At 40.2% G+C, this 207237-nt stretch overlaps 2 protein-coding genes across 3 annotated transcripts; both read right to left on the bottom strand.

The window, feature by feature from the left end:
* Positions 1-207: 207 nt before the first annotated feature.
* Positions 208-145788, bottom strand: HHAT (hedgehog acyltransferase). 2 transcript variants are annotated; one of them, XM_032684273.1, is made up of 12 exons: positions 145676-145788; positions 145272-145397; positions 143797-143864; positions 142461-142574; positions 141636-141830; positions 140143-140355; positions 138159-138330; positions 126107-126257; positions 110960-110995; positions 74161-74362; positions 59433-59577; positions 208-2296 (listed from the first exon to the last, which is right to left on the bottom strand). In XM_032684273.1, exons 2-12 carry the CDS (start codon positions 145363-145365, stop codon positions 2205-2207), a joined length of 1482 nt encoding a protein of 493 aa, XP_032540164.1. In that variant the 5' UTR covers positions 145366-145397; positions 145676-145788; the 3' UTR covers positions 208-2204. The 2 variants fall into 2 exon arrangements, with proteins under 2 accessions (XP_032540164.1, XP_032540163.1); XM_032684272.1 differs by lacking the exon at positions 110960-110995 and having other exon boundaries at positions 145676-145765.
* A 50679-nt stretch (positions 145789-196467) lies between these two features.
* Positions 196468-202382, bottom strand: SERTAD4 (SERTA domain containing 4). The gene is made up of 4 exons (XM_032682279.1): positions 201873-202382; positions 201384-201558; positions 200839-200954; positions 196468-197933 (listed from the first exon to the last, which is right to left on the bottom strand). The coding sequence occupies exons 2-4, from the start codon at positions 201541-201543 to the stop codon at positions 197178-197180; spliced, it is 1032 nt and encodes a 343-aa protein (XP_032538170.1). The 5' UTR covers positions 201544-201558; positions 201873-202382; the 3' UTR covers positions 196468-197177.
* Positions 202383-207237: the final 4855 nt, after the last annotated feature.

The following is a 207237-nucleotide window of genomic DNA, read 5'->3' on the forward strand; positions in this document are numbered from 1 at the left end:
ATGCTGAAACCTCACCTTAGCCCATCTACAAAAGGTGTATTTGCTTTTTAAACTCACACCATTAGGAATGCGTGTTCCATGCAGAACACAGCAGGGATAAAAGTGACCCGTCTGCATTGTACCCATCCTGCAGGCTTCCAGTGCACAGCAGTGTTTCTTCATAACAGTTGAGCACTTTTCTTACACCAAACCACAGCTTTCCAAGTTAAGCCAACAGTCCGTTTCAGCTTTATTTATACAAACAGAAAAAGATACAAAATTATTTTATATATATATATATAGCACTGAAAAAAAAAAAACAAACTATTTTAGTTCAGAAATAAGGATACTTTGTATGACCTTCAAGGTCATTTCCATATTGGAACTGGAAGTTTTGCATGCATACAAATTGGAATCCAATCACTTAGTAGCTCTTCATTTCATGTAATAACAGTAATCAATAGGACTGAAGAATAGACTCATGACTTATTGCTCTAATGCTAATTCCACTTAAGTACAAAGTTTGAGTAAACTTTGAGAAAGTTCTTGCCTTAGCTCAGTGCTACCCCAAAACAGAGGCCAATCTCAGATCCTTTTAGTAAATTCAGAGGCTTAGAGCCATCTACTTTGCAGCTGACAGAATCCCTGACATCATCTTAAGTCAATCAGGAGGACTGTGTCTCTGGCCAGGCAGCATTCAAAGTCTTATTTTCAACAGCCATGGTGTCTCCTAGTAAGGGCTTCCAGAGGAAATCATGGCATTCTCATGGCAGGGGAGGAGAGGGGAATCTAATCATAAAGGGCTGGAGCTTCTACTTTGAAACAGCAAGAGATGTGCTTGTCTCCAGAGAGCTGAAGCCTCTGCCCTTACTTCTTCAGGAACAAATGGAGGGTAAAAAGACGGCTGCTTAGTTCTGAGCAGTAGATACATCGGAAACACAGGCAATAAACTGAAGCCTGTCTCAGGGACTGAATTTCTTGTTGAAAGGATAAGCTATACTAGGCTTGGCTGAAGCTGCAGGAGTGATGCAGTAGGTCACTAAATGTGTCTCCCAACAGACTGAAATGTCTGCCAGCGGCATGGAACAAGTTTTGACACGTGTCCTTCTGCTTTGGGTGGAGGAAGCTGCTTTTGAAAGAAGTCCTCTCCAGAACTGGTGGCCTTTTACCATGCCTAGGGGGAATATCTAACTTTAGAAAGACTAAAGGTCTTCTGGCTGTTCTTCAACATCAGTTTATTCAGCTAATTTAATGTCACTGTATTGGACCATTCTGTTTTCTTCTAAAGGTCTTAAAAAGTTACTCCTAGGGTGTCTTCAGTATTGCAGGAGCTGACTGCTTGGATACCAGAGAATGAAGCAAACTGAATAAATTTACCATTCACCCAGACCTGGGTTATCTCCCTTCATAACAGAGCAATACAAGAGGCAGACTGAACAGTTCCCTTGAAGGTGGGACTTGCCCCATTATAAGGGTAATAATTTTATGCTTTACCTCTAACATAAAGCAGAGAGCACTTAAAGCTGTAAGAGCATATTTGATTAAAAAGAAAAGCTGTCCCTTAAAAAAAAGACCTACCTCCCTACTCCCTCTTTTTAAAGAAAGAAATAAAACCAGTCCTAAGATTACCAAAAAAGGGTGTTATTTTAAAGGCAAAATTTTAAATGAAGACATAAGAAAAAGTGGGCTTTGCTACAGTAGATAGTAAAGTAGCTTAAGGCAGAACTTCTGCAGCCAATGAGAACACAAAAATGTTCTCACTTATATCAGAAAGCAATCAAGAAGAACTGATGAGCATCATGCCCTTTATGGAGTAGTGTAAGTGGAGGGCACAGCCCTCCATGCCCCTAGACAGCAGCTGTGAGAGATTGGGCTTTTTGAATTCTCCAAAGTAGAAGAATTTTTTTTCTTCAGTATCTCAGAATAGGCACCAAAACATTAAAACGATTTTCAACATATATAAAATACCTGTTCTGAGATGCGTGCTTCCAATGTACGGAGATGGTGTTTTACAAAAATAACATAATTCAAAATGCTTCATAATTTTTCCCCACCATTAGTGTTTCTGGTTCATTTTCTGCATTTGGAATCCAAAATCAACTAAATGAGCTTTATTTTTTTTAACACGATGACTGAATTCTTGGTCTGGCACACCCGTCTGTAGATAGGATATGCAGTGTAGAAAAATCGTAAACCTGCCTTAAAAATAATTGTTTGTATCATTCCTAAGTCGCAGCATACTTTTGCTCCCATTCAATTCCAACATGAGAATAGCAGTACAGGAACCCAAGAACAGTCAGTGTCGCCCATGGCCAACCTAAAAATAGAAAAGACAGACAATCCTAGTCAGAATAATTAATGATTACTTCAAGTAGAAATACTCTTGAGATGACCAACTTATGGTGCTTCTAATTAATTTTATTAGCAATTCAGTCTCATAAGGAAGTAGGGTCAACCCACAAAATTTGAAAATGGAAATCTGGATTGTCAAAGCTTCAGGGATGCCTGACCCACTGCCAGCTCCAGTATTTTCCGTTTTCAGGGAACTGGACTAAGTTTATTCCTGTCAAATTAAAAAGGTCTGTTTCAATCCTATCGTTTGGAGTGGGTTTGTCTATTAAGCAGATTCCCTGAATGAGCCCTGATGCTTTAAGCTGGCTGTGGTGCTTCCCAGGCACAAAGGGATGCACAGCCACAATGAAGGTTATTAAAAATACGAACAAGTCCAGTTACCTGTTCTGCAAAAGGAGTCTGGGGAAACCTCTGATTAGGGCTGTTTTGGATATCCTGCAGCTGAGTGTAAAGCCTAATGTATGCACTCTGCAGCCCACTAACAGCTAATGGGGTCAGAACACAATTGTGTCAGCGCAGAACAGACAGCCCTGTCTGCCTGATTTGCTTGATGCCTAGATTATCTTTTAACTAAAAGACTGACTCCTCCAATATATAAAACCTTTCCTGGAGAAATGACATTTCATTATTATTGCAAATTTTTTTAAATGAAAGTCACCATCTTTTCACAGCTAACAGCAGTAAGCAGGAGGTCACAAGTCAAAAGGTCTATTGCTTTCCTGTAGAGTTGTAAAAAATTTGAAAAACCAGTAATCAAGTAAATAATTTTGCTTTTCTGTAGAGTTGTAAAAAATTTGAAAAACCAGTAATCAAGTAAATAATTTTGCTTTTCTGTAGAGTTGTAAAAAATTTGAAAAACCAGTAATCAAGTAAATAATTTTGCTTTCCTTGATCCCTTTCCTGGCACCTCTGTTTCTTTGTTCATTCTCCTCCTCTCTTTAGAATTTATGAAATTTAGATCTTATATGTTGAAACTTTCAGCATTAGGCCTCAATGTTTTTTGGTGTGTGTTGTCTGTGAGAAGGGGAGAGGGAGGAAGGTGTTTGAGGGTTTTTGGTGGCTTTTCATTGCTATTCTTGACGTAAGAATTTTGGTAATATGTATGACTGGTGTTCTTCACACTGTCTTTGAACTACTAGCACTTGCTTCTGAAAGAAAAGCTTCAGTGCTCCTTCCTGGGGAAAACTCTGGCCTGAAGGAACCTGCTGGCAGAAGTAAGATTCCCGTTTGGCCTGGAGAAGGGATGGAGAGAAGTTGTAACCTCTTCACGTGATACTCCAGGAAAAGCTCTTTCCAAAGCTATATTTACAATGCGTTTTGCAGGCTGGCTTTGTCCAGGCTTCAAGCTATTTCCAGTCTGGAGACTAGTTTAATTGTGCTCACATCTAGCTGAGCCTTAGCTTAACACCATGCCCTCAGCAGGGCTCACAGTCCCAGGCTGGGTCCTGCACTTCCAGGGACCACATGTGCTAGGACCCTTCCTCTCTGCTCCAAGAGCCCAGGCAGTGTCACACTTCATCCTGGAACAGGTTCAGAAAGACTTGGGTTTTTCCGCCTGCGAACAGCTGTGTGTTTGCTTCATGAAACTCCAATTGTTCTGGCCTTGCTTTGTGGTGAAATAAAGTCTTGTAACCTAACTGATTTTCATGGACACATTTACAAATATTAATCCCTTGCCCTCACAATACCCTAAAGTAAAATTATACAATTATTTGTTTCACAAAACAAAATTGCTGAGGTATCTCCAAAGGGATTTTTAACAATGAAATCATCTTGTTTTTATTTCAGTGAAATTAGTCTACAGTAGATTGGGTTTCACCTCCAATAGCAAGCTAAAGCCCAGCTGTGCTTTGTCTCTGCTAAAATTGCACATGAAAGTATGTCAATAGATGTAATAAAAACATACCTCTTCTGGCAGCAATATTGTGGGGGCTGCTTTATACAGACAGAGCCAGAAAATTAAAAAAGGACTGAGTGTAGAATTGTTCTTCTTTTGTAGGGGCACTTTGGAAATTTGCTAGATACATGTTTTGCATTTTCAAATACTTTAAAGCTCTGGCACACAGAAAATGTGCCAACGGTAGTCTTTAGTCTGACTTGTTTGCTATCCCCAGCCAGTGTTATTAGAGATCTTGTTAGTATACATAAGTATGCACTGGAAATATTTTCTAGATGTCTTAGATTTACGATAAGATTCCTCCATAGTACCCAGAACCTGGGTTCATAGGGTTCTCAGCCGCTATAATCAGGCCTGTGGTAATCCGCTTGGAACATGGGGAGTAACAGGTGTCCGGGTGGCATTCAGCACATCATCTCCTCCTGATTTAATGAAGATGAAAAGGAAGGGGGAAGACAAAGTGACCATACAGGTGAGGGGAAAAAGGGAATTTTTTAAGTTTAATCTTGCTACAGTTATTCTAGGAGGAGCTGCACAGATCTGAAAGCATTTCTTGCTGCACAGGTGGGAGGTAGCTCTAAGCAGGGGTAAGAGGGCACCTCTGCCTTGCTGGCCCTTCCTTGCCATACTGGAACCATGAGCACTGCTGCTGGGTGGGGGGAAATGCATGTGGCGCTTCTGCTGCAAGCGAGCGAAGCAAAGGCATCATGTTCTGCTCCAATGCAATCCCAAACTGGCTCCAGTCCACGCAAGGCAGATTTGCACAACTGCATCCACACCTGAGAAGCAGTCCAAGGACAGCCTGAAGCAAGAAGGGGATATTTAAACAGTTTTCACACATCTCTTCCATTTTAGGACTGGTTATACAATAAACCTGTTGAAAAGTCTGAAGAACTTGGTCCCCAGAAGGGGATGATGTAGGGAGGACACATGGATCAATGCTAATCCATCAGGGGCACACCTTTAAATTCTGCTTATGGTGTCATCCTTGTATGTTGACCTCCATAATCAAAGCAGCATGGTCTGCTCTCTTGCAAGGTAAGTTCACAGGAACCTTGTTTCAACAGTTTCTCCTTGCGAACCCTTGTGAACAACCAAACAGTACTGATGGTCTCAGATCCGCAGTCCCAAGGACTCCCATTCTGCTCCTACTCTCAGATACCATTCAAGGGGCTGTTTCTTCTGGTGGCTCCCCAGCTTTACCTGCATCCTTTTACTTGTGCTGTAACAGTCTCCAAACTCTGCATGGAAAAGTACCTGTCTGCATTTTAGATCAGTCATACATAAAATGTACTCTTAGAAACATTACTGGGTTCAAATCAAGCACTAGGCTGTTAAGAAATGACTGAATTAAGTTTGTCTATTCAAAAACATGTCACATACCACTTTAAATCTTACAGTTTCTTGACTGGTTTCAGTAATTTGATTTTAGGCTTGCAGGCCAAGTTTCATAAGATAACTCAGATTTTCATACTGTTTTGTTTGTGGGAAGATGAATTTGTATTCATTAACACATGCTTTTTGTAAATACAAGGACAAATTCATACGCTGTTTGCAAATCCAGCAATATTTGTGAGCTTTATCTGCACAGATTTCTTTTAAGACAGCTGGATGTCCCTTTTAACAAAGGAATGCTAGGTGAGAATCATGACCAAATTCTCTGCTTATTGAGATGTATGCTGCTCCACAAAACATCAAACTCCTTTGTGAAGAGGATTGCAAATTTTGTGGAGACATAACAGCAGTACTTTCTCCATCTATCACACAACCTTCTTCCAAAGAAGTCTTCAGTCCCAGCTAGGCATGAGGGACTCTTGTCACACACAGGTGATGGACTGTCCAGAGGTCTTGCTGGTTAAAATCACATTTTGATACGTTACATACTCAGCTTTTAGCCTAATGAAAGGAGACTTGTCTTTATTACATTATCAAGACAGAATTAACATGAATTTGCTGCAACAGGAACAGCTTTTGGAGTTACTCTTTCAACTTCCTACCTCTTATTCCAGAATGTTTCTGGATACTTTGCAAACATCTAGAAAAGGTAATGTTTCTGGCACACTCTGGATTTTAATGGGAGTGGGCCAAAACTAAGTTTTCAACTCAAAAATAACAGCTTGGATCACAGCTCTCAAAAGACCAGTTATGTCCTTATTATCTCAGTTCAAATAATTTGAACCAACATTTAATCATGTATCCAGAAGGAAGGTCTTCCAAATTTCCTAATCATCTACAGTAATGAAAAATAATCACACCAGCAATGTTTTGGGCATACCCAGTTTTCACATTGTCATCAAGACACTAGGAAAGAGTCCTTTGTTCCTTCCAACCTGTGAGATGTAAGAGAAAGGGACAGTAGTTGCATTTTGCATTTTCCAAAACTGCCTTAGTGGCTTTTGGACCTTAATGCTATTTTTAGATGTGACTTGGCTGTACAGTACCCAGAAGTCTTCAAGTGCAGAGTAGTTATTAAATCAATTCAAGTCAGGAAAAGTAATCTCTCTGAAAAGCGTGACTTCAGGAGCATACATCTTACTCTGACTTTGATTTGGAAGTGCCTAAGTTGCTGTAAGACTTAGCACTCATAGCACTCAGGAAAATTTATCCTTAAACAAAAGTTCAAATGTGACAAGACATTGAAGCAACTCCTCTGTAGAGTGGAATTAAGGAGACATCATGGTGGGAAGGAGGAAGAATAAGCACCAGTTTCTCAAGCGTAATAAAAAGCCAAAGCAAACCAATATTTGAGGCCAAGACACCTCTTACTTACAATTAGTAAAATCCTTAGAGAAGCAGTAAAACTACCACATTTTCCAAAAAAATAACACATTCAAACCAAAGATCTGTTGAAAGAAACCTATTATTTAGCCCAATGTTTGAAGCAGACTATAAGCTCTGCATTTTAAAATTTTAATTTCACGTCTGTCACTTCCAGGTGGAACCCTCTGACCATTACAGCAGGGCATGTCCAACAGCACATATTACAATCATGGTGCAGTCTGATACCCAATTACTCTTTAGGTATTTGGAAAAAAAACCCCTTCCTGTTTTCAACTGTGTTGTAGCAAAGCCATAACCTGAACCATACCAGGGTTTTTTGCTGCTTTCGGCCTCCACATTGCACATGTAGCAAAGGAAATGCAATAAATTCTCACAGCCCTTGATGTCCCAGCTGGGCATCTTCCATCCTCCCACCCCATGTAAAGCAGCACACAGATTCATGGGGTCTGTAAATTCAAGCTGTCACCTTGTCTCATTATCAGGCCCCACCTAACTGCTCTCACATCTTCCCTCTCCATCCACTGTGCAGCTTGGGACCAGGGCAGCTCAGCCAAGGGGAACCAGCTTGGGAGATTAGGTAAGGCTGACCTGACCTATTGCTATAGATTTCCAGGTGTTGAAGACACTTTAGCTTGTGGGTGCAGAAAAGGTCCAAATATTCAGAAAAAATATCACTGTACAATAGGCAGTATTTCAAAGGAAAACCAGGGAAATGCTGTAAGGATAGCTCAGATCTGTCCCATGCAGCATCTGAAAACGTGACTGAGAAGGACATAATTCTAAGCTTCCAGGTCTAGACCTGAACCTCAGCCAGTACACTGGCAGTAACCACAAAAGCTTCCTCTTCAGCAGACATGAAGTAGTTTCCAGCTATAGATGTTAACAAATGTGTAACATGGTATTCTACTTATGTGAATTTTAACCACACCATCCTGAAGAAGGCTTACATCTGTGGCTTTCTGAGGAGTACTTATCACTGCTGAGAAAAACTGCAAATGGATAGATAACAGTCCAAGACCATCAGCTGCAATACAGGATGACGGCAATTCACTCAGATCAGCATTACTGAAAGCAAAAAGCTACAGTCTCTTAGTGTTTTCATAACGCAAACAGGTTTTATTTAGCAGATAAAGGTCACAAAAGTTGTGGGTTTTCTGGGTTCTTACTGTGCATGGAACACACTTTACCATAGCTAAAATAATTTTACTTTTATGCTTGATGGCATTGAAGGAAGTTGTGTGATGACAAGGACTTTCTTAAGCAACAAGAAATCAATGTAATCTATGTCAGAGCTAAGGATGCTGACCACACTTTTTCCTGTTAATTAGACAAGCTGCAAATAAACAATTTCATAGGTAGAGCTCAAAAGACAGGTCTATCCTATAGCTTTTATAAAGAAAAGCCTCAACACAATTCAATTGTGATGCCAAAACTATTTGCATTGCATTTAGTATGTACATGAAAGACAAAAGAAAAACCAAACCAAACAAACCAAGCACCATACTGTGTTATTTGCTGTAAATGCTCTGTGGATGCAGGTATGCATACAGGATAGTCAGCTTGCATGGATTCTCTGTTTTGTCTTTGGAGCTCGAACCCCATTAAGTGCTAACTAACCATGACACTTGCAGCTCTCCAGATGCGGCACAATGCAAACTGGGAGAATTATTTCCCCTGTATGATGTGAGCAGGATGATGCAGGTAACTTCACTCTATGTTTCTTGGTGTGTTTTTGTGGTATCATCTGACAATAATTTTACATTAAGCATTTTTACTTCTAAACCTGCATAAAGCAAAAAAAAAAAAAATTCACAGGAATTATGCCTTCTGCTTCATGTTTTAAAATAAATCTTCACCCTCTACTAGTTTTCTCAGCAGAGCTAGTCAGTGTAAAAAAGCCTGATATTTTAGGCAATAATTGTGGTCTCATGCATATCAAGTTGACTCTGGAGTAATTCAACTAAAATCAAAAGAACCATATTTGTGCTACTGCTGAATTTGAATTAACAGTAAGGAAGACTGCTGAAAACTGCCTGTTGGAATCTTCCTGCCACAACTGCAAACTGGAAAGAAAAAGAAACCCAAACAACCAGCTTTAGTTTTCAGATTATGAAGGGGTGAATCAGAAGCAACCTTCCTTCTCTTCTAAATCTTTAGTTGAGAGCTACACACAGCTAATATGAAATCAAAGCCCACAAAATACGAAAGCTAAATGCTCATTTATTTTTAGAACAGAGATAAAAGCTTTTAGAAGCATTATTGTAAACCAAGATGCATCTTCACCCAGAAGCAAAACAAAGGTAAAATGCAAAAAAAAAAAAACATTTTAGAGTAATATATTTGGCTTAAGGCAGCACTGTCTTCATCATTAAATGTCTGTTCAGGTATTCCTAACACAACCTCCTGGAATATGGTGGGAACAAGTAAAGATGACACTTGCAAAGATTTTACATTTTTCACTTGTAATTATGCTCTGAGATCATTATATGTACTGTCGAAAACACCAGAGGCATGAGCCTCCTTTCATTCCTTTTATTACAGTTGCAAGATGAAACAAGAGAATGAAGAGTTAACTCCCCAGGAGAACAGGAATGTCCCAAAGGCAGAAACATTGCTGTCGCTTGGCAGGATCCTGAGGTGAGCATCTGCCTCTTATTGAGCAGAGAGATACCCATGTATATAGAAAGACATGCTGAGCAGAAGGGTGAATAAACTTCCCCTCTACTAGAGCCTGAAATTTCAGGAAGATTTCTGTATCAATCTAACTGGGGTTCTTGGATTTAGGTTTCTATGTCAGGCTTTTCACACACAACAAAGTTCCTTCTCATGCCTCTTAATTGTAAGGAGCTCTTGAGAAATCAAGGCTATATACTCTCAAAAGAAGAGGATTTAAACCAGGGATTCGGACACGTGCCATCAATCACCAGCAAGAAAACATTTGGGCAAAAAGGTGAAGCACTGTAATTTACTTCCCCAACCTGATTTCTGGCTAAGGTATCCTGAAACGGTCATGAATATAAGATGCTTAAATGACCGTAAAATAATTAATTTTTAAATATGAAGAATTAAGGATAAACTAATCACAATCCCTTTCCTACCCGCAATCAGCTTTTTAATCTGCAATTTTTCACTGTCCTCCTCAAAAACACTTACGTTCCCAGACCACTGCAGCAATTCGATGGTAGTGCCATGTCTCTTCACAGCATTAAGAATAAGAAAAAAATCTGACAGTGTAACAAATTTAACAAGTATTTACAAGCAGCTACGCTAAAAACAAACAAACTGCATTTTCTTATTGCAGAGCTCTGGTACTTGAAATGCTCTGTGTAATAAAAACCTTATTACCTGTTAGAGCTTATTGTAGTAAGGGAAGGGCTGAGAGCACAATGTTAATTTACAGGAACAGTGCATTTTGATAATTGCTATATCAGTATAAAGTTAACACTACAATCAAGGTCATTGAACTGAGTTCTCACTTAACAGAAATCCCAATATCTTGAGGGATGGAAGTGCACAGATAAGGTAACCAGGCAATCTTGCAGTCGCTTACTGAGCTGTAGCAATCGATTCAGGACTGAGGCATTTTGAATGCTGCTGGTCTCAGCCTGTATGAAGTTACTCACTTCCCTTCTGGTTGTCTCTTGTTTTCACAGCATCACCAAAGGGCAAAGAAAAGGCCTGATGCAGAGTTAGGACAGGCAGCCCTGGAAGGACAGTGGTGCCTGAAGGTGGCCAGGAGCCAACAGAAAACGTTGACAACAAACAATCTCAGCCCTGCTGGTGGCATATCACCATGAAATGGAATTGTCGCAAGTTATCTCAAGCAAAAGGTCCCTACAGGGTTGACCAGTTTTTGATAAAACAATTGTTTCACTTCTCACCTGTGCAAACTAGCCTGACCCTACTGCAGCCCACAGAATCATAGCAATTAAATACAAGAATCATCAGTAAAATAGTTCAATTATAGATACTTTGTGGATAAGATTAAATTAATTTTAACTTCTTGGGGAACACAAGTCTATGTTAATCCATCATCAAGGCCAAAGAAAAAAAAATTAACTTAAAATTACTTTAAAGACATCAATAATTAATTGACTTCAAGGTCAAAATTAGACAATTTGCTTGTAGATCTAGTGAGTTTGGAGAGAAAATATCTTATTTGCTGCTTTTTGTGTGAATTGGGAGTGCAGTTTCTGCAACACAGAGAGTACCTGAAAATACATGTCTACCTACGTGAGCTGTGTGAGCACAGAGGTCATCTGAAATAAAAGCTAGCAAACCATTCATCACTTGTGTCGGAAAACACAGATTAGAAATACCCAGACATCTATATCAACATGCAAAATCTGCCAGCATTGCCAAATAAAGGGACCTCATTTCCTAAGCCCTGCTCCACTTTTTTGAGATCTGGTCTCAGGCCAGTAAGCAGCCACCCAAGGAGAGGAAATCTGATCAGCACAAATCTGAGCGAGTTACCTACCAGCGTGGTCACCAAGATCCAAACGATTCTGTCAACCTTCGAGCCCCTTCACCTGTACACTGAGAGTAGAAACACTTCTTTGCCTTGTAGGTGGCTTAGAAAAATGCACATGGAAAGACTTAAATGTTGTTATAACAGCCCAACTGGTCTCCTTGCTTTCCTGTTTTAAGAAAGTTTCCTGAATAGCTGCTGAATGGGATCACTCACAATGTTTCTTTCAGGTAAGATGGCTGCACTGGTGGAGAAAAGCATGTAGAGAAATAAGCCTGCAATTGCAATAGGATTTTATAAGGTATCTTTATACCTTTTCCTTTATTGTTATATCTTTACAGCATATTCCCTTTTCTAGAAGGAAAAAAAGACAACCCTCATCACCTTTACATTACACAGAACTATAACCAAGTACAAAACAGTACTACTAAGCCTTGCCAGAAAGTCTGTGCCTATATTTAAATTGCCTTATTTAACAACATGCAGCTTAGTGCAATGAGATGTAATCTTTCCATGTGCTTTTCTGGCCCACTAACATTAGCAAGTGGCATGATCTGATGCATGGCTGTTCCACCCTCTGTCTCACCTGGGCTCTGTTATTCAGTGTTATACAGCAGTGCTGTGAATCTTTAACGTGACTGCTGATAACGCCAACATACACCTCTTGCTCAAACCCAACACACCTCTCTGGAGGGAAGTAGCAACCCATTTATATATGTGAACCCTGTAGTGTTCAACTAGTTTTTTGTTTCCTTGCCCAGGTGTGCAATGGAGTGACAGCCTCGGTCGTGTTTGATGTTGATGTAAAGCAGTCAGCTGTACAACCCCAGACCAAGGGACAGGAGTGGGCCCCAAGGGCAGCGAAGGGTGGATTTGCTTGACTCTCTCACCAGAAGATGGCTGGGTCCTACGTGGATGCAGGGGACGTGAGGGCACCAATAGGCTCTCATTGCCCTGACCAGACTTAACAGGAGCCTCCACATTTCCCCTGTATTTAACTAACATAAAAGTGTATTGTTTATGGATATACTGTACAGACACTGTGCCTGATAGCAACTTGACTTCCCAGCTTCACCCTGCCTTGGCTCCACCACCTTGCCAAGCCCTGGCTGGCATTTTGGCTGACCCTGGTTGATGCCAGTGCACTGCTACTGCGCCTTGCTGAGGCATATTGGAGAGGTCAGGGTCCTGTCAGCCTCGCTGCCTCCGTGCTCTCCCTTCCTGATGGGGTAGCCTTGACAGCAGAGACTAGGCTTCAGTCCAAACCACCGTGGGATTTCTCCTAGTGCTAATTTCACATCTCATGGGAGAGAAATATAATGAGAACTGGCTACGAAGCAGTCATTTCCATTTGTAAATGGGATAGCACAAAGGAAGAAACGAGAACAAATTTCCATATGTACAGTCTCTGCTAAACAATCATCTCTGCAAATCTCTCCACAGCATGTGTGGAGCATGCTGCCTTCTTTACGGTATCAGCCACACAATCAGAATAATTAATTAATCTAGGCACCATCCCATCAGCTCAGAGGATCTGATAGAACAGAGCTGGATCTGACCTGATTTCGAAGATCACGGTTCACGTGCAATGGTGTGGCCACAGAGGTTAGTCATTTTAAATATAATTTGGGGCTAACTAATTAATGCCGCATCTCAAGTGGGCCCAGAACATGATCAAACATCTTTACTTACAATCTCTACATGTCAAAACAACACTTTCTCAAGTCCTCATTTTTAAACTGAAACACCAAGGTGAAGAAGTCACCTGCCTGATGAAGAGACCATGGTGGCTACAGAGGCTGGCTGGGCATGGATGAAGCCAGCGTTGAAGAAGCATGGAGTGCAGGGTGTCCGTAATTTACACTGATTAGCTGGAGAAGATCCAAAGATTGACTTTTTGTTGTTGGGGTGGAGGGGGAGGGACAGACTATATGGCTTGCCCTGCTGAAATAGGCTGTTTTTGTTCTGAAGGCACTATCACTCCTGATCTTGACAAGGAGATTAATGACAATTTCTTTGGCAATAATTAGCATACCTAACAGAGAAGACAGAAGGTTCGTTTTCTTCCCTTCCCCTTTATTTTTGGTTGGATCTTCTACTGGTTATACATGAATTATCACTAAAAATCAATGCCTCATGCTGAAATAAATATTCTGAGTGACATGGAAATGCTTCTCAAAATTTTATGCATGGTCACTGAATGCAGCTAATTTTTGCACAGGAAATGGACATTTAAAGAGAAAAGTACCTGTTTATATTACTGGTTCTTTACTCTATTTAAAAATCTTAAATGCACAATCTGGCTGTCCAGCCACCATATACCACCTTACTAATTCCTTTCAAAAAATATTTTTAATGGATACTGGCACACTCAGAAAGTTCTGGTTTTACTATCAAATTTTCTGACACAAGTTTTAGCGTCCTTCACATCCGCTCACACCATACTCATCATATAGGTCAAAGCTGCTCAGATAACCCTCTGTTTTCCCTTTGAAGAATTACTTTGCATTGGGATTTGCCTCAGTGTTCATTTTACGGCAGAACTGCAAGATAACTATGGATAAAAGACCTTCCTCTGTCCTTCAGTGTTTCAGTGAGTACTGGCCTCAAGTGAAGAGCACAGCTGCAGTCAAAGTTTGTTGTAACAAAGCAGCCTGATTAAATAAGAGAAATTTACCATTTGGCAGAGTCCTTCAGCCGTTCATAAAAGTCAAAGATAATACTTAATGTTTTGATCAGAAACTGTGCTTAAGTCTTTGACTTGCATCCGTGATGACCTTTAAATTACATTTGAATACATTTCAATTACAAGGCAGAAAAATTACCTTGGCAGATGGACCAAGGTCATTACCAATTTACTAACATCTTTACCTCCCCTTTTGCTGAAGTCCTGTATCTTCTATGGCTTTAGAATAATAAACTATTTTTTTATTCTTCAGAGAGTGATGTAGCTTAATTTGTTTTAAATCCTAACCCAAATTACAACAGATGTTGTAATTGTTGGGTGGAATACTTGAGAAGCTGTAGCTCCATTTTTGATCTGTTTACGCCTTAAAACACAATAAATGGAAGTACAAAGAAGGACAGAAGCAGAAGATTGACTCAAATGCATTGAAAAAGACTCTGAAAAACTAAAGCATTAAAGTGATCAAGTCAATCTCCAGTAAAAAGGAAGAAATGTCACAGGTGGACTGAGAACTCAATGAGGGTAACAGCAACAGAAAAGATGGGAAGCAAGAATCAAACTCACAGATTTGAAAAAAAATTAACTCTTCACTAAAAAAGAAGCCGTGAGAGGCTTCTTCAGCTCCCCAGTACTGATCTAACAATCCACTTAGAATATGAGCAAAGAATGGGCACTATATGCTACTGTAGACCACAAATGGTCTTAATCAAGTACGTTATGAAAGACTAAAACACTCAAGCACTCTTGTTAAAAGAACACTTGCTGTTTAGAAAACTAGATTGTAAAAAAGATTCAATAACAATATTTTTTTTTCAAATCTGAGGTGGTTATTTTTAGTTGTAAAAGCAAACAAAGCTTGAATGTCAACATGAACTTCCCCCACTGCACGAGTGTGCCTCAACAGGGACAGCAGTTAGGTCAGCTTGCCTTGTGCCTTTGGTGCCTACATGTATCCTATACGTGCAGAACAGATACCAAAGGTCATGTGGCAAAAGACACCACCAAAAAATGATCAATTTGTAAACTGAACTTAGTACTAACTAGGGTGGCCTTTACCAAATAAAAACAGGTCCAGTCTTTTGAGCCTTCTTTGAGAGCTAATGATGCCTGTTTTGTTTCAGACTGAATACTTTAATTAGTCCACGGTGAAGAGTTGTAGGCTTGGTACAGGTTGGCCAGCAGATTAATTATAGCTGTAATCTCACTAATGCAGAAAAATTTTATTGCCTTCCTCTTGGAGATATAAGTGGACATAATCTTGTATCTCAATCAGGCTTAACAGAACATTAAATATTAGTGCTGTCAGTAGCCAACTTCTTTAATGAAGGCAGCAGTACATAAAGCTGAATTGAATTATTAATTAAATTACTCCTGCAGAACTCACATGATGGTACAAGCATTCTGTAAAAAGTCTTGAGTAAATGTTAAGATTTTCAACAAAATAACCACTGTCTTTGATTAACAGAGATCTATTCAGACTATACATTAATTTGGAATCATCTTTGAACTGTCATGGAAGTAATTTGTGTCATCTCAAAACCCGTATGAATTTGTCAAAGTACTACATGTAATACAAGGTTTTGATGTAATTAACTTCAGTGATTAAAATGCTCATAAATTGTGCATCCTTGGCTAAGCACAGCACTGCCATGGTCTCAGTTTCAAGAGAGTTCATGGGTCAGCACTTACTATTGTAACAGAAGTACAGGAAGATTACTGTAAGCAGACCTGTACAGCTGGTTTACATACTACTGTGCCAGCACTGAAATGAAATCATAGATACTTTATGTAACACCATAGACAGTGGGAAGATACAGAAAGTGCGAAGTGCAAGCAAGACAAAAAATCCTAAAACCCACTTTTATTTTTTCACAATGACGGGGGAGACTCAGCATTTTAAGATGTGACATCAGGTCATGTGGTGGGTTTTCTTCTTTGTTTTTTTATTTTGTTAGTAGCCATGCTCACAGTAGCACCTGTACACCATGTTATAGCAACAATACATATTGCATTTGCTGGGGTAGTAATTATATTGAACTAGATTGCCATAGGGAAACATGCTTCTCCCCAGAAAGCTTAAGCTGGAGGCTTGCACTGGAGCTGCCCCTGATGCTGGGCTCAGCTCTCTGCCTCCTTTGGAAGCTGCTCCATGGCTCAGTCAGAGTCACTGCATAAACACCTTAGGACTTTCTGCTTCCTCACAGCTTGCACACTCCCCTGTGGCAGAATGGAAGAGAATAGTCCTCTGCCTGCTCCACAGACTACATTTGGTTTCTATCCAGTAAATATTTGAAGTAAAACAGACTTTCCAGTATGGCCCACAACTGTCAGAAACTAAATGAAACACATCCTACAGATGTTTCCAGATTGTCTTTAGCATTCCCTAGGAAGCATCAAGAGCCCAGATCTTGTGAAAAATATCTCACTTCTTTTCTTTACCTGAGCAGTGGGGCAGTAAAGGTGAAGGCAAGTTTTCAGAGGAAGAAAAAAACCACACAAGAGCATCATAAAGGACCCCTAACCTTGGCATGACAGACATATACACAAAGACATAATCCTGGAGGAAAAAAGGGGCATGGAAGAGCTATTTCATCTCAAAAGATACATTTTGACATTTCTTCTAGACTGTCAAAGCAGGTAAATGCTGACTCTAGTTTCTCCTGTCCTCATCTCACAACCTTTCATCAGCAGTAATGTTACTTAAAAAAGAAGTAAGAGATCTTTGTAATGCAGGAGCCAGCTCCACTGAGAGATAGATCAGCAATGCTTATTGCAATGAAAAGGAGACACCTTCTTGTTAGTGAGTGATCATGACTTTTTAAACAAGGACTTGACCTGCCTAACCCTGGCATAGGTCAAACAAATTCAGGCATGCCTAATTTATGGCAACCCTTTCTATATACAATACAGTGGATTTTTCATGCCCTGTTACCACTGAAGACTTTACTGTCAGTTTAAGAAGCACAGAAACCAAGGAATTGAAAGGATCTTCCAACGCTACTGTGTTTCTGCTTCATGATCTCTTCTTGCTCTTCTGTCTGTGCTACTGAGCTCTGTTCACAAACACCAAAGAAGTTGGTGTCACAGCAGGGCTGTGATAAAGCACATTGCAGGGAGGAATGAATGTGAGCTACTGACTGACAACAGGCACAAGAGCCAAGATCTACTCCTAGTTCTGCTACTGACATTACTTCTCTATGCCTATATTTCCCACTGCTATTTGTAAAGCAAATAGCTTTGGAATCACAAAATTCTTCAAATGCTTAGGTAAAAAATACAAGACAACAAATAGGTTGTCTTCAAATGCTTAGGTAAAAAATACAACGCAGGACACACATCTATTGCCGTATTTTACTGCTCAGAAGCCTGGCAACCTTAAAGATTCAAAAGAAATTAGAAGAAACCATGCTCACTCGCTCCTTAGAAATTAGAGTGACAATTAGAAATAAAGCAGGTTTATAAGGATAGATGTTTTGGGACATTTTTGAGCAATTTTTTGTAACATGTTGCTAAATGCAAGACAGGTTTTACTTAAATAAGACAGGTGCTACTTTTTTTTTCATAAACAACATCATGATGTAAAATTTGCATCTTATCAAACAGGTTAGCTCTTACAGTGATACGCACAGAGCTCCATGACAGTGCCACCATCAGGCTCATTTGGAAAAGATGTCTTAAAAACAACAGAATCATCTTGCTGCTACTAGGAAAGGCCTATAACCCTGGTTGCTGCAATTGGGATAGCATTTATGTTCAGCCTAAAGCAGCAAGATGGTATCAAATGCTATAGCAAAGCTATATGTCCCTTACAACTAAGCTGCACACAGATAACAACATAATGAGGTTCAATCCCTGTTCTACATAATTTTGCTGGTAAAAGTTACAAGTGTATTCCTGCCACCATATGCTGTTTCAACTCAGGCAAGAGTTATATTGAACTGGAACAAAGCATGGAGTTATGTGAGATGTCCTGGTGGTACAGCCTGTGGATATTCCTGCACTTGCAAAGTGCCCTCTACATCAGTATGGCCACAAGCATGCAAATTGAGAACACAGAACAAAGCATCAGCTAGAGAGAAATCCCTTCATGGTTTTTCCCTCTGAAAAGTGGTCCTCCAAAGGAATTCTAGACCAACTCCAGACACTTTTTAGGAAGTCATAAGTCCTTGAGAAATTTGGCATCTCAAAGTTATTCTACATCCCTCAGAGCTAACCTCTCCTAAATGCAGTGGACCAGAGCTTAATTACTATGGCTCTGCCTCCAAATAGAGCACATCTCTCTTTCCCTTACACCAAGGGGAAGCCTTTAGTAATTTTCCCCCACGAAGCACAGTTCATTATATGCTGCTGTCAAGTATAAAATAGCTTTTGGCTCCTTTAGATTCTTTTTTGTTTGGTTGGTTTGTTTTGCATCATGACCCAGAATAAAAGGCAACATGTATCGAACTGTTATGTCATAAAAGACACAACTGCCACTATACAAGTTGAAGCAGCTCAATAGCTGAAAACAGCAGCTTCCTGCAGAGAATTGATGTGACAAAACTTGGACTCATTTTTGGAGTCAGGCAATAGATCTTCAGCCCAGCACAGAGCAGCAAGTGTATCGAATGCAGGCTGTGTAACATTCAGCACACAGTTTACCCAAATTATCTTTCTGGCTTTCTGTGAGACAGTCTCACTGCTTGGAGAAGATTTCTCAAAAACATCGTCTTGATGGTGTTTTCTAAGGCTATGAAAGTGTGAAAGAAACAAGGCCAACTGCAGTAAATGTAAGGTTTAATGTATCTAGGATAAGCTCCTACTAAAATTTTCAGATGACATAACAAGGCTAGATTTAAATCCTGTGGTCTTTGTAGAAAATGGGTTTACCTGTGAAAAGAAGATCCAGACATTTAAATCTGGTACTGGCAAAATGGTGGGGATTTTGCCACCAATTTTAAAGGAAATAGGACCAGGTTGCCAGGGCATGATGCTCTTCGTTGTACAGTGACAACCACTCCCAGCAACTCAGCTGGGAATTGAGAACTCAATAATTTGAAGTACTTGGCTTGCAAGTAGCTGAAATATTGATGCCTACCTCACCTTGGAAATACACCATTTGCTTGCAACTGTTATTTTGGGGCTTCACATTTATGAATACATGACAGGACCTTCTCTCACAATCCTCCCTGGCAGCACCCTCCAAACTATCCTCCACATCTTCCCATCTGATAAAAGGTGAACATTTAATATTTTAATAAACAGCAACACTTGAGTATTAAAATTATGTATCTCTCCAGTAAAACAGTTGAAGTAGAGGACAGGAAAATAAATAGAGCTTTTTGAGTACTTCAGTGAGAAAAAGAAGGCACAATTTTGCATAGACAGATCAAAAGACTTCTATAAAATGAATTTGTATAACAAATAACTACCAGACTTCTGGAAAGTGTTAGATCTCCTAACTTTCATGAAAAGCATTTGAAAAACAGAAGGTGACACTTTTGTCTGCTCTGAATCTGCAAATTTCACTTGAATGAATTTTGCTATAATTTCTCCATCAACTTTCTCACTGCAGCATTTGGTTACCTTTCAGCTACCACCTTACCCATCTTCAGAATCATTCTGTGAACAGAAAGTGTTTCACCCTTTCACCCTCCCCACTGCTCTTCTCCAAGCTGGGACAAGCTCTGCTACCATTAATACTCACTATCATGAGAAAAGTTGACCACCAAGTATAGGATGTGAGCAGGCAAGTAATATGTGCCTCCCAGGCACCTGGTAAAGATTTATTCTCCCCCAAAACCAGAGAGAGAACAGAACAAAATGAGAGTCACTTTTCCTTTATAGTCCAGTTCAGCTCCTGGGGAAGCCCAGTGGTGCTGCTCCAGGCTGCATCTCTATCTAGACTACAGTGCACAACCTGCAAGCACTAACATGCAAGACAGAAGGATGCAAAGAAGTGTCAGCATACACCAACATTAAGTAGTAGTCCTGTAGTCCTGACATAGTTTCAGATCAGACTCTATAAATAACTTAAATAACATTTACATATCAAAAGAGCGCAACTGTCCTTTTTCACTTTAGCAGGAATTCCTGAGTAAGAAAAGAATGGTCAATTCTCATACGACTGAAGGCCAATTCCTGATAGAGGCAGTTGTTCCTCACCTCTGTGGCACAAATCTATGTACCCTCCGTATTTCCCTTCCCCTTTTCCTCATCTCTGACTAAATGCCAAGTCTTGCCTCTAGCCTTTCAAAAAAATCCTGCCAATCTGGTTGTATGTACTTCAGCCCCGTACCTGGAGATGCCAGAAGTGTGGTTGAGTGGTTTCTTTTAGGAATTGGTCTGAGGGAAAGTAGAAATAAAAACCAAAAAAAAGCCCCAAAAAGCAAATAAAGAATTAATGGTCTTGTAGTAAAAAATCTGAGGTGCTCCCAACTGCATTTGTAATACATCGATTCAAATTTTTTTAAGGATTATTACAGCACAGAAATATTAATGTTATTCTTTCTAATATCACTATTAGAAAAAACCAAGAGTATGCACTTATTTTGGCATGAATAAGTGCTCAGGGTTCAAATGTATAGAAATATTTATGTTAAACATAAGCATACTCTTTCAAAGCTATTCTGCCTCTCAGTTCTTATTCAGTACTTGTTTTTAACTAGTAGGTGGGAAAACTGCTCATAGTTATCTTCAAGCTCATCCCACTGGAGTAGTTTGAAAGCCACAGAGTTTCTAAAAGGTCTGGTATGGCAAAAGGGAAGGTTGTCCCAGGATGCCTAAGCAGGACTCAGTGAGTCAGTGAGATATGTTAGAAGTAAATTTGACTCCTTGACTTTCCTGTTCATTTAAGCATCAATTCACCTATATCTGGGGTTTTGCCTTAGTCAGTATATTTCAGGCATTAGAGGTACTTTTGATTTGAGGGGAAAAAAACAAAACAAAACAAAAATAATTCTTCAGGAACCAAAACCTGCAGCCTCTTTGGAATTTTCTTTATCACTTGTATCAGTCACTGATTAGGAAATAGTAGTGGAGAAGACTGGCCAGCCTTGAAAAACCAATGACATACAGTCTTGTGAAGCCAGATTTCCCTTCATTGTGTATGCAAAACACACAATTCAGCTAAAACCAACAGAATGCCTCAGATTTACTTCTCCACCATGCTCTTGGAATTGCCATTAAACCCTAATTTTTCCCTCTGATCTTTCCAATCTTCTTTCCACTTTAAAAGATCTCTGGTGGCAGGAGCAATCACCATCAGACTCTCTCAAATGAGCAGCTCCAGGCTTTTGAGGTTTTGTTGAACACAAAAATACATTGACACAAACATCCCTGGGAAAATAGACGGAACTAAAAAGTGGCTCATAGCAAAGGATAAAGGGCTTTTCAGGAAATATCACAAAATTGTACAAAGCAACTTCTAACCAGGATTGTTTCCCAAGAATCTACATGACAACAATACTGTAACAGTCAAAATGGAAACTGTATTTTCTGTTACTGAGAAAAAGAGAAAACTTCTGTTAGTTTTGTGAATTCAGGTATGCATTAGTTCAGCCCCCACCTTGGGAGGAAGACTCCTCAGTTTGGCACATGGCATGCCAGTGCAGAGTAAGGAAGAGTAGTTCCTCCAGTTCCATGTTAGGAAGATTTTTCCCTAGGTGTGATATTACATGGTAAGTCCAGATTGTTCACCAGCCACCCACTGACCTTTCCAAAATCCTCTTTAATACCTAATTCTGCATTTTATAATTTTAAGCCAAGTCCGTGCAGCAGGAGACCATGTGTGAAGAAGAGAAAATGGAAAGCTTAACAAAAACCAGCCTCCCCATGTCCACAAGAACTCTTAACCTGAAAGATTCAAAACAATAATGCCTGGCTCTAGAATACAGCTCCAACATCAAAGTGCTTTACAGACCTCACGTATGCTGCAATAAAAGACTCGGGAAATATAAAATGCTCCTTTGTCAGGACGACCTGTGTCAGCAATTCTGGTTTAAGTATGTCATGTCAGGAGACTTCCATCAGCTGCCCTGAGGGCTTACTCCTAATCTCACAGGTTGCCCTGTAAAAATCTTTCAGACTCTGTAATTTATCAAGCAATTGTTGTGTGCAAAACTTAGCACCACACAGATTTAGAAAGAGCATCCAAATGGACAATGAACATGTATAATACATATATCTGTTGGCGGAAAGCAACCAGAGGCTCTTACTGGAATTTGCTTCCATAGTAGATGTGAGGGACCTTAGAGAGTGAAAGAGGAGGTGCAGGCACAAGGTGTGATGGAGAGGAAGACTTACACAGAGCAACGGAAGGAGCAGTTCAGACTTAGGACTGGAGATGGCAACGGAGCAAAACCAGCGGGCAGCAGTGTATCCTGATGTAAATGGTACGGCACAAGGAAGAGTTAGACTCGGGAGCTTGGGCACAGCTGGTAAGATGAGAGATACAGTCCAACACTCAAAGAAGTATTATTTTTAAAAGTTGCACCCATGATTGGATGGAGATGAGAAGATTTATTTTAAATTAATTTTTAGCATGTAAATTACATTTTAATGCATTTTGCCTCTTAAACAAACTTCTTTAAAATTTAGTAAGAACTAGTGATGACTGTCCTGAATATCTGATTTTTCTGTAATTATTCAAGTAATTTATGTAAGAAATATTACATTACTGAATCATCCTGTAAAGTTTAACAAGTTAAAAGAGGATGATTTTATATGAATGTAGAAATGGAATATAAGAGCTGTAGCTCTGGATGTCAATTCAACTTCTATGATAATGCAGTAAATAATATGAAAGAAGTATCTAAGTGAACTCGTTCCCTGTTTTAAGCACTTTTCTACCACAAATGCAAGTATCTTTTATTTTGATAATGAAAATGAGGAAATTTTGTGCTAACCAGTTTTCAGTTTCTATTTTCTCAGGATATATTCTGGAAGATTTTCTTTAAAGTAGCTAAAAGTTAGAAACACGATGTGAACCTAAATCCAGTGTTCCTCATCTTCCTCTTATCACCTAGAAAGTAGGTACTACAAAGTAGTAGAGCACCTCTCCTATGAAGAAAGACTGGGAGAATTGGGATTGTTCAGCCTGGAAAAGAGAAGGCTTGAGATGACCTAGTTGTGGCCTTCCAGTACCTGAAGGGAGCCTACAAGAAAGGAGAGAGACGATTTACAAGAGCATGTAGTGACAGGACAAGGGGAAATGGCTTTAAACTGAGAGTAGGTTCAGATTAGGTATTAGAAGAATTATTTTCTGTGAGGGTGGTGATGCACTGGAACAGGTTGTCCAGGGAAGTATCTTCTACTATCTTCTAGGAGGTGGTATGTAATATTTCTTAATTCACTCATGGAAGAGAAATGTCCTATTTAGTTCATTTAAACCTCATAATTAGATTTTGATTAAACAGCCCAAGAATTGAAACACAGTGCTCAGACACCAATAACTTCGAAGAAGACAGTTTCAAAATATTTTTAATCAAACCTAGTAGAGACTGTTTTTTTCAATAATAAGTAGATCTCCGCAATCAATGCTTACTATGTTTGGTTGACCCAACTCATATAATTTAATGCAGTCTCTGCATGAAATGCATGAAAACTGTCTTGTAAGAAAAGTTCAGCTAGAAAGCTGAATCTCAGCATTTGATTTCCAAAAGCCTGAGTTACCATGTCAGACAGAAGGTCTGAAGCAATTCTGGAGAATTCTGTTTATAATAAATGGAGGCAACCAATAAATATTACTGCAACCAGTCAATTGTGTGACTGGAATGTCAAACTTCATGGAACACTGGTAGTTAAATTGCCTCACTGAAAAGAAATTACGTGGATTTGAAAGGATTATAAAAGGATAAAACATCCCAGCTGTTCTCATTCTCTTAAGGCACTTTTATTAAAATATTTGCTGGAGGCATGATTGTCCTGATGTTTAATTTTCACAGAAACTTTACAGTCATGTATAAGAGTAGAGTTCTTATTGAGTGGATATTATTAAGTATGGCAACAAATGCAGACAATCAGTATTATCATTTTTCTCTCTTTTTCAGGCATCAAATCAAGGGGTTACTTGTCTTGGAGTCTATTTTTTAAAAATCTATTGTGTAAATAGAATAATAGATTTTCTGTCCTGTTTGAGGAGCAAGGTACTATACTGATCACTAGTTATTATGCACTTTCGATGTTCAGCTTTTTATTACTTTAGTTCATCTATTTAAATTCAGAGTTTCATTAACACGACCAGAAATGAACTATTGAAAAAAGGGCAAGATCAGAAGTGAGAGACATGCATTGTCTAGATAAAACTGTGTCGTGGATTTCGACCAGATAAAGGAGAAGAAAGAAAAATAAGCAGCTGGATCAAGAATTTTTCTTTCTTTCTTTTTTCTCATGAGCTTGTGCAAAAGCTCATTACCACCTACCAGCTATTTTTGCAGGGAATAAGCTAGGGATGCTCTCTCTCCAGTTCTTAAAGGAAAAGTCCACCTGATATTAATCAGTATTACCTGGAACGAGATCTCATCACAAGTAACAGTTGAAAGAACAAGAGCAAGCTGCTTTCTCATTAGTGCAGAAAGCCACTGCCAGCTGAGTTTGAAACAGGTGAGCACATGCCTGCACTGTTTCACCTCTTGGGATCACAGACAGCTTTTCCATCTCCAAATCAGATGCTGCATCTAATCTGTCATAATATCAGATTCATTCAAGTGTGTGCACGTGTATGCATACACCTGCATACGGAGATCTTCTAAACCTGAACAGCTAAATACACTCTGTTATAAGAGAGCATTTGACCATGTTTGCCGATTTTAAAACATGCCCAGCAAACCTGAAGGGTGAAACAGTCTTGCTTTTCCTTCTTTGCTAAGGTAAGACACTATATTTTAAAGGAAGAACTGTAACAAACATTTTGTGTATTCATTACTACATTAAGGAAAAAATACGCTCAAACACACAACAGTAGGGTGAAGCAGCAAGGTAAGAGACAGGGTAAGAGCCCCCTCTAGATCTTTTGTTATATTAACCACATTCATTACATATTCAAGGCAATTTTAATAGATGCCAGTCCAAGAGAAATAACTTCAATTACTTTAATTACTTTTCCTTCAAAACTACATATAAAAATGACAAACAGGAATGACAAAACTGATTTCTATATATTTATCTGTTAGTCCTCAATGACTGTGAGTTTCTCTCTCTCTCTCTTCATTTTCTTTTTCCTTTCAGTTTTATTTCATTTTTTTATTAAATCTACAGCATGGAACATACTGTCCTGAATTCTTCTACATCACTGTCAGGAATATTGTATTCTGGTAAACCCAACAGATTAAATAGCAAACTGGCAATTTATTCTCCAACTATGGCTCTTGTTCACCTGCTGGCAAGTTAATGAATTAGTGTATACACACATTTTCTAGGGAACTTTTAACTGAGACAATTCTTAAGATCAAAAAATCCAAGATCAAAACAGGAAGACAATGCTGGAGGCTTTTTCTTCCCCCAACACTTTCCTCTCTGCACTTGTATACTTTCAGTCTTTCCTGTGATAATTATACTAAACTTTTTCATATATAAATACACCAAGTTTTGATTATAACTCAGAGAAATGGATCTCATTATTAAATAAAAATACTCCATGTGGGTTTTTAGTAAATGTTCTATTTCTGAATATCCTTCCTGGATGCCTGTGGGATGAACAGGTCAAGGAAGCTGTTCAACATCCTTTACTGAGATATTTTAATGAGAAAAGCAGCAGAGTCAGTGTAGTGCTGTCACCTCAGCATATCAAAACTGCTTCTGCTGCATCAAAAAAACCCCCAAAGTTTTTAGCGACAGTTTTCAGTGTGCTGCTTCCTGGTAAAGGAAAACTGCACTTTGATGCCAGTTAGCACCATGATGCTGATGAGTGTGCTGATTCATCAAAGGGGCCTGGAGGGCAGCTGAGGGCTGCAGCAGAGCCACCAGACTGATTTTGCTCCCTGAAATATGCACTAGTGAGTGATCACAACTCCTCTGCTTTGAAACTCAAGTCTGGCCAGCTTCGCAGCATGAACAAGTTCTTTATTTCTTTGAAAGCCCAACACCTTCATGAACATTTTGCTCTCCAGCAGGCTCTGGCTGCTGCTGTGTGACCCTGAGGCAGGCTGCAGCCAGCCATGCTGCCAAGTGCACTGATGGACAGATACTGATACATCTTTCCTTGATTTGCTGCACATGCACCAGCTGCCAGATTTGATTTACTGACCAGGTCACTGCTTGGTTTTCGGCATTTGAAGTCATTGTTAAACTGACTCTTTGCATTTAGAGATGGGGACAACAGCTGCCTTTGAGAAGCATTACCACTTCCTATTTTAATTAAATATTTGTATGCAGACAGGAACAGAAAGAACACATCTGTCTGCCAGAAAATTAGCAAAGTGAGGATAACAAGATGTAAGAATCAGAGAGAGTGCAGTGAGCTTCAGCCCTGCTGAATCCTTCCACATCAGACAATCATTTAATGCCTTAAGCAGGCAAGAAATCATCCAGCTACTTGAGTCAGAGCTAAAGGCACACAGTGGAAACACTCACCAGCCATACGCAGCATTTCCAGACATGAGATTGTAAGAAACCAATTATAGACAGATATATTTATATTACAGTATATACCTGTAACTGGAACAAGGTCTAATTTTGTGTCTTCTACAGAGCTACTAGAAATTGGTACATTTGCTACAGACTGAACACAACCAGCTGTAAAACACTGAATTGGTTGCCAATGGCTAAAGAGGCAAAGATTGCTGAAGGACTGCAGCTGGAGGACTACAGGTGACCTGCTGATTTTGCAGTCTACTGTCTCCATCCAGGACTTCTAATTCTTTGCAATCCTGACTGAACTTATCTCCCTTTGAAGAATCTGATGCTGAACTTACAGGATGAAACACTTAACATGCTCACTGAAACATCCTATTATTCAACACAAGGTATTTAGATACTAGTAATGAGCTGAGAACTTTCCTGACCCAAAATATATTCTTGCACTGAGTCTGCAACTCTAGACAGGGAGCCAAATTTATACAAACCTTCTGTGTGCGGTCTCTTGTTTAAAAAAAAAAAATCCCAATGAAATAGAACCTTTCACCATTTCCTATAGAAGGGAGAAAAAGTAATGCCTGCCCCAAAATTTTTGTTTTGAAATGCAAGCTAAGGTTTTACTTTTCAATTAAAAAAAATCAAGTCTAAATTAAATTTAAACCCAAGACAAACACACCACCCTGGACCCTATCTGCTAGGTCAGGAAAAATGGTTCTTGACTGTTTTTATCCCATATTATCACAGGAAATTTTTTGGAGACTCAGTACCTCCCTGAGACAAGAAAACCATTTCCTGTCCTGCTCCAGTTTCCAAGAAAGACTTTGTTGGATTAGGACAAGTCCAACACAGGACATTGCATTGGCCAAAGACTGTCCATCTGAAGTGAAAGACTGCCCACTGCCTATTAGCAGGAAGAAAATTCAGGCTGTTACCTCCTAACTGCTACGAATCTTACTGCCTGCATCCAGGCCAAAGCATTTGGTGTTGCTGCAGAGGTGCCTCCAAGAAGCTAAGCTGCTGGTACTTGCCAAAGCAGAGAGAATGAAGTGTTGCAATTGTCCTATCTGATTGATCATGCAGCTCTTTCACAGTCATTCCTTACTCATCTCTCTTATATTGCAGAACCTTTTGCAGTGCTTGCTTCCATCAAGTATATAAATAAACGTGACAAGCTTTTAGAAGCAACCTGTTAGCACTGTCCTTGCATTAGCAGACTACCATGAAGAAATGGCCTCAAGCTTTTAAAGATGAACTAAAAACGGCCTCTTCAAAGAACTAAACAATTCAGATGCAAGAATTTCATTCCTGATTAGTGACGCTCATAATGCTGTGCATTAAGTAAGCATGAACTGAAAAAGCCCTTCAATCTGCAGCTGTGCCCTTTCTACTCCATGCCCCAGCAGAATCTTGGGAGTGAGGATTGCTCACAAAGGACTGAAAATCTTCCAAGTTCTTCTACTTGTCTCTAGCACCAAAAAGAAGCATTACAATAAGTGTAGAGTGTTATAGCTTTAACAGCTCTTTTATATTTACACACCTTAAGACTCTAGTACTGTACTTTCAGTGGGGACAACACTTAGAACTTGCTCCCACTCTATGCAGTGCAGTGGCAAAAACAGAGGAACAAGGCAATGCACTGACTGCCAGCTTTATTTTGGTTGCAGAATATGAGGCAGCCTCACTGCAAGGAGTGATTGACCGTATAAGCAATCACCTATGTGCACAGTGAACTGAGCTCTGATCAACAGGTGGGTTCACCAGCACATTAGGGAATTGCTGATACAGTCCACTGTTAAAGTACAAGCCCAGTGCTGCAATCCACAAGCATGCAGGTGCATACACTATCAATGTGCTCGTTGCCCGGAGCTTTTGTCATTCCTGTCTTGAAGCCGCACTTTGATCACCTTAACAGAAGAGCTGACCTTAAGAGAAAACCAGAACAGAAACTGCTATGAAAGACAGCCACAGGCACAGAAAAGCTTCCTGTGCAGCAGCGTTACTCATAGCCAGCTGCTTATGATGAGCATCCGCACTCTCATCAGCTTGTAAGTCAGCAGCACCTGCTCCCCATCATCTTCCTGGAGGACACGTACCGCAGCAGCACCACCAAGCCTCAGCAGCCCTCTTCAGCATCCAGCTGTTTGCAGTAGGACCACAGGATATGTATTGCATGGTGTCCTGCTGAACGTAAGCATGCCTCGTACTACTGCCTATACTGTGCACTGTGCATACGTGCGGGAGACACTGGACAGTTACACAGCTAAACAGAATCAGATTTGAGCAGAATTAGCAAGGAAAACTTTGAGGATATTTTAGGAATTTTTAGCTTTTAAGGATTCAGTAGGCAATACTTCGATCTGTGTGTAGTCCTGAACCATTGCCTCCGTTTAAGTGCATCTCTACGGAGGTGCATGCACAGAAACCACATATGACTCTGCTAATCAACCCCAAAGTTTCTCGTATTTCGATTGTAAGACCACACAATAATATTGTACCTGGTGTTCAGCTGAAAAAAATGAGAACAAGTGAGGAAACCCATGTACGATTACCACACAATAATAATTCACGTGCATAGTACAGTTCTTATGGAGTTTTCTATACATCAGTGGGTACAATTCCTATAGATGTGAAACGTCTTGGCAGATAACACATTTACTGTAGTTCCTGACTACCTCCAGTGATAAATAATTTCTCATCCATCCAGTAAAGTTACAATAAACCTAATGTCCTGTTGCTTATTAATTATCAGCTCAACAAGCCATTTAAGCAGGAAAGAAATGCACAGCAAGCTGCTTCCTGCCATCCTGCCTATTTGCTATAACAAATGGCTGCAGAGTTTATAACACAGCACATTGAGCAAACCAGGCAGTGTTCCTGGATGCAGCATTGTTTGAAACACATCCCTGCATCTAGCTTAGGTTTATTTGTTCAGGCAGTTTCACCACAAGAAGCGTGATGGTCTAAGGAGGTACTTTTAGGTGATGGAAAGAAACCCTCCCACACCTGTACTGCCCTCCCCAAAGTAATTCCCTGTCTATGGTGTACCAACGAAGCCAGAGCTGAGCCCCCAACATCAAATAGAAGTAACTTTGCCTTTTAATGGGAACTGACTCTAGTGGCTGTTGCTGTACATTGTAGCAGAGATGCTGATCTTGCAATTTTTTAAACCAACCTCATATTTGTCTATCTGCTTTGAAAACCATTGTTGTAGGTGACATCACTGAAAACAGTAAAAATTTCATTCCCATAATTCCACCTTGTAATTTTAGGCGCAGTAGCACAAACTAGGTATCTACCTACCTGACCTGTGAACAGAGCACCTCCGTATCTTGACCTAGATTACATCTGCCCAACTTTAAATTGAGCTCAAATACCTACTACCCTCTTAGCTTTGTTTCTAAGTGAGTACTTTGAGTACTTCAAAGAGGAAAACCAGAACAAGCCATTCACGTTTTCTTTTTGGCTCTGCAGTAGTCACATCAGGGAGCAGAAACCTTCCAATAACTCATTGTTTCCTCTTCCATAAAATTAAAGATAAAAATTATCCATTTCACTGAATATCATAAGAATTTTTGCACCAGCCACAAGATTTTTAATGTAGAGTGGATGGGGCTTTGAGCAACCTGGTCTAGTGGAAGGTGTCCCTGCCCATGGCAGAGGAGGGGGACCTAGATGGTCTTTAAGGTCCCTTCCAACCCAAACCATTCTGATTCTATGAAATGTATGATATAAACATCACACTACAGAAAGTCACATATGCTGGGGTCCATACAGATTGCTGTTCCTGGAAGACTTCCCAAGTTACCATTGGTCTCATTCCCTTTGACACCTCTAATCTCATTTTTGGTTTGGAGCTCTCTTTCTGGAGGAGAAAATGGCAATGATTGCAAAATGATGATAATGTGCATAATGAAAAGCAGACCTCACTATCATTCTCACTTGTATGGCAGCATATTGGCATTTTGATTTGCCCTGTTTGCAACATCAATCTGTAGTTCAGCCCTGGAAGTCCCCTTTTCTATTCAGAAGGTTGAGTGTGTGGTGTCAGGCATGCAACAGCTCCCTCACTGCTTCAGTGAGGACTTCCTAAGTTCTCATTTCGAGGGATTAGAGAACTTCTGTTCTGCAGCACAGATAGGTCCTTGGATAACAGTAAGAATTAAAGAAAACTAAAATTGTGCCTATTCTTTTCCTTTATCTCATTAAGTGCAGTGGGATTTAAATACTGGGAACCACAAACTGAAGACAGCACAACAGAGGTTTTCCTACTTTCACAGATGTGGTCTTTATTTGATGAGCTCTCAACTGAGCATGAGATCAAGCTAAGTAGACCAGAATTGACTTTCAATTAAACTCAACAGCTTTTCTTGACTCATGTAGGACTTCACTCCAAGAATAAGACATCTGGCACAAGCTTCAGATGCTTGTGGATGTCATGTTTACTTATTTCTTTCTTTTGAATTCCCACAAATACACACATATGGAAGTGGCATGACATAATTTTGTTACAATCCCATTTATTTATTTAGTGCATTCACTTCCCACCGTTCGTTATTGATGCTTAAAGTGCTTCATCTCAAGGAGAACCTTACTGGAACCCAGTAATATAACATATGGTCACATTTCCTGTGCTGTACATAGACTACTTTGGCAAAAGAGCAGAGTCATCACCAGATATAAAAAGCACAGGTTCAGAAGGCAAGTTTTGTTATGCACGTATGAGAATCTGGGTTTGGGTTTTCTTATGCAGCCTATATAGAGTTTGGAATGATTGTGGCTTGCACGATAACTGTATCAGGCATTTTCTTATAAGCAACCAAAACCAAGGGATGAATACAGGATAGTTTCCATCTTACATATGACAAGAGCTCCTACTGTTCTGCATTAGAGCATTTTCTACCACTTTTCTATATAGTCCCAGAGGGACCAAAGTCCCTCCCACTGTAAGAGAAGATCAGGTTCATAACAATTCAAGGAACTTGAACATACATAAGTCTATGGAACCTGATGAGATGTATCCCAGAGTCCTAGGGAACTGGGTGATGAAGTTGCCAAGCCACACTCCATGACATCTGAAAAGTCATGGCAATCAGGTAAAGTCCTTTGTGACTGGAAAAAGGAAAACATTGTATCTGTCTTTAAAATGGATAGAAAGGAGGAACCTGGGAACTACCAATCTGTCAGCCTCACCTCTGTGTCTGGGAAGATCATGGAAAAAATCCTCCAAGCAACTCTGCTAAGGCACGTGGAGGACAGGGAAGTGATTCAAGACAGCCAACACAGCTTCACCAAGGGCAAGTCCTGCCTCTGACCAACCCAGTGGCCTTCTGTGGTAGAATGACTACACCAGTGGATAAAGGAAGAGCTACAGAAGTCATTTATCTGGACTTCTAAAAGGCCTTTGACATGGTCTGCCACAACATCCTTATCTCTAAATTGGAGACATAACTTTGATGGGTGGACTGTTCAGCAGATGAGGAATTGGTTGGATGGTTGCATCCAGAGGCTATTGGTCAATGGCTGTATGTCCAGATGGAGACCAATGGCATTTCGTGTTCTACAGAGGGACCAGTACTCTTTAATGTCTTCACTATGGACAAAGACAGCAAGATCAAGTGCACTCTCAGCAACTTTGCAGAGAGTGCTGCCAACATACCTGAAGGACAGGATGCCATCCAGAGGGACCTGAACAAGCTCAAGAAGTGGGCCCATGAAATTCTCATGAGATTCAAAAAAGCCAAGTGCAAGGTCCTGTACTTGAATGGGGCAACCCCCATCAATACAGTCTGGAGATGAACAGATCAAAAGCAGCACTGCCAAGAAGGACATGGGCGTGCTGGTGGATGAGAGGCTGGACATGACCCAGCAATGTGCACTGGTAGCCCAGAAAGCCAGTTGTGTCCTGGGCTGGATCAAAAGCAGCGTGGCCAACAGGGCAAGGGAAGTGATTCCATCCCCCTACTCCACTCTCGTGATACCTCACCTGGAAGGTCACAAAAATGAACAGAAGGCTGGAGCACCTCTCCAGTGAAGAAAGGCTGAGAGAACTGCGATTGTGCAGCCTGGAGAAGAGAAATCTCCTGGGAGACCTTATGGCAACCTTCCAGTACTTAGAGAGGGCTTTTAAGAAAGAGGAGAACACACTTGTTAGCAGGGCATGTAGTGATAGAACAAGGGGTAATGGTTTTAAACTAAAGAAAGGTAAAAAGAAACTCTATAGTAAGGGTGGAGAAGCACTGGAACAGGTTGTCCAAAGAGGTGGTAGATGCCCCATACATACATACCCAGAAATACTGTTCATGTACTACTTTAACCGCAAAATTCAAACTGGGGTAAAGGGATGAATCAGAATCAGAGAATCTGATTTCCTTTTGTGGCTCTACTACAGTCTCAATAGGCAACAGAAATCATTCATGTCTGTGTGAAGTCTTCTGAAATTAGGACTTCTCTGCAGGAGTGGAAAAAAAAAAAAGAAAGTTCATGTAAGTAATATCTGCAAAATGCAGAAAGGTAAAGGGTTAAAAGCTCTCAGCCTATCAAATAAACAAAGGTGATTGCCAGAGCCCAGCTTCATTAAATAATTTTTCTCATCTCATGAAACGACTAGATTAAAAAACCCAAAACATTTTTGGAAAAGGAAAATTTGCAGGTCATAATTGTCCTAAAAAAACCCTCAAACCAAATCCAAACCAAAGAAACTCTACTGCTCTTAAAATAACTCTAAGAATCAAATAAAAAAATACGTACTCAGAAAAGTGAGAACTTAACTCTGGCACATAGAAGGGAATACATTTCCCCTATGGCCTCTGCAAGTCCATTTGAGTGTTCCTGATATGATTACTTCCACCTTCAACTTTATATTGTCTTTCTTAAGCTGGAAATCAGCTCAAATATGGAGACAAAAGGAAACAGTAATACTCAACTTTTAGCTGAAGCTATAGCAATCAAAATTCCTATCTTGGCTAAACTAGATTTTAAAAAAGCCCCAGGTGCCAGAGTTGCATAAAAAATTCAGCTTTTCACTGAAAGTAGAGTTTGTATTGAGCCATCATATTTGTTGAAAGCTACCTGAAATACAATTGGACCTTAGTCAATGGCCAAGAAATCAAAATTATGATAGTAAATGCAAATGAAACAAGGTTTAAAATTATTTTCAAGGCATTAACACATTTTTTTGTGATTAGACTTTTGGTATTTCAATATTTTCATTTGGCAGTGTTGAGGAGCAGATCCAAATGAAACCAGTTTGCTGTTCATTGTAAAATGAAGTTGTCTGAATCTGTGTCCAAATTAGTTCTTTTGTAACATTTTTTTCTTTAACATTTATTATTATAATTTAACATTTAGTGCTTGCTCAGGTAAGGAGGGGAAGGTAGATAGGGACAGCTTCAGACATTTGAAATAATCCCTGCAATATTAGTCTGTATTTTGAATCACCACTGAAAATACAAGGTAGCTACTCTGGAAAGTTAAAACAAAGAAAAAGGAGAGGCTGTTCTTTAGAAAAACCAGACTAGTATATTTGGCAGGTATAACACTTAACAACAACAACAGAGGAATGGGAATTGTGTAATTCTGTTTTACATCACATCAGGTTTCCAGGTGAATTTATAATTAGCTCCAGTTTATTAAAATTTGACCAATACTGGATTTAATAAACTATTATGATCGCTACTGGCCTTTAATAAAACTGCATGGCAACAAGAAGTAATGGAGGTAATGAGGGACATCATGAAAATAGTACAAGACAAGCTAATAAACTCCTCTGTACATCACGGTACAGCTATTCTTTTCCCAATGCCTGATTTTGCTTAAATAGAGAAGACTTAGGAGACGTGGTGAATGTTATTGGAAAGCCATTGTCAAATACTATAAAAAAAGATACAAAAATCAAATGCTAGGGGAGTAAAGGTTTCAGCAGGGTCAGCTGCTACCCCTGAGCTGGCAGAGAAGCGCTAGGACACCAGTCACTGCTTCCTAAGCTCCAGTTCTGCTAAGTGGCATGGCCACCTGCCCATTGCTGCCTGCCAAGTATGTCACTACTAATCATAACTAGTTCAAATACAGAAGAGTAAAGAGAAGCAGGGAGCCCATCATTACACAGAAACACTACGAAGCACGGCTTTACTTTGCCCACATGAAAGACAGATTATTTGTCACTCAGTAGCAGCGTGAGCAGAATCCCACTAATTTCCATATAGCCAGTCCAGTGACTCTCAGCAACAAAACTCCTGCAGCTCCTGCTCTTTCTCTCAGAATAGATTTATTAGTTAGGTGCTAAAAAATGTGAAGCCCTCGATTCCTTGCATTTTATCAGCTGCACAATTTGGGTTCAATATCCTGAATATCAGGTGGCCTTGTTCTGTTTTACCCAGCAGCTTTCTGAATTCTGTAATAAAACGGTAACTCTTTGAACTATGAGTTCTATGGATCCTACTCTTCCGCCTGGGTGCCAGTCACTAAAATAATCACCAGTGTTTCCAAGTATTCAATTTCTCCTTATCTTTAGCTTCTGCAGTTTGAGTCTCCTTTGAGGATGACGATGTCAGTTCCATGTCTAGGAAGACACTCAATGTGCTGTGTGCACACGGTCAATACATGTTTTGTTTGCTTTTCTACAAAGAAGGAACAATTTCTACAAGGCTCATTTCCTCTATCAGACCACAGGACTATGGAACAGCCCTTACGACCGTGTACTTGTATCTCATGGGCAAGACACAATAGAGACAGGGACAAAGAAATGTTTCCAGGGTGATAGCATGCACTGCAGTCCTGCAGTACAGCCATCTTCCATTCTGCTGATTCTAAGCACAAAGAAACACAGCATTCTCCCCATCATTACAACAGTACAGACATACAGTATTGAGACACTCAGTGTCACTGCTTTTCCTCAGCTCCTTCCTTTGATAGCACATGAGGGCCCTGCACCTTCCACTATGCCACAATTTCTCTCCTTGTCCTCAGCACCTGGCTTGATACAAACATCAGGAGTTACCACTGCCTGTCATAACAGGACCTGCATTTAGCTCATCCCTGTCTCACAACTTCTTACAACTGCTTCAGCTCTTACAGCAAGTCTGCACAAGCCCAAGATGCAAACCCAAGGTGTACGTATTGGGTTTGCATGGCCAGGTTTTGGCAGCAGTGGGCTACAGGGGTGACTTCTGTGAGAAGCTTCCCCTGTGTCTGACCAATGGAGTCAATGCCAGCCAGCTCCAAGACAGTGGTAGTACCTTTGGACCACAAAGTTAAGAATGGGGGAAAATTCTTCACAATTGCAGTGGAGAGAGAAGAGCAAGAATATGGGAGAGAAACAGCCCTACAGACCCCAAGAAGAAGGGGGAGCAGGTGCCACAGGCACAGAGATTCTACTGCAGCCCATGGTGAAGCAGCTGTACCTCTGCAGCCTGTGGAGGTCTGTGGTGGAGCAGAGATCCACCTGCAGCCCATGGGGGACCACGCACCAGAGCAGCTGGATGCCCAAAGGAGGCTGTAGCCCCAGGGGAGGCCTAAGTTTGATCAGGATACTGGTAGGACCTGTAGACCCATGGAGAGAGGAGTCCATGCTGGAGCATGTTTGCTCACAGGGTCTGTGACCTTATGGGGAACCCATGCTGGAGAAGTCTGTTCCTGAAGGACTTCCCCCCATGGAAGGGACCCACCCTTGAACAGTTTGTGAAGAGCTGATGCCCTGTCCGAAGAATTCACGTTGGAGAATTTTGTGGAAGACTGTCTCCTGTGGGAGTGACCCCACGCTGGAGCAGGTGAAGAGTGTGAGGAGTCCTCCCCTCAAGGAGGAAGGAGCAGCAGAGACAACATGTGAGGAACTGACCATAGCCTCCATGCCTCATCTCCCTGCACTGCTGGGTAGGGAGAAGGTAGAAAAATCAGGAGTGAAACCAAGGAAGAACAAACAGGTGAGGAGAAGGTGTTTTTAAGGTTTATCTCTCTTTAGCCTACTCTGATTTGATTGGCAACAAATTAATCTTTCTCCAAGTAGAGTCTGCTTTGCCTGTGACAGTAATTGCTGAGTGATCTCTCCTGTCCTTATCTCGACCCACAAGCCTTTTGTTCTATTTTGTACTCCCTGTCCAACTGAGAAAGGGAAGCAATAGAGCTGTTTTGGTGGGATACCAGGGTCAACCCACCACAGCGTACAGCTTATTTCCTTCCCTATAACCCTTTCTGTGCAACAAGCCCCAGAAATACACACCAATGCTGATCAATACCCATCAATAAAATGGGCCATTTCATTAGCAAAAGAACTCTGGAGGCAGCCTCTCTCACTGTGAGTTGGCTGGATGCCACCACAAGCTGCTCCTAAGTTCATCCCCTGTAACCTGATGCATCACTGGCAGACAGGATGAAAAAGGCAGGTAGTTTGTGTTCATTTTATCATCAATTTTAGTGTAAAAAAAAAAGGTAACCTGGGAAATAAAACATTTTTTCAATTTCTCCTTTTAGTATGTGAAATTCAAGTCAATAAGTAGGTTTTCTAGCATACAAAGCCATATAACTCACAAAGAAGATGATAAGCACTACTGATGATAGGATTCTAGCAACTTTCAATATTACTGTATTGGCTTTGGACCTGACACTGACTCAGCCCACACCATGGCTGAAACAACAGCCAAAAAACCAGGAGCTGAACACATTATACTTCCCTGCTTCCATATTTCTAAGCACCAGGTTCAGGAGTCAAAGCCATAACTCATTTAAGGTCTACTGCTGACCTGTCATGCAGATAACTGCTCCAAGCAAAAAGTACCAGATAATGAAAAATTGTGGGGGAGGGGAAGCAGTGATTTAGAGAACTAAGTTAACATGCAAAAATGAAGCTGGGCAATGAAACTTCCAAGAGGTTGCCATTGATCAGAATCAATCAGTGGTAGACAGAAGACTGAATAAACATCTTTTCATATCAAGCCAATTGGAGGTGACAAAGAAGAGAAAACTGCCTTGGAAAGGACTCCTGGAACAGGTCACCCTTGACAGCCGCAAGAGAAAGCCTACAGAGGCATCAGCACAACTCTTTGCTGTGTGGTAAGGGCATGCTCAGGAAAGCCCAGCAAAACAAACTTCATAGGTAATTCCCTGCTCCAAAGACCCCTCAATCTCTGTAGACCCCTAGGACCTGCTTGTTATGTGCTTGTTATGTGCTTGTTCCTGTTTCAGTGCTATTCTGGAGCTGGGAGGCCTGGGGTCTGTATGATCAATACTGTTGGCAAACAGCCATTTCAGTGAACTGCTGGGGTCTTTACTTTTCTGCAGAAGCCAAATCACATCCTTTCATTCTTGAAAACAGAATAAAGAAGAGAATAGACAATTGTATAACAATAACTAAAGGTAGAAAGGAAATTGGGATTGTGCATGGGTAATGCTGAGGATGGTTAAAAAACTGGCAGAGAGGATATCAGTGAAAAGGTAGCAAAAACAAAACAAAAAAGGGAAAGAAGGAAAGACCTGCAGGGTAAACAGATAATGATATAGCAAACCAGAAGTTCTGGGGACAGATTATAAGAAAATAGTATGTGTAAAAGAAAAAGGAGAATGAGAATGAAAACACAAATGGAGACATAAACAAAGTTAAAAGCCAGAAGAGCAGCTGTTTGGGCCAGAATAAAGTGGAAAATTGAACTGTGTATCAACATCCTTAGACTGCACCTGTCTTTGAGTACATCAAAGAGTAAGAATTTCAGCCTGGATGCCTTTGCATCTCATTTGCACTGTTTTGTTGCATTTGTTAAGACAAAGCTAATCCTCTGTGTATTGTTCCCATTTGAAATTAGAAGCAACTTTTTAAAATGTTGAACAATGCAGTAGAAGAGAGATAAGCCTTTTATCTGCCATGCTCAGCTGCAAGCCTCACCAAAAAACCACATTTCACTGTTAGAGCAGCTCAAGTAAATCTAAAAGCTTAACTGAAATCTCAGAAACCAAAAATCTATCACAGCACCAGAGAGCATGAAAGCATAGGAGTATGAGAAGCGAGTTGGAGCTTTTCCAATCTGCTGCAGACTGCTGACTCTTCCAGGCTGTTACACAGAGTGGTTCTGCAACAACAGTTTTTCACCTGCGATTCATTTTAAACAATAGATCTGAGCCTATGTAAGAGTTACTTACCTACTTCAAGCTGGATGTTCCTGACAAAGTGCGTAAAGGTGAGTTCAAAAAAAAAAAAAAAAATTCACTTTAAAAAAACAAAAGATAATCTTTGGAATTGAATCCTCTGATTGCCTCTGCTTACAGCTCTTTGATTTCCATAACAGAGCAATACAATCTGCCTGAACTGGACTTCTCTCTGCTGAAATTAAACCCCTACAATGCTAACCAAGAAATCCAGTCTGAAGTAACCTCTTCGGGAAGCACACCATGCATGGATCTGTGAATGTAGTCTAGGACTACAGACTATCATTTAGGTCAGAAGGGACCTCTAGAAGTCACTCCAGATGCCACCACCACCAGTTTAGGTTGCTCAGGGTTTTGTCAGCTAAACTCCACAACCTCTCTAGCCAATCTGTTCTAGTGTTTAAATATCCTAATTCTGAAGTCTTTTTCCATGATTTAATTTCATATTCGTTTTTAGCAACTTATGACTTCTGCCTCTTGTCTTTTTAGCATGTAACTCTAAGATGACTCTCTTCCTGTCGTCTCCACACCCTCCCCCTTAAATAACTGAAGGGAGCAGAAAGATCCCCTTCAGCATTCCCTCCTGAAGCCTGAAATTTCGAATGTGCACCTGCGATAGTTTCCACTTTCAGACTGTTACACCGTGTTAATATTTTCAATTTTCTTGTCAAAAGCATTTTGCAATCAGCAGACCCTTGGTGTCAGCTGCTGCTTGCACAGACCTGCTCCCGCCGCACACGGCTACTTGCTGATGCAGACGCAGCCCTGCCCTGCCAGTCTGTGTGCACTGAGCACAAGGGCAGCATGCCCAGGAGCACTGCAGAGCACTTACACAGGTATGGGTTTTGGCTCAGCTAGAAGCCCTAAGAAGCTTAATTACATTAGCCCAAATAAGTCATTCAGCAAAACCATTCCAGCAGACAGCCAACAAATACGCCCTTGAATACAAACTCATCCCTTCAGTACTGGTTCTGAATAGGAATCAAGGAGAATTAAAAATACTTCATATCTTACAAACACCAGTCTGAAATGACAGTTATCTAGATGGCTGGTAGGATTTCGTCACTGTCACAATTTCATGGTCATCTTCAACCTCAACAGTCATACAAAGCTAATGTGATACAGTTCTGAGTCATCACTATTTTTTTATGTTTGAAATCTCAGTAGCTTCCAGCAGCAACTAATTACTTATTAATTCCACCACAGAAGATGCTGTAAGGGATTTACAGTAATTAATAGAAGCTAATCTGCTTTCTGCCCTGAATTATCACTCCTGCATATGAACTAATGAAGCAGTGACTGACCCCCAACCTCCAGAGCTGCAAATACAAAGCTGAGTTCTGTGCTACCTTTTCCATGGTAGGGAAAGGTATCAACTTTTTTTCAAGACAGTAACAGAAAAAAATTCTTTCCTTTTTTTTAAAGAAGCTGAAAGAGGACAGTTGCATCCGTCAACTCTTCATCCATCACCTTCCTGTCACCTTTCAATTTATTTCTGTCACTGGGAGGAAAGGTGTGTAAATGCAGCTCACAATCATGAACTTGGTGACTATTTATAACTGCAATCCACCCCACTGCTAATCTTTTACAACACCTCTCCCAGATTTATTTACCTTTGCAATAAAGCTGAGAAGTTCACAGAATTAGCTGCATTTGCAGGGCTTTCTTTACTCTGTACTGATACATATCATCAGCAGTCAGCTACACTGGGGGGAAAAAAGCCCTGTAAGTCAGACAGTCTGCATCAACTCAACTTTATGTTTCAGTTATGCAGGCAACATACATCTCACTCGCCATTCATCAGACCCTGCATTACTTAGGTGCACTCATTATTAGCAAGACAGGCAAAAGTAAAAAGAAGCCCTCTTTTCTCTGCTTGACCCAGCCTGTCATCCAGCAGGCATATCCTTGCTAACATACCCAATGCTTCTCCATTGATGCTAGCTCAGTTTCCAAAGAGTGAGATGATACACTTGCAGGGTGCCAAGTGAGTTGAGCCCCTTTCCAAATCACAAACCAATTTTTCTTAAATGATGAAAAAGTAGCTGCAGAGCTATTGGGCTCATTTTAATGGAGAGCAGCTGTAAATGTTGGCACGTATAATTAGTAAAGGAATGCCACAAATATTTAGATAATAAAACTACAAACAACCTCTGTGATGACAAAGGTAAGAGTGATAAGCAGCCATGATTTAAAACAAACTAATTATGTCCAATAAATCTATTCTCTTTCTGGATGAAGAACATAGGAAATTTACTAAGTCTGGTCATGAGCAAAACATAGGGGGATGGAGTGCAGCTGCAGAAATGTCAAACTATCCTCACAAGGTTGTACTTGACATTCTGGGGGAAATGCAAACAACAGAAACTTGGAAGAAGAATTCCTAAGTGTCCTTAAAGAACTATAATTAGTTATTGCAGGTCAAAACTATACAAACTAGCAAAATGGTGGCAAAACCGAAAGGAAAGCAAATTTTGCCTCTTAAACTTTGCCATTAAGTGAAGGGAATAAATTACAGGCACCTCAAAATTCAGATGCTAATACAGTGCTCTGGAACAATTTAATAGAGTAATAATCATATTGTTATGCAAAGGTGTACGGCTGATTCTTCTCTGCTTCTTAAGTTATAGAATGAAATCTTGCCCTTCATTGCAAATTCTACTTCAGCTTCAATTCTGTTTCATCTAAGAGTTTTAATTTGAGTTTTCAGGAAAAAAGGAGTTTTAGAGATTTTTAACATTGTAAGTCTAGGGGGAAAAAAACAGAACACAAACCAACCTGCTGTATTACCATGGGCATTGATATGTGGTGTAGCTACAGGGCTTCTTCAATATTGCTCCAAAAGCCAAAACAGAACATTGTTTTACAAGAAAAATGTACTTGGCCTCTATCTGAAGCGACAAAGATGATTATTTCTAATGAAATATATTTTAAAATAGATGGGTTTTAGTAGAGCTCACTCAAGAGTCCCCAGAAATCACAACTCACCTGGCCCTCACTCAAATCTAACATTGTCAAGCTGTTTTTTACTTGCTGAAGCATCCAGCATCCAGGCTGTCTAAGACATAACCCGTCCTTATACCTGTCATGGGGTATAAACTCTTTGTTGAGATGAAAAGCTCTATGCCATGTCTCCAGCAAGCTGGTTTCTCCTCCTTTTTCAAGGGAAAAATGCCATGCTATTAGAACTAGATTAAAAGAAACTGCAACTCAACTGCCAGACAAGTAGTGTACATTTATGATCTGGAGACCAGAATGGAGAGGCTGTCTGTTCAGTGGCTTTGAGGAATATGCTATTCTGTAGTAATTCTGGCAATTTAAATTGAAGACTCCTTAGTTTGGAATTTTGCCATTACTTTTCTACACAGATGAGCTGTAAGAATCACCAAAATTAGAAACATTGCAACAGAAAGATTATTTTAAGAAACAGAAATTGGTAGCATGGCAAATTAAGAGATAAAAACCCAGAAAACTAATCACTGTCATAAAGGAAAAACATGAAAGTTTGGAATATGCCCATAACTTTTCAGATAAGTGGAAACAGAAAGAATTTACCATTGACAACTACTCCGATTTTAGATTTAAGGTTTTAGTTTAAGGTTTTGTGTGTTTATAAACATATGTATCTATTTGGATCATAGTTACATCAGTGCTAATATTCACTGCCTATTTAACGTTCTGCTTTTTCCTAAACAAAACTGTAGCTTAATATTGGTCTAATGAAAAAGTATGTTTTCAGTTCATGTTAATTAAGCAAACATAGTAATGACCATGTGAGCACTCCCACTCCAGAGCTCAGTAAAACTGATGCCAACAGTGGCATAAGCAAACCTGTTCCTAAACTATTCAGGACAAACTGAAATGTTCAGTAAGACTCTCTTTACAAAAGCTCTGGGACTGTCATTAGAGCTTCTTGAAAACCAAGTACCTGACTTCATTCATAAAATAAACCTTGTTAATCTTCATTATCTAAATTAGTCTAAGGTAAAATGTCAGGCAAGCATTTTACCCTCCTTCTTTATTCAATGGCAAGACAGTTGTATTCAAACCACTTCTGCATGGATTTCATCAATTAAATTGAAATGAAAACTTTGAACTTCATATTACCCCACTTCAACTGGAGCCAAATCACATCAGAGAGATTTTAATGAAATATAACAGTACATTTCTGCAGCATCACTGCATATGTGCACATACTGGCTTGAAGATTTCACACTGGACCTGTTCATTTCAATAAAACAATTTGGAAATTTGATGAGGAGTGAGATAGATAATTTCAGGTGCCAAGACATTATCAGCTTCTTCATGAAGCCATCAAAGGAGTAAGTTCTAGTATTTCTAAAACAGTGGAGAAATCTGCTCAGTTCCCTACAGAAACAGGGTGAATGATGAAAGTAACGCAAAGCACTAATGTCATCTTCAACAGATATTGCACCAATCCAGTGCTCAACAAAGTTAAAAATCTGAGTATGCTGTTTGCAGTTCACACAAAAGTCCTCCCCGCTCCTCCAATATCTACAGATATTTGGTAACACCTTTGTGAATGTTATTCATTACACTGAAATTTCCTTTTGAGCTTCTTAAACCCTATTACTGATTTACTTCCTTCTGAATACATTATCTAAAAAATGATGCTAGTAGTGTCCAATACATCATTTTGTTAATCATTTGTATGCTACTCAGTCTCTTCAGGCAACTGTCTGCTCTTTCATGTCCTCAAACTAGTCTGATTCTGCTATATCAAGGAGATATTCAGAGCGATATTGGGATTGGGAGAGGGATGACCCACAAAAAAAAAATTCATTATATCCTAAACAGTCACTGATTTATGACAGCTACTGCAGAGCAATGTTACTGTCAGTCTGCCTGTCAGCCAAGAGTGATGGGCCACCCATCACATAACCTCTAGCCCAGAGTGAATTCTGATGCCTTCAGTGACCACCAGTAAAAGCCAAAAATGTCAAAAGGCATGACCTAGCAAACAGTTTACAGAAATAAAAGTAGTCACAAAATAGTCAAGCATTTAATTCCTCCTTGGAAAAGACGCAGAAAAAGGATTTAAGAGGATTAAAATATGACCTAAAGAACAAAATAAGGACAACGTGCTTGCTTTCATGCCTTGCAAGTACAGTGTCTGCTAAACACAAAGTCTCACTAATGTCTTGTGCTTTCAGTAAAATGTAGATGTTGATGAAGTCAAACTCATGTATGTTTTCCTTGGAGCCAGCTCCGCTAATAATAATGACAATAAAGGCTCAATCCACTAGTTGGTTGGTTGGTTTATTTGTTGAGTGAATTAGGGAAAGAACACACAGAAAGATATTTCTAAGGACAGTATTTATTTGTAAAAATTTGAGATGACTGAATATGGTTTCGCTTTTATTCCAGATGACACTATTTGTAGGAAAATACATACTTTTTGATCCTTTCTAAGAGTTTTGCATTCTTTTTAAGGTAAATGAAAGAGAAATGTAGTCAAAAGGTGTGATACTTTATGATGTTTCACTTCAAAATGGTGGACTAGCAGAGAAAAAAGTCAACCTGCATGCAATAAATGAGTATTTTTGGTTTAAAAATAAAGTAATAAAGAACAAATGGTCAGAGGTAGCACAGCCAGAGTAGGTGAACTTTACATCTTTCTAGGCTTTCGCTGGACTATATTAAACTACACTAGAGTCTATTGCATTCTGCAGTCTTCAGCCTGCTGACAGCTGTTGTGGGTTACAAATTTCAGCAGAAACTGAAAAAGCTTTACAACTGCACTAACCTCTATCAACAATCAAAAAATTGCCTTCATTACTGGACAGTCCAAAGAGCTGTTTTTCTCTTGTCCACCCAAAATTTCTTTTAAGAGAAACAACTTCGACAAGAAAACATTCTATCTGTTTCCAGCTGTAGTGGGCATGAGAGCTTAGATTGCTGAAGTCACTTTTGCAGGCTAGGTACCTTTCTCTAGATTACACTAACAGTGATGAGAAAAGATTATGTTTGCACTTAAAATAATAAGTCACCATGCACACAGATCATAAGGTGCATTAGCACCCCCTGTGCTTTGGCCTCTCAGTACCTACAACAAAATCAAGTACTAACTCAAACTAAAGCTTTTACCATAAAAAATGGTCTCTCAAACAAAGTGTTCTTGGATATCTATTGGATTTGTTAACTGGAATTCATGGGTATGTGCTGCTATATGTATTAAAAAGGATTAAACGATAAACTACCTTGATGCACTTCCTTAACCCTGGTCCCATGAACCTGCAGCCTCAGGATATGGCCTTTCCAGGTGATCATCAACTATCAAGAGAGAGCTGCCAGAAAAACCAGTCAGAACAGCCATGGTGACTGAAAGTGTTGAAGAAGAAATGAAGATAAGAGAAGCTCTTTTAAAACTTGGAGGAGAGGGGATGAACAAGAATTCAAAGTCAGAACAGCACTTCCTTGGATATATTAGTATCTCAGATTCCAGACACCAATAATTGCACAGGTTCAAATCTTCACCAGAGGCCCTGAACTGCTCCTGGTGCTAGAGAAGCTGATTTTTACCCAACCTTCTACAAAGCATTAAGAAAATCCTCAAAGAAACCCCAAAAACCCACAAAACCAAAATGCCAAGAAAAAAGCCCCTAACTCTACAGTTCGTACTGGCTGCACTACAGTGCCAAGGTCACCTACCTTGCTGGGGTTATCCTTGGCAGTTGGGTCAGTTCCAGCTACACAAGCTAAAGCAGCCACGGGTAAACATGAATTTGCACTCTGCTTTTACAAATTAAAAGCGCTGCTCTGCATTACATTTTTAAGTAGATATAACTTATTCATTCAACACAATGTGGTCTTGCAGCAAACTGCTGATCCCACTGATATCTTGCAGGGCATGACACACTATCCATGTTCCTTGAGCTACTTTACAATTGGACTTTTGATCCACAAACCATCCCAGAAAAAGGAACTGGACAACAGCTTTTCTCCAAGCAAAGAGCACGAGCCTAGGCAAGGAAATCTGCAAAGACAGAGTAGGCAGCAATGCAGGTCTCTCTTTAAGGTTTATTTTGTATAAATTTGAATTGTGAAGAAATGCTTAGGCCAGACATTTTTCTTAGCTGGATCTGCCTTGTTTCCTTTTTTTTTCTGTCCTCCCTCATAGCCATTGTCTACATTTAATCTCCATTGGAGCTTAAGCAGAAGCTGAGAATACAGCTCTATTCCTTCAGAACAGCAGTCAAAAGAATACTAATTAGTTTTTTGTCTTTTGTTGTTCTCACACTTTAGTTGTAGTTAAGCCAAAATATCTGACTCCTTCATCAACAGCAGAGGAGTGCAGAGACCAAACACATAAATGTAAGATAAAGAAATAATGACTGCCTCCTTGGTTCCACAATGGACATTAAATCCTACTATTTCAGGGAGGTGTAACATTATGTATCACCCCACACAATTATGCAGTACTGCCCAGCAATTATGTCTGGCCCTACGCATGAGGATATTCACTGTAGTCAAAGTCAGCAACACACTCACTGACCAGATTTTCAATGAGGCCCAAGAAGCTTTTATCTCTGCCAAGAGTTTCCCCAGTCCTACTAAAAGAGAAGCAAAAGGACCACATTTGCACAGCCTTGCCCCTCCCAGCTTGCACTGCTCAGATTGAGGTGTGTACTGGCTCTCACTGTAAAAAAGCTTTTGCTGTCCTGAACTCTCCAGACCTGGACTGTTCCTTACACATTTTTGCCTCAAGCATCTGGTTCTGGATGCTAACATGATACATGTTACCACAAGATGACTGACCTTCAAGTGTGACAAAGTACTAAAATTTGGTCCATGTGACAGTTCGACACAATGCTGAAAGTATATTTGCACTTAAGACTTCTGAGGGTCTTGAGCCACCGCTTGCTTGTAAAACTCAAATTAGTCCCATCTAACTAACAAATACTGCTTTCTCTGTTTCTCCTGCATGTTCATCCAAGAAAAATGAAGACAGACCCTCCATGTGTACCATGAAACCCGTCTTCTCGACTGGCAAGATGAGTCACTATCAGCGTATCACATGGCTGGTCTGCCACAAGATATTAATTCCAGAGCTCAAATTGTAACCATTAAGTTTTCCTGGAAGGAGGATTTAATGAATAGTATTCATGACTCCTGATTTCTCCATCTACTTGTGTCCCCAATTTAATATTCAACATTGGCCCAATCACATTTTGGAGATTGTATTAAACTGGTTGCAATAATGTTTACACACCTCAGTGAGCACTATGAGGGTTTTTGGCATATGGATACAAAGATAGTGCTAAATACAGTCATCTGCTATCACTGAATTATGAGTCAAATAATTTGAAAGGTTTTGGGGGGGATACTGATGGTTTTCCACCAGGGTTCCAGTGATAGTTTTCCCCTGAGGATCTGCAAGATGCTCCTTTTGGATCTATATGCCAGCTTACAGGGCACTTTCTTGTATTAGTCATGCAGATCTTCTGTTACTTCTGTTGAAATGGTAACCAATCTGCATAAGAAAATGCTTCAAAAGCAAACCTCATTCTGCTAGGATATCTTTAGTAAGGCTAGGAATAAAATCAGCTAGGGTGAGACTGCTTTTGCTACTGTAAGTAAAATACAAACTGCCATGCAAATACTTCTCCTGGCACATCCAGATGGGTGTGACAAAACCTGAACTTTTTTCATAGTTTTTATGCTATCACTGTGGTCTCAAGTGGCCAAACTATGGACAAGAGCAGGAGTTCAATGTCCATGGTTATTCCACTGTTAGAGCAGACTGCACACCCACCTTGATATTGCTGAGTTCATGCTAAACAACAGCAACTTTATCCAAATCCTTATTCCCAGTTCTATACCAGGGGCAAGGAAAAAACTATCAGGTGATACAACTCTTGGTTGCTCCTGACCTGGAAAAATTTGAACTTAAGCCAAAGTGAAAGACTGTACATGACATCAGCAGTTCTCTAGAGTTTTTCAGCGTTTCATTTTCCATATTTGTACAGGTTGACTGTTCTTAAACACTTAAACATGCCATTTGGCCAGGAATGAGCAAATTGTCACCCATCTCAATGCTAGAGGGAAAAACAAGATACCCACAAACTGGACTTCATCTGTGATGAATGGTGCCCCTATCTTGAAGATTATCTTGTTGCACATGTACGTTTTAATTTCCTATTTCCTAAAAATGTAAAAATGTAACTGAGGCAGTTTTTATACACAGTAATGAAGGTATACATAAAACATTGTCAGCTGCATACAACAGACATGCTAGAACAAGGATCACTGTTTCAAGCATCTTAAAACAAAGGTAATAGCAACTAGGACAACATTAAGATTCTCTGATAAGCTGGTTTTCAACTATTTAGACACAAACTACTTGTTAAACAGAAGATGCCTTCGCTATAAATGATAGACACAGGGGCTGGTAAAGCATTATGGTCACAAGATTCAAGTTTAAAATATCTTCAATTATTTGCAAACTATTCCTCACCGCAGGATACATATGAACCTGCGGGTAGTGGAACAGTATACTTACAGTTTTCTTTCCATGTTAGGAACTACTAAAGAAGATGTCTTTCCTTCTGAACAATGCAAATACTTTAATAACACTTGACTACTATTTCTGAAGAGCTAAAAAATCCTCTCCCACAACAATACTCCACACAAGTACAAAGATTTTTTGTTCAATTGAGTTGCAAGATAAATCTTTATTCAGACATAAAAGTCCTACAATTGGGAGAATTTTTATGGATACTTTGTATCATAATACACAAGTCATTCTTCTCCCAGGATCGTTTCAAAGCCTAAGTTAGAATTTGCAAAGGATTATTATATTTGATAGAAGGCTTAGCTTTGGGTCTAATAAAAACCACACGAAAGAGAGCAGAAGTAACAAAAATCAATAGTCCAGTGTTTTTACATGGTTCAGAGCATGGATGTTAACAATACAAAAAAACCCATCATGTTATTTACCAATTTTTGATGCAAGCTGTAAAAATAAGGAAGCAGCTTTAGAAGAAAAATCAAACTAACTAAATCGGTTATTAACAACAGAGCCTATTTTCTGCTTAAGATGCTTAAATACAGGTGTGCTATTCTGTAACTACAAATGACTCACACCATTTATTGCTCAGCCACAGAATGGACAGGAATGCACAGGTTTGGCAGCTTGACAGAGATTTGTGGAAAATCTCTGTCGGGTATCTCAACAACTGTCAGAAATAAAACGGATCTTGTTAAAGCATGGACAGCTAAGACATTTGTAACAGGCTCTTAAGTTAACCTACCAACAGTGAAAATTCAACACCTAGGAAGACAGCTGCAACCTGACAAGTCACAACCAGGTTTCGGTACACACTATCCTTATATTAGGATATTTAGAAATACTAAGTGTGAAATGAGAAAGATAAAATGGAAGGCAGTGTATTAAATAAAAAATATCCTAATATTTGAAATCCTTTCTTGGGAGAAACATTCTTGAGGAATTTCTCTGCTCTGAAATTTATAATTATTTCACTACAGAATGAACAGAAAGCATCAGATGTAATCTGTAACAATAACTGTGAATGCTTATGATGATCTCTGACTTTAAAACTGGATTTAAGGCATTAATATTTCTTGCATTTATTTAGTCCCATATCAAGTACATTCTGTTACACACACATGTATATGCACTAACAGAAAATTGTAATATTTCTAGGTTTATTGAAGTTAAGTCTGGGAACTGTGGCATTTAGTACATTAATTCTATCTGGTCTCATGGAGCTTAGGCAGACCTGAACCATGTACCTCAAAACCCTGTATTCAAATGGTCATCAGAGGTCACACCCACGATAGCACTAGAGAGCACAGTGTCCCGGGGTGCAGCCTCTGCAGCAGACAGAACCGAGGCTTTAGGAGTCAGAGACAAAAGATCTCTCTCTGTTTTCTCAGGGGAAGACAGTGCCCAAAGAGATGAAAGAAGTAGTACAGCCACATGCTTCCCTGCTTAACCATCCTATGCAGGTACCACGCTAAACAGCAAGATTATCAATGACTGGTACAACACTGAGCAAAAAACCTCAGCTGTTCAGGAAGGAGACACACTTCTGCCTCATGTCCTTAGGGAAAGCAGAGCTGTTTGCTCCATATTATGGCACCATTTCTGCTAGGGTTTGATGAAGTCCACTTGAAGTTTGCTATATTCCAAGTTCAGCATGAACTTAAATCCCAACTCTGCGCAGTTTCAGATCTTTGTTGGCTGGTGCAAAGCGCACTAAGAAAATATGCCCCAATGTGCAATTTAGTAGAAGATGAAATGACAGGAACTAGAAGACATTTTACAGAACTGTCAGCACTTATGAGGGTGTAAGTTACAAATTCTATTGAATATAAGTACAGTGTATGTTTCACTCTCCCTCTCAGAAAAACCCACCCCAAATGAAAACTCTATCCCAAAAGCCAACAGTCAACACAATGAGACAAGGCCTAATCAAATCAGCTCATTTTTTCCCAGGATTCTTGTACTTTTAGTTTCCCTATTCTTTAAAGCAGCAGTTATTTAAAGATAATTGAAATAAATTAATTCGGATATTAAAAAAAAAAAGCTAAAATAGTCTGAGACAACTATTTTTGCGAGTGAACTTAGAACAAAATTACAGGTAAAACAGACTTAAAGGTAGAAATGTTGCCTACTTATGCAGCAGAACTGTGCTATAATGTAGTAAAAACTCCTCTCAGGCTTCCTGAGTGAGAAAAATAAGCTCTTTACTGCTTTTCATTCCTGTGCAAAGCAACACAAGTTTTAGAAAAGGATCAGCCTCCTCTGTGGCCCATGCATCTTTACTAAAGAACTGTTAACACCTCTGACTTTGCTGGTAAGAGGTGCAAGAGCCAGAATGAACACTGCTTGAATTCTTGATCTCAAACTTATATGCAGAGCTGGCTTTTGGGAAAAAAAAGTGTCTTTTTTTCCCATATGCTAAGAAAATTTGATCTAGCAGACTCCAAGCAGCAGTAATTGTGGAACACTGCAACCCTGTTTTAACATTACTGTTCAGGAAATAAAAAACTTAGAAAGTTGTCATGAAAGTCTCAATGATTGCAAAGCTAAATACAGCTGGTACGCCAGTTCCTGCTGTTAGATGGTTACTTTCTGCATTTGGGATCTGTTCTCTCAAAAAGCATTTGAAAAAAAAAGGGCAAGTCAGGACTAGTTCAAATCTGAAGACGAATGGAGCTGACAGAAGAAAGAAATGGGATTCAGTGATGAGGAAGAAGTAGCAGCTACAAGACTCTTGGAAATTTCTGAATAAGGGAAGAAAATGAGATTACATCATTCTTCAGAGAACCTTTCTTGATGGTTGCAAGTCTTAGCTGAAATAATGGCTCTTACTAATCAGTTACATACATGCCACCACATTCATGAGTTCATTTATGTATCGATTTCCCGATAAGCACAGAGACCAATAAAACAGCAATTCAAGTGTTCTATACCATGCTATGTTACTCTGGGTCATTGTGAGGCTTTTGCTATGTATGGTAAAAATATAGGGGAATGAGGAAGCTGAATTACATGTTGACGAGGAGTCATGAGGTCACAGCAATTTTAAGCTTTTTGACAGAAAAACTAGTCTTATTTTTTATGTTCATGCTATGTTTAATGCTTAAGGAGTCCACACATTCAAACTGCTTCAGTCTCTGAAAGACTGCTGAAACAGTACATACTGATCTGCCTACTAGCAGAACAAGCATGTTTAGTGGCATTATCCATTCCAGCTTCCACACTAAGCATGTTGCTACCAGCAAGGTTACATCTGTAAGATGGACTTGACCAACCCACTACACCAACTGGTCACCACACTAGACTTTGCTGCCAACATTAAAATGATTTTTAAAAAGCTGTATGTACCTGAAAATCTGGGGACATTTTGCCTGTGATCAGCAAAGGTCACTAAGGAGCAAACTTGTCTTTTGAAAAAAGAGCTGCAAATTGGCAAGAAGGCAGCACTATATAGGAACAACTCCTCATTTTCTGTGTGCAGTGTAGTTTACTTAGTTCAGTAAGTCACACACAGCATAAGGGTCAACAGTGAACCATATATACAGTCAGAGTGTGCACTGTCTTGCATTTTTCACTTGTACACGCTCTGTGCAAAATAAAGGCTTTAATGAGATATAAGAAACATAGGTTCTTTGTGACTGATTCTGAGTCTGCAACCATACTGATCCCAGCAGATGTGTCTGAACATGTTCTGGGACTTTCTATACAGAAAGATCTTTCAGCATTGGTATGGTTGCAGGATTAGGTTCTAAGACTGTAAAGACAAATGAAAGACAATTGGTAACCTAATGAGATTCAACAGCAAAAGCTGAATTTACACATAGCAATGTTCCAACCATTTTCACATTGAACAGAGGTTCAAACCAACATGATTCAACAGAAAATAGCAGAACATGCTTTATTGTTTCAGCTCTAAAGAAAATCCCCCAAACAGTGGCAAAACACACTTTATTGTTTCAATTCTAAAGCAAATCCCCCAAAACAGATGTAAATATTTGCTTTTATACAGCTGTCATCCTTTGGGAGGCGAAGGGGGAAAAAAAATCACTGCCTCCTTATTACTGCAGACCAAAATCCATTTTTCTTGGTATTTTGCCAGTTCACATCCCAATGAACTGCATCCACCAAGCAAGGTCACATAAATGATTGTGAAAACAAGTTTCCTTTGTGCATGAAGAGGAATGAACAATTTGGAAAATGTGACATCTTCAGTACTATTCCTGCCACTATGCAATATTTCTCTAAATTATGCAATACATCAATATAGCATTCATAAATGTATGTTTGGAAAAAAGGACCTTAAGTAAGTTTCTGTGTAACAGCAGCAAGTGGGGTTTGTCAGTGAAAGTGAAAATCTGGAGGAAAAAGAATGCTGGGAAGACCATATGCCAGCTACTCTACAACTTTACTTCCACCCCAAAACAACGGCCATCTGAAAACCTAAATGATGACAACTCTGAACTGTCAGTCATTGAAATTTTTTCTTTCATCTGCAAAGAACTTTGAATGAAGACTTTGCCAGAGATTCACAGGGAGGTCTCAGCTGACAGGTTTTGTGGACTCCTTTGAGTTCCTTCCCTACATTATTTCATTTCTTCTGCACCTTTAAATCCCTTCATAGTTAGATATTTAGAGTTATCATTGCAACCCATCTCAGAAGTTGTTAAGTGCAATGTGGCTTCTAAATACAGTACTGTGTGTTATCTGGCAACACCTCAGAGCTAAAAAGTCCAACCAACCCCTGTTTAATAGCAAGTTCTAACTCCTTTGCTCCATCGCTTTTTGTTAGCTTCCTTCAGCCCCTAAAATGTGTTAAATCTAATGCCTGTGCTAACTAGCAGTACTCAGATAGTTTCTGAAGTATGAGATGCTGTTGTATGAACTCCTGATCATCCTACATTCATTATTGCAGGAAATGAGGCATATGATCAACAACATATCTAATGAGAAGACATGATCTTACACCAACCAGACTAGAACATAAACCAATACAGAAATCTCTCATCTTTTTTTCTTATTTATTGACATCTCACGCAGCAGTGGAGCTACACAATAAGGAACTCATAGTTTTTAAATTATTTGGTTGTTGGACATAGAAAGGCATCTTCACCACTAATATACAAATGATTTTTATAGAATAACAACCTAATTTCACTGTTTTCAAAACCAAGGACAAAACTTCTGAAGGTAACAAGGATGATGCCTTGAAAGTGATTTACATAAAGTGAAACAAATATAGACAATTAGAATAATCTTCAATCCTGTGATACAGTCTAATTACCAATCAGCATAATTTTAATTTAAGATCAGAAGACAATGGTCTACTGTTTCTGCCAAAGCAAGACAAAAAATCCACATTTACACACGCTACACCAAATGTGTCACACCAAACTCTTTGTTTCACTCAAACCTCTGAATCTTGTATGTCATGATCACGGAAATTCCCATTTGCAAATCAGTGCCTAAGATGCCCTGTGAAACATGCTCTGAGATTATTGTGCTGCACAGCTGTGAAGAAGTCCAGGTTTTCTGCCTCCATAAAGTAGGTCAGGTAATCACCCAGTGGTGATGAGAAGATCTTTTCCCAATAAACTAACCAAATAACTGAATTCTGAGTAGCATAAAACCTGATTTTGCTTCCAAGCAAGCTGGAAGGGAAAACTGGAGGCAAAACAAAAGCTTCACCATCCTGAACTAGTAAACGAATATCAGACATTGAGAATTAAGTTTTAGTTTTGCTGTAAACAGCTCTATCTGCTGGTGAACCACCTAGAGAAAACAGGGCTTGGAATGGGTCTAGAGGCCATTTATAGGTTCCTTCTACATCACAATGAAATCACTATTTTCTACATTGCTTTACAGGTTTTTGTCTACCTGGAGACTGTCCCCCAAGGATGGCAGCCCATCAGCTTACCTAGATAATATAACAGAATCATAGAATACCCTGAGTTGGAAGGACCCACAAGGATCATCAAAGTCCAACTCCTTGCTACATTTTACAGGTTTTTTTCCTTCTCCTGATCCCATTGGTGATCAGAATACCTTGTTAACATTTTATTTGCAGAAACTTCTAGGTATCTATTTCTCTCCTCAATAATTTTCTCTCAAAACAAAACAATGCTGTTTATTTCGGGGTCATGTCTCCTAGACTTCCAATCATGTTGCTGCATTTCCTTCTCCCTGTCAGCTTATTAATTTTTTTTACACTGCAGCAACCAAAAGTGGACATATTTTAACTTTAATTTTCAGAACATAATGAAGAGGTTAATTTATGTCTTTTGCACTGCTGTCAATACATTTTGGCATAAGGTCTATTTTTGTTGTAGGTGGTATGATGCTGTTGATGCACAAAGTCTGCAATCTGGTAGAACAGTCAGATGTACCTCATTGCAGGACTTCTGCCCAGCCAGCTACTCTGTACTCCTGCAGTAAATAATTTCTAACCAAGGGTGAAAATCACTCTTTGCTGGATGTCTACTAAAGGACACCTCCTCAAATATTGGGTGTCCAACCTAATCTAAACCAGGCTGTACAAAATGCCTCTGAACATAGGGAAGAGTGACAATGCATCTCATCCCATGCTAAGACGTGGGATGAACTGCCCTCAAGAGAGGCACTTCTCACAGTTTATTAAGATAAATTAGATAGTTAAAGTACTGGTTTACAGTTAAATGATGGCTGTGCAATTTTCAGACAGCTATTCAAAGTAAAATACATCTGACATGCACTGTGTGCTTTCCTCATTGATCTGAACTCTGTTCCTCATAAGCCAGAGGAAGATCAGGAAGAATTTTATAGTTTTACCACCTGATATACTTCTGTCCTGTCCCAGCTTAATGCCTTTGTCCATGCTTGCTAGACTAATTCTCTTAAACAAAAGTACTGCACAGTGCCAGCTGCAGCAGTGAGCCCTTTCAAAGAGAACCTCTCTCACTGGAGCTTCTTATTTTGAGGTAAAGTATCAATCAATTACTCTGAATACAGGATTAAAAATGGTTTGTAAGATATTTCTGCTATTTTCTTATTAGAATGATACTGTCCTTCATGGGAAAAATCTTACTAAAGAAAGGTCAAAGCAAATGCTTGTTGTAGGAACTTTTTTCCTTGCTAATAACTTACCGGGACAAGTTAGGTGTTAGAAACAAGCACTAAGGATGGTCTGAACAGTTTGAGAACAAAATTAAGAACAAATACTCATCCATATGAGACACACAGACCTCTCCTCTAGTAATTTTGGCAATAGCGATTTTAATGATGCACAGAAACTAATTTTAAAGCCAGATAAATTCAATCTATTTTTCACAAGAGGAAAGCAAATAAATGCTAAAAATACTTCTACCTGACATGTTCAGATATCAAATTCCCTTGTTAGTGGTACAGGACCTGTGAAAAGTACTGCCAAAGCACTGCAAAACAGTTCAAATATCAGTCAAGAAATTCTGGGAAACCTCATCTAAATCCTGTACCTAGAAAGCAATCCACAAAGCTTTGATAATAAAGGTACCTCACTTGCACAGTTCTCTTTGCACTGTGTTGGCTCTGGGGTTTAACTGCTTTCATATCCATGTTTTCTCCTCCACACTTTCAGATAACTATATAGATATTTTATAATACTCAGTCTTTGCAAAAGAACACAGTAGATCCTCTTAAGTAACAAAAGAGCAAAATTAGAAGTGCATTTCACACATCTTAAGCACAAGTAAATCTTCCTTTTAAGAGTTTGTCGTTTTAAATTTGTGTCACTGTCACACAACATGCTAATGGGAAGATACTCTTCAAGCACTGTTTTTAGATATTATACAACAGAACTTCTAATTTCTGACTACAAAGTGCTATTTAGGGCTTTAAAACAGCCCTAAATTCTGAGGATCATTCACTTGCTGGACCTGAAAATGCCACCCACGACATCTAATGCTGCACCTAAACCTGCAGATCTGAGTTCTGCTCTGAGATGCATTTTATTGGCATTTAGCATATATGTTCTTGATCAAGTTTGTTAGTGATCTACAAATGCCAGTTACATTTACAAACCACCAAATGGACATCTTCTATTTTCTTCCTATCCTTACAAATCTTTGTAGACATAATTCTGTGGGATTTGGACAAAGCAAACAAACTGACTATTCTTTGCAGCTGATGTGCAAGTGGTCACCTTTGTTTCCACAGCTCCCTATTCCTTACTTCATCTCTATTCCTTACCTCAGAGGGATTTTATGTCACACTATTGGTACAGAGCCTTATTCCACCTCCATCAACCAATCTCAAATCCTGCTGCTCGAGTTGCTGAGAATGTAGAGATGTCCTCCAAATGCAAATGTCTACTCTCTGGTTTTAGAGTGTTGCAAAATCCTGCTTAGGTTTCCTGAACTTTATTTTTTAGCGTTCTACACTCCAAATATAGATTTTTGTTATATCTCCTACAGACCAACACTTAAATTTACTAGAAATTGAAGACTTCAGTTCTGAATAGTCCTTCTGGATTTGACTGGCCTTCAATCACAGAATTATGGAATTATATAACAGCTTAAGTTGGAAGAGACCTTAAAGATCATCTAGTTCCAGTGCCTCTCCCATGGGCAGGGACATCTTTCACTAGAATAGGTTGCTCAAAGCCCCATCTAACCCGCCCTTGAGCGTTCCAGGGGTGGGACATCAACAACTTCTCTGGGCAACTTGTTCCAGTGTCTCATCACCCTCACAGTAAAGAATTTTTTCCTATCATCTAATCTAAATCTATTCGCCGTTTAAAACCATTCCCTCTTGTGCTGTCACTACATGCTCTTCTAAAAAGTTCTTCTCCATCTGTCTTGTAGTTTCCCTTCAGGGACTGGAAGGTCGCAATTAGGTCACCCTGAAGCCTTCTCTTTTCCAGGCTGAACAATCCCAGTTCTCCCAGCCTTTCATCATAGGAGAGGTGCTCCATCCCTCTAATCCTCATGGTGGCCTCCTCTGGACTCACTCCAACAGGTCAACATCCTTTCTTCCTGTGCTGGGGACCCCAGAGCTGGATGCAGTGCTCCAGGTGGAGTCTCACCAGAGCAGAACAGAGGGGCAGCATCCCCTTCCTCGCCCTGCTGGCCATGCTACTTTTGATGCAGCCACGACTGCCTTTCTGGGCTGCAAGTGAACATTGCTGGGTCATGTCCAGCCTCTAATTCACCAGCACACACAAGTTCTTCTTGGCAGGACCGCTTTCAGTCTGTTCATCCCCCAGTCTGTATTGATACCAGGGGCTGCCTCATTTGTTCCATAGTATGAAAACCACAACGGAACAACAATGGAGCAGGAGTGCAGATGCAATAAAATCTTAGTATACGTTTCAGTTTGTACACCTGAATTGTCAGAACAACAATGCAGCTAAAGAATATGGTCACAGTAATCTGAGTGATCTAAGAACACAGGCATATAAAGCTAAATACTCGAAATTTCGACTAGTAGAGTATGAGCTGCACTAAGCAAAAGCTTTCATGTTCTAAAAATAAAGTTAATTTGATTAACAGGTCATGGAAACAAAGATGCAAATGACTAAATTAATTTCCTATTCCTGTCTTAGATGTCTGGTACCTAATCCTGAAGTAACTATGTATTTAGTGCAAGAGCAATAGATCAAAAAACTATTAAAAAACCCCACCAGCAACCCAAATATAGAAAAACAATCAATAATTTATCTGGTTTAATTAAATACCATTCTACTTAATAAAACATTGTCATTCATCAGTTTCAAACCCCAGAATTCTGTGAACTGTTAACCCTTCCGAAGAGGAAGGCATACTTCTTGATTTATAATATACAAATACCATTATGAAAATAATTTGTATGAAGCTATAAACCTGAAATGCACAATTTCATTAGTGCCCTTTTTTTTTAATAGATAAGAAGTGACATCTAATTTTGCTTCCAAATTTTTTCTCTCAGCTAATTTTTCCACTGAAACTATTAGCCAACTAACTGAAAGGAAAGAATTTAAAAGAAAATAAAGCCTTTTAAGAAAACAGAAAACAAATATTTTATGCTTTAAGAGCAAAAACTAAACATGAACTAATACTTCACTCCATCTTTCCTGCTCAGTATTAACAAAAAGCTTCACTATATTTTATGCTAAAAATGTACGTTTCTTTGAGCTGTTTGAATGGGTTTTTTCTTCAGTACAGAAGATAAACCATTTCATTCATGTACATAACTTACTCTATAAGAGTTTCATTGTTTTGGGATGCTTAAGTAGGACCTTGGATCTCCAGAACTGACTTCTAAGCCATTGCAAGGAACAAGAGGAGAAAACACCTCACAAAGGAGTAATAGACAGTGTGGTCTTTGTAGCAGAATGCTTCTAGGCACAGAAGCCTATTAGTAGTACTTCCTTTATGAGGAAGAAATCTTCCTCCATGAGATCCTTATTTGACAATATGGGCCTCTGGTAGGAATAACACTAAAAAGAAAATTGGTCCTACTTACACTGAGCTCTGAGAGAAAAATTAAAGCTTAATTTGTCTCCTGTGTCAGCTCACAGCACAGTGTCACTAACTGCTTACTGAGCAACACCACAGGCTGATACTGTCACCCAAGCTCCCCTGTCCTCAAACTTGTCCTCAATAGTCAGCAGGTCCCTACCCTGACATCAGATTCACTACAAAAAAAACCAATTAATGGCTCAATTATGCTGTACCATGCAGATCTCATCCACTAACCCTCCACAGAATCTATGGGGTTGGCTTTAGTATGCCTATTCTTACTGATGTACATGAAATGCAGAATGGGGGAAAAAAATCCAACCTTGCTACCTTGTCACACATTTATTATTTAATCTTTAGTAATTTCATTGACAGAGAAGCCTGATAACTTTCTTTGTAGACTTGATAGGAGAAAGGTAATGTGTCTTTGTAGTCATGTAGCCTGCTTAGTTATTTAGCTTTTGTCAGACAGATTTTTGATTGTTTTGAACACGACCAGAAAAAAAGTTACTCCCAGTTAGCGCACTGAGAGAAGAACCTGGCTCAGCCCACCCAAGGTAATATTTGGAAAGTTCTGTTATCTAGAAAGCACATAAAAATAAACTTGCCTTCCATAAAGATCCTGTTCCAGTAGATTTTTCCAACTTGATTTCCTCCAAGAAATATTAGATTTGATAAAATCAACATTGAAGTGCTAACAGATGCTAGGACAGCATGAAGTCGACGACGAATTCTTGGCGAGAAGAAACGTTCCTGAGGGGTAAAACAAAAGGTGCAGATGAACTTAACAATCCCTGCAAATTTTCAAGCAACCTTAGAAAAAGACATTGCCGTTGTGACAAAAAACTTCTATACAGAAGTTCAAATCCTTATGGAACAGATTTTAAAATATCTAACACAACTTCTCACCACTGCCATTTAAGTTTGAGTACGACTTTATGACAAAAAGTGGTGTTGAATCATAGCTGTGGTTGAAAGGGATCTCTGGAGATTACCTAGAAAGGACATCAAAGCAGGGTCAGCTGGAGTGGGCTACTCAGGACTGTGTCTGGTTGGGTTTTGAATATCTCCAATGATGAAGACTGCACAACCTCACTGGGCCAACCCCCTCACAGTTAAAAAAGATTTTTTTAGGTTAGACGGAATTTCTTGCATTTCAGTCTAAAGCCCACTGCCTTTTGTCCTGTCACTAAACACCACTGAGAAGAGTCTGCTTTTGATTTCTTCTCCCCTACAATTAGGTATTTTATACACATGGATAAGATTCCCGAGTATTCTCTTCTCCCTGCTGAACAGTCCCAGCTCTCTCCACTTCTCCTCTTAACAGCAGAGGCTTCATTCCCTTGGCTGGACTCTCTCCAGTATGTCCATGCCTCTTTAGTGGGGAGCCCAGAATTGGACACATTTCTACACATTTAATGTCTTAATTATTTTCTTATTAAATGTTCTCCTTGATGAATTTTTACTGAGGATGACAACAGTAACAACATGATTCTAGGGGTAATACTATCCAGTAGGTTCCAACATGGAATAAAGCACTTCAGTACACAACATCAAACAACTTCAGAAGTCATGAATCCTTGATTGATTAATAAGTCATCACTGAAAGATTCTGGAGTCAGATCAGAACTGGTTATAGCAATGACTCTTAAATAGATATATCTAAAAAAATACATATAGACAGAATCCCAAATTTTTTTGTCAGTGCAACTATTACTGCTCATGTTTGAGAAGCATAATTATCCATTGTAAAGGTTTTGGTACTGTTGTTCTAATGATACAAATGAAGTAGGTCTCTCTCAACTATATACTAGTTTACATTTTTTTTTAATCTGTATTTGGCATTATCACCTGAGGTGTGAGTGCAGTATAGAGACTGCAGGAAGATGGTAAAAGAAGGATGAGAGTTTTAGCTACCTCAAATATTCAGCTGCTAGAAGAAATTTTAAAGACCATTACAGCACTTCACAAGGAAATATTTTCTCATTACTGCACAAGGAAAAATACCTTGTTCATCATGGCCCTGGGTTGAAAACCTCTGTACATAGTGCTTGAATCTACAAAAGACTGAATGCTTTGTGTGAAGTGATGAGTATTTGCCAGGGTACGGAAACTAAGGAAAGTCTCAGGGGGCTGCTCAGCCTCCACGTCACAAGTGATGACGTTGCAGAAAACAAAATCTTGTGACTGCAGCATCAGGAAAAAAAAAAGACCAGTAATTAATCTTTAATAGTTACAGCCAGACCAGAATTCATGCTCAGATACCTGAAATAACAGAAACACATGCTCAAAACAGGCTTAAAAATACAGATCTAGAAAATTAAATTGCTAGTTCTGTAAACATTAAAACAATGTTTCTACTGCTAGTGACAAATCTTCAAATAAATTGCAGTTACAGGGATAAAAATACAATTTCAACATATTACTGCAAAGTAAATCTCTGCTAAATTGAATGTTAGCCCCAGTCAGAGCTCTGTCTAGTATGAGTCAGTTTGAGTCAGCACAAAAACGGAGATAAATAAGGTTTAAGGAAAGCTCTACATAGGCTGTATGTACAATACAGCAATAGTCAATCTTCCATACAATGCTGTGAAAAACAGTCATGTGTGAAAACAGAGACTGAGATTTTTCTCTGAAAATTTTGCATGAAACCTAGGGCATGATAGGAGAAAAGTAGAGAATATAATAGAATTGTATAAATATTCACTGACATAGACAGTTACTCAGTGAAATAACTTTTTCCCTTTCTGGTACCTTGCATCCCCAAAGCTGCCCAACGACTTCCAATACATTCTCCTTCTGATCATGCACTCACAGAGGACATCTTAAGTTTTTCTCTTCCAGAAACGTATAGATTGAATGTATGGTCTCACATACAAAAAACGTAAGCCATTTCAGAATGTGTGTGCACACAGAGAAAAACATTCCAAATCTTGCTGTTAAATCCATGTTAACAATCAGGTTTGAATAATAAGAAGTTATGATCACGCTAGGTTGAACTTTTTTGTTGTCACCAAACTTACCCACTTCTACACTAACTAATTCTGACTAACCTGCAGCTCAAAAGGAGCATCGTCTTTCACTCTCCCTCTGTCTATCAAGCTTATTTTCAACACTAAGGGAAAACAGTTCGAATTAAGAAAGGGTAAAAAAATCTTCTGCTGAAGCTGTACATAGAGATGGACAACTCATCAGACAGGTGGTGCTGAACTGCATTTTCCATCAACGTACTGATCAGACTCAGTAAGTTTGCAAAGTCTGCCTGTTTTACAGCCCAAAGCAGTATGACTAAAACAATATGAATAGCTAAAAAAGTTCTACTTTTTTTTTAAATGGAGTTACTAAAAAAATAAATTAAACTGTCACATATAGTACACCACACTCTACAAAAGTGCTGCATGTTAAACAATGCAAGTTAACTGTAGTATAGACCATAAAAGTCTTTAGCCATTTATAAGGTATAAAGGAGCAGTTTAAGACAGAAACAGTTTAGACAAACACTGAACCTTTTCTGGATTTTGCTGTAGCTAATTTCCATTAACTTTGCTAGGCATTGATCCAAAAAAGCAGCACACATTTTCCTGACAGTCTTTGATGTAAACGCCACTTGTATTCAGCTGCAGTGAAGGTAAAAAAAGAGCACATTCTTTAAACATCTCAAGTCATCTAGAAAAAGCTAAATAGGAAAGTATCCAAGCAGCTATTGTGAGCAGATTAATATACTGGAAGCATTATTTAGCCTTATTTAGCATTATTTAGAAAAAGAAATGAGGCTGATCTAGATAAACAATAATAAGATTTTTTTTATTTAAGTATCTACAAGCACGTAGATTTTTCTGAATGTGCAAGTTGTTTATATCAAAGCAAAATTAAAAAACCCTCCGCACCCACAACTCTTCATTATGTTATTTAATGCTTTTAACAATATCCTCCATTACAGCAATAAAAACAACTGCTATGGATTTGTGGTGTTTCTCTGGATTTTACTACTCTCTCTTTCTCTCTCCTCTTTTCCTGTTGGAAATAAGGCCACAAGGTAGAGGGGTAAAAGAGCACCTACTGTTAAAATGACAATGAAGCCTTGGCTGCTTGGCTGAAACACTTATGTTTGCATCTCCCCTCAATGCTCCATCTTGCTTGTAATCTTGCTTCAATACTTCACCAAATTTTACTTTTAGTAATGCCCACCTCCCCACACATTGTGAAATAAAAGGAGTGTAGCATTTAAACTACACAAAAAAATAGATATATTGTCAAGATGCTCAGCCCAAAGGCATGTGGCATGACATAGAAGGTGACTAATAAAAGGTTGGCTCAGTCTACCTTTCCTGGAGCTGAATGGAGTTTGGGTTATTATTCTAAACCCATTCCTGCTGTAAATGAAGATCAGCCTCAGACATTTTTGCCAGATGTCGGAAAAACTTCCCTCTGCACATCGTTGGGTAGAGCAAAATTGGCTGCCATCAGATCTCTCTCAACTGAGCCTTCTCAGTCCCCTTACAAAAATAAATGATACTATCATGTAGCAGGGTACCTTGACAAGTAAATCTGTGTATGTGTTTGAGAGTGGTGGAGGAAGACAGGCATGAAAAAGATTGAAAGGTCCAAACATTTCCATTCCTAAAACCTTTTCGAGTTACACATGCACATCACATTTAGCCTCTAAAACAAAGCCAGAAATGGGAAGCTTGTATAATGGTTGTTTCTTAAGAAAGATAGCTTATGAAGGACAACACACACCAGAACAGACAATTTAGGTTAGAATTAAGAGTCAAGGTAAGGGACATGGAAAAAGTAATTTTGAGTTAGAGAGAAAATACTTATTTCATGTGCTTTGCAATGTAATTACACCACTATGAATGCAAAATATACGAAACAGGGCAGGAGAAGTGGCTTCAGAGAGCAGACCACAATTTAAAGAACTTCTCCCTAAGGTGAGTTAGAGCTGATCAACAATAAATCTGCATTTTTACAGGACTGTGTACAACAGTATTACTGAATGGCATGGAAAGATGAAATTGAGGGTCCAGATAAATGCATTTAGATCTCCTAGTTTGCCAACAGCAGAGAAAATACTTTGGGGAATACTGACCAGGCTAAGTCCTTCCCTTCCACGTGGAAGTTGGTAGTGACAGGACGAGCCATAATTACTGACAGGACAAGGAGGAATCTCTTCAAACTGAAAGAGCGTAGCTTTAGATTTGATACTAGAAAACAATTCTTTGCTGTGAGGGTGGTGAGGCACTGGAACAGGTTGCCCAGAGAAGTCAGGGATACCCCATCCCTGGAAGTGTTCAAGGTCAGGTTGGATGGTACCCTGAGCACCCTGGTTTAGTGAAAGGTGCTCCTGCCCACGACAGGGGCATTAGAAGCAGGTGATTTTAAGGTCCCTTACAAACCAAACCATTCTATGTTTCTGTGAAGTTGAGGAGACACCTAAGGCCAAATTCTGTACAGCAGTGAAAACTAGGCAATCCTATACAAAATATCACACTGAAGTCTTTTGCAGAAATATATCCACCAGTATTTCATCAGGGAAGCAATCCTACATTTTCTTATGGCAACCATTCCTAAACTACTTCTAGCAATAGTGGTGGCACCATGGGGATTTGGCATGTCCCAAAGGCTCACTGTTCAGAGGGCTGCTGAATCCAACTGCAGTAGCTTGTTTTGGGAGCAGGCCAAAGGCATCATACTGGTTTAGGGAGGGCTCAGGAACTGGGGTGCATGTTTTCTACCACACTGTAAACCCGGCCTGATGACAGAGTGTCAAGTAGCAAGAAGCCTCCCCTGAGAGACATTAGCCGGTACCGTTTTAGCAAATGCTCAGAAGATGGAAAACATCTAAGCATGCTGCATTTGCAACACATCTCATTTATACAGCTGTTCTGAGACAGGTTAAAGAAAACTTCTACATCAAGTCAGTGATAAGTATAAGCTTTTGCTTATACTAAAAATACTTTAACAAGTACCATATAAATGAATTAAACTGCCCACAAATTAAATAAGCGTCCATCTTCATGGAGTAAAACAAATACTCACATTTATATCTTTTTGAGCTACCCATCCAGAGAATTGATGAAATTGGAGAAGCAGTTGAATTATTTCTTATGTGAACATGTGCACTGTGGAATAAGACTGACTGTCAAGATGCTATGGCCAGAGTGACATGAAACATGCTTAGTACTATGAACTGCAAAATTAGAGATTACATTATTCTATTTTCATCTAGAACAACTTTAGAAGAGTTTTCTTTTTTTAAACATACAGTATTGTACTACTATCTGTTCTACAGGTTTCATTCTCTCCCACTTAAACCTATCAGCCAACTTACCCATAATAATTTTAAAATAAGATATAGAAACTGTACTATTTGTTGTGTTAAAGAAATCAAGTAAAATTAACTACCATGAATGTAACACCAAGACCTGCATTGTCTTTCACTGCTTCTCCTAGGGTATGAGAGGAGAATAAGTGTGCTTCCTACAGTTAGTAAAATTGCATCTTTTCTATTTCCTGACGGTTTTTATTAGACAAATAATGCTAATACAATGTTGACTCATCTTTATGTCACAAAACCTAAATTCTTTGCAGTAGTCTGCTATTTAGGGTTTACAAGGATTTTTTGGGAGAGTACACGGATGGGTAAAATGTTTGTTGGAAAAGGTGCCCAGTACGGGGAGGGGCACGGGTGCTGCTTTTATGCATATCAGCAAAATGCTTGAAAAAGAACTCAAATCACTTGCTGGAGTTCCATTTGCCAGTACAGTTTTCTGAGCTTCAGTTTTCACCCTCCACTGTACCACAACTGAAGAATAAACCCCTCCCCGCCCCCAATTTCGATACTTTTCTACAGAGGTGAGAGAGACCACCCAGTCAATCTTAAAAGTGCTTCCTTTCAGAAAATGTGCTCAGTTAAATGACAAGCCAACTCTTCAGCATCTAACCCTGAACCCCAGGAATCACCACAAGAGTGAACACCTCAACGCATACCCTGAATCTGGGTCATCCGCAATGCAGCCATTTGCCAAAAATAACGGGACAGCATAAAAACAGGAGCATGGGTGAAGAGCTGAAAGAGAGCGAGGAGCAGATGGGACAGTGGGAAGGGAAGCGACACATCCTGACTAACAGTTACCGGCTATTTTATCTATCTGCAGTTCAGCACACTGAAAATGGAGGGCAGGGTGTGACTGAGCAGCTGGGGAAGCAGATGGGACGGAGGAAAGGCTGAAAATTGTGACAAAGCTCTGCCAAAGAGAATGCCAATTTATTTAATTTTTAAAGTGAGCAGCAGAAATGAAGATGGGTTGGGTACAAGCAATAGGGCATCTTATGCTTGTCAATTCACATTGTCAGTGGGTAATGGTGACAAAAGTGTGTTTGGGAGACTGCAGAAACAAAGGGAGGGACTACATGTGCTCATTAATGATAGTAGAAGTTAGGCTCAAAGATCAGCAGGAGCAGGGGAAAGGCAACTGATGAGAGGCTGACATCTCAATAGGATACACACTCCTGCACTCTGAAGCTGAGGGACAGACGCTCAATACAGTGAGAGTAGAGACTGTACCACAGAACAGAAACACAACAAAAATAAAGAATTCTGTTTGAATACATGCACAAAATATTCATTTATGAAATAATCCGAAAGAAACTGTGGACTCCCTAGGGCTGTAACAGTAATGAGGTAAAGAACAGGCCTGCAAGTGAATGAGATGAGCTACCAGATCTTATCCATCAATAACTGCCACACCAAACAGAAGAATAAATTTACTTCCCCATCAACATACACTGCACCCTTCAGGAATCATGGCAGTTATTCCTGTTTGCTCTGTTCTTCAGCTAACTCTAATTCAGAACCAGTCCCCTTTACTTCACTTTGCTTTATTTTTCTTGCATTTTATTTTGCTTGCAGTTGTTCCCTTCTTTCTGCTCAAGCTGAACTGTGGCCTGAGGTCATATCCTGTTTCTTTTCAAGGTATATACTTTCCTTCCAAAGCAAAGGTAAAAATTAGCTCCTGGAAAGTTCACACATGAAGGCAGGAACTGACAGCATTTTACCAAGAGACAGGATGATGCAAACAACCTGTAATTCCCTACATCACTCCTATAAAAAGAGGACCACACAATTAAAATCAAGCAGCTGTCAGTTAAGATCTATTTTCACAAATAGAACTTGATTCTGAATTTAGGAATAAATGCTATATATAGCATTTGAGAAGATACTCATCTTCTCTATTGATGTCTTACTAAACATTCACTCAACAAAACGCTGTCTTGCACTAGCACCATTTCATTTTTAGATTTTCCGAAGGATCTACATTTATAGCATCTCTCAGCAAACAGCCAACTCCCCCTTCTGTTTGAAGAAAGCCTCCTACCGGCTCATATGTATCCACTACACTTACAGATGCATGTGTGAAAGTTTGACATACACAAAAGTAAATTTCTATACTTGCTCCTACATTTAACTCTTCACCACCAAAGAACCTGCCCAAACATTTATTTTTCTAAAGTGGCAGCTTGTGAAAAGTGTGAAATGAACAGCATTGAAATGCACCATCCTCTTTTCTGTCTTATGTTTGAAGCAAGGGATTTAACCAAGTAATGGCAGTGTACATACTCCTATAAATGTGTCTCAGGAGGACTGATCGAGAGAGTCGCACACTCTCCTCTGTGTCCAGGTCCTTGACATCCCTAGTTTTGTTCTTCTGGTTCCCATTATGCTCATTCTGACTCTTTCAGCTCCCTCATCCACATTTTAACATTTTTACCTTTTAAACTGTAATCCAGTTGGGAAGGGATTTAACTTCATCAATCATTAGTGCTACATTTTCATCCTGCCCTCATGGTCCTCCCCAACACTGCCATCATGAAACTATTATCAAATAAATAATACACAGTAATAATCCCCATGGAGATATCTGATAAACACTCCCAGCAAATACAGACCTCACTTCCCCTGTGGCAAGTTTCTGTAGCTCAAGGTACAGCAGAAAGATCAGAGTGCAACCACTCCTCAGTACTTTAACTTGTATTTCTGTAACTGCTGACACCTAATGCCTGGACTAATTTTTGAGGTGAACCACAGGGGGAGGCTGTATTCAAGTACCTGTAACAAAGCAGTACATAACCACCATCAATCTGCCTTGTTTTCACACCACAGCATGATTTACTTCCTTTTGAAACTGCATTATGAACTGGCCACCAGAAAACTGCCCAACATCTCCAAAACAAAGAGTAAATAATTCTGGTAGGTGGGAGAAAAGTTTTTTCTATTGTGACAGCTGAGCAGCTATGCAAGGGGCTTCCAAGCTGACATTGTGGTCTGAAACAGAGCAGTAATGGTTAAAGACAGGCAGAAAATCACAACAGTTTCTCCAGTGCTGGCATAAAAAATAATAATTTTTGCACAGATTCGACAAAAAATGGACGCCTGTACTCAAAAGGTAGGAAACAACAGAATGTGTTATCTCTGAAATGTTTCTGCAGTCATTTTTGTCATTCAGCATATAAAAGCCGGTATCATATTGCATACACTTGTCCCTCACACAAAACAACTCCTACTATGTTTTCAGTCTTTGTTACTGAGTCTGAGGCAAGAACTTCCCTCAGTAAAAAAAAAGACTGTCCCAATGCAAGTGTGTCTGTGTGCATGCATTGTCAGCAGAGCTCTCAAAATGTTATGGGATTTACTTCTGTGAAGACAAATGAACCCTAACAAGAGGGCGGAGAAGAGAGAAAAGAATAAAATCAAGCAAAAACCGAAACGTGGCAAGAATTGCTTGACTCAGAATTATTGTTGGCAAAGCTAGAAGTCACTGGAATGATAAGGATACATCAGCCAGCCCCTATTTACCTTCGATGGTCATTCAGCAGCTCAGTACAAAACAGCACCTCAACAACTCAGCTTGCTGCTTCTAGGTACCGTACAAAGACCAGTTGTCACAAGTCTGCCTTCACATCTAGGAAGGGAAGTTTCTGCCAGTTTTGGGTCAGAGTACATCTACTTTGGATAGTAAAGATTTCTGGTTAGACCAATGATATGGCTGAACTCAAGGTTGAGGTGGGGGGTACAGAGTGGGTGGCAAGCCCTTCCAGTGGTCTAGGTTTTGACATTATGAGTAGTACCTAATGTCAAAAAACAATTCTGCACTAGAGAATATGAGTTTGAGGAAGGCTTCACGAGAGTGTGTTGAGACAAACTCAACAGAAGTCTAGAGCAAGTATATAAAAATGTTATGAAGAAAGTATCATTGGCAATGCTTGTCACTTAATTGAATCACCATGTTTCAATAAAAATATGTATGAATTAAACAAAACTATTAGTAAAAAGAAAAGGCTAGACATGCTTGACAACAGTAAACAAGTGATATAAATACTTTTTTCACCAAATGAAGCAAAACAAAGATCAAAGCCTAGTGTGTGCTGAAGAACAGCTGAGAAGAGTCGTCATTTATTGCAGAGATATTATTAAAGATTTTATCTCACAAGGTGATCAACAAACATATCTCCCTCGAATGACTTCCTATTGTTTGGTCGCATCTTGCCTCAGCTGCAGAAGGAAACTTTACTTATCTCACAACAGTTCAAAGTGAGTTATACATGCAAAAATAAATCCTGTCATTAAAGGAAACAGTTATACATTTACTCAGTGGCTGTGAAATTCGCAGGAATTTGAGCTTGGTTAGGCTGAATATGGGCCCTAACACAGGGCTGAATAATTACTGCAGCAGAACCTAATTGGTTTCTTTGTCCCACTGCCTTTAAACACAGAGGCTCAATCTACTAGCCTGTACTGTTTAGGTACATTTGCAAGAGGGAGGTTCCAAGTAGTCGAGCTCCTCCTCTTCCACTTCTTTTCCTTGGTTTTTGGTTCTTGCATTGTACTGGTTTGTGTGCTTTTCAGATTCCTCTTCATTGGTCAAATCATCTAGCAATAAAATTACCAGAGGAAGTAAAGCTTTCTGCTGGGGTAAAGAGCTAAGTCAGCTCAGCAAAGATTCCAGTAGGAAGTCATGTGGAGGAGGAAGGGGCGAGACTGGAAGGAAGGGAGGAAAGAGAAATTAAACCTTTCCCTCTTCAATAGCAATGAGCTGTTAGATCAGCTAATTCCCTTTTGAATCACAGCCCAGAGGTCAGGCTCACCAGTCAGAACCTTTCCATGCTCCACACCAGCTGTCTGCAGGACCACTATATAATGCATAACTATTACGAACAACTGTAGAGATTTTAATGCATCTAACAGAATCAACAGGGTAAACCAAATTAGGCAGAGGAAAAAAAATGGACAACTCCTCCCACCACCACACCTAAACTCTGAAAGACATCTAAAATTCTGTTCTCTGCAAAGCTAAAGATATCAATTGTCAGATGTACCACATGTCTGTTATCCAAAACAATGGAGATATTTTAACTGTAGAGACAAATGTATGTTCATTCTTCTGAGGAAAGAAGAGGAATCACACTAATCAAAATCATGGACATCATACAAAATATTTTCCCTTTTGCAAAGAGGGGTTGGGTAGGAAATTTCAGCATACTGATAGAATTAACTAGTGCACCTCATTCCAGCCGTAAATGAAAATGTAGAAATCAAAGTATTTTATACTTTAAAAAAAACCAAAACACTTACAAGGATAGTACAAATTACTTTAAAACATGCCATGCTTAAAATTAGTTGGTTTCTCAAAATGAATTTTTTTATGGCATATTTAGGTTCTTACTAAATAAATCTAGAAATAAGATCTTAAACTAAAAATTCATCATAATGTGATTGTTAAAAGAGAGACCTTTACCACTCAATTAAAAAAAAATCTTACTAAACTGAATGACATGTTTTCACTGTAAGAAAGAACTAAAAAGATAAATGTTGCTGTTTCAATTCACATTAAAACTTTAATTTCATCCATCTGCCAACTTCACCCACCCTTGCTACATCTTCCTTTCGGATGATTTCCAAATATTTCTTTTTTAAAAATCCATTGATTTAAAGGTGTTGCCAGCTATTCTAAGGTTTAAATAATTCTAAATCTATTTCTGTACCAAGATCTAATTTTTTTAATAGATCTATATGTCGCTTTCCTTAAGGAAAAAAAATTAAAACACTGCAAGAAGGATAGCCATAAGCATTTTCTTTCAGAAATCTGACACATTATTTATTAAAAGTCAATACAAATTCTATCACTGATTTCAAATGAGTTACCACTGGAGTCTCTGTTCATCTGTAAGAAATGAATATAGAATCAGTGAGGCAAAGCACTACTTTGCTCAGTACAGGTCTAAATATCACTTGAAAAACTAAAACAAACAAACAAACAAACAAAAAAATTGCTAGAAACACGATGAAACTTCTCCCGTTTAATATAAAGTTCCCAGATAAGCCTAGTTTACAATGCATAGCATTTATTTTTGTTTTATACATAATGTTTTGCTGAAAAGACAATATTAATTCAGTTCTAATTTACTGATAACTAACAATTAATCTCTAGGGGGAAAAAAAGATATGTAGACAACTTCTCATAACACAACTTACTGAAACATGAAAGTTCAGAACTGTGTAAGCTGAAAAGTACATAAGGAGAATCAGCTCTTTTAAAGCTGAAATCAGGAAGCCACACACTGGTTTGAAACCAGTACAAATTAAAAAGTTTCAGAACCAATTTTTTTGGGTCAGAAAATTTACTGTTTTCGTTAAATATTTCTTTGTATGCTGATTTTACTTCTCACAAATAATGCCCATACTTCTTTGTTCATTCTAGCTCAATATGCCTGAGATGACATTTAAAACATGTCAGACTGCTCCAAAAGTGTTACTTCCTCATATTGCACTAAGTTTGAAGTGCTGAGACTGAAACTACCATAAAATCTGCATAAATATAGGGTCTTTATATATATATTTATATATATATATGTATATATATATTTAGTCACACAACGATTCAGTGAAGGATGAGACTTGAATGTGCTTCATTTAGATTTCTAAATCTTCCCTTTGTAAGAAAATTGAGAAAATATGGGGGGGGAAGGAGACAGTTTTGATACCGTTTTTGTTATTATTTGTCATTAATTCCACCTTAAAACCAGAGCAGAATTAAAATTCAACTTACACTTCTAGATTTTTTTATATTTTATTAATTAAACACCTCCTGCTCAACTTAACTATGTAACTCAATTTAACAATAATATATGAGGAGGTTTGGTAAACAGAATGGGTTAAAAAAAGCAGATACCTGTGCTTTGTATATTTTCAGAAACTCATCTGCTGTTCTGGGGACAAAAATAAACTTTCCTTCTCAAAAATAGGCCTCAAGAGCCAACACAGACACTGAGTGAAGCTCAAGAATACAAAGGATTTCAGCTTGTCAACAGACGACATTTAAGTGAAAAACCCGGCCCCCAGAAGGGAGTCTTCAACACCATAGTGACTAGGCTTGCAGTACACCTCTCACTAAGACAGGATTATAGGAATGTTTCCAAAAGCCAGATTACATGGGGGAAAGTTATACAGGGCATTAAGAAACTTTCAGTTTCTTTCAAAAGTGGTACATCTCAGAGAATGTCATATCACTCCACCTCTTGATAAGGAAATGTCAAAATCCAACTATTCATCTGTTCCCCAGTCTCAGCATTCAAGAAGAAAATGGGAGTTAGTTAGAAGACTGAGGAAAGAGCAATAAGGAGCGGTTTGCAAAGACTGTAGCTCACATCATTGTAGAGAAACCTTCAAGGCACAAGGCAAATCATGACTCAGCCATTACTGAGTGCAGCAAGATCTGTCTAATGCACTAATTTAGATGCCAAGACTATTCATATTAAAAATATTGGCTTCAGAAATATTTCAGGGAAAGATGTGAAAGTGTCTTCTAAGGAAGGTCTACAGCTATGTTTCCAAACAGAAATGAACAAAAAAGGAGAAATGGAAGACACTAGATAGGCTAATAAAAACACTGGATGAAAACAAAGAGGAGGAAAGGGAGTAAAATGCAATTGGTTCATTGTTAAGGAGTTCATTTATGCAAAAAAGAACCCTCGTGCCAGCATCAGTTAACTATAAGTAGAACTACGTGTTAGAAATTAATCCAACATATAAAACCCCCACCTTCATAATGCCACAGCCATTATAATTTCTGTGATATTTAAGCACTTAATTCCTTAAGAGTTCTTTTAAAATTTCTACTATATGTGACACCAGATAAAAAGCCCCTACAATTATATTTCCACATACAGCTGGATGCCTAAAAAGCTATGTTGTCCTCCAGTCTAGAGACAAACATATGCAGCTGATCAGATGGTGAAGCTCAGTTATACCCTAGAGGGAAGATTAACGGATTTGATAAACTCCTTCTCTAGGAAGGTAAAAAGCTGCTTCCAGACTATCACTGAAATCACAGTGATGGACAATTGGGTGATATAAGGTAGCACTGGTTGTTATTGGCTCCTAAATTACTGAGTTGCATCAGCTGCCATAGAGGGGATGCTACAACAGTGAAAACTGAAATGGCTGGGATGGAGAACAAGCATCATTACTTGAGCATCAGGATTCCATCAGGCTGCAGAGTGAGTCTCTACTCCAACAACATTATACAGGAGTAGAAATTCTGTGCCTTGTCACCGGAAGGAAGTAAGGCATATGAATTATTTATTCTTACAGTTATTAGAAGATTTGGGATTAAGTAGAGAGCAAACCTGCAGATTAAAATGACCATCAACATTAAAAAATAGTCATTAAAATATTTTAAAAAATTAAAATAGTGCTTTTTGCATATGATTGCATGTCAAAGTCAATTTTGTCCTTTGGAAATGACAGCACGAAGGTCAAAAGTATAAGGAAAGTGAAAATATCAGAGGACTTCAAGGCAAAATAATAGTTTCTTTACTTGGATCTTTAGTGGCATAACATTTCCCAGTGTAAGCTTGTTCCCAGATGCAAGCAGCTGCTACATGCTCATTTGTCCAGGAAACACATGGTTAGAAATATACACTCCTAATTTTAGTGAAGATGAATATTTTAAGGCCATCCTGAGTGAAATCAGAATACAAATGTTAAAACTGGCTTCTGTTCAGCCATATACAACGTGACAAGCATTTGCTTACTCTAGGACTGCAGAGGAAGCTTTTAAGACCACGCATATTTCCACTGTTTGTTTTAATGATACTTTGCAAAACTCCAGTTATATGAACTAGCTATTACCCCAGATACTGGAGGGTGAGCAAGGGAATGCTAACTCTTTTATCCATGACTTTAATCTTGGTTAAACCAAACTAGTAACCAGGAACTTCAGATGAGCATGGAGCCAGGAAACAAGAACAGAAATAAAGAGAGATTCAACTTACAATTAAATCTTGAATAAGTGAAATAGAAAGTATCCTCTTGATGCCATTTTCCACAATTACTCCAAACCAATTAAGTGCGCCCCAGTACCACAAATAACTCTGTCCTCCGTGCCAATAGCTTACAAAGGCAAAAGTGAGGGCTGTAGAAAATAGCATTCCAAGCAAACTGGACTGAGATCCTCCCATTGGAACATAAATGTACCTGTAGGTGAAACAACAGATAAGCAACTTTGTTAGAGATTTCACAGAAATCTCAGAAAAACATCCACCACAGAACAAATGTGTTAATTTCTAGCATAAAAAAAAAATTGAATAATTACCTGACATGCTCTACTTACAGAGCTTGCCCTAGTTTCTGCAAAGCTGCAGACCACTTCATGAAATCTGTGCATGTAACATTTGGCAAAAAGACAGTTTTGTGGTCCTGGGAACTCTCCATTAGGCAATGTATAGCATAAACTACATTCTCAGAATTACAAATGGCAAATACTCAGGTTATTTAAACTGGAATAGTTCTAAGTCAACTACAAAAATTACCCATAATCTTCATGTGAATTTAAATGATAGAACAAAAAATTTAAAGCATTATATATAGTCATTACCCATAGACCATTTTCCTTTTGTCAGAAATAGACTTACATGCAAACATGTTTTATTTTTAGAAGTTTGTGATTTCTTTCTTTTTATTTCTTTCATGAAAAATTATATGAAGTGAAAATATTTCCTATTTTAGTCTTATATTATACTCTCAGGATCATGTCTTCCTAATGACCTTCAGAGCACAGGTACCAAAAAAGTCCCAAAACCTATATGAAGCACTCTGCATGCATTCTGTATTTAAATTGAATCCAAGAGTCAGAAGATTAGTCATTACTTGATGCTTGTAAGTGTCCAGAAAGCAGTGCTCCTTCCGTAAAAAGAACAGAAGCAATGGGATTCTGAAAACTGACACTGGTTTGTGGGTCATTTCACTTCCATCCTTCCTAAATAACTACATCCACTCCTGGCATTTTCTGAGTAAAGCATGGCCACTGGCCAGAATTTATTTGAAGAAGCTGCATATTTCTGTCAACACCTTGAAGAAGCCCATCAGGCAATGGAGTCACCATCCAGCTCATGGGTACCAGAGAGGAGATGTGCTATATGAGAACTATCCGTGACAGCTCTCCTCAGCTGTCACTCCTTCGGCATGACACACTGTACTCATTTGAGACTATTCCTACTTACTAAGATAATTAAAGGAAATTTTTTGTAGTGAAGTTTTTCTCTCTGGTTATCAGTTTTCACATTCAGGGATAAATATTAGCTTAAAAATTTAAAAGGGAAATTAACATACTGCTTTTTTTCCTAATCTTAGGAAGTAAGAAAATAAGTAACAGGGTAAAAGAAAGTGATGAGCATAATTAAAGGGTAAGCAGAAAAGTCATTAAAAAAACAACTGTCAAATGCTCTAAATGCTCTTTAAGCATAACATCAGTACACATTTTTACTTCAACCTGCTACAGGGAGCATCTGATTACATTTATAATGTTTTCAAGCATGGGCGTGCTTTTTCACTAAACATATGAAAATAAATAGAACTTAAGATCAATAGTTTCTATTTATGTTGTGTTTTTCTTCTCTCTCTCCTTCCTATGTTTAAACAATGTGACAATAACAGACACTTGCAATTGCAGTCAATTAATCTCATAGCAGAGATGTTCATCTTAGCAGGTGAATTCCCTGCAGGACTGTGGCATGGAGGGTGAAAAGAGCAGAGCCACAGATCCTGCTGCTTCAGTAAATTCCTTCTACGAAAAGGATTATAGAAATGAGAGAGCCCTTTTTAAAGGCTAAGTGGTTTATTTTTTAGGCAGGGCCCATTGCTCCAGGCTGGCAGGAGGAGGGCTGGCAGCCGTGCTCCGAGGCAGGGAAACCACATCCCTGAGAGAAGCACCTCCGTGCCCCTATGGGCCTGCAAGCACAGCAGTGCTTTGTTTCACAGAGCTTCACCTGGAGGAGCCCAAAACAGGACACTGCCAGCCCTGCCATGCTCAGCAAAGCTCATTCTCTGTCTGCCCTACATTTACTGAAACACAGCACTTAAAAGTAACCCAGACACTACGTGTGACAGAGACCTGACTCTAATCCCCAGAGAAACCCTTCTGCTGACCTCATAAGGCCCTGCGTTAAATCCATGGCACAAAAGGTAGCTTTCACTGCAGAAGTAGCTCTGGATTTCTGCACAGTGCCCTTTCCTGCAGTGAGACTGTTTTGTATGCTCCAGCCATCTTGTCAGCACAGGCAGCCTCCACTGGCACTGCCATTGCCTGGAACAGCTCAGCAGCACCAACTTGTTCATTTCCCATTGCAGCTCAGTTTAGGTTGGCCTGAAGCGTTTTCAGTTTACTGTGCAGAGAAAAATAGGCTATTTTCTGATTTTTAGTGTTTAACAGCAGCAGCTAGATGATTGAGCGACAATAACTCATAATTCTGATGAATATTCAAGGTTAGTGAAGTTCTAGCTCCTAATGAAACCCATGGCAAATGTGCCACAGAAAATACACTTGCACTATCTATGTGAAACCTGTCTGAAGAAGGACAGAAGCCAAAATGAGTCAAAATCTTTACTAACACTTTGACCTTCCCCTCCAGTACTGTGGAGAGTCTGCCTCCCTTCCCAGAGGAGAAATGCAAAGCAGAAAGCAATGCCCCTTTTCTTCCTTGCTAGTGCCATGAGAAAAATGGAAAGGCAGCTGGCTGCCATTCCTTGTCACAAGAGCAGTAACTACTCTCAGATGGTGTGGTCTTGCCTCCCCTCATCAGGGCATTTCCACTGGCAATTTTAAAGCGGGTACGAAGGAGTGATTGATGTTGAGTCATTTCTAACAAACAGTGTGAAGAGCAATTCTGTAAGTTCCTGTGTTTTTTACACAGAAAAAATATTGTGAAAAATTCATTGTTACATTACAGAACAAATGAGGAAAAAAAAACTTTGTTACCTCTTCATCCATGCACATCCTATCCATGTGATGTACTCGTCCATACATGCTTATGCTGGCAGGTCTGCATACAAGCAATAGACAACACAGTGTGCAGCCAGGGGCAGAGCCTGCCTCAATGCCAGACACTTTGTGCTCTCTGACATAACCAAAATTGTCTTGAAAAAGAACCACTGCCAGAGCTCTCATTGTTACAAAAATGCATTTTGCTTATTTTTTAGCATCCTGGTAGTTTAGAATCTAATTTCTCAATACTTTCCCTGTGTGTTTTCACAGAAGAGTACTCATTTGATTACACTTACACTTGAGTGCAACAGAGAATAAACCAGTAAAACACATTATTAAGCCAGATGTGGAAGAAACATATTACTTCTGTATTATCATTTACAACACAACACACACTTTGTAAAAAACAATTTGTTATGGTTTAACCCTGGCCAGCAACTAAGCCCCACACAGCCCCTGGCTCACTCTCCCTTGGTGGGATAGGGAAGAAAAGGAGTCTCTTACAGTATATTCGGAAAGTTGTTAGCAGTTTGCTAATGAAATCTGTGAGAAGGGAAGGAAGAAGGCAGGGAGAGAGAGAGTTCAAGGGGCAATGGCTACTGCAACTTGATGTCTTTTATCTGCATCCTTCCTAACTTTTCTCCTTCTTACCAATACTACTGTCTACCTTCAATCTATCCCTTCAGTCCCTCTGGACTGTGAACCCTGTACTGTACTCAGGGTTTAACAAACGGAGAAGTTGCTGTAGAGCATGCTGACCTGCTGCACCATATGTAGAATAGCATTACATAAATGTATCATTTGAAGCTTTCATGCAGCTTTTAAGACTATTCTCATTTCTAATCGCAGAAAATCCATGGCGCAGCTCAAAATCCCCAATTCAGGGACTACTAGCGCATAAAAGTCACCGTGGGTCCTCATGGCAGCCTAACACATCTCAAAGAAACACCCTTGTAGCAAAGTTTCTTAATAGCTCATGAACAGATTACACATTTACTCTAGATGTGCAAGGAGGGCAGACTTAGCTGAAAAATGTGGTGCCATTATACAAAAAATTTATCTTAACTCACGTACTCACAGGAAAAGAAAACTCATCAGTTATTTGATGGTCAATGAATCAAAGGCAGACAAATGAAGGAAGCAACAAAATATTTTGCAAAGAGAAAAGGATGTCAAGATAAGTAGATCTGAGGGTAGTAATTGGTCATGTCCCTCCACGTTGTTTTAGAAGGATAGGCAACAATGGTCCTGCTTAAGATCCATGAAAATTACAAACAGGAAGATTAGACCTGTGGGAGATGCTTAGTATCAAAAAATGCAGGCTAGGTGAGTATTTAAAAATAAAACATCAACTCAGGGGACCAAAAGTCAATCTCTTACAAAACTTTAAAGGAGAAATTTGAAGGTGAAAGAACAGATTTCTAGGCAGACTATCAGAAAGGAACTTCTAAATGCCACAGGCCAAGCTTTGCCAACCATTCCTGGGCTGGCTAGACCTCCTTTAAGGAAAACAAGGAAAGGCACATCATGCTGGTAGAAGAAAAGGTTGTGCACAGTAGATGGAGAGAAGAGAAGGGGGAAGAGAACACCGTGTAATTAAGAGTACCTCAAAACATCTGGAGTGCGTTTGAAGCACATAAATACAAATTTTGAGAGGATGTTATATAGCAAAATTATTTGCACATACACCCCCAAACCTGACACAACTAAACATACATTCTTAGCCTTCCCCTCCCAAGGCAAAGATGTCAGTCTAATTATATTTCTATAGACTCTGCTTTGATTTCAAACTAAAACTTACACGCTATTAAACATGTTACTTTCACAAACAAAGCATGCTGTGTATGTGTCTTCCGAATAACAAAGCGCCTTACTTTTCATCCCATGTACAGTAGTTTAAATCAGCTTATCCACAGCCAGCAAGCTGTTCCATTTACGCAATTTATCTTGATTTTAACTCACAAAGTGAACATTAGAGAATTGGATAAAATATGCAAATGGTACCATCTAAATCCCTGAAGTAATGCAAACACAAACATAATAGCTGAGGTATTTAACAGTGACATTTACTTACAGAGAATACCTTTTAAATCCAATAACCATTTTGTTAGTTTTCTTGAAGTGGTAATCTACAGAACAATCATAAGAGATCTGACAACCATTCCCTTGGAAAACATACCGTTTCTTTTCTTTTAATGACTCTACATTAAAAAGGTTTTATTCTGGTAACTTCAGAAAACCTCTAAGAGGAGCATTTATAACCAGTTAAGAATTACTCAGAAGGGCTGTTATTACTTGAAGCCTCCATACACTGCTCTTACTTCCGCATGCATGTGATTTTAAACATATTTAAATCCTGAAGTAAGTGCAAGTAAAGCACCTGTTTAACTGTTGTTATGTCCAAGGGCTTTCTTAAACATGTCCCTGAATTTCTTCCTGAAGTAAGGTCACACAGCAAGATTCAAGCCATCTGTGATTCCCTCCTGCCCTTTCCTTAGCCATTGGTGGTGGAATGTTTTATCCAGAACCAGGTGAAATGTTAAAAAAAATGTTCATTGGCTTGTAATGGTAAACTTCTTGTACACAGTTAATGTGTGAAGACTTTGTGTTTTATTTCAGGGAACATTAGATGCTCAAAATTCCAATGCCTCTAAGTTTCAAAGCATTCAAGGGTTAACTGTTTTACTGTCATAATGTTTTGAGTTGGGCAGTTATATAGGCAACACAGCAAAAGTTAAAATAGCAATAATAAGTCTTCCATCTTACATCCTGACAACAGAAATCGCTTGTGTTTCTGTACAGGGAGGTGTTCATTTGTGGACATGTATGAAAAGTTTTGTCAGGGCAGCAGTATGCCTGGAGAATTATAAGTCAATAAAACATTTTGGGTTATTAGTTGCAAAATCAATGCTGAATGTGACCCTGAAGCATTTTGAGGATAAATCTGAATAGCCAAAGTATCATTCATTTTGCTACTAAATTATCCCAAGGACTGTCACTACAAAAAAAATGTGATTGAAATGAAAGTGTAGCACGACATCGGGTGAGAACTAGAAGAAAATTCCCTCTAGAACTGGGGTAGGGCTTCCTTAATTTATCTATTTTTAATCCTCTTTTCAAGGCCTTAGACTATTGATTTCAAACTATATCTCTGCTTCATAATAAAAAGATTTCAGGCCCAGTTCTGCAAATTCTTACTTCTGAGGCAGTTCTTACAATTCCTATTTTGTCAGTTCAAGCTGCCATTGACTTGGATGGAGCTATGTAGAGTGCATAAATAAAGCACACCTGTAAGTCTTTGCAAGACTGGGTCCTACCTGAATAAATCTGTTTTAAATCACAGAAACATCTCCCGTAAACATGACTTTGAAGGCTGAGCCACACATATTTGCACCTGAAATAAAGAAATAACCAGAGGTATTTGGAATACCATTTGGCAAACCTTCCATTAGGAGATGAAAGTCTTGTTCTTACTGTGAATGTCAATTTTTTATATCGTCTAACAATTCTGCTGGGCTGTTGGCAAAGCTATTTAGGTTCTGTAAGGTTCTCTCACCTCACCAGCTTAATGCAATGTTTAGAGAGACCTTGACAAATTCAGACCCTTTAAAATATTTAAGCTAATGTTGGCTGCAGGCAAGACTTGTTACATTACCACAAAAATGTTTAATGAGAAATTAAGTCCTTTTGGGTCACAAAGCATTAATGAGAATATTCATATGCAAGAACACTCAGTTTTACAAATATGACCTGAGTTTTCTCTCACTCTCCAGTTGCTAGCATGTTTCCCAGAAAAGATTGTGAAGTTTTGTATTAAAAAACCAAGAAGCATTTAAAGTACTTTTCTTCCTTTGCATTCAGCACAAAAAATGGCAAAGGGCAGATAACTGGGGAATATTGAAGAAATCATTTTTAATTCACTCTTCCAAGGAAGCTCATGTTTTCAAAGAGATTCATTTATTTCAAATGAAATTTTAATCTAAATCATAATGCTTCCTTTTAATAGAAAAAGTTTCATTACTGATGGACGGCTGTGTTTAGTTTTCTCCCAGCTGCATCTAGGAAAGAAAGAAACCCTGCCTAACACCACCTGTTTGCAGTCAAAGCAAAACTACCAGTCAGCTACCTTTGATCGCAATGGAAATGGGAGAGCTTCCAGATGGCCAAAGCGCCAAAACACTGGTTAAATCATTAAGTTCAGTGCCCCAAACCTTTTGCTGACATTAGAAACCTAGATGTTATTGCCAAAACAGCCCACAGTTAAGTGCCTACAGCTCAGCTACCGGGTGGGAGGGGGCTGTGTCCCCAGCTGGCAGATGGAGCCAGGAAGCAGGCACTCCAGCTCCTCCCGTGCAGACTCTGCAGAGCTTCCTGAAGCTGTTCTGAACTTAACTCCCCTCAGGGGCCCAATTCATTCCTGATACAATACACCTCCCATGCGCTGCTGACATCTAGGCTCAGCAGCACAACAATCAGGCTATATACTCCTTTGAAAACACAGCTAGAGGAGGGATCTATTAATAGTACTGTCACTCTGCTTATAAAATGGTAGAGGTCAGGCTCTTTGCCAGGGAGACCAACATATCTTGCCTCTCAGAGGAGTGCTCCAGCTGTCTGTTACCAGGCTGCCACCAGGCAGAAAACAAAATGAGATTCAAAGAGTGAATATGCAAGAAAAAACAAGTCTGTGGCTAGGGCATCACTCAGAGAGTAGCAAAGATTGCAGTCCTGCTTTCTGCACAAGGCATTACTCACTGTGTCCTAAATAATGATTAGACTAAATGCATAAGCAACACCATGAATAAAAGAATCAATTTTTTTCACTCATTTTCTTTACTTCTCCTGACTTACACTGGAGGACACAGCTCAAAATTCAGAGCTCTGAATTTGCCATCTCTCCTCATCATAAGTGTGCATTCACAACAGCACATTTTACAGTAGTTTTCAACTACAGCTAAAGCAACAGAGACCAGTTCTTCCTCTGCACGTGACGGCACATACTGAAATGTCTGTGGTTCAGTTAGTGAAAAACTGTTAAATATGTGTCATTTGTTGCTTTGATCATGCTGAGAATAAAGTACTATGTTTTCTTCCCCCTCTTAGAAAGCTGCTTTAAGTTCCATAGGTGTAAGCACAAGTTATTTAGCCATTCTGCTAATCTTAGTATGCCAGGTACATGAGAAAAAATGCCAATTGATCTGAGTGTGTGAATTCAGATGTTTAAAATACATTCATCACCATGCACTTAACAGCTACCTTTTCCAGCACATCGCTGACAAAGGAGCGCATGAAATGCAGTCACTACAACAGAACCTATTTATTTTCCTTATTAAACCATTTTTGCTTAGAGACAAAATGATAAAGTTAAACAGCCTTCTGCAATTTGCTAGGTAACAGAAAGACTGTTTAATCTTTGCAGATTCCTTTATGGAGAGCTGGATGATTCTTTTGCATTTTTATATCCCTTTGTACACATGCATGTCAAAGGGTATGTCTGTATTCACAGACCACACAGCAAGTTCACCAAACCACGGAATACTTTTGCTTCACTGGGCTATATAGTTCTATAGACAAGCAGAAACCAAGATGTCAGAAGATTTTTCACATGGGTACATCAGAAATACAAATTTTTGTGAGACCAGATTAATGTTCAAGATCTGAAATTCCAAAGTCACTGAAGACTCAGTAAGCATTACAATCTTCAGATTATAAAGCAACATCAATAAAATGTACTTCAAATGCATGTCTGAAATAAAGCGAAGGCATGTAATTAAGGAAAGCAGAAATATAGAACAGACATAGGTTCAATACAGCAGGAAACTTGATTAAATCAGTGTATCTGCTTAAGGAATGCATATTCCTCCAAATTGCATGTGCATAAAGTTTGGAGAGTTAGACTTTTGACATTATTCCAAACTGAGTAATTCAGTCACCTCTCTTGAGCTCACATTTCTTAGAAAATACTGTCTGCAGTTCTGGGAAAAGAGTATTTATAAAGTACAGCCAAGGCATTGAGATGTCTAGGCAAAGCTGGGATGACTAAAAATTATACAGTACCTTCCACCATAAAAAACTTCTATACACTCTCCCGTGTCAAAAACCCTTCAAATACCAGCAGAATTAAATCTCCTCTTATGTAGAGTATTATCCACATTTATCGGCCCAAATCAACACTGTTTAATTGTTATAAAAGTGAGAATGGATATAAATTTAATTAAGCAGAGTAAAGGAAAATATTTACTTCTCTTGAAGTGGCTTCCTTAAATAATGATGATCTCCTTTTTTCTCATTTGTAAAGAAAGAAGACATGCTCTTCTAACACCAGTCGGGAACATGGTACTATACAGATAAAAAGTCAAAAATGTCAATTCCTGTGAAGTCAGCAACAGGGGACCAGAACTAAACAAACAAATTAGTTTTAAACATACAGCAACAAAGTATTCCAATGCAAAGGAAAACTCAAGAAAGAAACGCTGTAGCAACAGCCAGAAATTTAAATATATATGTCAGGAGGGGGTGAAAAAAAGGTGAATGCTCAAGGAAAAATGAACGGTAAATGTCTGCCAGGGAAAAATCATCTGTTAGGGTATCATGGAAGGTTAAGTAGAAAGTGTACCATAAATTTTCTTATCCTGCTACAACACTGAGCTGTATATCTATCCAGTTGTCTAAGGGTAATCTTTTTCTTAGAAAGAGAGAACAAATAATGATTGATAAAATAATGACTTTGCAGCGATCTTCATGAAAAGCCCCAAGAGGATGAATCAACAAAACAAGTTTTAACTGGTAAGTACAAACGGAGGCCAGAAAAGACAGAAAACAGGTTAAAGACCATTAAGGCTGTCAGCATTCTAGTACCTTCATGAAATTCTCTGAAAGGTATTCGAGGAAGCATCTGGTTTACACATTGGGTCACCAGTGATTGGTTTTCCTGTTTTCTGCTTTTTGAGATTTCAACAGACTGTAAAAAGCAAACAAACTCCTTTTCTTTCTTCAAAAGTAGGGGTAATCAAGCAGAAATAAAAAAACTTCATCCAGCTTGGGAACTGGCCAACAAATTCCTGGTGGTACTTGGGAACACACTATTAAATACCAGCTTGCTCTCACAATATCCTGAGGACTCAGGGCTAACCAACAAAGATCATGCACAAACATACAATGTCCCACCATAGTAAACACAACCACAAAGCTCTGCACCCACAAACCATGGGTGACACTGGATGGAGATGGAACGCTTGTCCTTGACTACAGCCTCAACTGGGAGGCAGCAGGCAACTGGTGCTCTCAGTTGTTCATTTTCCACTGTCTTGCAGAGACCAGCCCTTCACTGGAAAACAGCCTCTTCCTGTCACAAGTCACTGCTCACACAGGTATCACTCAACTTGGAGAGCTGCAAACCAAGTAACATTATTCAATGCTTTCCGCCTCCATGCTGAGGCCAACCCTGCCTCCAAGAGCATCTTTCCACGGGCAGGGAAACTACTTCAGAAGGAAGAATGTAGGGGTAGAGCATCCATCAGCTCCTGGCTGAGACCACGAGCCAAGAGGCAATGAAAAGGTACCTGAATTAGATGCATCCTCGTCAGTGATTTAACTCTTGGCCCTGAAGTAGACTAGAAATGCTCAGCCAGGTTAAGGAGTATGCTCTCATTCCCCGCCACCGTTTACCTAAACCTCATGGTTCTCAATTATGAACTCATACAGTGGCAGAGCCGTACGCACAGAATTCATTCATACCAAAAAGTCAAATATAATTGTCTGGGGTCAAGTGCGTTCACAACATCCTGGAACTTCTTCTGTTTAAGTGGCAAATGTTTTGTTTAACACTGCAGAGATTGATAACCATGATCCATCTCCACAGTACTGCTTACTAATGTTCAGTGAGAATGAATGTGAAGTTGAGTGGCCATAAAATGATACTTCCTCATTTTTACTCGCTTGTCCATTTGACTATTAGTGATACTGGCCATCTTCATTTGCTTCTCTTTTTCTACCACCTAAATACCCACTAGTCCCACAACAGCAACTCCATCCTCTTCCTGTAACTATCTGGTGATTCTGTGGTTGCCTCAGTCTCCATTCTATCCTGTACAGTGACAGTCAATATCCGTTTATTTGCTCCTAAAAGAAAAGGCCAGACCATATTTTATTTTATTGTCAGCAAGATTTTTTCATCAGTTTCAGATGGATAGGGATCTAGATTCTGTGTTCATTTTCATTTCTAAGTACCTTTCACACTAAGCATCCTCTGCTCCACCCCTAAAATTAGCCAAACCAAATATTTTCAAATTTGAGGAATGAAGAATCAGAAAGATCTCTTGACCTTTATTAGTTACAGGGATAATGTTACAACTCACTGCTACTTCAAGAGAAAAAAGCATTTATAATTGTGTGTTTATATTTCTTTTTCTGTATGTATTCACACAAATGCTTTGGCTGGACCCCTGCATGTTTTGTGAGGTTTGTGGATACAGAGGTGAGGTTTGTTAAGCAGAGTACACATTTAGCAGAGCTGCAGGACAAAAATAAATTCTTTCACCACTAACTTAGTTTGGAGATTGGATTTAGCAGAGCAAACTTGACAGCTATATTTTCTATTTGAATGTTATTTTACTTTGTTCCATTTCCAGAGCACTAAAGGATGCATTAAAGAACTTCCATTTAATTGTTAAAAACAATGTTTCCTACATTAAAATTTTTTACTATAAAAACCTGATACCACATGAAAGACACAATGCTTTTCTCATCTCATACTCTGGGCAGAATAACTGTACATAATTATGACCTGGCTGTCCAGTTTTCATCTTCTAAGCATTCGTGCATGAGAACTTTTACTGTGCTTCCACAATCTATTGATATTTTTACTTGCATTTTGATTGAGAAGTAATTATCTCTATAGGGTGGAGAAACCATTAAGAAAATACAGTACAAACTAAGCTACAGTCTTTAACATTAAGCCTGCCAGTTAAATCCTCTTTTGAGCACATGCACAGTACTAACATTGCAGCTAAGCTGTGAGGTATCAGTGTTAAGCTCCAATTTATTTAAAGAACAAACACACAAACACTGTCCTCTATATTTCAGACTCTCTTCTGTTCCTTTATGGGACAAGCTGAGCATATGACATAACCTCCTGAGGTAATCCCTCTTGGACAGCCGTTGTTCCCTCACTCCCTTATCACCTCTCCTCTGAGCTGGAAAGCACAAGCTGCTGGGGCTACTCCTGAGATCCCAATAGGTAATGGCTTTTCTGCTCCAGCCTGGCATGATGAGAAAGGCTGGAAATCAAAGGATCCGATCACAGACTCATTTAAGCAAGTTCTAACATCCCTTTAAAGCTATAGGGGACAGCATAAAACCAACTATAACAGTTCGTGTTAAAACTTCTAAAGCATCCACTGCTGGCAGAAGGTTGAGGATTTCAGGCAGGGCTGCTGCCATTCAGAACAGGAGGTGATTTTTAGCTACTGGTGTAACAAGCACAAAGAATGAACAAAAGTGAACGCAGGCAAAATTTAAACTGTAAATTGAGTTTTATACCTAATTCTAGTTGTGTAATACACATTTCTTCACAATGATAACCCCTGTGATCAACAGGATCTTTGCACAGGACAGATGTTTTTCTTTGCTAGCTGTATCTGAGAGAGAAAATCTGCTCATAATTATCATACAGCATCTTTTAACCTTGTTAATAGAGTTCAATATTAAATCTGAGTACATTGTGTGAAGGAAGCCTAGCTGTCATTTTATGACTCTTGTTTTGCTGAGTAGGTAGAGTTTAAATCAATAGCAAGGGCATTCTTCTCCATCTTCTACCCTCGGCTACCTTTGCCATACTTTTCCACTTTCTAAAGAAAAATAGCAATAAGAAAAAAACACCATGCTGTTCCACTTTAACTTAGAATTTTTGAAAGGTAAGATGATCAAGAAAACATGTTTATTATTAATCTTTGATTTGTGAACAAAATATGTAGCAAATATTTTCTGTCTGTTGCAAAGTCAAAGTACAGGCTATTCAAGAAAGAGAGAGAGAAGGAAAACAAAACTATCAACCACTGGTGCTTGAAGAACTCTAATACCACTCAGACCATTGCAGGAAAGAGTCTGGTCGGTAGCATGACACAAATACATTGCTTATTTTATGTTAGTCTGCTGGAAAAAGAGGCAGAGAAGTCTTACATCATGCAGGCTTGACTACTGCCTCTTGAGGTTTTTTTACACTGAGTGAAAACAAGATGAAGAAATGAACTACATCACCTGTTTACTGTGTAATCTGTTAACAGCAACTGATTCACTTCAGTCCTGTTTTAGCATTATTGCAGTATCACTTCTAGTCTAGTCATTGAGATTCAGTAATTAGGAAAGCATTCTCTTTCCACATTCCTTATAGCAAGAAATGAAGCAGCAAAGAACCTTTTGCTGAATCCATGTATTTTATCTTCTCTGTACATAATCCCACAAGGGTCAACAATACCACACACCATGTCACACTGCAGAAGACTGGCTGCAGATATCATCCAAAATCAGACAGCAGCCTGGACAGAGTGCTTGACATGTGAGACAAGCCTGATCCGTCCATGTTTCAAAATTTTCTAGTTGATAATGCTACTTAGATTTAACATTCTGCCATTTCAGACAAAATCATTATAGTATAAACACTGTTCTGCTGTTACTGGCTCTGTGTATTATGTGAATGAGCAAGACAAGTGATGTGATTACGTACCAATGGTGTATCTAAGTTTTACTCATCCCATGTTAGGCACAAACCTGTCTTGTTTAATTGGACAGCATGTACATGCTGTACTTACATAATATTTAGAACCCAAACCTTTTAAAGTGATCCGAGGAGCTTTCCATTTATGTATTCACTCTCTTTTCAAACAAGTAGTAACTGAAACCACTTCTTGGTCATTTTTGACAACTTGAATATCTTGCATATTTGATCATGACCATTTTCTTATTGCAATAAGAAAATAATTGCCTGACATGTTCACCTTCAAATTTTAGGCTTTCTTAAGTTATTGTGATTCTGACATTAACAACAGATATAACATGACTAAACAAAGTCCTCAAACCATTTTATATAGACCCAGAGTTTTAATCCCTACCACACTGCATCAGCTTCATCTAATAGCTAAGTGATTGAACTCATATGCTTCAAAGCAAACACAGAAAAGGATCTAACTGTGCTGGCATCATTTGCAAGCATCCTACTTCTTGTTCTCATCAACAGGTTTGCAGGAATGGAGAAAAGATCATGAAAAGAATTCAGTGTAGAAATGAAATGCAGAACGAAGTAACCCGCTATGCTTTTTTGTTCCTTTTCAGCATCATTTTCTTCCTATGCAACTAAAATACAAGACTCAGTTTATGAAAATTAAAGCAGAGTGAAGAAGGAAAGAGAGACAGAAATTAAGCGTATCTTAGAAATTTGCCATTTGACCGATAATGATGGAAATGGTTTTACTGCCCAGATGGTAATTATGTTTTCAAATTATATCATAATTATTCAAATGCAACTGACCTTGCCATGTATAACTTAAGAACTGCTTGTACAGTAGAAAAAACAGCTTTTAGACTGTTTGCAAGCTGAAAGTTGATTATGCTGAAACATTGCGTATCGAAGAACAATGTATTCTGACTCAGTGAGAATGAGCTGACTGGAAGCAAGGTGAGACACTAATTAAAATCTGTGCAGCACCTGGAAATTAGAAAGTGATTTAAGTCAAAGTGTCATTATTATCAATGTATGAATATGTGTCTCTCCATGGATGAAAGAACATATAAGAAGAACATAGCTAGTAGTTCTTTATTCTCTAGACCCTTCAGCTTATGTAGGAATTCTGCACTGATATGTCTGATGCTAAAGATTACTTTTAATATATTTCTCGACTTTTCTAAAGAGATGTTATTTTCTTCTGTGTACTTGGGAAGAGAAAGTTAAACTCTCAAGACAGGTAAATAACATGTTGCAATCAGACTTAAAATGCATGGAAAAATACCTTTAAAACATGCAGTCCGATCTAATAGGGTTCAGCTGGTTCACATTCTCTAAGTAGGGTTCAGTAAAGCTTATCATACATTGGTACATGAAATAGATATATGGAAAGCCATATTAAGTCAGATACCAAAGTAAACAAGATTTGTTGTAACTGTCATGGTTAAAATGCAGATTTTGTTCTGTCAGACCAGAAAGTTACACTGAATGTCATCTTAACATAGTTTATTCTCTGCATGTCACGTGTGATCCAGGATACCATTCAAAACAATATTCAAAAGATTTCTGTTTGTTCCAAAGTAAGTTTCAGGCATTGGTAAGTGTTCTGTATTTCATTTAAAACAGTCTGTGCTTGTCAAACGTTCTTGCTTGTTCTACAAAAATGCTTATCCTAGCCCCACCACTACAGTATCTGAATGCCTTCTAGTATTGTATTTGTGTGTATGTGTGTGTGTATATATATAGAGAGAGAGAGAGAGAGAGATAAATGCCACCAAATCCACCATACTCTCTGGTTTATTCATTTGTCAGAGAGGGAAAAATGTGTGTGCAACATAGCATAGTAGTACAGCACAGAGGGAGACTATGCATACATTTTTCAAAGTGCATTTGGAAACTAACTAAACAAAGTTTGGAACCCTGCTCTGCCTATGGACTAAAAGACAATACCATGGCCCTTAGGTGCTCACTGCAAAACCATGGGCTATATCTTCAGATGAAATAAACTCCTGAAAATTTCATCTTCAACTTGCAGGTAGAAAAATTCATTACCTTTGAGGATTAGGATTACTGACCCTGGTTGGCCTTCTACATCTTCACAATGAATTTTTTTGTGTCTCTGAGCCCCACGGGGCCCAAAATTTGAACTTGATTAGTACTTAGTAGGGCAGAAGTATACAGACTGCTAGTAGCCCACTGCAGTGAAAAGAATTCAGTCTTCAGTGCCAGCTAGACCATTCCATGTACATCATCACACTGTGGCACTCTATCTAGGAACAAAAGATTCTCAGCCACAAAAGTTATAAAAGACAGAGCACTCTCTGAATGTAACAGTAGGTTTCAAGGACACACTACATTGTGCTACTGAAGATAGCTAAACTAGAAACTTTCGAGACTATCTGCAGGGCATAAAAAGCCATCAGTGACAAAATACAAAACACTGTACAAAATCGAGCAGTGTTGCCCTAGAATCCAGTTCCAAATCCTGTCCTGTCCTCCCCTGACACTTGAGTTGTTTGAGCTAGTACTTGATGGCACCAAGGGAGGAAATTGCTTATTATATTTCCCATTATACTTCTGTAACTATGTATGAAAATAGGGATGCCATCTATAGATATGAGACATTGCATAATGACAGCCTACAAATGTAATATGTCAACAGAGTTAAAAAACAAAGATGACAAGGAGGTTGTAAACAACCTAAATCAATCCATTGCAGGGATAATAAGAACCATCCTCAAAGTCACCCTTCCAGGGGTAAAGCAAATTGTTTATAATTTGTAACTGCATTTAAAACACCCTGGAGGCAAGGAAATGTGCATCACCTTCTGTTGCCAAAATGAGCAGAGTTTGCCCCCATTATCCAACCCCACAACAAGCCACTGCACTAAGTAACAGTGAACAACCTGCATGAACATACAAGTTTACATTTTCAGTGTTTCCATATGCATTGGATGTGTATACATTGCTCAGCACAGGTATTTTTAGAGAAACCTTGAACAGATCATCAGGATACAGGAACCCTTCCCATAGGAAGGGTTATAAGAAATGCTTTCATGTCAGCCACGATGCCATGTACATGTCCATTAGTGCCATGTCTGTTCCAGCTACCTACACAGGAGTTAACAAGACAGACTTTTGGAAAGTAAGAAAGCAGACTGGGGAAAATGCCAGGTAGGGCTGATTGACATGAAGCAGATATTGTAATTAGCTGGAATTAACGGTCATCCTTGCTGCTATTGGGTTTTTATCACATTATCATCAAGAACTAGCCTGAGACAGCGCCCAGATAAGGTCACTGCAGCACTAAGGAGGCAAGCTGAATGGACAAAACTAAAAGTTAAGAATGGCAGAAACTGTGAAGGTTATAAAAAAAAACCATCTGACTGAGAATGACAAAAAGAGAAAGGCAGAGATAACATGAATAGATGCTTTTCAAAATAGACAAAGTAAATTTACCCATTGCCCTCAAAATTTCAAACCCTTCAGGGCATTGAAGAGAAAAGGTTACACTGAAGAATCAAAATTTAAGACGCAGAGAGGGCAATGACCAGTAGAACACAAGCCACGGAAACAAAGAGAGATCACATTGCAAGAGGAAAGTCAGTTCAGGTGCAATAATACAAACATGTAATTTTCAGTAGTTTTCCTAAGCAGTTTTCATTTTCTAGGCAAAGAGCCTCAAAACCTGTGAAAAATCTCAGGCAACATTTGAGATTGACAGCAAAGAGGCATAAAACAGTAATATTTGGCTGTCCGAAATTCTCTGTTAGGTAAACATGGTGCTATGTTTGGCGTTTTTTCCACAATCCAACTTACTACATTTAATTTCTTTCAATTCTATTCATTAGATGTACACACTGCAAATAACATGTTAAAAAATTTTGGTATTGCACCAGAAAAATATGACTGGGGCAAAATTTTATGTAGCTGTCATTTTATGTAAGTGTCCAAGTGAAAATGGCCTACCTATTCCAATATTAAGAATTTCAGATATTTGTTTTATGTAAATACATCAAAAAGTAGGATACTGAACCTACAGTTCCTAAACCCAGAGCAAGGTACTGAATAGGAATCTCCATTTATAGTATACACTGGCAGTTTTCCGGAAAACTCTAAGAAAGACATATACCATGAAAAGGGTCAAGGACCAAGCCTGAGCAATCTGAGTTTGAATTCAGTATAATCAGTGTAATGATCTAGGAAGTAGTCAAAGATAATGTTATCAGTTTCTTCACCTTTTCTCACAGTGGTTGCTGCATTATAGTGATTGAACTTCCCTTTTTGTGCAAGTTGCTGGGCAAACAAGGACAGGGTGCAGAGATGCCCAAAGGAGAATTGGTCATTGGAGGACTTCCCATACAGTTTAATAGAAACAGCTGTAAAGGAACTGAAAGACTATGCAAATTTCAACTTCAGTTATGTATAGAGTTAATAGTAGAAGTGATTGGTAAGAACACGGAGTTAAACTAATGCAGGCTAATGAAGTAATTGCTTGGAAGCTACCTTCTTTAGAACACATTGAGAGGTTTTGGAGGAGAAATGTTACAAGTAACTCATGGATTGAGATCCTTATACTAAAAATAATCAAGTCATACAATACCTGTCTGTAGAAAAATTCCTAAACCACTTATGAATCCTGTAAAATTCTTCTGGAGCATCCACAGTATCTGGGAATGCAAGGTCAGGGAGACTCCAATGGCTTTTCCTGTTTCTTTGTCCAGAAGATACTTACACAGGCCAGAGCACTGGCCTCACCATACAGGGTTTAGGGAGCAGACACACAAGACGGCCTAAGGAGCCATCCCAATACATAGGATGAATTAAGCACCAACAGTTTAGATGAACATTTTTTAACAGGCGGACAACTGAAAAATGGACTCAAGAGCCAAGTGTCCCTGACACAAAACTATCCCATTGCACCTGTTTGAAACGAGAACTCACAGCCAAAAACCTGGTTTAGATTCAGATGCAAAGTCATGGCTTTCAGTGTAGTGTGCTAGAAAAAAGAACATCTATAAGCAAATAAGTAAAGCATATACTACATCTATAGGCAACATATTACGGAGTACTTTTACCTTCAAACACAGACACCTATTACTGCAATATTCAGTAGGGTCATTAGTTTTGGTAATATGTAAATAATGCATCCAGAAACACAGACATCTAGGACTCAGCATACAGTACTTATTCACTGTTTTTCATTCACCAGGATTGCAGAATACAGATGTTAGCAAAATACCAACAGCAAAGTATATGAACACTATTCAGGAAGTGTTTGGGTTTTTTTCTTTAAGGACAGGAAAATAGATGTTTGTGCTATAACAACAAATGGTTGTTATAGATAAAGATGCCAGACATCAGCCGAGGAAGCATACTCTTACCTAAATTGATCAACAGGCACCCATTTCAGAGCAGCTCTTGAGTAATACAAGAGACTTTCTGGATACCTTTTCCAAGCAAAGGCTTTTCTTTACAGATCATAAAGGCAGTATTGGAAAATTCATTCATTCACTTCTACCTTTATTTAAATAATTGAGAGTCTGTTAACTAAAGTGGTTTGTGGCAGTCTCCTGCCAGGGCTGAAAGACAAGGTAATAAGCCTAACACAGCTAATTACAGCAGCAACTATCCTAAATCCTCTCAGAATCTGTTTCACAGAAATATGACATTTCTGTGAAATAATTACCTCTTACATGCCCAATCCTATTCCTGACATGCATATTTTAATGTTCTGACATTTTAATGCCATCTGCCTCCAAGGAGCCCAGCCTGATACACTTTTAGAACTCAATCCACACATTGTCTTCCTACTCCCAATCATTTCACTTTTCCCCTGAATACAGAGGAATTGCTTTTCCAATGCCCAGTGTTATGATTCGCCCTTTGGCAGCATGACTTAGCTATCAAAAGCAAATGATAGCAATTTTCAGCCTATTAGTATTTGTTGTGGATATGGTTTCTGTAAAGTGAAGAGGAATCAAAGCCCATCCCTTTAGATCGTGTCTTCTGAGTCATTTGTGCATGCAATGGAAATAATGCACAGTCCTGTTTTCTCCTCCTCCTAACCCCATGGCAATGGACAAAAAAATCTCCTTTATTGATATTTACCTCAAATCAGAAAAGTGGCAGGTATAATGAAATTATGAAGTGCCTTCAGTCAGACAGGATTAGTTGAGGCTCTTATCTTCCCTTTCCCATACCTTGCCTACAGAAACAGCAAAGAGAAAGAAGCACATACACCACAGAGAGAGAAATAATTGTCTTGGGTAACTTGTCTACTCCTGTCCCTGATGTGAGAAGCTGAAACAGTGTGGCTTTACATTTCAGATTAAATCAATCAGAAACTAATAGTATTTAAGAAAGAGTTAAAGTCACTAAGCAGTATTTTCCCTTTTGAGCACTTCAGCAGAGCTGGAACTGTGAGCTGTACAGATCATGTACAGGTAAATGTGCAGAAATAAGGAGAAACAATACTTATGTCCCTGTGTTTAGTAAACAGTGATTTTCGAACTAATGGACTCAATCCTGTTTCCAGTTATGTCAGCTGTGAGAAGAGTGCTTCTACAAAGGTGAAAAGGCTACAAATAATCATTAATCATCAAATTACTGAAAGTACAGGAGCATTTTCCAACAGAACTATCTGCCAGTACTAATATAATACAAAAGTAAAACTGTGTTCCTTCTCCCTTACTGTTCCCCCATTTTGTATCCCCTGCTTTCTCTTCTAGGTCTAGTGATTGACACCATGTACTGTCCATTTCTGTCAGGACTGGAAGATCACTGGCACTGCTGTGTCAATGCTCCCCTCCTTGCAGGCAGTCTCTAACAACTTTGACCTGAGATTTCTCACAAAGTAGGCAGAACTGTGCACTGAACAACTGGTTGCCAGGTGCTCATTTATAAATATTTAATTGATACCTTTTTGTTTAGTAGCAACAACTCAAAAAAGCACAGATGGAATGATATTAAACCCAGAATAAATTAGTAAGTTCACAAACTGGTTTATTACATACAAAAGAATGCAAATAAATAATCTCTCTTTAAAGCTGCCTTTCATTTCCTTGTATTAAGAAAAATGTTAATCATACACTTTCCCCAAAAATCACACTGCTCTCTGAAATTTACAACCAAGCTAAACCAACAAAAAAGAGAAAGCCATGTTCAGCATCCAATGCACAACTAAACAGAGTTATTTGGGAGTTTTCTTCATTAACATAATTTTGTGAGGGCTAGTACTAAATTGATTACTCAGAAAAAGAACTCCATGCCTCCTTAATGATCATAAATTTAAATGTTGGAAAGATAAATAGACATGTGCAACAAAGAATTTTAACTTAGAACACTTCTTTAATTTGTTCCAGGATTACTGCAATACATATCTGCATAACTTACAGGACATTTTGTTCAAAAGACAGCAATAAATGTGGAACGATGTTACGGGCAAAGCTCTCTAGCCTGCCCTGGCTTGGGTGGCTCTCTGAAACACCTCTGCTCTAATGCAGGCAGTGTGGGGAACAAACAGGAGGAGTCAGAAGTCTCTGTGCAGTTACATGAGTGGAGCACTGTGATGGACAGATATAAGCTCTTCAGGAAGGACAGGATAGGAAGGCCAAGACAGGGACTTGGTCAATATGTGAGAGAGCTGCTGGAGTGCATGGAGCTCTGCCTGGGGATGGGTGTCACTGTACCAGGTATCTCTTACAGACCTCCCAGTCATGAAGAAGAAGATAAGGCCTTCTTCAAACAACCAGAACGAGCTTTATCTCTGTTCCTCATGGAGGACTTCACCCCAAGACCTGCTAGAAGGACAACACAGCAGCCCTCAGGCAATCTAGAAGACTTCTGGACTGCATTAGTGACAACTTCCCAACACAGATGATTAAGGAAAGGTATTCTGCTGGACCTCGTGTTTACAAAGAACAAAGAACTGGTCAGGGACAGGAAAGTAAAGGCAGCCTTGGCTGTGGTAACCACGAGATGATGGGCTTCAGGGGCCTGAGGAGGGTAAGCAGAACAGTAAGCAGAACCACAGCCCTGGATTTCAGGAGAGCAGACACCATCCTTATCTGTTTATAAGAACTCAACAGGATATGGCTCTGAAGAGAAGGGTACAGGAAAGCTTGTTGATACTCAGGGATCATCTCCTCCAAGCTCAAGAAAGGTTCATCCTGACAAATAAGAATTCAAGAAAAGGCAGCAAGAGGCCTACATGTACGACGAAGGAGCTCCTTACTGAACCCAGGTATCAAATGGAAGCTTAAAAGAGGTAGAAGTACTAATTTCATTGTTGGTCTTCTGAGAATTTAGGAGTCTGAACTATGGGACATTTTGTTTGCTGATTTATTTCTAAATTATCCTTCTGATAAAACCAGGACCTACTGCATGCACATCTGGGCAGACTTTTGCATCAACAGTTCTTGGGAGCAGGATCAGGACCTAAAATCACATGGTTTTTCACAGAGAAACAAAATCTTTATTTCTATAAAACATACAGAAACAGAACAAAGTCTGTTGATCTCAACAAAAAAAGATCATCTCAATGATGATCTTCTGGAAGATATGTGTTGTCAAGGTCTGAGGCTGTAAGTAATGAGGACAAAAGCAACAAAGCACAAAATGCTGACTCAACATCACGGCATTAATAACTTTGTTCTTAAATACCGAGGAGAAAAAAATCACTTTACTCCAGAAAAGCAATTTCAGGGGAGGTTTAGGTTGGACATCAGGAAGAATTTCTTCACAGAAAGGGTTGTCAAGCATTGAAATGGGCTGCCCATGGAAGTGGTGGAGTCACCATCCATGGAAGTGTTTTAAGAAAAGACTGGACATGGCACTGTCCAACCAGACCATAGCAATCAGTGCTATGGTCTGTTTGACAAGGAGGTGATTGGTCAAAGGTTAGACTTGATCTTGGAGGTCTTTTCCAACCTAAATGTTCGTGATTTAGTAGAAAGTGGACTCAAATTTACTCACACTTAAGCACAGTTGTTCACATGTTGCTACACCTTTTAAAAAGTTATTACTATTAACTGGAATTAAAATGTCAAGTCATCAATTCTGTGAACTGATGATTAAATATTTAATATCTACAAAATAAGTCATATCAATGTTTCCTACATACTGCCCTCAAAAGACTCCTTAGAACACATGAGAAGAGTTGGCATGCTGTGACCACTGTGCACAGGTTCTGGAGAGTCCATGCTACATCAGTGAAACAATAATGACTCAGTCAAGATGTAGCTGCCTCAGGGACACTGATCATAATCAGCACAAAGATTGTCAGCTTTCTTTGATTAAATAATTTGCCAGTTTGATCCCCAAAATGATCTGTGCATCCAGAGCTCTAGCAAAAGCATGCAACTCCTACACATTTGCTTTCACAGCTGAAACATCTTAATGAAAGCAATCATTATTTTTGTAATTTACTTCTGAACTCTTCAGAGACACCATCAGCTGAAGCAAGACACTTCTGCCTGAATATTGCTTTCTGAGCCTTTTGTTAAGGTGGAATAAATTTGAGAAAATTAATTTCAGGCTTTCCTTATTGACTTGTTCTGTGCACATGACAGCACTTCATAAAACCTTGTGTCACTGCTCCTGGTTTGAGGTGGATCAAGTTTTCATCTTTCCTCAGTTCAACATGTGCAAAAAACAGCAATGTTAGGCACAAAAATTATTTTGAGTGGAACTAAGGGCATGTATGGCATCAGGTTCTCACTTTTGAAACTCCCTTTTGAGCACTTTGCCTCTGATCTGCACACCCTTCTATAAGAACTATGCAAGAAGTAACAAAGGTTAATGTTTCATAATATAGATAACTTCTCTCCTAGCAGTAAAATATCTTTTTACTTGGTAACACTAAGCAAGTAAGACCATGTGTTCTTTGAGCAATCTATGTATCACCATGTCACATCTGCAGCTTTACTGGCACACACCATAACTCTTATTCACAGATTGTTCCCAGAAATTCATAGAATCATAGAACCATTAAGGGTTGAAAAGACCGGCAAGATCATCAAATCCAACCTTTGGCCAAAAACCACCACGTTCACTAAACTGTGAAGTGCTGTGTCCACTTGTTTTTTGAACACTTCCAGGGATGCTGACTCAACCACTTCCCTGGGGAGCCTGTTCCTATGCTTAACCGTGTTTTCAGTGGAGAAATTTTTCCTAATATCCAACCTGAACCTCCTCTGATGCAACTTGGTGCCATTTCCCCTTGTCCCATCACTAGTTGCCTGTAAGAAGAGACCAACTCCCACCTCACCACAACTTCCTTTCAGATAGTTGTATAGGGCAATAAGGTCTCTCCTGAGCCTTCTTTTCTCCAGACTGAAAAACCCTTGTGCCCTAAGCTGCTCCTCAGGATTTATGTTTCAGACCATTTAATCACAGGTAATTCAGTCACAACTTTTCCCTTAGTTATAGCTATGCTAACTTGGCATAATTTTTAAGACTCAAAAACCAAAAGAAGGAGCTTGATCATCTACAGGAAGAGTACAAATAACACAAGATTGGTCTGCTGGAGCAATTTCTGCCTGTTGTATAAAACATTTTGTCCTTATTAAGGCTGATTTTTTATTCAGAAATGAAATATGTCTTCTATACAATTTCTTTACTTGAACTCAGGCCTTAATTGCTACCTGTTACAACAACTCCTGTAGGCAGCTGCAGAGGACAATGCACCGTAGGACCACAAAACAAAAAACAAGGCAAAAACCTTAATAAGAAATTGCAAAATTATTAATTGTAACTTCTGCTCCATAACCACTGCTCTTGAGTCATGCAAAGCTCTGATCAGACAGTTCAAAACATTAACAAATCTTCAGTTCTGGAATCAGGAATCAGAGAAGACAGGGAAAACCTTCCAGAGATGGGTATCTCAATGAACTAGGATTGTTCTTCCAGAGATGGGTATCTCAATGAACTAGGATTGTTGCCCATAAAAGCATGGACAAGAAGTCATGGAAAACCTGGCAACAGAAATTACTAAAACCAGACTGAATGCAGCACAACCAGTACTGTAATAAACAATGGAGTAATGCTCCAGAACACTGGGGAACATCTAGAAGTTATTCTCCAACTCCAAGTAAGTGGCAATAAAAGCATTCAGTTAATAGATGTCTCATTATATCTAATCATTGAAACAAAGTCAATCCAAGAAACAAAATTCACTTTTATATTACTGAAACAGTTTTTTCATTTGACAGAATCTGAAGACCCCTAACCCTTTCTGCTGAGTTGAAGCTTAATTACTGCTATGCCAACATACAATCATCTTGAAATAATAGCCCAGAATTAAAATACGAATCTGAAGCATCACCATCAAATTTTAACATAATTACATGTTTCTTCAAATTGTCTCAGACTAGGCAAAATATGTATTTTGTATCTGCAATTGTTATTTTTATGAGGAATTAATTAGAAAGGTAAGTTACAACCAACACCGGTCTTCTTTTTTGTGACACTTCTAATGCTGAAGCCTAATGATTTCTAAATACAAAACACTATTTCCTTTCACATTCCATTTTGTCAGTTCTGTAGATTCAGAGACGATAGTTCTGCAAAACCAGCCTGTATTTTGACAATAGGCTGCCTCATCCAAAAAGTATGCAACACACTCCCATCTAAACACTGCTAAGTGATTGCAAGTCAGAAGTTCCCATTCTTCATAAATGTATTTTGTCCAGTCATGGCCTGCTACTAGTGTTACAGTTATTTGGAGCCACGCACTTGATTCTTGCAGTGCTACCCCAAATAAAGAGTATGAATGCAAATTTGCTCTCTACAATGATCATACAAATACTAGCCTATTGGTTGTCACTAGATAACCAACAATTTAAAATACAACTTTTATGGGTTATTTTGTTAGTTCAGTTCAAATCACAGTAAGGAGAAGAAACCATAACTATCTTCAAAACACATTTCCACAGAGAGAGGGAGAGAAAAAGGAGAAGACAGGTTTCCATGGTTACTTTGTTAACCATCTCCATTTTGATGTTTACATATTTTATAAACTAGACACTATAAACAAAAAGAAATGAAATATTTATTAAGATCTACATTACAGAAAGCTCCCACCATATGTCATGTCTGTTTCAACAGCTGACTGTCCAGTGAAGCCCTAAAAGACACACTGACATCTACTAGTTTCTGGTTGTATTAGGTACATTAGACAGGACAAACTCTTATTGAACACGCACAGAAGAAGCCCTTGATCCAAGTTCACTCAGTAACATTTCATCAGTAATTTCTTTTCAGTAGGAGAGGATGCCTTGCCTTGAAATCAATGCTAAAATTGCAGGTTTCTCATTTATAAGTAGAATCCTTTTCTTGGCTATCAGCTAAAACTTACTGATCACCAAAGGCTGCTCTCCAGCTCTATCCATTTCAACAGTTGCAGTTTTAATCATTTATTTCTGATGCAAAAGAAGTTCCCCTTATTTTGAGTCATCACCCTAAATGAAAGGTTAATTCTGCATAACAGCACTTTTCAGCAAAAATGTCATCTAAATCAGGTCATTTTTATTTTGTTTTCCTATAAATTTTTAATTTTAACTAGGCTTCTTATTACTTGAGGGAGAAATGACAAGTAACTCCACGATACTACACTAGTACTGGGAAGACTCCAGACCCAGAATCAAAAGCTCAGAAGTTCTATATGGAGTACCCAGTGTGGAAAATTCTGAAGGTATTTTGGAGTTCTTGGTATTTGGATATCAACCTCATTCAGTTAAGAGGCAGCATGTGGCCTTAGGTCCCATATGCACATCCATCACACAGGAACGAGCTCATTCCAATACTGAAAGCAGCCCTGCAGTCCTACAGTCCTAATCTCAGCAAAAGATGATAAAGTAGAACCACAGAATCATTGAGGTTGGAAAAGACTCTTAAGATCATTGAGTCCAACCATTAACCTAACACTGCCAAATTCACCACTGAAGCATGTCCCTAAGTACCACATTACGTATCTTTTAAACACCGTCAGGGAGGGTGACTCAAGTAGTACAGTACAGTCTATTTAAGTAGCATTCAGAGACAGACTTCTTTTTTTTGTTTTTATGAAGCAACATTTTTCCTCCTGTGTCCTAGCCAAAGAATGTCCTGGAAACTGTTGTGTAGCTTAAACATTATCAGCCTGTCTACCATCCTACAGACAAACTTCTATATGTCACTGCTGCTGTGTGCTTGCAAAAATTTCTGTCAGTGAATACATTTATTATTCTGTTAGACAACCTGTGAATTCTGCAGAGATCAGCTAATCTCTTTTCCATGACAGGATCAACTCTACTTAGGTTACTCTTGACCAAGATTTGCTCCTGAGTTTACCTTATACTTTGAGGGCATCCAAATGAGAAAATTTACCTGAGCAAGTCACGGCCTCTTTTGCCTCCCCTTTTCCATCCATCCAGAAAAGATATTTTACATGAGTAAAATATATTTTACTCTACATGAGTATGGTAGAACTTAAAGAAAAATATATATATACTGTAGTTTACATTCTAATGTTAGCTCCCTATAATCAAAAGTTGAAGACGGTATTTAAACTATTCTGCCTCACTAGCAAGTTGTAAATGTCCAATACTTAATATTTTCAGAGCAATAGTCTAATCCAGATTTGAAAAGCAATTCATTGTACCAAAATGCTAGATACATTTTAAAAGTAATCTCTAAATCTACCATAAGTGTCTCTGAAAGCACTAGCACATGGAATACTGTTATCCCTATAGCTACAGCAGATAATGTTGATTATGTAACACAAGTATTCACAAAAAATTGCAGAGTAACATATATCCTGATCATCTTTACTTCAGTTGAGGTGGAATTCTTCTTTATTTAATGGGGTTTTTAAAGTTTGGGGTTACATCACGTACCTCAGGCACGCAAATGGCATTTTGCTATTGCCATACAACAGAACAGCAGAGGCTGGTTGGAAAGTAGAGTCAACTTTTCAAGTATGTGGCTATGCAGCTTGCAAGAAAGTGCTAAATCTTCTCCAGGAGAAAAGAAGCAAGAACGGTATGACAGCTGACAGTAAGAATTACCCTTCGGCTGCTGTGACCTTAGCTCGTTCTTCAGCACTGCAATTACATTTTTGGGATAGAGTAGGAGCCTACAGCATGCTATTTTACTCTCTTATTTCAGACAGTAAAATAAACAGAAGCCTGATGGTTTTGACCCGTCATTTCTTCAAAAACATATGAATTTTACCCAATTATTTATTTGTGACCTCTAAGATGGAAGTCTGCCTAAGATTTTGATTCACATAGCCTAATTTCTTTAGCAGGTAAGGAAGGAGTGCTTCCCCTTAAACTGCATACCATAAAGAACATATATTTGCAAAGATATTAACTGATATATTTTATACATGCTTTCTTGATTTTACCTTAGCTGCTTAAAAGATCACTTTTTTCTACAGTTCCCTATTGACATTTATAATCCATCCAAGTATGAGCACATACAGACTTTAAAAAGTCACATTATTTCCTTTTTATCTTAATTTATATCTGTGATAGAACAATTCCAAATCCAGTAGTTACTTCCTGTCCTGTTTTATCATCTGTTCTTGGTGTTACATAAAGTGCTTATACTAAACATTGCTGAGCTCTTATATAGCATTCTTAATCCATAGATCTCAAACTACTTTACAAAGGATGATCATTATCCTACTTCATCTATGAAAAGAAAAAACATGGAGATCTTCAGGGTGAAACTCAGATCTCACTGACTTAATTCCCACAGCCCACAGAGAAACTGGAATTGCACCTCACATCATAGTACCATTGGGCAGCCAGGGCAGCATCCACACCTGCAGATGGATTCCAGAGCCTTCCCTAATACCGCTGGCCTGTGATTTGTACTCAGCAATTTCACACACCACTTAGCCATCAATTCAGAAAGAATATGGCTTTCAATACAGTATCTTATTCAGCTTGACATTCACTAAAACGCCACCCATCCCACACAGGCAGCACTTTTAAATTATGTACTCTGCCCTTCTCCGAGTACCCTGCTTACAGCTCCAAACACACTAACATTGCCATCAGTGATGGAAATAACTGAGTCAAGTCCTCTATTTGGGCTTTACTACTGAAATCAATACTGCTGCAGACAGATACACTGGTAACAAGGTCTGATGCCGCCACTTAGGTGTCTCAAAGTATTTTCACTTCCATACACAAACTCTGAAACCACCCAATCTATGGGTAACTAGATAGGAGTTATCAAGCCTCCTGTTTCATCCATTCCTCCCCTCTTTTAGATTTGTTTCTCATGTTCATTCTTTGCACCTTGCTTTAAGTTAGATGTTTAAACTCAGACTTCCTTAACTCTATAAACTCTGCTGGACTATTCAAAGATCATAGAACCAAGTACCGGAGCTTAGAGGGACAAGGACTGAAAGCAGACTGCATACAAACAAAGTTTACCAGGATATCAATTTGATTGAAACTGCTGGACAGCCATAAAAGAAGCAGTAATGCTACCTACTTCAGTAACACATCTGAGGATGTACTATTCAGACATCTGAGAAAACTCTGGAACTTAAAACTTCAGATTAAAGTTATGTGGTTATTGCTTTAACATACGGTATCACAACCACCTCAAAACCACTTATGGACCCATGCAAGCTAAGGCAAGCTGACCCTGAGAACAAAGATGAGCTGAAGAGCCATGATCTTCAGGGAAGGAATCTGAACACTGCGGTCTCCATAACACTCTACACAATGAATTAGTCGAGGAAGAGAAACGCATGCAATCTTTCCTGCCCACAAGGATGAAGGGAATCGTTCTGTACAGGTTATTCTGAGCAGCTATGAAGGGAATCATTCTGTATAGGTTATCCTGAATCGCTGTTCCTAGAATCCCACATGTTATATGAACTGCCTGCTGTCTAAACTGGTGCTTTCAGGAAGAGAAGGCACTAAAGCAGAAGAGGTTGTATCTTCCAGAGGAGACTGCATCTTCCGGAATGCGCACTTCCTAGAATGGGACCGTCTTCCACAAAGCACAGAGGCAGCCCCATGGCCTCCCGTGTCATCCCCCGAAACATCCGCCGGGCTCCAGGAGCCGCCGGTCCCGGACCGGGTGGGGGGCGGAGCAAGGGCGCCCCCCGGCGGCAGCCGCGACGGGCGCTGCTGCTGCTGCTGCTACTCCTGCTGCTACTCCTGCTCCTGCTCCTCCTCCCCGTGACCACGGCTGCCGGGGCTTCCCCGCCCCCGAATCAGCCGCAGACAGAAATGTAAAAGCCGCGGGCACTGAAGGATTTATTTTCTCCCGCACGCGGTTCTTTCTCAACGGGAGGACGGGACAGTAACCTCAGAGCAGCAGCGGGGCAGAGCGCAGAGTTTAGTCCGAGGCGTGTCCTGGCTACGGTCTCATTTACTGTGCTGCATACAACTAATTTACCGGAAGCCACAGTAGAGAAGAATGTTTTTCTCATCCTATTTTTTTTCCCACATTTTTTTTTTCTGGCTCTGATCTACGTCTTAACAATTCTGATATAAATAGCACATGGCTTTCCGAAACACATCTAAAATATAAGACATGAAATAACTTTGAGACTGAAGTTTATACCAACCATATCCTCCTATCTGGAGATGTAATCATGTCTCTTACCATGCCAAAGTACAAATATGGACCACAACATGTAAAAGAGAAAAAGACAACATTAAAAGTATTTCAATCAAAAAGAACACAAAATTAAGCAGAATTCTCTAAACTTATACTCCAGGTCATATGAAACTTTACACATGTTTAGTTTTAACTAGAAGTGCTTGGTGGGACTGGAAGTAGTACATAAGTGATATTTCTTACGTAATTAATATTTCTTACATATTGACTTTCTTGACTCTGAAATACAGGTTGCTTCAGTATAAAAGATGCAAAGTCTTCTGGCACTCAGAGTCAGGGACAAAAAAGTTTCTGTGACATAATTTCCTGGACTACACAAAGAATAAATCTAGAATCCTCACAATCTCAGGTCGGTCAAGACTGCTAGGCACACACTTTCTTCTATTACACTGAAATACAACCTTTGATGTAGCTCCATTAAAATATTCAGTAAAATTATTTAAAAGCAGCCTGAACTGAATCTCTAAATACTTCACATTTCACAAATGGTGTATCTCTTGCTCACAGATAGTAACTCAAACACCCCACAACAAAAATAATAAACTGTTTTAATTCACAGTTGCAACACATAAACATGATGAGATCTGTACATTGTTAAGCCCGACTTCCCATTCCAACAGTTTAAGTTAAATGTCACATTTACATAACATTTACATAAAGATTCAGTTTTGTTTATACAAATCCCAGCCTTATTTTTGCAACATGCTCAATGCTAATTCATTATGTAACAACAGATTGTTTGCTCTTTTAAAAAAATAAAAGGTTTAATTTTGAGAAGGTGTTTGAGAGACCACAGTTACTCTGAAGCAATTTAGCACCTAGTCTTCATTACTGCTTCATCAAGTTTTGGGGGTTTTTTTTTGTTTTAAAACAAAGAAGATGTTTTGGACATTGTCCCACACTAAAACAGACACCCCAAATGATGTTATACATTATGGTCACTTGTACAGTTCATACTTACGTCCAGTACACATACAACAGAAGAGTCACAGAGCCTTCCAACACAACCCCCTAGACCTTAGTTATGGACTTTTAGCAATGGTAAGGCTTGATCTTGTAGCTGGGAAAATTTTAGAAGACTCCAAACACTATCCAGCTTGTTGTTTGGGTTTTCTTTTAATATCATTTCAGTGTTTTCACTGCTTTCAACAGGAACACAATTAGACCAGTGCTGACCCCTTCAAAAATCACCAACACCAGCAAACATAGCAAGACTTCCAGCATGTCTGAAAGCAGAGCTCAGAAAAGTCTGCAATGCAGCTGGATGTAGCCACAGTATTTTATAAAAAGAGCTATATTTTTCAGCTCCTCCCTACACAGGTCTCTATGGATGGATTGGCTGCTGTTCTCTTCTGTGTTTTAGAATCTTAAAATGATTTTTGCAGAAACTTAAAGGCCCCACATAAAAAATAAATTTAAAAGAAAAAATTCCTAAGTTAATACCACTACCTCTTCACAGGAATGAAATAAACACTGTAACCTTAAAATTACTTATTAGACACACAAATAATCACATCTAGTGATTATTACAATCATGTTTACTAGCAACAACACTCCATACTTGGTTTAGTATGTGCTAACTTAATCACAAAATTTCAAGTCTGTACAAAAGCTTTCTCCAGCACATCACATCTACATCACAACATTCACAAAAGATGGCAAACAACACCTTAGCTCCCTGGTAAAGGAGGCATTATTACAGTGGGCTTTTTTTTCCAAAGAGATGTTTCTGTAATTGAAACATCTTCTTTCATAATCATACTTACTTAGAACCATAATCCCTCCTTCATCATGGGACCATTCTTTCCTTACACAGAGGTGCCCTTTTCCTAACTAAAAATCAGGAGATGTGACAACACATAGCAGATTTTGATCCTAGAGGTAAACTATGCCATGCTTCACCTAAGAAAACTCAAAAAGGGAGTGATTTTCAAGTTTTGTGTTCAGAAAACCTTTGCACCAGGGAGTAAGCTAAACCTTAAATAACCTAAGTAAGCCAAAGTAATTGCAAACCATGGGGTGAGCTGAGAGCACTGCTAACAGATGGACACCTTTGGGAGACACTGGGGGTGCATGGTCCTGCAGTTCTCTTAAAAGCCAGATCTGTACTGAAATGAGTATGATTCACACTTTTTCAAAGGCACAGCAGTGCTGAAAGTGTAGAGATTTTTCCAAAGAATCTTGCCTGCAGGAACTGTCATTCTTCCCCACTGCCCTCATCAGTGCTGCCCTAAAGGAAGTACTGTTTGGCATTAGGACAGTAAATATTCTCACAAGTTCACAGTTTTATTTCATCCTGTGCCCTGTTCTCAGCACTGGATGAAGTGCTTGTATAAAATAGTTTCAGTGAGCAAAGAGCAACAGGCAGCCTCTCTTGCTCTTTCCCCTCTAAACTGCTAGCCCAAAGGCTATTTCTATGTATTTTAAACTCTGAAAAATACATCCATTGCCCCATTCTGAGAATGTTCAGATTAAGAAGAAAAAAGGTTGTTTTTCCTGGAGTCACACTGGAAAAATATTACCGTGTTTGTGTGATTTAAATACGTGATTAGTAATTTTGCTGATCATAGAAGTAGTAACAAATAGTTTCCTTTATATAATTGTGTGAACACAGTGGGTAAAAAAAACAAACAAACCTTCCAAGTATGGTAGTATATTTTTCATGAGTACTATCAAACCCCAGTTTTCATCACAAAAGTCCTAATCTTTCCCCTATGAATTTCCAGGATCCCTGCTTCAAACATGATGGTGTAGCTAACAAATTTTCAAAACCCAGACCCCCACATACTCAGCTGCACTTTACTTTCACATATAGTAGTCCCATGATCCCACTTGATTTCAGCATGCAAGTACAATGATTAGAAATCTAGTCCCAGAACCCAGTTCAGCACAAGTCAGTACACAACACAGTATTATCCATTACAGTATGTACCTATCAATTACACATTTAAAAATATGGGATTTTTAAAATTTTCTGAGCTATCTTAAAAGCTGTATCAGAAGCACAGTTCAAGACACAGACAGATAGCTTGGCAAAAATTATTTTCTATTTATTTTTTGCTAAGAACACAGAAAAAAAAAGTGTAGTTGTAACTCTCTGTAATACTTTGTGTCACGCTTCACTTGAGGAAGCCACTGATTGTTTATGCCAGGCTAGTACAGTCCTAGTTCTTTCAATCAGCATTTAATTAGGCAGATTATCCTTTTAACATAGACTATGTTTTTAGTTTTGTTTGCCCCACATTTTGTCTTTGAAAGTATCATAGTGGGTTTCCTGTTCCATCATGGGGTAGCGTCATTATATTTTAAAAAATATAATATCTCTTGAGCATTTCAAATCCCAATTCATAGATTTTCAACACTTCCTGCAACTCAGATTTGTTTGATTTTTTTGGTGGTTCAGGTTTTTCCTTCCCCACTGTTTCTATTTCACACAGAAACTGAAATTGTGAAGCGGACCATTTATGACAGATACTTTATGAACACAGAAGGAGATGATCTGCAAGTTCTCAGGAGCTTAGACTGTCTAAATAGGCAAAAAAATGGCAATAATTTTCTAAAATTCACAAGGCAGACCAACAGCAGAGATTAACACCAAGTCTTCTGTCTCCTAGTCCAAAGTCATCTACTGAAACAAAAATTTTTTTAGTTAAGAAAACACAAGCAAAACTCATTCTGCTACAAAAGAAGGGAAAAAGATTTCCTCCTCAGCAGTACAGTTACAGAGAAAGCAGATAATGTTTCCCCAAGCAGTTAATAGAGGCAGGTAACAGACTGAAAATAAAATAGTAAAGCTAAGGTTAGAACACCACACTGTATAGAATACAACTGGCTTTGAAAAAATGATACATTAGTCAAAGATGACATTCAACTCATTTGAATTCCATGGCTATTTGCAGTCCCAGATCACATGAGCATATAATTCAAATACTGCATCCCCACAGGATGTAAAATGATGCCATATGAGAGAATAATATCTTATTACCTTCTTTGTATAAAGCAAATGAAAACATTTTATGGCAGAAGCATTAGCAGGGACTTAAACTTAGTACATCAATGGTAGTACAGCAGTACCATGATTTTGCTCTTGGTTAAGTAGTTGTTTGCATTCCCAGGAGACCTTCTTGTGCACTGTACTTCCTTTACAACACCAGTATATTTTTAAACCATTTCTTAATACGATGATTTCAATTTCTTATATGATTATTAAAAAAAAAATTCTGCTGGTCACAATATAGATGCAACAAATTTTGTAGAACTGATACTAGAACTTATATGTATTCAATTGTCTAAAAACTCTAAACCACACTGAAATACAAACATATTCAGCAATATTAACACTAGAGCTGTCTGTTAAAAGTTGTCATGTTCCATGCGAAGAAATATACAACATAACCCAAATGTTACACAGCATACTGCTCAAAATTATGAGATATCAAGAAATGGGTTTGCCTGTGCAACCTGAAAGCAAATCTGATTTTCCCTGTGACATAAGCTTTGTGTGATCTCGTATCTTTTATACTTTTTATAGCCTTTGTATTATTGTCCAGTTGGCACCCAGACCTTAGACAGAAACTTCCATTTCTTCCTGGATTTAGCCATGATACTAATAATCTAGAGAAGCTGAGGACAAAGTGAAGTGAACACTTACAAGTGTTCTCTGATGATAAGCCTAAGGCAGAGAAATGTTCCTTAGGCATTTACAATTCTGTCCAGAGCTGTATGCTTCTTTCACTAGCTATAGCCAAGAGCAAGTAGCAGGGTTCTGAAAACATTAGAAAATACGTGCTTCAAGTGAGTGACCAGAGGAGCAAAAAGTAATCAGGAGTAATCAACCTGTTAAGAGCTCTGAAAGTCTGTGAATTGGTGCCAAAAACACTGCATTAAGGCCAAAAGACTCATGTGTAAAGACTTAACAGAATCTTCAACCAGGAAATATGACACAGTAGCCTAAATAATGAGTTCAGTAGCAAGGCCAAATCAAGGAACACCTAACACCACCTGATCCTTATGGTGGGACCCAAGCAGCATAATCTGGTTCGTACAGACTGGGTTCAGTCTTCCAAGGTAGAGTTCTTCACTGATAGATATTTCAACATTTTAGTCTAATTAATTCTCTAAGTGCCCAAAGACCACGGCAAAATTCATCTTTCATGGCACACATTACAGTTCTTTGTAAAAATCAGTAGATAATAATAAGTATTTTATTAAAAATGAAGGCAAACGCATTATTGGTGAACACTTGTGATTTTGCCCCCACAAAAAAAAAAACTCTGAACAGCAAAACCAGTTCCTCAGTGTACCATTCAAATTTACTAACCTCCTTTTTCTGGTTGAAATGCCCTGCTTTAATCACTTCATTCCTCTAATGTCAGCAAACAGAAACAATTATTCCACTTTCCTTATTCATCTTCAGAACATAGTCCATCCCATGCATTGAATACATTCAGTTTTCTGTGGAGAATACCAAACTCTCCTCCACATTCACAATTTTCTATAAAATTCAAGCCCTTATTAGAAGGTATGAGAGTACTTGAGTTACCAGTGGAAAATACATTTTAAAAGCTTTTCTTCAGTACAAGAAAAATTAAGATTTTCTCAGGAATGAGTGGAACACTGTCATTGAAATTTCCTGAGTCAAGGTTTTCCTGAAGGACACCTGAAGATGTTCCTCAGAGGGTGACAATGGGTACATATCCAAGACAAATAGTTAAAGTTTCTCAAACTAATATATAAACAGAAGATAAGAGAGGATCTTTCCATAGAAAGTATAAAGTAGTATTGAATTCACATGGTCATTTCTACTTATAACAACAGAAATGCTTTTTAACATGTTTGCTGTTTTTTCTGAGATAGTTACTTTTCTTTATAGTAGCTAGTAAGGGCTGTTTTTTGCATTTGTACTGAAAACAGTGTTGATGAAAACACAGGGATGTTTTTGTTACTGCTGAGCAGCAGTAACACACAGTCAAGGCCTTTTTTGCTTCTCACATCACCCCACCAATGAGTAGACTGGGAGTGCACAAGGAGGTGGGAGGGGACACAGCCAGGCCAGCTGGGCCAAGCTAATCCAAGGGATATTCCATACCACATGCTGTCATGCTTGGTGTTTAAAGCTGGGAGAACAAGAAAGCAGTGGAGGGATGTCCAGAGTCATGATGTTTGTCTTCCCATGTCACTCTCACACATGATGGAGCCCTTCTTTCCTGGGAAAAGCTGAACACCTGACTGCCCATGGGAAGCAGTGAATTAATTCCTTGTATTGCTTTGCTTGCATGTGCAGCTTTTGCATTACCTATTAAACTGCCATTATCTCAACCCATGACTTCTCTCAGTTTAATCCTTCCAATTCTCTCCCCATCACAGGGGTAGTGAGCATGTGGCTGCGTGGTGCTTGACTGCAAGCTGAGGTTAAATCATGACAATATGGAATTGCAATTCAAAATAAGTATTAGCTTACCTGACCAGAAAGCGATGTAAACCAACATCAAAACTTCTGTAAGAAAAAAGATTCACAATATTTTAATTATTAAAGAAATATTTTTTCTCTTGGGTATTGTACAGACACTGTATTTCAAAACATTAATACCAAAGATAAATATAAAGGTACTGGAACTGATAAACCAGAAGCAAAAGTGTAAGACACGATTTCTTTTCTGTAATGGCATGAAATTTAAGATGATCATCTTTTAACATGATTTAGATGCATGTTAAAAAGCTCACAAATTCCTTGTTGGAGTATTTATTCAATAAACTATTAACATTCAGACTATTATAACCAGCAAGTTCACACATTTTGTCACATGCAGGTAGATCCTCTGTGCAAAACTACTGTGGAATCCTTTCTTTCCCCTTTTCTGCTCTGTACTGCACTAAAACACAAGGGATAGCTGTGAATTCTCTCCATGATAAAGAATAACCAAAAACTCCCTTATCTCTCCTTCAGATATAGAATATAGAGTAGACCTAGAAGTAGACCAAGAAGTAGACCTTCCAAGTGCATTCCGCTCAGATTGGTGAGGAAATTAACTTTGAGGCCTTCTGACAGTAAGTACAAGTTAGATCACATTAGATTACAAGAACCATGTCTGAAATCTCCAGCACTAACAACACACATTGACAGTAACTGTCAGTGTTTCTTTCCATTTTTCATTTCCTCCATTGCTCAGACAACTCAGGAGAACCAAGCTCACGAACAACTAATGGCAAATCTCTGATGCTACATGAAGGTATCTGCTGATTTGAGACATTTACCTAATATCCTAAGTATGTGCCAACTTTATGTGAGTACCAGTATAATCCCAGATTAACTGTGTGCCTAACAGCACAATTGAAAAATGCAAATGTCTTATTTCCAGTGCTGGACTTGCTCTGAAATGGGCTTACATTTCAGGTACACAGCAAACATTTTGGCATATACTAAGCTCTTCAGCATCCTGTTCCAAAAAACATAATTGGTCATTTGAGTACAACACAGTCTTATTTTAACAGTACTGCTTGCAGTGTGCTGCTTTCTACCTCAAAGAGCAAGAGAAATCATCAGATAGCTAATGGCATCCTGAAATCAGCAGATAGATAATGAGCTGCAGAAATTCTAGGAGTTAACAGGGAAGGAAATTTCACTGGTTCAGCTGGGTGGAGAGGAGCAAATTTTTCACTTAAAAGCTGCCTTCCAATAGAAAAACATTATGTCAGGAACATGAGCTGGTCATTATTAAACCTGTATTTTTCACATTCCTTTCCTGAAATCGTTGACCATTTTACATTATTGTTACGTTACTGTGGAATTAAACTGCATGAAGTGCATCCAGTTATCTTTCTTCATTCCTCCTGCCTGGACACATACTGTAATTTGGCTCCCTCTCTTCACTAAAATATTCTGTGTTGAACAGACAGTTTGCAGTATCTGAGCTGCCCACAGTGTGTTTTTATAGCTCTGAAAACCTTTTCTTCCTAGGACCAAAAATTCAGTATGTTTGTGCTGGGATGGGGAGAAGAAGAAACTGGTACAGTTTCAGAAGAGAGCTGTATGCTAAACAGCCCTCTTGCACTTCTTCAGCCAAGCTCATCTGCTCAAGTTCTTCAAGCTATTCTCTGATGGCAGTAACCAATCTGGTACACTCTCTGAAGGGACAGAAGAACCAAGCTTCTTGTGGACAGGGATGTGGAGCACAAAAATATCATTGCTTTTGACACTGAACCAAAAGCCAAAGGACTTTGTTTACCACAAGCATGGAAACTGAAAGGTCCTGCTAACTTGAGATGATCAGAGCTGAAGGAGGTTGGGGTGGACAAAGCTAAGGCTGAGTGGGTTCAGACAAGGAGGGAAAACAAAACATTTTGTGTAGATATCATGACATGCCATCTCTTCTCTCATTTTTCACTCTTTGCAAAACATAATGCACTTGCCACTAAAAAAGTTTTCTAAGTTTTTTTCGTCTGGGCTTTAGCTATTGAATATTTTTTGGAAATATTTTAATAAGTATTAACAATGAACATGCATAGAAACAATTTATTAGAATAAATGAAAAAGAAAAATTATCAGAGCCTCACTAAGTGTAATTCAGCATACATAGACAGGGTCCATTATTCCTCAGTTGATTTTGTACTGATACATTTCAATAGTCTACCCAAGATCCTCAGTTCTCAACAGTGTAAGCAGTTGTTTAACTGTGCTTTGACCAAAAGAATTTTGAGAATATACAGCATCATCTGACTGTGCACCTAGATCTTAAAGATCCCACATGACAGTATCATTCATTAGGTCCAAAAGCAAGAACAACAAGGCTGAACAATTTCAAATTGTAAATGGAAGAAATGGTTGCATTACTTAAGGCTATGGATACTGTGTACATACATCTTGGTTAATGAATAGAAACATTGTGCAAGGCAAAAATATTGAGAAGATAGGATTATGGGAGGCTAGTTTTGACAAAAAACTACTACAGACACTTTTGACTGTTCTGCTTGTTCATATTTAAATACATACTGCAGCTAAGTCTACAAATAAAGTGAAAATACAGTGAAGTAGCAGAGGCAACAGGTCTGGTAGATGCATCTATTCTCAGATGGAAAAGTTAAAAAGGGGTAAAGAGGGTTTGTAGAACAATGTTAAGACTGCAACCTGGGGGTGGAATAAGCATCTTCATTAAATGAAAAAAGAGAACAAATAATCACACTGTACTGGCATTAAAAATGTCATAGCAATCTCTTCAACATCAGAGGACTCCACCTATGAGGCATGACAGTGTCCCTCATAATTAACACAGAATTACACCTGCCATATATAAAATACATCCATATTTACTTGATATTACAGTATAGTCTATAATGAGCTTCACACAGCTTGTAAAATCCTGAGGTTCTCTGCAAAATACACAATTTATCTGGTAGTTCTTGCAATTTAGGGTGCCTCAGTTACCTAAAGGTTTCAGAAACGCTTTCAGAAATCCTGTAACGAGCACAAATTTTCAAAATAAATGTTCTTATTAAAATCTAAAACAAGAGAAAGGATATCCACAGCAATATGAGTGAAAAATGATTTACCAGTTAGATTCTCTATTCTATTCAAATGTTGGTAGCAATATAGTATTTCAAATCTGTGAAAAAAAAGTAAAATCTAATTTATCAAAATAGTAATGGTCTTTGGACAGAACAAAATCAGTGGAACAATAAAGGGGAGATATATTTAACCTCAATTTCATAATCATAATTACATCTTGCAGATAATTTGATAGGGTTTTTTTTAATAAAAACATCCCTAATTCTGTTCCTCTGAAGGATAGTTTTGAATCACAGTTCTATACACACCTATCAATGTTTTTGTTAAGCATGGAAGTTTTAGTTTGATAGAATTCAACAAATGGTTATACGTACAATCCATCATCATCAACTACACTAAACCAACAAAGACCTTTTCCAAGAGGTCTTAGAAACCTCTGCCTGCAAGCATACATCTCTCTCCTCAAGGTACATTTTCAAAATTATTTCACAGATGTGCAGCTTCTGCTCTGAAAGCTAAATGCATAATGCAACAACCTGCCTCTAAATTTGCATTCAACACAAAGCTGATGGGGGGAAATTAAAAAATTATATGCACATGTCATCCATTGGATTGTTCTTGGTCCCACTTTCCACAAAGCTGTGCTTTCCTTTAACTGAGGTCCACACTCTGGTTCCTCAAAAGAGGAATTGTGTGAGCCTTTAGCATACAACTTTTAAACTCAATGAAGTTATGCCAGCCTATTCTATTTAAGGACTTGGCCCCACATTGACCTAGATGAAAACTGCTTCTTATTAGCTGTTTTAGGGACTACAATTTACAATTCCAGTGTGATGGCTAAGGGACCCACACACACAATGAGGTTTGATTGTTCAGACCTCATGCCTAATGATTTACAATGATACAAAAAACATAAGTACTGAGCACATGTCAGGATCATAAGAATCAATTTAAAGTTAAGCTAACTACTAGAGACATTTTTAATGAAATTAATTGCAATAAATTTGAATCACTCAACTCTGATTTTGTATATCCATATTTTTAAGCCATGTGCTGAAGAGAAACCAGCGAAGTTTGTTTTCTGCCAGTTCCTCCCCAGGACTGCTGGGCTGCATGCTACTCCTGGAAACAAAGCATGCAACATGCAGCATAATCCAGGAAGATTTGGCTAATCACGTACTTCAGCAAAGATGCCCACTGCAGGCAGTACATCACCACTCAAAAGCAGATAGTGGCACGGTTCTTACTTTGGGCCCTACTTTAGGGGAGTAGACCTACATAGATAGTTTGCCATTTGTAAAAAAGCAGCACTACCCACATTTCCCTGGAGCAAACAATATAATTGCACTTAAATATCTTCAAATCAGTTAGCCTAGTTGCCACTTATGGCAATGATGAAATCCAACAAGTAGGTTACTTGTTCTAGTTCTAGTAGTCTGGATATTCACCATCTCAAAAATAGCTTTGTAGTTGCTGCAATGTTTCAACAACGGTTCTTTGCCATTCCTTTTAAAACATGGCTAAACTTGACATCAGAAAGTCTAACTCATTCCCATATCCTCAGAGTAGCCTGCCCTATTTAATTGTAGAACTGTGTTTGCAAGGCCAGCACTTCCATTAGCTGTCTTTTCAAATAAATGTGGCATTTAGCCAGTGAGCTGCTGACCAAGAGTCTCTCCCACAACAGAACATTTTGCACTGGAGACTGAGAGGTCATTGAATGGCATCTGCTTTCACTGATACAGTGCTCAAGTCACTTCATTGTTCCTAATTCTCAAGCAATGTCTTACTGGAGGAATGCACAAAAGACTGTAAACACAAGAATTCCTCTAACAGATGCCCCACCACTTAGCAGTTCCAAACTACTTTTCTGGATTCTCCTATATCTGCTCATGTTTTTTCTAATGCTGCCTGTGGCAACCTTCCCAGCAGGCAACCCCTCAAAGATGTATGCTTCCAAATTACAAATAATCACAAGTCTGCAATGTAAATCTGAAACAATTTTTAGAGTCTTGTCTGAAGAGTAAGATTACTACCAGGAAAGCAGATAAAGTCTATATACAGATTTTGTAAGTGCTATTATTTAATGTCTCAATGAACTATAAAACTTCCTAAAGCAAACCCCCCAGAGGGGGCACACCTACCAAGTAAAGTATTTTCCAAGTAGTTACTGGTACCTATTGATTCATTCTCATCATTATTAAGTAAACATCTGGGAAAGCCAGCCATATATTTAAAAGACATTTTGCCTGTCTATAGCTTGCATTGATTCAGACAGTTTTCTACAAATCTACCTGAAACCTACACCTTCTAGCAAAGCTTGTCTCTTCAGTGACAAATCAGGACAAGTCTTCCTCTGAATAGCATAACATGCCACCATACTTTACATACACTATTTATAAAGCTGATGCACAACTTGAAATAGAAAAACAACAATTAAATTGTCGCAGGTGATGTTACAGTAGAAATAAACACAGCAAGCAAACTGAAAATATTCACTTAAAATGCCCAGATTATTTAGTGTTGCTAGTTTTTAAAATGAAGATAGAAAGATGCATAATGAAAAATGCAATGCAATCCAATATAATAATCTGTTTGGATTTATCTATGACCCAAACTATGGAATATACTTTTGGACACTGAGCTTTTAAAGTCACCTTTAAAGCCAACATACCAGCATGTTCTTGGAGCTGTCATTTTCAGCCTTTCAATTACTGCAATACACTCGGTGAATTCCACCCACACTTAGACACTAGTCTGATATGGTAGCAGAATTGGGAACAAATACATATATGGACCTCTTTTGGCATTCATTCAAGATGAATAATAACAAATCCTTTCATTTCCTATGCATCTCCATTCTTACCATGCAACCTAGAACAAAAATCCTAGCTGAACCCAATAAGAAAATTTCTGTTTAAGTGAATTCAATGTTCTTTTAAACATCAAGATCTTAAGAACTTGCTAAGCCTAGATATCAAGCTTCAGTGGACTGTCTTCTGTTTGCAAGCTTTGATTTTAACCATCTGCAATGCAGCAAACTAGTAGTTTTCCTTCATTTCAATGTAAAAACACAGCTAAAAGTAAAAAAAGAAAATCTATGCTATTTGAAAGAAAAAATATGAAGACTGTCAAATGCTTTCATATCATATCTTTGACAAACAATTTCTTGTTACAGTAATAATAAGCAGGACTTGTATATACACGAAGACATCTTTTTATCATATTCTCTGACACTTGCTTAAGGACATTCTGGAATTTTAACACTTCATGCTTAGATAGAACACTTTGAATCTGTGTTCTATTTCTTCCTGGAACGATTCAGCAGTACAAACATTTATCTTACTTCACAAAAAGAATACTCTGTAGTTATGTGATCACTTTAAGGTAAAAGTCTAAACATTTTACTCGGGAAGTATTTACTGCATAGCATCATAGGAAGAAGCTAGGGCTTCCTGAAGCCATAAGGGTGGTGGAAATCCACAGTGAAATCCTGACCCCATCAAAATCAGCAGCAAAACCCTCACTAATTTTAATGGAAACAGAAATACACCTGGATTGACTCTGGACAGCCTGTATAAGGCAGAATACAGTCCAACTTTGGTATACATTTTGTTAGACACAACTTCACCTCCAAGCAGAAAGCATCAATAAGTCTCAAAGCTTCATCTGCACAGTTTCAGTTATTAGCTGGGATCTCAGGCTGGAGACATGAATAGTAAAAATAACCTACAATGAGACAGCTGCAAGGAGAAAGTTCCTTTGAGGACCACATGCAAACACTTCACAACGCTAGTGGCCTCCAGCCTACGAATTGGATCCATGACCTAATATATTTTGTTGTTTTATTTCAAATCAAACACAGAACCTGTATTATATCAGAAAGCCTGAGGGAAGTTTTAATGATTGTATGCAGTGACTCCCCCTCACCCCTGTAATCTCCTGGCCAGAAAGAGAAGCAGAACTTTCAGCAGGCATCAGTCATTGCCAGCGTTAATGTAAGATTACACACAGGTCTGCCTACTCTGGAGGCCTTAAAATAAATTAATTCTGTTTCTCACATATCAAATCACATTGGATCTTGGTGATACAGTTCAGCAGACACTTTCTTAAAAAGAGCAAGTCTCATTTGTATTCTGTTAATCTCTCCTACAACCCTTCAGAAGAAATATTGCTTTAATTTTATACCTTCCCCGATTCTTCAAAAGCCTGTGGTAGCTCATGGAGAGCAGATGAAACCTAATGCCCATTAGTGGCAAACTCCCATAGGGTAAGTTTTCCCTCAGTCTTTCTCACATAAGACTCTTGCACTGCAGTATGATTGTCCAATTACTGTGAGATCTCTCCTCTTATTGCAAACAGAACAAACAAGTTTATTAACAGCCATTACTCATTTTCTACAGTATTTGTGAGCCAGCAGAGTGCTGTTTGCTAAATGTGAACAGCAGTAATAGTTTGTATCAATGCAGAGCTCTATGTCAACTACTGTGAAGAATGGGCGTCACAGGTGATTAGCAGTAGATGGACTTAGTTTCATTGTTAAAAAAGCCCAGCAATTTTAAATTACAGTAACAATGCAGTCACTACACAAAAGAAATTCCAACTATTATGTAATTTAGATCCAAGTAGAATTAGGGTGCTTCATTATTTTGCCTCTTTTTACACTCCAAAGAAACAAATAGATTTTTTTTCTCTTCTGAAGAGATTTAAGGAGCCTTTTAAAGCTTTAATATAAACAGCAAATTGAGCTGTACAGTGGATAACTGTAGCATGCAACTGTAGCATTTAGCTGATTTCAAAAAAGCAGTTTAATCTTTTGTCTTCATCAGTGAGAGAACTATTGGTCCAGAACTACAGTCTTTCACATATTCAGGTGACATGTTAGCTAAAAATCTGCCACAGATCAATACCCAGCTTTAAGCATCACAACAGTTAACAAAAAATACAGTAAATCAGGGAGAGTCTTATTTTTCAACTTTAGAAACAAGTTATTCTACTACTAAAAATGTGCAGTAATTCTGCAATTAAATGCCCAACATTGGGGCAAGAAGCTGAGGTATTCTGATACTGGCAAGCAGGTGTAACATTTAAAGGCTACATGTAACTCCACAGCCTTTCTAAGGAAGGCTCTCCTCTTCAAAAGCCCAACCTGACCTGAGATGCCACTTCACACAGTAGCTGTGTGTTTAACACCAAATCATACAGCTGAGGGGTATCAAGGGGTACTGAGGGGTTGTAGGTGGCAAGGACACACACCTTGGACACACCAAGGATGCACAACACAGGTTGAATGTGATCTGCCTCACATTCAACCCTAGTTCCTACATACCAACCGAAGGAAAAAGAGCCCTTCCTTTTCCAAGACTCACACCCAGAATCCTCAAAGAGCACATAAAAATCTTCTCAAGAATGAAAACTAATATTCATTAAGCATTTTAAAGCACATAAGCCACCACTCTATGCTTACATAAGCTTTCCATGATGAAACTGTTCTTATGCATGTTATTTCTACTATCGATACGGGATCCGGTTCAGTCTACTTGTGCAGACAGGACACAAACCAGATCTTATGATTTCACAGTGTTAAACTCTGCAAACATAGGCTTCTGCACACTTTGGCAATATTGACTTATTCTATTCTTAATTTTCAATACAATTTTCCCTTATTTCATAAGCACTAGGCCATTTCAACACTATTTAGTCCAAATATCCTTTTAAATCTTTTTTCATATTTAAGATAGCATGTCTGAAAATACAGAATGGGGAAAAGATGCCTTTTAATTGTGAAATAGAAATCTGCAGCATTCACATTTTTTTAAGATTAAAACCAGCTTTTAAAAAAAAAGCTAGATAATTAAAAGACATTTTTATTTTAGCCTGATACACTGTCTACAACACACTGCACAACTTTTTTCTTTGAAGATATCAAATGGTGGAAATATACCAGAAGAGATACCCAAACTCCAGAGGAAAGGGAAACATGGATGAGCATGTCCTTCCTTTTCTTGTCGCACAGTTGCAGCTGCTGCATATTCCCCATCACAGGCACAGAGTGCTTTCAAAAACATAGCTGTCTAGAACAATAGGATAAATACAAATCATCTGAAAATACCTGATCGTCTTGAAGCTGGTTGCTAGGCCATTTACAGTACTGAAAATGAGATTCTCTGTTCACAGTACAGGTAGGCTTGGTCCAGCATCCCTGGCTCGAAGCCACAGACAGCATCCTTTCCCCAGGCACAGAACCCCAGAGAAGTCTTCCTACAGCTTTGAAAAGCAGCTGTTGCTGCTGCTGCTGCAATCCTTTCACACCAAGCTGGGCAGCAGGTCTGAGCCACAGATATGGATATGCTATTTAAATTTTTTACCAGGCTTCGGGTGATTCACACTGAATCCCCTCTTCAAACTGCCATGGAGATGTGGAGCTTCTTTTGACTGCCTGCCTCTCCTTCCCCCATGTAAATTTTTCAAGGACTGGTAACTTCACTGACTCCTGAAGATACCTGCCATGTAAAGGAGTTTGACCTATCATTTAGCATCCTTCCTTTTTGCCCTGCAATTACCTCCAAATGCAAGCACAACAATAACAGCAATTTGCTGTTATTACTAACATATAATCAGAGAACTAAACCCACAGGAAGGAGGAATTTAGGGAGAAAATCTGCTACCTCCAATTTCAGACCATCCATCAGATTATCCAGAAATACCACAACAAAAGAGAACGACAACACCCAAATAGAAAGAAAGACCCTTTCCCTGTTTGTCACAGTGCAAGCCCCTAAACGTGTAAAGGCACATTATTCTGAGCCTAGAGGCAGGGATGTTATCCTGGCTACACATATTTGTAGCACAGCTGTAGTTGTTATTGTTATAAGCAATTATGTTTGCGTTAACTTGCAAACATTGCCAGACATTGGCTATTTGGGAATTTAAGGGAGCAAGCTTCCCAAATCAAGCATTGACAGGAACACCGTTTCTGATCTTATTTAAATGCAGGGGTGAAAAAGCACTCAAGTGATTACCTTTCCTCTACAGGTCAGGAAATCCATTTTCCTTGCTTAAAAACCTATTCCAGTCCTCACCATAAGCCAAGAATAGGCAATTAAATAAATGTTATCAAGAGTTTAAGTCAGCAATAAAAGATGGGAAGTTTTTGCATGCTGTTCATCATTCCAAAATTACTGCACGTGGTCACAGTGATCTCTTGTGCTCACACTCACACATAACATCAGTATCAGACTTGTCTTTTCCCAAAAAGAATCTGAAACTAGGGGAAAAGCCCCTGGTACAGTCTTTTTTGATAGACATACACAATCAACCATTCCCAGAGGAAGGAAGGTTTCAGGAACAACAGTAAATGTAGACAAAAAGTATCAGGATACAGAAGAAACAGATGCAGATAAATTTACATTATCACTTGTAGATTCATTTTCTATGGATTGGTTATAGCGAAGAATGTGATTAGCCCACAGCAAAACTCTAATCCATAACTTGGAACAATTCACTGAGACCTCGTACATTTTTTTCATGTAAAGCAAATGCTTCAGCAATAATGAGGCAGGTACACAAGACTGAATTGCAGACAATCTCTTGCAAATCACAACCCACATGACATTTTTGGATGCCACCAAAATGTCTATGGGATAAACTTAACATGTGTTCATACAGAAGTGTGAATGTGTGTCTGTACATGCAAAATACAGCCCTCCTAGTCCATCTGTTAGTGTGCAAGAAAATGGGGGGTTGACATGTTAGACTCTTCTCTGGTCAAGTATCAGGGTGTTAAATACAAGGTGGAATCTAGAATTTATAGCATAGTACTTGAAAATGGACAGATGTTTACCATTGCATGTTTCATTTTTCTCTGGCAGCATTTCTTCAACTCCATTTTCTTTATCCTAGATGAAATTCTGTTTATGGTGAAATTTACTTTCCAAAACACTACTCCTTAATGCCTTCCTGAAAAGCCTCCATCCTGCCTGAGACTAACCTATATTAAACATGCATCAAGTTTTAGCACAATTTGTCCCAAAGACACTTGGCTCCAAATTATTTTGGGATAAGATACTTGGGAATGAACAAATTTTAAGGTGGAAAGACAAAGAAGAGGTCATAGAATGGTTTGGGTTGAAAAGGACCTTTAAAGATCACCTATACCAACTCCTCAGCCATGGGCAGGGGCACCTTCCACTTGAACAGGTTGGTCAGGGTTCCGTCCAACCTGTCCTTGAACACTTCCAGGGATGGGCCATCCACAGCTTCTCTGGGCAACCTGTTCCAGTGCCTCACCAGTTTACCTCTGAGTAAAGAATTACTTCCTCTCAACCTCTCATCTTTCACTTTAAAGCCATTCCCCCTTGTTCTATCACTATCTGCCCATGTAAAAAAAAGTTTCTCTCTTTCTTGTAAGCCCCATTTTAAGCTATGAGGTCTCCCTAGAGCCTTCTCTTCTCCAGCTTGAACAACCCCAACTCTCTCAGGAAAGGCGCTTCAGCCCTCTGAGCATCATCAAGAAGTGTTGTGCTTCTGCACATTTCAAATCAGTCTATGACCAGAGATAATTGGTTTCTTATGCCATGCTGTTCCCATGGCATGTCAAAACATATCCAATCAATGTGTCCAACATCTTTGCAGAAGAGCACTTGTCACATTCAGTAACACAGTATAGAAACATAAAAATAGAAGCACAATTTTTTTTTCCACAAACAGCAGCAGGCCTGTTGTCCTAATTTACAAACTGACAAGTTTCTTTGTGGAATAAATTGCCAAAGTCATTTACCAAAAAGTCAAAACTGATATAAGATTTAGTTATGTACTATCTATTGTTTCTGTAGTTTCCACACCACTACTCTTCCACTAAGATATTTTTTCATATTGAAGTAATTTGCAAGTTTCCGTAACTTTTTCCAGTTGCACTACACAATTCACACCCCCCCCCCCCGAAAAGTTGTATGGCAGACATCAGCCTTGGCTAGTTCTTTAAAAGCACTTGCAAGTAACCAGTAACACTGGTTCTCTCTCAGAATTCATTTCCTTGCTTTTAACCTTGGTGACAAAAACTAGATTTTAATGACTTTTTTATGACTTAAGGTAAAGCAGACCCTGAAAACTAAGTTCATGTGCCACTGAACTGCTATCCTCTCTGGAAATCAGGAGCTCAGAGGCTCCATTTCCCAGCTGTGATAAAGGTTTTGAATAGCAATATCTTTATCATGCATTTATTAGGTATGCAGCTGCATATTTAGCAAGCTAATGATACCCTGGTAAAATGAAACCACAGTAACACATTCAACACCTGTATTTGTCTTGAGACAGTAAACAAGATTGATAATTTTTTTACTTGAGAGACTGTCTTGATTAAATATGGCTTTGGGAGAACCTACTATAAGGTTGATAACGTTTTCAATTAAAGTCTTTAATTTTTAAGTCTGAATGGACAAAATTTAGTTTATTGTTTAGTACCATAAACAGAGGGACAGAATACTTGATTTTGTTCTTTGATTCCTGCTTTGCTTTTCAGCTCTAGAGAAACTTCAGATACACTGTGGTATTTTTCTTACCTTCCTGACTGAAAGCTCTTCCACCTGCTGTATCACAGTGAATTATGTCAGCATGTACTGATCATAAGTGACATTGGTCTGGATGGGTTGGATCAAAAGCTTTGTTATGCTCAAAGGACACCAGGTGGTGGTGGAAGACTCCTAAGTAGCATATTTGAATTCCTTACATTGTGACATTCATGTTGCCTTTCTCTTCAGGCTACCTTCTCTCCTTCAAGATCTGCACTGCTGAAAGCTTTGAGACATAAAAACAACAATAACTGGGTCTTCAAAAGCCTAGCCAGCATAAAACCCTGTTTCTAACAGTATTCTCAAGTGGACACCAGCAAGAAGGATAAGAGTGAGCCAAGCATACACAAGTGCTTTTTTCTGAGCAGTGTCCCTGATGCCAGCCAGGTAACAGTGGTGTACTCCATATCAACTGGATCATTTCCATTTCCCAACCTGGCCCTTAGAAGCCTTTAATAAGCTTTACCAGACTACTGTTTTATGAAAACAAAGCCTAGTACACATCTCACTCTACCAGCTTAAAACTAGGTACTGCATTATTAACATCTAAATTTGACCCCCTCTAATAAAGTTGCTATGAAAATTCACATTAAAGTCCTTGTATTCACAAACTACAACAACCTATTCAGCATCTTAAGGAAACACAGTGTCACTTTTCCGAAGGCTTTGCAACATGAGCCGTTTACTTTCCCCATTTTTGCTGGCTTTTATGCTACACCCCCAATTTCCCAACTTCCTGTCCTGTTCGGTCATACAGTTCAGAAACAAAGGCTATTATTTCTACTTCTAACACAACATTCCTATACAACATGCCAATATACCACATAAGACTGCAAAGCCTCTGGGTAGTGTGATTGAAGAGTTTAACTGTAAAGGCATAAGGGCATCATAATTCAGGGCATTCACAAAACTTCTTAGATAATTGAGAACGACCCATAACACTAGCACCTACAGAAAGCTCTACTATCTACAGGACTTTGAGAGCAAGAAATCAAATCAGGTATATTAACTGACTTTTTTCAACACTCAAAGCAAACAAACAAGTTCAATCGATGAGGTAACTTATTATTTCTCACAGTGAATGTTTGATATGAATTAAATAATTAGGCAAAAGGTAAATATCAGCACTTGACATATTTTGCTTTTATAAAGAAATAATTAAATTTTCCGCTTAGATATTAGTTTCAATTTTCTTACAAATGTTATGAATATTTTTTTAAGGGGCATCCAATGTTTTTACTGTGATACACCACACATATTTGCAGGTGTTGAGTACCTTTGCATGCCCTGTTACAACTACCTGGCACAGCAGTGTCATTGGTATTTGTGAAGTTCATTTTCATTTGGCACCTCCAGAGCAATATACAGATTCCTGGAATAAGAACTAGAAACAGGAAAAACTGCTACTGTTTGCAAATTTGCTTGCAAGGGCCAACAGGCCAAGAGATGCTGCTGTCAGGAGAGTGCCTGGTAAAAATGACAAATTTCTATATTAACTCTGTAAGTCTTAAGTTCAAACTCTGAAAGAGCATTGAAACCAAGGCAGTTGTTAGTAGTTCAAATAATTTTTAATAGTTCACCTGTGTTCTGCACTCTATGCCTACTGCATTTCTTTGAATACTACAGATCTAGTTGCTAACTATTATAAACTATAAAGCTTTCCTGTTACAGCTAGCTTCAAGCTGAAAACAAAATTAAAATCTCATCCAATAAAACTGATAACAGCAGGCCCACTGTTTTTATGACTAAAATGAAAAGCTTTATTCATATTGCAAAGTAGTCAGAGACAAGACAGGGTAAGCACCATTCTGAGAGGCTCGGCATTAGCATAACACGAGGAGTCTCTGCACTAAAAAAGCTGACAAGTCTAAATCATTTCAGGAATGTTTTTAGACGTCTGGGGCACAGAATTCCACAGACTGAAGGAATATTGGATATTGTAGAGAAAAACAAGAGAGGAGAGAAGTCAAGTGAATCCACTGCTACACAGAAGCTAAATATTAAGCAGAATTCCCCTGGGAGATGGTTTTCAGTAAAAAGACTTCAGTGAACACTGATTTAAAGCAACCATATGATTCAAAGGTCACAGGTTTATGGTGAAATATTGTTCTGAAACTTCCTTAACAACAAAAGAGATTCAGAAATTCATCCCACTTTATAAACAACTATCATTTTCATAGTACTTCTAGTGTGTTGAAGGCTTTCTCTACCATATGACTCTGCATATTGAAGTGTTATAACTACACCTTTCCTCATGTGATCCATCAAGCATTTATTTTCCTTCTCTGGAAGGAAAAAAATTATGAGGATGAAAATGCTGAAAGAGATGCTTGGCCTTATCTGTCCATGGAGTGAAAAAAATAACCATCAAATTGAAGTTCATTTTAAAAGTGCTAAAGAAGAATCATGGGTGTAAGAGAAAAAGCACAAGCACATGAAAGCAAACATACGCGTGTGTTCGTGTTCACATACGTGTTCTTATACACTGACTGCCATAGATCAGTAATAAACTGTCTGAAAAGCAATAAGGACTAACCTCCACATTTTAGTGAAACTGTGCATCAGGCTCACACAGCGAGGCAGAGCTGGAGGTTTGAGTCCATCCATTTGAAGGAGGAGGGCAGGAACACCATACAGAACCAGGTATTTCACGTAAAAAAACAGTACTTGAGCTAGAGCCAGGCCACCTAAAAGAAAAAGAAAAAAAAACAACAAAAAACCATACCTTAAACAAGGTCTGAAATATTTTTAAAACCTGTTAATACTGACTACTTCCAAACAGCAATTATTCAAAGAACTAAGACAAGCGTCATCGGTTGATGGGATAGACACCAGTTTCTTTTGCAACAGCCACAGGACGAAAGCACATGCCCTTATGACATTAGGCACACACACAAAATAATACCATCATTCCAGTATGAAGGCACAAGTATGTATCTGTAGTTCCACCTTCAAAAATCTCTGGACTGTGGGTGTTGCTATGAAAAAAATAAATACTGACTTATGTTGAGTTAAAATCAGAACATACTGATATAAGCAATGAACATGTACCACAGGGAAAATGAAATTTATCTTTGTTAAAAAAACAAACAAACAAACAAAAAACAAAAACAAAAAACAAAAACCACCAAACAACCACTCTACACTTTTTGCTGCAGAACAGATATAAACAATGTTTACCATTGCAGCTTATCCTGACAGCCCCGCAAACATCCCACATCCTGTCAGATTAAGTTCCCAGAAAATACCCTCTACAAGGTCCCTTCTGCTGCAGCCAAGGCACAGAAGACTGGAACTCCACTTGGGATAATGCTTAAAGCATATTTCAGTTTTTAAACCCACAGGACAAAGGTCTCCTTAAGGTGCTCTAGCTACCTGATTTCCAAAGGAGAAATTTTGGCAGTGTGTTTGCTCATGATTTAACCTCAGGGTATGGCACAAAATGTAGCATCTTGCACAGGTGTGAGGTGAAAATCATACATATTCTCAGAGTTATTATTCATGCAAATAACAACCTTTGAATGTATTACGAAGGAAGATGATTCATATTAATATTCTAAATGTTTTCTGCTGAACAAAATGGCATTGACCAATAATCATGAGTAGAAAGCCAGTAAAAAGCAGAGGCTGACACATTTACAGAAACTGGTGAGTTCATTCCTAAAAGACCCAACTGTGGCAAACTTTTCCATCTAACTGACAATTGACAAAAGGAAAATCTCACCACAAAGAGGGGAAACTAAAATTATTATACTTCAGTAGAGAAAAAAAAAATTATGTAATGCAATTTTTACATTTACTTTCATTCTAGTGTTCTGCTTTACCTCAGTCATATTAACTAATTTGACTGAAGCACTTTAGATATTTAGCCTAATTTTAAATCCTTCCAGCAGGCTTTCCTTGGAGATAAAGTTTTCAATCTGACTGCAGCAGTACAAGTCCATGAACGTTTAAATAATCTTCCTTTTCTGGGTGCAAAACATCCCTTTTGCATTCTGCTGACTAATGAGTATACTATGGATGACAACCAAAAGTTAAACATTAAAAATTCATCTACTGTACAGCAACCTAGAGTGAAAATGCAAAACTCCTCCTGGCCTACACATGGCCAGTATTTTGCTACTACAATCCAACATTTTTAGTTTTAATATTATGATCCATGCACGTTATAGGAAACAGTTGCGATATACAAGATAAAAACTGATGTTAGAACAAAATACCAAGACATGAAGCTTATGTTTTTTTACTTCAGGGGAGCAGCCATCTAGTTTTCAATAACATTTTCCCCCAGAGGGAAACAAATAATCAGAAGCACAATTTGGATATTAGCCAATTAGCTCCACATTAGATTACTGCTAAATCATCTATACCATCAACTTTCTGCTTAATTCCCATCTCATTCAGAGTCTCACTTCTTCTCTGGCAAATTTCATTGGAGAGCTGAACACCGACACCCACACAAACCAATTACGAAGAGCACAGCTGCCTGTGCAGTAGTAAAACTCAAAATCCTTTGGCTGTGCTTGATGGAAAGATATTTAGAAACAGAATTCCACTCTCTTGAGACTTGAAAATCAATACATTTGATTTTAGATACAAAGATGAAAGATTTTGAGTTCTCAGATACAAAGATATGCAAGTTTTAGGAAAAAAGGCATTTTCACCCATCTCCAGTAACACCCATGTAAGTTGTCATTACTGTAATGGACAGACAGCTCAGTAGCAGTGGTACCTTAAACACAGACATCACATAACCAATCACTACCTGGCACGCACAAGCTGTTCTGCGAGTGGCAATTCTAAGAGTCACAATAACAGCAACACAAAGGTCCCTGACAAAATACATAGACTAAGTTCTCATTGGTTTTGAACTCATCCCAGAAGTATGAGAGTTCTGGACACACATGGAAAGCTAAGGGCAAGATTCACAGCCACACACAACAGCTGGGCTGCATTGGTAACAGGCACAGCCTTTAAATCTTCTTGCATACCCGAGACATCCCAGCTGCTTTGCATTTGCTCCATTCTAGCACAAAGCAGCCAGAATACACTGCTTCACCTGGTTTAAAAACATGAAATCAAAAACAAATTTAAGATCAATGCCAAATTTCTCAAATTCATTAACACTATCATGTAATTTGTTCTCTAGCATTTGATAGAAAGCTTAAGAACTCGTCCTCACACATGACCATTATCTTAAATTGGAAACAAGCTATATTAAGTGTATATTAAAACACATCTAAGGGAAAAAGTATTGCCAGAATTATCTTTTCCCCAAAATAAATTAGTTCAAAGGATTCAGAGTCAAGGTTAATTATTTTTTTAAAATAGAAATGTGTTAAGGGATAAAATAGTTAAAAGTACCCAATCTTGACCCCATATACTTCAACAGTCAAGCTGTTTGAAGTCCCAGATAAAAGTAAATTACTTTTATAGAAGTTGGTATTTTCAATTTATCATCATGTAATCCTCAAAACATTCTAGGTTTTCCTATGCTTTAAAAATGTATTTATAGACCTTCAAATATTTTCCTTAACCTTACATTTACTGCAGAACTGTATTTCCTAAGTTTCATAGAGCTTAGTTTCAAGGATAATTAGAATTTAGAATATTCACAAGTTTTAATTTGTTTTAGTCTACATATTCTCAGAACTCTGCCTAGTATTTTTTGACAGAAGTTAACAAATAGCAAGCAACAAAATACTTGGATCCAGGTATTACAAACCATACTTGGCATTTTTCTGCCCATAAACTATCACCATCACCTAAACTCATGGTCAACTGTAACTTAGAAGGCAATTTTATTATGAGCACATCACAACTTTACCATTTTTGCAGCTACATTGACCCTATGACATTAATGACTGCAGATGCTTGTTTCTGTCAAGTATTAGGACAGGTTCCACTAGAAAACAGAGATAAATATGCAGTCACATTTCAAAAGAGTTACTGACACGTGGCAGAAGTCTAATAGGAAGCAGAGATTTATAACAGCTCAGAATTTGGGGCTGCATCATCAAGTTCAAAATATCCCAGCCTTCCAGTAGCACACAAGAAGCAAGAAACATCCTGATGCGTATGGAGCAGTGGCAGGAAAGTAAATACCACAGTGTTTGTCCTGGAGGCTAAGTGCTTATTTTTAGACAAAGCTAAATGGACATAAAGATCCCAGAATGAAATTATTTACACAAGACTAAACAGAGCTGTCAAGGGACTCTCAGTCAAGGCATAGACAGTTCTTCCAGGTTAAAGAAAACCAGAAGGTTTTTCAAGCACACACATGCCTTAAAGGCACCTACCTTGAATATTCCCAAGGTCTTTGAGAAACCTGGTCTAGTGGAAGGTGTGTTTCTTCACAGTGGCTAGTATGGGGCTGTGTTTTGGACTTGTGCTGGACATAGAGTTGATGAAAAAAAAAGGGATGTTTTCATTACTGCTGAGCAGGGCTTAGTGAGTCAAGGCCTTTTCTGCTCCTCACCCTACCAGCAAGAAGGCTGAAGGGGTACAAGGATTTGTGAAGGGGAGGGGACACAGCCATGACAGATGACACAAACTGACCAAAGGGATATGCCATACCATATGCTCATGCTCAGCATATACAGCTGAGGGAAGAAGAAAGAGGGGATGTTCCTGGTGGTGGCGTTTGTCTTCCAAAGTAACCACTGTGCATGATGGAGCCCTGCTTTCCTGAAGATGGCTGAACACCTGTCTGCCCATGGAAGCAGTGAATTAGTTCCTTGTTTTGCTTTGCTTGCACATGCAGCTTTTGCTTTATCTATTAAACTGTCTTTACCTCAGCCTATAAGTTTTCTCAGTTTTATCCTTCCAATTGTCTTCCCACCCCACCGCAAAAGGAGTGAGCAGCTGTGTGGTGCTCAGTTTCTATCTGGAGTTAAGCCACAACACACGAATAAAAAAAGTAGTCATAGAAGTAGGTTAATTAACAATACTATCTGGAAGTTTATCCTGCAGAAAAGATTAGAAAAACATTTACTTTCTCAGACACACACTTCTTTATCTAAAACAATGAACTACTTAATATTTTAGAAAATATAATCTAAGACTTCTTCTGATTCATGTTCATATTTCCAGTTTTCAAAACAGACATCAAGATGCCAAATATTTTATCAGTTTCTCCCTATAATCTTGCAGGATGAAAGAAGTCTCAGATCACTCTTAGTATTTCATAATGCACAGACACCCTAATTTCAATAGCAAAACACTGCATGCTTCTTAAAATGAACTCAGAAATCCATTTTCTATCTATGGGTTTATCAGAAAAAACTGCACACACATGAAAACCAGCACCTTACAACCAACCTACACAGACTACTCAGCTAGGTCTCACTTTCAAGGAGGAACTCATGTAACATGTTTTCTTCTAACAAATTAAACATATAATCAGCACTTACAAATTAAACCATGTGGATCCATCTTTGAACAGATCACATTCTAGACTGACTTACATGCCACTCATATGAAAATACCCTTTTGAGGTATTAGAGCCTAGTTAATAGTTAAAACAATGATAGTTAATTAACCCTAACTTGTGCATACTTCACTAGAAAAAAAAAAATAGCACATGGTTAAGACCAACACATTAAACCCACAGAGCATTCAAAACATTCTGTCATACATGTGTACATCTCAGATGTATGTCTATACACCACACACCTGACAAAGCACATATAGATTCCTAGTCAAATATATTTTCACATCTACAGCTATTAATATCATAGATAAATCAAGTGCAACGACTGTATTAAACAATACATTCTCATGCAGAATTCTGACTTTCATCATTCCCTATACCTTGCAAGACTTACATGAAGCTCTGCTCAGATGAGCAGAGATGAGTAGATGGTGCTGAATCACCATCACAGGATAAATGTGAAACCTCATAAGGGAAATATAGGCAGTGCTTTTTCAACATCTGCCTTATCAGAATTGAACTTCACAAAGAAATGAACTAGCAACATACAACATTTGTTTCAGTTTCTATATAATACAATGTATCCCAGCAGAGTGAATTTTACCATTAATACAAAATCCCTTGTTTCAATTTAAGTTCTTTCAACTAATGCTACTGAGCTCCCCATTATATGTCAGTAAATTTGTCATTCAGACACAGAAGCCTGAAGAACATACATTGAAAAGGATCACCAATCTACCTGTCCTTTACTCTATTCTCTTTTCCCTGGCTTTATTACATACCATATCCGAACATTTCTCAGTAGAACAGAACCACCTCTGATATGGCCTAGTGTAGCTATTCCTCCAGTATGCTGCAGTTCACCAGGATACTGGACTATTGGAATTCATAGTGGCTTTTATTCTTGGTGCCTGCAAATCTTCATTTTACAGTGTAAAATGTAAAGGCAGCAAATTAATCCAAATTAACTTTAAAAACTGAGAAGAATGATCTGTCATGGTTTCCATTAACATGGAGTACAGGTCTTCCTACTATGTCATTTTTAATTCTGAAAGCACCCCATTCTTTCAGACAATCTGACTGATGCTACCAGAATGAGATGCAGCACTGACATAAAACCATGGAATTGCTACAAACATTGCATTTGATGCTCAACATTAAAAAAGCACAAATGCCCTAATATTGCTCAGTATGTCAATAGCTAACTATCCACAGACAAATATTTGTGAACATAGACACAATGATTTGTGAATTCTGGAAAACGCTCACATTCTCCAAACAATGGCTTCCTGGGACCAATAAATAACAGTTCTGTGCTTGCACAGCTGACATTTTAAAATTAATTCTGTGTTCAGACATTAACATCCCCTCCACAAACTGAAGGGACACAGAAATATGGCAAACAGGCGCACATTTGGATACAGTCACTTTGTATTCCTTATTCTGTTCCAAGTGTAGGAGCTCATATTTGGCTACTGGAAAGCTACACTCCTTGGTGTGACCTGGCTCTTTATATAATTCCTAGCACAGAAGATCAGCATTGCTGAGAAGGATTTGAAGCCAAGGTTTGCTGCAAGGACAGGGCTGTCAGGAATAGCAGGTCTTAAAAATGAGGCACTCTGAGGAGAGCACCAAAGCCCAGGCCATGAGCAACCCTTAGTACTATGCTGTCAGGTGCTTATCATGTCTGGTGGGGGTCTTGGAGAGCAGTAATACCTTCTGCTGGGAAAGAGAGGTACAGCACTGGAGCCCATTGCATTGAAGAAATGCACAGGCTAATACAGGAGTCACTGAAGAAACAAGTGCAAGATTTCACATGGATTTTGTTTTCTCTATCTCATACTATCTGGAGGATATGGCTGAATGCCTTCCCCAATATCCAGACAAGATTCCCACTGCCCTATACAGAGAAGATTAAAGAGCTATGGATGATGACTGAAAATCATTCATATCTCAAGTTACCCAAAAGACTTAGCACTGGGAAATCTAAAAGCTCCTCTCCTCAAAGCTAGCTCTCATCGCCTCCTCTTCCTCCACACCAAAGACTGACATTGTTATTCTTCCTACCAAACACAGGTCATTGAGGAAGCAAAACACAACTGCATACTCAGTTTGAAATTATACTGTTTTCAGACCCACGTAATGAAGCTTTTTGTTAATGCACATGGCATTAGATCTTCAGTGCTATGGCCACAGCTTCCTGCAATATAAACATGCAAGTTTAAAGAAGTATGTGCAGAATGCCAAAGGAAACAAATTAAACATGCGGAAGAATATGTGGTAGAAGAAATTCTGACATCTGTGTGGCATATGGGGATTTTGGTATTGAGTAGGGGAGGGGATACCCTGAAAACAGATCCGTAATATTTTCATATTGTATTTAGTCCATGTCAGATGTGGAAGCAACAAGCTTTTTCTCATATCAAGGTCAGAAAGCCAGCAAAATGTCTTCAATATGGAAAAAAATTTAACAATAGACTTCATACTCTCTAGCCGAAGAGCTTAAATAATGCATGTCCATTTTCTCTCTTAGTAGAGAAGTTCCTCTACATAACATGAAAAGTAGCTTTAGGAAAACTGCTGTTTTTCAGAGGACTCAAACTATTTCTCATTTAAACCCCCCAAAATCCAAGAGGCATAGTACAACAAGACACTTTCTACTCATTAAAGGATTGATGCACAGAGGGATGCAACCTGCACTCTCTCAGGGCAGGTTGGTTATGATGTACATCCATAGCATGCCGATCCACAGGGCAGTCACAGAAGCTGTCTTTACTGGCAGCTGCCAGGCACAAGCTAACATAGGGATAGCAGTAATCCAGGGAAACAGGGCACCGGGAGAGAAGTAAAGGTTCTACCTTTAGACAACCTAAACATACACTGTCCTCAATCTTCTGTTCACAATTTCCAACACTCTTATCACTCAGTTAATTGCTTTGAATAAAGCCAGTTACAAATATAACCTGCATAAAGCAGCAATTAAAGAGATTGCACAGATACTTCAATGACAGCAGTGCTTCCATCCACAGTACCCCAACAATGCTGGAAAGCACATGCCACATGTCCTGGTTTGGGCCAGAACAGGGTTCATTTCTGCAGTAGCCAGGAGGGGACATGGCTAAGACAAAGTTATTCTACACCACCTGAGGTCATTGTCAGGGGTGGAAAAGGGACTCTCACTTCAGAGGAGAAGGGGCTCTTTCAGGCTGAGCAAGTGTGGTGGACGGAGCAGTGGAGTAACGCTGGTCCCCAGCCAGATGAAGTAGTTGGAGCGGCATGAATGTGGCTTGAGCTCCACACTCTCTCTTTTGTACACTTTTGTTATTAATATTGTGACTGTTTATTTTCTTATTCCATTGCCATTTCCAGTAAATTGTTATTATCTCAACCTGTGATCTTTGCCTCTTGGACTTCCAATTGTGGGGGGGGGGAAGTAGCACACTTTTAATGGGAGTACTGAAGTGGAGAATACCATTCCTAAACCACATTATTTATTCAAGAGATAGGCTTCATCTATCCAGATTACATAGCCAGTGAAGAGACTGAAGGATACTCATTCAACAAGCAAAGAGTGAAGCAAGGCTACAATGCCCTCCGTGCCTTTAAGACACTACAGTAATACATCTCCCAAGGAACACCAAACAAAAAACCCAGCTGGGTTATTTGGGACAGAAGGTAATTTCCTCTAGAGAGGGAGAAGCTCTGCTCTGCACTGGCTTTGACTTGCTCACATTCAGATAAGTAGGAGAACACACAGAACAAGGCATTTGCAAGTGAAACGCAAGGAATGGGGTAATATAACCTGTAGGTCAAGAGCGCTGGTACAGTAATGCACATACTGGTTCATAAAGGGCTTAGAGAAAAGAACCTCACAACATTTGACCTACAAAGACCCTTGGTTTAGTTGTCAAAACACACAAGTCTAAAAATTTTAGAAGTTAAAGAAAAACTAAAAACAAAAAACATAAAATTCACAGAATATACTAACAGTAGCTAATGCACATGAACAGTAATATTGAAGGCAGCTTGCACCTTTGTTACAGTTAAATACACAGGCATCGAAACCATACCACTTTGGTATATTGCTGTTTGTATAAAATCATGTGCCTATAATTCCATCCACACAAGAGAAAATACTTCTCTTACTGCTGGGTAATTAACATTCTCCCAGATACTATTTTTCTCTTAATTTTCTTCCTGTGTGCTCTCAGCAGTGTTACTTTAGGTCACTTCAGCATTTATGCTTTACATGACCATAAATGACAATGGTACACTAGCATTTATAAACAAGCACTGTAAGTCAGCCCAGGTTTAGTTTAGGGTTTATGAGTTTTTTATTTCTTTGCTGTCTCACCTCACAGGAACACCGCACAGTGACGTAGAACACAATTGCAGCTTCACACACATGAAGTGTAGACTGACATTGCCCTTGGATGCTGACAGCAAAATCTCACAACACTGTTGTCTTTACCTGTATTACTGGCATTTATTGCCCATTGTTCAAAGTTATCCTGGAAGAAAAATGGAGGAGCAGATATAACCTCCCTGATTACAGGTGACTGCAGAACAGCCTCACAGTCTTTCCCCTAAGTTTACCAGACTATCACAGCAGCCAGGCATGATGGTAAGGGTAGATGCTCCCTGCTGCTTTGAAGCTGCTGTAGTTAAATATAAACCACAAAATGAACAAAACTCATCAGTGCAAAAAGGCTTATATATCATGTGGTTAATCCTCCTGAGTCAACAGCAAGCTGCTTCCTTGGTCTCAAGACTCAGTTATCTGATATAACTGGTTTTAATAAAACAGAATGCAAAATAACAGAGGTGTTTGGCTCCGTACAAGAACTGGTGTAGAAGCATGGTAAGATCCCTAAGGGTCCAGTAAGACTTAACTAAATATTACTAGCATGCTTATTACTCATATATTGGTGGCTCCCTAAAGCAAGTCACAACAGTGGCCTATCACTGGTTTGAGTCTAAGGAGACCTCTACAATCATTGTGATTGTGTTGGATCTGGCTGGGATGGAGTTCATTTCCCCCATGGCAGCCCTCACAGTGCTGTGCTTTGCACTGGTGGCCGGAGAAGTGTTGATGGCACACCAGTGTTTTGGCTACTCCTGAGCACAGCGTTGGTGCTGTGGTATTCCTTCTGGGAGAGGAGGCAGGTAGGCTGGCTGACCCAGGCTAGCCAAGGGGATATTCCATACCCTATGACATCAGCTCAGATATAGAGGCTAGGGAAGAGAGCTGGGGAAGGGGAGTGGGGCATTCGTTGTTTCCAATGGCTGCCTGCTAAGAAACCATTGCACGTGCTGAAGCCCTACGTCTCGGGAAAGTGGCCGGACATCGCTGCTGATTGGGAAGTAGGGAACAAACCTTGTTGTTTTTTCACTTTGCTTTTGGGTGCACAAGCTTTTGCTTTAATGAACTGTCTTATCCCAATCCACAAGTTGTTTTCCATCTTACTCTCTCTCCTCTTTATGGCTGGGAAAGGGAGTGATAGAGCAGCTGGGTGGGCACCTGGCATCCAGCCAAGGTCAACTCACCACAGTGATAAACCTGCAGAAAAAAATTTCAGTGACCAACTTCTGCTTCAAAATCTCATCTGTGGTGTATCTTAAACAGCTGCTTTTATTAAAAAGATGAAGCTCAGTAAGCATGGTTACATTTTGAATACACCTCTCCTAAAAGCAGCGTCTCCACAGGCGACTCATTAAAATACAATCATTTGACTTGAAGTCAGACAGCTTTACAGTCCAAACTTGCTTTAACACTGGCTTTCACCATCTGTTGCTTTGAGGCATTTTCACCTTTTCTAATTATCTAATAATCTAAATGCATTTTAATTCTCAGGATTACACACTTTTTTTCATCAAATAAATATACAGCCTACAGTGTTGTCTGTGAAGTAATTCACCCTCAGCTCCCCTTTAAAATCAACGTTGGTAGTCTTGAAAGGAGGGAGGAATCCACCAGTAGCATCATAGCTGGAATATTTCATCCCTAACTCAGTAGCTTTGCCTGCCTTACCAAGTGGCCAGCTTTTTGTCACATTCATCCATGAATTGACATTTATAACAGAAAAACTCAGAATCTACTTTCTAAACAGTGAATGAGTGAGGAATAGAACAAACAGTGAACCACAGAGGCAAACCTCTCACTTTCTTGCTCTCCATCTGCCCTTGCCTTTCTTTAGATATAAAAATCATACTGAAATATATATTAGAGTGTTTATTTATGCACCTACAGACAAACACAGAGTGCACACATTGCCCTCTGCTGACCAGCATCCAATGCACAGGTATCCTCCAACACACACTGCTCTTCATAGGTAATCTTCAACAAACGCTGGACAGGACCATACCAGCGTGTATGTTTCTCCCTGGTGTAAGAGACACCTCCATCAATTCAGAAATCACCAAGAGCCTTTCAGAACCTCCTTTTAAGGTCTGAGGTTTCTTTCTTTTGTTCCTCCTGCCTGGTGATACACATAGCTGGGAAGGGAAGGGAACAGAAATCAAGTCGACCACATATGACAGGTGTTTACAAACCATCACTCAAAGCTCTTGCTGGATTATACTGCATTTATCAGCACTTTTTCCTCACAGTTGGGCATTTTACTGAAATATCAGGGAGCTTGGGCAAGGGCAGAGGTGGGGGAAGCCAAGCAGGAAAACATAACTGAGAGGTACTGACTGCTACTTTCAGGTCATCGTATTTGAAAGTCCTTCTCTCTACTAGTTTCACGAGTTCTGTCGTTTTCCTTTTCAACATGAATACAGCCTAGAAACATCAATCAGAAGGAGATCAATAATAATTCTTAACATCTCCCCTCCTCCATCCCCACACTAAAAAAAACTCTTTAAGTGTCCACTTCTATGACTTGAGGAGGAGAAACACTTTAGACCACATTTTATAGACATACTTTAGACTGAAAAATGTACAGAATATTTTTAATTTAGGAAGCAGCTCAATACATTCAACTAAGCTTATAGAGCATCTACATCTTATATTAAGAGCCTGTAGACCACCTTTCTGACAGTGGCTGGCTATATAGTACTACTCAAGCATCTACAGATGGACATAAAAGAGAAGTAGACTGGAGACCTTAAAGTGGGAGAGAAGAAAGATATCTGCTATTGTTTCTATACTCACCCAAGGCCCAGTAGGATGCAGACTCCAAAGGCAGAGCACTACTGTAGAGAGCGTGGATATACATGAGATGAATCATCAGCTCAGCCAGGCACCACCAAAAGAAAATACGAATTATGCCCACGATTAAGATGCTGAGATTGCTCTTCACACTGAAAGCTTCTTGTCTCCTCATCTACAGAAGAAATCCAAAGAGGTTACCCAGCACGTAACTGACTGCTTTTATCAAAATACTCATCCTGAGAACTTTTTGACTACATCGTTTGGAAATTCCTGACATACGCTTGAGGAAGACTGTCTGTCCATTCTCAATCTCAGTAAGCCATAGAAACCAACAAGAAGCCAAACACAAACACACTGCACCAAACTCTTGTAAGAAAGGTCAAGTGCTGTTAACCTGAACAGAATCCAGACACAAGACTTTAACTCCTGTAACTTGATCAACCTCTAGAGATAATGTAAAAAGATTAAAGAAAGCACAGCTATGAAGGTTTTCCAAGTAGCAGCCCTTCCAAACACAGAAACAATGACTGCTTGCTCTTAAAACACCTCCAACTTTTAACAGCTACAGGGAATTGATTACTTGACGACAGTTCTTAATTTTTCTCCTGTAGCACTGCCAAAGTCAGCAAGACCTACATGACACGCTGAGCAAATGAAAGTGCAAGTTAAACACCAGATAAGACAAGGTTTGCAGTTGACATGCTTCTCAAGATGCCCCAAACTTACACTGCTAACTACAGTAAACACATTGGCATATTATTATTGCACCTTCTTTCTGCAAGAAAAGAGAATAGGATCAAACAACAGAAACACAGGATTGCCTAAAAATACAGTCATTTTGTACATCTATTGTTGTGTGCAACATTTCCTTCTCCAGTCTCTAACTGACCACCAAAAACGCATGTACAAGAGAAGTAACCAACCCATCTGCATGGACCCTCAATCACAAGCAGGTATTACAGCCAACACGCACACTCATTTGGAGGGTTCGTTTGTACCAACCAGATGAAAGCTTGGTGACCACCATTTTATCACAGGGATTTGCACAACAAGCCCCCAAAGCCATGAGAAGAACTGCTATGCCTCACTTCAAGCCAGAAATTCAACAAGGCCATTGACAAAGTGTCAGTGCCTCATTTTTGCCTGGCAGTGGATACCAATTGCCAGAACTGGTACTACACTCTTTGGAACATACAGCAGTTTCACTGTCTCCAACTCCAGAACTTCCACTTTCAGGTGTGTTCAGCAGAAACCCTCATCTCAGTCTCAGCTTCATTTAAAGGGTTCTATGAGCAGTCTTTTCAAATAGCAGCAATAAACACATCCTGTATAGTGCACTTTGAATCAACTGCTGGGCACTGCAAACTTTGAAACTCTTTTCCGACCAATATGGAAAGTAATAAAGAAAGAAAATATGGAGTTTTCCTCTGTCATGTAGAAGCAGGCTTGAAAAGCAGCCTGCAAGGGACTAGGAAAAGCATTTCTTAAGATTAGTAGGTCTTACACATTGAACAAGCTTCCTAGTTGAAGCAAAGTGCTCCAAGTAAATAACCATGTTTTCACATCAATATGAGGGGAAACTGGACTCTTCAGGAATTTCCAATACAAACTATCATCTTTCTGTGACTCTGAAATCTGTTTCAGAGTTAATAGCAATCTTATCCTGAAAACAATACTTTATTCCACCTGACAGAGAATAAAAAAATCAAGTCCAGCAGCTGCATGTTAAAATTATGAACACTTTCCAAATGTAACAAAGCATGTCACTGGCTGCCTGATTGAAGGGATGAATCTGACATCGGATAAAAACATCCTGTGAAGTGGAAGAACTCGAGGAGGAAGGTTTGTCTTAAAATTTTATATCCAGGACATTGCCAGATTCCCAATGATGCACTCAGAATTGTCACATTCCTATAATATTACTCGATGATTTCAAAATGTTGTGGAAGTTAGCTTTAGACACCCAAACAACAGCCACTGTTACCTGCTTACTGAATTCATCAAAATTCACAAGGGGTCCGTTGTGGAATGTGGGATAATAAAACACGTATGCCAGCATCCATGGGAATGAGTGGGATGACTTCTGGGTAGGTCCATGCCAGCAGTACTCCAGGCTGAAGCTAGTGCAGAAGAGGCAGCGGACTGACACAGTGAAGAGCAGCAGATAATACTCATTTTCAGTGTCGTACCACTTCCTCTGCAAGACAAAAAGCCAGATCATGATGGCATAATGCTGTATTTTCTGTATGGCAAAACAGCAATGTCCTCTCAGATCCTAACTTTTGGGGTCAGCATCAGCAGGAAGCAACTAAAGCCAATGGCAGCTGGAATAAGCATCTGAAGTGAACAGCACTAAACACATGAACAAGCACTGGCTGTTGATGGAGAAGTGTCCTCCTCAGCTTCTGCAGCCAGCATAAAGAGACAACTTGATTTCAGAAACAGATTAGGCTGTGAAGAACTATGACAGCAGGAGAGCTTTTCTTACAGAAATGTCATTCTCTCCCTCAGATTTGGTCCAGTAATACAATATTCAAACCAGCTGGCAACATTACTGAGACAGCCAAGGGACTGTTAGGGCTGGTGCTAGATCTGAAAAGAATCAGTCACTCCAAAGAAAGCTTAAGGCTGAAAAGATGTTACTGAGCCCTTGAGTTTTTGACACTTGGTGTCACACTTGTTTCCAACAACAAAAATGTATCATCACAAAAAAGTTGAAAACATCAGCAAATGTAGTTTGGTTGATTACATTGTATTGCAGTGGGCCCTCTCCTCCTCAGGGCAAAGCACAAACCTGACTACACCACCTGCAGAGACCCTACATGTTCATCTCCCCTTCCCCGAACATCTGGGCAACAAGCCTTGTAACAGATGCCCAGTTTTTCCCCTTGGTCCAAGTCAATGCAACAAGGACATTTCCTCACAACTGAGCAACAGTTTTTCCAAAATCTGTACTACCCAGAAAAATTCACCAGAGAAAGAACAAAACTGAGCTTGCATCAACCAGTTGCGAGGAATAAGTCATCTGGTACAAATCAAAGTGTTGGAGGAACAATCTCCCTCCCTGTAGAAGTCCACAGTCACCAATAAGGTACAGGCAGGCTTGGCTGAGCAACTCCTAGATACAACCCTAAAAAGCAGCACCTCAAATTGGTATGATTAGAGTTCCAAAGAATATGAAATGTGTTTAAAAGAGCACTAGTAAAGTATTATCATATTCCAGCTCTACTGAATACCATTTACACATTGAGGCACATATTTTTGTCTCAGTGCACTGGCCACCATGATCAAGAGATATAACTTTTCTAACTGGAGAAGCTCCAGCACGAGTCATTGCAGCTCTACTGCCTAAGATTTTTCAAACCAAACCCTGCTTACATCAACTGAAGGGACAATGTGCTGTCATAAAGGTAGATGCTGTTACAGACAACCACAACCATAATTAATTTGATGCTTAATTAGTCCTTCTCACATTACCTTGGTTTCTTCCACAGTTGGTATGCGTAAAGTGGACAGCAGGATAAGGGAGCACAACCACGTCAGGAGTGACAGCTGAAACTGAGCCACAGCAAATGAAACAGCTGCATGTAACAAAATGACAGCAAACCCCTTGATTCCCAGTAACAACCAGCAGGCAGCCATTCCATAAACCATCAAGCACCATGGTTTATACTGTCAGAAAAAGAAAAATTAACAACTGTTAGTTATTTCGAAAGGAAAAAAGCACCCAATACTTGTGCAGTCCTGCATGGGGTCTTCAGTAGAGATAAATACAGTCAACAAGGTTAAGAACACATTTGAAAATACACAAAACCCAACAGTATCCATAAAGGTGAAGGGGAAGGTGTTCCTGTAACAGCATCATGTGAAATCCAGAGTCTCCCTAATTTGCAGGAGAACATAACTTCTTCCTTTCCTTCCCCAGTCTAGCAGGTGTGACACCACACAGATCATTTCCCACAATCATGCAATCATCTAGCAATCATGGCAAAACCCAAGCAGCCATCACTTTACAGTCTTGGAAAGGAATAACTGCACCCTTCTTGCATGTACAAGGCGAACGACTCTGTTTAATGGTTCACAACAAGGCAGAGGCTTTCACGAGTTGGCAGCTGAAGTCTCCAAAACATTAAGGTAACTGATCCACATGGTCTCACCTGTGCATTGTTACAGACCCACTCACACAATTCACCCCACAGAGTGGGATTTAATACATTCAGTGGCCTCAGTGCCGAGCTTCCCACGTTCAGAGTAAACTGAAAGTCACAGAAACTCCCTGCTGTGAAGAAAATCCATACATACCTTCTCCACCAGGAGCCCGGACACTTGTGATACCAGCAGGTGACCAGCCAGAAGCCACAGTATACGTTCCCTTCCCCATTCGATCCAGTAGCTCCACTCAAAGTCCATGGGGTCCTGTGGTATGAAGAGAACTGGTCACAATGTGTATCTGGCCATAAATGCATGTTCTTACAGAACAAAGGAACATCTCTCTAACACACTAGGGGTGTGTTACCCAACAGAACTCTACATCTGAGGAACATCATGTCAGCAATCCAGTTGGACTGAGTACAGCAGTGAACTCAGACAGCACCATTTTGACTTCCAAAGGTGCAAAGTTCAAGAAAAAAGAGCTTTAGACAGTGTTGTGACTCCTCAACATCACACTGGTGCTGAAACTGAGCAAGCAGCATCTCTCCTGAGGGATTAAGAGAGCAACTCTGCTCTGCCTTGAAAAATCAAGAACTCCAGTGAAAAGGCATTTTGCTGAAAGAAAAGTTTAACTACCCGTTTCAACAAAGCCTAGTTGCAATCAGATGGAGTCAGGTCAGCTGGAGTTTCCATGACATGAGTTTTTTACCTAAATTAGGTAAGAGGGTAGCCCTCTGTCAAATACAGAGCCTCACTAGAAGTTCAACAATTGCTTTATGGCTTTCTTGAACTATGGCTTCCCTTATCAGCAGTGATGGCAGGCCTAAACTCCAAAACACTTCCACAGACATGCATTCCTGGTCTTGCACGAGTAATCCTCAATATTAGTTGCATTAGTTGCTTTTGACCTCATATCCTTTTGAAGAAATGCAAGCAAGGGGATGGGGGGGGTGTTTGGGTTTGGTTTTTTTTTGTTTTCTTATTAGTTTGTTTTGTTGGTTTTTTTTTTTTTAATACCAACCACATTTCTTTAAGACTTTATCACTCAAAAAATCTGTTTACTCTATGCTGGACTACAGACCAACCAAGAGAAACGCATGCTCACTGATGTTATGCATTATCCAAAGCACCCAGTGACAGAAAAAAAGGGGGGAAAGGCTGCAGGAAGTGTCAAGGGTGATCAAAGCTTTTAAGGTCAAACAGTAAAACAGAGGGTTATTAAGTGATGTAGCAAAGGATAGACACTTAAGACAGGGATCAAGAAAAGAAACAAAACTTTAGTTATGATTCTTAGATCTATACACACCCAGCCAACCCCTTTTCCTCACCAGAAACAATCTAAAATTAACTATGAATATCCAAATCTGCAAGTTACCACAAACTTCTGAAGCTGAATCAGAAGCTTGGGTGTGCAATGGGTATGGAGACACAGTGTTCGTATTATTGCCTCAAAATTAGAGATGCTGGTATCTATCACCCCTCCTACCTTTTTGAGGCCCCAAAAGAGAGTTCCTGGGTCCAGCCCAAACATTCTGTCCATCACAGCTTCATACTCTGCAGGGAAGAGCAAACCTTTGCTAAGGACACAGCAGCCAGAGCAGGGAGAGTCAGGGATGGGTCCTCTGCTGCTCAAGAGCAACACATTCCCATGTTGTCTCCACCAATGGGGATACCCAGATCCAGGGAGGGGCATATCACCAGCTGAGCTGCCCAACCAGGCCACAGCTCTGCCCCACAGCAATGGCAATGCAAATTCCAAGAACGTGTTTTGATTCCCCCTTGCAACAGGGACAGTAACACACAGTGACCCATCTTTTACCACATAAAAACAGCACCCTCAATTCCCCTTTTTCAGAACTGCCTCGTTTCTCCCACCAGAGCAGAAGGGACACACAGACCTGAGAGCGGCCAGTACAGCCAGAGCAGGGAAAAGGCACTCAGAAATGCCACCTACAGAACCTGCTGCCATCACATTCTGCCACCTCTACAGAAGACTTGCTGTATGCGTGAGTGGACAGCCCTGGAGCCAGTTACCTAACATTTTGTCCACTGCTCTGCAAGTGCCTTTCTGGCACTCTTTCCCTTGAGGTCTTTTAAGAGATAGCTGGGTCATTAGTGTAGAACACCTTGCTGATTAAAGCCTAACAAGATGCAATACATATTTCCCTAATGAGCCTCTCTAGCTTGTTATACTTTTATAATACCACCTTTATTTCCATTAGAATATCAACATGCTAGAAACACTGCTTCTTTTCATCTGCAAATTGTACTTAAATCATTTAAACCCCCACCTACAGACCCATTCATACAGTTTACTCACACACAGGCTCTGCACTACATAGCTCCACTGAATCCAAACCAAGTCACCACAACAGCAACCACCAAGAGGTTACACAAGGCACAAGCAGGTGACTGGAAACAGACTCCAAGGCTGCACAGACAACCCACCCATTGCTCCAAGCCCAGAACCTAGCAAAGGAGCCCAGAGTTCCAGGCAGGGAGCACCCACCTGTCCTGGGGCCTCCCCAGGTTCAGACCCCAGAAGGCACCATCACAAGGCATGGATGCTTCCTAACTACCCACGTGCAAGAGGCTGCAGGTGACTAGACAGGAAAAACAAGACAGTTCAACCCCAACTTGACTGAACTTTCTTTATCTGAGTAGCTGAGCTTCAGAGATCTCCCTGACTTTTCCTTGACAAAAAGCTGCCAGGACATGATTGCCACGGGCGTTCCTAGCACTCAAAGGCAAGAAAGCCCTGGGACAAAGCTTTCTGCCCAGGTGGCACCCGCCTACTGCTTCCTCGCACAGGGCTGGCTGGCAAGCTGGGAAGAGCATAGGCGCTCTTCGCAAGGGAACTAAGTAGAAACCAACTAAAAGAGCAGAACTCACGCTAAGCAGCCTCGCCAGCCGCGGGCGGGAAGCACCGCCGGAGCAAGCGCGACCCCGTTCCCCACTTACTTCGGGACACTTGGTGCGCTTCGTAGAACGCGTAGAGGTGGGAGCCCACGGTGAGGAGCCCGTAGAGCCATAATTCCCAGGCCGGCAGCAGCATCGGCCCGGGAGCTGATCCCGTCGGCCGCCTCCCTGCGGGCAAAGAGAGGATCGGAGAGGTTTCCCCGTGGAGGACAGGTGGGCACGGAGCAGCGGGACAGCCCGCACCGGGCACTGCGGCCCCGGTCCCCGCGCTCCGCCGGCAGGGCAGGCGAGTCCTGTCCGGCCGTGGAGGCCCCGGGTCCGAGGGCTCAGCACGGCCCGTACCTGGTCAGACCTTCGAAGTACAAACAGGATCAGGGCTGGACCCCGGCTGCTCTCGCCAACCCGGCACCGAGGGGAGTGGAGGGGGGACCCCGCTCCCCCATTACCTGAAGAGGGCTGCGCCGCCGGGAGGGGAAGGAGCGGCAGCCACGGCCTCGGGCCGAGGCTCCGGCTCCGCGGCGAGCAGTGACCCTGCACCCGGCCACTCCCCCTGCTCCACAACACGGACAACGCGCGCCCCCCTCCCGCCCGGCCCCTTTATGGGCTGCGCCCGCCCAGCCGACGGAGGGCGGGAGGGGGGCGGAGCTCCCCGGCCCTGCGCGACCGCTCCCGGCCGCCGGGCGGCACCGCAGCCCTGCCGGCGGCACGGTGTGTGCACGGGGTACGGGGTGAGCACGGGTACGGGGTGTGCACACAGCTACGGGGTGTGCACACAGCTCCGGGGTGTGCATAGCTACAGGGTGAGCACAGCTACGGGGTGTGCACACAACTACGGGGTGTGCATAGCTACAGGGTGAGCACAGCTACAGTGTGCGCACTGCTAAAGGGTGTGCATAGCTACAGAGTGCACACTGCTGTAGAGTGTGCGCACAGCTAAAGGATGTGCACAGCTACAGAGTGCACACTGCTGTAGAGTGTGCGCACAGCTAAAGGGTGTGCACAGCTACAGGGTGTACACACAGCTACAGGGTATGCACACTACAGCAGGTGTGCACAGCTACAGGGTGTACATAGAGCTACAGGGTATGCACACTACAGCGGGTACACACAGCTACATGGTGCACACACCCAAAGGGTGTACACACACCTACAAGGTGCACACAGGCACCTACACGGTGTACACACTGCAGGGTGCACACACCTACAGCCTCTCACAGCCTTCCACCCATCTTTGCCAGTGTGCAAGGCACACTAATGCAGGGACACTGTTTTTTCAGTTATCATGACAGAATTTGAGAAATTAGCAGGCCTGAAGAGTACCACCAAAACAGGAACATGGGGCTGAAAGTGCTGGTGCTGATAACTCCCTCCTGGGTCGACCTGCATTTTAGCAAGGGTCCTGGCACTGCAGACACAGCTAATAAACCTCACTGCTCCTAGTGTTAAAAACACATTAATTTTCCAACCCGAAAAGTTTGGGCAATCTCTGCTCATTTGACCTGGCACCATGTGACTCTTAACCTTCTCTGGTTTTGACATCAGTGATGTGATTTTTTAATGGGGGAAACCTTTCAGATGTTACCTTGCTAGATCTGTCAGACCCTCTCATAAAATAGTATTTCTGTTCCCCTGATCAGTTTGAGGTGTTCTTTCCATCCTCAATATTTTGTTTCCAGATTTTTGAAAGCCAGGCTTCTGTCTAATATTCCAGGTGAAGGCATAGAAACAAAGAATCATAGAACCATGAAGGTTGGAAAAGACATCCAAGATGGTCAAGTCCAACCTTTGACTGTACACCACCATGTCAACTAAACCATAGCACTAAGTGCCACATCCAATATTTCTTGAACACTTTCAGGGATGGTGACTCCACCATCTCCCTTGGGAGTCTGTTCCAGTGCTTAACCACCTTTTTCATTAAAAAAATTCTTCCTGATGTCCAACTTGAACCTCTCCTGGCACAACTTGAGGCCATTTCCTTTTGTCCTGTTGCTAGTTGCCTGAAAGAAGAGGCCGACTCCCACCTTGCTACGACCTTCTTACAGGTAGTTATAGAGAGTGATAAGGTCTCCCCTGAGCCTCCTTTTCTCCAGACTTAACAGCCTCAGCCACTCCTCATATGGTTTACTCTCCAGATCCTTACCAGCTTCAGCACCTCAATGTCTTTCTTGAAGTGAGGGGCCCAGAACTCGACACAGTACTCAAGGTAGGACAAGTACTGCAGCCTTGCCAGTGCCAAGTACAGGCAGACAATCACCTCCCTAGTCCTGCTGGCCACACTATTGCTGATAGAGGCCAGGATGCCACTGGCCTTCTTAGGCACCTGGGCACACTGCTGGGTCATGTTCAGCTGGCTGATGACCAGCATACCCAGGTCTTTTTCTTACTGGGCCACTTTCCAGACTCTCTGGCCCAAGCCTGTAATGCTGCATGGGAATGCTATCAGTCTCATCAGTACAAGGAGCTGTCTTCCCTGTCTGAACCAGACACACATTTCCTAATGTCTCCAGTAATCACATCTATCCATCAGAGCAACAAGTGGTCTTCAGTAATTTTTGCCTTTTGCTTCCAGTTTTCCTTTCTGTCTCTCATTGCCAGGGAATGACTCACCTTCAATTTACACTGTCAATTGTGATAGTGTAGATGTACACTATCACAATAGTGATAGTGTACATAGTGATAGTACACTAGATGTACAAATTTCATTTGCTCTGTGGAACTGCCATAAAATCTCGAGGTTAGCTACATTCTTGTCTCTGATGCCCAGATCCTCTTCTCCACTGACAGTGCTTCCCCGGTTTTTTTCCCTGACAGGTTAGTCAGTACCTTTCCCCCTCAAAAAATATGACAACACACTGCATAACAGCACCAGAACAGCAGTCCTGAATTTGTAAAAACATTCCCACAGCACTGCAGCCGAGTTACGGCCACTAAGGGTCAGCAGAGTTTGGGTTTTCCTACAGTTTTGTGGTTTCTGTTCAATAGTGTTAAGCTGGCACAGGCAGCAGGCCCTCTAGATGGCTGCATAACACCAACAGTATGCCTGTGGGAGCAGTAAGGCAGCTTCGAAAAGAGAAGAGGTAAAACAAGTTACAGCTTTTACGTCAGGTTACACTGAAAAGGACACCTTTGTCACTTGTTACGTGGTGATATTTAAAAGCCCATATATGGGCTGGGACCGGGTGAGCAGCCACCCTTCCACAAGAGTCACTGATAAGCCCATGGAGCAGGAACACTGACACACTCTTGACCATGGCCCCAGCTGAAAGATCTCACTGTCTGGACTTCTACATGAGATGATTATTTTTTTCCCCACTCTTATTCAAAGGATTTTTATATAATAAAACATGACAAGAGTCTCAGTGAATGATTTTGCAAGGCTAGCTGTAAACTAAGCTGCTGAACATCACTGGCACAAACACCCCTGCATTGACACAGCCCTCACAATTTTAGATGGCACGAATGAAAAGCAAGTTCTACTGCTGTTATAGTCACTGACAGACAGCAGTGGAACCTGAGAGCAAAAACCCTAGAAAAGTAGCAGCATAAAGCAATATTTCTCATTTGATCAGCAAGGAGCTGAAGTTTTTTAAATGTCTCATGCCCTGTGTCCCAGCAGCTACAGAGGCCTGGCAGCCTCTTCAAGACATCTGCCCTTTGGGAAGAAAGTGGTATGCTATGTACATGTGTGGCAGATTTCTCTAAAGCCAAATAAAACAATTAACCTTGGGCAGAATGATGATTTGTGATGGTAGAGGTTTCTCTGGGACAAATTCAAAGCATCATTTCAGCTTGAAGGTTTCCACCACTCTTACTCACTTCCAGAATGGCTGCAGAATGCAGAGGCAACAACCTGCCAGAGAGGTCCATGTCCATCTATCACTTTTCTGAAGTGAGCTTCTACAAAATTCCTTATCACAAAATCACAGTATGGGTAAGGTTGGAAGAGACCACAGTGGGTCATCTGATCCAACCTCCCTGTTCCAGCAGGGTCATCCTAGAGCACATGGCACAGGGTTGCATCCAGGCAATTCTTGAATATTCCCAGTGAGAGAGAGCCCACACCCTCTCTGGACTATCTGTTCCAGTGCTTGGCCACCCATACAGTAAAGAAGTTCTTCCTCATATTCAGGTGGAACTTCCTGCGCATCAGTTTCTGCCCATTGCCTCTTTGTCCTACTGCTTGACACCACCAAGAAGAGCTTGGATCAATCCCCTTGACAGCCTCCATTCAGACACTTATGTACATTGGTGAGGTCCCCTCTCAGTCGCCTGTTCTCGAGGCTGAACAGGCCCAGCTCCCTCAGCTTGTCCTCATAAGGGCGATGCTCCAGTCCCCTAATCATCTTCATTGCCCTCTGCTGGACCCACTCCAGGAGCTCCGTGTCTCTCTTTTATTGAGGAGCCCAGAACTGGGCAGAGCACTCCAGATATGGCCTCACTAGGGCTGAGTAGAGCCTAGTTATTTCTCGGGCCTCGTCACAGCCATGGGGCAAGGCAGGGTGGGGGGTGTAAAAGGTATTGAGATGGACAACTGAGGCATTTTGCAGCTGGGAAAATAAACTAAAGGTCATGTTTTTGAGGAAACCCTTTTTTTCAACAGTCTTTTTTTTCACATGGGGTTAAGAAATCAAAATAGTACATATGAATCCAGCAGTGGAACCTCAAGCAGGCTACAGCATAGGGCTTCTCACTGCTTTTTTTGAATATAAAGTCCCTCTGGGAATCACAAGGAGTGCCCTAGAGCTTTCCCTCACAGGTTGAGATCTCACAGCATTGATTCAAGCCTCTCGTTTTCTTTCACCCTCTGGAAATCATGCAGTACCCCTGAGTGCAACATCTAAATAATGGGACACAATCAGCACCTACTGAGAGTTTGCAGATGAGAAGTTCAGCAGCAGAAAAGAGGACAAGCTGTGTATATTTCAGAGAAATCACAAGTAGGACAAGAAATCTCCACGTAGCAAACCAGCAGTATTAAAATGGGGAGAGTCCGAAATATAAAAGGTGTGGTATTTACAAAGAGAGCCAAGTTAAATATGACACAACTGAGGTTAACGTGAACCCTCCCTTTGGAGATCTCCGGCACGGAGTTACAGACTCTAGGGAGACAATGTGCAAGTTTGCCCTTTTTGTCTTGTTTGGCTTGGCTTAATGAAAAGCGAATGTTACAGCATTACGTCTTTACAGGTTGCTCTCTCCTCTGACTCCCAACCCTGAAACTGGCTTTTTGTGAAAGTGCCAAGCATTTTTTTCCTCATCACCTTTAACCATATTTATGTAGAAATTGTTTATAAAGAGAGCCTGCAGCACACAAAGTCACTATTTCTGTGTGTGCTTAATGAACCCCTTGCATCTTTGAGAGCTTGCTTCATGCTCTGAGGCTGGAAATTACCATCATGCTTTTGACTAGGTTTTCATAAAATTGCTTTTGGAAAAAGTACAGTAAATTATTACACTATTGTAACTAAGCAGCTCAATGTTGGATTCAAGCTGAACATCTCAGAGGTGTCTTCATCAATACACTACCTGACTTTCTTAACTAAAGCCCTGAAAAGTATGGCTCTTGGTCAGAGCCTTTTAATGGACTACTGATTACCCATTCTTCCCTCCAATGAAAGCAGCATTGTAAGAGAGGTCATACAGCCTTGCTCTCACCATGGATGCAGAGTCCACTTGTGTATGGTGGCCGTAGCTGGGTTGAGCTTCTCCTGTGCTACCTTGATCATGTCTGAGTCTTAGTTAATCATGTTTGAATCTTAGTTAACCATATTTGAATCCTAGTTTCTAAGTAGTCAGCTATTAAACACAATGGTGGGGTTTTTTTCTTTTTCTCACAATACTCCTTAGAAGTTGTCTGGCTTTAAGTGTGAAATCATGGGAGTGAAGGGGTAAGTCAGCTCCTACATACCTTAGTCCTCATAGTGACACCTCCCATGATTCCCAGCAAGGGAGTGGATAATCCATTCCTGGAGTATTCAAGCACCTCAGTATTTCAGTATCTCAGTCATCCATAGGCAGAACAAATGGTCCAGTACAAACACAGGAGAAGGAAATCTACAAAAAATTCCCTACTTCAGGTATTTCTTACCATTTTTAAGTAATAGTGGAATGAAATTCAGAAACAAAAAGGGCAGATCACAGCCAGTTTATTGTATTATAATTTACATTATTACAAATGATGGCAAAACTCCCACCTGACCTCCAAAAGGCAAATAGTTGACAAACTGTAAGAGATCCAAAAGGTGTTTTAAATTTAGTTATTCTGAGGTTGTAAATCAGATGCAAATTTCATTCTATTATACCACATTATACACATCTTTTTCAATGGCATAAGAAATTACTCCTATCTGTGCACATCTATATTTAATCCATAGCTATATTCCTGAAAACATTGACTTTTTAATCAGTTCAGTGAATTGAATAAATGTAGCAAAAAAAAAAATCAGATTACTATATGATAATTGACAAAAAATATTCAGACAGAATGGCCTCTCTCACTGCCTACTGAGCAGATTTTCCAAACTCTCCATCTCTTCACACTGCTTCACTATATGAACAGCCAGTAAAGAATCATTTCAGCTATCACAATCACCTGTATTTTACTGATTTATCCCTTACTTCCTATTGTATACGATATCCTTGTGAAAAAGTGGGAATATATTCCAGGTTGATTATTTCTATTTGGCAGAATATTTTTCTTTTGTCTTTTTAAGGTCTGTGAAACTAGAAGGACTCAGTGGATCTTACTGTTCACAGATGGAGCCATTAAGCCCAATCGAATAGACAGCTGTTCAGTCAGAACAAGCAGAGGATTCATGAACTTCTCCCTCGGAGCAATCAGGAAAAGATGCAGACATCAGTCTCCCATGTCAACTTTCTGGTAGAAATATTATTTCTTACAAACATTTCTAAGTGAATTGGATAGATTGTGATATCTTTTTTGAATGGATTTTGCTACATCTTAGTTTCATGAGCAATTCCGGTATTTCCCTTATTATTCAGACTGCCCTCTCTTCAGGGACTGTCTTTTTGTTCTATGACTGTGTGGAGCCTAGTCAATGATTGCCAATTGTTCCTCCTAAGCTCCACCACCACACAGATAATAAAAATTCACTGAATACTCAAATCAATGCAATTTTATTTGTGGCCACAGTCATGCACGCTCCTTGGCTACCTGGTGCATTTGTGGCTTTTTGGCTGCAGGCTCCTATTCCATTTACATTTACGTATACTTAGATCAGTCTGCACCTGCCTCTACATTGTGTTGTAAATAAAAAGCTTAGAGCTGGTTTCCTACCTGAGTACATGAAGGACATCTTAAGAAGTAAGGTAACATTATATTACTGGTCAGGAGGAGCCTTCCTCTAAGGATATTTCAGAAAAAAAATTATTTGTATGTTTTCTCAGAGAAACTTTCTTCGTTTTTGCATTGACTTCTCTCTAATTTGTCTCCGTTTTATGTTTCACCTTTCCATGAAGAGATGGTAGTACCCCAGGATGGGCTTTCAAATCATAAAAAAATGGACTTCAGGATGCAGATATCTTCTATTTTCCTTCTGTATTTATGTAACAGGCCTTAAATAAATAAAAATGATAAGAAGGGCTCTGTCATACTTTAAGCACTTTTTAGATTATTCTTGAGATTATGCCGTTCAATAGGAAAAAGAATTCAAAAGCTCTCTCGGTGCCTGTGCAAAATGCCAACAACATCTCACACTTTGAAGATAATCTCTTCGTATAATAGTGCTAAAATATTAGCAAAAATTGCATTTAACTCATAAATATTTACAGCTATTTGAAATGCCAGAATTTTGCTCCACAACTAGCACAAATCAACTGAGTAACATTGTGTACAATAAAAAAGTGGGTCATTGCCAACTGTGGCTTATAACTGCAACATGATTTGCAAATACATCAAATTGCTGCCTCAGGACAAGGTGCTGCTTCTAGTGCACAATGTCTTCATTGACTACTGTAGATTCAGCACAGGTTTCAAACCTCACATCCACAGTGTACTGCCACCATCTTCCTGCCTTGTTTAGTCCAAGTTCATAGCTTTTTACTGGAAAATGAGAAGAGGATTCACCTCTTAAAAACAGCACCTTGACATAGCAAATGAACTGAGAAAGAGCCAGGCCAAACAATGCAAGCCCTACAAGACAGATCCTCTGAGCTACCTGGAAACATAACTGAGAGTCATCATCTCTCAACATTGGTTTACACATTTCAGTTAAATGAGATTTAGTGAAAAAAAAAAAAACAAACCAAACCCAAAGTCAACTGTATGGAAGACCAAAAACCAGAAAAATCCTTTCCTTTATCTGTGTCTCAGAAACTAGGTACAGCACCACATTTGCATTTTTTTCCTCCTTTTTCAGCCCAGTATCCTGCATTCTTTTTTTACCCTTCCATGGAAAAATAGAGAAGTCTTTTTCCCCACGACATTGTTTTTCTTGAGCTTGCTTCTGTTATGGAGACAGGTGGAAAGTCTGAGGCTGAAAAGAATCCAAGGTCTGCTACATTCACATCCTGAGGTTTGCTCTGAGCTTTAGGTCATGCCAGAGGGGACTAACCATTTGTATTTTAAATAGGAAGTGGTACTGGCTGCCTTGAGAGTGTGGAAAGGAGGACCTGCTCTGGCTGCTGGGGCAAGCATAATCCTTGCAGCCCTTGGGGAGCACAGAGGGACCATTACCAAACTCAGAGTTGCCCTATAAGTTTTCACAGCACTCCCTAGGATACAGGGAGTCTGCACAAGAAATAAAGCAGAGCTCCAGGTGCCTGAAGATACTTTGTGTCAAACAGGGAAGTGATATTTTAGCCTTAGTTGTTTTAAGTGGCAGTGTTTTGTTAGTACTTCCAGTTTACCCAATTTCAGTTTTAGAAGCCAGTCCTTCTTAGGAATTAGCCCATCATTCACATGGCTGTTCAGCCTTTTCTCCAGAAGGGAGTTTCTAGAATAAGGGTCAGACAATAGACCTGGCTCAACCAGCCTCATCATTCACAGTCGCAGCCCATACCTAAAGAACAAGGCTAAAAATTAATGGTCTTTCATTCCAGTCATGGCTGAAATTGCTTTTTGTTTTAAATTACAGTCTTTGAGAAAACTCTTTCTTTCAATGCTATGTTTTGCTACTGACTGGTCTGCTTTGTCCTGCTTCAGACTTGCTGCCAGCTGATCTGTGGCTATTTTGCCACACAACAGAAAGGCACTTGAACTGCAGGACTGCTGCTGACCTAGACAGAGGCAACTGTGTGCCATGTACCACTCCCCACTGAGCTGCCAGTTTGTTTTCAGCTGAAACACTCTGTGGACATTTTGAGTAAAATATTCTGAACAATATCTCTCTTCACCATTTCTATTGCAACATTCCCACCACAAGGAAATAGTGGGGACATTTTTGGTTTCCACTTTCTATACCTCTTTCTAAGGAAATGCTATTGTGGATTGCTCTAAAAATGCGACTGTAGGTCCTGTGGTATAATTTAAATATTTAATCTGTCCCGATTACTTTATAACAGAGTGCACAACACCATTCTTATGAGCTGTTTGTATGGAATCTCACAATTAAAATGCACTTTGTATCATCAAAGTGTTTTACAAGCATTAGTTTCTAAACATCTTGTAAAATTACTCAGCAAAATGATTGATATTATCACCATTTTAGATAAAGAAACTGAGGTGAAGAGATCAAGTAGTTGATCCAAAACCTTGGAAAGAATCACAATCAGAGGCAGGACTGGCAGTTCCAGGTTTTGTCTTGTGCTCAGAACAATACCTCATGCTTCCCCTCTGAAGACTAACTATTGCCAATAATCATCTGACTTGCAGGGCATGCTGCAAGGCACATTTGCTTTCCCAAACTAAGAGAAGCCGGGAGAATGTCTCTGGTAAGAAAGCCAACAAACCTTCAGCTACCAGGTTATTAATGCCTGGGCAATGCCTGCTCTTGGAGTAGTCTATTTGGATAATTGTGTTTTAAGAATGTTCTGGGAAGTGCTTTGAGAAAAGCATTCCATTTTAACTAATGAATGTTTACGTGGAATAAATAGGTTAAAATAATGCGTCAGTATTCTTCACATCAATAACTACTCTCATTTATGTTCATTTTCTGAAATAGGGGGAATCAACAGAAAAGAGGCAGATGAAACAACTGTAAGTATGATATATGCCTTCCTGAAGGGCAGAAATGAAGAAACTGTTAAGTTATTACAACTTGAAAGCAAGTAATTTTATTTTTTTGTATTTTCTAAAGAGGGGAGAAAATAGGTAGAGAAGTATGATATTATGGTAAAAAACTGCTTCAGGAAGGTACTTACATTCCCCTTCTGAGATGTCTGCTATCTGTGATTCCCCAAAACATTATTGTAAAGATGAAAAACATTCACTACAGCCTCGGAAGAGTTTAAAAAAATGCACAATGTTTCAAGAGAACAAATGTGACCTATTAGTGAAGAATACTTTTCAACAGTAATTTTCAACAAATTGGTTTGTTTTCCACTACTGTATAACACTAGCATCTTTTTTTTTCATTAGAATTAGTCAATTTTTGAGGCTCTGAGTGGAAAAAAAAAAACTAGAAGAAGAACATAATTGTTAAAAGCAGCTTAAGTGCACACAGCAAAAATTTCATAATTTCCTACACTGTTACCACTTTTATTCTTGGTATTGCTTTTTATGTGGAAGAAACCAGCAAAAATCTTGTTTAATACCTTTTTCTAGTGTCTTCTGTGAATCCCAGATGTTTATTCACAAACTGAGCAGGAGCAAGTGTTGTCCATTTCTAAATGACCTTTTTTGATTCCCATTCAAAAATCTGCAGTCACTTAAACCTCGCCTGCTTGACAGCGCACACACCCACACAAACAGGACATTGTTCTCTGTTCATCATGCTTGAAAACCATGTCTGAACTTGTGTGTTAAAAAAAATCATGTGGACTTAGCTGCAGGACACATACTTCTTTGCGGGTATGACGTGCAGCACTTTTTTTTTGTTAACAGCACAAAAAATAGGTGCAGCATAGTTTTAAAAATTAAGACAGAACAATTCCACTTTCCCAGGGCAATGCAGTGCTTTTCTTACATTTTTTTAGGAGTTGGCTAGCAGCATGTATTGGCCATGTAGCAAGTCAAGTGTCTGAACTAGAGAATCTCAACATGCCGGAGGCTCTAATACCTTACTTACATCAGATAGTAGCTGTATTAGAAAATTACATGAAATGTAAGCCTGAAAAGAGATGTAGATCAAAAGAAAAAGCAGTAATTCAAGTTTTGATGGATAACACTAGCTATAATACAGAACAACTCACAGAGGACACAACAACAATCCATGGATCCAGACCTAGTACCCAGAGAGAAAAACTACAAGGCTGGGAGTAGAATGAGAAGTCCTGCAGCTGTGGGAGAACAGATAGCAGGAGCCAGTGGCAGCAGGGCAGGGATGCATGTTGAAAACACTGACATGTTGTTCAGGGGACTTTGGTCAAACTGGTACAATCACCTTTTAATCTTACAGCTGCCCTCATATAACTGGTATAAGCCTACAAGCACAGTACCACCAAAATTGGATATGAACTTCTCTGGAACATTTTCTGCCCCTCAGTAAGACTTTAGCAGGCAAGCAGGCCTAGAGAAGTACATAACTATTCCCTACTTCAGACTGTACTTCTCCAGATTAATTACTTCCCAACTTAGACAAGTTTTTTCTAGTTATGAGAGGGAAGTCTTTTCCACGTGTTCAGGTAGGAATATCATACAGTGTTTCATATATATAAATAGATATGCTAAGTATAGGTCTGCTTTTCTTCATTTGGAGAGACATTCCTTAACTAAGGAAAAGGTATTTCTTCATCTAGCAGTCAAGAGGTGCATTTCATCAGGCACACTTACATGATGGGCTTCCAGGAATGATGAAATTACTGTTTGAGAGAAAAAGTCCAGATACATAATGGTCCACATGAGCCTCATTTGACCATGTCTACCTTCTTAAGGGAATTCTCCTTTGACTTGGCACGGTACCAGAACAACTTGATTTTGAAGGTGTTAAACTGATCTCTGTCCTCTGTAAGAGGTGACTCATGTTCACCTAAGCAGCCTATTCTCCTGTGGATATCAACAACACAGCGCTTTCACAGGGAAATTAGAACTGTGTGTACACATCTACCAAGGGGAACATTCCCATCCAGTTTCACCCTGACGCACACAAAGAGTACCCAAAACATCTGGTCCTACCGAAAACAGTGAGAGTAAAAGCACGTGTGGCTACTAGGGACCCTTTAGTCTCCAGGCCAGAAAATCATTCTAATTAATGGAACCTTGTGAGCATGCTCAAGCTTTCTTATTTCATTGCTGAATAGAACTGATTTGCTCAGCTGAGACTTCCATCTTTGAGGAAAGAATCAATGCTACCACACCAACTCTCCCAGGCAGCCTTACAATAACAGAACACAGAGTATGTTCATTAAGTAAGAACATGAAAATACCACCAGGTGAGTAAGGAGGTTGCAGTTACAATAGCGTTTTCATCACAAACATTGTGAATTTTTTTAATTATTATGAAAAGTTCTTTGACACTGTAATTTTAAGTAAATCATTCTGTACAAAGCTTTTTTGTTTATTCTTTACAATTTCCATCATTGGATATTAGTCTCTTCAAAGGAAGAGCAACTTGTCAGAAAAAATACCTGTTTCAGAATTTAATGAGAACATTTCCTCTTTCTTTACTCTGAAGAGGATTATAATGTGATGGGTGAAATATAGAGAATAATTAGCCCCATTGGAGAGTAAATTCCAAACAATATTTTCTTTTTACACAATCTGAACTGGATGAGCAGGATTTGGTTTTAGTTTACCAACCAAGGAAATTATTAATTAGTTCTAATTGCAAAATCTTTATCCTGGTAGGTGTTTGAAGGTTAAAACACCCAGATTGGCTTTCGCATCCTCCAATCTGCTTCTAAAAAATAGGTTATAAAAATCCTCCTTTCACTATTGGGTTCTGGACCATTGCTATTTTACAGCCAAAATATTCAGGGCTCAAACCAGCTGTACAGCTGGAGCGGCAAGTTACTCCCTCCAATGTGAAATGTCACTTGATTAGTCTGAAAAAGCGTTTTTAGCACACACAAATCCAGATGCTCGACTGGTATAAACCTCATAGCACTACAAACATGAACTAGCTAACACTTTTGTCTTTTTAATCTCAAAATACCTAAATTAGGCATAACACATCCAGGGGATCACAACAGACCAAGGATGAAAAAAGATGAAGTTCAATAATGAAAAGAGCAGAATAGAGGTTCCTCACACTGTTTGTTTTATAAATTTTCATTTTTCAATAAGAGAAAATCCTTTGAATTGCTGAGGGAGTTTTTTTCATGGCACAATTGGTGTAAACAGGCGAAGTATTCAGAAGGAACAGAGCAAAGACCAAGGCTAAGATGGTCAAGCATCACTGGCACCATGGGCATAAAAGGAAAAAGATGCAGTTGGCATCAGCAAAAAACAAATTGGTGAGGACTGGAAAATCAGCTGACCAGCTCTGCAAGGGAATTGATCTCCTTGTCAGGGTTCTGAGGTTATCTTGGCTTACATTTGGCCGAAGTTTATGCTTTCTGTGAGACCTCTGGTAGATCATCTAATGTAATCAAGTGGGATTTCAGATACACTCTCCCCCTGTTCTGCATACTGATGAGACCAACGTGTCATGGGCAGCACACAGAAACAGATGCCTATGACACTATCCAGACCCCTTCACACAGGCCTTTGGGAAAGAGCTGGGGGAACTACGCAGGAATTTCTGAGTTTTCTTGTCCTGATTCACAGTCCAGGACTCTGCCAGACTTCCAGGCTTGTCCAGCTCTCGAAGAAGTCTCAGTCATACTTGGTATATGTTGAAGCAATCTATAAGGAAATGCAGTAATAGATTTTTTTCAGAGTGGGTATTAATGTGGAAAAATATCTGGGTAGGGCATTAGTCCCCTGTGAAATTATATTCCAGACATTATGTTCCTGAGATGATCCCATTTTGTTAGCAGACTTTGTGCTTTTTGCCTTATGCCTGTGGAGGCTGGTTACAACATGAGAAAAGATGACATGTCTCACCACTGCCAGTCCCCGAAAAATCAGAAAACAAATAACTTTCTATGTCCAGTTCTAAGAGACAGCGGGCTGGGAAAGGGAGGGAGTTTCAAGATAGCTACTTATTTCCCTCTGTGACTGGAAACTAATTGCTGCAACCACAGAATACAAAATGAAAGGGAAGCAAGACATAAAACGCAAGCAGTAACAGTCCTGGATGCTAAATTAACAGAATTATGTTATCTGTCTGTGAGACCATGCTGAAAACTTGCAGTATTCCAAATCATAATCTTTTTTTATGATGGGTTGAGGCAACATCTTGCTTTAGTTTTTCACCACAAACGTCAAAAAAACCCCAATGATTTGAACCAGACGTATTATATTTGTGCACATTTTAGGGCAGCTCTGACTTAGCAGATGCCTTGTATTAATAATATACAGTTGTGACAGGAAATGTGGTTTTGGTTCCTGGAAAAACATAAAAGCTAATTCCATTACTCCATTTCATGGTGCTTTTCCTCAAATGCTAAACTGGTTTTGATTATACTGAAACCTTATAGTGAGAAAACTTTGTCAAGAGTATTAACTGATTAGTGCTTATCCTCCTTCTTACACATCTTCTCCTGCTGACCTACATTCTAGGCTACCTGTGAACAAGCCTAAAACACACAGACAAAATTGTCTTACAAGACCTGATAATGTTGCAGGGTCCTTTTACTATTTCAATTATTATTTTTCCTCAGAGGTACTGTGTTCTGCTTCCCATTCTCTTTCTATTCTGCCTGCATAAAAGCATTCCAGACTCTTTCAGTTTAACAAAACATTTCAACAACAACAACAACCCCCCAAAACCTCTTATCCATAGTAACTAGACAAATCATGGTAATTGATCTCTAGAGGGAGTTTATTAAAAGCCTAAGCACAAGCACTTTCCAGAACACTGTTGTAATAAGCATGAACTCCAACAAATGCTCAGTTTGCTATCTGCAGTTCGTCACTTCATACATTTCCAGCAACTGACTTGAAAAGGTTTTTTTTCCAGGGAAAGGGAAGCACGTTCTGGTGGATTAAGGAATAATACTGAAGTGAGTTTGCTTCAACTAACTTTGTCGTCAGTGCCAGAAGATTTATACAGCTTATGGATCGCTGTATGTAAACAAAAGTTACAATAAGAACTTCCAATGTATCTAAATACATGTATTTTTCACTAGTAAACCTTAATTAAATCCTGAATTCAAGAGCATTAGTCTGATGATTATCAAGCTATTTTATAGCCAAAGAAGGATAAAATATTTAATTGATACCTGACGGTAGAAAAGGTTAACCAAATAACAACAAGTAATGAAACAACCCACACCATAAACACAAACATCTACAGCCAATATTGTGTTTGGAGCAAAAGCAAATGTCTGGAGGTGAATTACAAAATTAGAAAAGGCTGAGTTTAATAAAAGCTTAACTGAGCTACCCACAATGGAAAGAAAGTACTTTGAGGTTTCACAAGGCTCAACCCCTCCACTGCAAAAATCTCTCCATCAGGGTATCAAATGACAGTACACTTAATCAATGAAAAAACTGATCAGAGGCATTGTACCAAATTTTCATTATTTCATCATGGTACAGTAACACAACACTGGACACTAGTGTGTAACTCCCACCCCCAACCAAGGTATCACATCCATGGTGGATTTGTCTTTATCCTCCCCCAGCATCACAGTATTTGTCCAGGCACAGCTGATTCCTGTCAAAGTGTTTGTTGTGGCTTGTGGGAGCTTGAAAGGTTCCACTATTGTAGACTTGGGTTTGACCTGCCTGTAGCTTAGGTGTTAGATGGACAAATGTATGAGATGCTACCCTCAACAAACCTGTCTATTTTTAAAATCTGGGGATGAATTTAATGTGCAGCTGACCAGTTTTCAGATATGGTCATGGTAGTCCTCACAATGGTAATGTTTGGCAATATCATTGGAATCGCATCAGAATTGCGTTTATGTACATTTTAGTTCAGATTAAGAAAGCCCACAAAAACGATCCTCATTCATGGAATGAAAAAAATCTGTTTATGATGCTGAAATGCTTTCTCTCCTGTTATTTTTACTGCATACTTTTACTAATCAGTAAAATCAGTAATTGTTTTCTGAAGATTTTTCTCTCTCTGCAAACCACACTTCTTATCTATCTGGTAGCACCTGAAAGGGCAGCAAAGAATTTCATATGTAAACAAGAGTCATGCTCTCTGTTATGAAGAGTTTTTTAGTTAAAAAAGGGCACGTCAATAGCTGAGGAGTACAATTTAACCTTGCTCAATGTAAGTAGTAGAAAATGAACTAAGCTGATGATCTTTTTCCAAAGAATGTACCCTACGGTCCCTGCTGAGGCCATGGCTCTTCAAAATATATATGTACACATATTTTATGTATATGTATGTTTTGTTCATTTTCTACTACATACATATATATATATGGAAATGTTTTTTCAAGAATCCTGCTCTAATGCTTCATACCAGAGCAGTAGAAAAACAATATCCCTTAGCTACCCTTTTGCAGACCTGTATCAACACAGATCCTAACAGAGCCCTCGATCCTGTACCCAGCTTAAAATCATATGGCAAAAAAATTAAGTGGCCTATAACAAGGAGTTAATGGATTAAATGTACTAAACAATGTCTTAACTTGGATTGTAAACATTGCAGAGGAAGATTTTATCAGATACCAGAGAAACCAATGCACAAAAGGCAACAAACTGCAAATAAGCAGGTGTAAGGATAATTTTTGGGTCAACTGTCCATATTAGTGGGACATGCACTACTACCTGAAATCCTTAAAGCAAGACTGAATTACTTCCTTACAGTGTACATGGTCAGTTGACTGCAAGACAGCTTTCACCATGAAATCCTGGTAAAGTTCTGCAACCTGTGTAAAGCAGATGATTAGACTAAATTATTGTACTCATCAAGTTTGGTCTTAAACTATATGAAATACTAAAAATTATGGTGTACATATATCATCCAGGGAAAAGCAGAGTATTTTGCACAGGAAAATAGAAAACACCACTGGAAAGGAAGGCAGTATTTCAGCCAAGCCATGGCTTTGTCTGGCCAAGTCTTGAAAAGTTTCAAGTGAGCAGATTTCAGCACCTCTCTGGATATTGTATTTCAGAAATACAATACCCTCCTAATGGAATTTTTTCTAATGTACCTTCTGAAAAATGATATTCCAAATATCAACAGATTCAATTAATCCACTAATCAAAGCCTCCGAGAAAGAAGCTAGGAAAATCTATATGAGTGTTTCATAGTGTGTGAAGATAATTTAGAGAGGCTGAATGGCTCACAGGGATCTACACTGTATATACACATTCACATGGCTGACTTGTGACAAATTGTGGTGAGAAATTTCTGTGGATTTTTCAACTTATATCCTAGAACTTTCAAGAGTATGGTCTTCTGGGGAAAGAGTTGTCAAATGGACTTCCATATTTCCATTCTGAGCACTATATATATTAATAAGTACCTTTGTGTACATTTACACATCCTCTCCAACAGGCAGACATAAAGATTTTTCAGCAGTAAGAAAATCTCTGTCCAAGCACCGGAGTCTTTTGTTTTGAACAGATGAAAGAAATAATTGAATAAGACATTTATTTAAAGTACTTTATCAATTTTGGTAGCCCTTAATACATTATGTGCTTCATTGCTAGAATTAAATAAACCACTGTGGAAATACTAATTTGTAGGTATCAGGGTGCATGGGCATAAGGCTCCAGCCAGTATTTTTAACTATGAAATGTATTTTTGCAACTTCAGATGGTGTCACTAATGGAAAAAAACATCCTGAAAAGGCACCATAAGTAATTTGATAAGTAAGTGTTCATAACAAATATGTCAATCCAACTAAAGGTTTGAATACCTCAGTTTGATGTAACATCAGATATTTTTCCCTGATTGTCACTCCATGCTCCCCTTTATGTGGAAAGACACGTGTCCACCATAAGACTGCAATAGCAAGACTTCCCAAATGTTGTAGTCATGTTTCCAGAGCTGCACTGCTCTAATAATATAGCTGGAGAAAACCAATGGGCCTGACTACAGCTGCTTGTGGTATGACACTAAAAGCAGGGAAGAAAGCAGAAGAGTATACAAGGAAGACCCCACTTGTTTCCTTTGGTGCAAGATGCTCCCTCAGCAGGTTGACTGAACGAGCACTTGGGCAAAGGATCAAGCACCGCTAAACCGCTGAGTTGCTCGTCTGCACTACAACTGTAGGGTAGTGCAGAGATGGCTAAGCTGGCTTTAGATGAGCTTGCCAAATGCTGGACATAGTCAAAACTGCAGACTAGCCTGCCAAGAAGTTGGGTAAACCCTCTGCTCATCTCCACCGCAATTAAACTGATCCCAGTATCTGAGTAGGCTCCATGTGTTTCCACGACATGCTGCAGACTGAAGGGCAAACATGTCCTTTACAAACAAAAAAACAGTCAAGGCTAAAAGGAGCTGGAACTCCCTCTTTGCAAACATGGAAAGAGCTAACTTGACTAATCTATGTGCAGTTGTATTAATGAAAGTCTAATTAAATCTAACATTTTGGAAAGGTCAATAAACACACTTGCAGTTGGTGGATTTCCATCCATGACTACTGAGATTTATTAAGAAGCTTAGTTTTTCCAAGAAAGGATTACCAAAGAAAGATACTGGCAATTTTTTTATGATTTACTAAAATAGTGAGTCTAAATCATTAGATCATAACGTTACATTTCTTCTCAAAATTCTGCTTTTCTACAAAGGACCAAATAATATTTCAAACCCAAACAGAGCTTATGTTAATACAGAGGCTGAGGATTTTTAGTGGAATTTGATCACACAATCTGATTTGAAAGGAAACCTCTGGGAGTTGGGCAAAGGTACAACCACAGTGTGCTCATGTGCCCTAATAATGTACAGTGTACAATAGTCCCCTAAAAGTTACTTGTAGAGTGAACTGAAGAAGACCCATATCAGGATAATGAAGGCTTTGGGACATATGCAGGATTATCTGATCTTTTCTTTCTGGGCACGTGCAAAATTATGTGTAACGTGGCCAAAAGGAAGGTTTGCATAATTAAGGAATATAAAATGTTGCTTCTCCTTGTATTTGGCTTGATGGAATTATTTAGCTATTCAATCAAAATTGGTCAGTGTCTCTCCCTTTAGAAAGGACAAATGAACTAAACAGATATACTTCTGATAAGAAATCTTGTATATGCCTACCCAGTACTCTGGTTACTTACACAAAACATTTCCATTGCAGATTTTTGCTTCCATTGAAACCTTGGTCAGAAGAAGTACCAGAAGCTGCCATTTAGGAAGTGATGCAAAGTGCACTTCATCCTCATTTCATACCAGTTACAGACTTCATATGCAGTCTTCAGGACCTTTTAATTTTAATTTAGTTTCTAAGAAAAATTAAGGTTAACAGGTGGAGGTTAATAACTTCTGATTAAAAAACCACATGCTAAATCTAAAGGGTGTGCTGTGTGCACATGCATTGCCTGTTAAACAATATAATAAAAAGGCCCAATTTTCTTCTTGCTTCTGTAGGAATCGTGAAAAGAAGTGAGTCGTAACACCAAAGAAGTGAAACTCATTTCCACAACACAGAATTGGTAAGTACCAGCTTTCGGTGGACTGCTCATTTGTATTTCTACAGCCTTTTTGTGCCCCATCCTTGAGAGCAAAGACAGCTCTGTGAATGAAGTGACTTCAAGCTCTACAAAACTCCATGAAAAACTATTCAGCATGGAGATGGGGATACAATCTCTGGCTGAAGAAACCCCTAGCTGCACACTGCCAGAAACTGAGAGGGTATACCAACAGAAGTAAGACTGTGTGCTTGTCTAGTATTTAAACTTTTTACCCAGGGCTCTGCTATTAACCCATATTATGCATGAGACATTGGAACAGGCAAACCTCTGGAATGACTCTCTCAGCTGTTCCTTCCTTCAAGGGAAGAGAATGTGGCCTGTCTTTTACTCAATCATATTCGCAGCAAACATGAGTAAATGTGCAAATTGTGTTACCGTTCATTCTGGTTTCATTCCCCATTTCAACCTCTCACTTTTCTGCCTGTGTGAAGCCTAATTAATTCTCTTACAGAGGCAAAGTGAATGTGATATCAATGCCACTGACCTCTAGCTCCTTGCTCCCCTTGACACGTGCCCACTACTTAGCCTCTTGAATCTTTTTTTGAACAAAAGAGCAGTCACAATCTGCCACAGCATGCAGGTCTGAAATTAAAGGCACAACTTAGCAATAACATCATTTTGTCTTTTGATTTTGTATTGCTCATTTAGTTGAACTTTCCGTAGTTAAGCAATAGGATATAAAGAACTGTTCTGTCCTGGGAACCAGAGAACAAACAAGCTCGGGGAGCTTCTTGTACAGAGTTGATCATGAAGATCTCACCATAAATTGTAGTCAGAATGGGTGCTCTCTAGCCCCATTTACCTCATGGATGATGCTGGATGAGTACCTCAGAGCACTATGCCACACAAATATAAAGCCTGTGCTTTAATTTGAGGCCTCATGGTATAGGTACGTCCCCAAACACAGCAGTATGAAGCTAGGAGCAGGATCCTGCCTACATGTGCTGTGCCTCCCAGGTCTCTATCTCCCCACAAAGCCCCTCCCTACTCCACAGTACAAAAAAAGTGTGCATATAGTCCCCTTCCTTTAGCCCTGTGCCTTGCAGTCACTGTCACTTTACAATATTTGGCAGGTAAAGTCCTACACCAGCTTCCAACCTCTCATCTGAAATAGAGCAGGCAAACATCACTCAACCAGCAGACAATAAGGAGAAAAAGCTTTGATACACTGACTTAGTAAAACCCAATGTCCTGGTTGCAAATCCACTGTAATCTCATGTTATCAGAAGGAATTCCCACTTGTTTGAGAATGAGGAAGCTTTCTGCTATGCTCTTATCCTCCCTAACATTCATACTTCCCCTTTTGCTTTGCTTTCCTTGCACAATACAGCAGCACATGGAAAATCAGGAAACTGAATTGCTGATAACATGACACACCTTTAACAAACTGGCTGACTGATGGATTCCTACCAGAGATTGTGCTCACTGACCAAGCTTTAAATTTAGAAAGGCAAGCATGTAGCTTGACTGAAGGGAATGTCACCCAATAACTGATTATATTATTAGTTAAATGCCTGAAAGGACCAACCGACGTAAAGAATAATTCAACATCTTTACTAATGTAGTATGGTTGGTATGGTTCTTTCTAAGAAACAAAGAAAAAAAAAGTGGTTTTAGTATTCTAGTCTATTACCAGAACATGCTATCATAGCACATCATCAGGATACACATGAAGAGACAGGAAAAGCATATGCATGGCAGGACACGCAGGGTACACATATGCATGGCAATGTCAACTTAAGATATAGGGGAAAAAATACTTCTAGGATTTCAAACACATCCATTAAGTTAAAGTATCATCTGTTATTTGAATAAAACTCTGCTGGAGTGAAACTGTACAACTGCCATAGATCACAACCATTAAATGCAGCACATAGCAATGGAAACTGTAACCCCGCTGGGAAAAACAAAATTAAACAAACACACGCAACATAAATGTTTTTAGGGGTTTCTCTCCCTGCAAATACTGTACAGACTCCTGATCTCCAGAAAAATGGAAACGGCTCTTCATTTACACAAAGCTCTTCAGTGCTTGGCTCTGCAGAGAAAACAGACCAGATCTCTGAGGAGGATCAAAGTTTGCCAGCCAGGCCTCTGGTTTGTATTTAATCTCTTTCATCACACCCTTATCCCAGCTGCTTGTTCAGTAAAAGTGACTCCCTCCTCTCTCATTACACTACCCCTTTTCACAGGAGACACTCTTTTGGCCTAGATTTGTACCAAATCTCTTTTCTTCCAAGCAGCCCAGTGTGCCCCCTCTACCTCAGCCACAGCCTGCAAGTGCTGGCAGTGGGCAGGCTGCCTGCAGTGGGAGATGCTGATACACATCTCTGTGGACCACCCTTGCATCGAGCTGCAATGGCTGTGACCAAAACGCCATCTCAAAGCCCAATCTTTGTGGTGCTGGGGCTGACTCTTCCAGGTGCCACTGGGAACCTTTCTCTCTGGACCATCCCTGTGGATTGGCTGCGGAGGGCAAGGGAGGCCATGTACTGCCCACCAACTACACTACTTCTCTCTCTCCTGTGGCTTTCAGTTTGTCTGGGAGATGACTGGAAATGTATTTGCACTTAGGGAAATTTCTGCTTTGATAAGTGGCCTACAGTTTTATCATGATTATTCTAAGAGGAATTAACACGAAATTCCCAAGCCCATTGTATTTCATATTGTCTGTGGAGAGAATCCCCAAGCAACCTTATTTGAAGCGCTTGTTTTGTCTATTACTTATTTAGCTGCCATTGACAGAGAGAAATCTCCAGGGAAAATAGTATTTTGCAGGAACTTGGATTTTACTTTATAGCCAGTTTTGACAAAATATCTAAATTAATTTTAGCCTATTGAAAGAAAATAGTTTTAAAGTATGGCCACATACCAATCCATGTATAAAGACCATATTAAAAAAATTCCAGATATCCTTTACTTGTGGCGGTTCAATTTCTGGAAAATTTTTTGGTTTGGTTTGATTTGGTTTAGTTTCCAGTTTCAAGCCAAAAATCCACATTTCCACACTCAGGGTACAACAAAGTCCTCTGAAACAGAAACAGAGGGACAAAAGCGACTTTCTTTTTAAGAATCGAGTAGTTGACAGGGAACTGCTATGGGAAACAGATGAGAAACACAGACTCCAACTGAGCTGTGTGAAACAGGCAGTCCCTGTTTCTTACCAGACAAAATGGCAGGCACATAGGGCTTCTCTTTATTTCTGTTATGCTCTATTTTATGTTTCCATTAAGAATTGTATGGAATTTTTTTGTCTGGGTGAGCTATCCTGTCCGTACCTATCCAAGATCTGCACACCCCTAGGAGAAGCGTGGCTGGCCCCACAGCCGGGCAGAGCTCATGGGCACTGAGCCCAGGCACATGGGAGGGACAAAGCACACAGCTTGGCTGCAACCTGTGCTCAAGACAGCACAAGCACTCAAGGGAGGACAGTTGCAGTGATGTGAAAAATAAGCTGGCCCATGGAGAGCTTAGAGTCATTGACAACCAGCTGGTCACTGCAAGCTGGGTGGGACCAGTTCCCACAGAGGTCCTGGACAGTTTTTTTAACAGGAAAACAAAGTTAATACCTATTTTTGCCAAACAGTTTAATTGAAAAAAGGAAGAAACATCAGTTTTACAGATTGTTCATCCAAGTATGTTCTTCCCTGAAAAGCACGTATTATCTGCATGCTTTAAGATGAGTCACCAGTGTCCTGCTATGTCTGGAGAGTGAACAATTGAAGAGCCAACCTGTTTCAGAGCGCCAGGGAGCAGGCAGTTGCTAAAGAGATACTTTAGTACTGGCACAGGTTACCAAAGGACTCTGTGCAATTTCCACCCTTGTAGAATTTTAGGAACAAATTAGACAAACAGCTGCCAGAAATTACAGGCGGGTGTAAATCGGGAAGGAAGAACCATATCTCACAATCTCTTATGGTTCTATATAGCTATGAACAGACCTTTCAGGAAGACACTTTACATTTCATTATCAGCCACAAGTGAAAGGAAAAAAACCCCAAACTACTTTTTATTAATTTACTGCCAGACAGAGCACAGAGCAACAACTCTGATCTTGAGTAATTATTTCTGCTGCTACCCAGAAATTAGGTTCATGGAACAAATTTTCATCCAAGATTTTAGAGTACATTAGAGTATGTTGCCACCTGCCTGTGTGGTAAGTCACTCTAGTAGAGGAACATAACACAAGTTAGCAGACCTCGAACATTTGAGAACTGTGGGCAATTTCAGCAATTCAACAAAGAATTAAAAAAATTTACATCCTCTAGACCCTAATTGACAAGGGAGCCTTACTAGCTGGTACAAATAGGTATGAAGATTTACCTTCTGTACAGAAAAAGGACCTTGGTTTTGTTAAATGGGTAATGATGCAGCAAAGCCTTTGGACCTTAGTGTATTCTAGTGTAATAGCTGGACAGTTACAACATCAAGGATTTTGATGAAATATTTGCAGGATCACTTGACCCAACTGATGTTGTTAATATTCAAGATCTATAATTATAAACTAACTGACGTTTAAGAAATGGAATCACATTGCCACCAGTGCATGTGGGATATATGGCCATATATGATTTACAATAACTATAAAGTAGCTTGAGTTATAAATGGCTTGTTTAAACAATTGTTCTTCAGAACTAACTCCAATTATTTTTTCTTTGCATTTCTTGCTTGCCTGTTTCTGCCAGCATAAGGATATTATTGGGGAAAAAAAAGTGATCAGCTGCTTTGCATAAAGATTCTAGCAATAAAAGACTTGATGTTGCACCCTGGCTTCTGCAGAAATAAACCTGTGGGGTTTTCATCATAACTACTGTAATGACTTAAATGTGAGTAACAAGAGATGGCACTAGCAAAAATTTACAAATATTACTTGGGTTTTATCTAGTCAGTCTAATCTGTGAGTCTACATGCTGGGTCAATGACTTCTAATAGAGACCAACACTGTGTTTTTCATGAAAGCGTTGTAAAACCAAGTGATATTCTGTTGTAACTCAGAACTGGGTGGCAGATATGCCTGGAAAGCATAGTAGGAGAAGCCTTCATATGGGCTTGGCTTGCTCTGTTGACCTACTTACCAGACCTGCTTTAGAGTTTGTACCATGCTGACTTAATAAATTCACACATTGTAACACAGGGAAAGCCCACGCTATGGGATATAGTGTACAATAGGTAACTGATGAAATTCAACAGGAAGTCTACAGGAATACCTGCAAGCCAGATAGGAACAGAGACATCCATGAATATGGTCAGATTGCTGAGTTTTTGTGCCTAGTGGCACAAAAAGTAACCTTAGTTCATTTCTTCCCTCATCTCCATGAGTCTTCCTGTCTGCTTGGCTTTCAGAAATCCTCATTCCCAGTCTTTGAACCTGTTCACAGTACATGGCATATGTTTTTTTATGCAGCGGTGTATAATCTCTTTTATGGAATGCTCTAAGTTACTTGTCACAGGAGGAGTAGCAAGTTGGAAATACAGGGGACCACACTATTTTCCAGGGAAAAGAAAAAGCCAAAAGAACTCATCCATCCTACAGTTCCTGCCCTAGGAAATATCCTTTTAAGGGAGCATTGTGGCACTGCAATGGTCCAACTGAAGAAAAAATGGTATCATGAGTAAAAGCTAAAAGAGTGGATGTGTTTGCCAGCCATTGCTGAACTAAAGATAGAAGGTTTTGCTTATGTATTGACCCAGAAGATCTGAATACATCAAAAGAAGGCATTTTCCACTGCCTACAAATGGAGAAATTCTGGAAGAAGGGCTTGATGCCAAATATTTTTCTAAGCTTGGTGTGTCAGAAGGGCTCTGGCAAGTGCCTTTAGAAAAACAGCTCATGTTTGCACATATTCACCAACCTTTTTGGTAGACAGTTTCTTCAGACTGCCAGTTGGGTTATGCTTGGCACCTGAGACATTTTACTGGAAAATACAACATGTTTTTGTTGCTGTAGAAGGTAGTAAGTTTTACGAATCTTAAGTTTTGATCTGAGGAAAAACAGTGGAAGTGCATGACTGGGGACTTTAAGTAGAAAGAGCTGACATTTCTGGCTAAGCTAAACAAGTAAAAATATAAACTCTCTTAAATGAAATAACATACCTGTGAGAAAAATGAACACAGTGAGAAATACAAGCAGATTACAGTACAGCTGACGGTATCACAAACTTGTTTGGTTCAACTGACAAGGAAAGGGAATAAAGATTTAGTGGAATCCTTAACTATGTAAGGACCTTTGTGCATAATTTAGCTTAAAAATAGTGTTTCTGATTCACTTGCAAGAACATCTCTTGCAGCTTTGGTAACAGGAGTTCAGGTAGATATTCAAGACTGGCCCACAGCCTATAGCATATACAGCAATTTTTGAAAAGAGAAGAATATTTGCCTGTGCCCTGGTGAATATTTCTCTACCAGGCTGAAACTTTGCACTAGGAAAGGTCGTTTGGTTATTTTTAGAAATGAGGAGCTGAAAAGCCCTACAAAACCAAATCTGCTTTGACTGGAAGTGATGATCTTAAGTATATCTTTCAGTAGTGTGGTGGCCCTAAGGTTATCACACGATGTCCTTCCTAGTACTTGCAGAGTGCCCAGCTATTACCAGGGTGGAACATGCCCTTGAGCTGTGACTTTGTGTCAGCTGTGCCAGCACACAAGTTCCAAGGGTTTACCTGTTGCTGTGATTTTTATGGTGGGCTACTTTGATTTAAGGTTTACACTAGCCAATAAAGTCTTGTTATGAATATGAGGCCTTGTATGAATTGAGGTCTGAGACCTGCTTGCATTTGGACAGTAAAAGGCTTAGGGCTATTGCAGTGCAAAGACCAGGAGAAGTCAGGAAAGTCAATAGAAGGGAAAGCTCTCCTCTATTAAGATCACTATAAGGACCTATTGTCATGTGAGACTCAAGCCTAACCAAATTGCAGATTTTTATGCATAATGCAGCATCTGTCTTCACTGATCTCCTCATTTCCAATTTCACTTAAAAACACATGTCTAATCTGCTTGAATTCTCAGTTGCACAATTGCTGTGATCCGTCTGGCAGACTGCTCCTAAGAAAGCCAAAAGCCCAAGTATCGCCTGTACGGCGCCTGCATGTTCCTCACATGGTGCCCAAGGACAGTGCCATGGATAATGCCAAAGCAAATAGCTGTGGAAGGGCTTTGACATTCTTTGTATAGATCAGCAACAGCAACAGACCTTTTAGTATAATTTGCTGTGGTCACAATTGCAACATTCCTTTTTTATGCAATTGTAACACAATTGATCTTTTGAATTTGTGGCTGGTGAGAAGGGATCCCCTCACAATCAGTGGGGAAGAGAGCTGTGCAAACATTGAATTGCAGAGGCATGAGTCAGTGGTGATTTTCCATATACACTAGCTAATAGTAAAAACTTCATCTGGACGTATCCTGATACCTTTGTTTTCTAAAATGTGTTCCTTTCCCTAAGTGTGTGTGTGGGGGAAATCCTAAATGGGAGGACCAAACCATCACAGACACATGTTTAACAGTAAGAATCTAATTTACATACACAAGTACATGGATTGTACTTATAGCCTAATTCTCCAAGTTGAACAAACACAAAACAACACCCAGTCATCAGATATCTCAAAACCTGGGCTCCCATTCCCAAGGCTAGATTAGAAATTTGCACTGTTAAATACAAGTTTTAAGGGACATGTACATGTCCCATAGACAAAAAGTGCTTACCACTAAAAGAAGACCATATATAAGAGTAAGACCGTGCAATGGGATGAAAAGAGGCAAAGACTGGGTGGGGATCAAGGTCCAGCAGCAGAAGACTGCAGCTGTCTGCTCAGAGACTTACTCTCCAGTAGTACTCACCCATCTGTAATGACTGGGAAGCTCCAGTACATGATTTTCCTACATCATCATCATAAGGATGATGTAGGATGATGCAGTATCACAGATACTGCATCACAGTACTGCATCAACATCAAGTTCTAATGAGGAAATCAGATAGCTTAGAGCAGCCAAAACCTAAGGAGTTTGCACACTCCCAATCCTCCACCTGGGCTGTGGAAAGTCTTGGTTTTGCCTGCCTGACCACTGTCATTCCAAGTACACATGAGCAATTGGTACAACAGGTACATGAACAGGTCCTCACCATGCAACTGACTGCCAAGACCTTGTCATAATATTGGCCTGGTATTAAAACCTCTCCACCAAAGGTAGGATTTCTGGCCTTCTACTCACAGCTGAGAACAAAACTCTACTAACAGAATTCTCCTCAAGTTTTCCTTGCCAAAGCTGAGATCAGCCCACAAGACCTGCCTTGACACCTGCTCCAACAAGTGCACCTGTGAGACTAGTTAGCACCACTAAAATTGCTGTTCAGTGGGAGGCACACTTGTCTGCCCGACACACAGCAAATACTCACAGAGCTTTCCTCCCAGCCTTCAAAATGTAACACACCACTCATACTGGAGTGCCACATTTTCTGTTTCCTTACATTTGGAGATCCTCCTATGTCTTTTTTCAAACATGGCCTTTGTTTGCTACACCTGAATATTAAAAATTTTGGAATTTGTGGAACTGTTGCTATAACACAACAACACCCCCAAAATTAATATAAATCATCTTGTTCTCAGATTCTTCCTTCCTGTGCCCCTGTAATCTTACTCTTACATAATTTTTTTCCTTTTTTTTCTATATAAGGATCTTTGGACATTAATAGATACTGCATGCTTTGCCCATGAGTAATTTTATAAAGCGGTTTGAAAATCTTGGGACAAACTATTCCTCATTAGCAGATATTACTATGACATATTCTTTATAACAGGTACATAGGTACATTTCCAGTGTAATGTCTTTCATCTTAGCAGGTTATCAGATTCTGCTTAAGGAATTATTCTGAAAAAAGTGGATGTAGCACAATCTTGCAGCTTTCTGTTCAAAGTGGTGGGGAAATTATATCAAGAGATAGTAAATGGATAGTTTACTTTTTCATAATATTTTCCCTTATAATGTAAGAGCAAAAACTTTACACCACCTAGGTCTGCATTTCCCATACGGCCAAAACACAATCCTGAAAATTCTATGAATTACTGAGGATATTAAACAGCGAAGATAAGATTACAGAGAAACAATACAATCATTTTGAGCTGAGCTTTCCCACAGTGAAAGGTTCAGTGAGGCCCAGCTGGTTGTTTTGACTTCAGACACTGACTCAGGGATTGGAAAATTGGACACCAAGGGTGGAGTATGGAGTAGAAAAATTATTTGGCAGGCAAAAGGGAAAAATTAACCTTTTTCAGTCTACATGCTGCATACTGCACCTACTGGTCACTGCAGGGTCTAAAACCAATCAGCATCTGTGTATATCTGGGTTTAATAGCATGCAAGGGATTATAATTCTTCATTTTTTTCCTCCTTTGTTTGTGTTCTGTCTTAAACCGGAGGCCTGGAAGCAGCTTATGTATACTGTGTATTTTAGGGGGGCCCAATCCTGTCAAAATGTGTCAGTGCCTTGGCAGAAGAACAGCTATTTTAATTGTTTTCTTCCTTACATGGTATAGCGTTTGCTCAGTTCTGCTGCTTTCCTACAGAAAGCACGTTCCATAACATATAGAGATGCACTCAGAAACACTTCCACACTCCTTGCAGATTATTTGAACGTGACCTCTGACTTGCTCTGGAGCGAGAGATGGAGACACAAGGGGAAGTGCCCCCCCTGGGGAGGGCTGCGATGGCAGGGCTGGAGTGCAGCAGGGATCCCTGGCTGCCCTCAGGAGAGCAGGGCGGCTGCTGGAGCCCGGCTGGGTCTGCCGGGGGGAGACTTGAGTGTGGGCTGCCGACAAGGCGAGCCGAGAACTCCACTGTGCCCTCTCGCTGGCTGGAGAGCAGCTGGATTTTACAGCTGCAGGGCTGCTGTTCTATCCGCAGCACATACCAGGGAGCAGGAGGCGAGAAGACACCTTGCTGCTGATTTATAGGCATCGCTTTGTTGTGCATTCCTGGTGCCTGCGGGATTCTGCTGACTTTACGCCTGCTTAACTCCCAGTAAGATCAGCAGCAACTTTGCCTTCACTGAGATCATAATCCCAGAGCCTCCAAGAGGGAATATCGACAGACAGTGCCAAACCACTTGGTATTCTGTGTTTAGAAGGCTGTACAGGCTGGTGGATACAGCAGAGGAGAGTAATTCAGGGGGTATTTATTGCTGTAGCATGACTCTGACAGGGCCATCTAACCTCCTAGAGCGTTGGCTTGCCCAGCTGGGGAACACAGGCTATGATGGCAATGAATTCCCATTTGGAAAGCATGTTGAGATACTTCAGAGAGACAAACAATTGCTTCTACAGAGTTATTGTTCTCTGTAAAGAATTATTACTTTTACAACTGAGAACTATCAGCTTTAAACAGAGATTCTGTCTTAGCCTCTCTCTTCTTGCAAGTGAAGTATTTTTTATACTGAGGAATCCTCAAAGGCATTATTAGTAACATGTTTTCTTTCCTCTTTCTAAAATCCCACTTTTCAGTTTTCTTTCACTATCCTGTCTCAGGTTAGTGAGTACTGACAAATACTATCAACACATCTCGACAAAGAATAAAGTTCTGTCTAGAGTCATTTCACTCCCTCAAACATGTTGAAGGAAAAAAGCTAAAGAAGAAGCGGGGGTGGGGGACGAAAGAGAGAAATGAGAAACATTTCCAAACATAACATAAAAGGTCTTGCCTTAAGACCATGGATTTCCTTTTTGGTACTTTCAAAGAATGTGTCTTTAGTTCTCTTTGGCTGTGTGACCAACAGTTGTGGGGTGTGTCTGTGGTTTTCTTCTCTTCACAGTAACTCTATTGTTCAGAAACTGCAGCCAATTTATGGAAAGAGGTGGAATGTTTATGTAACTTACTTTGCTTTACACAAGAAAAAAAAAAAAACTGGTGGAGGAAGGCCAGTCAAAACAGGATTTTTCTTCCTTTCTGGACACAGATGTTGGGAGGAAAAAAAAAAGCCAGTTCTGTCTTCGCATTAAGCTAAACAGCATTTCCATTTTTAGACACTTTTTTAATTAAGTAGGTCAGAAAAACAAAATCAGGCATTAGATTAGTGCTATAATTTACTTGTTTCAAAATGTGCCACGTTTGAGGGTTGCTCTGTTGACATGCTTACAACACCATAAACTGAGAAATAGATATATTAGGGTCAGATGATACCACTGTTGCCTACACTGCTGTGTCCTCAACATATAGTTGGCAAGTATTGCTAGACTGCAGATGGCGAGTGTCTCTTCATAACTAGACTGGAGTTTCCTGCCATTTGCAAATTAGCTGAGCTACAAACATAATTTGCAAATTGCAAACCAAAACAAGGTAGCCAAAAGAACAAACCTTCCTATTTATGTGTGCCCACTGCCATACTGCAAAAGTGGACAAGTGACGATCACTGAATTTCTTCCTCATCTATCCAGTGTCCTAATGCCTCGCTTGAACTCTTCTTTAACTGCAGCACCTATCTAAACTTTAGGTCAAAGCCAGGTTTTTTAAATGGACAAAACTTTGAATTATTGCAAAGTTTTTGATTAAATAAGAAGGATCTTCAAAGCTTAGGGTATCCTCAGGTGGACTTTCATGAGCTTGAATTTGTTAAGTTAAGCCTGACCTGAACCAGGCAGGTGCAACTCACCTGAAGCCAGCACATTTACATGAAAAAATACCTCAAAATGAGATTTGGAGAGTAAAAAACAATTTCCAGCCATCACTCAGTACCATCACAAAACATATCCTCCTCATATCTTAGTACCACCAGCACAAAACCAAGTGGCATGGAGCCAGGTTGCACAGACACCAGTACTGACAAAACTGGGTTGCAGAGTTTAAATTAAAATTTTGGTCTTCATAGCAGAAATACACACAGAAGTCTCACAAAAAAAACCAACATGGAAAATACTATAAATGTAAAACAAAATGGAGTTAGGTAGCCCAAAAGCTTGAGTGAATGCAGTGTTCTCTTAAGCCACAAAAAATACAGAGCTTGAGAGACACTGAGGAAGCTGCTCCTGCCAAAATATTTCAGCCTTGACAGGGAGAACAGTTTCTGGAGGAAGATTCTGTTTCTATAATTATCTGGTCCTTTGCCTCACTAAGACCACCAGTTTATTGCATTGGGCCAATAAAGGCTTCTCTGGTGCCAGGAATATTCAAGAGTTTCCATCCTAGTCCAGCACTCAGGTAGGAGAAAACCCTTAGCCTATTACCAAACCCAGAATCCTTTCAAGTGCTCTGGAAGGCGGGGGCTGCACCAGCCTGAATGAGGGATGGAAATTATTCCAGCAACGTTATTCAACTTGAAACCCCTACTCGAGTATGCAGAGAGTTTATTTGACCCAACGGGCCAGATCGAGCTGTGATTGCCTTAGCTCCTCGCCAACTGCAACAGAATTGCACAAGCATGAGCGGAGTCTGGTCCAATAACAAGTAATTTGCCATATGGAAGCTACTGAGCAGACATCTGCAGGACACTGGAAGTGCTTTTCTATATACAGGGCTGAGTGCTACAGTTGTGCATTCCACAGAGACTCAGTTTGCAAAGGGATAGAAATGAAACATTATTTAGGGTTCTGGTTTCTTGGCCTTGCGAACTGAAATCTGAAAACAATTAAAGCCCAGTGCCATACCAAATCAGTTATGCAGTCATTCCTGGATTTTCCCATGGAATTTTTACATAAGAATTAGAGTGTATTTGATGCAAACTTGCACACACAAACAAAGAATTGTGCTGGTCAGAGGCAGGCCAGCTTATAGATGAGTTTTGGGAGTTTTTGCAAATGCACATAAAAATCAAAGGTATACTGAAACACACTGCTAAAGACTACTACACATTTGATGACAGCTCACTCATTAAAAGCTCTGTCATGCCTTACAGCTTGTCCCTGAGAGATGGTTTTCTACACCCTCCCATACAGGCATCGCTTATCTTCTCTTTCACTGCAGATTTCCCTTTCCAGACCACCTTGAATAATACAGTGTCCCACAAACTGGGACATTGGAAATACCCTTCCCAACTCTCTTGGAATACCTTTCAGTCATGGCATTGCTGGGGGATGGAACAAGTCCTGTGCTTTTTCAAGGAATGAGCAACCTTTGATGGTAGGTTGGCCGCTGTCCAGGAACACACAACTAAGAGGCTCCCTGCAGTTTTCTCAGCTCTTTGTGCCCGTGTAGCAGCTGGGCAAAATCTGGCCTCACAATGGTGTGTCTGTAATGACACCACCAAATCCAGTCCCAGCGTGGAAGGGAAACACCGTCCAACTGGAGGTCAAGCTTTGAATTATAATGGTGCCCTCCAGTCTCTAGCTATCTATCAGCTGCTTGCCCCTTAACTCAGAGCACTATAGCTAACGTTTCTTTATCCCATTAAAAGTCTAATTGCCTTGAGAGAAGGGGATTTCTGAGATTTTTTCAGAAAAGTGGAATTTTCACCCATGCAGGAATGAAAAAGACAACACATCCACCAGGCATAAATATCAGGCAATCAACTCTCTTCAGTTTGCCTTCATTGCAGGAGACCCAATGCAAACTTCTAGTGAACACAGCTGTGCAAAAGAAGGTCTCTGATTATTTCCTGGTACTCTGTTAATGCATTTGATTCTCTCCTCTAGCCCAATTATAAAAACCAAACCTGTTATAAAACTTTCCAGATTTAATGACAGAGGTTACAACCTGTAGACCTGTAGAAGAGTCTTGGAGGCATTCTTACCAGATCTGAGATGTAGACATAATGGTGGGAAGCACAGAGTCACCATGGTGGTCTGGAAAAATAAAAACCAACCAACCAATCAAACAAACAAAAACAAACCACAACAAAAAACCTTTCCATTTGAGACTTTTATGGTTAACTCAAAGCCTTTCTTCCATAGAGCAAAGTGTTGTCATAATTTTCACTGCACTAATCTCTAGAGTTCAAATCCCTTTTTTAACATGACACTTTGGATGTGACATGACAAGTGTTAATATTCATTATTCTATAAAGCTATAAATATCCTGAGGTATAGCAACTCACTGGAAAGGACACGACCAAAATTATTTCCTTAGCCCTGTGCTTGCATTCAGATCTTCATCACAGATACTGTTTTTCACATACCGAAATGCTTTTGTTGCACTTATTTTGGCACTAAAGTTCAATCACGTACTTTCATTTTAATGGATACTTGTAAAGTCATAATTAAAATACTCAGTCATACTTTCCAGTTCACAGTAGGCAACTTGCACACACACATTGACATTCAGCCTATACATCATTATCCTGTTGCAGTGCATGAAGAAAAGCAGTCATTTCAGAAACTGCTGGAGTTTCCCTACTGAATTTTTCCTTTTTCTAGCAAGATCTTACTTGCAAAGTGTTTTCCCACCAGAAGCTTGCCAGGTTTTGGGGGCAATGCTGAACAAAGGTCTTACCATCTTTGCAACACTAAACAGCATTTAGTCTCTTTCATAAACTTGATAGCCTGTAAATCTGAGATGGTCCACACCCTCTGCATTCCTATGTCGCATACTAACAGCCTCTTCTTTAATTACAAGGTGTGGCATTTCTGGACAAGAGACAGCTAATCCTCCAGACGTGTGTGTTATTTACATTTACCCTAGAATTTCTCCTTTATGCAAAGCTTTGGCTCTGAATCTGCAAAGGTTAAACCACACCAACAAAATCTCTAGCTCATGGCCACACTTTGATGCCATTTTTAATATTCTAGTTTACTAATGATTAAGTAGAAGTGTTCTGAACATACAGGATCCAGATCTAAAAGCTGGGAGGTATTTGGAACTGAGAGTTTGGTTTGTGTCGGTATCTGTTACAAAACACAACCATCTGCAAAACTTCAACATCAGCCCATGTTAGCATGTAACTTTATACCATGCTCAACTGCAGCTGTCTTGATGAATCCTTGATTAGAAAGGAAAAAAGCTAAAGCTCTGTGTTTCTTACACAAAACACAGCCAGAAGACACGCTGGTGAGCAGTTAGTGCTTTTGGCTCCTGCAGCCGGGAAAGCAGCATTGCCCAGGTGTGCACAGACTCTGGCAGGAGGTTGGGAGGCCCTGGCCCTGCGGCCAGGCTACACTGGGCTGCAAAGGGGATGGGAGGCTGCCTGGGCCCTGCTGTGTGGGAATGGTGGAACCAGCCCCACAGAGCCAGCGAAGCCCGGCTCTGGTAGCTGAGGCACACCTTGCCCGCGGCTGCCCAAGAGGGCCCCTTCCCAGAGCAGGGCGGCCGACACTCCTCCTTGGGCCGGTGCCTACCCCGTGCTGGGCCGTTTCCTCACCTCCATCCAAGTCTGTCACCCACAGCGCTTCCCACATCCCACAGCTTCAGGAAATCCAAAATGCCTCAGTCCCAGCCTTCCTCCAGCCACACATGCCTCCTCCCTGCTTTTCCCTGAAATACTTCTCCTGTTCAAGAGCTTCTCTCTTGCTGCCATCTCTTCAGCCCAGGGCAAAAAACGACCCTCCCTTCCATCCTCTCAGCTCTGAGAAATCCCCACTGAATGTCACATTCCCTGGGATGCAACAGCGTGGGCAACACTTGACCGGCAGTGAGCGCCAGAGAGGGATTGACTTGGTGGCAAGGTGTGACTTCAGAAGGAAAATTTCTGGCCCTGGCTATGCACAGAGGTGACAAAGGTCCCCTTAAACATCCTTCTCCCTCCTCCATAGGCACCTGGTCACCATACCTCTGGCTGCCTCTGCCATAAGCCTGGCTGGCAGTGTCTGCCCTGGCACATGCTCACATGGCAGGCTTGGTGTCTCCGACCACAGCTCCCTTGGCAGCACCCACTGCAGGCAGCAGCAGACACCCCCAGGCATCCACAACACGTCGCCACTGGGTTACAGAGAGCCACAGCTGGACTTTGGCCCCTCAGAAGGGACTTTCTGACCATGGTAGTAAAAGTCACCTCACTAGGTGTCAGTGGCAAGGTGCTGGCAGGGGGGTTGCAGGGTCTTCCTCTGTGAGGAGAGGCTGGCGCTCCCCATGCCAGACACAGATGGTTCCATCAGGCTCCAGTGGACAGGGCATAGATGAGCTCCACAGCCAAGTTGGTGGCACCTCAGGGAAAGCACGTGAGGAAAATTGTAAGGTGCCCTGCAGACACTCAGGTCTGAGAAGGAGGTGCTGCAGGTGCTGAAGCAGAGTTTCCTCTGTGGAGACACCCATGCAGGACTGCAGGTCACAGAGAAGACCCACACTGGAGCAGGGAAACAGCATGAGGAGGAAGGAGTGTCACAGAGCAGCTGTTATGGACTGACCATAATCTCCATTTCCTACCTCCTGCACCATCTGGTGGGGGAGGGGGAAGAGATAAACAAGCTGGGAATGAAGTTGTGCCTGAGAAAAAGGAGGGAGTGAAGGTGCTGTTTTGTCAGTTTGGGGTTTTTTTCTCACTATCCAATTTATTTCAATAGATTAGAAATTAATTGTCCCCAATTGCCTGTAACAGTAACTGGTAAGTGATACTCCTGTCTCTATCTTGACTCAGGAGTTTTTCCTCATCTTATTTTCTCTCCCTGACCTGTTGAGGAGGGGGAGTGAGAGGATGGCTGGGTGGACGCCTGGCAGCTGGTCATGGTCAACGCACCGTGATCATAAACTGGACCAACTACAGGGGAGACAGAAGAGAAAGAGAAGACAAGAAGAGAACAGAGTTGCCCTGACACTGCAGTCCAGACCTGGTTCTTCCTAATGAATTGGGCCACTATCTGAGGATTGCCCTGGACACAGAGCCCTACTTCAATATGCACTCATCATGAAGCTGAATGTGTGGGTTTGGAAGTTAGTTGCGTGCAAGGGGAAAGCTATACTTTCCTCCTGCCCAGAGACAGCATTCTAAAGTAAGACAGAATATTTCCTGAAGCATTACAGGAAAAGTACATTGAAAAGAAGGATTGTGAAAGAAATTAGGAATGACACAGATCAGTAAGAGCATCATAATTGGAAAGATGGTATAAAGGTGTCTTTTGGGAGCCACTAAGAAAGCCAGTACAAAATATTGGGTGGGTTTTAGCTCATAACTTTTTCTAATCAGTGTATCTGTTGGCAAATACAGCACTACTGTGTTAATGCATTCCTCTGCCCTTTCTACCTAGGAGTCCTTTAGCCTGACTTCCAATTCCACTGCTTAAGAATGCCAGGCAAGCACATAAACTCTGTGGCTGAATGCAGCAGAAAATTTATTAATGGAAAAAGAAGAAATGCAAAAGGAAGATCATCTCTGGCCACAGCCCATGCAAAATTTAACTTGCCATAACACAGCTCTAAAAGGCACTACTAGCAAAATACCCTGGCATGTTACAGCATCTTCCCAACTTGTATAAAAGCTACTTTATTGCTGATCTTAGTTTACTCTATTCCCAGGCATAACTGAATTGTGGGTTTTTTATGGGTCGTCTGACCTCTCCAGTTCTAGGCTATCATTAAGGCTGGGTAAGACAAAGCTCTTACTTTTTTTTCTTTCTTCTTTTTTTGCAGAGCTGCTGTCTAGCCTTTTATCAGACGGTCTGCAGAAGCTGCAGAATGATATGCAGTACCTCTCCTGAAACAGTTCATGGATAACCAACTGCTGCTTCTTCCTTCTGGAGCCACCAGCAATGAGTCAGGGGCTGAGGAGGGTGAACAGTATTACCAGCGTTGCACTGTCTCCCAATACACAGCTGCCTCAGCTCCTTCAAGCCTTGCCTTTACACCCAAAAAAGCAACATTGGGGAGAAAAATGAACCCACATACCGCAAGCTTCAGATCATGAAGTTCCAGGTGAAAACAAGACCATCTGAACTCAGAACGACAGTCTTTATAACGAAAACTGCTTCCCTCCAGTTCCTCCAGCTCCACCTGCTTCTCATGCTTGACACAGTGAAAAACCCTATGAGAAGCCCATCTATTCATACCCAGGAACTGCTCATATTACTAACATTCATAAGCCGGATGCAAAAAAACATCGAGACATTAGTACATTCTTGAACCATATCCTGTCATGTCCATTGAGGAAAGCACAGTATATAAACTTTTATACAAAAACTTGGTTTTTTTATCTGTGCTGCACATGCACATAGTAAACATGGAATACAAAATTTGTAAGGGAAGCCAGAATGACCCAATTTGTTTGTCAGGACCCTCTGGTAGTGTGACAAGGAAAAGGGAATTATTAATAAACAAGTTCAGAAAGTTTTGGTTAAGTTAAGAATAAGGCAGGTCTCTTTGCTTCTGTGGTTGCATAGGGACTAGTCCATTTGTATGGAAAAGCACTATCAGGGAGAAGACCAGGTTAAAGAAAAACAAAGGAAGAGTAGTGTGAAACTGGTGGCAAAATAAAGGAGGGAAATGGAAACTTTAATGAGAATTTACTTGTCCATGAGTCAGAGAAGGAAGGCAGCAAATTTCAGAGAAATATTCAATTCATAACCCAGTTACAGCACATTTCTCTTTCCTCCCTATATCCTACCAGTCCACTGTTGGTGGCCCTTTTGCCATCATCACATTCTCCAACTTACAGGCAACATCCAGCAATGAGCCTTTGATCAAGAGCGAGAACACCAGTGCCATTTGCTTTCCTTTGCACCTGCTCCACAGCTGAGGAAGAGCAACACGCCACAGGTCATCTGACAGTTCATTGCTTGGGAACCTATCAGCCCAAAACTCAAACTTATTTCTGGGATATTCTAAAAGTCTAAAATGAGCAGGGTGATGTAGAAGAAACTGCAGAAGTAATTGCTGTACAAGCCTACATAGTACCAGGGGGTTGCTAACAGATCCATAACCTTCTTTCAGAGTGACAAAACCAGATTTCTGGACCACAGCTGCCCCTGCCCCCTCAGTGCTTTGCAGGTAACAAATCAGAAGTAGCATTCCTGTAGCTCCAAATGGTCTCTTTTCTGGTAGCCCATTGCACTGAAGTCCCATCCTCTGCACTTGTAAAGAAATGGTGGGTGAGGATGCAAGGGAAAAATAGTGTAAGGAAAAAACAACCTCCATGCTGATCCTTGCATTCAAAGGTCCAAAGCTCTTTGCAATTGCTAGTGACTGTCACTGCTCTGGAAAAGAACCTGTCTCTGATTAACTATCTATATTTCTTGGCAGCAGCTTCTACAGTAGCACAAGGCAGAAACAGAGAAGCTGTGTTTGACATCTGCCCATTGTAGAGACACAAAATCTGGACCCAGATCCAAATTTCTGCCTGCAAAATCATAGCTCCAAGCCCACTGGCAGGCGTAATTTTGGATTAAAACTCCTGTGTTTGTCCTTTTCTAGAGAGGTTAACATTTCACTAGTTAGACAGAGGCTTAACAAATGGTCTGAGCAGAGATTTCACAATAAATATGTGATGATTAACTGTAGGATCACAGAGATTAAAGATGGGAAAGATCTATTAGATCATTGCAGCCCTATGGCAGTTGCAGAGTTGTTCTCTGTCGTGTCTCTCTCCCAGCACCTTGTTCAGGCTAGTTCTGAGTGGCTCAAGCAAAGGCTCTCCCAGTTTCTTTCTCAAGGCTATTCCACACTTAAGCAGATCTTGCTGATATGTACTTGATATATAATTTCACCTTGCTCCATTCTATAGCCAAAAGCCATCTTAAATAGTCCTCTTTCCCACTGGTGTCTTTGTGTTGCTGTTTTCCACCCTTATGTCACTTCATAAACTCACATCTGTTTTTCTGGTTTCATTTCCCATGATCAAGATCAGCAGAGAGTAAATAGCACACTTCCATGTATGCTATGCCCTCTTCAACCTCCATTTAACCAATCTAGTCTTTCTTAGATTAGATGACATTGAATTTCTGTTGTTTGACTCATCATGTCATTTCCTGCTCCCACTTTTGAATCTTCATGAGGTGCCAGCATGACAGAGAGCAGGACCAACCAATTACTGAGATGTAAAAATACAAGAAAGGCTTTTTTGAGATAATTGTCTTTGACAGCTTAGTGTGGCAGGAGATAGATGCAGAATCGACCTAAGGCCGCATGATGGCTTTAGGTCAGTTCCTGCTCTTGACTTAGATCTCTAGGTTTTTCACTCTGCATCCTGGGTTTAGGCATAAAGTGCTGCAGCTGGTGCCGATGAAAGGAAATTTGATTCGGCCATAATGCACAAAGCAGCACTCTGCCACTAACTTCAACAGACCAAGGCTGGGAAAAATATGTTCCTCTCTTCAAGTCATGTTAATGGAACATTTTCTACTGGATCAGGATCAAACACTGTAAGGTAGACATTGTCTAATACAGGGAAGGATGTAGGATGAAAAAATGCCAGAGCGAACAGTCCTAATGACCCTTGCTTTAAAGAGCCCAGAGACAAGACAGAACAAGGCCAGGGCTCCAGGAAACAGCCCGGTGAATGTGTGCACACATGTGCGTGTCCTGGGACAAGTTACGCCCAGCCTCCCTCCGGCACACCAAACAGAGCCTGCTGCTGCCTGAGGGCAGTCAGCTTCAGAGAGGTTTCAGGTTCCCATTCAGAGAAAAATGACAGTGTAGCACCTTCACACGCAGCTTTAACTCTGAGAGCCATCACAAATGCGAATGCCTGGTGTTGATGCCAGCACTTCTAAATTTTCTGAATTCCCTGCTTACTGAAGGGTGAAATTAGACTCACACTCACAACTTCCAGCTTACGGAAAGCAGCTCAGAGCAGGTAGCGGAGAGTACAGTGCACAGAGAATAAAAGATGATGATTGTGGATGTAGAGAAATATATTCCAACAACACAGACTTTGTTGTAGTAAAGTTCAGACTGGAAATTTGCATATGGAAATTCTTTATGAAGGTACTCTCATTAACAACCTGAATTGCACTCCTAAGAGATTACAGCAGTCAGGGAGAGGTAAATGAGCTCTGTCAAAACAGGAACAGCTCTAAGTGATTCCCCCAAAGCAAGATCAGGGCATGCACTGTGGCAGACTTCCTCCATATTCTGGCACTGAGTAGGGAAATTTTGGAGGTATTTCTCCTCTGCTTCAAAGCAGAAGGTCTGGCAGCAGTTCTTGTCCAACGACGTAGAATCTGAAAGAATTTGAATTAAAGCAGTGTTGATGCAAAGCAAAAAAATAAAAAGTGTTAAGGCTGTAGTTCAGACACCACAAATCTCCAGTTTCCCAGGCTCAAAGGCACGGGAGATGTCCATTAACAGCCAACAGAGAGACTTCAGGAGGAGCAGAGCAGGGGCAGGAGGGCTGACTCATAGGGTCACCAGCAGCAGAGGACTGTGCCAAAGATGCATCATCCTGTCAGAGCAGCCACCTTTGGATGTTGTGTAGACACACTTCTGGAAACCTTAGCAAGACTGCAGCTCTTCTCCAGACAACCATATGAGAGCCATAAGGCATCTGTTTCTTCCCCAATAAGTCTCACTCAAATAGGAACAGAACTTTCAAGCAGAATCTGCACATCCCATGTAAGTCAGATCCCAGAACAAATGCAAGGACAAACAGAGAAGGACCACTTAGCCACATGCAGGGCTGGCGTGGAAGTCCTTCATAATGTACAAGTTTGGCTGTCACCAAACAGTTTCAAATATTTGTCAGTCCTTGAAGGTGTGAGAAGTTGCATACAGATATATCTACCAAAAGTCCATACACAGAACTCTCTGGTCTTTCTAATCTTCTCTCGTTTCTCAAGGAAGGTTTTTGATGTCTTGCAGACCTCTGCGGTATTGGCCTGAAGGAAGTACAGTGGGTCTGGCAAGCATCAAGGGTTTAAAGCACCGCAGCCAACTGCTCTCACTGACCTCAAAAACTTTTCAATCCTGCTTGATTTCTGTTTCTTCAGTTCACCTCTGTGAAGAGAAGGAAATAACAACTACATGGGTGTCCTGGTATGGTATGTGGCCCAGCAGAACTCCTCTGACAAGCCTTGCCCAAAGGGTCTGCCCCTGTGCCAGGTTACTGATACCACTGGAGGTGTACCAGAGCAATTACATGCCCATCCTTTGCTCAGTCAGGCATGCTTTGCTTAAATTGACCACAATTCTTATGAAAGAGTGAAATTAGCATGAGAGAAGTCATAGAGCCTGTTTTTCCAGTGTGAGCCGTAGGAAATGGACACTGTAGATGGATGTGGCTGATGAAGCTACATGGTTGTTATAGAAAGGAACAACCCAGTTTCTGAAGTGCTAGAAACAGGCTGAGAGAGAACAGACCTGATGTGCCTCTACAAGACTCAGAGTAAGTGCTACTGAAGATCCTAGAAAAGAGATTTTTCACGCTTGGGACACACTGTGTTTATTATGCACAAAGAAGACTGTCCTAGGGTCTGTGGCTGTGCACCATGAGGACCAGATTAAACCTCTGTGGGCTGGCACTGCCCCATGCTCCCAAACCTACCAGCAGCTTAGATGAGATTCTTGCATTTTCAACTCTTGCTTTTTAAAATTTCATCAGTGCCTATGTGTGGTGTTTTACACTCTCAGGCTGCAAAGAAGCATTATCTGCTGTTTAAAAAAACCAACCACACAAACAAAAAACCAAAACATCAGTCTGTTGAATTCTTTTCCATGAAATGAATGAATGTAAAGCATCACCCAATGACACTCCCTACCACCGAATCCATCGGCACCCGTTGTGTTTCCACAGACATATTTTCCTTATAAAAACCAGTTCTGTCTTCTCTGCTGCTATGTGAAAGGCTCAAACAAATGTCAGAAAACTGACTGACAGACTGTACAGGCAAAGAGGAGGACCTGACTGTGTTCAGGGCTGTCAAGTGCACAAAGTAAACAAAAGAATAGATCTGTGTAATTTTTCCTCACAAATCTCTTTCAACTACAACTCTCATTTTAGACATTACTTGTGAAGAAAAGCACAACACAATGTCAATGTGGTTTAAATGTAAAAAGTCTCATTAGTTTTGACAAATTTTTTTCTCTGATAAATTTTATTGTAATTATCAGAAGCATAAAGCCTAAAGAATGCTGTGTTTTTAGTAAGTGCTTGAAAGTTATGGCTTCCTAAAACTACCACAACCATTTAAGAACCATAAGTGCTACTGCAATGCTCTGGTTTTGTCCTTCCTCAAAGCCTACCTTCAGCTCTTCCCTCAAATTACCTCTGTTGGAGGCACAGCAGCCTCCCTATCTCATGCACAATCAGGATGGAGTCCTAGGATCTTCCATACTCTTTGCTCAACTTACATCTCCTTGCTTGATGAGGTTGTGCCAAACACAAATATCTGGGTGAAGTATATTCAGGTTTTGCAGAAATCACCACCACGGATGACAGTGCTTACAATACAATACTGCTGCAATACAGGCTGCCTGCAGGGCTGACAGAGCCACCCTCCTAAGCTGGGATTTACTCTCCTGCCCTGCCAGGGACTCTCAATACAAGGGAGCAAGAGAAAGAGTCGCATATGCAGGTTAGATTTTAAATTCCTCTTTCTGACAGCATGATGCAGCTGCATGCTGCAAGAACATCTGACAGACATTGGACCCAGGGGAGGATCAGCTTTGAAAAACCTTTTCTGGGTTATTTTTGCTCTTTTTACTCCATTCTCTGCATTTCTTCTAGCTCCCAGGATGGGTAATTTTCCTCAGGAAAAGAAAAAAAAACAACCAAAAAAAAACATTTGAAAGAGAGGCAGGGGGAAGGGAGGAGAGAGGTACACTGGACTGAGCGGGCAGCTGGGAGGGCATGGTGCATGTAAGCTTATTTCACATCAACCAGGGAAGAGACCACAGGTTTTGCAAACACCACAGGCCATATCAGGCTCCATCCAGCTTCTGACATGGGACAGGGACAGACATATGGGACAGTTTGCTGTGAGTGAGGCATGAGTGGAGGGTACCACATCTGGGAGCTCCCAGGGGAGGCATCTGGGCAGGTAGAGGAGCTTTCTGCAGGCTTTGTAACCTCTCATTAAATCCGTGCAAATCACCAGTGCTCCCACAGCGTGGCTTTGCCATTTGCTAACAATGAAAACAGAGCAAAACATGAAGTGTTTGCACCCACAGCCTTGGTAACCCACCAGCTCTGGGCTGGGCGCAGCAGAGAGAGGAGGCTGAGGAGCTTGGGCCATCACCCAAGCCTGCATGCCCCACGCACCAGAGTCCATCAGCTCCCATACACTAGGAAGAATTCACCCTGAATCCCCCTCAGCACCTTCCATACACACCAGGGAGGACTGCTCTCCTTGGCCACAAATTCCAAACAGCCACACTGATAGCCACTGGCATCGGGGTTCAAATGATGGCACTTACAGCATGACTACACCCAAAACATTCAGGGGTTCTATATTTGCAGTTAGACTATTCAAGTTGTTTTCACTTTAAAGGTTGGGCGAATCTATTTATTTTCTTTTTTTTGTGGTTTTCCAGTTCTACCTGGAATTCAGATTTATGTAGCACGCAACAAAACGTGTGAAGGTATCTGAAGGCTCCACATGCACAATGCAGTACTATAATATAGCTCTTTGTTATGCTAATTATTTCTTTCCAGCTGCTCCTGCAATGAAAGCCAGCCCAACCTATCAAAGGGGAACAAAACCTCCAGGCAGGCTTTCTGTTGCAAGGTCCCTTACCTTTGTGCTCAAGGGGCCAGGGCTGTGACTCTTCTGCTACCTAAAACCAGGCCGAGAGGTAAAATAAAACAATTTAATATTGCAGCTCCACTGTTGCTGGGAACATGAGCTAGGAATTAAAAAGTGATACCCTCTTGACAGCCAGGTTGCCATGATTTACATTTTTCTCTTGGGTATCCTCCCCCTCCACATGCATCTTCTCAGCACTTCCGAGCAAAAGGGAAAAATGAGGCAGTGTGGGAAAACATCCAGATAAACCTCAGAGGATCCACCGAGGTTCTGATTTTGGCATCCACCAGGGTAGTGCTGTGTGATCACGAAGGATTTTTAGTAAATAGGTGTCAGATTCATGACAACCAAAAATGCTGGGGTTGCATTATTTAAATGAAAATTAAGTTCCCAAATTATAATAATTTGAAAAAAAGTTTCCTATATTCACAATTAAAAGAATAAAATTATCAGCCTGCTTGCCTTTCCATTATTTATGTTGATATTCAGTTAAAAGACAATTTCTCTTGTCCCTGTGTTTCTAGAGCCTAGAAATATCGATAGCACATGGAAATATTCAAAGGGGAAAAAGGATATTTGGCAGCTGGAAAGGTACTACTAGGGGCCACCAGCTGCCTGAGGCTCAGAAGACCACTGAGAATGAGGACCAACTCATTAGCTGAATGCCTTATTTATAATGGTCACCAGTGAAATACCTCAAAAGCTGACATTACACTGTCATCTTTAAGTCTCAGAATTAGCAAATGGGCACTTTCAATGGGTAATAAATTGATACAATGAAAGTCCTTGTCTCAGCCTGCATGCAGAATATGGAAAGTGATCTGACAGTAGCTTATGCCCTACTCATATTTTAAGATTTTCTTCATAACTGTGATGACTATACAGGTTATTTTGAAGTTGGAACAATTCTTCAGTGAAGGATTGCATTAACACTATGCACCTTACTTTGCAGTGCGAACTGCAAACACAAAATGAGATTTGTCATTATGCTAGTTAGTCTGCTGATAAATGAGAAAACAATCTGCTATACAGAGGAAGAGATCAAAGAAAGAAATATACGTATCCAATCTACACAGGTAAAATATAGGCTGCTCAAGGTTTAAACATTAGTCAAACTTTATTTTTAAGACAATAATAATTACAATATTAAAAGAATTGGGGAAAATGCAGGTAGCTTTGGCCATAATTGTTGAGACTCACAGAAGATAAGTTTGAGGAAAACAACATTGAAAGTTAGAGGGTTACATTAAACTTAAAGGATAGCAACCCCTAGATTTATGTGCACTGTCTGATGGTCTGTAAGACAAAGAAGAACTGCATTTCGAGCCAAAACCACACTACTTTATTCAAAGGAATAAATGGCCCCATGGCAGTCATATGGCTGGTTCATGGGGCCTACTCATAGACCAAAGTACAGAGGATTTCACCCTGAAAGAGCAATGGATGGACGGGAAAAAAAAATTACATGGGTTTTTTGGGTTGATGAAGGAATAGAGCACAGATTTTACGCATACACCAAGAGACACAAACTATTTTGGAATTAGAGAATAAAACTGGATTGAAAACAACCTGCTTCTCAACTTGAACTCCCACTCTCAGAGGTTTTTCCTAACTAAAGGGTTAAATACAGAACAGCCAGTCCCACACAGTATGGGGTGGAAGAGAGGAACTGTCATTTGAAACTTGTTCTGATTGAGAGAATGAAGCAAGGGAAAAAGACTAAACCAACAATAACCAAAGGTGTAGGTGGTTGGCTTATAGGACCAGGCCTAACTTCTCCAAAAATCAGTGGCACGACATTATCTCATGCCAGCCAAGGGTCCCATTGCCCATCACTCAGCTGCAAAAATTCTCTGAAATAGTAGCCAGAAAACTGCTAGAGAGCACTGACCCCAGTCACAGTTCACAAGTGAAAATGCTGTATTAGGAATATAAGGGATGTTGCAGGGTCCCTCTGAGCTTGCTGGAGACTTGCAGCTGTGACGGCTACACACCAGTATCTCATGGAGGAAACACAACAACCAACTGTTGCTACTCCATCCTCCTCCTCTGCAATGGCCAGAGCCTTTAGTTGTTTCAGGAGCAGACACAGACCACCATAAAGAAAGATGTGTCTGGTAGGGTATTCCACAGGGGAAGTACCACTACAAGAGGTAGCAGTAAACTGACTGACCTTGAGCAGACAGACCATTTGTCTCCTTTCTGCAATTCCAGTATGTAAATTGGAGAATGATGCTGTATTAATCAAGAATTAATAGCCATGGAAGCTAAGTTACTTTTCAAATTCAGTACATCCCTGCTTTGGGGTTTTCTGCTCATCTTGCATACTTCTCGCATACTACTTGTTTGGGTTTTTCTGCTCATCTCGCATACTTCTGAGTGTACACTGACTACCCTTTATGGCTTCTCCTCACACTTCTTGCATTCCTCAAAGGGGTAACTGGAGCACAGAGATTAAAAGAAGTTAACATACCTGGATCTGGTGAAAAAACTTTGCATACCTTGCAGTCTGCACCACTTCTGCAAAGCCAAGAAACCAAAACCTCACTTTCCCCAAGGTGCACTCTCTTCCTTGCTCTTACTTAAAGACTAGGGAGAGCAACAGCAAGCCAACGACAGCCCCAAAGGCAACAGCTTTCACATGATTACTCCCCTGGAGTTTAATCTAACCTTCTACACCTGACCCAAGACCTCTTGGAAAGCCTCTGACCCGTAATAGTAAATTTGATCTTCGCTTTATGCTCTCTGTAGAGCCTAGAGAGTGAAGGTCTCACCCTAACACTCCTCAGCCCTGGGTTGGTTCATATTCAGCCCCTCAGTGTGGACCTGGCTGGCCGGGCACACCTTGTATTAGCAGCCTTAAACTGAGCAGGATTAACTGCTGGGAAGGCACTCGGCACCCGGCCACGGCTGTGTTTACATTAGAGAAAATGGACCTCACAGAGACAGTTTGCAAACACCACAAGACTAACTTTTGTAAACTCCCTTGGTTTAGTCATCTTTCCCCATCTGTCAGAGAAGTTTAAGTGAGATTGAAAAAACACAGGAAATTACTGTGTATTCCAAGTAGTCATGACTGAGCGGCTTGGCTGTTACATGGGATGCCTTGTGGAAGATTCACATCTCCTAACATTTCCAGCAGGATCCTTTGCAACGCTTTCCTGGCTACGATCGTTTAGCAGGCTCTGCACATCCTGCCAGGAAAAGCCTCTGGGGTGCTTTGTGCAGCTGTGGAAAAACTCATACCAGTACTGAGAAGCCCAAATGGTGACCTCCAGAAAGCAAGGGCAGCCCCTTTCTTCGAGGTTACAAAGCAAGGGTTGGACAATGAAAAGGTCAGGTCCCTCTGGGAGGCTTCTGCACCAGGGTTATATTCACTGAATAAAACACCAGATGAAATCCTATACCTCACAGCAGTTTAAACCTTTCTCTGATGTGACTGACTGGCTTTTTTTTTCATGATAAAACTCAAGAAACTTCTTTTATCAAGGTTCCTGGCATGAGTAAGCAGCAATTGCATTTGCTATACTTCTTACTACACCTTTAGCTCAAGAAGGCAATGAAAGGACACAAGTCAAATCCAGGCTAGAAATCACCTTCACATCTCTACTTTGGCCATAGCCCTCTAATCACCAGATCACTACCACAGCACCTGGAAAAGCCATTTGGGGGTGGGGGTGGTGTCACAACTGGCATGAGCCTCCAGAGGGGCCACGAAGCAGCTGAGATACACTGCACTCTGGTTAGTTTGTTTAAATTTTAGCTCATGCAGTGGCTCTGAACCAACTCCCTGCTTCTCCTGCGCAAACCCAAAGGGAGGTGACATCCACCAAACCACCCTGGCAGTGTGTCACGGTCATCAGTGAAAGGACAGATGGTAGATGAGGGATGCAAAAGGAGGATGGAGAGTGCACAGAAAGATGAAATGCGAAAAAAGTCTCTACCACAATTTTGCTTTGGGGTGTAACACCTTCAGGACTGAAAGAAGCACTTCATTTCTGCGGCTCAGTCTGTGTCTGTTTTCTCTCTGGAACCAGCTGCTATGCTGGCACTGCACATCGGTGCCAGCTGAGGCTGTCTGAGTGCTGGGGATGCTTAAGTAACCATGTTAAGCTGTTTCAACAGATTAGCTAATACAGTAAAAATAGTAAAATTTTACCAAAAACAGTGAGTATGTATGAAGCACAATGATATTATGCCATGTGATTTGAAAAAGGAACACAATTTTTTCAACTCAAATGAACTGTGCGTTTTCAAGAGAAATGTATTACCTGGATTCTGAAGATGACACTTCTGTTCCTAGCGACAGTAAAATAGATGTGACAACAGAAACATCTTTTTCTGTTGCTGTTTGCCATGTGCTGAAAGGCAAACACTTTATAGTCTTACACTCTAGAATCAGAGTGTCATGATAGAGAGTAAAGCAATCTCCCTAAAAAGAAGCTTTCTGTCCAGTTCTTCCTGGCAGGTAGGCCAGGATCAAGTTCAGGAACATTCATTTAGCAGCTATGTGTGGGACATTCAGATGAAAGACACTAGTATAATCTTGTAAAAGACCTATTTCTTGAAAATCTGTGATACTAGCAAAATGTCCTTAGTACTGGAGTGTGCAGTGGGGAAAAGGCCTATCAGGTTTACAGTCTTCACATGTCATAAATCAACCCAAATTTAAACCAGGAAATCCATTCAGCCTAGCCCAGGCTGGAAATCCTATCAAGGTCCATTGCATTTCTGGCAATTGGACAAGGGTCTTCCCAACTCCCTTTTCTAACATGAAATACCTATGTCTCTTCTGAGGCAAACAAGGTAACTCACTGGACTCCTGCGTCCAATACATATACCTTCAGTATTTGCTATTATTTTGTGAGGTAGGGTCCAGACAAAGACCAGTTATCCACAGGCCAACCTTCATTAGATGTCATTTCATCCCTTACAGACCCTTATGACAATAAGATTGTCCAGAGCTGTAACAGGTTAATTTCTACATGTCCCTGAAACTAAAGAAGCCGAGAGGCCAGAGTAGACAGAGTTCTGCTGATCCATCACTGTAGCTTGTGCAAATTCAACTGAGAAGCCTCTGCGACAGGTTATGTGTGCAGGCTTGTTCTTGAAGACCAAGGAGCCCCTTAGGGTCAGAAAGCTTTCAGCCCCCCCAAAAGTGTTAGGTGATTTGTGGTTTGGGCAGCATTTGGCCAGGTGTTTTCCTTGGCTGAATGTGCAAGTCTGCAGAGAATCTGTTGCTTCTCAGTGCACCTTCAGACTGTCCTAAAGGCTCCTAAAACCCCGAGAAGGCTGAGCTCCCTCATGGACCCAGCTTGAGGGGCACAGTCAACTGCCACGTAACCTCTTCAGCAGTGAGCAGTTTGATTAAATGGCATTTTCTTCAGTGAGGGAGGGGAACATGGGGGAAAGGACCCAGTAGCCCTTGGACATGTAAAATTAAAATGAATTTTGGTCATTTTAATAAATATATATCAAGGAAATTTCACTTTACTACAACAACACATTAGTGTACAAGCATCTAATATTTAAGCTTAAAACATCAAGCGTTTATCAAATATTGGAAAAGAGCAGACATTACTAAACTATCTGGGTATAACACAAGAAAAATCAGGTTTTTTTAAAAAATTGGTCCTTGTGGACAAATGTCTAAATTATGATCCTACTCATACACTGTATGAATGAGATCTATATTTAATATTATTATTATTAATAAAAAAAGCTTCTGTCTTGGAGAAATCAGGTGGGACTTACTTCCTTTATTTGTCACTCTTCACAATGATAACCCTTACAAACTTATCAGTTTAAACTCACCTGATTTCATAAAGGTTATCACTGATTGACATCCTGCTCTCTTTTGTGGTCACTTTAGCTGTGGAAGGGGAGGCTTTTTTCCAGTGACCACTGGTCCTTCTGACAACAGACCATTCAGTTTGCAAATGTGGCTGTGGGGTGCACATGCTACCCAAAATAACCATGGCCCCAGAGGATTCAGGCTGAACCAATGAAACCCAGAACAGGTGGTCTCAGAAACAGAGACCTGGCTGACTCCAGTGCCAAGCCTGGGGGAGTTCGGGGCAGTGTCCCCCCAGCGATCCTCATGCCCTGTGCTGAGCTGGCTGTTCCTCCAGCACAGAGGTGGTTTCCACCCTTTGGACAAGAAGCAAGAGAGCATGTTGCTTCAGTGCATGATGCTATGGGAACAGCCAGCTATTTATGAGTCAGCTGTGGCTTGGATGTGGCTATTTTGCTGAGTGCATCCTGCCAGTTGTTATAGGGATTGTGGGAACTAATTAATTTGGTGGATCTAAGACTCACTCTCAGTCCAACCCCAAATAATGTCTTCTGGGCATTTTAAACAGCACACTTTTGCAAACCATCTACCTAGGGATGAATAAATGTTGTACTCAGCCACTGAAATCTCAGCTCATTTCTCCAAAATTTTCTTTTTTAAAATTAAACCCCTTACATTCATTCAGATAAAACCGTGTTTAACGTCACATTATTAATTAACATTGTGCTTCTTGCCTTCTTTTCTTGTCTTTTTTTAAATCAACAGCAAAAGTCATAGAAAACTCCCGCATGCTTTTGCAATCTAAAAGAGAGAAATTATGCAAAACAGAATAAAGTATAAAACATGCCACTGGTTCATGAACTTCATTATACGAAGAAGGAAAAAAAAAAGAGCCCAGCAACAGACAGTTGCCATAGAAACACTCAAGCATCGAATGCTTGTTTACAAGAGACATCTCTCTATTGTTTCTTAAATCCCTTCCTAAGGATAGCAAATCAAAAAGCAATTGAGCATCAAAAAGGAAGAACAGAGATGTTTGAATAGGAAGTTGAACTCAGTACTTCAAAGGTTAAAGGTTTCTAATAATATTGATCCACCCTGTGGGTTTTTTTTTTTAATCTCTGTTTAGGTTAAATCCCTGCTGTATCACTGATTCATACTTAATTTTCACGCTGGCAAAAATTAAGACAAAACGTAAGGCACCAAAAAAAATCTGCCCTGTATAACAAGCCTCATTAGTTATTACAGCCGAGGTGAAAACACGCAAGTACTTGAGCTGCATGTCTCATTCTTATTAAGATTCCATAAACAGGTTATTTCTTTATGCTATGTCCTATTTTGTCAGTTGAACAAGACGCTGAATCCAGGAATTCAAGAGTATCAGTACAAAACATAAGGATGGTTTATTCCTAGTCCATGAAGACGGTCCTTTGTCAGAAGGAACACCGAGTTACAAGGAGCACATCATCCTTGCTGGTAGCATCAATTTGTTTACCAGACTTCTAATTCCTTGGTAAACATAATGGAGGTTCTTCTTAATTAATGGCAGACTTCTTGGGGGCGGGGATACATAAAACGATATGTTTTCCCCATCTGGCTGATTGGCATTTTCAGTAATGAAAGCTACACCATAGCTACACCAGTCTCAGCAGTAACGCAACTGCGTCCTTTATGAAGTCACCATATTTATAAATAGCCCGCTGATGCAGATCAGAGTATCTTTATGCAATCTGCTCTCCAGTCATTTAGAACTACATGCCATGTTTGTGGCATGATTGTACCATTTGTAGAAAACTATAAAAAATCCATTCAAAATAAAAATTTGATAGAGAAAGAACGTGCCGTGCATGCTTCAACAGAGCAAGAAAGATGCCTCATATTTTACTTCCTTTGTTGCAGCACATTTTATTACTTGGTAAAGATTCCTTTTTCCTTAAGGATTTTTTCCAAGATTCACTTACGTTGCTCTTGTCATTACATCCAGTCTCAAAATAGTCATAAAATTTGCCTCTACATTCGACAGCATGGGTGCCTCTTACAGGTTCACAGTTTAGAGCAACGCTCCCTTGCTCAGGTTCATTACCTCCTTTCTCATCATTAAATTTTGCTTTTTCCTGATTACTGTGAGACCTGCCATTAGTGATGAATATTTCATTAGCAGGTATCTCGTCATCACTTCTGTAAGAAGGTGCACTGCCAACGTCATAATCCACCTGCTGGGAACAACTTGGCAAAGAAATGGGGGGGGAAGAGGAGGAAGAGGAGGAGGAGGAAGAGGAGGAAGTATTTTCTGTACCAGCATTAACAGAGTAGGGTAGATTTAAATAGTGACTGCCACATTCTTGATAGAAGCAGCACATGTGGAGCTTCTCATACTCCTCCTTTGCCATCCGAAGGCGTTTTCTGTATGGACAGTCCTGAGGCACAAACCACTCTTGTGGTGAGGTGCCACTGAAGGAGCAGGCGGAGAAGCACCAATTGTTCTGCATGATGATCTCTCCATGAATTCTCTTCATTAGATTGTTGATGAGGACGGATCTCCGCAGGTAGACTTCAGGATCGTCAATGAATTTCAGCTTTTCCAAAGACATGTAAAGAATATGGGCCCGCTCCTCAAAGACGGAGATTGTCTGAAAATGCAAAAGATACAAGATATAGAACTGAAGGCAACTGGTTTTGTTCCAGGCAAGGAGAAAGACAATGAAGCAAAGTATTCCCTCTGTGTCCCTACTTTACTATTCTCTTTCTGAGGCACCTAGGGCTGGCTTTTCATTTTGCACACCCATGTGCCTGGGAACCTGCTTTTTCTTGGCCACAGCATTCACCCAGGCTTAGGAGGTAAGTAGCTGAGTGTTACACCACAAAGGCAATTGCAGGGCATGAATCCAGGGTGGGAAAGTGAAATCCAGATGCACACATTTGGTTCTTCAATTACATTTGGGGTTAGAACATAAAATTGTTGTGCAGTTTCGCTCCAGTAACGGCTGGGGGACTTTTGCTGCAAATGGACCCAATTCCATCATCCCCTGTGGGGCTTCTACACAGTTTTGAAGCCAAGTGAGGGTCCCTCCTGCAGCATCAAGGTTTGCAAGACACAGCCAGCAGCCATCGCCTCATGCAGCAAGTGTTGGAGCATTTCATCCGCTGCCAGTGGAAGAGGCCCTCCAGCGAGGAGGTCTCCATTCGCCAGGCTCTCTTACACTGCTCTTGTGTACAAAAGTGCATGCAGGGAGGGAGGCAGGGAGAAACCCATCTCAAAGCATCACAGCATCTGGAGAGCAGCTGTTGGCCTGTGTACTACACCCTGCACTCTATGGGACCAGTGGGAACACAGATAGGCAGGGACAAGGTCAGGAAACGAAGAGAGGATAGGAATTTGCAGAAATCCTGGCTTGACGCCCACAGATTTGTTCTCCCTTCCATGGTCCTTCCAGGACTCCCTTTCTCAGCACTGGCAGCATAAGCAGGTTACTGCCCCCAGGAGGCCCCGGATTCTGCATTGTAATCACTACCCTGGGAATCAAAATAAGAGAGGGGGCAACGCATGCTACTGTAAGCAGTATTAACTAATTTTCATTTTTAGTAAGAATTTGGTTTGCGTAGGAGGAGAGCAGCATAGCACAAAGAGAGACTGCTCTAAATCCCCCCCATCTGTGGCTTGATCATTCTTCCCTTTCCCACATGGTTACAGCATTTTTGCAGAGTGGAAGTCGTAGCTATGAGGACTAAAAGAGCTTAAAGCACAGCTGCTTTTCACATCCATTCAGCTCTCCTCAGCCCTCTAGCTCTTTCCACAGCCTGGTCATTCTGCGAGGCTTAGAAGCAGCACAGTGCCTCACAAAAACAAAAATTGGCCATAATTTCTTGCAAGTTCACAGCTGAAGCTCTTTGCTAGAGAGAGTAATTTTCTATAATAAATGACTCATTTTAAAGTATATTAAGCCTATAGGTTAATTTGGGTCCTTTATACCTGCTGCAGCAACAGTCTGTGAAGCCATAAAAGCCTGGAGCAAACCAGTAAGCCCTGAACTGAGATTCTCCTGGAGATACATCTTGGAGGGACACCAGTAGCTACAAGTTGTCAAAGGTTTTCTACTACACATTTGCCAGCAGCCCTCTGGAAAGTGATTCTGGGCCCTACCATTATAACCTCTATGGGACAAGTAATCTCAGCATGTAACTCTTTACTGGGCAGCGAAGGTATGAGCGCGTAAGAAATTCAAGGAAACCTGGTGGGCATCCTCCCTCTGCCAGAGCTTAGTGCTGGAAAGCAAAAAATGTATTTGGGCCAAACAGAAGAAATTGGTGACACAGAGTTTCCGAGGTGATACACCTCTATAACAGCACAAAACCGTGGTTGGACCTAGTTTACCAGTACCCCTACAATTGTTTTTATTGCTGTTCGAAAGGGCTAAGAAACTATTCCTCCTCCTCTTTGCAAGGAAATTAATCATCGAAACAAAAATCCAACAACCTAGTAAAAAAGAACAAAACTGTCTGAAATTGGAGAATGATGAGACATGTAAAACATGCTCACTAACCAGAGCACATTTTTCAACACCCTTGGTGCTGTTTATTCAGTGCTCTGGCAGCAGAATGGATACCTTCTGAAATTAACAGTGGGGTAGTTTTTCACTTTCCCAGTCCAGGTACCACTTGCAGACAACTCCTACTTGTAGCCTTGAGGTACTCTAAGGTCCTTGGAAACTGAACTCAGCACTACTCAGCACTTCTGCTCCGCAGAAATCCCTCCTCTATCACCAATAGAACATGGGTAGCAGTGGTCCGCCATGGGCCAGGTACAATCCAACAAAGTCAAGGTGGTGTCTCAAGGCACGAACTATCCCCAAGCACTTCACCCCAGGTCTTCAGTTCCAAGCAGAACTGAGTCCTTAATGAAGAGGAGCATAAAATCTCTCACAAAAAAGTCAGATTTAAATTTGTGTATTTGTTAGCCTGGGAAACATTTGTTCTAATCCCTCCCTTGAAAACTTTCATTAAAAAAATATTCTTTCATCTACTAATCTGTTTTTTTTGAGTTATTAGTTTTCTAATAAACAGGATTAAACACTGAAGGAACTTCTACTTGCTTTCAAGTCACTCTGCTTTTCTAGAGGACCTGTAACCCATGTGGGGTACATGGAACCTCTTACTATTTTCTCCCCTGGAAAAAAAGTTTTGAATGAGTGGGGAATCTTTTACTTATGTTCTTCCCTTCTGCTGTTCAAATGCTGTTACAGAGCTGTTACTGAAAGCATGACATAAACTAGCTAAGAACAAAATAGTCTGAAAAAAAGTTATTCCCAGCATTTCTATTTACAGTTGTTATTAACGAAGAAACGCCTTTGCTTCTTAAGCAATTCGATGACAATACAACAATAAATGTGAAGAAGTGGCAACTATTTGTTTCTGAGCAAGCAGCTGGATCATTCTCCTAATTTCAGCAGAGTATTTCAGCATTCTGGAAATGGGTCAATTGAGTGTTACTAAGCATCTGAAACTCGGAGTAAAAATAATGACTATTAGAAGACATACTTTATGTGTACAGCTGCTGAGTGGTGGATGAAAATCCTCTTCTTCCACATATTTCCTTTTAAAGTATGTGATCTTGGATGTTGTTACAGGATTTGAAATTCCCCTGTAATGTGATCCTGTGGGTAATAAATCAGATATGACAAATGACATGCGGTTTGCCGGAGGTTCTCCAAACAAAATACTTTTCATTTCCCTTCGCGCTACAGGAGAACTCCGCCGCATATTTTCGCATCTATTCGCAGCGATCAGAAATAAACCCTCGCCTAACTAACACATCGCCCGCCAGCCGCCCGGGGACCGATGTGACGGGCAGCGCGGGGGGAGCCGGGGCCGCCGCAGGGCGCTCGGCTGCCGGAGAACTTTCCACCTCCATCGCTCCGAGGATGCCGGTGCGACGGTGCCCGGCAGCCCCCGCGCACCTGCGGCCCCGCTCGCCCGCGGGAGACCTCCCGCCCTCCGCCCGCCGCCGCCGCGCCTCCCTCCGCCGGCAGACCTTCGTGCCCCCGGTGGCCGCCGCGTTCCCCCCGCGGCGGAGCGGTGCCTACCTGCGGCTGGGGGCCCGGGGGCCGCCGGGGCCGGGGGGGCGGCGGGGCCGGGGCGGCCGCAGCAGGGCGGCTCCCAGAGGGCGCGGTAGGCGGCGAGGTCGGCGGCTCCCTCGGCGGCGATGGGGCGGCCCAGCCGCTGCATGGGCAGCACCAGGGTCATCGCGGGCGCCGGCACCTGGAAGCGAAGCAGCGCGGTGACCGCCCGCCGCCCCGCCACCTGCCCCCCGCCCCGCGGCGTCCCGCCCCCCGCGCCCCCCGGCAGCCAGACCTCTGCGCACACGTATATTAAAAACATACGCATGCCGATATCACATGGACGCGCGTTTTCTTTTCCCCCTTCTTGCGGCAGGAAAATGAGCGGAGCCCTCTGTCACAAAGGGCGCGGGGTCCCCCGCACCGGGAGTTGGTGCGCGCTTCCCCCGCGCCGCCCCTGGCCGCCCTCCCGCTGCCCCCGCCGCCCCGGCCCCGGCCCCGGCGGCGCTCACACACCGGCACGGATCCGCTCACTGGCTTCCCATTTCCTCCCGGCGGTGCTGGCACGGCGCGTTCGGCACCGGAGGGGGTGCGAGTCTGCCTGTCTGGGTGCGTGTGTGTGCGGTGCGTGTGTGTGTGCCTGTGTGTGAGAGAGAGAGCGCGCCCAGCAGTCCGGGATCGCGTTCCTTTCTTCTTTCTTCCCTCCCAAACGACACAGACAGCGGAGACTTAGGTAGTTGTTTCCACTAGCCCCAATCGGACTGAACTGGATCTGCCTCCAGTCAAAACACTGCGAGACTAAGACAGAAAATTGGCTCCGGTTTCACGCCGTGAGTTGCGGTCCCACCGGAGCCAAGCACAACATCGGCGGAGCGGGCGGAATATTAAGCAGGAGCGAGGACTCCGGGGCCAGCTCCGGGCTGCGAGCTGCCTCCTGCCGCGCCAGCGGGCGGGAGGGGAGGGGAGAAGGGGGGGAAGGCGGCAAACTTTCTGCGAGGGGCGAGGGATGAGTTCATCATAGTCACCTACTTCTTGGCAGAAGAGCGCGGAACAATGCGCCCAGACACAGCCCGACTCCTCCCTCCCCTTCCTCCTCCTCTCTCTAAGAAAGCGGGATGTAGTTTCTCCTCGGCGCAACCCTCCCGGAGGAAGACGAGGGCCCGAGCAGGCGGCGGGAAGGAGGGGCCGCAGGTGGGCAGGTGGAATTTCAGCAATTGTTTGTGTTAGCAGCTGAGCGCTCTCGAACAAGAGGAAAAAATAAACTGCAGCAGAAGAGGGAGGAAAAAGAAATCCTTCACATCTGCCAGTTGTTTTCTTAAATCCTGGAAGAATGCAAAAGACTGCTACTTTATTCAGAAACGGCTTCCAGCATGCACTGTCTGTGTCTTGGATGCATGCGTGCATGGGTCTGTTCTGCCTCCTCACTGAGGCAAAAATGGGAGGCGAAGGGACAGTCAGCCGAGTCCCCAAGGAGTTTGCCTGAGTAAAGGTCACCAGACCTCACTGCAATCGGACTGACCCTTCCTCAGAGTCAATTTACTGCTAAAGCACTGCATGTAGCCCTCAGTCACTTTCTTGCAGTAGCCCCTTCATGCCATCTTGCTTTTTCTAAGATGCCATCTTGCTTTTTGCCAGGAAGCAACACAGAGAATGGCAAGCCACTGGACTGGCCCATTGGAAGTTATCCCTGACACAAATAGACAATATATATTATTTATTCCCCACACCTTTTGTTACCAGCTGAGTACCAGTACATGAAAGGAATGGTCAAAACAAGTGGGTCAGTCTGCTGACCTAACAGCGGAGCCAAAAATTGGTCCAAGAAGCAGCTAAAAAGTCATATATTTTGTGTCTGAAAAGATTACACCATTATTAGAAAGCACCAATGGACTCTTCTCATTAATCTGCACTGAGGAATCATTCACAGGGACACATCAATCTTCTCACATTGGCATGATGTCAACACTCAGTGTTTGTCCTGAGAGAATAAAGGTTGGAAGAAACTCGCTGCTGCTTCGGGAAAGTCAGGGTTTCTTTGCTCATAATGAATTCAGCATCTCTTTGTGGATTTTTTTTTTTTGGTAATGAGAATCAGAGATTTAAGCTGTGCATCTTTTTCTTACCATATTTCATCACAAATAGGTCTTGCTATGCTCAAGCAGCAACACGCAGGAAGGAAGGAAGGAAGCGTTGGGATGCCTTCTGCACAGTGCTGCTAATTTATCTTGAAAAGCTGAGTTCTCTGGACAGCCAGTAAAGTAAATGAACTGCTTCTGCTATTTACAACATGCAAAATGAATAGAGGCAAGCCAGTTCACTTCCATAAACAGCTACTGTCCATGCACATTCTCCATGTTTCCAAACTGTATAAAACCAAGGCATAAATTATAGAGCTTCCTTGGGAGAAAAAAAACCCAAAAACAAAAACACAACAAAAAACCAAAAAACAACCACCCACCAGAAAACCAAAGCCCCAAACCAAGCTTGTAGGTCTCAGCATGTGTTACAAAGCTTTACAGGTGGCACTGTAAATAGGTCCCACCTAAAAATAGGTCCCATTTTGTAGCAGAGGGGTTGCTTTAGCACACAGAAGCTGAGAACCAGGCTTTTAAAAGGGCTCATGATTGGGCATGCTATTTGTTCCCCTTCGATGTTCAAAAGCACTGATTTCCAGCTGCTGCAAATGAGTGGGAAGGAAGCTACAAGCACTCAGCACATGGGAGAAGTCAGCCTCCTTGAAGGTAAAGTTGGACATGGCAGAACTGTAACCTGGTGTTTACTGAGAAAGCACTACCAGACCTAACTCCACAAACGGGATCTCTGGCACTGCTCCTGAAGAGCCAGCCTACTGTTTTTCCCCACTAAGGATGGCAAAATCGACTCCTGAGTATCTTGCCAGAAGTCACACAGCAAATCAGTGTCAGAGCCAGAAATAGAACCAAATCTCATCGTCCTCCAGCCTTAAGCCCAACCCGTTTATATTACATTATCTTATGCAATGGAGGGATTTCATCCAAAATCCCGTTGGTTTCAATGAGATTTTGCAGAACAGCACACATATTGTTACATTTCCATTAGCACCTCTGGAAATAAAGGATGAAAGATGTACATTTGAGCATACAACACATTTACTATACAAAATTGCAGCAAAAGGTTGACACTTAGGGCTGGATTCAATTTTGAAAAATCCATTTGGGAGCCTTGTGTGGGCTTCAGTGGCATGGAAGCCAGGCATAGTTTTTTTATTGAACCCAGCCCTCCATCCTTAGGCTACCACAATTTTTCCATTTTGTCAGCCAAATGTGTGTAGTGTGAGGACACCCCGGGGCATCTACAGCAGCCTGAAGGTTAAAATGCCAAACTTTTTCTGTACTCAGTTTCACACAGTAAGACTACTATACATTGCCACTACTCCATTTGCTGGGGTTTTCACTCCCTATTCCTCCAGAGCCATTATGATGTTAATGAGAGAACTGTAATGATGCCATTCACATTATAACAAGCCTGATGCCGATGTCAGAGAAAGGAGCTTTTTATACAGTTCCAGAACGTCTCTAAAAACCCAAACTTAAATATAAAATGCCCATGACTATAAAGCTGCAGGTCTCACCAAGACCAATAAAAGCAAGGGAACAGACTTAAGATGGCTATTCCTTGTTTAACTCCCGGGTTTGTACCCAAGTACTGCAGTGGTTTCAGTCCTTATCATATATCGTGCAGTGTTTCCATTGCATAACGACATGACTTGGGGAGAGAATAGCAGTTCTTAGCTGTACTATACCATTGTTAACATCTGGATTGCAGTGCTTAGAAAACAAAATTGCCATCGTTATGATAGCTGTTACCGTTCTGGCGTTACAGAAAATTTACAGTGCAGAAGCAACCAGGAATCCCACTGCACAGAGGCTGTGCAGACCCACCGTCTAAGAAAGCAAGAGACAGCTGGTGAGAGGAAGGGGAAAGGCACAATCACATACTCAGACTGATGTACCTCCCTTAGCAAAAAAACCCCACTGCATCACCTGTAAACAATTCCAGGCTAACCTCATTGCAAACTATCTACTCTTTATGGTTGATACAACAGTTTGCTATCACCAGCTGAGCTGAAGGAGGCAGGGCATCCTGTGGACAAGAGCGTCATGGAAGAGGGCATACAGGCTCCCCTGGGAGCAGCAGATAAAGGCATGAGGATGCCAGCATTACTGGCAAAGAGAGCAGAGCCCTGCTGTAGAGACAATGGTGGACTGATGACAGCTACAGCGGAACTGTCACAACCTCACATGTGAAAATAAAAGACTAGATGGAGGCAAATAAGGAGGAAAGGCAGGAGGTGGCTTGGCTCTGACCACAGCACCAGACAGGGAAGAGGATGTTGGGAGCTTGTGTTTAAATAGATCAAACTGCCTGATATGTCACAGGTTCAAGAAGGAGGAAGCTACGAACAGAGATGGGAGATAATGAGGGCCTTGATTAAAAAGTTTATTGTCTGGATAGATATGCACAGAGTTGTAGTAGCGCTATGAATGAAGCAGTGTAAATGCTGGGGGCACTGAATCGCAGCACACTGGGTTAGCCCAGTCACATTAAACAAAAGCAAAGGGTCAAAGATGATCCCTGTGCTCAGGGCTCTGGAGACAAGATGAGCAGCAAGGCTGCAAGAAGTGAAATGGCCTCTAGAATTGGCCATGCTGGTTTTAAATTGAAAATGGTATTTCCAAGAGACAGACAATGGTTGGGAGCAGACAGGGAGATTTTTTTTCCTTCTCTTGTTGATATAAAATAGCTGAGGAGAACTGCATGCCAGTGCAGAGCAGTCCCTGGTCTGCAGTGAGGGAGATGCTGAACCACAAGCCAGAGACAGCAAGGAGGTGGCAGAGGGAAGAGGGGAATGAGGACAGGTGGCAGCAAGAGAGTGTGAGCCCCAGGCAATGATGATTTTCTGTTTCTTCAGCTGTGCCTCCTACCAGACATGCATAACACCATCTAACAGAAGCATGATACAAGGGTGAAATGAAAGGGTTAAGGCTGGATGAAATAACTAGACTGGTAGAACAACAGGTCGGTGTGCCAACAGGGTCAATTCAGCTTTTCATCCTTTGGAGGTATAGATAAACCATAGACCTGCCAAGTCTAGTGTTTTTCCCTGTATTTCTTGGCCCTCACTTCAGGGAATTTCAAGGAATCCACTGTTTTTTTCTTTTGCTTTCTTTTTTTTTTTCTCCTTCTTCTTCTAGAGCTGGACTTAGTGTTTGGTGGAAAAAGAATTAATGTGAAATCAGTAACTGATTTCTGTGTCAAGATACAGCTCTTTCACGGAAGTGTTTCAAAGGTATCATGACTTAACTTCTGCCCTAATTTAGATTATACAATGCCAGATGCTCAAGTGTCTCTTTCTCAAGACAGAATTCTGAGCAAATATTTCTCTAACTTTCCTAATTCCCACAAGCTATTTTTTTTCCTTTATATACTTTTCAGTTGAATTCTTCCCAGAAACACTTCATGGAGTTACTCCAGACCAAAATGCTGGAGTCCCTGGGGTTTCAGAGAAAAAAAAATTAAAAGAAAATGTTCCTTTAAATTTTTAACAGTTGTACTTTGTCCTGCCTCTGGTGTCTGTGAAGCAGACCTAGAGCAGGTTACTATACTGACAGAAAAGGTGCTTCTTCTCTTATTTCTTTGTAGGTATATGTCACCTATCAGAACCCCTGGTAGAAAATATGCAATGAACTTTTAAATGGTAGTTCTAATAGTTAAATTTTGCACCAGAATTTGTGCAAATATATAAAAATACCAGCAGAATTGCAATTTTTTTTTTTTTTTTTGCCACAGGGCTCTGGCAGATAAGAGAAAAGATGTGAATAAGTTTACTGCAGCCATCCCC

This window comes from Chiroxiphia lanceolata, chromosome 3 (assembly GCF_009829145.1).
Source record: "Chiroxiphia lanceolata isolate bChiLan1 chromosome 3, bChiLan1.pri, whole genome shotgun sequence".
Taxonomy (NCBI): domain Eukaryota; kingdom Metazoa; phylum Chordata; class Aves; order Passeriformes; family Pipridae; genus Chiroxiphia; species Chiroxiphia lanceolata.

Bases quoted from the DNA above. Each gene is read 5' to 3' on its own strand.
- SERTAD4 (XM_032682279.1), bottom strand. From the start codon at position 201,543: ATGACCCTGGTGCTGCCCATGCAGCGGCTGGGCCGCCCCATCGCCGCC. The intron at 200,955-201,383 runs GTAGGCACCGCT...TATTACCCACAG, and splicing joins CCCCGGGCCCCCAGCCGCAG to GATCACATTACAGGGGAATT. The intron at 197,934-200,838 runs GTATGTCTTCTA...TTGCATTTTCAG, and splicing joins TCAGCAGCTGTACACATAAA to ACAATCTCCGTCTTTGAGGA.
- HHAT (XM_032684273.1), bottom strand. From the start codon at position 145,365: ATGCTGCTGCCGGCCTGGGAATTATGGCTCTACGGGCTCCTCACCGTG. The intron at 110,996-126,106 runs GTTAGTCCTTAT...TTTTTCTTACAG, and splicing joins AGTTTCACTAAAATGTGGAG to AAGTTTTGATGTTGGTTTAC. The intron at 2,297-59,432 runs GCAAGTTTATTT...TTCTATTTTTAG, and splicing joins GAACAGGATCTTTATGGAAG to GTTGGCCATGGGCGACACTG.